Source organism: Rhynchophorus ferrugineus, unplaced genomic scaffold (genome assembly GCF_030347505.1).
Source record: "Rhynchophorus ferrugineus isolate W39M unplaced genomic scaffold, kcgeb_rfMv2 rfM2, whole genome shotgun sequence".
Classification (NCBI taxonomy): Eukaryota; Metazoa; Arthropoda; class Insecta; order Coleoptera; family Curculionidae; genus Rhynchophorus; species Rhynchophorus ferrugineus.
The window spans coordinates 44,332,366-44,620,723 of NW_027472581.1; the positions used below are offsets into that span (position 1 = coordinate 44,332,366).

At 31.8% G+C, this 288,358-nt stretch overlaps 3 protein-coding genes and 2 long non-coding RNA genes across 8 annotated transcripts; 4 read left to right on the top strand and 1 right to left on the bottom strand.

Moving 5' to 3' along the window:
* Positions 1–6,145: 6,145 nt before the first annotated feature.
* LOC143189915 (arrestin domain-containing protein 3) lies at positions 6,146–8,653 on the top strand. 2 transcript variants are annotated; one of them, XM_076393909.1, is made up of 9 exons: positions 6,146–6,272; positions 6,475–6,588; positions 6,645–6,797; positions 6,858–7,078; positions 7,137–7,319; positions 7,537–7,728; positions 7,781–7,928; positions 7,980–8,027; positions 8,427–8,653. In XM_076393909.1, the coding sequence occupies exons 2-9, from the start codon at positions 6,480–6,482 to the stop codon at positions 8,459–8,461; spliced, it is 1,089 nt and encodes a 362-aa protein (XP_076250024.1). In that variant the 5' UTR covers positions 6,146–6,272; positions 6,475–6,479; the 3' UTR covers positions 8,462–8,653. The 2 variants fall into 2 exon arrangements, with proteins under 2 accessions (XP_076250024.1, XP_076250025.1); XM_076393910.1 differs by lacking the exon at positions 6,146–6,272 and adding an exon at positions 6,292–6,400.
* A 20,993-nt stretch (positions 8,654–29,646) lies between these two features.
* MESR4 (Misexpression suppressor of ras 4) lies at positions 29,647–38,238 on the top strand. Its single transcript, XM_076393905.1, has 16 exons — positions 29,647–29,780; positions 30,028–31,983; positions 32,052–32,820; positions 32,879–33,050; positions 33,329–33,532; positions 33,640–33,817; positions 33,917–34,101; positions 34,156–34,308; positions 34,366–34,657; positions 34,720–34,903; positions 35,006–35,154; positions 35,217–35,464; positions 35,520–35,669; positions 36,309–36,470; positions 36,531–36,721; positions 36,774–38,238. Exons 2-16 carry the CDS (start codon positions 30,057–30,059, stop codon positions 36,907–36,909), a joined length of 5,100 nt encoding a protein of 1,699 aa, XP_076250020.1. The 5' UTR covers positions 29,647–29,780; positions 30,028–30,056; the 3' UTR covers positions 36,910–38,238.
* Positions 38,239–38,540: 302 nt separating this feature from the next.
* On the top strand, positions 38,541–39,093 carry LOC143189916 (uncharacterized). Its single transcript, XR_013004109.1, has 2 exons — positions 38,541–38,669; positions 38,722–39,093. It is a non-coding gene; the product is annotated as an uncharacterized LOC143189916 (long non-coding RNA).
* Positions 39,094–39,111: 18 nt separating this feature from the next.
* Positions 39,112–232,788, top strand: chm (lysine acetyltransferase chameau). Of its 3 annotated transcripts, XM_076393906.1 has the most exons (14): positions 39,112–39,351; positions 39,405–39,572; positions 39,626–39,799; positions 39,860–40,165; positions 40,217–40,355; positions 40,408–40,562; positions 40,615–40,932; positions 41,006–41,174; positions 41,237–41,380; positions 41,444–41,661; positions 42,926–43,087; positions 169,079–169,172; positions 227,823–227,983; positions 231,204–232,788. In XM_076393906.1, the coding sequence occupies exons 1-14, from the start codon at positions 39,334–39,336 to the stop codon at positions 231,405–231,407; spliced, it is 2,430 nt and encodes an 809-aa protein (XP_076250021.1). In that variant the 5' UTR covers positions 39,112–39,333; the 3' UTR covers positions 231,408–232,788. The 3 variants fall into 3 exon arrangements, with proteins under 3 accessions (XP_076250021.1, XP_076250023.1, XP_076250022.1); XM_076393908.1 differs by lacking the exons at positions 227,823–227,983; positions 231,204–232,788 and adding an exon at positions 180,149–180,268; XM_076393907.1 differs by lacking the exons at positions 169,079–169,172; positions 227,823–227,983; positions 231,204–232,788 and adding an exon at positions 52,338–52,511.
* Positions 177,654–182,791, bottom strand: LOC143189917 (uncharacterized). The gene is made up of 2 exons (XR_013004111.1): positions 182,719–182,791; positions 177,654–182,102 (listed from the first exon to the last, which is right to left on the bottom strand). It is a non-coding gene; the product is annotated as an uncharacterized LOC143189917 (long non-coding RNA).
* Positions 232,789–288,358: the final 55,570 nt, after the last annotated feature.

A 288,358-nucleotide genomic window follows, 5' to 3' on the forward strand; every position in this document is an offset into this window, starting at 1 on the left:
TCTTCTACGCAGGGTAAACGATACATGGGTGGATTTTAATTTCATTGATTTTAATGCGCCATGTCTTCAACCATAATTGTATTTGATCCAGGTGGGTTTGTAGGTATATTGATGCTGTGACCGGATCTTCATGGGATGCCAATATTGCTGTATCGTCTGCGTATGTTGCCACAGTAGTTATTTTTGAAGATCGGCCGTATACAGAAGATACAGTAGTGGAACTCCTGAATATATGGGATTTAATTCGGTATGTTCATCACCTTGATTTACAATAAAATGTCTATCAGTAAGATACGAATTTAGTAACTGATAATCCGGATGAGGGAGAAGTTTCTTTAGTTTAACCTGCAAGCCCGTATGCCATACTTTGCCAAAGCTTCAGATATATCTAGAAAAGCAGCCGAACAATATCTTTTGGCATTTAGATCAGTGTTTATTTTCTTTACAAGTCTGTGCACTTGTTCTATAGTCCCATGCTTATTGCGAAACCCAAACTCATGTTCTGGAATATTTTTTTTCTATTATATAGTTTAGCTTCTTGATGTACAGTTTCTCAAAAACTTTCGAGATTATCGGTAATAAACTTATAGGCCGGTAGGAGGTCACATCTTCTGGTATTTTTCCTGGTTTAAGAATCATTAGTATTTTAGCTACTTTCCAGATGCTGGGGAAGTAATTAATTCGTAGCATAGCATTAAATATAAATGTTAATAGTTTTATACCCTTTTCTGATAGTTCTTTTGAAATTTTACCAGTAATTTAGTCATAACCAGGAGCTTTTTTAATATTAATTTCTCTCATTATTGTTTGTTTAACTTTTTTGGCCGTTAATTTCTCGTGCGGTAAGTCCATTTGAAATGGCGAATCTAGAAAGCTGGTAATTTTATATTCCTGATCTTTATGTAGCTGAGACTGGAAAGTTTTAAAAACATTTTTTAAGTTTTTTGAGAAAATGTCGGCCTTCTCTTTATTGCTTCTAGCCCAATTATTTTCGCTTGTTTTAATAGGTGGGTTATGCTGCTGGGGTCTCTTAAGCTTTCTTGTTGCTTTCCACAACGAATAGTCTGTAGCCTCAATTGGTGTCAAATTCTCTAGGTATTCTTAAATGCCTTGGTTTTGTTCATTTTGAATTAGTTCTTTCAGCTCTTTTATTGCCCTGTTAAATTTTCTCTTATTCTCTTCAGTCCTTTGCTGTTGCCAATTCCGTCGTAACTTTCTTTTTTTTGCTATCCTTTTCTGTATTGTACATGATATATGTGTATTTTTTCTTGGAAATGTTTCATTGCTCGCGGAGTATGCTGCCTCCTGTAGATTTTTTGTAGTGTTTATTGCTGTGATTTCTATGTTAATTTCAGTTTCTAACGGTAAATTTAGAGAGATGTTTCGATCTAAGTTTTCTCTGAATGAGGACCAGTTAGTTCTATTATTGCACAGAGAAGGGGGTTTATCTTTGATGGTAATTTTTGAAAAAAGTGTTACTATTATTGGTGAATGATCAGAGGACAAGTCAAAACATGATTCGGCATGACACTTTTTTATATCAATATTTTTTGTAATACAGAAATCTATAATATCTGGCTTTTAATTTCTGTCTGAAAGCCAATATGTTGGTTCACCAGTAGAGATATGTTATAAATTGTCTGTCTTTATTGCTTTTAGCAGTTCTCTACCTTTTGAGGTTATTATTCTTAAACCCCACATTAAAGGTTTTGTATTATAATCTCCTCCGGCTATAAATCTATTACCTAGCGTACTGAAGAATTCTTGAAAGTGTTCTGCCTTGTTGTTATGTTTGGGTGGGCAATTAATTGCAGACATTGTTAATGGTCCATGAACTCCCTCTATGGTTATACTGGTTGCTTGCAGGTAGTCTTTGCCGAATTTTTCTTTTTCGAAATGCTTTATATCATCTCGAATGATTATGGCTGTACCCCCATGTGCTTTATCATCAGGATGATTTGTATGATAAAGTTTATATTTGGGAATTTTCAAATAATGTTTATCCGTAAAATGTATTTCGGAAACCATCATAATATCAATATTTTATTCAGTTACGAACATTTTTAGTTGCCTGGCGTGTTGTTGGAGCCAATTGGCATTCCAAACGGCGATTATGGTTTCAGGCATTAGGCAAGCTGACGACGGTTGTTAGTAGACCAAGCATCGTACTCATTTGATCCATTAGTTTGGCCATCATGGTTTCTAATCTAGAGATGTTGCTGCTAGTTTCTGTAGGTTGTGATGTTGACTGTTGACTTGGTCTGGTGGGTAGACTGGTAGGTGTGGATTGTTTTTGTTGCGGTTGATGCCTTTTTTCTCTTAAGGCTGGGTATAGTTTCTGCTGCAGTTGTTTGTGAACTGCGCAGCCCTTGTAGTTCGCTGGATGATTTCCGTTACAGTTAGCACATTTCACTTCTTCATCGCGAACTTTACGAGTGCAATCTCCTGTTTTGTATTCTCCTGCATATTTTACGCATCTAAATGATTTGCGACAATAAGTTTTTGAGTGCCCGTGCGCTTGACACCTCGTGCATTGTAATATAATTATTTTTGTGTGTGGTGGTTCGCATTTAATAATGTTGTTTTCTAATTTGGTGATTTCATACACCGCCTTATTATTTTCATTAGCTCTAATATCAATATAGAACATAGGCAGAGGTTTTTTAGTTGTGCGATGTCGTATATTGTGAACATTTACGACCTCGTGGCCTTGTTCAGTTAGGGCTACCTTGATGGTGTTAAAGTCCGTCCCGTGATGTAATCCTTTTAACGCGAATTTAAATGTTCTCTCGTATTTAGGCCTGAATGTATGGTACTTGGTGTTTCTTTCGACTAGTTCTTTTACTAGAACTTTAAAGTGCTCCGCTTCAAACAATTGAATTTTTATTGTTTCATAGCTCACTTTTTCAGGGCTTGGTTGTATAATCTCTTCAATTTCTTCCGATAGGTTGCTAAAGTTGTTTTTTGTCGCTATTACTAGACACTAACAGTAACACAGATTTTTTTTACAACAGAGCGTTCTGAAAGGTACGTCTGTACTCCGCGGTGGTTTGAACAGAACTATACCAATCCTTAATGGTTGATTTTCTTGGGGTAGCGTCTGAAAGCTCAGGATGAAGCCAAGTTTTTGCTTCAACTGTATTTTTTCCCTTCAAAAAGTAATATTATATCAACACGCGAAGTTCCTTTTTATTCATTTTTTCACAATAACAAAAGTTGCTTCACTCAAAATTTAATTTAATTTAATACACTTTGTTCTTACTTGGGAGATAAATTTTAAGTACTATTTAATTCCTGAATCGCTTTGCACTAGAGTTTATAATTTGCAGCATGTTTTGTTGTAAGTTGAGGTACGTTTATTCATATTAATTATTATATAAAATATCAAACATTTGTTTTTTAATTTTAGAAATTAAATCCTTTTCGAAAGAAGCTACACAAATGGCCATATACTTTTATTCTTGGATTAATTATTTGATAGTTGAAACTCTTCTAATATATGTTAATAGCTCCTGAATGCAAACCTTTTAGGAGAGGATTAACCTAAATTCAACATACAGTAATTTTAGTGCAAAGCGATTCAGGAATTAAATAGTGCTTAAATTGTATCGCCCAAGTAAGAACAAATTTATTAAAGTGAATTAAAAAAAATAATAATCATCCGAATAAATATATTACCTTAAGGCTACTTAATCAAGATAATTTGGATATTTTTTAGGACTGTTAGAGTTCATGGATTGAATAATATACATCATCCGGCTAGTATGTTTGTCAAATCATTTAAAGCGCCCACAAGTTAATTTTTTTCATCTCATTTGCCTTTAGGAAATTGTGAAGAGAATTCCATACCAACGGGGATGTATTACCAGGAGTTGAGAAATTGCAATTTCACTTTATACCTTCAATTGCTTCAATTGATGTTCCTATATGAACAAATGGGACAAGACATTATCATATGCTCCAGAAAATTATTTTATTATACTATCAGTAGTTTTTTGATCTTTTTTATTTTATCTCACGATATTGCCACTTCGATAATATAACATATATTTTGTCAAACACCTTTAAAAAAAAGTAAATTTAAAACCTTTTAGTTGTACACTTTTTAATGATTTTTCAGATAGAATGTTTAAAATAGTTTATAAATAATTTGCAGTTTTACAGCTTATATTTATTTCATTCATTGTTTATTAAATAAAATTATTTCAGAAATTAAATTGTTTTTTATTTAAATTTTATTGGTACTTTTTTTACTTAAACGTGACGTGAGGGCAGTCACGCACCAAACTTTATCAAAAAGCCAATCAAATGTCTTCACAGCAAAATGTTCTCCTTGCAGGTGCCTATAATAGAAATTTAAATTGACCTATCAAATTACTTGAATGACCGATTTAACTCCATTTGGATGTTGGAGACAGCAAAACTTTTTTCCAGAGTCACCTATTGAGTTGTCTCCCTATTTTACTCAATGACTATAGTCATTCCAATAAATCAACCAATGCACGTCATCAAAAGTTATAATGCAATTTTGTCGCACCATATTTAAGTTCACCTTTATTATAACTTAAGCTGTTTTATTATATTTACATTTGACATATGACAACGGTGTCGACTAGTAACAACACAATAGACCGATTACATGTTCGGACGCATTCGGTTTCAATCTATCTCATTTTAACTAAAATAAAACTAATTAGAAAAGCAAAACTCCGAGTTCAAAAGGAATTTTACGTTTTTATAAACTTATAAAAGAATTTGGCATCCGTTCGACGAAACGTTAAATTCAACAATTTAAAAACCCGCTTCATTAGGGTCAAATAGAGAAAATTATGAATTCTTGTTAAAACATCAAATTTTTTCAAATCAAAAGTTTCAAATCAATTATCTAAAGATAAATAATCTGATACACGAAATATTTGTGAAAAGAAATCCGGCCGTAAATAACGATCCATGTTATTGTTAAAAACTGTTCCGTGTTTGTAATGATTCCGGGCTGGATTTGGTAGGGCTGCCCACTTCGTTACGACTCAGTAAGTTGCCGTGTCAATTAATCACAACCCGAATTTATGGCAACGATCCGACCGTGAATAACGTTAAAATAAAACAGCCATTTTAATGGAATTTAAAATATTGTCCACTAATGCGGAAATTTGTTTAAAGCTCGTCGGAATTTTGGCAATTGCGTCAGATTAAATAGAAGATCCTATTTAGTACAATTTCTCTCTCTCTCTATTTTCACACATTTCAGTTTCAAACAAATAGGCAGTATAGAGAACCATAAAAATAGCATATAAAACACTAACTGTCAATGGCAAGTTCCCTTTTTAATCTAACTGAAATAACGATGCAATAAATTGTTATACCAAATAATTATACGTTTCAAGAGGCTTTTATAACCGTTAGGACAGATTATAAATACAACACATAACATTACAATTACACAAACAAATAAAATATTAGTTTTATTTATTATTTGCTTATGTCTATTAAGGTTAATTATAAGGTATTCTATTACAAATAATTTCGACATATTGAAATTAGCAAAAGAAATAAATTTACTGACGCTCAACTACATTAGTTGACACTTTATATATTTTTATATAACGATTTTGCAGCTTTATAACCATAGAGTAATTAATTTATCTATTTTTTTAACAATTATTGAATTCAAAGCCCTCCATATAGTTTTAATCAAAATCCATCTATTATTCAACTCCAAGTCTTCTAAACTCCAAATATATTATTTATAATTGATTAATATAACAAAACCAAAATTTAACTTATATACATATGTAGAAACAGTTCCGTTTTAAACCTTAGTGTAACATTTTTACGAACTAGGATTTATTTAAATACTAGTAAATACTTCCAATCGAAATAAATTAATTAACTGTTGTTTACTAGATATGTATAAAAACCAACAATTTTCATACATAACTTGCATATAAAAAACGTAAACGGGAAATAAATTTTACCTTGAATGGGTTATTATCATTCATTGGCGTACTAGAAGAACTTTATTTCCTCATTATAGATATTAGTTAATATTCAGGTAGTAAATAATAACAAGTAAAAACTATTGCAATTAGTTCTATTTTATATAAAGTTATAAATACTGCAAAAATTTACATGTTAATAAACCAATGAAAAACCAAATCAACTTTATATTAACGCATCCTTCTAAAAATATCTCTGCACAGCTCTGACTATGTTGAATCCAACTGGACGTTCAATTGGTTTCGTCATATTTTTTTAATTCGCGTCTTTTAAGGGTAAAGTATTAATACATTTATCTAGTTAATTCATAAGTTTTTATTGGTATATCAGATTTAGTCATTGAGATAACAATGTTTATAAAATAGTAATATTGTTTATTTTGATTTTAAAATTTTAGGTTAAGGTACATTTATATTATTTTATTCTACTTACAATTGATTATTACAGTTTGTATCTTATCCTATACCTTATTTGTAGCAAAAATGCATCAATGCAAATTACTGTTGGATAACTACACAGGACAATATTTTCCTGGAGCATCTATACAAGGAAGAGTATTACTTAATTTGGATACAGACATAACCTTAAGAGGTATATATTTAACATGTATTTTTAATACACTCAAAAATAGACAATTTTATTTATAGGTATTAGAGTAACCTTAAGTTGCGTAGAACATACAGAATGGCTTGGGACAGAATCATATTATGATAGTGATGCGAAGGAACAGAAGTCCAGAGATACACAATTTCAAGGAGATAATGAAGTAATCTCCATTAGTCACTGGCTTTACGGAGATCGTAAGGAGTAAAATTGTAGCGTATGAAATGTTCATTTAAAGCTTATATATTCTATTTTAGAAAATGCAACTACTAATTTGTCTATGGGACAACATATTTATAATTTTAATATTCAACTTCAGCCAAATATACCCAGTACATACCAATCTGAGAAAGGAACAGTTTCATATAAATTGAAAGCAACTGTTGATAGGCCCATGGCTCTTGATTATGAAGACTCAATAGTAATTGTCGTTAATTCACCAGTTGATTTAAATCTCATTGCATCCTCATCTGATTTGGTAATGAATTATCCAGAATGTCTAAATATTATAGTTAATTCAAGAATTACATTTTTAGCAACCAAGTACATACTCTGATGAAAAAACCTTATGCTGTTGGTGCTGTGCACAAGGCCCTGTAACAATGGATGTTGATTTATCAAAAAGAACTATAAGCCCAGGGGAGCATGTAGAAGTTAAGCTAAGATTAACTAATATGTCAAGCACCAATGTGGAGAATGTCAGTTTGGAATTAAAACAGGTGGATATAAATTTTATTTAGTTCTATCAAAAGTGATTGTTATTTAAGGATCATTGTGTTTAACATTATAAAAATAACTTGGATAAACCGCATTATTGTATTAACAATTCATGAATAAAATCACCCATTTAAGACTTTAGTATTGTAAGTTGATTAAATATTATAATAATATAACAATTTTTATTTTTATTTAAACATTATTTTATGCTTCACTTAGATTTTAACATATAAAGTAACAGAACCAAATAGAGAGGAAAAAGAAGATACATCGATACTGGTGGATTTAAAAGATGTTGGATTAGGTGCACATGGTGAAAATACTTATCTGTTCAATGTGTCATTACCTCCCAATGTAGTACTTCCTAATTTTGCACAGTGTAGATTATTCAAAGTTGAATACCGTTATATAGTAAGGATGATTTTTATTCTATTACTTATTTATTATAATGAATATATTTAAGGCAACAGCAAAACTTCCGTCCATCCATAAGGATCTCCAAGTTTACATGACTCCTATTATTGGACATATACCATTTTCAGCTCAGGGATCTGGCCAAAGAAATGTTCCTTCAATGGGTTGGAAATTAAATGCTACTGCCCCTCCAATAGGTAAAATAAAGGTAACTGCTCCATTCATTTTTTATGGGCTCTATTTTTTAGGTGATGTGAATCAATATGCAGAAAACAGCCAAAAACAAGATGAACAGCGTAAGCCAAACAAACCTTAAAAAACTTTTGCTCTAGGAATCAACTATGCAAAATAATGGAATGAAGTATATATTAATTACATTATTTTTTTTGTATGTCAAAGTTTGCTTGTAAATTATTAGACTCATACAGGATCTTATAATTTCTCTATTGACCAGGAACCAGAAAGTAATATTGAATTTGCTTGCTATTGCCCATAAAAATATATTCTTTTTTTAAAAAGCTAGATAATTAATAAGCATTTAAATAAGCATAAAAATAATAAGCTGATAAACACTTATAATGCTTCATTTCAGTGCAGATAATATGATTTTGAAATCTTCATACCATATTGCTTTTAACACACTTTCTAGAGCAAAAGTTGACAATCATATAACTAAATCATTGTTTTGTTTGTAGCGCCACCATCATATGAAAGCTTGAATTTGAACTAAAGTGTTGCTTGATGAGAGCTTATCGTTATATTTTAATACATAATGATCTGGAATTTTAACAGTTCTGGAGTTTTAAATTATTTTATAGCAAAGTTTTATTTATGCTATTTTTTTATAATATTGCACCAATGATATTGTAAATACTCCTTGTTATATTAATATATATTCATTAATATATTCTATAATTGAAAATGTTTTTTTTTACTATAAAATATAACTTATCATCTAATATCTGTTGTTAAATGTTTAATCAAAATAAGCTTAAACTAATACTCAATAATTTACGGTTATTACAATTTATTTAAGCATTATACAGGTAGGAATTCAAATGAAGAAAAAACTCTCTGATTCTACACTATTTGAAGGAGTACTAACTTTTTTTTAGACTAAGTCTGGATGTTTTTCTCTTCAACCATTATTTTTACACATTATTTAGTTTTACTAAATTACAAAAGACCTTTCACAAATTTGTGATTCCGATTTATAGGCATATTATGTAGATTTTTTAGTTGTTACTATGAAGGTCAGGATACAATAATTGCGTAGTAAAATTATTTTTGAAATCTTTATTTTAAACATGCTGAACTAGTTCAGAGTTGTTAAAATTACTTTTAGTATAATATTCTTCAACTCTATATGCTTATTCGGAGGAACACCTCATTTGATGAAAATAATTTTCCCCAGATGAGTTTTTAAGATCTGGGAAGAGTCAATAGAAGTAAATCAGTCAGCTGCGATTTGGTTTACTGATTTTAGTAATGGATTTCGAAGTAATTTGTATAGGTGCACTTTCCTAACCGATTTTTTTTCCATATCGTTTCGCTTCAATGAAATAAATGTACTGTTTTGTTTAGTAGGAAGGCAATGCAGAAACGAAATTCGTTTTTCTTAGATTTGTATATGTGGGCGAGCTTCAAAACCGAAAAGCACAGCTCATTTCTGCTTCTTCATGCTACAGCTTCTTGTTCTGATTCAAGATCACTGTAGTCGACCCTGTCTCATTAATGGTGATGAAGAGATGCAGAAAATTATTTCTAAGGAATGTATGTATAGCTTACTGTGTCTACGACTACGTGTTTACGACTAAATAGTTTTCTTCCCGAAATTTTTGAACAACCTATTCATTTGTTGCTCTTAAGCATTCAACATATCTAAAGTTTATTGGCAAATTGGAATGTTCTCTAATTCTCCAACTTCCACTGCAGTAACATTGCCAATATTACCAATAGTTAAATAGGGTCAGCCCCTTTTTATAACCAACCAAATTTTTGAGCTGCAACCTATAAACCGACAAATTTATTTTTTCTATCGAACATTTTTTGGTTTATGTGGTTATTCAATGTGTTTATTTCAGTAATTGTAGTTTAACACAAGTATATATATTGCTGAACAATAATGACAATACCGAAATTGAATGCCACCAAGTCATGCCACATCTATTTGAACAAGTGGCGATCAAAAGCAATGAAACCGCTATGTCTGGTGAGTATGCTGGTTGCGGCAGAACTTCTGATAAAAGCTTCAACAGCATATTGTTCACAGCTCTTGCATCGTGTGGGCCAGCCTTGTCAAGCAAGAGGATGACTTCTATAATTTCTTCTATGTATAACTCGCTATTGCTAGTCTGTTTTTTGCAGCAGTATGACGTTCAGTTTCAATTGCCGTCGTTCTCTACAGAACACTTGCATTCACACTTTTTTAATTCCACCATATTTTTTGCCATTAACATCGAAATCACCACTTTGAAACACTTGAAACTAAAACCAACAATTGGGTTATAACTGAGCATCATCATCATAAATTTCTAAAAGGGTATCAAACAACAGTAAAGAGTGACGAAAGCGTTATTTTTTTGGTTTTTGATTAATGTTAATACTTTGCATTTTCACCAATAGATGGTTCGAAAAATGTGAACACCATTTAAATTGTCATTACCACTGTCCAGAAAAATTCATAGAAATAAAGTTCTACTCCGCTCGGAAACATTATTGCGATTTTTATATCTCTTCTTGGCTATTTGCTTTAATCATATATTTTGTTACAATCTACATTACTTTTTATTAATTTTCACGTTTTTATGATCAAACAAACAATTAAATACCTATATTATATGAATTAATTATTTTAGAGTAATATACATTAACCCATAAATATTACTTGCTAGCCAGTGGTATATCCTAATCAGGGAATAAATTTATCGAAAGCGGCTATAACAGATAAAGGGATTATAGACCTTCTAGAGCTCTTTCAATGTTCAGTATATTATTATAATCCAGTCCGTGAGACCTAAATCACCGAGAATTTGAATATAATCACGCAGGACATGGCTTGGACCCCGTTATAATTTGTGGTTTGTTAGGTTTTTAATCTTTCCCGATTTGATGCGCTACATGTTTAGGTTCAATGCGTAACAATTTTTATGAACTTTATTTTATCAAGTAAATAAAACGACTCTATCAAATTTTCAGTGCAGACTGACTTTATTCATCATATAAGAGAAATCGATATAAAAATGATCTTTCGCAGGTACACGAAACCAGATGTTATTATATTTTAGATTTATTTTAATAATTTTCATTGCTAAGTTTGTTATTTTTAGCCTTTTTCCATATAAATACTATTTTGTTGGATCAAACACAGCACTCATTCTATGAGACTGCAGAACCAAGTATCAGCTTATAACAATTGATGGAAATCAACTGACTAGATTTTTTAGTATTTTTTTCTTCGAGGGAACCAATATTTCTCTCTTTCATGGGAGCACTGTTGTGTTGAAGTCTTAAATATTGGGAGCAACTATGTAATCGATGTTTTTCCAGCAGGCTCTTTTGATACATCCTGGTTCCGGGAGAGTATTCAACTAATAATGATCTGATGCTGGGCTTAAAGTTTTTGGCGGAGTACCAGATACTCATCGATGAATGGGTACGCAGGCTGTATGTAACTTTGCTGAATGGGTCGAACGATGTTTAAGTAGAGAGGCCGAAGAAACCTTCAACAGCTTAAATAGCTAATTTATAAGATATCGATTCTCTAAGAGCGTTTAAAAAATTAGGTGTGAAACCAGGCGTCTTTAGCACAGCTCATAAACTCCGGATAAAGAGGTTGTGAACAGCAAAAGCCGGACGGTATGCATTAACATTTCAACCCCTTGAAACATCACCGACGGTGTAAATAAGCAGATTATACCCGTCTATTTGTATAACTTAAGTTTATTTAAATAAAGTCGTTTTTTCTCTTTACATTCAGGAGCAAAAAGACGCGCAACAATTACTTTGTGGCATTCTGGGAGCAATGCTGAGATGAGTTATGTTAATTTCAAAGCATAGCTTAGCAAGCTTGACTAAAGTAAATTAGATTATATGCACAGATTCGGATCCTGTTCGCAACACCAATGTTGAGATCACACCCAGATAAAATTATAATAAGTAATTTATTTTCACCGATAACAATTGATGTCATCTGATGGAAGTCGGCCAACTAAGCTTCTGACTCAACACTAACCCTTGTCTTGTTAGTGAAAGTTCTATTTTCTCGCTCTAATAGTATTCCCAAATAAAATACTTTTATTCTGTATACTTTCTAAATTGTTGGGTTAGCTAATCCTACGAAATGGTGTAAGATGAATGAGTACAAATAGAGAATAGTACATAAGTTTAATTTTATATTCATAAACTAGAAAGGGTGTTTTATTAGAAGGAAAAGGTTGGTTACTGTTATCAATCAATAAACGTTGTATCAACCTAGAAACCAATTTGGATATGAATATGATATTGCAAATAGCGTAGTCATTTTGTTTCCATTTAGTCTGTACTGGAGAGTAGCATTATATGATACACAAAAGTCATATTACTACACTAGCAAATAGTAATTTCGTCAATACAATAATGTACATCAAAAACAAGAACGTGAAAGAAACAAATAGCATCGACTGATTATATACTAAAACTAATAAAAAAATTTATAATGGCAATTAGTTTACCAAATAGGTATTAAATATATCAGAAATATCAAATAAAAATATAAAAATAATCAAATAGGAATTAGTTTTTAGGTACCAAAACAATTTTTACGTACTGTAGTAGAGCATGTACTATATAGCCTTTAATTACTAAAAAACTTGATAAGTAAAAAATTGGTTAGAATTGTTACACCTAACATCCACTCTATTCGACAGATTTAGCTGCCACCGACTTCTGATTGTTTTCGCATCTTAAAAAATTCATAGATGAAATCCTATTCATATTCATAATTTACCTGTGATATCCAAGGTTTTCGAGAAACTATTCAGCAAGAAACTTAAAGTATTATTCCACAGCATCAATTTGATTTCCGTAACAAACACGGAACAGTAGAACAAGTTTACAGAATGGTCAATGAAATAAATAAAAACTTAAACAAAAAAATATTGCTCGGCTATATTCCTGGATATATCTCAAACTTTTGATAATGTGTGCCGCATTGGACATTGGACTTAAATTGAGAAATATTTTGCCACATAAGCACTTTTAACTACTAAAATCATATCTCACAGACAGAAATTTCATTGTGAAACAGGATGGCGAATATGTTAAACTACATTCTATATATTCAGGTGTTCCACAGGGCGAATCAGACAAAATCTATCCATCTGACGTTCACCTTGCATAAAAAGACTTGTCCTCCAGTAAATCTTAATAATAGTGAACACCCCCAAGCAAATAATGTTAAATATCTGGGAATGCATCTGAATCGACGCTTAAATTGGAAGAAACTAGATTTAGTTACTGCCTTCTCCTTAATTCATTTGCCACATCTATAAAAGAGTTACTATTCTTTCTCTCATACCGTTTAACCAAATGCTCATGTTTATTCTGAAAAATTACACACATATCTGTGCACATATATCTTTTACACTCTACAATAACATTTCCTACAGTTTTCATGTATTAATTATATACTTACCTTTACTTGTTTCCACTCTCATCACCCTGTCTTAGAAATTGGCAGCATTGAATCATATCATATTCAGAAAGTTTCATTCAAGTGAATAACTAAGCTGTCAATTTCCAATCCATCTAATATTTGTTCACAATACAATAATTTGTCAATTCCTTCTTCAATATCTCTGATAGAGTTCATCCAAACCGAAGGTGTTATTCCACTCTTATTTATTACCATTCTTGTTTTCAACTGAAATGCAATATATCTGCAATGAATTATTAATACATGTTTTCACTAATAAAACCTAATCAATAATTAATCAAAACTTTTGTTGTTATAACACTACTTTTATTATCATTTTGCCTTCAATGACTATTGGATATATTGGTTTCATTCTGAAATATCCATGTCCCATCTAAATTCATAAATTGAAATAAGTCTTCATTTTATTATATAGTTTTAAAAATTGTTTTCTTTTAAAAGCAATATCCGGAAGCTCCATTAGACCTCTTCGATACTTTTCAGACTTACCGTTCCCTTTGAAATAATTGTATTAAATTATGTTTGTATTGAAAAACTACTCACTGTTTTTATACATTTCAAATATTAAATCTCTGATAGAGCTAACATTAAGCTGATCTTGATTCGTCACCCGCTTCGTATGAGAACTTTTTTTTTTCGGTAAGTTCAAGATTATATTTTTAATTTTTTGAGGTTCTTCAGTGACCAATACGCAAAAAAATATTGTCAATAAAAATCGCAGCAAATTAATTATTAACAGTAAAAATGCTTACCTCTCTAACGAATTTTTCTGTGAAGAGGGGGCCTCCATTATCTCGTTCCTTTTCAAAATAACTGATTATAGACGCAATATGTTCTGTTTGGCTTCGGAATTTTCAGAGTATTAATAAGCAGCGATTTGAAAAAAGAAAAGCATTAAAATAACGTTTGCCGATTTATAACCTCTGATCTATATTGTTTAGAAGTATTTTGCACACGTTTGATAACCGGACGACTTTGGCAGATTAGTCCGTTCAAATATATCAGACAGCATTGTGTCTCTTTTTCACTATAATAAGATGAGAAGGAAAATATTGTCTGATTCTAAAATGAATTTACAAATTGCGGCTTGCAATACATTACAAAGTACAGAACTTCTTTGGATAGACTATACACAATATTTACTTTTGCTAAAACATTGCTTCAATGATGTTGGAAATGGAAATATCCTCCTCACTGGCTGGTATATAACTTCCCAACGGTTCAATTTTGTTGAGGTCTGGCGAGAGAAGATATTTCATGATATTCTGATACTTCTTAAACCAAGACTGAACCTTTAGCTGTATGTATGGGCGCATTATCATCTTGGAATATTGCAGTGTCTTACAGCAATATGCTATCAGCATCATTCATTTGCAGTAATCCGGTCCGTGATGTGAATATTAGGACCGGCTGAATATTATTGCCGCCCAAATCATAACGAAATCTACCGCATGCTTGACTATAGGAAGCAGCCATACCGGATAGTATACTTCTTTTCGGGTCCTCCATATATAAACCCGACCGTGTGTAGAAGCAATGTAAATGATGGTTACCACATACCACATTCTTCTCATCATCAAGTCTCCAGATTTTATTATCTTTGCATCCCTTCTTTGACAGCTTAGCGTTAGCTTTCGTTGTAAAGGGTTCGCAAAAAATCGCAGCCATTCCATGAATATTCCCGTAGAACTCCCGCTGTACTTTTTTTGTCGAAACAGTATTACTCAAGTGAGTGTTAAGTTTTACTGTTACTTTTTCGGTAGTAGTTTTATATTATCAGATCACAATCCTTTTTAACATCGTCGGTCTCAGTCAGATATCTTTAGATTTCGACCACTGTTCCTCTTCCCGATGATTTACCATGTTTTTGTATGCTGTCATTACTGTGGATACTCTTGCTCGTAAAACATCTGAAAAAGTTAAGAGACCATTATCTACGATATATTTCACCGATAGCTTGTTTCAACCGTCGCAGAATCAGCGCATAATACATTGAAATATAATCTACAAGACTTGCACTGATCAAAACTTCATGGTGTTAACATTATCTTGTCTATCCCTTATATATTGAAGAGTAATAAAGTAAAAAAAATAAACATATTTGAAATAAAACTTAGAGATGTAATATTATGATATAATCCATCACTATATAATATTTTAGAGAGAGAAGATCTATGAATAAATACAACATATTAAATTCAAATATATATGCTATTTATATTAAACGGTTTTAATACAAAATCGTAATATTAATTATCAGATATTTACAGTACATGTTTAATATATTTTGAATTGTGCGATTGGAATAATATCATCAATACATAGAAAATATAGAAATTACAAATTAAAATAATAACAACAATACATTTTAGACTATTTTAAAACACCTGCTGAAAAGGGGGAACAGTACGAAATCAATAAAATCCCGATTGGGTTTAAACCCATCGAACTGTCAAGAGAGACTAAGTTGTGAAAATTGGACACATTAAAGCATTTATTGGAGGCAAACGTTTTTCGACATTCTTATTGCTCAATTTGTAGCTGGAGTTTTGCTGAGCGATCGGCGCAATAATAATACTGAACTTTATTGCTTGTGTCACTTCAGCTTTGCCAACTGATTTTATATCGATGCGTTCGGTTCGATTTCAGACAGATTTTATGACCAAACTGCAACGTAAAAATATAAATTACCGAGACAATGTAAGATTGAACGTCTACTCAATACTAAATGACAATATTTTATACATTTTCCTGCTCGTTATAGCACGCAAAAAGCCAGAAATTTTCATACACTTTACTAAATTCTATAAATAAAATGGAAATAAATACTGTCTAGAGTAGTCATAAAATTAAACAATGCTACAGGCATATTCTAAAATAGTTCCTAAAATTATAGTATAAGTATAATTGAATGTGTGTTTTATAACTATATATAATATTAATATAAATAAAGTAAAAAATCGTTTGGTTCCACAATCGGTTAATTTGTCTAATAAAATAGTACATGCCGGCTTGGTTGGCGCAGTGGATCAGGTGACAGGACAGTCCTCCTATTTGGCAGTAGTCGCGTGTTCGTGCTTCTAGGGCATGGTCGTACAGTTATGTTTGTGGCTATTTATTACCTTGACTGTCCAAAAGGCAAGAGTGCAAAATCCGACAAGGAAAATGATCCCAGTCATGCCACTAGGAAATATTTATCCAGCGCACGGAGACCTATTATGTTAGCTGTCACCGGTGGATATAAGAAGACATTAACTGAAGCCCTGAGAACAATAGCTGGCGTTCCACCGTCGCACATAGAGACGTTGGTAAAGCCGCAATGAAACAGAAACTGTGCCCGTGGGAATAAGGATGGACGATCGCGAGCCTGTGTGAGGCGGACACCATAATATGAGTGGACGCGAGTGCTGGAACGGACGGAGTAGAGTGGGTATGCTGGAAAGAACACACCTAGGACGAGAAAAGACCTTTATGGTAAAATTGGATTGTGATCTTGACGCAGGGACGGCAGAATTTACCGCACTGGTGCTGGCTGTCAACAACGTACAGTCAAGACAACAGAGAGGGAACTACATCGTCAGGACCGACAGTAGAACAGCAGTATGGTGGGCTGAGCATGGATGTCCAAGAAACAGTGAACATGTAGAAAATTAAAACTAAGGCTAAAAGATATGAGCAACTCTGCAATCAACATAAACATTCAGTGGGTAAAGCGACTGTCTACACCTGAAATATTGAAGGTGGAGAGACTGGCTAGGGACGCGACTCTGAGGGCAAAGATTGACGTCCGAATCAGGGTTGGAGGAGCCAGCACCAGATACAACGCGAAATATAGGGCGAGATCGCTAGGAGATGGCAGATGACATGGAGCAACAGCAATAAGGACAGAACACTCTATGGACTTTGTGAGAAGGTCGGATTTGACAAACTGAACCTAGCAAAAAAGGCAGTGCAACTAACAACGAAGCATGAGAACATGGCCGCATATATCCAGAGGTTCGGGTTGGGAGAAAGTGGAGGACAGTGTCAATGTGGCGGTGGTGTGAAAAATACTGAGCACATTATTGCTGCGTACACTTATTTCATTTATATTAGATATATTTACTTGTATATTGTTCATAAGAGAGATACTCTTCTGCATATTTCATTGTTGTAGGATTCGAAGAAAACATTTTCTATAGATACCTTCTGGGCATCCATTAACCAAAGCAATGACAATATTTGCCCTTTCAGTTTCTCTTTTTCTGAAACGTTTTATTTGTGTTTTCACATAATTTTTTATCTAATATAATCAGATATTTGTGTATAATGTTATTGCCAAGTAGATGTGACAGAAGACACAACTCTTCAAGGGTTAGGAGTTAGAAGACGTTTCTTTAAATATTATGAGGACGTACAGACAACTAATTGTATACTTTAAAGTTATTTAGGTCAGCTGATGATGAAATCAGAGGCTGGACCGGTATACCCTTCAGAGATTTTTGAGTTCTTAGTAAGGGTTTGCCTACCTAAGTCGTTCGGTGCAAAATCCGTTAAGTTTGCTTGTTAGACACTAACCATATCAAATGGGAAGCCGTAGAAATATTGGAAGCAATTGACTCTATGGTTTAGTTGTTAAAGTTTTCAGCTCACATGCGGAAGTCGCGGATTCGAACCCGGTGGGGGCAAGGACTTTTTGTTGTTCTAAGTTTGGTTAGCATTTGTTAAACATTGTCAAGTTAAATTAACGTTTGTCAAATCACCTCTAATCGCTCTTTATATTCAGTCATTGTTTTTTTATTCCTATTTTTCCTCATACGGGCTACACCTTTACTTGATCTACCCATTGTAACTCCTAATAAAATAACTGCTTAATTTATTCACAAACTAACTCAAAAAATAAATATTACAATACAAATAAAAAAATACACAAAAATAAATTAGGAACAAAACAAATCTAATTTGGTGCTCGTACCGACTTTAAACTGATCAGTTGGTAGTAGTTAAAATAAAATTGTAAAGAAAAACGGGTTTAGGTAGGTATTAAACTAAATTGTGTGTATATAGTAGAATATAAGACACATAGATGGGTTAAATAAGGTTTCTGTATATTAATTAACATATTTCCCATCATTTTCTGCAACTTTTCCCATTTTCCCATATTTTTGGTAACATAGCAGCACCGTGTCGATGTAAAGAACGATGCTGGGTTGGCAGCGATCCAGTCATCAGTCCATTTTCGGACTTCGATTCGAACAAGTGGTAATCAGAAGACCCTATATCTGGCGAGTACGCTGAGTGCGGCAGAACTTCCCATTTGAGCAGCAACAGTGTGGCATTCACAACTTTTGCAGCAAGTCTGAAATACTACCATGCAAAAATACACAACCACACAAGATCATACGGTTTGGTTCTCTTGAGTCTGCGTTCTAGTTCAGTGTTGTTCAAGAGTCGCAGCACTTCGATGTTTACGTTTGAGTGGAGTCTTTTCTGATGTCTTGTTGCGAATCTCTTAATTTCCTCTATGACAATTGGAATCAGAAGGTACGTTATTGTTCCTATTATACCTGGGTGCATCAGATATACTTCTTAGAATTAATGTTGTCTATTAAGCTCAGAATAACTTATGAAATACTTGTATTGTGTTGATATTACGTCTGGCAGAACATCGCCATAACTGAATTCCATAAGACCACATAGGTTTTAGTATCTGCATATACAGCAGTAACTGTATGAATAATTTAGATTTTCCTCCAAATAGCCAAAATATTTTTTTAATCTTAATCCTAATTATTTTGATTTACTTTTGATAGATCCACAATAAAATATGATGACTATTACTTCAGTAATGTTGTATACAAAAAAATAACCATTTTCGATGTTAGAAACACCTAATCATAGATTTATAATAACTTATTGAATAGCCTTTGTACAATATCATTAAGGAGTTATACTTGTTTGATACCCAAAAACTGTTTCATCAATACCTTTTGTGAATGAATTTTCAAATAAATTTACACAACTAATACAGTTCATATATAACAAAGTATATTTAACATTTTTAACTGCTTCGTAATTAAAAGTAAAAATAACTTTTGAAAATATCCGGGCTATGTGTAGAGAAACAAATTCAAGTGATACTATTTCCTTTCTGTAAAATCGGAGCCGTTCCAACTCTATTCTGATAGAGTGCTAATTCATGTCGTGAATTTAAATTAACCCCATAATTTATAGACTTCTAAACGTACCAGTACGATATTGATTATACTATCGGCGCTATATTTTGGCAGGACTAAACGGTCCTAAAAATGAATAAAACTTCGAAAAATACTGTCCTCGATACGGTGCTAATAATGTAAAATGATATAATACAATTGGTATTATAACTTTTGCGTAGACTATCTTACAAATTTATTTTATTCTGTAGAATAGTTAATTTAAAATAAATGAATCTTTTGCAGAAATAATGTTTATTCTAGATTATTTGTACAGAATATGAAGATACTTAAGAGCATCCACTGATTAACGATCCATTTTATTTAAAAGTTGATGTATCTTTAAAACAAAATATATTTTATTTGTTGGGTGTCTTACTTAGTTCATTCTCACTGATCCATGCAATTTTATTTATTTATTTATTACATTGTTACTAATCGTCTAACCGGGAATGTCTTTTTTGACTTTCCCTGCTAGACTTTTCGAGATTCTCCAGATGTCTGCGGGCGCGTCAAGTCCTTGATTGAAGAAAAGTGAGTCCCACTTATCTCTTCTCCATACTTTGACTGTCTCGCGGACTTGGTTGGATGTCTCGTTGGCCTCCCTTTAATCGTCGGGGTCTAAGGTTGCACGAGCTCTTTTGTGGAGTCTCTTCTTGTGACAAATTCCCTGATATTTGGCTGCAATGCTGTGTTGTAATTGCCTTGCAGAGGTGGGATTGTGACCGTTACCTGTTTGTGAGCATTTTGAATATCATTTGTGAGCTTGGTAATTGCTTCCTCGATTTGTTCGCGGTTGTTTATTTTGGGGATTGGGCCTGTTTTCCTGTTGAAATAATTTCCAGTTGGTTTTTCGTTTTTGATTTCCGTACAAGGTTTCGATTATCCGGGAGTCTCCCACCGTCAAGGTAATCGGGCGGTGATCGGAGTCCATTTCATCGAGAACTCGTACGTCAACGGGATTTTCTGTGTTTTGGATTATGAAGAAATTATTTGTTGATGGAAGCCCATATATATATTTCCGATACATAGAAGTGATTTTGAGTGGCCTTGTTTTTGGTGTTTTGTTTGACGTCTGCAGCTACGGCCAAAAAGTTGGCTGTATGTGGGTCACCGCAATTGCTGCATTTGGCTGGAGATGTCTTTTCTTTTTCGCAGTCGTCTCGTGTTTCCCTGCGCACTTCAGGAATTTGGGATTTGCGTGACAGTGGTTTGCGGAGTGGCGGAAAGTTTGACAGTTAAAACATTGAGTTGGTTTTCCTGAGCTACGTTGGGACTGAACCTTGATTGATTGGTCCATGAAGTATTTTAAGTTGAAAATATGGCGTTTTTGTCTTTAGTCAACGCACGGAAATCCTTTTTTGTTGGGGGGTAAAGGAAGACACCCTCCTTTTTTCTCTGAGTAATGAATTTGATTGCCGTGTTGGCTTTTTATTAGTCTTAACTCGGAAAAATATCGCTGGTCGCGTAGTACTGCCGGCGGTATTTATGATTTTGATTGCGGTGGCGAAGGCGATTGTGTGAAGGTGGAAGGCGAAGTGGTCGCGTTCGAATTGGAGATAGGTATTTCGGTGGCGGTATTCGTCGACTTTTAATCAGGAAAATTACGCTTACGGGTGCTCTCCGTCGTTTCAGCTGATGTTTTGGGAACTGGCTGCTTTGGTGTCTTCAAGTTGACCAGTTTAGCTGCTTCGCTGGTGCTTGGTGTGGGAGTTATCCATGGTCTTGACAGGGGTTGGTTTTTTCTTGGTGGATTGCTGGTGTGTTTATCTGTCACAGTCAGCCCGGTTAACTTTGGTGTCTTCTTTTGATGGCTCATTAGTGTGAGCCTCATTTTCTTCCGGCTATTATGTATTTGGAACCCATCTCCGGATCTGGTTTCGTCGTCTGTTGTTTCGTTTCTCGCCATGTATTCTTGATCGCTTACTGCTTTCAAGTTGATATTGGATGTATCGGTTTCCTGTGCTGGTTTTTGTTGGTTCCTGTTTGTTGGGTAGTTATTGCTCATGGCCTGGATTGTTTTTGTCAGTACTTCTACTTGTGTAGAGAGATGGGCTACTTGTTCCTAGAGCCATGCACTCTCCTTGCGCGACTCCTCGTACATTTGTTTCCAATTGACTTGATATGATTGATTGATTATGATCGCCGGCTACTTCCGGCAAGCCTATTTGGCTTGCCATCATTCACCGGTGTTTTCACTGGGTTTTTGTATTTTTGTTTCGAATGTTTTTTTCACTCGAAGAAATGAACCGTACTCGGGCGGATAGGGTAACTAGGTAGCGCGAACGTCTAAACGTGTTCACGCACCGACTGTACTTCTCGTTGTCGGTGCATAGTATTTTATCATTGAAGCTCCTCCCTCGGGTTCTTGGTGATGGTGGACAATGCTGGTCCAAGAAATCCTTTTGTGTACAGCGATTCGCTGAAAATATCGGGGTGGGAAACAGTGTGAAACACAATGTGGGCAAACAGTGTGAAAAAAAGTGGGTGTCACTCTTCCAGCTAGGAACTTCTCAAGCCGATAAAACATGTGCATTTCGGACTCTTAAAGAATTCCCGAAAATTCTACTATTTCGGGTCTTCTTGATATTTATGCTTATAGGCGCCATAAGGAGTCCTCTACCAGGTCTAACTTCTGAGACGTTTCGTCTAGCCTTGGTACATGAACCCCCGTTATCTAAAACACTCGACAATGAGCCGATGGGATTCCTCTTTGTTGAACACGTATGTTCTCTTTACTAGTTACCTTTTGCTTAGCTAATTTCACCAGGCGTTCAATACAAGGCGATTTTGTATTTTGTATCAAGCTATAATTATTTCCTCACGTCATAAATATTAAGAACATCAGTTAATAGTCTGATAAATTAGACCCGTTAACTATACAACGGAAAGAATTCTACAATTAACGTAAACTTAAATTTACACGACTGTCCCAAATATAAATAATTAAATTTGCGTCGTAAAAACATTATTATTTTATTTTAATTATTTGTCCAAATTGTTTAATTATTTTGGGTGCATATAAAGATAATTTTTAAAAAAATGTATCTAAAAACTCAGTTTTGATGATAACCAAATCAGTACGGGCGCTATATGATCGAAAACCCATAAATTATGAACTTAATTTAAATTCACAACATGAATTAGCACTCTATTTGAACGAAGCTACACGGAGCCATCTCGGCTTAGCGCGAAAATGGTGTCACCCGGGTCGGTTTCTCTTCTGGGACATAGCCGACACGTTTTTGCAACGGATGCGGCTGAGATCGAACGTGAACCGGAAAGGTAACGCCTAAAATCGAGAAATGTTTTATTGTCATCGATTTTCACGTTTAATTTCTGTGGATCCCATTCATTTTATTTCGGACGTTCTTGCTTTGATTTAGTCGTACCATTCTTTTTTACTATTTAATCTTCCATCTTTTATATATTTATATCTTTTAACTTATAAATAAATTAATAGTTTTTGTTTTCTAAACCCTTTCGCATTTTCTTTATAACTTATAGTCCGTTCGTACAGTCGAACCATTCCTTTTTACTATTTAATCTTCCATTCTTTATATATTTATATCTTTTAAAGTATATATAAATTAATAGTTTTTATTTTCTAAACCCTTTTGCATTTTATAACTTATAGTCCGTTCGTACAGTCGAACCATTCCTTTTTACTATTTAATCTTCCATTCTTTATATATTTATATCTTTTAAAGTATATATAAATTAATAGTTTTTATTTTCTAAACCCTTTTGCATTTTATAACTTATAGTCCGTTCGTACAGTCGAACCATTCCTTTTTACTATTTAATCTTCCATTCTTTATATATTTATATCTTTTAACGTATATATAAATTAATAGTTTTTATTTTCTAAACCCTTTCGCATTTTATAACTTATAATCCGTTCGTACAGTCGAACCATTCCTTTTTACTATTTAATCTTCCATCTTTTATATATTTATATCTTTTAACGTATAAATAAATTAATAGTTTTTGTTTTCTAAACCCTTTCGCATTTTATAACTTATAGTCCGTTCGTACAGTCGAACCATTCCTTTTTACTATTTAATCTTCCATTCTTTATATATTTATATCTTTTAACGTATATATAAATTAATAGTTTTTATTTTCTAAACCCTTTTGCATTTTATAACTTATAGTCCGTTCGTACAGTCGAACCATTCCTTTTTACTATTTAATCTTCCATTCTTTATATATTTATATCTTTTAACGTATATATAAATTAATAGTTTTTATTTTCTAAACCCTTTCGCATTTTATAACTTATAATCCGTTCGTACAGTCGAACCATTCCTTTTTACTATTTAATCTTTCATCTTTTATATATTTATATCTTTTAACGTATAAATAAATTAATAGTTTTTGTTTTCTAAACCCTTTCGCATTTTATAACTTATAGTCCGTTCGTACAGTCGAACCATTCCTTTTTACTATTTAATCTTCCATTCTTTATATATTTATATCTTTTAACGTATATATAAATTAATAGTTTTTATTTTCTAAACCCTTTTGCATTTTATAACTTATAGTCCGTTCGTACAGTCGAACCATTCCTTTTTACTATTTAATCTTCCATTCTTTATATATTTATATCTTTTAACGTATATATAAATTAATAGTTTTTATTTTCTAAACCCTTTCGCATTTTATAACTTATAGTCCGTTCGTACAGTCGAACCATTCCTTTTTACTATTTAATCTTCCATCTTTTATATATTTTTATCTTCTAATGTATATATAAATTAATAGTTTTTATTTTCTAAACCCTTTCGCATTTTATAACTTATAGTCCGTTCGTACAGTCGAACCATTCCTTTTTACTATTTAATCTTCCATCTTTTATATATTTATATCTTTTAACGTATAAATAAATTAATAGTTTTTGTTTTCTAAACCCTTTCGCATTTTCTTTATAACTTATAGTCCGTTCGTACAGTCGAACCATTCCTTTTTCTATTTAATCTTCCATCTTTTATATATTTATATCTTTTAACGTATAAATAAATTAAGAGTTTTTGTTTTCTAAACCCTTTCGCATTTTATAACTAGAACAGTGAACTCACGTCATTTCAATTCATGACGTCAAAATGGCATAATGTTGCCGCATAAACTCTGAATTTTAGTTCATTTCGGCTTTGACATATAACAAAATTCTAATCTAAATAAAAAAATTAAATAAACAAAAACACTTTTATGAAATGTAATTTATTTTAACATTATATTACATTTAATGCATATATTATCAAAGGACTTTATTACTTTTTGCTTAGTTCTTGCTTCCTTCGGTACAGTATTTTTTTGTAAAGTCATTTTAATATCACTGTATTTTTCCTTAGTCTGTTCTGTTATTACCCGTATACACCTTTTTTGATAAAACTAGATTTAATAACTGCATTCTCCCTAACGCATTTTCCATATCTGCAAAACAGTTAATATTCTTCCTCTCCTCACAGATTTTAACCTAATGCTCATGTATATTCTGAAAAATTACACACATATTTATGCACATAAATCTTTCACACTCTACAATAAGATACAGTTATAGTATATTAACTATATACTTATCTTTAGTTATTTCATTGAATCATAATCCCAAATTCAGAACGTTTTATTCAAGTAAATAACTTCATTGATTCAATGATTTCTCAATTTCTTCTTAAATGTCTCCTATCAGGTTCATCCAAATCGAAATTGTTATTAACCATTCCTGTTTCCAGCGTGAAGAACAATATATCTGCAATGAATTATTAATAAATGTTATGTCTAATAAAACCTAATAATCAATTCTTATTCCAACGTTTACCTTTTTTCGTCAACTTTTGTTGTTTTAACACTACTTTTATTATCATCTTGCCATGAGTGACCATTGGGTATATAGGCCCCATTCTGAAATATTCATGATTCATCTGTATATACAAATCGAAATAATAAATCTTTCTTGATGTTATTCTATACTTTTAAAAATTGTATTATTTTAAAAGCAATGTCTGGAAGTTCCATTAGACCTCTTCGTGGGTTATCTTTACAACGTTTGAATCCTATAATACCCAATAGTGTATGAAGGGATTTTCTAGATCTTTCAAAGAGCTGCATATCTCTAAGCTTTCTGTGGATACTTTGCAGAATAACAGTTTGCTATGAAATACTCACTGTAAAACGACTCACTTTTTTATACACTTCATATATTCGATCTCTGATAGAGCTGATCAAGCTTGATTTATCCCCGCTTCGACGGTTTCTTTCTGGTGAATCTAATATTATATTTTTCATTTTTTGAGATATTTCAGTGACTGTCCAAACTAATATTCGGTGCAGCTGCAACACGCTCAAAATATTTTCAATAAAAAGCGCAGAAACTTAATATTGAACAGTAAAAATGCTTAAGTCTCTAACTTGGTCCTGTTCGAAGTAAGTGATTAGAGACGCAAATTATTCTGTCTGGCTTCATTATTTTCAATCAGAGTAATAATAAGCAGCGATTTGAAATTTATGATAACAAGCAAAGCAAAATGAGAAGGGGAATATCGTCTGATTCAAAAATCAATTTACAAATTGGGACAGGCAACACATTAAACATCTTGATGACGCGAGTTCACTGTTATTTTAAATAGACCATATATAAATGACTTGCTGTCCGTTAGTCCCGCTAAAACACGAGAACGGTTGGACCGATTTCGCTCATTTTGGTTTTGGAAACATTTGCGATAATCCAGGGAATATTATGTAAATGGTCAAGAGTCTCATAGGAAAGAGTGAGGTATCACTGCGGGCCGCACATTTGTGAATTAGCAAATTCACACCACACCACATATTTTTATAAGTAGATTTTTTATGGAAATAGCTACCTGTGAAGAAAGTCCAAACGTACGAAACGAATATTAATTGATAACACAAATATTTGTCGCGGATGGGAATCGAACTCACGGACTAGGCAATCAAATTTGTATATAGAAAAGTTAACAGTTATGCCAAGTCTATGGTTACAAGTTCTGTAACAGATACTGTATATCAAAAAATCATGGTCAAAGAGACGACTTATGAAGTGTGGGAGGCATTGAAGCAAAATTTCGAAGCATCGTCTAAGGATCAGTTATTTAAAATATGTATCGACTTTTTTGCGTTTGGTTGGATACAAAGAAAAGATATCGCAACACACATTGCAAAATTGGCAGGTTTGTGGAATAAATTAAGCAAATAATTGTAATTAGCAGGACTTAAAGCAAAAAACGAAAATGAATTACCTGATTTAATGTTAGCATTTAAAGTTTTGCATATGTTACCAACAAATTTTGAAACTTTCAAATCGAGTTGGATGTTGTTAACCAGAAATGACATGAAGAGATTCGAAGAGCTAAAAGAACAACTTTACATGTTTGAAAGAAATTTTACAAAAGTCAATGCTGTAATAGTTTGTTGTAACAGGAAGTTTTAGTTGTAAAATTAAGTAAAACAAATCAGAGTAAAACAATTAGAAATAAGTTAAAAGTACTTGTAATTATTGTAAACAACCAAGCCATTAGATTCGACAATGCCAAAAGTGAATTGCTGATGGACGACCGTCTAAGGAAACAATACTGAAGAAGAAAAAGGACAAGACAGTGCAGACAAATATAGTTCTCTTAACGAAATTCGGTCAGATGTTTTCTGCAGAAGTATATGAAAACGGTTGGTGGATTGACAGTAGGGCTATGAAATATGTAAGGGAGGTCAGATTATTTTGTCAGCTACGAAGCATTCAGTCAATCACAATACATTGAATGTGTCGGAAACGAATTTTTAAATGCGTATGGAAAAGGAACAATTCGGTTCACATCAACAGTTGAAGACAGGGGTGAAGAAATAACATTGAAGGGTGTCTGATATATACCGAATATTTCCAAAAATTTGTTTTCTGTTCTAGCTGCTCATGTCCGAAATAAAAATAGTAAGTTTGAGTCTATAAAGATTGTTCTATAAGGATTCATGGTCAATTGAAATTAAGTGGTTTCCGTGCAGTGAATAGTACTCTGTACAAAGCAGCCATTAAACTATTAATACTTAAACATCGAGTTGATGTATGTTCTGTTGTCGATGGCAAATCTGATCTGTTACAATTGTATCATGAAAGTTTAGTTGAAAGAAGGCGTTCTGTGTTAAGTACAATAATGAAATGTTACTAGTTTTCAAGGACTTTGAGCTATGTAGTTGTTAGATATATATGTCAGTTAAGAGAAAAACCACGTTGTCGTATATAAATCATTCAATTTCTGTTTATAGAGTTTCCTAACGTTTAGATAAAAAGCTGTTTGTTAAAGTAATCTCAGAACATGAATTAATAACCTAAAATATCAACGCAATTTACTTGAATAGCCGATTATAACCCAACCTGGATGTTAGGCAAAGCAAAACTTTTTTCAAGAGACCACTAGTGATTTTTCTCCCTATTACTCTATGGTTCTAAATGTTCGTGTAACATGCGTTCATCCTTCTTGTGCACCAAAATAAATATATCTATTTCAGTTTGACGACCACTGATTTAAACACTCAATATTGTTTTGTTGCTTTAAATCTTACACATTGTTTAACTTATTCGAACTCGTAATAATAGGCACTGCGCCAGTTATGAAATGTGAACGGGATTTGTGAAGGGTTTAGAAAACAAAAATTATTAATTTACTTTAAAAACCTAGTTTACTTAACGGAAAGTAGAGGGGAGAGGTTAAACGGCGATACAAAGCGACACTCATGGTAAAAATAAGTAAAAATAATTCCTATATCTATTTTTGGATATCTCACTCTTAACACCATTCAAAACATATGACCGCTCAAATTACAAAATATTTTGCCAGATTAACACTGTTAAAGTTTTACAGCTATGTCTAAATTGTCTAAAAGAATTTTTGTTCGTTCGTCTATTTAAAGAAACTATCAACTCAACGTTAAAAAAAGACAATGGGGAAAATCAATCCCCTAACGAGGATTCCGGAAACGTTTCCATCTATTCCCGTATTTGGAGGGCCAAACTGGATAAATAATCTAAACGAGCGCCGTCGAATAAAAAACACTTTCAAACTATGCAAATAGCGAACGCGCGAAATAAAAGCTCTTTTGTTGATAATTTGCATATAACATTTTATTCGGTATGATTAAATGGATGCAGAGAAAAAGTTTTGGTCTTTGTTTCATTTATGAGGCCATTCATTATTATTTTTGTTTTGTACATATAATAACTTTTTTGTAAAATTTGATACTGATATTCATTTAAACCGTACTCATGATTGATATCATGTGTTTTTTCTTAACTTTATTAAGTGATTTAATTATCTATATTATATTTATTATAAGTGTAAGTAAACCTATTTTTTAAGGGATGCCCCAAGTGATATGAAAGTCCAAATCATTACTTTCAAATTATTAAATGTTTAAAAGGGGTTTTATATTTAAAAGGAATATGTTAGCCTTAACGCTAAACTAATCTCACATTATGTTGACTGTTATCAAAATGACAACTAAATATCTATTTTCTAAATATAAAACAAAATAATATTTTATTTAAATCAGCTAAAATTATTTTGCAGATTGCTATTTTATTTTTATTTTTGCTCCGAGCTCCATCTATGCCTGTTCTAGTAACGGTTACTTTCAGTTAATTTATTTCCAAGCGTTTTCTGTAAAGTTTTATGGTATTATATATACATATCTTTAATTCCTAGTAAAATATATATACATTACGAGATACGAAATACGAGTATATAATACTCATTTTACAAATTTTTCTATTTAAAATTATAATATATGATTTCAAACATTTGCTACCTAACCTCAAACATATGCGTGGTAGTTATATATACATGACATCAGATGCTGCTAATATATCTTTATAAATAATTATTGCACTTTGATTTATGATACTTTTATTTTTAGCCATCTAACTTATCATTTAAAACATTGTTAAATTCTAATATACATGTTTACGAATTATGTTGGCCACCCTGTTAGTGCGAATCATAATGCTAGTAAATGCCCATAGCTTCTTAACAGCGCCACAAGCGCCATTTTAACATTAACCTTTTAGGCGGGGAACACTTAGATTTTGATAAAAATATGTGTTTTAAAAACCTGTGGGTTTCTTCGCTTCAGATGAACGAGCGTTAACTATGAAAGTATGTATCTATGAAATTTAGCAGCATTTGCACACATTTCTACAATTTTTCATGAGGTGTTGGAAACTATTCAGTAATATTTTTGCAATTCACCAGCGCATTCATATCAATCAAGTGTTTGTTATGAAACGTGTAAAATTGTACCATATTATGCAAAAAATTGGTCAATCACAATTGTAAACATCAATTTGACATATATTTTAATCCAGTAATAGATAATCTATTAAAATAAGTATTTTATTTGCAGTTAGTTTAAAGAACAAAGGATAATTCGGCATGGAAGATGGTTTTGAAAGCAATATACAGCCTAGTGAACATGTAAAAAATGGAGATGTAAACTCCATTATGGCCAATTTCCCTGAAGGGACTGTCACTGAAGCCAAAGATGAGAAAAATTCAACAGAACCTTCAAAAGTTAATGGAGAACACAATCAGGAATGTGAAGAAAGTAACAGTAATCTTTATCAGGATTCCTATAGCTCTGAAAGTGATGCATTAGTGATTGATGAAAGTATTCCTAAGAAAAAAAAAATTAGAGGAAAATACATTAAGAAAAATAAAGAAAGTGTTCGCCGTACAAGTGAAAAAGAAAATGAAGTTTTTACTGGTTCTAGTGACATTCAAGAAAAACTTTCCAGTGATAAAACAACTTCTGAATCCATAAGAGACTTTCTAACCAATGACCAATCTAATAATAAAAAAGTGGAAATATCATCACATAATTTAGATATAGGTACTGAAAATTCTTCTGGTGATAATTTAGAAAGTAAGGAAAATTTCAATCTAAATGCTGACAATTTAGAATCAAGCGATAATAAAGTCTATGAATGTGATAATCTTAGAATAAGTAGTGAACTAAATTCAAAAGAAGTTTTGACCCATTCTAATCCTTATTTTAATGAGTCTTTATTTGAGTTATCACAGTTACATCATGCTAGGGAAGAAACCACCTTAACAAATACTAATATTACCAATAGAGAAATTAATTCTAACTTGAGTAGATCATCAAAACGTGCTAAACCTAAACCCAAATTAAAGGAATACGCTCAATATTTAGGCCTTCAACCTGCAGTGCAATTTAAATGTCCTAAGTGTGGTAAATCAGGATTTGAGTCTTTGTCATCGCTACAAGATCATTTTTTGCAATGTAACGCTGTGCAAACTTTAGAAAAAACAACAGAAAATGAAAATATTTCTGGGTTTAAATTGACTAGGAAAGTGTTTCTGTGTTCAGCATGTGGAACTTACTATGAGAATTGGAATCTTTACATGCATATGCTAGAGTATCATCGAAGGTATATATGTTTATACTGTTTAGGAATGTTTTCTATATTAGATGATTTATGTCAGCATATTCAGACTAGACATAATCTTGAACCAGGTGTTAAAAATTCACTAGAGGACTTTTACAATACTTATACTGAACCATGCTATGTTGTATGTTGTGAGTGCAATAGACAGTTTAATGAACATGATAACTTTTTCTATCATAATTGTGTACCAGTGAAATCATCAGGGAAAAATAAAACTAAGCCTATTAAGCAAATTATTGCCCCAGAAAATCATGTGACAGGTGACTCTATAATGGTACCTCAAGAGTCTCCTCAAGCTGATAATAGTGAAAACCAAGATAAAAGTATTTGTGAAGATAATGCGGATTGTGTGGTTGAAGGTAAAAAAGGTGTTTATTGTGATAAACAACAAAGTGAGGTCCGTCAAGTTGACAGTGCCAAACATAATTTGAGTGAAACAGAAACTTCCAGAAACTCTGTGAGTGATTATTGCGAAAATACAAAAGAGTCTGAAAGTGTAAAAGGTACTATACCAGAAGAAGTTGATATAAAGAAACATATTAGTACTGATTATGAAGAAGAGACTAAAGAAAATTGTTCAGATAACATATTAGATTGTGAACAAGATTCTTTTGATTCTAATAAAAATTCAGGAGTTGAAAATCATAATAGTACTGAAAACACAATGGATATCGAAGATAATTTTTCCGATAATAATAAGGAATTAGATGATGAGGTGAGGGATGAGGAGGATGAAGTAGAAACCAGAAAAGTTCCAAAATTGTCTTTAAAACTTCCAAAACCAAATGATTATCCAGATCCAGAAGATAGCGATGATAGTGACAAAATTGCTATGGATGTTGAAAATAATGAAAGTGAAAATGAAATTGATCTTGACAAAAGTGATACAGGTAAGAATGTATTAAATAAAATGTTAATTTAAACTAAATTGAACATACTTTTTCTACCTTATTTTTAGATCAAACAAGAGAACAAGTTGACGAAGAACCAGAAAAAACTGACAAGACATCAGAAATTTCTTACCCAATAGCAGGACCTGATATACCCATTGTTGAAATAGAATTGGATCAGCCATTGGATAAAATGGATATTCGAATTTTGCTACAAAAATGTCTGCAGGCAACCGCTCCGACTTGTATATACTGTAACCATTCTCGAAGAATAGCTGTAAATGGGAAGCAACTTGGATTGCATGCTATTGCCGAACATCGATACTCTGCTATAAATAAAAGCATAACTGCTGAGGAATTAATTCCAGAAAGCTTTAATTCGAGAATTAAAGAAAGTTTAGAACAGTTGCAGCAAGTATTCTTCAATTTGGATTCAGGTGTATCGGAAGAAGCAGTGACATTTTCTCATGTTTTTGAGTGTTTTCTGTGCCACTATAGTACAACTGTTCATAAGGAACTATACTTACATAATAGAAAGTTTCATTCAAAGAATTTATTGTTGTGCATTATGTGTAAATCAAACTTTTATAGCTATAGTGAACTTATATGCCACTTGTGTCCAGGAGTTTACATTTTAGACTATGATTTACAATTCCGGTGTTGTATGTGCGTTAGTGATGATCTACCGTCTTCTTTCCGGCTAATGGTTCATTTACGGAAGCGACATAATGTCTGTGATGTTTGTTTAGAAATGTGTCATTGTCAATATAAATTATCAAATCATGTATGGAAACACAAATTACATCACTTTTGTTATAGATGTGGTATTGCATATAGGTAAGGTTTTTAATTATGAATATGTGACTGGATTTTCACTCAGTCTTTGATTTTATAGAAATAAACCTGATATTACAAGGCATCTATTTTGGAAACATGGCACTGAAAGTGTTCTTTGTAAAAAATGTCTACAGAAAAAGTGGCCCCATGTTTATCACTTCTGTGTCCCCCCTATAAGTTTTACATGTGAAGAGTGTAATCTTATTTTTTCTAAAGCAGTATCATTAAAGGTCAGTTAAACCTTGTACACATGTTAGTTACATGTTCACACATATATACAATTAAGCTTATTATCAATCATTACAGTTCTATGAGTCCTAAATAAAGTATTTTTATTTACCCAGATGCAGGTGATAAAAAATTATATAGCATGTAATTTTACACACCTGTAAGGTTTAAAATAAAAACTTTTTTTACTTCAAAATTATTTTATTTTAAAGAAAAATGGCTGATTTGATAGACCTACAGTATTGTCATTCCAATTCTATTTTAATATATTTGTTTTCAGGTTCATAAAAGAATACATACTGAAGAGAAAAAACATCCATGCAGTTGGGAAGATTGTTCTGAATCCTTTATATCAAAAAAATTGATGGAAAAACATTTAAAAAGGCATACAGACCCACCTGAAGAGGAAAATGCAGATGATGATGCCAAAGAAGATAGCCACAATAAAGATGAAGATACTGAGGCAGCTAAAATTGAACAAGAGGTATTATTTTTGTTTATATATCATCTGCCTAATTTCTGATAAAAGTCACATAATTCGTTATATCTTTAGTGATTAATATATGTAATTAACTATGTATTTTGTTTTAGAAAAAAGATGGTGATGAATCTGCAAAACCTGTTAAGCCTAAAGTAGATGTATATGATCTTCCAGAATTAAATTTATCCGAAAGTGATAGTAGTGATTCTGAAACTGAAACTGAAAAAGTAACGACAGAAGATTCTAGAGATATTAACAAAACGGAGAATATAACATTAGAAAATGATGGTTAGTGATTTATTGTTTACTATTATTTATTTATTTATTATGAACCTCATAATTTTAATTACTAAATATTATAGTGTATTACAAGATTTCACATTTTAGAGGGGAGCAATTCAAAAGATTTAGAGCAGAAGTCTCAACAAGTTGATACCATTCATGAAGAAAAATCTGAAGACATATTACAACCAGTTGATGATACATCATCTAGTGTAATGCAAGATATCTGGGATAACTTCAAAAATTATCAAGCTAATAAAGAAAAGTTAGATTCAATGTTTACAAGTGATGTAAGAAACCTAAGTTTTTAAATATACATGAATATAAAATGTTTAATTACGTAGGGTGATACGAAAGTAGACGAGCCATATGTCCCTGATATTCCAATTCCTATAATTGAAGAGCCGCAGCAGTTGACCTGGGAGATTGCACTAAGAGATCATGATTATTGCGCTCCATCTCCAAAAGAACCTACTGATGCTATTATTGAAGTTAAGGTAAGTAATAAGTTAAGTCATTTAATAACTTTTTCTGAGAGATGATATGCATTTTAGCCTGCTTTAGAATCTACTGAACGTGTAGATCATGATTATTGTTTTCAAACAGAAAACGAGACAAGAGAAGAGCCTGACAATGATAAGACTGTACCAAAAGCATCAAAAGATGCCCCTATTCAAGTTACTAACAAAAGTCCAACAAGAAAAAGAACAAGTTCATCTAGCTCTTCCAGCAGTGATAGTGATTCAAGTTGTGCATGTGGATCAAGTTGCTCATGTAGTAATAGTAGTTCAGATAGTTCAAGCTCAAGTTCAGATAGCTCCAATTCTGACAGTTCAACTGAGGAAGGTATTATGATAAAATAGGCTTTAATGTATCCAAATTCATGTCCTGAAATGATTTATTTAAAGGTATGAAGAGGCAACAACAGCGACGATTAAAAAGAAAAGAAAGAAATAAAGCTACAAATAAGCAACCAGAACCAAAAGTTGACGTTGTTACTAATGAAAAACCCTCAATTTCAATAGAAATGCCTATCAATGAATCGGATTTGGAGACAACTGAGAGTGAAACTGATGAAGAATTTTATGACAGGTAAAATTATATTTAGTTATGATAAGTTAAATATAGATATTTGTAAAAAAAGTATTATAAAATAGATATATTTGAATTTTTCAATGGCATAATAATTTTTAGGGAACCACAGAAAATTGCTAAGAAAGTCCTAGAAGAGAGACGAGCTCAACTTTTAGCAGAAATGGGTCCGAACATCTTACCAAATGGCTCTTTCATTGAGAGTACTAGTAGACCTCCAACTCCACCGGCAGGAACTGTAGATGAAGAAGGTATATCTCAATAAAGTTTTAATAGTGTTGTGTTGACATTTATGATTATGTTATGGTCCTAGAACAACCCAAGAAGAAAAAGAAAACCAAAAAGCGAAAGAAGAAAAAAAGTGAGAAAAGAGACTCTCTAGAGAATAGAACATACTCAGCTACATTAATAATGGACTCGGATCCTATAGACCAAATTCCAACGCCCCCGTATTATCATCAGTTTCATCAAGTTGAGAAACAATCACCTGTTGCTCCTGTTACACTGTCGCTTTCAAGAAATTCACCAGCTCCTCAAACTCCTCCACTAAATGTATCAGTGGTAAGTTGTATATTGTATAGATGTAGTGTCCATATAGTATATTAAATAATTTTAGGAAACACCGACACTTTTACGTCAGGACTCCACAGCGTCAGATACTAGTCTAAGAGCTTCAAAAAGAAGAAGGGTTCCAAATAAGTTTTATGGCTATTCTAGTGATGAAGATGGCGAAAAACCAAAAAGAAATAAAGTAGAAATTAACAAGGTATTTTGAAATATAAATACTTTTATCATAAGTGCTTTAAAGAGCTACTAAGCTCAATAAATTTACACCACATTGTTATCTGCATTCATTTGTAACACAGTAGAACTAAAAATTCGACGAAGTATAATTCATAACATGATTAAAATTTCAGAAGAATTTCATTAATTTAATCAGTGGGTTTAAAAAACAGAGCAAGCACATAATTAGACCTCCAACAGTAAAAAAGAAACATACTAGAGTTCAAACATGAGTGTTGACTAGACTAGTCTGTGTGTTTGTGACAATGACTTTGAATTAAAATAAAGAACTAAGGAGTGGTGTGAGATCGTCTCTTCGCCTTATACATGAGTTTGTAGAAGTTTATCACTAATGTATTCAATCGACAATTTTTAAGAATGTAAAAGGAACTTGATCATGGAATATATCTAAACCGTTATAAGCAAACGGGATCAAATATTTGTGAGGAAAAAGTCTATTAAAATTTCGTTTAGTAAAAATCATTTGTTTACACATCTTAGAAAGTCATAGCTAAAATCAGTTAATTAAAGTATGAATTTGTGCAACATCCTGCTTCTTTATTAGATTCAACTCAATCAATTGAGATTCAACTAGATTCAAAATTTAATTGTACTATTTCAGACTATACCTGCACCGGCATCACCTATGTTAGTACCACCGCTGACGATAAAGACTGGTCAGTCATCAATGGCAGTTCCACCAAGACCCCCGATAGTTGAACCAATAACGTTGCGTCTTCCGCGACCTACTCATCCTACTAACGATTTCAAGATACAACGAAAAGTAAATCGATTAACTAATATTTACATGAATGAATTATTCTAAATTCGCCAATTTTTCCAGTCATCTATACCGCCTATTCGCCTGTTCCCACCAAAGATACCCCCATCGCATTCTAGAGATGAAAGTGGTACGGACTCTAATGATTCTGACATTGACGAGCCAGTTCAACCTACTGAACCAGCCAAGCCTGCACAACCTCAGTTATATTGTTATTGTCGTTGTCCTTACGATGAGGTATCGGAAATGATTGGGTAAGATTAGAGAATATATTTTTTCTATTTTGATTAATAATTGTTCAATTAGGTGTGATTCAAGTGATTGTCAAATAGAGTGGTTTCATTTTGAATGTGTTGGTATTATGGTGCCCCCAAAAGGTCAGTGGTTTTGCCCTGATTGTCGGAAAAAGAAGCAACAGCAAAGGAGAGAACTGCTGAGTTAAATTTTTCTGTTTGCGACACTCATATAACATGCTGCCAGTTTTTCGCTCGTTACGAGGAAATATTTTTTAGATAAATTGTGATTTTTCCCGTTAGATTTATAGATAGAGAAGTAGTTCATAAACATAGTACTCTACAGTGACATTAATTTACAACATTAAAAGGGCATTTATTTTATGTAACAAACATAAATGCTACTGTGGCTTTACTCTGAATAATAATTTTTTTGTTTGATATTTTAAAATCAGGGTAGTACTTAAATCTAAATTAAGAATAGTCTTACCTATTTATTAATATTATAATTTATTTTTGGGATTGAATTTATCTTAGCAATTAAATTTTCAGGACTTCAGCTTTATTTGTTATAGTATTTTAGAGAGTTATTGAATTATTTTGTTACTACAATACTTAATATATGTTGATATTAATTGATTTTTTACTCTGGAGGAGTAGGTGTTGAAAATTATTTGTGGTTGTTATAACCGCTAGGATTAAACTAGTAAAAATGAAATGAGTTTCTTGTGCTCAGCAATTTACGATTTGGATCCTCATATAGCTAAAAACACTACTTTTCATATACATACACTGTATTTCTAGCTTGTATTTATTTTGTTAAAATTATTTTGAAATAATTATGATAATTATTTCTTTATTGGTTTAATTATTAATGTTTTACATGTATTGAGAACTTGGCACAACAATGCATATATACTTATAGTAGCTGTAGAAATTATTTGTTCTACACTGAAGATTTAGTTGCTTAGATTAATAAATTACATTTTTTTTTCTATTGGTGTTAAATTTGATATTGGTCCATTAGTAATGTTTACTGTATTTTTATTTATGTAATTTTTTTCTAAGTTCATTGTAATTATGACCGAACTCATATTTCTTTTGTAGAGAATGTATTGTTATATTTACATAGGTTGTAGACATTTTTATTTAATACTAATTTTCCTTTAAATTTAATTTAAAATGTCTTGAATAAGCTTGTCAGCAACCAGCGACAATTAATCCTATTGTACATACTATAAATTCGTACCTGTAAATATTTCATTATGACTGTGCTATACTATTCTTTAACTTAAGGAATGCACATATAACTGAACTGTACCAGTTTTAGATTTCCGTTATAATACGTAGATCCTAATGTATATTTTTTATTGTAACTTTGCCAAACTAGTGTATAAATTGTATATAGTTTTGTCTCAGAATTATCTGTATTGTTGACGATCATGTTTCTCCCCTCCTGAAATGAATTTCTATAGTTAGATCTGAAAAAATCGGAATATTTATGTTTCTGATACCCGTTAATAAATGTGACAAATTAACTTGTTTTATTTATTAAGTACACATAGTTGGATATATCCAGTCCTAAGTATTTTTGTGATTTAATTTCACCTTTTAGTTAATATAGGATGTTTAACCAAAACTAATTTGTAATGACTTCTCTAAATATTTTTTGTGTATTAAAATATACTAAGAGGTATATTTAAAATGTTTTCAGAAACTAAATCAATTAGCAGATTTTTGTTTCATATAAATTTTGTTTTTAATTTTAACAAACATTTTAATAAAAGCCATATATATATATATAAAGATAATATTTCGATGTTGATAGACATTCCTAAGACGTATATGTCAAAAATCATATCAACCTTTCAAACCTAATATCTAATCAACCTAAATTTTATACAGTAGAAACAAATTTCTAATATTGACAGTAAATAGAAATAAATTAAGTATTATACGTACATATAGGGTATATTCTGGCATATAATTAATTACTATGTTTTAAAGTATTTTATTTTTAGAAGCATAATGGCAGGTTGTGTACCATGTTTTGTTATACCATTGTTATTATTTTTGTTTCATAAATTTATTCAGCCTGTTCTATTAAAATTTTGGAATCCATGGGAAAATAAGCATATTAAGGATGGGGATAAGAAAGAAGAATGTAAATTTAGTTGTGATTGTGCATGGTTAAAAAAAGATAAATCTGGAGCGGTATCTGAGAAGATTGAAGAATCAGTTAAAACAAATTCCCCTATAGAGAACAAAGTAAAAGGACTTTAGAAACATTCCTTAGGATGCCTTTAACTAATACTGTTAACTTTATTATATACAATTTCTGTTTTATTCTACTGTAAATTATTAAATGTTTGACTCATTTCAAAACATATAAAGTGTATTATTTACCGTTCATTATTATCCTACTGTTTTCAGTTATCCTTACTAATCTGTAGTTTAAGCTTAATTGTTTAGTAGTAAGTAAGTGATATAAAGTACACGTACAAATATTTACATTAATATATTTAATTTAAAAAAATTACCAATCAAAATAGACAAAAAGAAGACAGAAATTAGGTTATGCTCATTATATTTTTTTGTAAACAACTATTTGTATATAAATAATAGGAACAAACATGACTGGGAAGAAAAAAGTATATAAATTGTAACCTTATAATAACAAAGTAACAATTATTTGTGTTTATAGAGTAGCGGTTCTTCTGAGTCTTCTTCAGAGAGTACATCAGGAACTACAACAACTTCTTCAACTAGTGGTTCTGAATCAAGTTCTTCTAGTGATAGTGAATCTTCTAGTTCTCAGGAATCTACTAAAAATTGCGAATCAGAGTTACAGAAGAAATCAGCAACAGTACAAGTAAATACATGTATTATTTAAGAACAATATAGGCAATATATTTAATATCATAGAAAAGTCCACGTAAAAGTGTTGAAGCTGCTAAACCTACAGTTAACAAAGTGGAGCCTAAGATTACAGGTAAATCAAAGCCCCCAACTTCTAAATATACTGCTAAGACATCAACACAAAGAAGTATTACAGAATATACTACCGATGAGGATGAAGACAAGCAAGTTGCAAAACAAGTAGTACTTCAAATATATGATTATTTCATTCTAATACTAACACTATGATACATTTAACAGGTAAAACGCAAAAGCAATGTTAAACCAAAAGTTAGTGCGACAATAACTCCAAAATCTTCAACAGCACTTTATCAAAAACAAGGCCCCTCTAAATCTCCTATTATCAAGCCTGCACAAGTATCTAAAGGAGCGTCTAAAAATGTATTAAATAAAGATGGAGGTAAACAGAAACCAAGCCAAAAATCTAATGCAGGATCAAAAGTATCTGATTCAAAGAAAAAAAGTATTTTTTCTCCAGAAAATAGTTCAGATTCAGAATCAGGAAAAGCTACTGCTAAAATGCCGCAGGTGAAAGGAACAACACAGGTTAGTAGAGTTGGTTAAAATCTTAACAATTTTTAAAAGTTATATTTGCAGGCAAAAGCCAAACCTGAACCTAGACCAAAAGCTGCAGCAAAACCTGTAGAAAAAGCGAAAACAGAAAAGAAAGTTGAAAAAAAAGTAGAAAAGAGGTCTGTTGAAGAAAGTTCTGCGAGTTCTGCTACTTCTACATCAGGTAATTTTAACTTTTGCAATATATTTTATTTTTTATAGTATTATATCTTTAGCATCAAGCAGTAGTACTGAATCTGATTCAAGTGAAGAATTTTCTGAGAAAGACCAGAGGAAGGTAGTAAAGAAACCAGTTAAGAAACCTGTTGCAGTTACTAAAGAAAATACAGCTGGCTCTGATACAGATGCTGAAGCTGATAAATCACAACAGGTTAGTTAAAATAGAATTTATATTTTCAAAGTATATTGATAGTCTGATTTAGATTACAAGAAAGTTAACAAGATCAGCAAGCACAAGAAAATCTAAACATGTATTGGGAAAAAATGTATATTCTGATACAGACTCTGATACTGAAAGTACAAAGAGATCATTAAGTCGATCACCAGTCAAAAGGGCTCCAGGAGTTACTAAAGGAAAAACTAAAAATAATAAAAAAATTGATGTGAAGTCTAAAGTGGTAGAAAATATTATTGTAGAAAGAACTTGTCCTTTAGAAGGTTGTGATAGTTTGGGACATTTAAGTGGGAAATTTGATAAACATTTTACTTTGGAAGCTTGTCCTGCCTATCATAATTTTACTGTAAGTATACTTAACTTTTCATAGTTATATTGCTGAATATACTTAAGATTGTTCATGTATTTTATAATTTAAGATTGCACAATGTAAAGCTGAATTAATAGAAAGGAAAAAACGGGATGAAAATCGTAGAAAGTTCGCGGAATTATATAAAAAGTCACCAAAACCTACAACTCCAGATCAAAAACAATATTTAGCCAAAATTAAAGACTTGAGAAACAAATTTAAACAAGAACCAATTGAAGGTATTTTATCAAAAATATACTAATTATATAGTATAAAAATATACACATTTAAATTATTTCAGATATTAAACCAAACATAGATAAGAACAAAGAGCCGGACTTAAATAATTTTGTACCAGAATATGACTTAAAACTCTTTAGAGATGCTCAAGCGTTAGCTAGTGAAAAAATCGAAGAAGATTTAAAGAGTCTTCCTAGCACAAAAGGTATATCATAATAAACATTTTTAAATGTTGAAAAGCTAAATACATAGGTATTTATTATTTCAGGGACTAAATATATCGAGATGGGAAAGTTTCAAATGGAAGTTTGGTACCAGAGTCCATATCCAGAAGACTACGCTCGTTTGCCGAAATTGTATATATGTGAATTTTGTTTGAGATACATGAAATCAAGAACAATATTAGAAAGACATGTAATGAAATGTGTTTGGCGACACCCTCCTGGTGAAGAAGTATACAGAAAAGATAAAGTTAGCGTTTGGGAAGTAAGAAACTATTTATTTATTATAAAATAATTAAATAAATCTCACATATAGAACTTGTTTGTAAAAAATTCTTATAACCTACAAACTATTCTTGCGGCTTATATATATATATATATATATATATATATATATATATATATATATATATATATATATATATATATATAATCAAATTAAAAGCCGCAAGAATAGTTTGTAGGTTATAAGAATTTTTTACATTTATATTTATATATATATATATATATATATATATATATATATATATATATATATATATATATATATATATATATTGGGCCTCTCTTATGTATTAACAAAAAGTAATGAAAAAAATCTATTACGTTGGTATATCCCAATATTTTTTTTAAATATATTTTTTATGTATTTCTGTTGGTTTATGGGAAAAAATGTGTAAGTGGGCATATGGATCAAAATAAGACTGTCATTTATAAGTGCATGATATATCTTCCCCTGACATTTAATGTTACTAGAACTAAGGGTATTGGTTTTGTAGTGTTTTGTTTGTAGTTATAATTTATTGTTAATTGTGAAAAAGGTGTTACATAACCGAAATACTTATTCATGTATCGAACTGAGCATATGCTGCAATCCGAGAATATTTTACCATTTGTATTTTGCTTTCCATATTTCTCAGACTAATAACCAACATTAAACACTAAGTTATTTTTGTTCAGGTTATATGCCTTATTTAAAAAGATGTATGTATGTGGTATAAACGTATGTAGAATCGCTTCTTCATACTGAGACTATACATTACCGCAACCTCTAATGAAATATAAATATGCAGAGATGCAACGTAGACGTCATCCACTCTTCAACAAGTATTAATTTTCAGTTGCAATAGTTTGTTATAAATAATAATGGACTATATTTTGTCAAGACGAACTAAATGATTTGACTAGAGACCTAAATTTGTTTGAATACTTATTTTCCAGACAGGTTCAAGAGTGTACTTCATCTAAGTACATTAAAAATAAATTATTTATAAGCGGTTACTATAAGAGAAGGAAAGTTGATTGAAAAATGTTCAGAATATTAATTTTTTTTTCAATTCTCATCGAAAATAAGTTTTTTTTATTTCTTAATAACCATATTTTCCAAAGGAACTGGGCATTTTTCCATTCACTTATTTTAACCTGTAACAATGTATAAAAGAGTGGCGAACCAGGGTAAAGTTTTTTTGGTGAACAGTGTAATTAATAATTTTTAAATTGACGCTATTTATGTTTCTTAATTTTTTCAGGTGGATGGTAAAAAATACAAACAGTATTGCCAAAATCTTTGTTTGCTTGCAAAATTCTTTCTGGATCACAAAACCTTATATTATGACGTGGAACCTTTTCTATTCTATGTTATGACTTTAGTGGATATTGAAGGATGTCATACAGTGGGATACTTCAGTAAGGTAAGTGATATTAAGATTATAATTAATGTACCGTCATCTTCTCTGTCTGGTATATAAAATTGGCCTAGAACTATAATTTATTCAGTGTCGGCTACCGTAAACGGCAGTGGCGGTGATTGAATTTAAAGATTATACATAACGAACAAGAAAACGGTCTAAAAGATATTTGTGTTATGTGTGTTCCAATAACAATTATTTTACGTACCGTGAGATAGCTAGCTCTGAACTATCTACATTGCAATCTTGACATTGTGATCTCTATTGTCTTATTGTTAAAAGTTGAACAACAGGTTTAGAGTTTGTGACCTATTCTTAAACGGGCGTAACAAGGCATATATTTGTTCTTAAACGACTACATCCAAATCTAGTAAATTATTTCCTTACACATAATATTTTGTAGTTATTTTATTGCATTTTAATTGAAATATTTAATAATAGTTTTTTTTGTAAGATAATATTTTATATTTTCATTTGTCCCATTAACTTAAGTTGATATTAAAACCATTAATTTAAGCTGATTAAAATTAACAAAATTTTCGTTCGGATGTTGGCCGCGGCCTCTTACGGTGGTACGGATTTAAGTTTTCATTCGCCGTGGCATAGATTTGCTGAAATTGATCGATATTTTTGCTTATGTTGCTTTAAATGCCTCGGTTGATTGTGGTTGATTGCGGATTACTGGTATAAACCTTTTATTGAAGAAAACTTCTCAAGAAAGAAACTAGCTAGGTTAATTCGCACGACATTGGTGAGCAATTGACATCTCTGTGAAATCACTCTGTTTCCGTGTGGAATGTAACGCCGTCTTGGAACCGCACATATGCATATCGTTGAATTTGTCAAAAGAAGTCGGTTATCGTTCTGTAGATCCAAAATGGGCATTAAACATGAACTTTTTATGGATTCACTCTATTTGAATCTAGCATGAGAGTCACCGATCTATATAAGGCAGTTTTTAACAAAGTCATTCATTAAAAAATGCGTCTCGTCTCTAAAGATGTTTTTAAGTGACTAAATCGTGTGCCATTGTGACTAATAAAAATAGAATAAATATAATTTTTGTTAATTATGACTGAAACTGAAGTAATATAATCAATTGTATAATAAATATTTGTGTATATATGTTAATGATAAAGTATCGTATATATAAATTAGGATTTAATGCAGTTATTATTTTTTGGCGAAAACATACGAACGTCACAAGTGAAAAATTACGTTCGAGGAGCGGCATCAAGCGCTGTCTCTTGTACATTAATTCTTGTTAACCGTAGAATCTAACGGTCTTGCATTCCTAGCTTGTCATCGATTCTGAAGGTCAGAAATTGCATGTTTGTCGGCTACAAGCCTGATGTTTAAACAGTCAGCAAAACTAAAAGGTTTTTTATCTACTGTTCAGTTTCCTCGCCGTATATGAAATTGAATATTATTTGAATGATTGACACCATACAGCGCAATCCTAATTGAAATGCATTAAATTTTTAGACTTTTTGTTAACTGCGATTTCAAGGCTTCGGGAGTTTTAATGCCTTCCTAAGCAGTTTCCTTTTATGCCTTGAAAATTCTTCAGTGTTTCTAATGTTTATTTAAACTTAATCTGAAGTTAGTGGATTGAGAAATTAATTTCAATTATAATGTATGGTTTTTTAATCAATTCACGGAATATTATATTAAATATAAAAAAAAGTTGAACCAAATGAACATTTAATTTAATTAATAGGTTATTCAATAAATGTTGTGTCCTAAAAACTGGCGCTGTTAGGTTCATATGAGATTCAGAGAAGTAAACTAGTAGAATCTAGTGCGAATAGAGTTCGCGAGAGTTACTGCATTTACTAACAATGTTTAAGATTTTGTGCGTTGTTTCATCACTATGACTAATACTTTAAGAATGTGAATCAAAACAAGACTTGCTTCAGAAATAGGCCGTGAAAAAATACTTGGCTTATAGAGGAAATTTTCATCAATATACGAAGATTTTGCGAAGGATCCATCTGCTTTTTAAATGTTGTCGGTAGATATCTTCCTAACGTTCAATCACGAGTAGGCTTCTCTTTCTAGTTTTAGCTTTTGCCTAACATTTCTATTCAATTTTTGTTATTTTTCTAGATCGATTAGTTTTGCTTGTTTTACCATAATATCATATCTGAATACGAACAGACCTTTGGATATTTTATGGACAATATTTTGAAATATAATAAAGCATTTAATTATGCAAATCAAATTCATAATCCTCTAAGATAATAATAACTATAGGTACCGCAGCGCTTTTTAAAATAATGCAATCATTATAAAAATACGGTTTTATAATTTATATTTAAAGACTTATTGTTACAAAAAAGGTATGGCCATTTCGATCTGCAGCTTTTTGCTTTCAGTTGCAATTAATGAATCAATCAAATTTTTCAATAATAAAAAGTAAATTCTCGGTTTAAATTCTATTGGTCAGGTCTTATTGATTTAAATACGTGATAGTCAGGAGGAGAAATATTTGTATCTTCACACCGTGATTTAAAAAATATCTTTTAACCAATTTCCAGATCTGTAGACGAGTGTTGTCTTTACAAAAATATTTGGACGTGCCTTTTGAATGATTCCGATTATTTTTTCGTCAATATGCCTTTTTGATCTCACCGAATGTTCATATTGGATTTAAAACTGATGTTGATGCTTTACAAGGTTTAACTGGTGATAATGTAATATAAATATAGCACCCATTTTTTGTGAAACCAAACCAAAAAAACATCTCACTTAGGTTCTTCTCTATAATATTTTACTCTGGTTTTTATTAATTATTATTTATTATTTATTTTTTAATTATTTTTTTAACTTATTTATAATTTTGAAACGCTTGCGTATTATATGCTCTGGGTGGTTCATTATCTTTCAAAAGAATATCACCACTTTTAAGAACAACCTACACCATACTTTATAAAATGATATTTTAAATAAGTTATTTTCAATCAAAAATTATTTTTAGTAATTTTGTTTTCAATGATGGTCTGGAATTTCTATCAAAGTCATTAAAATTATATTGCTGTCGCATACGCATTGTTACTGTATTATTTCCTATGAATCACAAGTGTCCTAGTATGCCGATGACGGTCCTACTTCGATAGATTCCCATAAGTCCTCTGTGTCAGAATGCGTGTAGGCTGATGATACAGATTACTTTATATAGACGTAGGCCAATGCGTAATAAATGTGTTTGCAAGTAATAAATGAAATTTCAATTAATAGTTATAATACAGTTTTTATTTTTCAAATAAATGTTAATAGTTCATTACATTTTTTGCATAACTAAATTTATATTACGGTTTAATAACTGATGATAATGCCTGATAAATTAAAACATCAATTTTTCTTTATGCGATAACAATTTTAGTTTATTCTAAGCGTATGTAAGAGCACTTCATTAACACAATAATAATTGTTTATATGTCTGATATTATTAATAAATATTTTGGAACCCAGCACTTCACTAGTTTTTTTTCGACTATTTTCTCCATCCAAATAAAGATATCACCTTAAGGAGTTCACCACTTTTGATTTTATTAATATTGCATATATATCAAGCATACTCAGCCATAGCGATTTTTTTTGTTTTTTAATGACAATAAGAGGCATTTGTAATTGAAATTAGTTTATTAACGCTATTTACGCAGTCGTCGTTTCCATTTAGATAATATGTTGATATTTACGATAAAACTTACCCATCTTATTATATTGTCGAACCCTTTTATCGAATTGTATTTGTAGCACTTGTCTTTTTCTTGAATATTATGGATTGGAGATAAAGTAATTTAATAAAAAATATTATCAAGTTTTTCAAAGCAAATTTATTTATAGTCTATTCAAAGTTTATATGTATATGGGTCATCGAAATTTGTGTGAAAACTGTGAGTTTTAGTTCAGTTTAGCTTTGACATATAACAAAATTCTAATCTAAATAAAATAATTGAACAAAAATGTTATCAGATATAATTTATTTTAACATTATAGTATACCTAAATCATATATTATCGGGCTTAAAACTACAATTAAGAACACAGGTATAATTGTTTGTAGGTTAGAGTTGCGTTTAATTATATTTACATTGACCTCTTTTCCACACTACCCATGAGGTGGAGTTCTAGGCGCGTTTTTTATATACTGGTATCCCCCAGGAGGCCTGATTCACCTAATTAACAATTATATATCAATGTAATGTATTTTACTTTCATTCTAGAGCATTTTTACCTTTTTAAGTTCAGTTCTTGTTCCCTCCCATGGTGGGTTTACTTGTTAAGTCGTCTTGATATCACTGTATTTTTTATTTAGTCTGCTACTACCTGTGTACACCATTCTTGATAAAATTAATCATTGAATTCTGCTTAATGCATTTAGCATATCTACAAAACAGTTAGTATTAATTTTCCCTTATACATCCTAACCTAACGCTCTTGTTTAATGCTGAACAATTACAATCATATCTGTGCATATAAATCTTTCACGCTGTACAATACGATTTTATACAGTTATATTCTATTAATTATGTGCATACCTTTAGTTGTTTCCACTTTCATTACTCTGTCTCAGGATTTTGCAGCATTATCACATATCTTAAAAATTTCTTTTAGTTACTTTCACTTTTCGAGTCACTGTCCAATTCAACCACTAAACTGTTAATTTTCTGTCTAAATCATGTTCACGATTCCACCATTTATCAATTACTTCCTCTATATGTCTTATCGAATTCATCCAAACCGAAGGTGTTATTTTTGTATTTTTGACGGTTGCCATGGAAGGAGAAGAGTCAGTGTACAAAGCATCTAGCGCTCTTTGAAAAGAGTCCAATCACCGACCGATGATTTTTCCTTGGTCATTTTTCGATTTTTGGCTGAAATTTCGATAGTAGCCGTCTACGAGAATGTACTACATAATAGTAAATTTCTCTTGCGACAATGGTGCCATCGGACGGTGAGGCTATGTACTTATGGGACCACACTCGCATGTATCGTTTTCATCGTTTATTTTACCACTTTTCTGTTGTTGCAAACCTACTATGATATCTGGGAGAAAAACAATCAAGTGATCTTCACAAGCCTCTTTTATAGCCAGTGTTAGACCATTAGTCAGTTCCCCCGCTATACGGTGGACGAATCAAACCTTCCCAGCCAGTTTCTTAATTTTTGCCTAGTCTCTAAAGATGCCTTTGACCTAGTTTTGTTGAGATCGAACGCTTTTCCTATTTGCGAATTCTGGATGTTTTTCGTATGGTAAGATTTCAGTAGTGATTCACAAATGGTAACTATGTCCTTTTAAATTGTCATTGTTAATTAATTTCGTCCTTCAAACGGTCGAATAACGCTATGTAATAGTCGCTGTTGATGGTCCTTCCATTTTCAAGGTAGTCAATGAAAATTATTCCATGCGCATCCCAAAGTACAGAATGACACAACCTTGCCAGCCGACTGTTGCGTCTTCCTACGCTTTGGAGCGTGTTCATCGTGTGCAATCCACTCGGATGACTGTCGATTGGACTTCGGAGTGAAATTATGGAGCCATGTTTCATCCATTGTCACATATCGGCGCAAAAACTTATGCTTGATCATATACGTTCAGTTGATATAATTCACTTTCAATTTAGGGTCATTCAAAATCATTTTCTGGATTTTTTAAAAGTTTTCGTCTGTAAACCACTGCGTTCACCGTCTTCGGTGCTCATTTCATGTCTAAACTTAGCATACTAATCCTTGATGGTTGATTTTCCTGAGGCAGTGTCCGGAAACTCGACATCAAGCCAAGTTTTTGCTTCAACTGTATTTTTTCCATTCAAAAGTAATATTTTTTCAATAGATGAAATTCCTTTTTATCCATTTTTTTTACAATAACAAAATTGCTTCACTCAAAATGCTATAATTCACAAACTATTGATCGGACAGCTGTCAAATTTATACATGCATTTTTGAGGGTTAGGGCTAACTAAAAAACATATGGATTTAATTCCAGTAGCGCCATCTATGTTTCTGGCCGGGGACTTTTCAATTGACCTGTTCACTTGCGAGCTGGCAAGCTTAAGCTGCTGACGAGAGTTTGAAGCAGTAAATCTATATACATACATACTTATATCCATCTTAATAATTTAATGTTTTGTGGGTATTTTACTCGTATTTTACAATCTTTTTCTGTAGCAAAGTATGTCCAGAAAATCGTTGAGTTGCTGAAGTCGCTACTGAGGTTGACAGTTTGCCTAAGCAGATTTTTTCAATAAGAGCTGCTATACTGGAGAAAACATTGCTCATACTTATTGCATATCGTCGTCAAACCTGATTTTTGTATTTAGCTATGCACAAACAATGCACGATCTCCTGCAAGTCCAACATATTGATTGCGCTTTACACAAGATACAAAATTTATTAAAATAATTGTTGTTTGAAAATTTGAGAAAATGATACAAATATATTTTATATATTATATTAATACTGTTAATTGTTTCCCCAATAACAATAAACATACATACAAAAATTGAAACAAAATATTTGATATTTATACATTCAGATCAGTTCAAATAAGATTGAACTTTGTCCTTAAAAATTCACGTTTGCTTAGCCAACTCTGAAATAGTATTCATTTTATCATCTTTATATACAGAGCCCTGTTAATATTTAAATTTGTTTCCTTTAGATTTATACAACGCCTTCTTGTTGTAACGGTGGACAGGTGATGGAGTAACTAAATATATTAATATATAATTAAAATAAATAAAATTAAATTTACATTAAAACATGTTTAGTGAAATTAAATATAAGCCAGCTTGGTTGGCCAGTGGTAAAGGCGACAGGACTGTTCATCTACTGTTGCGATAGTCGCGGGTTCGAATGCTGCTGGGGCATAGTCGTAAATTTATGTTTGTGATTGTTTAATATTTGTGAATGTCCTAGGCAAGAGTATAAAATCCGACAAGGAAAATTATCCCAGTCACGCCAGTATTGAAGCTGGGTAAGACCGGATGTCTTCTGGGATGACTTCTAAGTTGGCCACTCGCCAGTCGGTAGGCTTAATGCTGAGGACCGTGGTTCGGAGGTCCCGTGAAACAATAGGTTCAGTCCAGATAAACCGTCGTTGGTAAAAAGGAGACTTTAAAATATAAAAAAAGATATATTAGAAATGTGTAGTTCCTCCTTTTTTAATAAATATTGTTGACGAAGACAGGTTAGGCCAGGAAGCTTTATGTACCTGAAATTATAAAATTAGCTATTAAGATTAATTAAATACAGCAGACGCGTGATAACGTAAATACTCAATAATGCAAACATTACGTTAATGTAAACTTAAAATTTGTGCAGTGGTATTGGGTCAAATGGAACGCGCGGTAACGTAAACAGCCTCGATATGTATGTTCGATTATGTAAATAGTTCCTGGCAACGCCAAGCTCGGCAGTTCGTTGCCGATTTAGCAGGGAAATCCTGGATCTATTTTGGTAATTCTGCAAACTGCGATAAAGTGCTGAGACACGGTAGTTCAGTTGTGTGAGGGTTTAAATACATTTGATGTTTGTACAAGTACATTACACGCATTCAGTATTTTTATGACTATGTCTTCCACATCCTATAAAAGAAAGTGTTTAAAATTAAGACATAGCGAAAATCATAGACGAAATTGCGCTAGGTGCGGGAGTGACATAGTTGGAAAAATATAGGGAGTATTGAAGGCAACAGGCAACAAAGAACCTGCAAAACAACATTTGCAATTATATTGACCTCCCTAATCCTTCAAAACAAACAACACTTACAGGAACTTTAAATACTTATGTATTTGCTGGTATAAAATATTACTAAGCCATGTTCTTATGTTAAGTTTTGCACATAATTTTGGTATCAAATCAGGTCAAGATATTTATTCAACAATAAATTAAAATACCTCCCAAGCTTTGTTAGATTACATCTATTATACCGGTGAATTTGAAGAAATTCTATCATTTCTCACTCTCTAGAACCAATAACGAGTGTAAATCAACGTGTTTGTGTGAAGTACCTCGAAAGAGTGGAAGTGCATCCCAATGTACTCACTAATCAGTTAAATATGCGAAGTGACAGTGAAGTGCGTAAACTAAAACGTCTGACACCATCCGATTTTAAATTGGTATACAGACTTAATGAAGTAATTTTCTGTATTCCATGTATATATAATATAAATATAAAAAAAAACTTATTGCCCTCTGATCAGATTGTGGAACTACTAAGAGTTATAAAAAAAAGTTCTAACTGGTAGTGAATTTCCTCGAGTAATCTTCAACAAAGCTGTAATTAAGCAAGTTGTTGTGTTACTTCAGTTCAATTTGGAAACCCTCGAAAAATTATGTTTTTACGCTTGTTATTTTTACAAATTCCGTTTTACTAACATACAGAGAATGACTTTTACTGATGCCAAACTTGTATTCATATTTTCAATTCCGAATGGCAATGCAAACGAATCTGTAAGTAAAGATATATTGTGTATTTAAAATTAGTTATACGCAGTTGCCATAATGAAGGCCTTACTCTATCTTTGTTAAACAATGGTCTTCCACATTTGGCTTTATAGTCAGACTCTCTAAAATGCAAACTACGAACCTATTGGCTTATTATTTAAAAAGTTAGGCTTCTTCTGATATAGAGCAGGATGCCTTGGGAAATAATGCATTCTATTCAAACCATTATAAACTAAAACACAACACAGGTGCATTATCAAAATTCTAAGAAATTCTACTGATACAGAAAGTACTTAAATATTCTAGGAAATTCTACAGAATGGAAATTTGTTTACTTCAGCATTATTTCTTGAAATTAACTACGTCAAATTTTTCGTTCATATTGCTTTTTATACTTCTAGCCTCCCAACCGCAAAATAAAAAACTAAAACTGTTTCCCGCGCGCCTATTTAAGTTCCGTCTATTATAAAATTCGCCAACTTGATCTATGCAGCATTTCGACTAAAATTGTCCCGGGCGTTTGGAAGATGTTTCAAATTATCATGATCCCAAAATCTGAAAAATCACCAAATGAAATTTTTATGGGCTTTTGCCTCTAGACCTATCTCACCGCTACCTACCATATCTAAGGTATTTGAAAAATTTGCCTTATAAAGGAAACCTATTATAGAGAAAACCTTATACCTACGCATCAGTTTGGGTTTGTTAACAAACATTCGCCGATTGATCAGGTGCATAGAATAACAGATGCGACTGAAAAAGCCTATGAAGCTAAAAAGGTATTTTTTCTATATTCTTAGATGTGCCTAAGCATAAGGATAAGGTATGGCGACGGCCTTGCTCATAAGCAACAGAAAATGTTATCGAAATACTACACTGAGCTGTTGCAATCTTACGTTACAGCCGTAATGTTTAGAGTCAAACACAAGGAAGCCTACTTTACAATAAAAAGAAGCTAAATCAGGTGTACCACAAGGGTAGTGAGCTGGAGCCAATTAATTTTCTACAGCATACATGTGCATACCGCATATGGAAAATATCACGATGGCTACATTTGTTGATGATACTGCGATTCTTACTGTTGGAGATAATAGTGGACAAGTTACAGGAAAATTACAACAGGCAAGGGACTATAAATAATTGGACCCAGATGAAAATAAACATTAACTAAAATAAATCTGTGCATATGCAGTTTACGTATAATCAGACGGCACAACCACAAATAACAATAAATAATATCATTCAATATAGCAACAACGCTAAGTATCTCGAAATGAACCTCGATACAAAACTTCTCTTGAAGGAACATGTTAAAAAAGAGAAGAAAAGAACTGGAATTAAAATATCCAAAAATTTATTTATTAATTGGAATAAAATCACAATTATCAGTACATAATAAATTTATTATATAAGCAAGTATTGAAACCTATATGGACATACTGAATACAATTATGGGGATGTTCCGCGAAAATTAATAAAAATACAATGCAAGTTTTCTATAACAAAGTCCTGAGAAGTATCGTAGGTGCACCGAGATTCTACAGGACAGATTACTTACATTGAGATTTTAGATACTGACTGTCACCCAAGAAATCAAGAGAATTAATTGTAAGGAAACATGGGGACAGTCTCCAATCTCATGTCAATATCAAAATAATACAATTCTCGGATAACACCAGAACAAGATACAGACTCAAAAAAAGAATCAAACCATTTGATCTTGTGTAGTGCAGTGTAGAGAGGTGAGGTGGTGTAGTTTAATAGAAAAACAGTAGTGTTAATACATAAACATTGTTACCAGTGGCTAAGATAGGGCGCCATCTTCTAGATATATACCTAGATTTAATTTAATGTAAAGTTGACAGTAAAAATTAGCCAACAAAAACTAGTGATCGCCCAGTGGACCACAATGTATTAAGTTAATTCTGTTTCTCTCATAATAGAGTAAAAGATAGATTAAGAGAGAAAGGTAGACTAATTTAAAAATTATATATTACTAAAACTTATTTTCACAGTATTTTCAATATAAGATGAGAAATGTACTTGCTACAATATTTATTAATGCTTTAAAATGTCTACAAATGTACTGTTAATAATTCATAATTTCTTCTATTTGTCCTATGTGTTCCTTCTATGAAAATTATGTAGTTAGTTTCATTTTAACTCCTGTATATTTTCATTACTTCCTTTATGTATTTATATAGTCCTTACAAAAACAGTAAATCAGGCTGATTAAAAGAATAATTTCTTTACCTAAATTTTTATATAAAATTGAATTATTCTTTGCTTATTTATTTCACCCTTCAATCTAGCCCTTGCAGATAGCTCATCTTTAGTTTGTCTTCTATGGCTGTCATATATCTATTGCTTTCTATGGTGCATTTATTTTAATTCTTGATGCACAAATTAATATATTTATTACCTGCAATATTCGGTTAGTGCTTGGTTAAGAAATGCATTTACTAAGTCAATACCACTAAAATTTGCAGAAAAATCTTAACAAGTTTTAGAATTGCCTCATGTACTTTAATCATGATATACTTTAGCTCCAGACCTATATTAATTAATAAGAGTCCTTAAGCAAGAAACATTTTTCTTTTTTTCTTTTTCTTCACACCAAACAATCAAATCGACATCAAATTAAATCAGAATCTGATTTCAAAAATCTAAATATCTTGTAAGCAAAGACTATTCTTGTTAGTCTATATTGGGATGATACTTGTATGTTAGGTTTTTCTTTCACAGCTGTATATACTTTCCGATAAAGCTGATACATGAATTTGTTTTCTCTGTAAAAAATGTAAAATGTAACTTTACATGACATTTTATCTAAACTTGCCATAACTCTTTTATAATTCCAATAATAAATACGAGAATAACCGAAGGTAACATAAAACCTTAAATAACACTGTTTAAGATTTAACAGTGTTTATAATGGTTTAACCACTTATTTTCCTTTTTAATATTGTTTCAAATGCAAAAATGTAAGGATTTGTCTTCTGATTCAAAACTGCCTCCCGGCATTTTGCGGTACAACGTTGCCGAATTTTATTTTAAAAATTAAGCGTTTATTAAGTGTTAATTGTTTAAGTTGATGTACTTACAAAAGCAACGACTAATAATCTACCGTATAAAAATTGGAGCTAGCAGCGCGTCGGCCAGAGCCTAAAATATTTGTTTAAATATATGTATTTTAAATTTGTTTATTTATAGTTGCCTCAATATAGATGTGTTATATAACGACTTCAAAGACTCACTTCATTTTAATGAACACTATCCTTAATTTTTTTTATAAACTTAAAAAAACCTTTAGCCCCAGCGAGATTCGACAGTGCTACGTTATTGCAGGAGAGCTACACTATTAGTACGCACGGCTACTCGGGTAGGCTTGTTTATACAGTCTATCCAAAGAAGATTTGTGCATACGTGATCTAAATTTGTGACGTCAAAACATCAGATATAATTTATTTTAACATTGTAGTAAATGCAATTCATATATTATCGAAGGACTTGTTACAGTGTTTCTTTATAAAGACATTTTGATATCACTGTATTTCTCCTTAGTTTGTTCTATTAATAACTGTATGCATCTTTCTTGGTAAAACTAGATTTAATCACTGTATTCTCCTTAATGCATTGCCATATCTGCGACAGTTACTATTTTTTTCTCGCCTGATACATTTTATCCAATTGCTCATATATATTCTAAACAATTACACACATATCTGTGTAGATATATCTTTTACACTCTATCATATCATTTCCTACAATTATCATATATTAATTATATATGCACCTTTACATTGTCCACTATCATCACCATGTCTTACAAATCGGCAGCAAATAATATCATATTCAGAAAATTGTATTCAAGTGAATAACTAAGCTGTTGATTTCAAATCTAACATTTGTTCAGCTAATCTTAATTCGTCACTCGCTTGGGATGAGAAGATTATATTTTTAATTTTTTGAGATATTTCAGTGACCGTATCCATACTAATATTCGGTGCAGCTGCAAGATGCCAAAAATATTTTCAATAAAAATCGCAGTAAATTAATATTAAACAGTAAAAATGTTTCTGTTTAAAGTAACCGATTAGAGACGCAGTATGTTATGTCTGACTTCGGAATTTTCAATCAGAGTCATAATAATAGACGATTTGAAATTTATAAAAACAAGCAAAGCATTAAAATAACGTTTGCTGGTTTATAACCTCTTATCACTATTGTTTTGAAGAATTTTGCATATGTTTGACAACTGGACGACTTTGGCAGGCTATTTCGGTCACATGTTCGAACTTATCGGACAGCATTGGGTGTCTTTTTAACTAGAATAAAATGAAAAGGAAAATATTGTCTGATTCTAAAACAATTTTACAAATTGCGACAGGCATTAAACATCTTGATGTCGTATGTATAAAAGTTCTTGGGATTGACTATATATTTTGTATCACTGATCTGACGGCTATTCTTGGTTGCTTGATTAGGGCGTTTTTCATTTTATTGGAATATATTTATTTATAGTGCATTTTACATAAAAATATTAGGCCTAAAAATGCGTACTCGATATAAGCTTTAACAGTGCCAAATTTCACGACTCTGGGTATCCCCGTTTCTTTTTCAAAAAGGTAGGCAACATTTTCGCTATGCCGATAAATATATATATTAGTAAAATAAACAATCTATAGTCGTTTTCAGCCGACAGTTCTTTAGGCTAATTAATACATTATTGTAGATTTGGAACATTTTCAGTACTAGAATATTCTGATAGAGCAAGAGTCTATTAAAAACTTCTATAAAATTTTTATTCGACACCTCCGTTCAAGTTCCATTATGCTATTAACGAGTGCGACAACGCGACGACGAGAACGAAAATTCCCGAAACTTTCAAAATGCACTCACCCCATGACTCATTACGGGGCCCACCTGGCAGACGTCGACGGCTCGAGTCTGGCCGATTTTGCTGCTGCCGACGCCGCCGCCACCGCCGCCGCCGCCGTCCGGGGTCGACGACCGGCGTCACGGCGCCACCGACGCCACGGGAGCTCGAAACGACGACGCCCTGCCGCCACCGCCCAGATGGACCGCCGCAATCGAGGCTGCACATCGTTTCGGATGGTGGTGATTGACCCTCTCGGATGCCGCAGCGTCGAAATTGGGACACGGCTTTTTCCTGGCTATCGAACGCAGAAAATCAGTAGTGTAGGTTATTTACTGCAGGGAACACTAGAAATTGTTAAGCGTGCGTTTTTCCAATGACGTTTTTTTCGTTTTGCTTTAGTACGGATGAGTTGAGGGTGGGGAGAGGAATTGCTGTCGCGCTATTATTTCAATTCATGTTTTATTTAATAATTACTAGATTATATTTCGTTATAAAATTATCTAATTATACCAGGTGTACTGGAAAGTCATTACTGGTTTTTCTAACGGATGTCGCTAGACTTAAGTTATGATTCTTACGCAATGTTCTGATTTGACACATATGTCATTTTATTCTACTGACATCAAGCTTTGAAACTATATATGTTATACATAGAGTAATAGAGAGAAAATTCAATAGGGGTCTGGGGAGAAAAGTTTTGCTTTGCCCAACATCCAGATGGGTTTATATCGACTATTTCAATCACTTGATTGGTCAATTTAAATCTCCATTATAGGCATCTGTAACAGGTCAGTTGAAAAGTCCTTGGCCTACCATGGTAAAACACATTTTTTTGGCAAAATTAGTTTTTTTATTCAACATAATTCCCTTCAAGGGTGATACACTGATTATAGCGGCCCTCCAACTTTTCGATACCATTTTTGTAGTACTATTTGTCCTTTATATGTCAAAATAGGCCTCAGTTTAGTCATTAGGCCATGGCGATCAACTCATCATTCGACGAAAATTTCTTCCCAGCGAGCATTCTTTTGAGATTGGAGAACAGGAAATAGTCGCTGGGGACCAGATCTGGAGAATACGGCGGACGAGGAAGCAATTCGAAGCCCAATTCATGGATTCCTTTTTCAAGGTAGTCAATGAAAATTATTCCATGCGCATCCCAAAATACAGACGTCATACCCTTGCTAGCCGACTGTTGCGTTTTCCCACGCATTGGAACGGGTTCATCGTGTGCAGTCCACTCGAATGACTGTCGATTGGACTTCGGAGTGAAATGATGGAGCCATGTTTCATCCATTGTCACATATCGATGCAAAAACTCGGGTTTATTACGCTCGATCATCTTCAAACACTGCTTTGAATCATCAACTCGTCCTTGTGTTCATTGTTGTTGTGTAAGCTTTCTCATACCCAAATTTTCGTGATTGTTATGATGTCAGTTGATATCTTTAGAGTAACAACCTCTTTTGGGCGTCCACTGCGTTCATCGTCTTCGGTGCTCATATCACTACGTCTAAACTTAGCATACCAATTCTTGATGTTTGATTTTCTTGAGGCAGTGTCCGGAAACTCGGCATCAAGTCAAGTTTTTGCTTCAACTGTATTTTTTCTCTTCAAAAAGAGTTATTTTATCATTAAGCGAAATTTCTTTACATCGATTTTTATTTCACAATGACAAAAGTTGCTTTACTCAAAGTGTTATAATGCACAAACTAATGATCCATTGACGGCTGTCAAATTTATACACGCATCTTTTGAGGGTTAGGGCTAATTAAAGATATATGGATTTAATTCTAGTAGCGCCATCTATGTGTCAGGCCGGGGACTTTTAAATTGACCTGTTAAGAGAAACATTTTTTGTGACATTTGAGAGGTTCTTCGTTTGATTGGTTCTTCAATTAAGTTTGGTACGTGACAGCTTTAACGTCACGTGTAATTGACCAATAAAATGTAAATTATGTGTAAAATGTAAATATAATATAAAATAAATATATATAAAAATCATAAACAAAGAACTTTATAACTAATAAAATTATTTCTTCTGTGTTTTTCTTGTTTATATTTGTTTAGTACTATCAATTTAATAGGATCTTTTAGAGTTCTGTCTTTTTACTTTCTTATACTAAAAGCAAACTTTGAATCTTTTCCTGTTAAAATTCTGTAATTAAATTAAAAAAATCTGAAAATATCATTTATTTTCAATTTTCAAACATACCAGCCGAGGATGTATATCCCTGAATCCAGGAGCTATAATAGACCCAAAATATTTCAAACTGTCTTGGTTTAGTAGTCTTATGCCAATATATTTATTCGGATAATTATACATTTTTTCATTTAATGCAATGATGAGGTTCAAGGTAGTTATTACATTTTGATTAATTGATAGCGCTTTAACAAATATGTTCTTATTTGGGCAATAAGCACTATTTAAGTCCTGAATTGCTTTGCACCAACATTCCTAGTGTATTGAACTTCGATTTATCCTCTATTAAAAGGTATTCAGTGGTAATGCATTCAGTAGCTATTATTTCAGTGGTTGTTGAACTATCAAATAATTGATCCAAGAATAAAAGTATATCACCATTTGCATAGTTTCTTTCGAAATTAATTCGGATTAATTTCTAGCAGCCAAATGCTTCTTCGAAGTAAAACGATTCGAATTTCTTTACTATCTGTGCATCCAGTAAACACTTCCTTGATCGAGAATTCACTTTACTTATTGTACTACCGACTTATATATACTATTGAACTAATTATTTAATATCTAAACGTCATAAACTAAAGGCACTATTCCTTACGTCAGGCATACTGAAAATGACGCCCGATATAAATAAACAATAAACGCACCATATAAAGGAAGTGACTTAGCATAACGATTAAAGCAAGTAACAAGTTAAAAGTAGCGACTTCCACATGTTGGACGTCCCGAAACATTTCCCCAAAATTTCAAAAAATAAAATTTTAATAAAATATTTTATGTAAATACTAGTTAATATTTGCATAAAACATTCTCAAAATACATGAAAAACAATATCTAATCTGACAACAAATAACCTATTTTCTAGTTGTACATTCTTATTGCTTTAAATATTATTAAAAAAACTATAAACTAAAAAATAGTTTGATAGTGAAAATACATTAGGTAGTACTTAGTCTCTTTGGTGTTATACTATCTGGTTATTATCAGCATGATGTTGAAGGCACAGATTCATCTGTTTCAAAAGCATCTGCGAAGAAACATGTTTTATTTATTATTTATCAGTTTTCAGATCTCTCAATTGACTTCCTTTGAAAAAAATATATTTGTACTACTACTAGTTCTAGTTCTTCTGAGCCACTGCTGATTACAATATTTAATTTGTAGCCACATTTTCCTTTTCGATAGGTTAAGGGAAATGATCTGTGAATATACCTATATTATGTATTTCAATTTAATTTAATAGTGAACAATTATATTCCATATTTGGACCAATAATTATCTGATCGGTCTGAAATGCAAAGAATAAACCTCTCTGTCCTTAAAGTTTATGTAGGAGACTTTTACTTTTAAAAACCGTTTCTGCGCTAGAACAGAATCCTTTGGAAAAGAATAAATTTTATTCGACCTTCAAGAGTTATTGGATGGAGACCCGACCCAAACTCAAAAACAAATGGCAGAACCGTTAAATGTGGCCCAGGAAACGATTAGCGATCGATTACGAGCAATGGCGAAAATCCAAGTGGTGGGAAGATGGATGCCACATCAATTGAATGACAAGACAAATGGAAAATCGAAAAATCGTCTGTGATATGCTGCCGTAAAGGTAATGATAGTGACTGGCAATGAATAGTGGATTTATTTTTAAAACCCTATGTGCAAAAAATCATGGTTATTACCTTGCGAAGCCGGGCGATCGACTTCAAAGCCATGTCGTTTTGGTCTTACGACAATGCTCTGTGTTTGGTGGTGCCAGAGTGGCCTGGTGTATTATAAACTGTTGAAAATCGATGAAACAGTTAATATCATACTCGCCATACTCTCTAGATCTTGTCACGTTCGACTATAAACTTTTCGCATGAATGGGATACGCACTTGCAGAACAGTACTTCGCCAATTTCGAAGAACTTAGAAAGTGGCTTGATGCATAGTTTTGCTCAAAGGACAAACAGTTTTTTTGGGATGGAATCTATAAATTGCTTGAAAGATAGGCAGGATGTATAGGATATATCAAATGGTCAATACTTTGAATAAATACATTTCCATTGTCTTGAAAATTATGTATTTTTTTCGAAGAATCGGTAATGACTTTCCGGTACACCTGGTATTTGATTGGTTATTAACTTAGGATAGTTATTTTCTAAAACTTTTTATATGACTATAGTTAAATTTTGTCTTAATTAAAAATTTGCATTTCAAAATTCAAAATTTTAAAATAACAAATTTAAACATCTGGGACGTAATCTCTTGGTTTCATTGGGTATTTGCATGTGTTTTAATCGGCGGTATCTATTGTTGAAATGCGAAGTATAAATCTAAACAACTGTTAAATTCGATGGTTTTCCATTTAGTATTATTAGTTTTGGCTTCAGCGATTTAAGACTACTGATTTTTGTATAAATGCCGGCCTGGAGTGAATTGCAAGACTTATAGAACAACAACCCAGTCCTCAAAGAATTTTCAGACTTAGCAGTTGATCTGTGATCAACTGATTCCAGACATTTCCATGCAATAAAAAAAAATCTAAAAAGAGGGAAAACGGCCACAACACGAATTGACTGAAAATGCAATTTCAAATCTTTCAATATCGCGGCTTTATTGTTTGTCAGATAAGAAAAGAACAATTTTCTGTAGCGTATTGTGACTGACGCTAAACAATACAATAGTCCTACGGGTCATCAGAACTGTGTGAACTTGCAGACATCTATTTATGTAAATTGATGAAATTGAACGAATACCAAATAAACTCACAATAATGCACACACAATAATTATATAAAGCTTATATATAAATGAAATATATACATTTAGATACATATTATATAAATGATATTCAACAACTATCCCGAAGCCTGAGGTTGGCATAAATGCATTGTTCTACAAAATGCAAAATTCTGTTGCACCAGACCTACACTTATTCAGATCAAGTTCAGAAATGGATGCAACATTAGCAACATTTTCCTTTTGACGCGGTACCGCCATGTTGCTAGAAAGATGGAAAAAAATGTAGAAAATAAATGATTAACATATATTGCATCAATCTCAGTAAATACTTTTTTTACTTTGTTGACCGATTCTTTACTGAGAACAAACGCAACGTTCATCTTCTTTTTTTTCATTCAAGTTTTTATACAAAATCGAAAAAAATGCATTACGTGATGCTTGTTGCCTCAACTATTGTACATGCTTTGATTTATCGCCACTCAAAACAATATCGTCGATTTTGTCAATATTCTATTGTATACAGTTATGAACACATGAATAGCTGCGCTATTGTATATAGGGATAAGCTAAATTTAAATTTATTTATCTTTGAAATTATTAAATAGTTATAAAATAATTAATCGGAGTAATTAAGTTAAATTTAAATATCTTAAAATAAATAAGGATCATCTATTTGTGTTGTGTAAAATAACATTTTAAACTTATAAAAGCACACAAGAACAAAAAAGTTGTACTTAAATTCCTGAAATTAACATTGTTCTACTACAGAGATCAATTAAAACAATGATTAAGCTAAAATGATTGACTAGATTGTGCCTTGTTAGAAAAGGTAAAACAAAATTGCGTTTCAAACTTCAAAAAAAATTAATTATACTTTAAGAAGGCTTCTTTGCAAACAAGTTATTCTATTAAATTAAAATGACTAAATATGGTTTCAAATGACTAGATACGTCTTATTTAAGAGAAGAAATAATAACGCATGTTGCTCCGTGGTTTGTGTTGCGCGTATATTTAGAGGCTGAAAAACCTCGTTTGGGTTGGATGGGAGATGGAGGAATCGTCAGTAAATATTTATAAATCTTGCCATCGCATTAAATGAGATTAATTTTAACATGTTTTTTAGGAAAAAATTAATCTCAAATCCCCGGAGTTTTCACATAAATTGAAAATGATTTTTTTCGGAGCTGGAACACGACTGGGACCTCGTGATTTCGGGATCGAATCCTCTAGTCTGTATAGCCTATTGAATAAAACACTGAACTCACGTCATCTAAATTGATGACGCCAAAACGTCGCAACGTCGCAACTCTATGTTTTAATTTTTTTGGCTTTGACATCTCTTTTCCATACTACTTCTGAGGTAGAGTTTTAAACGCGTTTTTTTATCTAGTGGTATCCCCTGGAGGCCTAATTTACTTAATTAACAATTAATATCCAAGTGATGATATTTACCTGCATTACAGAGCTTATTTATATTTTGCGTTTAGTTTTTGCATTCTTTTACTTCGGTGCAGTGTTTTCTAGTATTTCTTCTTAGTTTGTTCTGTTACTACCTGTGTACATCTTTCTTGATAAAGTTAGATATAATCATTGGATTATCCCTAATGCATATATCTGCAAAATAGTTAGTATTTTTTCTCTCTGCATACATTTCAACAAAATGCTCATGCATTTTCTGAATAATTACACACATATCTATGCACATAAATCTGTCACACTCTATAACACAATATATTCTACAGCTATCCTATATTCATTTTATCCTCACCTTTAGTTGTTTCCATTTTTATAACCCTGTCTTGATAATTGTCAGCATCGAATTATGATTTGATCCAGATCCCACATCCAGAAAGTGCCATTCAATCACTGTCACTTTCGGAATATATTCAAGTGACTCTATCTGAACAACTGTATAATCTACCAAAATAATTAAGCTGTTAATTTCTAATCTATCTAACACTTCACCATTTATCAATTTTTTCTTCAGTGTGTCTGATTTAGTTCATCCAAACCGAAAGTTTTATTGTAGAAAATGCTTCTTTCCACATATCCAGACGTTCTTGCTTGTATATATATTTTGACAATAGCTCACTCTTTAACATGGTTTCTTCAAAACTTAATTTATAAATACCAAGCGCCTTTGTTCATGCTCTTGTTGGGGTCTTCTCCACCAGTGTACTATGGCATAGTATGGTTCGTCTGAAATAATTGTATTATTTAATTATGTTTATATTGAAATAACTGCATAATTGAATAATAATAATTGTTTTTTATACATTTAATTCATTTAATCTCGGATAGAGCTAATATCAAGGTGATCTTGATTCGTCACCCGCTTCTTATAGGAACGGTTTCTTTTGGGTGAATCCAATATTATATACAAGACTTTTGCATGCTGGTTCGGTTGTATGTTCGGACTTATCATATAGCATTGTTCTTCTTTTAAATAGAATAAAATAAGAAGCAACATGTTGCTTAATTGTTTAATCTTAAAACGAAGTTACAAATTGTATCTTAATAAGCTCTTAAAACGATTTCGGTCGTTTTTGCTCTCATGATCGAGTGTGAACAATCGCGACATCCATCACGCGGATAGCTTTTTCATATCCAAATATTGATGTAAAATATGATGTGTCTGCTCAGTTGAGATGCTTAAGGTCTCAATCACTTCATCTACTTTCATTTTTCGATCGTCAATATCATTCCATGGGTTTTATAGATGATTTCTGGCGTGACGACCTCGTTTGGGCGACCTGAATGTTCAGCGTTACTTGTGTGCTGGTACGACCACAACGAAACTTAGTAAACCACTTCTTTGAACCATTGAATCTTATTTGTCATTACCCATTATATATTTCCTCATATGCTTAAATAGCATCTTGTTTTTTATTGTGTATTTTTATGGCCAATTGTAACCGTACATACAATATATACAAATTTATATTATACTTATCTTCTATAATTTTATTTTATCAGCTCTGATAAGAACGTAATAAATCTTGGTAATTATTTCAATTATTACTAATGTTCTAATTATTTTCACTATCAACTGTCATTTTCCAAATATTCATATATACTAGCTTGTAGATGTACTAAATCCAGTAGACTTTCTATAGTTATCATTTCTCTTGAGCTTTTATTTTGATTTAATGACTTATTATTAATTATTATACTTATTAATTATACTATATATTTTCGAAAATGATACGCGATATTTATATTTTCTTGACTATACCTAATATGAGAATGGAGTTGAGCTTTAATCAGTTGAGTAACATCAAATATGGAGGACCATATCAAATGGGCTATCGTAATAATGAAAATTGGACAGCAGTATTGAAATTGGGGCAAGGCTTTTCCCCTCACTACCCAATGGAGAAAATCAATAGTGTAGGTTAGTTATCTCGAGAAACGGGCCTATTGGGATTAATATCTTTTAATGTTCCTTTTATAACGTTGCTAATTGTGTTTAATGACAGTTTCTGACTATCTTATTTATTTTTTGTTGTTTTTAATTACGGTATATAATGGAACGTGAAGGAAATACATATTAATATATATTTTTTTAATGATTTGTTATAGTTTTCGAATTTTTTATGCTACTATTATTAGAATTTAGTATATTGCATTGTACTGTTCTAATTATGTACATTTCCAAGCTTTTGTCTTATTTTTTTATTATATTTTAGTCTCCTTTTTACCAACTAGGGTTTATCTGGACTGGACTTACTGTTTAAAGTGGGCTCCGAATCACGGTCCTCGGTATTAGCCTACTGACTGGCGAGTGACCAACTTTCATTCCAAAAGACATCCGGTCGTACTCAGGTTGCTTACTGGCATGACTGGGATCAATTTCCTTGTGGGGTTTTACACTCTTCCCTAAGGACAATCACAAATGTTAAACAACCACGAACCCAAACCCGCGACTATACCAACAGCAGGAGGGCCGTTCTGTGGCCTTTAGTACTATGCTAACCAAGCAGGCTCTTATTAGTTTTACTTTTAAGTACAAAATATCTGTGTGAGTTTTACTTTTCCTGTTTAATTGAAAAAAAAGTTCTGATAAGTGTCATAAGACGCCATTGGAGACAGGAGTCATGAATTCACATAAGTATTATTTTTTGACACAATGGTCGAATAACAGTGTAGTCAAATGAGGCTAAGTTTGGTGGATATACCGCCTGCGTTAGAATTTCTTTTACCTAATTTAAGAACGTTTGGTTTTACTCACATGAAATCGAGGATGATTCCTCTTGCTCAGCAAACGATTTCTTCTGATTAGTTCCATAAGACTATCTGATCAATTTTCACGAGTTTACGAACATAAAATCTATAAAAGGGTGTCCAACTTTAAGATCGAGCTACCAGGTTGTCAGGGTTCTATCAAGGTCTCTATGTTTAAGGTTTCCTAAAAAATACACTTCACCAATCACAATTTTCCACAAAAAGTATTTTCCTTGTGTTGGCCTAGGCTTATGTGAAGACACGTGGGACAAATCCTTTATTTTTTATTTTGTTCTATTTGGTACTATGCTTGAAATAGCTGTTCAGGTCTCTTCCAGCTGAATTGTAAGGACTTGTCACGTTTGCATTGAGTCTCCATACAGCAACTGCTATAATTTCGCATTTTCACTCTAGCTGTTGGACATATGCGCCAATAATTGCCTTTTTATTAGACGTCGTAACCAAAACTCCAGAGTGGCGCCAGAATACTACAAATTGATTCATATGCTTTAGAACAATTTTTCCTTATTCGGATTTATACATCGTGCAAGCTAGGCTTTTTGGAGGTTATGTAAATAATACAGGGTTGCCATTATTTTAAAACTCCAAAAGACCATGAACATATTTCTATTTTAAGTACAATTTTAAGTTCGAGGAAAGAATCTTTAAAAATTACGTCGTTTACTCGATAATAAGACTAATGAAGGTATGTTCCAAAATTATTAATAAATATTCTTGATTTTAGCTGAATAATGATAAATAGCCAGAAATCTATATAAAAAAATGGACGAATTTATTATAAAAAAACCGCTATATTTTACAGCAAATATATAACACAGTGTGATTCCTACAACGTCTAAAATATGTTCTTGTGAAGGCCATATTTTTCAAAACAGAAAAAAAAAAGCGAAACAGACCAACCTTTTTTGCTTTGGTTCTTTCTTTGTTCGAGACAGTTCGACTTCAACGTCGAATTCTCCAATAGTTATTCACCGGTACACATTCCGCCGCAGACAAATCTAATGGGACTTTTACGGCATCCCAGTCGTTCTGAAGGCGGCGTAGCTCGAGGCGCTCGTTCAGTTCTAAATCGATTACCTACGTGCGAAATTGGCTTTTTAATAAGCAGTGGTACTGACCTGAGACTGGTTCTCTGGTCCACACATGCCGACATTATTATTTTCGCGATGCATTACCCGTCTAGAGGCCTGCTTTCTATTAGTATACTTTTTGTTAAATAACACAACAATTTTTGTATGTTTTTTAACTCAAGGTAAAAAGAAAGCGAAAAAATCGTTTTAGCATTAATTAAAAAGGGACAAAAGAATAGAAATACTAATAGGCCAATTGAAAAGTTCCCGGCCTACCATAGTAAAACACTTTTTTTGGCAAAATTATTTTTTTTTATTCAACATAATTTCCATTAAAGGGTGATAGACAGATTATAGCGACCCTCCAACTTTTCGATACCATTTTTATAGTACGATTTATCCTTTGCTTCAAAATAGGCCTCAGTTTTGGCGATCACCTCTTCATTGACGAAAGTTTCTTCCCAGCGAGCATTCTTTTTGGGATCTGAGAACAGGAAATAGTCGCTGGGGCCAGATATGGAGAATACGGTGGATGAGGAAGCAATTCGAAGCCTAATTCATGGATTTTTGCCATCGTTTTCACTGACTTGTGACACGGTGCATAGTCTTCGTGAAGCAACTTCTTCAAATGCGGCCGTTTTCCGGTGATTTCGTCCTTCAAACGGTCCAATAACGCTATGTAATAGTCGCTATTGATGGTCCTTCCTTTTTCAATGTAGTCAATTAAAATCAAACAATGAAGTCAAAAAAAAAACATATGGATTTAATTCTAGTTGCGCCATCTATGTGTCAGGTCGGGGAGTTTTTAATTGACCTGCTAAAGATTAACGAGATTTTAAAAGGAATTCAAATGTTGGTAATATTATTTTTCTACTCATATTGTTCCTTGTAGGTTTGTTAAGAAAATGATAAGAGGCAATCAAAATGTCAAGATAGCTGAGTGTTGGCGATCTTATTTCATTATTCAGTAAATTATTTTATTATTCAAGTTAATACACACTGCATCCCATGCAAGACACTAAATCACCAAAATCATCGAGAACAGATCACGTTTCAGTTTCAAGTCTCAGTTTAGCTTTATCTGGCAAATACTGAAGAAGATTGAGCGGCAGGAGTAAATCCACTAACGACAATATTAAAGAAGCGCATAGTACTTTTGTAAAGTCACGATATAAGTAGCTGTAACACGTGGCCGGCGCAAAGTCCCGGGCCTAATACATAAAAGGCTTTTTCAGTTGGTAAACCTAACTAACCTTCAAAAGAAAGCTGTTAATATTTCATGATATTCTATTCAGAAATTTGTGAGTTATTCTGCTAAGAGTGACACCAATTTTATTATTTTTAAAAGAATATATCAAAAACAATTTCTTGTTTCAATTCTACACTTCTTGATGGGAAAAATACCTTTCAAGTGAAGCAATGGCTTGGTTTGCTGACTGGTTGTGATCGTAGAAACACCAATGATGCAGAACATAGTGGACGTCCAAATGAGGTGGTAATACCAGAAAACATAAAAAAACAAAAATAATCCACAAAATCGTTTTGAATGATTGAAGTAGAGGATCCATAACTTCACTTCGGAATCAAAACAATCATCTGAGTGGATTGCAACTGGTGAACCTCGTCCAAAGCGCCCGAGCGCACAACAATGGGCTGGAAAGGTTTATGGCCTCCGAATTTTGAGATGTGCGTGGTGTAATATTCATAAAATTCAATCTTGAGAAGGGAAATACCATCAACAGTGAATATTATATAGCCTTATTGGAGCCTTTGAGGACCTAAATTGCAATGAAACGACCGCATATGGTAAACAAAAAAAAGATTCATCAAGACAATGCAACGTGTCATAATCAAAACAAGAGCAAAACTGCATGAATTGATCTTCGAATTTCACCTCCATCCCTTGTATTCGCTAGATTTAGCTCCTAGCGACTGCTGGCTGTTCGGAGACCTTACTTAAAGGGACTTAAACCAAACTTAATTACACTCCTACAATAGTTGTGTGGTATATATTGAACTTACACTTTCCCCTAATGCATTTGCTGTATCATTTGTAACGGAGTATCCTTCCTCCCTTCATATATTCGTACCATATAAATATGCTTACATCTTACATCTAAATAGTAAAATTTATTTGTTTTGCATATTTTGGGAAATTACTAACATATTGATGCAACAAATGTTTACATAAATATAATAATATGATTTTCTTCTATTACAATTGGGAATAGTGCAATATTATAGATAAATAATTTTTTGACTTATTGAGCTATACTACTACGAACAATCTTTCTAAAATACCAAATTAAAGAAATCTTATTTTCTTTGCAGTCATTATGTAAAGATAACTATAGTTTGATATATATATATAGTATATATAATACATACATATATATATATATATATATATATATATATATATATATTATATATACTATATATATTATACTATATTTTGCCAGCATGAAATTTTGATTACTATCAGAGATGCAAAATTATTGATTAGTCAATGGATAGTTACCAAAGTATGAAATAAATTATGTTATAATAACATACTCAATTTTCCAGCTAAACTTAAATACCATAATTCCCAGTTTCTGTATATTTGTCTATATGATAAAAATTACAGATTTATTAACTTTTTTCTCGTTAGTATTATTTTAAAAACTCGTATTTTTAATAAGATCACTGATCACTAAACAATTAAATTATATACGTTAATGCAAACTGTACTAGAAATCTGCACTTACGTTATTTTGCATGACAATACAATACCCTTTAATTTTTTTTTTCTAACCGGTCTATTATCTAGTCTTGGCGCCATTCGATTTTTCGATCGATGTAATATGCTCTTGTTAATATCAAGAAGTTAAAAAGTAGGTCAACGAATCAATTGCTTCCAAAAAATAAGGCATTGTACATTTTTACCAGAAATTCACTTGAGAGTGATTAATGGATACTTTTTGGGCCTTGTTGATTGAAAAAAAATGTAATTCCTATAATCTTATATGGCATTAATGCAATTCTTTGGTTATTATATTATTATTTTGATAGGTTCAGTTATAGTGACTGTAAATTAATTTTGATGCACTGTTTTAACTAAATTCAAGAATTTATTAGGAAAACTGAGTTGAACGAAAGTTTGAGTTTGAAGAGTTATATAAGCTAACATATTAAAATAGGTAATACAGGGGATGATCAAAATAATATGAACACCTAAAGTTTACACAATATTTATTTATTAAGAATTATTTATTAAGATTAATTTAATTATTTATTTATTAAATTTATTAAGAAGATGTTGAGCCACTATTTGCTTGTCTATATATAGTCTGTCTTATTAGTTTCCAACGGATTGTTGTCTCACTTTTGTACTAAAACATTCATCACTTACTGCAGTGATTTTGGAAATGGAATATACTCCTCATTTTCTCCTCTAAAGCCCCCCATAACGGTTCAATTATATTAAGGTCTGGTCGATTGTGCTGGGCAGGGAAGATGTTTGATGATATTCTAATGCTTTTCAAATCGCTGAACGTTAAACGCCAAACTCACGTATTATGATTTTGGAATATGGCCATGTTTAGCAATAATTATCTTCATCTCTTCATCCAGCTGAATATCACTATATTGTTAGAAGAAGAAGGAGGCAATCCGGATTGTAGGCTTCTTTTGGGGTAGTTTACGTCTACTATTTCTTTTTGCCGATGATGTTTTACGATATTTTGTGTATGCTGGCAGTACCGTGGATACTGTCGTTTGTGCAACATCTGTCACTTGTATCATTTGTTTTAACCGTAGTTGAGCAAAGCGAATAAAGCACTGAAAGAACAAAAGCATAACGAAATTTAGCATTTAAACTGAACAATATATACGCATCGCATTATTTACTCGAAAGCGTTGTCAACTTTCAACAAGATATACTATATTGCCTGGTATTCATATTATTTTGTCTCTCCCCTCTAATATCTCTTCGTGACATTGATAACGAGAACATACTATTATGAAACGTTGGTCAACAGGCAGCAAATATTTACAAAACTAATGTAGATTTTAGGTTATTTGTGAGATGCTGTATAATTCACTTTGTCTGACAGACGTGATGAGTCAAGAAACATTTATATCACATATCCATACCAGGCTGGTTAAGACCTAGATTTAGTCACTGTTCTTACTGATTTTGCAATTCTTGCTTGTGCAACAACTTTTTTTTTAATTCCTTCAATGTTCGATTCAAATGCATCTAATAAATGCATTGGAATAGATAGTAATGATGCTTTAGCTCGGTTTGTGTATTAATATTGTTTTTGTGCAGTCTAGGGACTGAGCTTTAACAAGAACATTTGGCGGTTCAATTCGTTTTGGTGTTAGATAAAACGTGGCGCGATTAGATTATAAATATATTTAGTACAAACTCCAGGCATATAATTAATATGAGCAATATTTGACAAGATATTGTGTTTTCAACGAGTGTCACCATGCGACAAGGATTTTGTATCTCGTTTTATTGCTGTAGATCGGGATTGGGACTACAATTATGATCCTGAATTCAGAGTCTAAGAATTTATATGAATCCGGCATTTATACTCCCAAGCGAGTGTTGAAACCAGTCAAGAATTAACACAATCTTGTTTATATCAGTTTTTTGGAATTCAAAAGAATTTTGTTCGTGAATTATCTTATATCTTGGAAGTATCAGAAAAATTAGTGAATTAAAGTAATTTTTGCAACATTTATTTTATTTGTCAGATGTAGTTCCTTCTGAAATGCTGCAATATTAGTTCAGTATACTTGGTCTTCTTCAGCATTAAATCTACCGATTGGTGAGTGACTCTTAGGAACTACTATGACTTTTCCTTGCTGATTGGTTCATGTTTCTCACTTAAGGGCATGAATTGTGGTTTTGAGCATACATTTTGTAAATATTTATTACCTGCTCCCATAAACTTAATTTCAGCTTTTAAAAAATGATGTTTGACGTTTAAGATACTTTATTTTTTCTCTTAAACTTATACTGAAGAAAAATGCAGATATATTGTTGTATTGTTGATGGGTGTTTTATGTTATGTTGGTTATTTTTTATAAAGAAATGTTTAAATTTTATTATTTTTAAATAAAAATTATATTGAAAGAAATTAATTTTGCAAGTGAAGGATGCTGCGTTTATAATCACTAGGATATAATAAGGCATACCTTATTAAATAATAATTAATTCATAATATTTCAATAAATATGAGGTATGGTCATCTAGAATTTAGGGTAAATGATGTGGCTCGGTGAATGGAGGTAAAACGAAATGAAACAGTGGTGTTTACATTATGTTACCGTTATTTATTGGCTATATGAAAAATGTGAAAAATACAAATGATAAAACGGATGGCAGCGGTGTTACCTGGAGACGAGGCTTGGGCAGTCGATGGTGGCACGTCTGAACCAAACGAGGGTTGAGCACTGAATGACCGAAATACCCTTCAATCACGTCCCAGATAAACGTCTCGGGGTTGCTATTCGTTGTCGGGTTCTAGTTGGCGCTGCTGGCACCCCGCCCGTGTTCAACAGCTGGGATTATATTTCTGGGTATTTTGTAGACCGTTATTCCACGATGTAAAATTCGACATGCCTCAAGGTCGCTACAAGAAGCACTCCTCGATATTCATTATTTGGATATATTTTGAAAGCCATCTTTGAATATATTATGATACACGATATATCTCAACTGATTACAATAACATGTAAATGTGTCGGCTTGGTGGCGCAGTGATAAAGGCGATGGGACGGTCCTTCTACTGTTGCGATAGCCGCGGGTTCGAATCCTGCTGGGGCATTCTCGTAAATTTATGTTTGTGATTGTTTAAAATTTGTGAATGTTCTAGACAAGAGTGTAAAATCCGACAAGGAAAATGATCCCAGTCACGCCAGTAACCAGGCTGGGTGAGACCGGATGTCTTCTGGGATGATTTCTAAAGTTGGTCACTCGCCAGTCGGTAGGCTTAATGCTGAGGACCGTGGTTTGGAGCCCACGTTAAACTGTAATTCCAGTCCAGATAAACCCATAGTTGGTAAAAGGAGACTTTAAAATATATTTAAAAAACATGTAAATGTACATTTGCATATTAATATATTTATTTACTATCAAATACTGGTTATTCCACATTGTACATAATCAAATATTAAATAAAACAATTTAAATTTTTATCATAATATAATTCACCACCACTTCTATACAGTTATATTCTTGGAAAAAACGTAATTGTAATAATTTACAAGAAAAAGGGGACGGCCGCAATTGTAGGAATTATCATGGTATTACCCTGCCAATTATAAGCAAATCATTTAAGGAAATCATATGAAATGCGCCGGCTTGATAGCCGTACTGGTGAAGACGACAAGACGGTTCTTTTCCTGCTGCGATAGTCGCGGATTCGAATCCCGTCGGGGCATGTAAATTTATTTGTGATTGTTTTTAGTTTTGATAATCTATAAGCAGTAATGCGCCCCAGTTACGTCAACAACAAAGCTGATTAATATATGTGATTTAATTTTGATTATATTACTATATATTTGATTATATCACTAATCATGCAGTCTTATCATAGCAATTTGCTGAATTCAATGTTGTGATTTAATTGATGAGGTCTCTCTAAACAATATTTTAGATTAATTTTTAGTAACATATGTTTATGGTTTCATAATATTTTTTTCCTTGGTGTAGTATCTGACTACTACAATAGTTAATCTTCTATTGCTTCTTAATGAGGTTACCAAGGTCACAGAAATTAAACGGATATAAAAACTGATTTATGGTTGCACAAATAACTTTATTTTTAATTATAATTGAAATTTTAATTATAAAATTGGGTTCCATCTACATATGAAAACTTCATTATAATTCCTCTCAACTTGTAGTATATAGTCAAAAATCCTCCAATTTCTTCACTCCACAGCAGCATCGTTTTCTAAAAAAAATATGTTGAGGTATGGTGAAAGGCAGATGGAGTTAAATGTAACGAATAAGCTGTATATGGTTTTAGTGATATTGTTTGATTCGTGCTTTATCTTGATATTTGTTTTTCCTTCTGCGATTGTGGCCTTTTTCGCTAATTTTTGCATTCAATTTACTTAAAGGTTAGAGTGATTATCTGAGTTTATTATTTCACCATTTTGGAGATAATTCATAGATGTGACAAAATTCCTTTTGCTTCAAAAGATCTCACAAACGCGATATTCGTGCATATAGTTTTGTGGTGTCCTAAAAACTATTAAAATAACAAAAACGTTCATTGTGTTGTTTCACTTCTTCATTGCTTTTATTTATGTGTTTGCAACCTGGTCTCGTAAATTTATATTACCTCATTACACAAATATATATCATTTACAAAAAAGTGGCATTTTGTTTTAATAAATACATAAAAAAAACGTAACCTTTTAAATTCAAATTAACAGGAATATAGGTATATAATATTTCAGCAATATAATTAAAAATATTTTAATTAAAAATATATTTACCTTCTACGGTTAGTTCTTGTTTCCTTCGGTGTAGTGTTCCTTATAAAGTCAATTTGATGATATTGTATTTCTCTTCAATTTCTTTCCCTGTATATATTTTTCTTGATAAAACTAGATTTAATTACTGTACTCAAATACCTTTTGTAAAAAATAAAATCAATACCTTTTGGTTATGTTCTTATGACATAGGAAAATATTAAAATGGCGTGGAATGTTTAGTTAATTGTACATTAGTAATTAGTGCTCTGCTAAAATGAAATGTTGTCTTTGCGAAAAAATATTTTAATATTTTTAACACATTGTTACTTTTTAATTTTATTGACACCAAACATCTTACTTTTACTCAACTGTATTCTTGGTGGTGCTATGGTGTAAAATTCAAGAAGCTAAATCTAAGAAGTTTTATTACAAATAATTGTTGTCATTACATGTTAAAACTACGTAATTAAAGCCTAGAAAATACACGATTCATGATAGCCATACATTTGGTACCACACACACCTTTAGTTCGCTAACCAAACAATAAAATAAGATGACTTCCTGAAAAACTAGCTCGAATAACAGAAGCAGTAATTGAGAGGTTGCTGGTACTTTATTGACGCGTTCGTCGGTAATTGGATTTTCATTCAGAACATGTACTGCGCCTCGACATCTTCTTCTAGGTACTAACAGCTGCTGGAACCGAAAGAGGAATGTACAAGCTGTTATATTTTTTATCGAATAATTTACTTTCAATCGCGTAGGACACAATGTCAGGTATTTCATAAAATTATATGTTGAAAATAATTTTAATTACGTTTATCGATAAAAGAATTCGATGTTAAGAGAAGGATAAGATTCCGTTCTTTAAATATTTGAGTCATATAACAAAAAAACACTGAATAACAACGAGATGAGAAAAATATTTATTTAATATTATTCATAATAGATTGGATATAAGGAGTATAAACATACCAAGAATGAATGATAGTAAGGTACTTGATAAGAAAAATCGTTGTAATATCCTTTGTTCAAATATTCAAATTTGTCTTGGATTGAATAGGCTTCAATTTTTCATCTGGTTAATATTATTAGAACTAATTCATTCATACCATATCTGAAATTTTTGCTATGACGATGAAGAAAAGCATGCATGTATTATAAAATGCTTTTTTTAATCTTAGAACACTGTAGTTATAACTGCGTAACTTCAACTATTGTGTTGGTTTTGATTTGCAGTGTGATATGATTAATAGATGTCTCGTTGACTACACTTATTAATAAAATACGTTATACCATCGACGGAATTCTTTAGAAGTTAACACAAATTACGTAAGGTTTTTTATATTGAAATAAGATTTTCTGAATCCATTCGTGACCACTTTCTTAGCTGGACCGTTTACTCTATTATCATTTATTATTAAATTCTTAATTTTTTACAATAATTTCTGAGCTGTTAATCTTAGTTCGATAACTTTTATCAAATATGTTTAGTAGATAAATCGCTAATGAAAGGGAAGAAAATACTTCTCCCTCTTTTCTTCTGTATACTCAAGACCATATGTTTAGTATATGTTATTGATTTTAGCATTTGATAGAGTAAGAAAAGAAACACTGTGGGAAATATACAGAATATCAATTGCGGACATCATGGACCAACATAATAATAACAACAAACAACACCAAACCTTCATAATCCAGGATTAAGGGAAAGCGGAGGTTTAAGCCTAACCCTTTTTATAATATTAATGGATGAAGTAATAGAGAAATGTCAAATAGACAAAACTATAAATAGAGTACAAAAATATGGAAAAATTAAAATGTCGATAGGAGCTATTGCAGATGGTGTAATAACTGATATAGGCCAGAACACCTATAGACATGGTGATGAGAGAACTAGAAGTAATAATTATCCAAATTTAAGGTGTAAAAATGGAACAAGTAAATGCATTTAAATACCTGGGTATAGAAATCGAAAGCGATAGAAGGCAGGCGATGGAAATGAACGCAAAAATAAGATAAATAAAGATAAATTATATATTTCCACTAGATTAAATATAGCAAATTCAAAAATGGTACAAAGATTGACTGATAATTTATATATCGTTGAAATTATGAGTTTAATTTAATATACAAATATGTTTGTGTAACCCCACGAGTCAATTGTTTTGTTATTTATGTTTGTTAAATGTGCAAAATTCCTGTAAAGTTCGCGGAACTCATAAACTAAACCACGAGAGGTTTTTATATGATTTATGAAATATATAATTGAAAAACTAGCCCTTTTTGTTTTGTAGTTCTTGTGTATGTTGTATGTGTATGTTATTTCTTTTAAGGTTTCTTTAAGGAGGTGTGATGAAAATTTATGTTGTAGATCAGCATGTGTCTATCCATAAATCATTAAATGTTAATTTGCAATCGTTGATAATTGATTGGTAAGCACGAATCAGTCTTTCTCGAAACATTGAACAGAAATTATAAAATTAAGATTAAAAAAAAATAAAAAAATTAAATTTAATTCTATGCTCACATTTACAGATTTTCCTTTGAAACAAATTTCGTATACACTATAACATAAAAATATTAATACGTCTGGTACGTATTATATATTCTGCTTTAAAAAATGACCTTGTGTTTTATTTTTAAGCTTAACTAAAATTACCAACAGAATATTATCCAGATTAAACGTTATATGTTTGAGTGTTACATTTGTATACAATGGTGTAATCTACCTACTGGATATAACATTTTGTTAATATCATGGATGTTAAATTTATCACTACACAATTTTTAAAAACATGACATTGGCCGAAAAGTCCCGGTCCTAACATATAAATAACGCTAGATTTATTGCATTCACCATTTTTCAGTTAATACTAACTTTCAAAAGAAATTTGTTAACATTTCATAATATCCTACTCATAAGTTTGTGTGTTATTGTACTAAGAGTGATAGTACTTTTATTATTTTCAAAAACAATAAATCAAAAACAATTTTGTGTTTTAATTTTACACTGCTTCTTGATGGACGGTATAAATACGTTTCAAGCGAAGCAATCGCTTGAAAAGTGTTATAAGCACTCCGCTCCACCAGAAACAACAAATGTTAGTTTGCTGACTTCAAACGTGGTCGTAGACACACCGATGGTACAGAACGCAGTGGACGTCCATATAAGGTGGTAACCCCAGAAAACATTATAAAAGCCACAAAATCGTTTTGAATGATCAAAAAATGAAGTTACGTGAGTTAGCTAACATCGTAAAGATATCAAAAGAACGTGTTGGTTATATATTGCATGAGCATTTGACTATGAGAAGGCGCTGTTCAAAGTGGGTGCCGCGTTTGCTCACTGTTGACCAAAAACAACGACGTGTTGATGATCCTGAGCAGTGTTTGGCCATGTATAAACGTAACAATGTGGAATTTTTGCGTGAATATGTAACAATGGATGAATCATCACTTCACTTTGAAATCAAAACGATTGTCATCTGAGTGGACAGCAACTGGTGGTGGCAGGCCTATTTTGAGGCAAAATATAAATCGTTCTATAAAAGTGGTACTCCAATGTTAGAGCGTCGCTGGAACGATTGTGTGGCTCTTGATGGGGATTACGTTGACGAATAAAGCTAATTTCAGACAAAAAAACCTTTTCTTTGTTACGCCTGGGACTTTTCAGCCCATATATTGTTATATAATTTCCTCATCGTGTTCACTGGATATTGCTCCTTTTTGTTACTACTGGATTTGATTTATGGTGCATGATCTGTTTGAGTTCCTAACAAATCCAATTAGTTTGATTGTTTACTAGCTTTGAAATGTTGAAGCATTTTTCTAATCAGAAATTCCAATTATGCCAGAAAGATAGGGAAATCGTTCTGCAGTTACTCGAAGTATTTCTTGATGTAGTTAAGTATGTTAGAGGTCGAGCAAAAATATCGCAAGCTGAAACTGTAAGGTCACAAAAGGTGGCTTGAAGGTGCTTAAAGATCCCTAGCCATAAATTATTTCAATTAAGAAACATCCAAGGTTTAAACAACACTCCTAGTCTGTGGATTACCGGCACAAGCATTACAGTTCAGGGTGTAAAGCCACCAAAGCGGGAGAGAAGTTGCTGTAAACTAACATACTGGAATTTGCACAGATGCTTGCAATTCAGGGTGTACTATTGGACATTGGATTTTGAAGTCACCAAAATTCCACCCAGAAAACCATTCCATATAGGGATAACAGGATTTCAAAGATTATTAAAGCCACACTGACAGTCGAAGGTACAGGCGATAATCAAAAATAATTTTAATACAACTATAAGCTATCTAGACGGGACGACTACGTACATTACATTCCGGTGGTCGATTGTTTGGGATGGAGGTGTTATATTGCGCGACTGTTACGGTTAAGAATTTGAGGAAACGGAGCCACGTGCGTTAAGACAGAATGGTATAACGAATGAGACATCTAAAAAATAGATGTCGCTGTTGGTGTTTCGTTTTCTTGTAATGGGTAAAAACTAGTGTTGGGAACTATCGACTGAAATCGACTATCGACTGTTTAGTAATTGACTACTTTTTACTATGGACTGTTTCAGTCGCTATTTTCGGTCCGACTGATTTTGTTACTATTTACTATCGACTGTTTCAGTCGTGTACTTTTAGTTAATATTTTTAATTCTACTAGTTTCATTCGACTGATTTTTCTTACGACTGAACGTTCTGGACGAAACTATCGACTGAAATTGACTATCGACTGTTTCATTCCCAATTTTTGGTTCGACTGATTATGTTACTATCTACTATCGACTGTTACAGTCGTACTTTTAGTTACTATTTTTGGTTCTACTAGTTTCATTTGACTGATTTTTAACGTTTTGGCTTGGTCGTCCTAGCCGCGACAAAAATGTACCCAATTTATGCTTAAATAGATCTTTATGTAATATTTGTAATTTTATGATTGTTTTGGTAGTTTGCTTGTAAATAACAATATATTGTATATTAATATAATAGCATTTAGGTACGATATTTTTCAAGATTGTTAATGTAATAGGGTAAAAAGATTAAAATTGGGAATGATAAATAGTAAAATATTTTTACTGTTTTTATGGCAATAATAGGTAATATTTCCATTACTCTCTCGATTTTTGTTAAAACATATTTTCGTTTCATAATAAATAAAGCATTTATATCCTTTCATTCAGATCATTTTTAATTATGTCATGGATGTTGAATTATTTTTTTCCTTTTCTTTTTTAAAGTTGGTTCGTGAAGGAATTTATACATCTCCGTCTCGCTTATACTACCCTTGGAAAATATAACCACATATGAAATTAACTGCTCCAAGCAATTATCTCCGTCCTTTCCTCTCTCACAATTTATACAGGAAAGGATTCGTATATCTTCGCCTGACATCACGAATTGAAAAAAAAAAACAGTCGAACCGCGCATTTGATTGAAAATAGTAATTATTATTTTTATTAATTACTATTTTTTTATAATAGTAAAATACTTTTGACTGTTTTTATAGCAATAATAGGTAATATTTCTATTACTCTCTCGAGTTTTGTTCGATCATTTTTGATTATGTCATGAATTTGTTTTCTTCTGGAAGTTCTAATGTATTGTCTATATGTATTATAGTATATTATCTGAAAATAGTAATTAACATATTAAAATACGATAAAACATTTCTGGGGTATTATTCCATTTCACAGTAAAATTCCATTTCTTTTTACAGATCCACAGAACATTCAAATATAAAAGTAATTCTACTTCGTTTAAAATGAACTTATTAATTGTATGTTAATAGTATTGAGTAATTATTTTTTTGCTTTTCTTTTTTAAAGTTAGTACGTGAAGATACATCTCCGTCTCGCTTATACTACCGTTGGAAAATATAAGCACATCCTTTCCTCTCTCATAATTTATACAGGAAAGGGTTCGTACATAATCGTCTGACATCACCAATCTCAATTTCATAGTAAAAGCAGTATTTCATAGTAAATAAACTTATTTACATTAATATTGTATATAAATTAATAAACCAACATAACAAAATGAATTACGGTTTACTTTTGCAAATTTTCTCCCACATAGCCTTTATACATATAATTTTCAGATATATCTGTACAGCACAGTTAAGTTCAGTAACCAATACCTTATACGTTTACACATACGCCTCGACACATGACCGACATTAGCAAACTTGCTCATTTCAGAAAGTCAGGTAATTAAAGATGCCCAAAATAAATGCCCAACGGAAAAAAAACCTGCGACACCGACGGCCCGACTGAAAAAAAAAAGACCATGAGACTTCCGCGGATGTCTCGTTCACATCTGACTCCTTGACGTCATGTGAAGTGTTGTCGTCAGTCGACGACGGTTGGTGGCACATTCTTTCCCGTTCTTGAAAATGTATTTTGGCGTTGTATCGTTTTCTAACCGACCTTTGGCCGATTAATTGGTCAGTGGATTCAGGCGGAAAACCAGACAACAATAAACGTTGATTTCACGGGCTGTGATTTGGCAAATTGTTCGGTACGGTAAATGAGACGGGTGGCAGAGGGTGTAGAGGGAGGTTTTGTTATTATATTTCATATTTATACATATATATATATATATATATATATATATATATATATATATATATATATATAACTAACTGTTTTTCGATCATTTTTCGTGGCTATCCTTCAAAATTTATAGCAGCCCAACATATAAAAGTCTCCATGCAACTGTCATTGACTTAAAATAATCTGATATTTAAAAAAAAATTTAGTATTATCATGACTACTGCATTGGAATGCTTCGTTTTTACCGGTATTATATTACAGCATTGTCCAAGTCTTTCAATTTTAGTTTTCACTGCAGTATTTTTCTTCATTTATATTCATTATCTTAGACTAATGAAAATTCCTCAAGTTTTGCCAATTCTGTTGCCAATTAAATAGTTTTTACATAATTACATATACTGTTATGTTGAAAAGCTTGGAGGGATTAAATCTCTTTGATGAACGTAATTTTGGTTTTGAGAATGCTCTGTGTAAGGTAACAACGACGAGTTGATGATTCCGAGCAGTGTTTGAAGATGATCTTGCGTAATAAACCCGAGTTTTTGCGTCGATATGAGATAATGGATGAAACATGGCTCTATCATTTCACTCCGAAGTCCAATCTAGTCATCTAAGTGGACGGCACACGATGAACCCGCTCCAAAGCGTAGGAAAACGCAACAGTCGGCTGGCAAGTTTATGACGTCTGTATTTTCGGATGCGCATGGAATAATTTTCATTGACTACTTTGAAAATGGAAGGACCATCATCAGCGACTATTACATAACATTATTGGGCCGTTTAAAGGATGAAATCGCAGAAAAGCGGCCGAATTTGAAGAAAAAGAAAGTGCTGCTTCACCAAGACAATGCACCTTGTCACAAGTCAGTGAAAATGGTGGCAAAAATCCATGAATTGGGCTTCGAATCGCTTCCTCATCCACCGTATTCTCCAGATCTGGCCCCCAGCGACTATTTGCTGTTCTCAGATTTCAAAAGAATGCTCGTTGGGAAGACATTTTCGTTGAATGAAGAGGTGATCACCGAAACTGAGGTCTATTTTGAAGCAAAGGACAAATCGTACTACAAAAATGGTATCGAAAAGTTGGAGGATCGCTATAATCAGTGTATCACCATTGAAGGGAATTATGGTGAATAAAAAAAATTTCCAAAAAATGTGTTTTACTATGGTAGGCCGGGGACTTTTCAATTGACCTGTTATATTGTATTGTATCACCTTCAACTTTGAAACAAATGTAAATGTCAAAAGGTTTTTGTCGTTTAGACACCAAATGTGTTACGGTGCCATCAACAAAATTCTTCCGCCAACATGGCGATACCATGTTGATATCGAACTATGATGGTTTGGTTTCGATTCAATCATCCATTTTTGTACCTCTTCAGTTTTTCCGAACCGTATGCCAGCCAGCCATGCTGTTATCGATCTGAACAAGTAGTAATCAGAAGGGGCTGTCTGGTGAGGCCCGGTAGGGCGCGATATAATTTCCCATTAGAGCTGCAACAATGTATTCTTCACAAATCTTGCAACGTGCGGCCGAGCATTGTCATGCACTGCGTCTGTTACTTGAAAAATATGTCGTTCAATTGCCGGGTATCGTTCAATTTGTTCGGTTTTAGCAATTCGTAAACACTTTGCTAATTGTACCATATACACAGCAACATTTTATGATTATAAATGTTCTGCTGCGGTTTTATTGTGGATGGTTGTAGTATAATCACTTTTTTTTAATAAATAAATAAATAATTTCGTAATAAAACCGCGATATTGAGAATGGCATTTTTCAGTCAACTCCTGTAGCAGCCATTTGCCCAACTTTGATATATTTTTCATGGCATGTAAACATCTAGAAACATCTAAGTTTTGGTCTAATGATGTCTTTCAATTTATTATATTCGAACTATTTTGGTCTTTTGCTAAAGCAACAAAATCGCCACTTTTGAATCGTTGAAACCAAAATGATTCAGGCTAAATGGATCTGTGTTATTTTTTAAAAGTGTTTGATGAGCTTCGGTAGTAGATTTCTTCAAATCAAACAACAAGAGTAATGAATATCGAAAATGCAATTTTGAGCATTTCAAGATTATCTTCTATATACGCTGAATAGATGATAGAATGATACTGAATGGAAAACTGTTATTTTATGTGGAGAAATGTCAAAACCATAGAATTTAACAGTAAGATCAACAGAGGGGTTGTTTAATAGCTGTATTCACCATTATGTATAATTCATTGTCAATATACATGCAAGAACTTAATGGGAAAACTATCTATAGTCCTTAGTCATAGATGACGTCGTACTGCCAAATGCAGTTTCTAAAAGTATAAAATTTGTTTTAAACACAGGGCGGGTTTTTTTCCTTCTCATTTTACTAATTAGCATTACTGTAGTTAAAAAGAGACAGATTTATCTATGATGCTTCAGAACATTATAACGAAGTCTATAAAATTCGATTTGGGTAGGCACCAGTCGATTTTGTCAGCTAAATGTCTGAAAAATTCTTTAAAACATTAGTCATAATAATTATAGGATAAAAAGCGTAAAATAGGTTAATGCGGAAACATTACAAAATGCTGACATCATATATTTTGATGACGTGCACAGGCCATTATATTGGACTGTCTATACTATAAGCTATAAGAATTATCTGGTTTAAGTCACCAGTAATAAAGTAGCTCATTTCTAGTTGACATAAAGTTTCATTATCTGTATTCATCAGTTCTGTTATTACCCCGTACACCTAAGCAATCTTTCTATACTTTAATATTGTTAGTGGTTTTCCTAACTCATTCATTATTGATTGGTCTGATATACAAATTTGAATTTGAATTCGGGTTGAATCACACTGTACGGTTAAAATATGCACATTTTTTTTATAAACTCTCCGAATCGGAACATACGAAACATCTCCCAATTTAGCGAGTTATCTTGTTTTGTAGTGCAGAATTCATGGGCCAGTCGTCGCAATAAAAAATCGTACAACTTACCTGTCTATAGAGCCCGGGATTGGTTACCTGAGAAGCAGAGGCAATTAACCGGTATCGAGGTCGTCTCCTATGCCGTTTGTTATTCATTCTTCGGTTCGAAAATTAATATTTTATTAGATCAAATAATTGCACTGTTATTCATCGGAACGCGACGGCTATGCCAGCTTAGCACGATTAGAAAGCCGCCGATGCCCGGTGGAATAGCGTGAATTCAATTAATCGCGTTGTTTCTCTCTTTTTTTTATTGTTGTTGTTTTCGAGGAAATTTTATTAATACTGGAAATTGAATGGACGAGATGGTGATGATGGTAATGGGTCGACTAATTTGCGTGTTGGCTGTTCCTTGGTGGTATGCATTCTGAAAGAATGATTTCTCCCGGTTACAAAGTAATCAAACAACAGGAGACTCATGCTACACTAGATGGTTTCGTTATATCACATAAATGGGCTATAATGAAGCTTTATTCGGACAAATTCGTCTAATGTATTAGTCCTATAAATTCGTGTTAAAGAATTCTACTTTTAATTTGAAGTTTTTTTGTGAAAGATCTATCTGTCTGATCCGTATTGTTCATCGACAACCGCAACTTTTTCCCATCCTTCAGGCAATTTACAGTTTCGATCTCGAAAGAACGAAGTATCTTTTGGCGGCTATAGATGAATCGATCCACTGTTGGTATCCTTACAAGCTCAGTCAGATCACGACACATATGTCGGAACAAGTAGGAATCAGTAGGAGCAAGATCTAGAGAATACGGCGGGTTAATGTTCCCAAGTATCTTTTCACCGGTTTTGCAAAATGTGCTCGTATTCAGGCCATTCAATCGCAATCAATAGCGATGCTTATTGATGGTTTTATCGACTAAAACTTTTAAATCCTCGTCTTCAATTTTTTTAGCTTTACGTTCTTTGTCTTTGGTGTCAAAATCACCACTTTTAAAACGTTGAAACCGGTATTTACATGTTGAAATTAACGGAGCGTGGTTTCCATAAGCTTCACACAGCATTCGACGACCTTCAGCTGTCTTCTTCTTCATATTGAAGTAAAAAAGTAAAACTTCCCGCAAATGCGATTTATTCTTGTACAAATTCAATTTCAATTACAAATCGTACTTTGACAAAATGACACATACTGAAAAGTGAAGCCTATCAGTGAGGCTTCAACATGAAGTTGGCTACAAATTTACCCGATGCTATTTAATTAAATCCTTCAATTCCTTAAATAAATCCTTTAAAATATTGAAAATCCTTTAAAATTAATTGTTATTTTACTCACCATAATAGGCGTAATAAAAATAATTCCGTTATTTCTGCTTAAAATTGAGGGCTTTATTATATATATAGTCAAAAATGTTATATATTATAATTTATTTAAACATTATAGAACATCTAAGGCATATATTATCGAAGAACTACCATTAATTATACAGCCATAATAATTTATAGGTTAGAGTTGTTTTATTATATATACATTGAACTTTTTTCCACACTAGTATAGGTAGAGTTCTAGGCGCCTTTTTTATGTAGTGGTATCCCCCGAAGGCCTAATGCACCTATTTAACAATTATATATTTGAATAATGTAATTTACTTTCATTAGAGAGCATATTTATGTTTTACGCTTAGTTTGTTCTAGCGCTAGCTAGTTCTCGCTTAGTTTGTCTACCTGTTACTACTTGTATACATCTTTCTTGATAAAACTACATTAAAATCACTGCATTCTCTTTAATGCATTTGCCATATCTGCAAAACAGTTAGTATTTTTTATGTTCTCATAAATTTTAACTAAATGTTCATGTATATTCTGAATACATGCTCATAAAACTTTCACACTCTATAATACAATTTCCTACAATTAAAGTATATTAATTGTATACTGATCTTTAGTTGTTTCCTCTTTCATCACCCTGTTTTCGTAATTGTCAGTATTGAATCATAAACCAATATTCATAAAGTTTTATTCAATTACTGTTACTTTCGGATACACTAATCTTGTTAATAACCAAGCTGTTTATTTCCGATCTATCAAAAACTAGCTCAAGATCTCATTTATGAATTTCTTCTTCAATGTTTCTGATCGAGCTCACAAAAACCAAAGGTGTTATTTTCGACAATGTCTCTTCCCATAAATCTAGACAGTTCTGTTTTAAATATCCTTCTCGACCTGAATATCTATTGTAATAATTCTTTGCAATACCCCATCTCAATTGAATTAGAAATGTAGTGATAGGGAGGAAGACGTAATACTTTGTGGCCATAACCTTTAGTAATCTGATCTACCATGTATATTTTCTCAGGTTTATTTCTAAAAAAGTAAATTACATAAAATGCAATTAAATATTTCATATATATTTGCCGAGTAACAATTTGAAATAGTTCATTCTTTAACATGGTTTTCTTGAAAGTTATTTTATGTACTTTAAGCCATTCCTTGCAGCCTTTGTTGATGTACTTGTTGGGATTTTCTCCACCAGTATACTATGTATATGGTAGATATGGTGCATTGCACATAACAATAACTGATGGTTCCTCCAAGTTCTTTAAAAGCTGATTTTTCAAACTACTACAAAGACAAGTTATGGTTCATTTCTCCATGGTAGTCAGCCTTGGACTTAGAGGAAACACTAATTTTGCACTAGGAATAAAACCATTCCTGTTTCCAGCATGTAGAACTATATGTCTGCAATGAATTATGAATAGATGTTATGACTAACAAAATCTAATTCATAGTTATTCCAACGTTAACTTTTTCCATCAACTTTTGTTGTCTTTACATTATATTTTTTATCATCTTGCCACGAGCGACTCAATGTACCATTGTGAAATATTTATGTCTCATTTAAATATATAAATTGATATAGTAATCCTTCCTTGATTTTGTTATGTTTTTAAAAATTGTATTTTTTAAAAGCAATCTCTGGAAGTTCCATTAAACCCCTTTGTGGGTTATCTTTACACCACTTAAATCCTATATTACCCAATAGTGTATGTTCTATATCCCTCAAATAGCTGAATATGTTTTGGCTTTTTATGGATAATTTCCAGACTAACAATTTCCTCTGAAATAATTGTATTAAATTATAGTTCGATTGAGAAAACTACTTGCTGTTTCTATACATTTCGTATATTTGATCTTTGAAACATCAAGCTGATCTTGATTCGTCAAGTGTTTCGCAGAAACACGGTTTATTTTTGGTGAATTTAAGGTTATATGTTTTTTCTTATGTTTTTTGAGATATTTCAGTGATTGTGTCCGTACTAATATTCGGTGCAGCTGCATCGCGCAAAAAATATTTTCAATAAAAACCGGCGATTTCAAATTTATTAAAACAAAGGGTTAAAACAATGTTTTCTGGTAATTATAATATTTTGAAGAATTTTGCAAACGTTTGACAAACGGACAACTTTTGCAGGCTTTTTTAAAATAGAATAAAAGGAGAAGGAAAATATTGTCAGACTTTGAAACGAATTTACAACTTTTGACAGACACATATTGGTCACGTGTGTCGTTATTGTTTTGAATTGACTATATACACATATTCAAAAGTCTCACATTTAAGTCAAATATGCGTTGTTTTGTTCGATAATTTGTTGTCATTTTGAAGGTTATTAAGCATCTCTCGTGGAAGTCCGTGGGAAAACTGGAACAGTAGATCTTCACAAAGGGTTTCTTGAGGAACAAGTAATTACACCAGGTCTGGATTATAAAATCTGCTTAGGAGCTGCTGGCCATGAACCATAAATTCTGTTCCAAGTGGACAATGTTGGCCGGTTTTGGGCTTTGCTTTCCATCAAACGATCCAATTGTTCACGGTGTAGGTTTAAATTAATATTTTGGCCGTCGGAAACAGCCAGCCAGGTTAGTCAAAATCCATTTTAGAAATGGGTCGATTTTGTTGCGATTCACAGATGGAAATTCGGTCTATGAGATTTTTTTGGTTTAATTCATATGGCATCCATATACCTAGCTTCTTTTTATACTCAGGCTTTTCCAATGGTTTCAAACGGTTTTTTATACGTTGTTATTTCCTAGGAAATAGAAACAGTACATTTTTAATTTGACTTCCAGGGTTACCTGCCATCTTTAGCTGTTGCATTATCAGAACCAATAGAACTATTCCTATTTTCAGTCATCTGACGTTTTTACCTTTGAAGATATTGAATAAAAACTAAAATATAGCGATTTTTTATTTGCGGGTGTCCATTTTTTTGACGCAAGTTCAAACAAGACTGAGTTAACCATTCATAAAATTGTCATCTAGTGTTAATCTAGTGCACCGGCTTCAAAGTGATCAGTGGGTAATAGTTAAAATAATATTGAAAATAAATAAATAGGTTTAGGTAGGTATTAAGCTAAATTGTGTGTATATAGTAGAATATAAAATACGTGTAGTAGATAGGTTAAATAAGGTTTTGTTTATTTTTATTTAGTTATTACAACGATTATTATGTACATATATTATTTTAAAATGTTTTTATTTGTGTTAAAAATCTAAGATTGATTATTTTTTAATTTTTAGTGAGTGCCTTATTTATTTGTTGTAGTTGATTCAATTTTTTTGTTAAAAATATTTTTAACAGATCTCGTAGAAAAACACGCAGAAATGGCTTCAAGCATTTGAAATACTTCACGTCTACAGATGTCAAACTATAATGTTGTTTCATCTAGGAGCCATTCAAAATAATTTGAAAAATTAATTGAGTCTTAAATGTAATGCTGTGAAGATTCCCAGAAGGCTGTTACTTGACCGAGTGGACTTAAGTTAACTTAAGCTCTGCATTTCACTTTCTTATGCTGTACTATTAATCCTATCAAAGCTATAGGGCTCAAAGGCGTTTAAATTAAACCAGGGTTATAAAAAAAATAAGCTTATCGATTTTTTCCTCAAACTATCTTTGAAAACTTTGTTCTAAATATTTTGTCTTTATTTTTCCTGTTAATATTTGAACTTTGAAAAACTTCACACCTTTAAGAGTTTACGAGAGTCGCCATATTTTTGAATACCTTAATAATACTAAATGCATATATCGCTTATATATTATATTTTGTTGATAATTCCCGAAGATATCATACCATTAATACTTGGAAAATGACTTTCAAAGATACCATATATAATCGGTTAGCGTTTAATAAATCGTTTAATAACTACCTGTTCGACCGTTTTGTCCCTTCAACTTTCAGTATTAATTAATCTTTTCCTGAAACTAATACGAAAAAACAAGTCATTTTCGAATTCCTAAAATGATTATTGAACGCTTATTATTGTGCTTCCTTCGATTGATTGCATGTTTTGTATGAACAAGAAAGGAAGACTCAGTGGCATTAATTAAGATTTGTTAATTACAAAAGAGACTAATTCAAAAGAAATACCTACAACAGAGAAAGTAATAAAGTAAGAAGTAAAGAAAATAAAGATTCATTAAATGTGGTTGACGAGCATACGAGGTATTAAGAATAGTTTTCTAAAACAGTATTGAATAAAACCTGAAGTGATAAAATTTATTTTTCTTTTTCTATAGCTTTTTATTTAGCCAAGGTTTATTGCTGGTATCACTTCTTCCTTCATTCATCCATAATTTTTAAAAATTCAGGGGTTTTAAATTATTCTATGGTCTAATTTCGCATTTTTCTCGATGCTGTCTTAGTAATTTGAATCCCAAAGGATTTTATAAAACATTTATGAGGAAATGGATATTCTTTTATTATACATATATGCCTCACAATGGTTTGTGAATTGTGAAAAAATGAGAACTAAAAGAAAAAGAGGGAAAGATATATTCTCAAAGGAACGAGATATCTTGGTTCAAACAGCGCATCTTACTTAAATACATAGCTTTAGTATGAATAATTCGTAAATAAAATATTGTTTTCCATTAAATATTTAGGGTAAGTTGATATGGCTCGGTGAATGGAGGTTAAACGAAATGAAACAGTGGTGTTTACATTATGTGACCGTTATAAGTAATATAAAAATGTGGAAAATACAAAATAGATAAAACGGATGGCAGCGGTGTTACCTGGAGACGAGGCTTGGGCAGTCGATCGTGGTACGTCTAAACCAAACGATGGTCGAGTACTGAATGAATGGAAATACCCTTCAATAACATCCCAGATAAACGTCTCAGGGTTGCCAGCTATTCGTTATCGGGTTCTAGTTGGCGCTGCTGGCACCCCGCCTGTGTTCAACATCTGGAATTATATTTCTGGGTATTTTTGTAGACCGTTATTCCATTATGTAAAATTCGACATGCTTCAAGGTCGCTACAATACTCCTCTGACAGAATTTTACATACAATTATTTTAAGCAAATAAAAATACAAAAATGTATGAAAAAAAATGAAATACAAAATACTGATGTACCAAACAAAATGTACTGCATGAAAAGGGCTTTGAAACATATGATAAATCGAAACGGTTGTGGTTGGTAGGGTTGCGATCTGGTACGGCTGTTGATATCTTCCGGTCCTACAGATACCGTTGCTTCATCGTAGCTTTGGCACTTGAACGTGGTCCATCGACGACATTGAAAACAAGCTATTTTTCGGACAGGGCTCCCGTAATTGATGCTGTGGGAGGATCGATTGTTCGACGACGTCGTAGCTTATTTTCTTCGACGAGACGTTGGCAATTCAGGTACCTTGGCGAAGACATGACGAGCCTACGGTGACTGCACTCGGTACCTAGCTTCTGGTGCTGCTCTGTGACTAATCCGTAGTCACATACGTTACGGTAATTCAGAAAAAAAATTAACGAAGGTATCCAACCAAAGCTACAAAATAGATAAAACGGATGGCAGCGGTGTTACCTGGAGACGAGGCTTGGGCAGTCGATCGTGGTACGTCTAAACCAAACGATGGTCGAGTACTGAATGAATGGAAATACCCTTCAATAACATCCCAGATAAACGTCTCAGGGTTGCCAGCTATTCGTTATCGGGTTCTAGTTGGCGCTGCTGGCACCCCGCCTGTGTTCAACATCTGGAATTATATTTCTGGGTATTTTGTAGACCGTTATACCACGATGTAAAATTCGACATGCCTCAAGGTCGCTACAAATATTTTTAATATAAATGTATTATTTTTTATTATTATTAATATTATTAGATCCAACGGAGATTTTGTGTGTATGTATGTATAGCTATATGTCAAAATGTTTTAAAAGTATCGTTATAATTGCTGAATTAAATTCCGAACTGTTTCAACGTCCTAATTATCTGCCGTATTTAACTCTCTCTGATTTATGGTGCTGTTCATATTTCGCTGTAAATGATGGGATTCATAAAAGGAATTATCACTAGAATAAGTGTGTCGAATTTAAAGAAAATTTTGGTCTTAAATTGTCATATCTTCACATAGATTTTCTTGGTTTCTCAGATGATCACAGACTGACTCAAAATCGAATGTACGCAATACATTTACATTAGTTGAAGAAGAGAATTTTTGATCAATAGAATATTATATCAGAATAAATCTCACCTAGTATATTCATCCCAATAGTCAATGATGTTTTCCATTTGATTAATTAATGATAATGATATACGGTCTGTTATTAAAAAATTATATAAAATTTAATCCATACGGTCTTAAGATTTTGGTGATACTGCTTGGTTCATAACATTCACTAAATATGTATTGCTGTGTACATTTCTGGTTTTATTTATTTGTTCAGTTGATGTTTGACATTTTTGATATTAGGTACTTGTATTTATTTTCATCGGCGTTCTATTGATGAAAATGCGTAGTATTAATGTAAATAACTATTAAACAAATTTTTAAATTCCATGGTTTTGATATTTTTCTACGTAAATTTACAATTTTTCATTTGGTATTATTGTGTCATTCAGTTTATATAGAGGCAAATCAAATAACACTCAAAGTTCATTTCCGACATTCATCACTTTTGTTGTTGGCTACCATACGAGTTGACTGAAATGCGATTTTCAATCACTTTAGTATTGTGGTTTCATTTGCTTGCCAGGAAAAAAGAAAGAGTTTTCTGTGTAGTATTGTCGATGCTAATAAAAAATGGATATACTACAACAGTACCAAGGGGAAACGTTGATGGGTTAGCCCACGTTGATACCGAAGCGAAGTTGGTCTTGCTGTATAGAGGTCGGATAAATATCAGCAGTTTTAGTATTAATGATGTTAGATATTGTTCTGTCATTATCAAATATGATTGTAAAATAAACTCTAATTAAAACGTAGTTTCAAATTAGATATAAGCGTTATCAATCAAACATCCAGAAAGAAAGTTTAAAATTATTGGTTGTAGTTTTTCTGTAGGTAAACTAGGGTTCTTGTTGGTTTGTTACTGTTAATTTGCTAAATCAATCAGCCGAGAGTTCATATTAATATGTTAAACACCAGTAAAAGCGTAAGCAATGCAATAATGAAGTGTTCTTGCGGGATAAATCAACAGATAGATATAAGGACACTAATTTTAATTTAGTTGTGTTTTTTTTCTCTCTTTAAATTAATCCAACCGAAGATATCATTATTTAACCGAAAATATTTGAAGGTTCAGCTAAAAATGTTTATAATATTATAAATTTTGTAATGAAGATGTTTCCTACTTTATATCATATCAATGTCTTATACACAAGTGGCACAATAAAAGCTATAAGCCGTACAAAAGAAAGAAGTAGTGACTTAAGTCGCTGTTAAAGTAAGCGGTGGCTGATAGCCGTAGCTGAGACCGCTGACTTAACAAGTCACTGTTAGGTAGATCTCTATTTCAAATCTAATTGTTCTATTTTTATTTTGTCAACATTATTATATAATTTGTTACGCAATCATAACAACTAAAAATATTTAACCACAACCAAATACGTAGAACATTACGAACGTGTTGTTTTATTGGTGTTCATTGGACTAAGTCCGGCAAGTTTTAAAAACGACACAATGATTAATGCTGTTAACATTAATGGAATATTCAAACCATGACCTACGTAAATTCTCGTTAAATTAAAATAATTTTACATTAAACTAGCCTAAAATTCTATTATCTACCACGATTAATTATCCTAGAACCGTTTAATTCTATTTTAAGTACATAAAAGTCTCGTAAAAACACAAATATACATTCTGAATACCAAGAGCAAAAGAACGACCATAAATTAAGCGGAGCGGTTATTTTTAAAATATAAGTTTTATCAGTGATCTTGTACAGGTACTCGTAATAATGTAAAAGTCCCATTTATGTGCTAGGTAGAAAAATAACTAGGATATATAACGTGGTTTTATGGCCACTTACGACTGTTCTATTACCACTTGAATCACTATGGGGATCACTAATGGAAGCAATTTGACCGTATAGAATAAGATGAGTCGCCCGTTTTGATAAACCTTTTAATGAAAAACTGAGTAATTTCTCATAATTGTTTATTGTCAGGTGATGTGCTTTTTCTATTGGTAATTCATTTTTAATCATCTTAAAGGAAAGTTAACATCCTAACTGAAATTATTTATAGAGGATATGTAATATAAAAATAGTATTTGGCAAAAATAATTTTTCAAGTTTGTGTTTTGTTCTGTCTTTTGATTCTGGGTGGGACTTTGTTTAAAAACGCAAAATATAAAAAAATTATATACTGGATCAAAAAAAAAGATATCTTAATATTGTTCTTTTGTGGCTCTAGAAAACTCGAGACTTAAAAACTATACGACATGAATAAATACCGACAATCAGTATGAACTCAGTGTGAGATAGACTTGCTTCAGTGAGTATGGGAAAAGCTCAATATTTGATCAAATTCTTTCCTTCAATTCGTGTGCTCATTAATTTTTGTTTTAACAAATGAAGATATGATTAAAAACCATAACCATTTCTATAGTGATATGAGGAAATAAAAACAAAATAAAATAAATAAAATAAAAATTGAAAAGACGACTTCAAGCAAAATCCAACCGATACAAGAGGCAATGAAGAAAATATGGATATTATTTAGGGAGATGGATATAAACAGTAAGAAAAACCCGAAATTTTTTTATGAAGTTTTTAAATCTTGCAGAAAATAAAAAGCATGTGAATTATAGACATAAAAGGTGAGAAAGGCTGTCTAATAATGGACAATGATAAAATAATACAGACATACAGACAATACTTTGAGGAATTGTTTTTACCCAGGAGTCGTCATTAAAAAACAAATTATACCGATAATAAGAAACGAATGTAAGGGTACAGGGTATATAGATTGTATCGAGAAAACATTCTAATATAGAGAGAGTTAAAATAGTACTGGAAGCGTTTTTAGAAAAGAAGCAGAGAAACGAACATACCAATATTGGCAAAGTTGATTTATGTTCTGACACATAAAAGTGACACTAAAGATACTGCAATAGATTAATTACTCTACTGGGCATAATCTATGAAGCTGTTACTATCTATGATATAGAAATTTAGAATGACGGAAGCTAGCAGAAGGAAGCTAAAGCTAATATCAGTTAAATGTTATTATCAAAAAAGGGATAATGAAGAAATCGAATGTTAAACCAGTTTAATACGAAAACAAAATAATAGCCAGTTTAATATGAAAACAAAATCCAATATTAGGAAAGGATAACAAAGATGGCTAGCAAAAAATACAAACACAATAATAGACCTCAATACAGAATATTTGGAGGAGTATGTAGAAATGAAGCAATTTATTCCGTGGAGTCATTTACAGAGTATGGATGAGACAATACAGGGTAAGATAGTCAGAAAAGTAAGACCAGAGGACGCTCTGAATGAATAATACAGAAACCAGGAAAAACCCGAGTTGACGCAAGAATATTAAGCAGAATGAACTGAATTTATACACAGCACATGGTACAATATTCACTAAATTTGGCATATCTACACTACTTGAGGAATAGTACAAAAAGTGTTTTTTTTATTTAGTATTATACTAAATAAAATGTATACTTAATACATATATACTTAATATATATATATATATATATATATATATATATATATATATAAGTATATATTTATCTAATTATATAACACATCACAAAGTCCTTAACTAATAGAGTAAACAATTTTTAAGCAAAATTTAACTTTATTCATCCATTGTTTAACAATTTTTAGCTTTCTTATAGATATGTATATAGATATTTAAAAAAATATAGATATATCGATTTCTATATTTAAAAAGATATCGTTATATATCGGAGGAAAAATATCGATATATCCGTCAAAAATATGGATATTTTTTCGGCATCCCTACTAGCTAATATAATATATAATACTCATACTTGTAATAATATTTTCAATTTTTTGCAATAAACATCTCAAATTCAAATCATCCTCATATTTTCAGAGAAAAAAAAAACAGTATGTAGTGTTCTTGTTTTTACTACTATATCGTAGCGACATTTTTATTTACGTGAGCATAATTTTCCATGGAAGTCGCTTTATGTATCGGAAAATTACACTAAGCAGCACGAAAGTGACTAATTTGGCTCGGCCGATAAAACTTCCGAAAGTCTATTAAGGATAAATTCCAGCTAATCACGAAAAAATCCCGTACCCACTACCTTAGCCAATAAGTTCGACGACGTGCCCAATTAAGCTCTTGACCGCTGACCGTCTCACGGCTAGACGTCACGTGACCGGACCGTCCGCCGCCACCGCCCCTGCCGCCATGGTCGACGCCGCCATCGTCTTTCGCTGAACAAAGTCTGACGTCATTTGCAGCCGTTCGAGTGATTCAACCATAACGACCGTAGATTTTTTCCCGTTAAAAAACTTATCAGCGGGAAGTTGATAGCGACGTACATTTTCTTTCATTGCTCGTTGTTTTTTTTCTACGAACGGAAAATTTACGGCCTTCTTGAAATAGTAGTTGTTTATTCATACTATATAATGAAATTAATGTTAATGTCGTTAAATGATTATATATGAGGTGAAGTAATTCTTTAATGTATACTCAATGAGTGATAAAACATTAGATCCAGGAAGAAGTGTTATATTTTGCATTTAAATTGACTTTTATTAAATAACGTTAACTGACAAGTACGCTATCTGATTAATACATTAAGTTTCTTTGAAAAATACTATTAGCAGATATTTGTAGTTACGTCTCTCGGAAATATATATTTTTCGTTATTGCCAAACTCTATAGTTGCTTAAATAAACATATAATATATATATATATATTGCAGATATACTTTTTTAAGGAAACAAATTATGAGAACAAAAAATTATTCAGCAAATGCTTTTTTAATGCATGAATTATGATTGGAATACTTTTTGGTTGTTTTAAATAATCAAGAAAGACAAATATGAAGACAAGTATGAAGATGATATTTTTCTGATGGAGATCTATGTGAAATGGTCTCTGTATTCAAATTATGTGGGCGGTATTTTTAGGAACTATATGTCTGCTAGTTTCAATTATTACGTGCCTGTATGAATTTTTGTCCGTTCCCATCTTTCTGGCAACATGAAGATGACTTGTCGATTGAATGTTGTTTGTTGGTTTGGCGGCAATTCAATCATTGCTCAATTTTCGTCCATTAGAAATTGAAAACAGTGCCCGTCGAGCCATGCTGCATACAAGGTCTTTGTGTTTGTTATTTTGTAGCTATTATTTTTGCAACAATTGTCGGACAATTTGTTCAATTTTTGTTCAAATTTCGCAGCTAGTTATATACTACACTTTGTTCAACTAGCAGCAGTTTTACTACAGTAGTTAAAATAATACTGTAAATATATAAATAGGTAAATATTAAGCTAAAGTGTGTGTATGTAGTGAAATAAAATACGTGTAGTAGATAGGTTAAATACTTTTTTTGTTTATTTTTATTTAGTTATTTAGTATAACGGTTATTATGCACATATTTTATTTTTAAACGTTTTTTTGTGTTAAAAATCTAATTTTGATTATTTTTTACTTTTTAGTGAGTTCCTTATTTATTTTTTGAAGTCGTTTCAATTTTTATTATATTTACATATGATCGTAACATTTTAACATTTTAAAAGAAAATTCTTAGAGTATTGGGTTAATCATATTTTTGTTTTGTGAGAACTTATTATATTTGTTATAAAAACATTAATCAATTGTTAGGTCGGTGGTTTAGTTGGAAGCAGAAATAAAGTAAAAAGATTGAAATGGTCAAAAAATGCAGACAACAACAAGCTTATGGAGTGGACGGGAACAACTTTTAATATGACATTCGTTCTAAGAGAGCGCCACGAAATACTCTTTTTGAGTCTATTCAACATTTGGTTTGTTTTTGTCAATGTTTTTGATAAAAGCTTCTGTTGGTTATTATACAAATATTTTTAGAAAGACACCTTAAAAAGGGAAATTTAATGGCATAAATATTTTGCAGAAACACTTGCAAACTAACTACACTTTGCCGTTTTGGTATTTTAGGTATTTTGGTTTCTTACTGGTGCTAACTAGTCAGTGTGGACGTAGGTTGTGAAATGATTAAAGTAGGTCCAGTATAGATAATTCTATTTGCTAAAAAGGATATTCTAAAATTATTTTTATTATAGCAATATTGTAAATTAACACTAATAAGCTATTTGTTTTTGTTTTAATTTGCTATTGTTTTAAAATTTCGAAGTAATTAATCACGATGGACATTTTGTGCTTACCATCTATGTCAGTGTATTTGTCAGTGTATCTTGCACTCAGTTTTGCTTCATTAAACTTTTATTTTTTACTCTATTTAATCTTTTGACTAAGCCATCAGTATATAGGAGCTAACGAATTTCAGCATTAATATTGCTATAGCTTTGGCTATAGTTTTTGATAACATTATCGACAGTTTCTAGCTTCAGGCCCTTATGCAGATTGTCATTACGAATTAAACATGGATCATTGACAATATCTCGCAGTACCTTGTTTTGGAATCTTTGTATAATATTTCTCTTGTTTTTACTTGTATAACCCCGAGTTGAAAATCGTAAGTCTAGAGTTTCAATATTTGCTTGTAAAGTAAAAGCTTATAAACAAGGCTAAATATAACCAGTACATTCTTGGAGATTCCATTCCAAGAGTTTAACATTAAGGGTCATATCAAGATATTTGGCTGTTTTTATATACGGGACTACTTTTTGCTTTATATACTGGTTTATGTTTGATTCTTGATTGGCCTTTCTGTGAACCTGATCGACCGTGGAATGTAGTTTCTTAAAACCGAACTGATGATCCGGAATAAGATGTATTTCCTCAATGATTGGTTTTAGCTTTTTTAACAGAGGTTTTTAAATAATTTGGACATTGTCAACAGTAGTACAGTAGTTTAGGAAGCATAATTACTACAGCCACCTTTCACAGTTATTGTACGTATTACAATCTGAATGAAGCATTTATTATATTCATGATATTTATTGGTGCTTTTTCTAGGAAGTTCTTTTAATATTTTCTCGATAACGAAGTCAAAACCAGGAACTTTTTTCGTGCTGATATTATTTATTATTAATTTTTTTAACGTCATTTAAAGTTACAAATATAATTTTTCATCATTTCCTGTCCAATGACGCAAGGTAATGATTTAGTCTGAAAATCTTATAGCCTTCTCATGATTATCTCTGACCCAGCTTGCATAGTTATTTTTTATCTGAGGTGTTTGGATGATAGCTCCTTTTAAGTTACCTTTTTTTAGTGGTAGCTTTCCACTGTGAATACTCAGCATTATTAGCAACTCCTCGCAGAAATTCGCATGCTATCATTTTTTATTGTTTAATTTTATGTCTCAGTTGAGATGTAAGATTATTGAACTTGGTTTTATCTTGCTGAGCCCTGGAATAATGCCATTTGTTCCTCTTCTTTTTCTGGTATTAATTCCAAAATTCTTCTTTTAGTGTCCTTTTGATTTCTGGGGTATTTGACCGCTGTATGCTGAATAACATTTACCAAATTTTCCACCTTAAAATCATTCTAATCATGAAATATTTCTAATCATATAGAAATTTGTTCTTTGAAAGACGTTTTACCAACTACTACTACATACTTTACAACTACAACTACATGAATTATGTTGATTTCTACATCGATTATTGTCTTTATGCCTAAACATATTACATTAATATTTATTTTCTTCTTTTTTAGTCGGCTGGTATCAGCCGTAAGGTTTTAAATTTCGAGGAAACCTGGTCTATCAGCTGGCAGGTGATGACCAAAAATTACCGTCCTTAAGATTGTGAATTAGTTGCGTCATCGAGGGTATCATCGGGGCCTTTTCGATATAACCGAGTTTGCGGTTAGACACCTGCTTGTCAGTCGATCTTTTTTTCGTTTATCTCTGATCGTGACCAACTGATGTTACGAATTCGGTCGGGGCATCTGCCCTATGCCGGTAACTGCCTCTTTGATTTAATATCGAATATGTTCTGGTTGATTTAACGCAATTGTCGCAGTCGTCTCTCGGTTGTATAAGCCTATAAAATGCTTTTAAGAAAATAGGTTTTAGTGCTTATAAACGTTTTGTCTGTTAGACTTTATTTATGTATTTTTTAATTTTGAATGTGAGCTTTAGCGTTGTATCCGTTTAAATTGGTTAGATCATCGTATCTTCGACGAAATCGAGTTGATTGAATTACATTCTACTGATACTGAGTTTATCAACTTTCACATGCCTTATTATAAATAAACAGGTGATTACGTGCACACATGTGCCCGTGACAGCTACAAATACATGAACTTTCTTTTGCTCATTAATTTTAGACGGAGTTGCTAAATTCTCTGGTGGGTCATCATTGTAGAGTTGCATAAAAATCCATCGCTCGAAATGCTCCTGCAATTTTACAAGGGTAGATTTTCATCGGCAGATTTACTCTTGCCACTATTTAAGTGTTTTATACAATGTTTAATATTCACGTCAGGGACGATGAAAAATATGAATATTAAAAAAAACTATGATAACTAAACTGTTGATATTTGTCGATATTTTTTTAAAACAGTATCGATAGTTATAAATTAGAGTATTGAACTGTGAGTTGTAAATTAGAATATCGATATTTTGCCGAAAAAAGTAGGGTCCGAGCGGCGAAAATTCGATACGAAAACCTTCGAAGAAATCCTATGGGTTTTTGAATAGTTTTGGATAGAGCATATCGAAATGGTTTTTGAGGATTTGATCAAGACGAGGCAAATTCGTGAACAACTGAATCGTATGCGAAGCACTTGATCGCTTGTTTCTTCGGTATGACTGGACATGTGGCAATCATACCACTAGAATAACTTAAAACCGTGAATTCTGAATGGTACATAATCATGTGTTTAATAGAAGTGCTTCGTGAAATATGATAAATGGAGCGGCGATGAAATGGTATTCTTCATCATGGTAATGCAAGCTCTCACACATCTACTGAACAATCACCTATTTAACTGGCGAAGTGGTCGAATTCATAGGTTATCCGCCGTACACTCCTGATTTGGCATCAAATGACTTTTTTATTTCCACATAATAAAAGTATATTACGTAGCCAATATTTTTCGATGCCTCAAGAAGCCCTTGATGCATCAAAAGAACCAAATGTGTTGGAGGTACTTGAATCAGAGTGGAGAAAGTGTTAGGAAAAATATAGTATTTGCATTATTAGGCTCAAAATATAAATATCAACTCTGGTATTCTGGACTGTATCATTTAGCTATTCAATTACCTGAAATTAATTGTTCGTTTCAATTTAAAGCTTCATCTGATGTTTCCATAAGTAGCTCCAGTTGCGATTGATTGTGTGTGACTATGACTTTACCCACGGATGATAGTGGTCAGATTCTAGTATCTCCAGTACATCATAGAGGGTCGAATAAAGCGGAAAGTTAATGTCTGCTCTTGAAAGTTAATACAATGTTGCTCGCCACAAGATTGTTTAATGGTGCTAATGACAATAGGCGAAAACCATTATCATTAATTTATTCATAGCCAGATTTTTCTAAAATTTATCCTAGTCAATTCTGGCTCAGTTACTCAGTCAGTCAGTTACTGTGATATACTATAAAAGATCATTGAAGACATAAATTGTTTTAATTCATATTTTTCTTTTTTCAAGAGGCTAGGTTACTTTGATATTATGGCAGATAGCGCTTTACGTGCGTTAAAATGTTATCAAAGTTTAAGGTTTTAATACCTTCATATGTGTTATTGATTTTGCCTAATATTTTTTATAAATAATTTCTAGAAATATATGTTATCAAAATAAAACCTATATTTCTCTGGAATCAGCATATTTTTATTTTTATATATGATATTATATAATATTTTCGAGTAAGTTATAGATATATTCAGTTGAGAAGGTATTTACAAAAAATATAAAAAATTCTTATATTTTTTATTTTCATAAAAAATGCAATATACAATTGTTTATGAAATATTAGCATTAAATTAATTAAATATTGGTTATTTCTTATTAGCCGTAAATAAAATAAGTCCATTAATTTTGAAGTTTATTTATTAATTATTTTTATTATTTTTCAGGTACGTGCTCTATCATCACAAATTACAATTAGTGGTACGTATAACATAAATAATAATTTTTTATGATATGATGCTAGACACTAAATTAAAAGCTCTTAATAATAAACTGAATTAATTAATATTTATCTAATATCTTTTTATCTTTCATTAAATGAAAAGAAAATAATTGAACGATATTTCTGTAAAGTAGTTCGTTGGCAGTCTTTCAGCAGAATAATCATAATCCATTTCGAGAATTGGTTCTATTCACCCAAAATCGGAACGAACTTCTTCTGCAGGCAATTGTTGAAGTTCGAGTTCAGAATCTATAGGTAATTGTTCTTGAACGTGATCGATCTGAGGTGAACGAATTATGATCATGATGATCAATAAATATCAAGTGGTTTGAGTTAATCCACAAAGCAGAATAAGTAGCGTATAAGTTTAATGAATATATCAAAAATTCGGCTTTGTCATTTTGAACACAGTATCATTTGAGAATAAGTTTAACTTTATCTTTAACTAGCTATTTATTTATCAATTATTTGGGAAAATATTTTATTATTTAGGAATTTAATTTAATATTTATTTTTATAATAATATTTATTTAAAAAACTTCCAAACGATGGTGGATCCTTAAACGTTATTTACATTTTTATGAAAAAAGAACGGAAAAATCGATATCCCTTTTTTTCTGATATTTTTGATATCTTATATACGATGCTGCTCAGGTGCTTTTTTGTTAACAAGTTATTATCAAAAAGAGCATTGTCTGGTGAAAAGACATGTGGGATGGAACTTCCCAATTAAGTGTTTCTATTAATTTTCAAGACCTGTGAAATGCCTGAACGTTATGATGTTGTATAATTATTTAATTAAATGTTTGCTTCTATACCAACTGTATTTCTTTGAATGCTTGAGTCAAATACAGCACGCAATCTATAGTGATCTCCTGTGGTGATTTAATTCTGCTTGAATATTCTTCGTTATTATAGAATTTTCGCATTCTTCCACGTTCTTTTCTTTACGATATCAAATTTACCGTTCCTAAACTTTTAAAATATTTCATGATAATTTTCTAAATTTTTTCAAGGGTATCTTTTTCAATTTACAGTGATTTCGCGTGATGATTTAGTGCATTTCAGTATGAACTTAAGTTACCATATCCATGAGCATGTATTAAATTAAAAGTTTAATGGAACTTGAAAATTGGAATGGAGGAATAGGAAAAATATAGCTAATATTTGAAGGTTATGTTTTTGACAGGATTGTATTGAATTGTACACCTAATTATTTCCCGTATTGTTAATTGTTATACCTTAGACAATAAACATCTGGAAAAACGTTATTTCCCATATGACCAAAAATAATTTTAATGAAATTGTAACTTGTACCGGTAACTATGATGTTAAAGCGGATTGAGTACGACCTCCCATGCTCGAACCCTGCAGCAATTAAACGGCAACTCCATATCGCGGCAGGAATGCGCAAAATGTTAATGGAAGATCGCGAATGGCAGTCGCGCTGCTCTCGACCCAGACCGAGAGTATCCTCGTGATATTGGAATTTCTAACGTCTTCGTACCTGTCCCTTCTATTTAGCTTAAAATACCTACGCTGGAATCTTAAAGAGATTGGAAGCGTCACGTTTCAAGCTGAAATCTTCGGGAATTTTTCTTTTGTCAGTCGACTGACGTAGCGGTCGGACTAGCGGTAACTAGCATCATTATAAAATAGGTAATATTATACCAGGTGACCAGAAAATCACTATTATTTGGAACATTTTGGACTAGAATTATTATTACGTAACACCAAAATTATTTTATGAACATAGATGTTATAATAACAGTGATGATGCTTGATTGTCTGTTTTTTATATGTTGCTTTTTTTCTTAGGAATTTTTACTTGAATGACGATATGAATTTAATAGATTTCTCGCCTGTTCAATTAGTGTATGTTGATTTGTAGATCTTGCCTCTTTTTTGTCTTTAATAATCGCTATTCAGAAAGTTCTCTCAGATCTTAGATATAAGAGATGGAGAAAATAATATGAACACTCGCATATAACAGGTCTATATAACACATTTTTTTCGCAAAATTAGTTTTTTTATTCAACATAATTCTCTTCAAGGGTGATACACTGATTATAGCGACCCTCCAACGTTTCGATGCCATTTTTGTAGTATGATTTGGCCTTTACTTCAAAATAGCGATCACCTATTCATTCGATGAAAATTTATTCCCAGCGAGCATTCTTGTAAGATCTGAGAACAGGAAATAGTCGCTGGGGGCCACATCCAGAGAATACGGTGGATGAGGAAGCAATTAGAAGCACAATTCATGGATTTTTGCTATCGTTTTCACTGACTTGTAACACGGTGCATTGTCTTGGTGAAGCAGTACTTTCTTTTTATTCAAATGCGGCCCTTTTTCGGCTATTTCGTCGTTCAAACGGTCCAATAACGCTTTGTAATAGTCACTGTTGATGGTCATTCCTTTTTCAAGGTAATCAATGAAAATTATTCCATGCGGATCCCAAAATACAGACGCCATAATCTTCCCAGCGGACTCTTGCATTTTCCCACGCTTTGGAGCGGGTTCATCGCGTGCAGTCCACTCGGATGACTGTCGATTGGATTTTGGAGTGAAATGATGAAGCTATGTTTCATCTATTGTCACATATCGATGCAAAAACTCGGGTTTATTACGCTTGGTTATCTTCAAACACTGCTCCGCATCATCAACACGTCATTGTTTTTGGTCAAAAGTGAGCTCACGGGGCACCCACTTTGCACAGAGCTTTCTCATACCGAAATATTCGTGAATGATATGATGTACACATTCAGTTGATATCTTTAGAGTGTCTATTATTTCGTTCAGTGTCAATTTATGGTCATTCAAAATCATTTTGTGGATTTTATTAATGTTTTCGTCGGTAACAACCTCTATTGGGCATCCATTACGTTCACCGTTTTTTTCGCTCATATCACCACGTCTAAACTTAGCATACCAATCCTTGATGGTTGATTTTCCTGAGGCAGTGTCCGGAAACTCGGCATCAAGCCAAGTTCTTGCTTCAACTGTATATTTTCCCTTCAAAAGGCAATATTTTATCAACACGCGAAATTTCTTTTTATCCATTTTTTTTTCACAATAGCAAAAGTTGCTTCACTCAAAATACTATAATTCAGGAACTAATGATCCGACAGCTGTCAAATTTATACACGCTTCTTTTGAGGGTTAGGGCTAAATAAACGCATATGGATTTAATTCTAGTAGCGCCATCTATGTGTCAGGCCGAGGATTTTTCAATTACCCTGTTAGTTGATTTGGTATTTATTCCACCACCGAGAGTCAGTTATATTTATGTTCATATTTATCGTTATTGAATCGATTTTGTTTCATTTAATTGGATATGGATTTTTTTCTATAGTTTGATGGTAGTTTTTTTCTTGCAGATGAATGTCCGGATCAGTAGCCTTAAATCGTATAAAATAATCTACAAATGTTACAGTTTTATAATTAGTAACGTCATAATCAATCCTTAGACACAACGCAAAAGCTTCTCCCTTTTTTTCGTTTTTTTTTTGGGATTCTATCATTCTTAAATTGTAAAATTTATCGTCTTATATGCTTTCATTGGTTTAATTTTAATTTTCAAGTTTTATTTTGTTAGATATTCCTGATAGTTTTTATACACTGAGCAAGTTTATATGTCATCATCAACAGGTTATATAATAGTGATTCAATGACCATTTATAATTAATTATTTCACTTTTTCCATAGGTTATTGGATAATTTTCCCACTTAGCTTCCTACCAAGATCTGATCCATTGTGTATAAAGGTTAGATAAATTTAAAATAGTAAGTGTCAACATAACAACAAAAATATAGTATCAATTTCCGTTTTTCCCTTTTGTATATCTCATTTTTATATAGCGTATAATTGATATTGATAATAGTTATTGTTTTGTTATGATACCATTTCTGATTGGAAGATCAATGTTTCATTAGTTTTGAGTGTTACATTAGTTCTTAGTTTTAAGCCTCAGCTTATATGTTTGACCTAGATATAATGAAAAACTCTTGCTACTTCAAGAAATGAATGGCAAAATAAAATTACATGATAATGCCCATCCGAGTGTGACTCAAGAGCTTAAAACTTATCTTGAAACACTAAAAGGGAATATCCTACTCTACCTGTCGTATTCACCAGATGTTGCTCTTTTGGATTATTATCTGTACCAGTGCGCGCTCTTTTGAAGATACTAACAATTATTGAATCACTTCCGAATATCAGTTTTATAGACGAGAAATCGACACGTTACCCAAAAGATGAGCCAAGATCCTCGATATTGGCTGATATTATTTCTCCAAATAATTATTAAATAGTTTTCGAGTGGTAAAACTTGAAAAAGGAGCAGGCTTGGTGAGCGTAGTAGTAAAGGCGACAGGTTTGTCTGCTGTTGCGATATTCTTCGCAGTCACAGACCAAGAAAAAGTCGTAGATGAAATGCCTCCCTCCTGCAGAAAACACTAAACCTAAAGGCAACGACACTGTTTTCAACGAATCCATCTCCATCAAAAGACCCATAACCCCAGCCTTCAAACCGAAAAATCTCCAGGTATCGACGCAATATCGATTATCCAATTAAAAAAGCTCCCGCATAAGCAGCTCGTGGAACTGGCAAACATTATTACCTCCATCACGAGGCTGAAACATTTCCCGATGTCTTGAAAACACGCACATATAGCGGTTATACCCAAGAAAAGAGCAAAATTATTTCTATATGACTACAGGCTCATCAGCCTTCTCAGTGCCATTTCGAATCTTGCCGAGAGGGCACTACTCTACGCTCTCAACTCTTTCACAAAGAAAAGTAGCATCATTCCTGATGAACATTTTGACTTTTGCTCACCACTCATCCGTCCATCAGGCTACCCGCACACATCCCCTACGCTCTTGACCAATCTAAAAAGCTTGGAGCAGTCCTTCTGGTCCCAACCAAAGCCTTCGACAAGGTCTGGCACGATGGTTTGATCTCAAAATACGTGCGGTTAGACCTCCCAGAAGACCTAACCGCTCACATCCAAGTTCTACCTATCGGACAGATATTTTCAGGTCAAGATCAGGAAAATACTTTCCAGTCGAAAACAAATTGATGCTGGCGTAACTCAAGGTTCCCCTCTGGCCCCAGCCTTATTTAACCTCTTTATTTCAGATCTGCCGAGAAAAGAGCACATTGACGTCGCGTTTTACGTTGACGACACTGTCCTCACATCATTTTCCATAAGAAGCGTTACGCACTGTGTGTCTGGCAACTTAAGATCGACACCGCAACAATTTCATGGCTGGATAACGTCACATATATAGGTCTCCACATTGACAGATCTGCCCTTCTAACAGACTTCCCATCTCCATCATATGCTTATTTTAAAAGATGTTAATTCGGTCCGTACTCCTCTACGGATCTAATGTCTACTTCATGTTTGTTACAACCAACCAGGTGAAACGGCTTCAAGTTTTCCAAAATTCCAAACGCTCCATGATTTGTCAGAAATAATCAAATTCGTAGTGAAAGTCGTGTGTTAACTCAAGTTCGCGAATCAATAGAATCGCCGGGTTCTCGTGCCCAATAACGGCTGCCCGATTTGCGGGTGCCATATCCCCAAATTTAAAGCAGTAGCGATCCACAGGGGTCAACTATGGGGCGGTTTCGGTTTAGTGTATTGGTAAGCCCAGTGGCAGTCCCACATAACCCGGTCCAACTTGTCACTCCAGGGCAAGTCTCCGCGACCAGGTTTGCGTCATCATTCCACCCCCTGGTTTTAGACCAGAACACAAATGTTGCGATAGTCGCGGGTTCGAATCCTGCTGGGGAATGGTCGTTATGTTTGTTATTAACATTTGTGATTGTCATTAGGCAAGAGTGCAAAATCCGACAATGAAAATGATCCCAGTCACTCAAGTAACCAGGCTGTGTAAGGCGGGATGTCTTCTGGAATGATCTCCAAGTTGGTCACTCGCCAATGGATAGACTTAGTTCCGAGGACCGTCGTTCGGAGCCCGCGTTAAACAGTAGGTCTAGTTCAGATAAATCTTAGTTAGTAAAAGGAGACTCTAATATAAAAATAAAATAAAAAACTGGAATAATACCGGTGGTTTTCAATTTGTATACCAAGTATTTAACCGAAATATAATATTCACAAAGTTAATCAAGGAAAATATAAAAATGGCATTACTCATCACTTCTCAAAGACACTGCACCTTTAAATAAAAAATATATAAGCTATTAAACATTTTTAACATTAACATACAAAAACCCGTAATTATATTTGAATATGTATTTAATAGCTGAACAAAAACAATTTAATTAACTTTTTTGTACATTAGTCATTATATATATACAAAGTAAGACGTTTGTTTCAAGATATGCAGATAATGATTATTTGAAAGGTAACAACGCCTTCTTTAAGCTCACAAATTAATTTCATTGATGCATCGAATATCCCGTTAGTTAATTTCGATACCAAATTTCACTAATAGACCATCGAATATTTTTGTAGCCTATTGATAATAATGTTCATGCTTAATTAAATATGTCATACTTGAACGGTTAACAGATATTCACTGAACGAAAATATAAAACATAAATGTTAAAATGGGTATGTAAAAACTGAAATTTTTATTTTATCATCATAGTTTATTTATTTAAAGTGGCGTGATTATGATGCGTTGGGGAAAAAGTAATTTTTTTGTGTTTTCCAAAATGGATTTATTCATGTCCATTATTATTCATGTAAGTACTACTCTATTATATATAGTCTATTCAAAGTTTTTTTATATATGCGTCATCGAAATTTCGTGACGTCAAAACTTTGCAATGATGCCGCATCAACTCTGAGTTTTAGTTCAGTTTGGCTTTGACATACAAGAAAATTCTAATCTAAATAAAATAAACAAAAATACTGTTTTCAAATATAATTTATTTTAACATTATAGTACATCTAATGCATATATTATCGAAGGACTTAAAACTACAAGTAGGAACAAAGATATAATATTTTGTAGGTTGGAGTTCTAGGCACATATTTTTAAGTAGTGGTATCCCCCTGGAGGCTTAATCTATCTAATTAACGATTATATATCAAAGTAATGTATTTTATTTTTATTCAAGAGCATATTTACCTTTTTACATTTAGTTCTTGTTTCCTTCGATGGCGTGGTAACTTGTTAAGTAATCTTGATATCACTGTATTTTTATTTCTTCTACTACTACCTGTGTACACCATTCTTGATAAAATAATAATCACTAAATTCTGCCTAATGTATTTACCATATCTACAAAACAGTTAGTATTCATTCTCTCCTCATACATTCTAACCTAATACTCATGTTTAATTCTGAACAATTACAATTAACCTGTGCACACAAATCTTTCATGCCCTACAATACCATTTTCTACAGTTATATTCTATTAGTTATGTGCATAACTTTTGGTTGTTTCCACTCTCATCACTTTAGTCACTTTCACTTTCCGAGTCACTGTCCGAGTCAATCACTAAACTGTTAATTTCCAATCTGTCTAAAACATATTCAAGATTCATCATCTATCAATTACTTCCTCTGTATGTCTTATCGAGTTCATACAAACAGAAGGTGTTATGGTTGAAAATGCTTCCTTCCACTTATCCAGACAGTTCTTGATGGAATGTCTTTCTCAACCAGCATGTCTATTATAGTAGTTCTTTGCTACCCCCCATATCAACTCGATTGGATTGAATATACAGTGATATCATAATACTATGTGACCATATTGTTCAGCCATCTGATCTACTGTATATTTTTTTCGGGCTTATTTCTAAAACAAGTAAATTGCAAAAAACGCAATGAGACTTTTCATTTATACCTAGTAACAATTTGAAATAGTTCAGTTTTTAGCATAGTCTCTTCAAAACTCAATTCATGTTTTGAAAGCTATTCCATCATTACAGCCTTTGTTGATGCTATTGTTGCGATTTTTTCCACCAGTGTACTATGATATGGTGCACTGATCAAAATAATAACTGATGGTTCCTGCAGGTTTTTTAACAATTGATTTTCAAACCATAACAAAAACATGTTATGGTTCATTTCTCTATAGTAGTTGCCCTTAGATTTGGAGGACATTAATTCTATACCCAGATAAAACTATCCTTATTCCTTGCATGAATAATAAAATATCTGCAATTAATTATTAATAAATATTATGATCAACAAAACCTAATCAAATGCTATTATAACTTTTACCTTTTTCCATCAATAATGAACCATTTTGAAATATCCAAGTTTCATCAAGATACACACATTCAAATAATTTATCTTTCTTGATTTTATTGTATGCCTTTAAAAATTGAATTATTTATTAAGGTAATGTCTGGAAGTTCCATTAGACCTCTTCGAGGGTTATCTTTACACCATTTAAATCCTATGCCCTGTAATATCCCTCTACAAGCTGCATGTCCCTAACTCTTTTATGTGTACTTTCCAGACTTTTCCAGAATTTTCTCTAAAATAATTTTATTTTATGTTTATATCGATAAAATAGTTTGTGTACTCACTGTTCTTATACATTTCTTATATTTGATCTCGAGTAGAGTCAATATCAAGATGGTTAAGTTTTCTTGGTTGAATCTAACGGATTGTTCTTCATTTGGAAGCGGTGTTATTCACACTAATATTCAGCACAGCAGCAATACGCTTAAAACATTGTCAATAAAATTGCCGCAATTATAATCAATAATTACCTCTCTAACGGAATTTACGAGCAAAAGGGGGCCTTTATTATGTTGTGACTTTTCGAAATAACTTATTATAGCCGCAATCAATTTATGACCCTGAATATCTATTGTTTTCGGCTTTTTCAAACAAAGCGATTGATATATTACGGAGCGTCTTAAAATTTCTCAAAATAGTCTAAAATGACAATGATAAAAGGGCTAAAATAACTTTTGCCGGTTTATAACCTGTAGTAATTATAATTAATATTTTGAATAATTTAGCGATTTGAATAATTATAACAACCGGACGGCGTTTAGCTGTCAGACGTATGGAAATTTTTTGAAAGCAATAGTGATAAGAGGTTTGAACTCTTAACTATATTTATAGTAATTATTAATATTCTGGCTGTATAATGAACTGTAGTTTCATGAATGTTTTTATATACTATAATGTTAAAACAAATTATATTTGATAACATTTTTGTTCAATTATTTTATTTAGATTAGAATTTTCTTGTATGTCAAAGCCAAACTGAACTATAATTCAGAGTTGATGCGGCAACATTGCGATGTTTTGACGTCACAAATATCCGTGAGGCATATATAAAAAAAACTTTGGAAAGACTGTATGTATCGTTTTGGTAGATGGCATTTTGCTTCTTTTCTGGTAAAATTGTTATTCCGTTATCGCAGTGTTTTAATTTCAAGGTGAAAAACTGAACCAGGTGATTTTCACAAGCCTTTTTTAAAGCCAGCTTTACACCATTAAGGGGGCTTTGCAATGACTGGAGCAAATAGTACTCGATCTCACCCTGTCTTTCTTTCACCCAGTCGATCTTTCAATGTTTTCCAGCATTGTCGTGATGGAAAACAACGCTTTCTCTATTCATCAATTCTGGCCTCTTTTTTAAATCGACTGCTTCAATTGCATTAGTATTGAGTTGAATTAAAGGTTTAGTCAGGTTCTAGTAACTCGTGATGAACAGTTCGTTTCCCATCCCATCAAATACTTACCATTACCTTTGTTGGTATCAATGCAAGTCATACAACCGTTTGTGCTTGGACCAGGATTTTTCTCGAACATTACTCTCGTATGTGATCCGCTTTTTATCGGCTGTATTCATTATTTTCAGAAATGGCTTCATTTTGTTTCCTTTCAAACACGATTTACAAATGGAAACTTGGTCCATTAAATTTTTCACTGTCGTTTTATTCGAAAGCCAAATGTTGAGTTACTCTTAGTATCTAGTTTAATGTATATGCTTGAAAACTGTTTTATGGTCGATGTTTAGTTATGTTGAGATTAAATATATCGATCTGTTTTATAAAGAATTTCATCGCACAGTTGAAAAACAAATTCAGAGATGGATAGCATAGTTTGGATATTTTTGTAGAACAAAAGGTGAACGAATTCCTCAGAAACTTCTTTAGTGAAAGCGATCTTTTGGGTGAAACAAGCAGCGAAGAGTTACGAAAAACACACGGATCAAGATCACAGAAAGCGACCTGAAAATGCCAGACATAACATTCTTCGACGTCAGGACAGTTGCGGCCGATCGCCAACTGTAACGAAATTTAGTGAAGAATATTCCTGCGGTACCAACATCAGCGTGATAGTCGAGAAATAGACACTCTTTTCTAGCGCTGGCTATAGGTTTATGATGAGTAATTTCATCGAACTTTTTAAAGATTGATCGGAAAGTACTAAGTTCACTTTTAACATCGAAATCATAATAATCACCATACAATTTTCGATTAGCTTGAGCTGCATTTTTCGCTTCGGAAATAAAGGGGCAACATTTGATAAAATTACCTTTTGTAGACATTCCAAACCTCACTATAAATTTTGAGCAACGAGTGACTCAACTTTTGTATCTAGAATGTTCTGTAGACTGTTAAATTTAAAATGCACTGTAGTATGGCTTCTCGGAATACATATTACTACAGATATTCGATTTTGAAATCATATATTAGAAAAACCCGAACTTACCCAATTTTATATTATTAAGTTATATTATTATTTTATTATGTATTTATGTTATTTACTTTTAATGGATTCGTCCACTGCTCTGTATAATAATTTTTATCTATTCAACAATGAATTTTGAAAAAAGTGATAAAGTTAAATATCTTCAGTCTTATCTTCTGAAATGAGTCAATCTTATTTTTAAGTTAAAATTTTATTTATTTAGTTTCATATAATTATGTTATTTCATATTGCTTTAATATACCTTGATGTACTACTAATATTGTGAATTATCCGTTATTACTGATTTTTTTTCTAAATTCAAGGCTTCATTTTTGTTCAAAAAATTATTGAGCTTTTTTAATAATAATCCACATAATGTCTGGTGAATACGATGAGTGGGTTTCAATGCGTTTGGTAGTCATTATTCCTCTTTTTGTATGTTTTCCATTGGTTGTAAACAACTGAAAACAGTCGATTCACCAACTGCTAAGCTGTGCGGAAGTTCCTTAGAGTTTAAGCTGTCTTTTAGTCTAGTATGTTTTGAAATTCATTGTCTTCGAACTTTTTTAGTCATCCAGACTATTCTTTGTGATTTTTGTCAAAATCACCACCAAATCATTGATACCAAAGCCGATAATTGGGATATGATGGGATAAAAGTGCTTGGTGATTTTTGTCAGCAATTTTATTCATTCATTAATTTTATTCAAGTCAGAAATCAAAAGTAATGAATGTCGAAGATGCATTTTATGGTATGGTATGCGTTCCATGATTAACATCAGTTTACACTAAATAACTCAATAATACTAAATGTAAAAGTGTTAATTTATATAAAGAAATGTTAAACCATCAAATTTAATGGTTATGTTAGGCTGCTTAACAGTTTCATGTGATACTTCGCATTTTAATCAATAGATATCGCTTATTAAAATACATGTATAGGAATATTCGTTAGGTCGGTTGGTCGAAATGTATGGCTGTCGATGCGATTGTTTTCCGAACACTCACTACTATTTTTGGCAAGGAATTTGCACGAGAACTGAAAACACTGGTTGAAGAAATACTTTTTTATTTCGTTTATAATTGATATATGTAGTCGACGGGGGAATCGACAGGATATTAGATTAGGTAGAGGAAGTACGGTAGCGCTGTGGATGTGGTACTGTTATAAGGGGGTAGGGAAAAGAAAAGAGAACAGAGCGAGACGTCGTCATGATGGTCTTTTATAGCCTGGAACTGCATGGTACCAATTCACCGGTGTTGCCAACCTATGAAATTGCGTGGTGGCCTAAAGGGTCGTGGCGGTCGCCACACATGCAAGTAACTAGTATATGGATCCTTGTAATTTCAAGTTTTTGCTATATTGTTATACTGTACCTTATTCATAGTGAAGCATATATTTTCCCGATATTCGAGCAACTACAATGCCAGTACTTGTACAAAATAATAAAATATATTTGGTCTTGGTAGAGACAATTACTCTTCGGAAATCTACTAATTAATAGGCTTTTCTCATCTGCTTATCCATAAGTTTCTTAATCAATATTTCGCATTTTTAACGTAAATAGCAGAAATATTTCCAACGTGCTTTGTATAGTGCTATTATCGAGTTAAAAAATAAATATTAGAGTGAGCGGAACAACCGAATCCCACGATAATCATCCTGATTACTTTCCCTTTTTTAGATGATTTAACAGACAAGCAATAAATATTCTCTTGTCGCTTCTTTAACGTCAGCATGGGCTATTTTTAGGTTTTGATAGATCTCCTTGTATGGAAGCTACGAAAAGTTATTTTTAGACCTGAGCGTAGCAGGCAATAAGGATCCCCCAGACCGTACGAGGTCGCGGTGCAGTTCGAGATTAATATCTGGATTAATCTATGCCAATTGTAATAATCAGTTCTTCGAATTGTGATAACTTATTGGTTTGTATTGTATAAAAGAACAATTACATGCGTTATTAAAACGGATTAACGACCTTCAAAAATCTCGATAATAATGTCTGTATAAGAAAAATAAGAAAATATTTATGTACAATGATGCATAAAGGATATTATACCTTAATAAATAAACCTGGATTAAAAATCACATTTTTTGTAGTAATTCATTATTATAACTGACCTCCTGGGATAACCATTAATTTACTAGTTAATTCTAATTATTAGTTTTAATTAGTTACATCTTACATTAGATATGCTTAGTACAATCTAAATTTCCAAATTAATTTATTACTATTGTTCTGTTGTGCTTACACTAATACCCGAGCAAGGCCAGTACGGGATTAATACATCAGTTTATATTTCCCAAATGAAAATAAAACTAAACTACTTAAGCTGACTTAAGTTAAGAATATACCCCATAAGTCCAAATTGGCTTTATGATTAGGTGATAAACCAATCTCTTTGTTTTTTGGTCAAGTTGAGACGTCCAGGAATATTGTAGGGCATTATTTATTTTCTTCGAAAGCCTTTTCAACAACCGCTGTTACTTTGTGCACTTCGATATCTCATATATTCGGTCTATTTCTCATATAATTTTGATATCGTAGGTAGCAGCGGAATAGGCCTGTAAGATCCAACTTGTTCTGCGATTTTGCCAGATTAAAAAGTTTTTTTTTAATCTCCTAGAAGGTCAACAATCTGCACGTGGGCAATAAGTATTACTATATGATTTCAGTTATATAATATAATCATCCTGGCATATAGAACATCACTTCAGTAAGTGATGTACAACTTATAATCTAAATCTTATTCTAGATACTATCCTAACTTATTCTAAAAACTATTGTAGCTTATTTTAGACATTATAAAATCTCACTCTATATGTCTATTAATTAGTTTGTATAGAAGTTTGCATTTGATTCTATGTTCTACACTGTCATCGCGCACAATTAACTGTTTGGCGAGTGCATTAGGATGCACTAATAGTCTTTCAGAGTACTTCGCACTAGCACTTCGAATCACACTCGTTATGGGTTCGATATGGATATCGCGTTGAATGAGTTTGTTGGACACGTAATATGGGGCATTGACAATGACTCGCAACACTTTATTCTGGAACCTCTGGAGGATATCTATGTTGGATTTCCTAGTAGTACTCCACAGTTCAATACCATAGGTCTAGATGGGCCTAAGTATTGACTTATACAGCGAAACCTTGTGATAATGAACCTAATGATAATTTAGGTTTACGCCCAACCCAATACATTTGGTTTAGTTTAAACCCAAGCAGTTTGCGTTTTGTCACTATGTGTTTTTACCATATCAAACGTCGATCGGAATTCATTCCCAGATATTTAACGTTGTCTGCTTGCGGAAGTTCATGATTATTCAATTTTACTGAGGGAGATGTTCTTCTTCAAATGACGATTGTCAGATGGGTAGATTTTGTCTCATTTGCTTTGATACGAAACGCAGTAATCCAGCCAGAGATGTGAATGAGAGTACCAGCTGAATATCACGACCAATTGCCGCCCAAATCATGGCACCCCGCCCACCTTTGATTGTATATAGCAGGCAGTCCGGTTCGTAGGCTTTGTGAAGTGGTGAAATTTGCTGTCACTTTTTCCACAGTAGTTTTATGTTGTCTTGCCACAATCCTTTTTAATGTTCGTTGGTCTCTGTCAGTTATGTTTAGGTTTCACTCATTACTTCTCTTCATTGATGATGTTTTACCATGTTTTGAGTAAGCTGTAATTACCGTGAATAAAGGAATAATCAGCTGTTTTCATCACAAAGGCTCCCGCTATTTGAGAACCAACGGTCTGTCTGCACTTTGGCATCTGCTTTGCCTTTGGTTTGCTTCTCTCTTTGAAAGTCTGAGAATCTGTTGTTTTAACCATCCAATAACAAATTGTATAATACTTATGCATTGCATTATTTATACGGAAGCAGGGTTACCGTATTTATACTGTACGTTATATACTCATATTAGTTTATCTGTATATTGGCATGTATTTAGATTAACACTTTACTTAGAAGAAGCACATATTTCTTAAAAGAAAACTAATTGAGCTTGAACTAAATCAAATGTATTGGCTTATCAAATGCAAATCGAAGTCGTTCTTATATAGCAAGATCTTGATGCAAAAATCAATTAGCCCCATTTGGTTTTACGGAATCCAAATATGGGGTACTGCTAGCAACTATAATAGAATCATGATTGAACGATAGAAATACAAAGCGTTACATGTCAAATTGGATACTCTATTGGATACCATGTCTTCAATGAATTGATTCGGCTCGATATTCCTCTAGAATTTATAATGAGTATATAATATAATGTAATTCAGAGTATTAATGTTAAGTACTTCGAAAGAGTGATACTGATTTGTACACCAATGTACTAGACCTGCTAACCGTGTGCAATAAAATGTGCATGATGTTAATGAAATGCCTAAGCTAAAACGTTCGAATTTGATGTGTTTAATAGACAAGAATAATAGAATGTGGTGTGTTAGATGCAAGCTTTACTGAAGTAATTTTCTACATCTCATGTATATATTAATTATTACAGAAATACCACTGCAAACATATCGATCTCACTCTACGTAATAGCAGGTCAATTGAAAACTCCCCGGCCTACCATAGTAAAACACATTTTTTTGTAAAAATTTATTATTTTTATTCAATATAATTACCTTCAAGGGTGATATACTGATTATAGCGACCCTTCAACTTTTCGATACCATTTTTTTAGTACGATTTGTCCTTTGCTTCAAAATAGACCGGCGATCACCTTTTCATTTGACGAAAATTTCTTCCCAGCAAGCATTCTTTTGAGATCTGAGAATAGGAAGTAGTCGCTGGGGGCCAGATTTGAAGAATACAGTGAATACGCTTGATCATCTTTAAACACTGCTCCGAATCATCAACTCGTCGTTGTTTTTAGTCAAAAGTGGGCTCGCACGGCACCCACTTATGATGTACGTGTTCAGTTGATATCTTTAGAGTATCTAGATATTTCATTCAATTTCAATTTACGGTCATTCAAAATCATCTTGTGGATTTTTAATGTTTTCGTCGGTAACAACCTCTTTTGGGCGTCCACTTTGGGTTAAACTTAGCATTCCTATCCTAGATGGTTGATTTTCCTAGAGCAGTGTCCGGAAACTCGGCATCAAGCCAAGTTTTTGCTTATCAATAGCAATATTTTCTCAACACGCGAAATTCCCTTCACGAAATTCCTTGAAATTTGCTTCACTCAAAATGCTATAATGATCCGACAGCTGTCGAACTTATACACGCATCTTTTGAGGGTTAGGGCTAATTAAAAATATATGGATTTAATTCTAGTGGCGCCATCTATGTGTCAGGCCGGGATCTTTTCAATTGACCTGTTATTAAGCCTACTGGCTCAGATCAATCGGTCATTTAAAAGGCCGAGTTATATACCATCGCAGAGAACATCTTAACTTATCATTGGTTTTTATTTTATACTTTTGTCCATAAGCAAATTAAATAAAATTAAAAACACCCATGCCCCGAGTGGTAGGAGGCTTTTCAGTTGTTAACATAACATAATGTTATTAAATATTATTCTACAACTCTATAGGCTTTAGGCCCTCATTTTATCACATTTTGTAGGTGGTTACTCATGTCTCAAATCGATTTTTGTGACATCAGATCCGTTACACATAACGCGACTGTTTAATTTTCATTGTGGCGAGAGCCCTCGGTACTTTTGTAGAGAAAATCATTTTTATTTTTCAAGTATCAATGAACCTGATTTGTTATGACATTAGTTTTGGTTATAAAAATGGCTTCAAAACAGCAACTGTATTTTTTAATTTGTCTATATTTTATTCGTCAATCAACTTTTTCAACAGATTATTATTGTTAGCGCGAGAGTGTTTGGGTAACTCTTTTCAACATCATATACATCATACTAACTGTAACTCATGCAATGAGATATATTTCTCTTTAATTTTTTCAACCTTCTCTCTCACACACAGTTTTCTGTTTTATTTTCTATGGTTTGGTCGTTTTTAGTTTGTGAACAGTATATATTGTCCATCTAATATCTCACTGCAAATGGGTATTGCAAAAATAATGGAAATCGTAAAATATACATTAAAAATAAGGAATAAAATTTATACAAAAGTTAAAAATATAAATATATTTTATGCATAACCAGTCTTTATAAATCACCAAATCCTAATCACACCTTGTCTTATTGTTGTACTGTACTTGATTTTGTTTGGTTGTATCTAATGCTTAACATCAACATGGACGTCGAATCACTTTCTCCAGCATTAATTATATGTCAACTTAAGAAGAAATTCAGTTTTACCCAGCCTAGTTATTGGCGTGACTGAAATAGTCATTCCTTGTTTAGCTTTACACTTTTGTCCATAATTAATTACCAGTTATGTCATTTCTGTACCAAACATGATTCAAACATTTTTTTATGACCTTTCACTTTTGGATTATCACCCTCATACATTAATACTTGTTCGGTTCTTTTTTAAATTCTGGATTTGGATTGATGATGTCCAGGAGTAATATCGTGAAACAATCACGTGACAAGATTCTGGATTTACGTTATTTTCTAGGTCTGTATATTAATTTCATGAATGAAGCTTAGTGACAGCTTTCTTAATAAAAACAAATGTGAATGAATCATTAAAAATTACTAGTGACGTTTCGAAAAGTACAGATATGAATCAAGCGATTGATTAAATTGGCCTTTCATAGATATGAAGCATTTCGTTTCCAATCTCTACAAATAATTAACGTCACCTTATTTGGCCTGTCTTTGAAATGATTTGCAGTATGTTGGTCTTGTTTTAACCATGAACTTTTACAAATAATGTATTTATATTTTGTTATTTTCTATTACTCGTTATTTTTCCACAACAAATTATATTTGGCACTGCATTGTTTCATATAATGTTTTAGATTCCATTTCAATAAAATAAAAATGTGAAAAGAAAATGACCTTTTAAGGTATAATTAATCAAATAGTATCAGTATTCTTTCATATTAATATGAAATAATATGAAATAGTATTTAATGTAAATTTTTAAAATTATTATAAATTGAGCCTTTTTTCTATATATAGTTAAGTTTTTTACTCTTTTTATTTTTTTCTATTTTATTATTTTTTACGTATTTTTTAATAATGAAGTTTAACATTTTTCTTTCGTCTCTAAAGGCTTTTTATTTAGATTGGCTGAATTAAGGAGACGAGGCTGATCGGTGTTAAGATATAAGGAGTTTGTATACTCATGTATCAGCATGACCAAAGCTTTCGTCTTCTATAAATTATGAGTTGCTTGAAAAAAAGCTGAATATATACGGGTGATCAGTTTTAAAAGAAAAACGGATATGATTCACAGATCAAGTAACTTTGCTAAATGCTAAAATTTGGTCACATGTTAGCCACAAACCAGCTTGTAAACTTGGAAAAGTACTTCAAAAGCCGTCGTTTCTAAATTATCTTATTATTCATAGTCTAAATAACACTTCTTACTTATGATATTCGGCATAAGATCGAGTATTGAATAATAAAACGTCTCTTTCTCTGTTCTGTCAGTCTTTTTTTTGTTCTGTTTTTTGAGTTCTGTCATATTTTCCAACTTGTTAAAATTATATTACCGAAAGAATATTTTATTAACAGACATCTTCCATTATTCAATACTCGAACAATTGACTCAAAAGGATTTTAATGGCTTATTGTTGGGATGATGGGCAATTTCAAAATGCCATTCTATAATATTCTAATGTGTTTATTGTTTCTCAAAAATCTATTTTCTACGCTTTTTTTTTCTATTTTAATACTTAATTTCATCTCAAAGCACTAGCCGGCATCATATAACGTCAGTACATAGTTGGTTCGGCTTGAAAGCATCAAAATTATTTATTTTTATGTTAATTATAAATTCTATAATGTATATGGTTTATTGCATCCATGCTTTGTTGAAAAAATGTCGATAAAATCGACAAAAATCGAAAAAAAATGGTATTTCATCGAAGAAAATCCTCAAATTTCAAAGGCACGTACAATGTTTTCACATATTATTTATCTAGATTAATCAGATTTTGGTGTATAATATTACTGCTGAACTGATGTGACGAAAAATCGGAAGTAGTTTAGTGTAAAAGTCAGTCAGTTTACTTTTTAAACAGTAAACATATCATATGAGACCTCTAAACCTTGTAGGCAACTGTTTCTATGGTGTAATGGTTAGAACACTGACTTAACCCGCGGAGGTCGTGGATTCGATTCTTCTCAACAGGGCAGCAACTTTTTTTGTACTAGTTTATTGGAACATTTGTCAACATTCCTTATTTTCAATCATTATTTCTTTATTCCTATTTTTCCTCATACGTGCTGTACTTTTAGCTGGGCGATCTATTTTAGTACTTAATAAAATAACTGCGTAATTTATTAAGTAAATATCGAACACTAAAAAGAGAAATTCAACTTACTTAGATCAAATCAAACTTAGATTTTTAACGCACAAAAAATGTACATAAATCATTATAATAACTAAATGAAAATAAACAAAAAACTTACCGTTTAGCTTAATACCTATCTAAACCTATTTATCTATTTAGTTCGATTATTTTTTGACTTTTTAATGACTTCCTTTTGAAGTCGTTTCAATTTTTTTTAATAAAAATATTTTTAAAAACTGTTTTGGACAGTTATTGGTAGAATTGTTTTAATTATTTTCAATAATAATTCACAATGGCCTAAAATATTTTATTTTCATTTCATTATATTGATTAATAAATATCGAATACCTCATCTAATCCAATTGATTCAGTAATTTAGAATCTATAGTTTACTATCTAAATTAGTTTAAGTATCTACTTAAAAATATAATTATTATTAATATAAGTATTAATAATATTAATAGAGTAATATAAAATAATGCATCATGCATCAGAAATGCAACAATATATGAAAATCCGACGATTTTTCTGCATCAGCATCGGAAACGAATATTAAACATCCACATTCTACAGAGCTAATCGTTCTTCTTATTTTGGTCAGTTCGGGTCTTGCAGCCTGGTCGGTCGTGTTTGCGTCATCGGAAATTCTTTAGATTGCACCGCAGAGCGTCGCTGAATGTCCTCTTTCTCCTGATACTGTTGCTAGGTGGAAGAGAATTAAGCTCTTACCTGATTCGAAATCAGCGTACAGAGTGGTGTAACAAAGAATTGATTTTTTGCCGGGTCAAATGGAAAAATGCGAAAAATAATATTGATATTTTTGAATATTGACAAAATTTGAATTATTTTATCAAATTGAAGAATTATTTATACACATATTTAGATTTATATTTTCTTTAACATATTTATTTTAACAAATAAGCACAATTAATCAATCAATTTCTTTGATTTCTTTTCAACGATTGTTTTCTGTCTATCTGTACATCAGAAATGACCATTTGCCTAATGTATTTGAATAATATTGCTGAAGTACAGTGTGTCTGATTCAAAAGTTCAAATTTTAAAGCATCATAAATACAAACATGGTTTTAAGTTTATAATTTGAGAGGGTTTTAATTTTTTGCAAAAAATACTCACCCTTCAGATGTTTTTCATCTATTTTTACACATACTCTAACAAGCGTAAACATGTATAGTGCGCCAAACAATTTTCATTGACTTTTTAACAATATAGGTCTACAACAGCAAAGATGTTTGGGTATTTTCAAGTGTTTTTTATGTATTTTGGTATGCTGATGACGATAGTAATATGAAAATACATTTAAGATCCAATACGTTACAGTACAATTGTGTCTTTTCATAGATTCATTAAAAAGAAGCCTTAAAGCAGTTCTGCTTCACAATGGCGGTTTTTATGCTTCCATTCCTGTAGGTCAGTACACACAAAGACACCTACAATAATTTGCAAGCGGGGGTTACCAAATTCTCTTTTTGTGTCTATGGGGTAACAAAGACCGAGCATATTACTAAATTAAGAGTTAGCCTTGATGGTGTTTAAAGTTGGTGAAAATAACGTCCTCCAAGAAACATTGGTACCTCCACATAACGTTCTTTTACCACCACTGCACATAGTTGCACATGTTGAGATTTATGAATCAATTTATAAAATCACTTTCCAAAGATAGAGATTTCTTCGAATACAATATAGTTTTAAAGTTTCCAAGCTCTTTTAATTCCCAGCTCGACTAATTTCTGGAAGATTTTGGAGATGTGAGTTAAGGCAAACGTGAACGACTTTGCTTTTTTTGTGGCCTAAAACCAGGCTGTGGAATGTATGACGCATACCTGGTCGTGGAGATTTGCCCTGAAATGACATATTGGACAGGGTTATGTGGGACTTCCTCTGGGCTTACCAATACACTAAACCGAAACCGCCTCATAGTTGATCCCTGTGGATCGCTACTGCTACTGCATTAAATTTGGGAATATGGTACCCGCTGATCGGGCAGCCGTTATTGGGCACAAAGACCCGGCGATTCTATTGATTCGCCAACCTGAGTTAACACACAACTGGATACTGTTGTATGGGGACAAAAGTTATGACTGTAACGACGGATGAGGTCGTTTCAGCCTGGAAAAAGGGGGGAGCTTAGCGGTGACGCGGTGCTAAGCTCCGAGAATGTCCACCAGCTCGCGAACAAGCGCGTTTTCAGAAGAACTTGAGCTGAGTTGCTGTTTGTTGAACGATTGAGATATGAAGTGCTTGATTTCTGGAGTGTCAGTTTCCCTATAAATTTGATTATTTCTGACAAACCATGGAGCGTTTAATATTCTCCTGAGGAGATTATTTTGGAAAACTTGAGGCCGTTTAACCTGATTGGGTGTAACAAACTTGAAGTAGACATTAGATCCATAGAGGAGTACGGACCGAATTAACATCTTGTAAAATAAGCATTTGATGGAGATGGAAAGTCTGCTAGAAGGGCAGATCAGAGAAGATAGCAGGTTTGCTATCCCCGAACCTTTCTGGATTGCTCTCTGAATTTGGGAATGCCAACCGAGCCGTCGGTCGAAGTGGAGACCTAGGTACGTGACGTTATCCAGCCATGGAATTATTGCGGTGTCGATCTTAAGTTGCGAGACGCGCAGTGCCTAACGCTTCTTATGGAAAATGATGGCCTGGGTTTTCAGGGGGTTGATTTGCAACCTCCAGAATTTGAACCACTTGATCGCATGATCGAGCTGCTTCTGTAAACGTTCATGAATTGTAACGTTGAACGACTTCACCAGAACATTAAAGTGACTAAGAAAATATACAAAGAAAATGGAGCTTCTGAATTATATCAGACTACTGTTGGATACTTCAAAAAAGCCTTCCAGCTTCTTCCAACAAGAGAAAATATACAAACAGGAGTCTCATTGTGGAGAGCTTTTAATTAAGTAACCAGGCTGGGTAAGACTGGATGTCTTCTGGGTTGATCTCTAAGTTGGTCACTCACTGTAGCTCGAAGCTCAAATTAAGTAGTGGGTCCAGATAAACAATAGTTAGTTAAAAGAAAACTCTAAAATATAACAATAAAACATGGTTGCAGTTTTATGATGATATGATATTTTTATGATATAATTCTTATATTATGATTCTTGATATTTAATGTATAATGCGGCAATAAAGAAACAATAATTTATAGACATCTTAAAATTAATTAAATACAATTCTGTTTTTTGTTAATCGAACCAATTTTAAGTAACTTAAATATTAGTCGATAATTCGTGTGAGCAATAATATAAATAAAATTATTTAGATTTATTTGTATAATATGGTCTTGTTCTTAGTTAAGGTCATACGAAATCAATTATTTATTTATTTATAGGGAGATTCTTGACAGGCGATAGGAATTTTATAATTGCGAAAAACTTGAAGGTTGAAGATAATAAAATCGTGAGAATAAATAGGATGAGGCAAGAGAGCACAATTTATGGTCGAAATATTGCCTATATTTGGTTTAATAATGCTCTATTAATGGATATTTTATTGCTTAATAAAATTGTAGTTAATGTAAATTTAATGCTAGAAGAAATGATATATTATATAATTATTGTATGTGTTTATCTGATGGTTATTGAGTGGCTATGTTAATAGAGCTCTGACATTTTAAGAATTTTTTAAGAAGAAAAATTGGTGGCAGTGTTTTGTTAAGCGTTGAAACTAAAAAGTATGTCTAGTTGTGATTATATTGGTTTTTTAAATGACAATCTGTAGACGGAGATCTCGTAAGTAATTGTTCTTAAAGTATTTGGTTACATCTATCACACCCCTTAGGAATTGTTTGTTTTCAAAATTGGTATATTAATTTTAGAACTTGCTTGTATAATAGCACCTTATTATGTATGGATAATTAACAAGTACTAATTACTTTATCCAATTAACTAAGTCATTTTTTATATTTTTATTTCACTTCTTTTTAATGTACAATTTTTCGAACATATAATTCATTTTGGAGTCTTAAGGTGTAGACTTCTTAATAAACACTTAATTGTTTCAGTTGTTTTGTCGTATCCATTTATATTTTATTAACGTTTATTACCTTTGATATGTAACGATCATCATTATATTTAATTTGAAATCTGCGATGAGTTATATTGTTTTTACGCTCTATTTATGTATTTCATTATTGGTTGCTTACTATTTCACCACCCACTTCTCTATGTTAATAAAACAAACTCATGCATAAAATCACATTAGACATTTTACCATATATAGATTTTACAAGGTGTCTTTCGTTGTGATATACAATCGTGTACTGTCTATCTACTTCCCGTTATGTTTATGAATTGTAAGTAAGATTTATTAACATTCGTATTACAATAGTAATGTTATCAGTATAATTTATATTGATTATAAAGTAATTGTGTACTTGATGTAATGTATATATCTTAATAAAAGATAGTTTACAAACTTTTACGAAAATTACGAAACGTATAACGGTAATCTTAGATTATTCGATATATTTTGTCATTAGATAAGACCAATAGTATTTTATGAAATATTGAAATATGTCGAAATACTGTTACCTTTTCGGTCGATGCAAAGATGAAGATGAAGATTTCAGATGAAGCAAAATCGGAATCACATATTGTGGATGTTACAATAACTCCAATTTTGATTTACTTACTTTCGTCATTGGAGAGAGTTGTGTTGATAATTTGTTTTCTGTACACTAGATTTTTTACCTAATTTTTATATTCTGCTGGTCCAAACTTCAAAGTAGTAATCTGAATGTATGGTTTTGCCAATTTGAAGGTAAATCTTAGAGTAATTTGCTTTGGAATCGCACAGATGTTTACCATATCTCAGTTGATTTCTGGATTCTAACTTAATTGGAAGCTAAAATTCCGAATTCATAGTAGTCCTTAGTCCTTGTATCCATTCAAAATCGTGTGCTGCTACACATAAATTTGATTTATAGTGTTGCTCAATATACAAATTTTTGGCGAATGTGTGCATCCACTGTGCAAGCAGCTTTCTGAAACTTCAGTGAAATTACACATTTTTTCAGCATTTTAGAAAGCTTCTTTCCATTTGAGCTGCAGGAATGTATCCTTCACAACTGTTGCAATACATAGCCGTGCGTTATCACGCAAGAGAATGATTTTGCGTCTGCAACTACTTTTGCGCTATTACTGGACTTTTTTGCAACAATACGTAGTCCAATTAGTTTAATCGTTCATTTAATTTAACAGTTCATGCTATTAGGGTTTTGCCACAACCCCTCTAATGTCTGTTGCGATTAGTATAAATAACACTGTGCTATCGTAAATATACCCAAATTGATTCGCAGTCAGAGTGAAATAAGTTATTTTATTAATAAAAACTATATAGGTTTTATAATAAATGTGGTAATTCATATATAATATTCATATACATATTAGTGGCGTACTGAGCATGAATTATTCTACGTAGTTTAATTGCGAGCAAACGAAGTAATTGCATTTTAGTATTTGTAAGGGGGAATAAAAAGAGAACTTAATGATCCATTTCGATGCAAGTCATAATAACATTTTTTTGACGAAACCAGGAATAGAATAGTTCGTTGATTTCTATCGGCTAAGAAAATACTATGCTCAAACTGATTCCTTCTACTATTAGCAGTTAAAGCTGTAAATGTTTTATACATAGGATCGTTCTCATTATCCCACAGTTTTTTTTCACTCTTGGTTATTTGTTTCTGATGTTTGAAAAACTATGAATACGGATTTTTTTGGAAATTTAACGAGAAAATATGTAAATTTGTTTTGTAAGGCAGCGTTTCTTAAGAAAGCGATAAGAAGTCTAGTCACTATTTGTTTAATTTTTATGACATATTTATTGATCTTTTGATCTGATATTTTATATTTGTCTTTGGGTCATACGCAACAGTTAATTTATTTTTATTTTTTCACTTGAAAATAGGTATTTACTGTGAAAAATTGGTGTAATATATGTAAATAAATGTATAAATTTGTCATAATTTTCCCATCTTTTTGGCAATGCGATGATACTGTCTCAGAAGAGTGTTTAGATTGACTGCATCGGTCTGAACAAATTGTACTCAGAAGGCTGCTGAGTACGCTAACAGGTCAATTGAAAAGTCCCCTGTCTGACACATAGATGGCGCTACTAGAATTAAATCCATATATTTTTTAGTTATTCCTAACTCTCAAAAGATAATATGCGTGTATAAATTTGACAGCTGTCGGATCATTAGTTTGTGAATTAAAGCATTTTGAGCGAAGCAACTTTTGTTATTGTGACAAAAACGGATAAAAAGGAATTTCGCGTGTTGACAAAATATTGTTTTTTGTAAGGAAAAAGTACAGTTGAAGCAAAAACTTGGCTTGATGTCGAGTTTTCGGAAATTGCCCTAGGAAAATCAACCATCAAGTATTGGTATGCTAAGTTTAGACGTGGTGAAATGAGCACCGAAGACGGTGAACGCAGTGGACGCCCAAAAGAGGTTGTTACCGAAGAAAACATTTAAAAAATCCACAAAATGATTTTGAATGACCGTAAATTGAAACTGAATGAAATAGCAGACACTCCAAAGATATCAACTGAACGTGTAAATCATATCATTCACGAATATTTGGGTATGAGAAAACTCTTTGCAAAGTAGGTGCCATGCGAGCTCACTTTTGCCCAAAAACAACGACGAGTTGATGATTCGGAGCAGTGTTTGAAGATGATCAAGCCTAATAAACCCGAGTTTTTGCGTCGATATGTGACAATGGATGAAACACGGCTCCATCATTTCACTCCGAAGTCCAACCGACAGTCATCTGACTGGACTGCATACGATGAACCCGCTCCAAATAGTGGGAAAACGCAACAGTCGGCTGGCAAGGTTATGGCGTCTGTATTTTGGGATGCGAATGGAATTATTTTCATTGACTACCTTGATCATAGAGAGAAAAAACCTAATACCAACACACCAGTTTGGGTTTATTAACAAGCAGTCAACAATTGACCAGGTCCACAGAATAACTGATGTTATTTAGAAAGCCTACGAAAGCAAAAAAATATGCTGAGCTATATTCTTAGATGTAGCACAAGCTTTCGATAAGGTTTGGCATGAAGGCCTTGTTCATAAACTGCAGAAAATGCTACCAAAACAGCGCACCGAACTATTAAAATCATACATTACAACAAGAATGTTTAGAGTCAAACAAGAAGAAGCTTACTCTACAATCAAAAAAGATAAAGCAGGTGTACCACAAGGATGTGTACTGGGACTAATGCTTTATCTACTCTACACTTGTGATATACCACAAATGGAGAATATTACGATGGCTACATTTGCTGATGATACTGCCATTACAGCTGTCGGAAACAATAGTGAAGAAGCCTCACAAAATTACAACAGGCTAGTGAGAATATAAATAATTGGACACAAGCTTGGAAAATAAGAATTAATGAAAGTAAATCTGTACATGTACAGTTCAGCTATAAACAGACCGTACAAACACCATAACATTAATTAATACTATCATTCCATATAGCAACAACGCTAAATATCTCGGAATGTATCTCGATGCAAAACTTCGCTGGAAGGAACATATAAAGAAGACAAGAAAAGAACTGGAATTGAAATGTAGGAAAATGTCATATTGTAATAATTTTTCCAAAAAAATGTGTTTTAATATGATAGGCCGGAGACTTTTCAATTGACCTGTTATATCTGGTAGAATTTACAATTTGAGCTACGATACTGTATCCTTTATAATTTTGCAATGTGTGGCCGAGTGTTGTCATGCGAGAAGATGATTTTGCGTTTATTCTCCTCGGTATTGAAAATAATACGTCATTTAATTTGTTTAATTTATTCGGTCTCAGTCGGTTTCATTCGGTTTTAGCTGCTAATACACTACACTTTCCTTATCGCATCATATCTATACCAGTACTTTATGACTATTCTGTATTTTATGATTCTATATTTATGAATATACTGCCTCTGTGTCAGTTAGGATATATTTGCTGGGCTATCTATGACTTTATGGGCTTGGGAGTGTCGTAGTAGATCCATTTTTCATCAAGAGTTACATTTTCAATCAATTCGTGTGGTACTGATTTTCTCTAATTTTCTGTGAATATTCTCTAAGAATTTGAGTTCGCCCAGTAAGTTATTGTCTTCGAACTTTTTTGTTCCTCCAAACTATTATTGACATCAAAATCGCCACTTTTATATTTTAGCGCCCGTATACACTAAACAACTAATTACTAAATGAAAATGAAATACTAATGAAGAACTATTACTCTTTGTGGAGAAATGTTACTAGTATCAAATTTAACATTAGATTTTTAAACGTTAATTAACGTTAGATTGATTAACAGTTTTTAAAAAGAATATCGCTGACCAGGTGATGCAAACACCTTACATGTTATATACAGATATTTGTATAAGATAAGAAAAATATTTTATCATTTCGTACTATTTATCAAAAATTGCTATTTAGTTAGTCCATGAATTGTCAACTATAATAATCGAAAAGAGTAAAATTTAGCGAATACAGCTGGTAAGCTGGCTATTCATTTCAGTGTTCAAGTAAGCTCTCAAGGTTTTTGAAATGTTTTTTTTTATTAATTACATCTTACATTAAATGTGCTTAGTAAAATCTTATTTTACAAATTAATTTAATACTACTGTATTGTTACATTTGCATTAATATACAAGCAAGGCGAGTACGGGATTAATACATCAGTATATATTTCCCGAAAATGTCTTCCCAGCGAACCTTCTTTTGAGATCTGAGAACAGGAAATAGTCCTCGAGGGCCAGATCTGGAATGCGGTGGATGAGGAAGTAATTCGAAGCCCAATTCATGGATTTTTGACACTGTGTATTGTCTTGGTAAAGCAGCACTTTCTTTTTCTTCAAATACGGCCGTGTTTCGGCGATTTCGTCCTTCAAACGGTCCAATTATACTATGCAATAGTCGCTGTTGATGGTCTTTCTTTTTTAAGGTAATAAATGAAAGTTATTCCATGCGCATCCCAAAATACAAACGCCATAGCCTTGTCAGCCGACTGTTGCGTTTTCTCACGCTTTGGAGCGGTTTCATCGTGTGCAGTCGGATGACTGTCGATTGGACTTGGAAGTGAAATGATGGAGCCATGTTTCATCCTTTGTCACATATCGACGCAAAAACTCGGGTTTATTACGCTTGATCATCTTCAAACACTGCTCAGAATCATCAACTCGTCGTTGGTTTTGGTCAAAAGTGAGCTCGCGCGGCACTCACTCTCTCATACCCAATGATATGATATACACGTTCAGTTGATATCTTTAGAGTGTCCGCTATTTCATTCAGTTTCAATTTACGGTAAAAAATTATTCAATATTATTTTGTAGCTTTTTTTAATGTTTTCGTCCGTTACAACCTCTTTTGGGCGTCCACTGCGTTCACCATCTTCGGTGCTCATTTCACCACGTCTAAACTTAGCATACCAATCCTTGATGGTTGATTTTCCTGGGGCAGTGTCCGGAAACTCGGTATCAAGTCAAGTTTTTGGTTGTATGTAACTGTATTTTTTCCCTTCAAAAAGCAATATGTTATCAACACTCGAAAATCCTTTTTAACCATTTTTTTCACAATAACAAAAGTTGCTTCACTCAAAATGCTATAATTCACAAATTAATTATCCGACAGAGGTAAAATTTATACACGCATCTTTTGAGGGCAAGGGCTAACTAAAAGACATATGGATTTAATTCTAGTAGTTGTAATAACTAAATAAAAATAAACAAAGCCCTATTTAACCTACTACACTTATTTTATATTCTAATATATACACACAGTTTAACTTAATACCTACCTAAACGTATTTATCTATTTACAATATTATTTTAACTACTACCAACTGATCACTTTGAAGTCGGTGCCGAGCTCAGAGAATACAAAAACAATAATATAATTTTGTGACATATACGCAAAATTAAATTATGAACAAATCAAATCTAATTTGTTGTTAGTACAGACTTTAAAATTTAAGCTTTTTATGCCTAGTTCGACAGTAGACACAATGAGTGATGGATAATGTTTCTTAATAATAATTTTCATTTAATAATTTATTTTTTAAATAAACAGATGCTATTAATTAAATCAGCAGTAATACTTAAATTTATTAAAATATTTTTAGATATAAAATTATGTAATAAAATGTACTTAAAAACTTTATCAAAAGCCTCAAAAGTAACTTTTATATGTGTTTAATAATAAATTGACTAAACCGCACCATAAAACAATTTAACATGCGTTGACACTTAACCATTGTGACCTACAAACGACAACACCATTTATCAAGAGATAAGACTCTGTAGAAAATCATTCACAACACGTGCACTAAGTGATTGGAATCCGCCTTGATGTGTAGTCATCTTCACGTGACATCGCGCAATTACATTATATTTTAATCCAATTGTTAGAGTTCGCTATAATAGAAAATTAGGACAAACCTATCCAACCAGTGGCGGATTGTGACGTATGCATATGACGCAGTTCGTTAGATATGCTAAGTGATTAATACGAAATATTTAAATCAGTTATTTTTATTAAGCATGCGGCATGGTTTTCCTGTTTGGTTTTTATATACTGTTTTCGTTCATTTTGTTTAAGTTGGTTTTACTTCATCATCCATTTGGTAATTAATTTTAAATGTTTTAAAAATTAATGTTTATGATCAGTGCTATTTGTAATATTTTGTTACCAGTTTGGCGATAGTTTCCACAGTCCAAGCCCGAAATTAAGATAATTTAATTGAAGGAAAAATGTCGAGGCATTGCTATTTTTGTATTGACTCGAATTTCAGTTTTACTTTTCCTACAATTGGATTTTGTAAACGCAATAAAAAGTTTCCTCATTTTAGCTCGGATTCAAAATAAAAAATTAGATGTTATATATTATAACATGGTTTTGAAACTTTATTGGCTGTATTCATCAAAATATCTCTAAGTAATTTGTTTATAATATTTTAAAACTAAGGCTCACACCGAATTTGTTTTTATACGAATACTTATAATTATATTAATGAATAGTAATATTTATAATTTAAAATATCGGGATGACTACTAATTTTGAAAAGTCATCCTGTAATATTTTACTGTATATGTACGTATTTACTATTTTTTAAAAACTCATTATTTCTGCATAAAATACATGGTTTTGGGAAAAAGCTCGGTATCATATGACGTCAACATACAGCTAATATACAATGAACATTATGCGCGAAAGCTTCAAAATTATTTATTTTGAATGTTATGAATTCTAAAGTGTATAAGTGATAAGAGTATAAGTGGTCTTATAGAAATGCTAATAAAACCATCAAAGTATTAAAAGCCTCAGATTTTGTTGAAGCTTGCATAGAACAAGATAACGTTTTCATTCTAGGCCTCTTGAAAAAAATATCGATATATCTATAAAATCAAACAAAATGTATCTATATTGTTTCCGAATATCGAGAAGACATAAAAAATTACATTTTTTCAATAAATTCGTATATTTTCCAGATCAAGGATATTTGATGATCGCGATACTAAATTTACTATAGTATTCTTCACCAATTCTTAATGTCGGATTGCTGTATTTTCTCATTATATAAAAAAATCAGTCTACCTTAATATGAAAATAAATAAATATTTTATTATAAATCAATTAATCTGATTTAATTTGATGAATTCAATATTTTTGCGATTGGTGATTTCTGTAATGTCACCAATCCTTATATCATTCAATAAACTAATTTATAAATATTAAATATTAAAGATTGGAATTATTGAATTATTATATAACACTTCTTTTTTTAAATTGTATTCGAATGAAACACATCTTACACAGCCCTATTTCATAATTTAATCGTATTTATACTTTTTTCCATAAATCCCATTATTGTTTTTATCAGAAAGCCACAATAACTAACCACTTATTGTATGTAGACTTATTGTTCCCATGTGATTATGAATAATTATTAACAATCTATGTCAATTACTCATATCGTTTATAAAAGATAATATACTTATATTATATACTATATATAATATACTTAGTATTCCTAACATGAACATCCTGTGCCATTTCACATATCTTCTTGTTCACACAATGATTACGCGCCAGGCATTTTGACTATTATTTGTTTGAATAGTTTTAGGTTTTTTCTTTAGGTGTTTATTTTAACAATATACCTTTTTTAAAAATACCCAAATAAATTATTAATAAAACTAAACTCGTATTATTCCGACGATCACATAGCTTTCTATTAAAGTTATCACATTAATTTTTATTCGCTTTTTTAATATTATAGTTTATTAGGAAATTAATACTGTTCAAAATTAATATTTATATTCTTAATATTTCAAAGTTTACTTTTTACCAACTAAAGTTGATCTGGATTGGACTTACTACTTTACATAAGCTCCGAACCACAATTATGGACATTAACCCTACCGACTGGCTAGTGACCAACTTAGAGACCTCACCAAAAAACCACCCGGTCTTATCCAACCTTGTTACTGGTGTGACCAGGATGGTTATTCCTTGTCGGGCTATTTTAACAGTAGGAGGATGCTGTCGTCCCAATAATTATGACTACTAAGCGGGCATCTCTTGAATTAAAAATATTATTGGGAGTAACTATCTAGTAAGTGGATTGATTTATTTGACTTAATCAATGCCTTTTTCACCACCACCAACATGCAGAAGACACTATTTATTTATTAGTAGTATCTATATAGGGTAGTCGAGATTTTCCACTCATTTCAGTTGTCATTTTGTTACTAATCTTTATTGTTAGTAGATTTTACAAAGGTATTTTCGTCAACTTGTCCTCACGTGATTCTTTATTGCTTTATTTGTTTTACTTTATTTTTATTGTTTTTGGATCAAAAGGGTGGCAATAGTTCGGTTGAAAATTATTTTGTAAAAATTGATACCACTCATCAATGCTTTATTTCTTGTAATTTTGAGAGATAATAGAGCGTTATTGTAATCAATAGGTTTCTCAGAACTGCCCAAAATATGAGCCGTAATTATTTGTCGCCGTAATTATTGAATCAAATCGCCGCCATAACCACAAAATAAGGAAACAAAGAAAAGCTGTATTATCTATGCTAAAAACAAGACAACAACATAGTTTGAGTTTTCATGAATGAACATACAACTCTATTAGTTATGAAAACCGTCAATTTTCGGGATTTAATGAATGACCGTAATTAGGATGATGCCTGATTTTCAAAGACTAATGTATTTTTTGTTTCTTAAAAATATTTAATTTCTGCAGGATATATAGGTTTTCATATAACTTTTTTCTATTTTGAGATTTAGACTCGCGATTTAGTTTACAGTTCTAAACAGTGAAGATTGGACGCGAAAGTCTCAAAATTATTTACTTTATATGTTAATTAGAATTATATAGTACACAAATGGTATGTGGTCTAAGTGTAATAATTCTAGTGTATTTTTATTCTAGACTTGTTGACAGAATGTCGAGATATTTATATAATCGATAAAAATATATTAATATTTTTTCGTATACAGAAATGACCACAAAACGATATATTTTTTTAAATAAGCTTATATATTTTCCAAACCTTGGAGTTCTTGGTCGCAGAAGTAGTAAAATTATTATATATTTTTTTAAATAAGGGATATGGATATATAGATATTGTTTACCTCTTCTGATATTCCTACAGCATCCCTTACCTGACACTGACGTACTTCCCTCTGATTGCTGTTCAACTTACGAAGGCGGATTGCTGAATCAAGATCCAAGTATGAAAGTAAATACATTTTTATAAATCCATTAATCTATTTTCATTATATAAATAAAATGTTTTTGTGATTATTGATTACCGTCATTATCCCAATCAGAAAGTTTCGTAAAATGATTCTTGTTTTCTAAAAGCCACCCTTTCAGAAAGTAACGAATTATATCGTAATCATGTCTCCTAAATTATATAAGGAATGAACATGGCAATAGCCTACTTTTCTAGTTGATGTCAAAGTGAATTATCCTGAGCGCTTTTCCATTATAAAAAATGGTGTTCAAGAAGTCATTATAGCCCTGAGTTTGAACTCTTCAGTCGAGTTATTAATAAGTTATCTAACCCTAGAAATATTTTGTCGTTCTTACGCCGATTTGTGCACGGCTAATTCCAATTTTTAATTGGTACTTTTAGAAGTCCCTGGATTAGAAAAAAATAACCAGCGTCGAATACTCTAACTAGAATATAATCTTAACTTTTAATTTTATATGGCAAAAGTATATTAAATTATTTGTATACTTTTAATATGGATTATATTATCTCCAATCTGCAATCAATATTACAACTTTCAATATCGTAAGGTAATTGATTATGCTCAGTAGTTGCATTATTCTAACATATATGTATCTATTATTCTTTGTTACATTTTTAACAGATTTCTTTCAACAACTTTTTTCAACCCATTAAGAATAAAAACTGATTACCAGTCTGATCTAGCAAGCTGAATAGTTACTGTAATAGAGTTTTATTATAGCAACATAAAAATATTAAATGAAACACAGAGAATGATTGGAAGAATCATTAATTAATTTTATATTGGTGTCTATATACCTGGGTTTTATTGCACTTTAATAATAAATATATAAAATATTGATATATATTATGTTAAATATTTACCTTTATTGCAATTTTATAGTCACCGTGCCTTGTATACATAAATTGTCAATTAATTATTTATATTCTTGACCAAATGCATGTTCAACTACACGCGTACCATTTCGTAAAACTGTTACGCCACTGTTTCTGTTTCCATGACCTCCATTTTCGCGTCTTACGTCGCAGCACGTTTATTGAAGGTCTCCAGACTTCCTGTTCCATATAGTAATGCGATAGGGTATGCAAATCGTCGGCTTTATTCTTCATCGACCATTCGATAAAAAATTAAAAACGAGACCATGAAACCTTCAGGCAACAGCGCTTCGGTGAGGTGCAAGGCAGCAGGGTGATAAGGCAAGATGATTTCTATGCCTACCACATAAATTATAATTTCAAATGTATGATATTAAATAGGATCGATAAATAGAAGTAATATAATGATTATGATGATTATGTTAATAACACTGAAATCCATATCATGTACTAGACTGTTTAATAAGAAAATTTCCGGAAACTGAAATGATAAAAACGGGTTTATATATTTTTTTTAATTATATTTTTTATCATATATGGTTAGTATAATATTAATTTATGAATTAATTTGTTACTACTTTTTCATTTGGGTTCATTTTATTTGGGTCAATTTAAAAGCAAGATAGGTGTAAGATAAATACATCAGTATGTATTTTACAAATTAAAATTAACTACAAGTTCGTGTGGTTTGATTTGCTTCGATCTTCTGGTTTTCTAGTTCTCCAACAGTCAATCGCATGTCACGTAGCGATAATCATTCGTAATTAATGGGAAAAAATTAGCAGATTACCAGTCAAAGTCAAGTTGAGAGTATATTTCTACTAACCAGTATAGTTGTAATTTTTAGTTCGATTTCCTCAGTGTTTTAGCTAACGTGATGTTAGTGATAAAAATAACTTAATTTTTAAGTCAGACAATTTTGCAATAATTTCCATCAGATTCTAATTATACTTATTATGAAAGAAACCTACTAAATACCTCTGTACTGCAGTTTTTCCCTTTTAAAATTAAATAACATTGTTTTCCATGAAGAAATTGTTTAAAGTATGAGAAGAGCTAAAAAAATGTTTTTGAGAATTTTCGACAATTCGTACTTTCGTTCACTGGGTTTAGCGATTATGTATTGAGCTGAGTTAGCATGTGTTATGTTAATGCAACATGTTCCTTTATGTCTGTCTGTCTGCTATGTCTTAATTTAATAATGTTGTTTTAGAGAAGTTATGAATATGACCTCAGATTTATAAACCTATTGTTGACAAATAGAACTAAAATGATGGTTAATGACTGGAAAGATCACCTTCAGCAATCAGTTGGTGGAGACTTGTTCATGAAAATTATGGGAATGTAACACTCCAGAAAGCGTTCGAAGGAACAAAGCGAGAAAAGCGGACAGGATTTGCAACCGAGTTGCGATTGTGTGTGTGTGTGTTGTTAGGGTGGAACGTATTAGGCGTGAAAAGCGTACGACTGTCGTTTTTATTGATTTTCGATTTGGTTTTATTTATATATATTCACCATTGCTTTAAGCAGCTTTGGAAGGTGATTTTCATTAGAGATGCTAGACGGTTTTCGCCAACGAGATGTTATATCTCAACTGTTTTTTAACGCACAATACACATAATGACAAACTTCTTGACTGTTCTGGTGTCCGCTGAGGATAGCGCCACTTTCGCTGATACATATGTATGGGCTTCGAATATTCTTTATGATATAGTCATATCGTTTGAGAATTAATTAAGAAAATACCAAGGTATTGACAACTGATTAACTACCTGCTATTGTAAATATCAATCATTTTCAGGATTAGTAATACTAGAGAATAAAGTGGCATTCACTGCTGAAGTAATAAATCGAAAAGGCCAAGATGCAGAAGCTTTCTCTTTTCTAAAATGGCGCGCATCGAAAAGAGGAAATATTACAATTAAGGCTACAATGTGGATCTTTGGAACACATATTTGGCCAATCCTTCTGTATAGTTCTGAACTCTTCCAAACGGGATATTTAAGACAAATTATACATAAGATTTTGTAAAGGATGTTCGAAATCTTGCGGCACCAACAGTAGCGTATTGATTGATAAGTAGATATTTTTTCCCGAGCGCTGTTTATGGAATGGTTGATGGTGTGATGTTGTTACGTGAACTCATTGAATAACTTAAATATTTAAGATAAATAAGATACATTTGCGGTTTACAATTTTTGTTTTTTTTTTTTTGATATTATAGAACGAATCAGACTTGTCATAGTGACAACGGTTAGTGTTAGTTTATCCAATAATGCTCTTTAACACTGTCTGTGAGTGATAAAATCCTTTTTTAAATTAAATAATTTATGATATTCCGTGTGTGTTCTACAATATAAAAGCCTAATTTCTTCTGTCTGTCTGATTTTTTGGAACATTAGTGGATATCCCATTTCTGGTTTTATTTATCTGATGATCGTTTACTGATCGGGACTTTTATGTGACATTAACAAAATTCAAAATAAATTCAGGATCCCCCGGATCGGCTGATTTGTTGTTTTTATAACTTTTTAATAATTATATGCATTACATAAAATTTTCTTTAATAGTTGTTTAATTCAACTTTATATTATAAAATAACATGTAGAAGATCGCTTCAATAAGTGGTCTCCTGTACACACTTATTAACTTTTATTTAATTATTATTAATTATTAATTATTAATTATTAATTATTAATTATTAATTATTGATTGTTGATTGTTAATTATATATATATATATATATATATATATATATATATATATATATATATATATATATATATATATATAAACTATTTTATGTGTCTATTAATCTAGTAGATGGTAGTAAACGTTTTATCCTAAGCACTTCATTGACAATGCTCACCTTGTTTAGCGAGTACATTCGGGTACACTGACACTCTTTCACATTACTTTTAGGCACACTTGGAATCACACTCATTATGAGTTCCAAGTAAATTAGTTGTGAACTTTTTTGTTTAAATCGTGATATTGGGACTGAAAGATCATACAATTTCTTAGTAATTTACTTTTTAATAATTTGTATCTACAATAAACAAATTACGTTTCTTTTTATGCATAAATCAGCAGTGTCTATATTACGTAATTACTATAGTACTTCATGGTGGTGTGTATATTAACACGGTAACTATTAGCCTTGTCCATTGATCACCTGATTCATAGATAATGAAATATTTCTATGAGGTCATCCACCAGTTGTTGCTATGACGTCAACGCAGTCTTTATAAATCCACAGCTTATGTATGCTTGCGTCAAAATTAGTGATGTTAACATAACACATTATTATTTGTATTTTTGATAATTTGGTTTGAAGAAATATTTCATATAAAATCACATATGTCATATGTTTAATAAAAACAATTAATAGCTTTTGTTTCTTTGATTGCTTACTTCGTTACTTGTTTATTATTTTTTTGGCAAAAAAAACTTTAATCGTGCGCTATCTACAGATATTGTCTTGTGTGATTTTTTCATTTCCAGTGTACTTTAGATTAAATGTATCACCGAAAGAGTTCAAAGCTATTTCAAAGCATAAGTTATAGAAGTGTTAATTGAAGAGGAGCACACTAAATTAGATTATTTCTAATTTTTTCTAACACAACCGTTATTTTTGACACACATCTCGTAAACCTTTTTCAGTTTTATTCATTTAAGTACACTAAGAATAATATTAACTTATTATGGGTTAAATTCAGGTAATGAACGAATTTTTAATAACATTTGTATTTTATTTTTCGGTATATATCATATGGTTGTTATATCAAATCCAAATTTGCCAATTAGTCATATTAGAGCTTAAGGTATACTTATTTATAATGCAATACGAATGTTTCGAAAAAAGTCACCAGATGGCTTTCGAAAAATAATATATTTTTTTTGTAGGAAAGTTGAAATTGGAAAGCGATTCATTTGTTAACAAACTATAGATATTATAAATGATATTACAAATGATGTAATAATACTTTGATGAAACTACTAACTTTTAGCTCTCTAAGAGAGTAATGTGTCCATACCCTTGTATATATATCTTAGTGAACGTCAATATTTTCTGAATGACTTGTGATGTAAGTGATATAATTATATTTTTATTATTTTGCAAAATTGATATGGACATATTTCGATTATTAACCTGTATTTTCTAGTTTTTAGCACATTTGTGAATTGCCACTTTTGCCATAATGAATGTCGTTGGAATATGTTCCAGATGCTGTTTCTTTAGCTGTAGTGTGATCAGTGTAAAGCAAATACATGACCTATCCCAAAGCACTACTCTGTTGAACTCCAGCCAAAATAGGTTTAAATATTGAGAATGACTTTTATGAGAAACATTTTGTTTCGCAAAGCTGTACGATCTAGCCATTGGCAGTAGTTCCGCGATAACAATTTGCTCATAGGGTAGATTAGTCCCAATGCTGTACCCGGTCAGACGCCTGTTAAACATCGAGGCACATGTCAAGGCAGTATTTATTTTCATCAAATGCGTTTCAATAACCTCTATTACTCTATTTTGACCCCATTTTGATTTCAGATAAACATAATGTAAACTGAAGTGAATTCCTAAAAATGTGTGATATGAATAAGTGTATTTTTTTCTGCCGATGTTGAAAGCGATACATTAAATTTGGATAAGTTATACACATATTGTGTTTTATTCACAATTTGTACTGATGCTATATTACCATGCACTTATGTATCGTTAACACAAGACTTTCTTATATATAAAGAAAGTGATGTTTTTTTGTAAAGCTGTTTTGAATAAAATTAATATTTCCATGATAGTATAATGCGCTGGTACAATATTGGTACACTATTGGTACTTCCGTACATATCACGTTCACCAAACTCCTCCATTACTTGACTATCAGCTATAATTTTGTCTCGTTGATATTCATAACCTTTTTAATCAATTCAAAAATTGAATTTCAATCGAGTATTGGAAATTTATACTTAAAATATTTAATAAATATCCTAGTGTCATATCTCCGCTGTGGACTGTACTCTTGAACAACATTAGAAAATGTTTAAAAAATCAATGAAGGTATGGTATGAAACCGCAGTTTCATTGTTGACTAAAAAAAAATTGTGACGAAACGTTAATCTACTGCGACAATCCCAAACGTCAAAAGTCATGAGTTAGGCCAGGAGAGTCGTTCGTATTTACGTTGAAGCTGAATATTTATGGCCATAAAATCTTGCTGTGCATATGATGGGATCAGCAAGGTATATTGTGAGCTAAACCTACGAGTGAATCAGTTATTGAAGATGTCTATCACGTATATTGAAAAATGCTAGATGGTAATAGAGGAAAAGTCGTCTCCGTCAATGACATTGCCACACGCTGCAACAGTTGAAAATAATCAAGTGTTGCAACTGAAGTGGGAGGTTTTTCTCCCACTCAGGCATAACGCTTTGTGATTACCACTTCTTCATATCGGATGACTTGATTGGTACATGTTTTCAAAATGTTGAAGATGTGTTAAAATACACCGACGATTGTATTGCTGTCAAATCAATATATGGTCTATTCAAAACAGTAGTGACACGGAAGACCTGTCAAAACGTCGCAAAATTGCGGCAGCAACTCTGAGTTTTACTACATTTTGGCTCCGACATATAACAAAATTTTAATTTAAATGAAATTATGAAACAAAAATGTTATGTATTTTAATTTATTTTAACATTATAGTACATCTAATGCATATATTATCGAAGAACTTAAAACAACAATTAATTATACAGCCACAATAATTTATAGGTTAGGATTGTTTTATTATATATATATTAAACTTTTTTCCACACTTTTACAGTATAGGTAGGGTTCTAAGCGCGTTTTTTATGTAGTGATATCACCCGAAGGCTTAATCTACCTAATTAACAATTGTATATCTGAGTAATGTATTTTAACATTCTTTCATTAGAGAACATATTTATGTTTTACGCGTAGTTCTTGTTTCTTTCGATGCGATGTATCCTTGTAAAGTCATTATGATATTACTATATTTCTCTTTAGTTTGTCCTGTAAAATACCTGTATATATCTTTCTTTATAAATCTACATTTAATCACTAGATTCTCCTTAATGCATTTGCCATATCTGCAATATATTTAGTATTATTTCTCTCTTCATACATGTTTACCAAATGTTCATGTATATTCTGAACAACAACACACATGCTCCTACTTTATAATACAATTTCGATAATTAATTTTACCCTGTCTGGGTAATTGTCAGCATTGAATCATAAACAAACATTCATTAAGTTATTTTCGACAATGCCTCTTTCTATAAATTTAGACAGTTCTGGTTTGAATATACTTCTGGATCTGAATGTCTATTGCAATACCCCATATCAACTCAATTGGATTAAATATGCAGTGAAAGGGAGGAAGACATAATACTCTGTGGCCATAACATTCAAAAATCTGATCTACCATGTACCTTTTCTCAGGCTTATTTCTAAAACAGTAAATTACATAAAATGCAATTAAATATTTCATATATATTTACCGAGTAGCAATTTGAAACAGTTTATTCTTTAACATGATTTTCTCGAAACTTGTTTTATATGCCATTCCTTAATTGCGGCCTACATTGTTGGGCACAACTTGTTGGGATTTTCCCCACCAATGTACTATATATATGGTAAATATGGTACATTGTACATAACAATAACTGATGGATCCTCCAAGTTCTTTAAAAGCTGATTTTCAAACTACTCCAAAAACAAGTTATGGCTCATTTCTCCATGGTAGTTACCCTTAGACTTAGAGGAAAACACTAATTCTGCACCAGGAATAAAAGCATTCCTGTTTCCAGCAGGAAGAACTATATGTCTGTAATGAATTACTAATAAAAGTTATGACTAACAAAACCTAATCGATAATCATTCCAACATTTATCTTTTTCCATCAACTTTTGATGTCTTTTTATGGATACTTTCGAAACTAACAATTTTCTCTGAAATAATAGTATTATGTTTCGATTGAAAAAGCTACTTACTGTTTATTACATTTCGTATATTTGATCTCTGATACAGCTAACAACAAGTTGATCTTGATTTGTTACCTGTTTCGCATAAACACGGTTTCTTTTTGGTGAATTTAAGGTTATATTGTTTTTTATTTTTGAGATATTTTAGTGGCCGTGCCCGTACTAATATTCAGTGCAGCTGCAACGCACAAAAATATTTTCAATAAAAACCCCGGCGATTTGCAATTTATTAAAATAAAACGTTAAAACGACGTTTGCCCGTTTATAACCCGTAATTATAATATTTTAAAGAATTTTTTAGACGTTTGACAAACATACAACTTTTGTAGGCTCTTTCGTTTACATGATCGTACTTCTCTAACAGCATTCTATCTCTTTTTAAATAGAATAAAATGAGAAGAATAATATTGTCTCACTGTAAAACGAAATTACAACTTTAGACAGACACATATTAATACACGTGTCACTACTGTTTCGAATTGACTATAGTTGTTTCTACGTTTCAGAAATATGGAAAAAAGTCGTAAAAATGTGTTGTGAAGTCACATATTTTGATTATATCTATATTTTCAGACCAATGTCTTTTTAAAGTTAAAAAATAAATAATATAAAATATTAATATAATGTTTGTATTAGTTGAAGATTATGTCATTAAGATATTACATTTTTTTACATATTGTATGATAATGTACATATAAAGTATTCTTAGATTACTAAAATTAAGATCACTAAATGATGGAAGGTAAAAATTCTGTCTACAATCCTATTAAGGGCTTAGATAATTAAGGGCTTAGAGCTATTATTATTATAACATCAGGATATGTAGCTCTAGTAGGAATCTGAGTAGGAACTAAATGCAAAGCAGTGTTTGAAGAAACAACTATTGAATACATTTTTGCGATTTTTTATTTTCGCCACTATGTTAATTATCACAGTTCTTTATTATAATTTCATTTCAAACTTTGTATGCATCCTTATCAAGTGTACAGAAATGAAGAATAACATTTTTTATAATAGTAGCATATATATGGAAATCCGTATAATTCGCCAACGTTGAGTCAGTGAGGGTTATATCTAAATAACCGCTTCCTATTACTCATTGGTAATCTTTCCCTGTCCTCCTGTCATCAGTCTGCCCAACAAGTTAACGGGACGCGGCAGTTTTTATTTGAGCTCGTATGAATAATTAAGAAACGCCGCGTCTATTTATAAAACTAGTTAGCGAGTTCGCACAAATTAGAAGAGAACTTCATTCATAAAATATCCCATGAATCGCCGGGTCGAAATTCGCGTCGGAAAGATATTATCTGCGTTGCCTAGACGGTCGAGACTTATTTTAGAATCTATGCCTGCATACCTCACTAAATACTTTCGTGTTCGGACTATGCACGTTGGCACTTCACGGAGTGGAATGTTCACTCACTAGCCGTGGCTATTGCGATGTTTTGTTGTGCTAAATTTTCGTTTTTGTTTCCTCTAATGAGTATTTATATTTACAAAATTTAATTAATTTATTTTTGTTATATAGGTCAGCGCAGTTATCGTATATTCATATAATGCCTGATGCACATTTTAGAAATTAAAATAAAATGTCGATTAACGGTGACGATATCAATTTGGTATCGATAGAAAAATTTTAATGATTTTGTACGACGATTTTATTAGTATATTAATTTTAAAAAGCATATTTTTATTCAATTTTGGTATCACCGCATAATAATCAAAATGATTTTGGCTGATTTTCTGGCTGATTGTTGATCTATGACTGTAATTTTTAATATTGGAAATAATCATTATAATTGAAATATTTATTTTAAAAATTTTAATGATTTCTCAAAAATATAGTTTTTTTACTATAAAATATTAAGTTACATTACACATATTAGGTGTTTGCATATATTCTGCGAATTTTTGCTCTTACATTTTTTTTTTAAATATATATTTTAAAGTCTCCTGTTACCAACTATGGGTTTATCTGGACTGGACCTACTGTTTAACGTGAGCTCCGAACCACGGTCCTTGGCATTAAGCCTACTGACTTCACGAGTGACTAACTTAGGAATCCTCCCAGAAGACATCCGGTCTTACTCAGCCTGGTTACTGACGTGACTGTGGTGGCTCTTCCTTGTCGGATTTTCCACTGTTGCCTATAAAGACACTTACAATCACAAACATAAAGTACATCCATGTCCCAGCAGTATTGGAACCGTGACTATTGCAACAGTAGGTGGACCGTCCTGTCACCTTTACTACTGCGCCTACCATGCCGGCAAAAATGTTTTTATGGAGAAAAATTCATACATTATTTGTTTGAAAAGCACTGTCTACAAATTTTTCATATATATTTGATAACATGGCGTGGCCGTGGCGTTGTTGGTTTGTCATCGATTCAATCTTTAATCTGAACAAGCGGTAATTCGAAGACGTTAAGGCTATGAGTAGCGTATAGTCAGCGTCTTCACCAATTCCACTAACATGAATCTGTTTACATACTATACCTTTGATATTATTTTCATGGCACTGCCAATTATACAGATTTAAACATATTTGTTATCTGTAGCAGTACCCTACTCGACAATACTTTTGGCATATCGCACTTACCGAAACTACGTCATATTTAATATACGTCATATTAAATTTTAACATTTTATCTATAATTTATACTTGAAATAGGCACTAGGTACTGAAATGATAGGCAGGAATGCAGGAAATTTGAGAGTGTGCAAGGGTATGGAATCGATGAAGATTACTGTATGCTCAGGTGTACCACATGTGTGTGTCATATGTACAACAGAGTTTTATGATCATTTATGACCATAAATCTGAGGTGGAATTGATTCCGTATCTATGTGGATGGTTGTCCTGGTCTAACCTATGACTTGACGCGCTTGGTATTGCGATTGGGATTGTAGAAAGTAATCACAATACACCACATTCACCACGGAACATTCTTGTTTGATATGTAAATGAGAACAGTTGATTGGTTCATTGGGACTTTGAGCTGGCTTTTCGTCACTTTTAAATGTTTGAGATCAAAATTTGAGTATTTCATGATTTAAGATCTGTATAGACTGAATTTTACTAATTAAAAAAATTATTTTATGCAGATAAATGTCAGAACCATCGCATTTAATAGTTGTTTACATTGATACTTAATAAATAGTAGTAGTTTAATAAATTATTAATACTTTGGCATGGATATCAGTGATTTGTTACATAGTGCTTTCTTTTATTCCAATTGTATTTTTATCACGTATGGTAGATTTTGAACTTGTTCCTTTGTGTTAGTGTGTCGTTGGTTTTGTCAAGTACTTTATACCAAGTTCTTCAGGAGACTGGATATATTTCTTATAATATATCCAGTCTTATATAATTTTTCTTCACTTTAATACATTTATTCCAAATATCCTCTAATTTAGGTATCTCATTAAAATCACTACAGTAGTTTTCCAAGTCCCATGGTATTATGCTATAGTTGGGCAGCTCTATCTGGGCTTTTGTGAACACTTTATTTTTGCATCCAATCCAGTATTTCATAAAGGTTACAATTATAATTTTATTCTGTTATTTTAAAGGCAATCATTGAAAAAAAATTACATCTGAGATAAGTTCTCCACAATAAGTCCAGTAAGTCCTAACACTTCCTTGCTCTATTTCTGAAAACAATCTTTCTTTGTAGTCATGTTCGGACTGTTAAGTCTCATCCATGGCGATAAAACTATAGATGAAATTATTTCAATTTTTTTTATAGTCCCACTCGAATGATTGGTCTTGGTTATGTTCTAGTGAGATATGAAATATTAAAATTCCTTGAAATTATTAAGTTATTAAGTTTACACGATTTTAAAAATTCTCCAGTTAGCCATATTTTTTGTTACGCATAATTTTCACTCTATCTAGTGGCAGTTTACGTTTATATAGTGATTTAATATTTCTTTTATTGCCACATTATCTGCTTATATAGCGCTTTGTTCTCTAAATAATACAAATTATTTTTGTGGGTTTGAATTTGTCATTTTTAATGTCTTCTTGATACTTGATCTTGTTATCCAAAGCGATATCAGTCAATATTTCTAACCAGTAATATATATGATTTATCAGTCAATAATAAAGCTTATTTGTACATATGGGGTGCATATACAGAATTGCACTAAATCTTAAACCAATTATTAATCCACTGCTTGCAAAACATAGTTCTTCGATTAATTACTACTGCTTATCGCTATCTAACCAATGAAGAACTGCAGAATATACTTTATGTTTGTGATTGTAATTATAAATGTGTTTATAGGCTATAGGATAGGCAATAGTGGAAAATCTGACCATGAATAACAATCCTAGTTACGCCAGTAACCAGGCTGGGTAAAACCGGATGTCTTCTGAGATGGTCTCTAAGTTGGTTACTGATCAGTCGATAGGCCGAGGACCGTGGTTCGAAGCCCACGTTAAACTGTAGGTCCAGTCTAGATAAACCCTGATTGGTAAAAAGGAGACTAAAAGGAAAAAAATGGAAATTATATAATTATGTATTTCTTCAGCACTCGTCTTGCTTGTGAATGGTTACAAGGACAACAAAAAAATTGTAATAGATTGATTTGTCAATTAAGTTTATAGTAACCGTATTTAATGTAAATTAAAAAATGACATTTTCCCGACGTGCAGAAAGGGTGAAGCAAAAATGGAAGAACGGTAAAAAAGAATTTAAAAATCGATAGTGTATATAATTTTGAACAAGATACTGCTAATTTGTAATTAATAAGTAAAAAATAGGAAAATTAATATCGTATGATAATATATGATAAAATATATTCCATCTGGTTTAACAATTTTTTAAAGGTAATCATCTTATTCCGTGTAATATTTTGTCGGATGTTGGTGAAAGTTAAAAGTTCTTGAATTACAACGATAAAAAAGAAAATTATATAGTATTAGTGAAAGGGCTTGGATCATTACGATCGGAAATATATTATCATGAATTTATACCTTTTAGTTATTCGTTTGAGATTTCCAAAGATCAATTGGCCAGTTTCACTATAATTGACTTGATTTTATTCTATTTTTAAATATTTATTTTGTATTTGATGAATTCTCGATTTTCTTAATGCAATTGTATTCTTCAGATTAATATTAAGTTAAAATATAGGCAATACATTTTATAATGTGTTTCATTTGTGTATGTAATCTGCTCAAATGTTATCCACGACTGTTTCAGTGTAGGTAATCATTGCTATATTATCTGAGTACATCTATCTCTCTTCGGACTTTATTTTGTATCTATTAATATGTCTGTGTCCAGTTGTTTATATTGTTGTAATTTTTGCCTATTGCAATTTCTTCAAATTTTCAAAGTTCAGTATATATATATTTTAAAATATGATATTAAATTTAGTGAAAACTATATTAAATATTTTCGATTATATTTTTGTTCAATATCTATTATATCTGTTAATAAAAATGTGGAAATTTGTCTTTCACTGCGGTCTTTATTTCTTTCAACCAGACAGTTAAAGATGTTGAAAGTAATTAAGATTATTCATCAGCTCATGTGTGAAAGGGTTTACTGATATTTGCATATACTGTTCAGTTTTTTATCTTGACATGTGTTTTTGTTGTGGTGCTTAGCGTGAGGCATTCTTTAAGCGCAATCAGCATATGTCACTCGTTTATAATGCAGTTAAAAATATATTGTTGAGGCAACGGTTAAATCCAAATATAGGTGTATTTTGCTTAACTTTTTTTTTAATTAAATTATGTAGGATGGGACAGCTGTTGGGTGGGTTTTCTTTTAAAATACTTGTTATTTGGACATTGTGCATTATCATTAACTGATTATAAGAATCATGTTTTACTTTATATTTTATTATAATTGGAACTCTTAATTTTTAATCTTTAATCTTTAATTTTACACACTTCACCTATCATATATATCATCTATACATTAATAATTAGTTTTTAAAAACCACAACCAATAACACTTCTCTTCTGTCTTTCGTTTGGACAGCATACAGTTGTAGCAAAATTATTTATGAGCATCACTTGGGCCTTCGTCCGTTAGTTTATTATTAATGATCTTCTGAATTGCATAATTTTTACGCAAAGTTGTTAGCTTATACGGAATGGGTTGCAACTTTTAGTGTCTACAACTTGATTTGATGGCCAAATATTGAAGCTGAAGTTCAAGCTTCTATCTAAATCCCAGTAAACTATATTATGTGTAGCTTTACACGCTGATCTGCGATGCTTGTATCAGGAATCAATATCAGGTTGTAGAATAGAATTATCATTAAAAGCCCAACATATGGTCTACACTATAATACTTTTCGTGCAGTTTTATAAGAATCTAAGCTGTTACAACAATACTCTTCACAATTTTTAATTAGAATTTATATTAATATATAATAATATGTAATTAAGTAACACTCAATTGCTATTTATACGTTAAAAATATGTTGATTTGATTTTTTTCTCTTTTTTTTTAATTAATTTTAATGCAAGCTTTCGGTGAGAACACTTGTCTTAAGGAAGCAAGCAACAGTACAAATACACGAGTCATACTTATAATTACGTTAAGGGCACCTCTTATCTGGAATTACTTCTGAGTTGGTCAATTGGTATAATAAATGAGGATCGTTTAGAGCTCGTTACTGTAGTCACACTGTAGATCACAGTAGATTGATTCCTGATTGTTAAAAAGGACATTTTAAGATAATATGGCATAATATACATTGAACTTTTGTGACAATAATGTTATTTATTTACAATCTAACAACCATTATCTTCCAATTACTTCTAATTAATATATATTTTAAACTTAAAGTATAAACAACTTCTATTCTATTTAAATAGAATATTGGTGTTTTGGCTAAAAATTCAGAAAGTTTTCTCAAACTAGATTAAAAAAGACAAAATAAAATAGAGAAACATGTTTTAACCATATATTAATTAAAAAATATTTATTGATATTTTGAGAATATAAAGAAAATGAATCAAAACTTATAGGTTAATACATTTTGGAGGTGCAGCTTTTTTATACATAGTCTACAACCCTATATTTTCGACTGTTAGTAGAAGGTTACAAAATAATGTATAATTTTCTTATAATATTATAGAATAAGATATAGAACATGAAATAATAAATAAAACCGAACTGTATTGTAGTGATATATAATAGTTATAACTACTAAAATTATCTACCAGAATAACTTTTTAAGATATTTAATTTTAATTAACAATAATACAGCTAATATACTAATGCCATGAGATAAATTGATTTTAGATTATTAAGCATGTATACGCTTAATAATAATAACGTATACGCTGACGGTCTCTTGGGATTAGAGACCGTTTGTGTCACACACCTCAATTTCCTTGTACACGGAGAGGGTGCATTCGATAGATTCCTTGATTGGTGTAGGCCAATATGAACGAGTTAATTAAGGGATAATTGGGTGTCATCTAACAGATTTAAAACGCAAAAAGTGTTATTTATATATTAATATATTACTGGAATTAATAAGAACATGAACGTAAAATGCTTCTTCTTTTATATTATTTCTCTGAATCAGATTTTGTATGCAAAATAAGTGTTAATTTACTTTATGTAATGTAGCTCTTCTATAGAGATGGTTTTTGAGTTGAATTTGTATTTTTAAATACTGTAGGAGACTTGTGTCGTCATAGTCTTGAGGGATTTCAAACGTGTAATTTTGGAAAGCTTACTGTATGTATCGAGTGAGCTTGACGATGGTTTCCTCTAGATGTTTAGGATGGTTAGTTGCTGGAATTGGGCATGATTCGACCAGAAGCTCTTGATATATTTTCCAACCAATTTTCTTGTGGAGTTTTACGTAAAGTATTTCGTTCACTTTCTATAGTCCCCGAGGGAGAGAAGAGTTGAATCGCTGATCCGAATAGCCTGTCCAGGACTCAAACATCAACAGACTGACATATACACTCGAGGTTACCCCTGAGAGCATGGTGGGTTCGACCGGTAGGGCGATAACTATCTTTGCCGGACACTAGATCACCGAGCAATCTCTGGATGTAATTGTTCTTGTTTTCGACCGTTATTTATATTGATTGACGTTTGATGTGACAAGAGAAGGTAAGAGCTTGTTTTATCTTATTCCTCATGCTTTATCTTTTTCCTCACAGCCATACCCATGAGCTTGGTTTTTTCTGTATACTAGGTAGTAGTGGTTACTGTTACTGGTTAGTATCTACTGGAAATCCTGGGGTGAAGAGATGTAGTTTGGTTAGTTTTGCGCCGGCTTTCTGCCTCCCTGATTACTCCACGCGGATGTTTGGAGGTGGGGTGGACCGGCCGGAATTTTCTTAGGCCTTATAGGGGCATGTCTGCAATTACAGCTGGTAAAAGCTGGCTGTATGGGCACCCCTGCAATTGCTGCAGTTTGTTGTTGCAGGGGATTTCTTCTTTGTACACGACTTGGTGGCTTAGTGATCAGCATAAATCGGGGTGGCATTCTATAGTGGGACCTGCCCAAACAGTCACTGTCATTCTGAAGACCTATGGATACTACTGATAATCCCAGCCTATATTTATAAGATTGAGCTCCTTTCAGTGGACGATAACCTGTATAATCGGAAGTTCCTTGCGATATATCTCTGGACCTCCGTTGACGTTTGTCTGGTGAGCATCCTTCTTCTTACCCTTCTTGCCCTTTTTGATTTGAGAGAAAATTTGGGGAGCTGGGGATTAGTTTGTTGACATGGGGGAATTTGCGGGAAATGGTTTTAGACTCAGGTAGATCCTGTTTTTTTTGGCTCCAGGTCTGCAGAGTTACTAGCTGGCTTATAAATAGGCAACTTAGTGTGCTAATTTTTAAATCTGATTTTTTAGACCTGCGTTCTCGCGGATTAGCGTTTTGTTGTCAGCTAATTTGTCTAACGTGGGCATATTCATTTGCGACTTTTACTGGAAAGTAGCCTCGTTCGACTACCCCTCCATGTACAGTTAATGTTTAGCGACTGAGAAACCATCACTTTCGACATCAAATTGGGTAGAAACGGATTGTCTGGCGGAATTTTTAAACCTCTTGGTTCGTCTTATTTACAGTAGCGGTTATATCACGGCCACCCTGATAACATAATGCATTTGTGAATAATCATCACCCCTGCACAATAAACAATTTTATGATTTTTTTCGTGCATTAAATAAACTAGTGATTATCTAGCGGCAATATGTTCAACGAAAACGTACACTTAATTGTGCAATAATACGTGGTCAAACAATGACCGTCAATCGGCTAGCCTCAAACATACCGTCATAAATCTATCAAAATACAGATATTACAGTAACAGTATTGGGAAAAATAAATATAAAACGTTCTATATATAATCTAAATTATCTAATTCCTAAAAAAATCCTAAAATCCTAAACAGTAAGTAAAGAATAATAATTGGAGTATAATAATTTATGCTGTTTTCTATTTTGATCTTTATAGTAAATTTGTGATTATTAATATAATAAAAATTAATAGCACGTTAGTAACAATTCACAGTTATTTGCTTTTTTGTCATAGATTCTTGTTGGCGTCAGATTGTCATCAGAATTTCAATTAATATATCCAATAGATCTCAGTTCTAACTTTAAAATACATTATTTTTAAATTTCGATTTTATTCACTAATAAACTTGCAATTAGTTTGTATAACGCCTCAGTTTCGACACAAGGCATCTTCTTCAGCTGTGTAAACGTTCAGTAATTGCTGGATGGGAGTCTGATAAGTGTGAAAGCCATTAGAAACCTAATTCTTGGAGATGATGTATTGTCTTGGTGAAGTATGAATATCTTATTCAAAATCTTTTTTAAAAAAGTAGTTTTTTTCTTTACGTGGATATTTATATGACATGTCTACATTTAACAATTTTTCATCATTTAGTTGATTTACTTTATACATAATCTTCAGTATGTTTATCATTGATTATCTTTGATTTCAATAGTATGTTTCCCACAAAATAATAATGCTTAATCATTACGTGAAATTCTTTAAAAAATTAATTTTTAAAATTAGTTAATATGAATATAGAATTTTAGTATGAATGTGACCTATGATTTTTTGTATTTTCATAATTTTTTTGGCGGCACCAGTGTAATTTATTTCTGCCACCATGCTGATGATGTAAATGCTATTTTGCCACCAGATGATTGAAAGTGGAATTAAACGAACTTAATGGACAATTTCCTATGCTGAAAAAAATTCTCTAAATAGTTTTTTTCTTCGCAATTCTCTAAATAGTTTTGAATAAGTAAAACGTTGTTACGACTTTAGTTATTTTACCCGTGGAATATTGGAGATTTAAAATTGTAATAAGATTACCAAAGTCATCAGCATTAATAGCGATGGAAGACAATAGGGGTGTCAACAATGACAGCCTGTCAAAATATTGATTAATCTGATTCGTCACACCCTGTAACCAATTCGAAAGAATGCATCTATTAATATCATCGTTGCCGTCTGGCCGCAATGTGTAAATCGGATTTTTTTCGACGAGCTCCATAAATTCGGCTCTAATGATTAATACCGACTGAGTGGCGCGTAGTTTTTGATTATTTGTCCGCGACAAGTCCGTTATTTACGGGGTCGGCTCGCCAAACCCGAAACGTTAACGGCCGTTTTAAGGTAGTAATTCAGCGGAGTGGTAATTTTGGAAATGTTCTGGGTTGGCGCAGCACCACCATCCAGCGCGCCGGAGAGATTAAAAGTTTTCTATCAGCGCATCGAATCGGCTGGGGAGTTTTTGCTTTTGTGCAAGAATCGGCGTATTTTATCTCTCTTGTTTTCGGGTAATAACGCTCTTGGTGTCGGTTACCTTTAATAATTTGGGATTGTGATAAACTTGTGCTTTTCGTCATATTCTGTTGTACGACTTTCTCTAATTTTGTTAATTCATATATGGCAAAAAAGAGGGCCAACCAGGGATTGAGAGATAATAAGCTGTAAGAAAGTATAAGCATTTATTTTGAAATTCTAAAGGTTGGCTCAAAAGTCTCATATGTAAGATCAATGTTTTCATTTCATTAGTATCGAATGCAAAAATTTTATAAAGCCAACAGCTAGTTGAATAATACTTTTAAAAATATTTCGAAGTTGTAAAATAGAATTATCTTTAAAAGCCCAACATATGGTCTACACTATAATACATTTCGCGCAGTTTTATAAGAATCTAAACTGTTACAACAATACTCTTCACAACTTTTAATTTGAATTTATATTAATGTATAATAATATGTAATTAAGCAACGCCCAATTGCTATTTATACGTTAAAAATAGGTTGATCTGATTATTTCCTCTTTATTTGTTAACTTTAATGCCAGCTTTCGGTGAGAACACTTGTCTTAAGAAAGCAAGCAAGAGTACAAATACAAAAGTCATACTTATAATTACGTTGAGGGCGTCTTTTATCTGGAATTATTTCTAAGTTGGTCATTTGGTAGATTTAATGTCGACAAGGATCATTTACACCCCCATACAACAGTATCCAGTTGTGTGTTAACTCAGGTTCGCGAATCAATAGAATCGCCGGGCCCTCGTGCCCTATAACGGCGCTGCCCGATCAGCGGGTGCCATATCCCCAAATTTAATGCAGTAGCAGTAGCGATCCACAGGGTTCAACTGTGAGGCGGTTTCAGTTTAGTGTATTGGTAAGCCCAGAGGCAGTCCCACATAACCCGGTCCAACTTGTCACTCCAGGGCAAGTCTCCGCGACCAGGTATGCGTCATGCATTCCACCGCCCGGTTTTTAGGCCAGAACAAAAAAAAGGATCGTTTACATAACAAGCTCTGTTAGTGTGGTCACACTGTAGATTACAGTAGATTGATTCCTGATTGGTAAAGGAGGAACAGCTCTAATTATAAAACAAAATATACAGCATTTCCGACAAGGCGAGATAAAAAATGAAGAAATTCAAGCTACGATAGTTAGCATTGAAAAGAACGGCGCTGAAATAAATATAGGAGCTATATACTATCTACCAAGATACAAAATAACACAACAACAATATAGAGATATATTTTTTAATTGGGTCCAAGGGTTAATATTGGGAGGGACTTTAATGTTAAACACACAGCCTGGGGTTCACGATTAATAATACCTGGAAAAGGAAACGAATGATTCGTAGCAAAATATAATACTAATTTTAACTCGTGTCAAGTGCCAGACCTACTGGACTTTTACATTTCGAAAGGCATCTCATCAAATGAAATACAAATTAAGAGCTTGCGCGAATTATCATCTGATAACACTCCAGTATTGTTAATACTAGGCGCGACAATTCTGAAAAAAAAACAAAGGAGCCTAATCTTACTAACAAATTTACTAACTAGGATACCTTTAGACTTTTAATGCAATAACAAATAAGTTTAAACGTAATACTCAAAAGTATAGACGATCTTGAGCTGCAAACCCGAAATATAATTGAACAAATTCCGTCTACTACAAAAGAAGCTACCCCGACATCAAGAGAGAAATCAGAATATGAGGGGGTTATTCCCTTGAAATTAGAAAATTGATAAAAAAGACGAAAAACTAGAACAGAAGCATAGAACCAGAAATGCTGTAGACAATACAATATTTAATAAAATTAGTAATCAGACCAATCAAACGATCTGTCGATTGCTACTACTACTATTACTCGACTAAGTTCTTATTATAGAGAACGCTATCTAAGAAATACAACGTCAAAAACTGCCGTCATAATAGGTGAAAATATAGATTTGCTCGTCATTGTCGTAATTGGATGTACTCAAGTATACCTCTCCAAATTTTTTGATAAATATCCTTGTTTTAAAAATTATTTTCTATTCTTGTATGCGCTTACTGGCTGTGGAGCGACTTCTGCGTTATTTAAAAAAAAGGAACACATTTTCATTAGAACGCTAGAGAAACTTCCCAATTTAGATCAAGTAGCTTAAGTATTTTAACAAGAAAACGGCCATGTACAAATATTGTATGAAAATGGAATACACATCTTGTTGGCTATATTTAATGCCTCGAAATGCGAGGGCAGTATCGATCATCTTCATTACGCACAATTCATTAAGTCAACAAAGCTTTATAAATTTCTCAATTTACATGAATAGATATTTTGTTTGTTTGTAGTAACATTTACTTAATTATATTTTTCTCGTTTTTCTGCTGAATATTTTTTTATCTTCTTTTAGTAGTTGATTCATTCCCATTATATATATAATTTTGTTATGGTATATTAAATTATGTCTTCTAGTCAACAATGTATTTTCCTATTTTGTCCATTTTAATTTGCCAGGCGCTCGCGCGTTATACGGCCATCGGCAATAAAATTTGACCTCAGTGGCGATCACACCTAGGCGCATGACACAAAAAAATATATTTTTTGACAAAAAAAATTGAAATCTAAATTAGACACACGTTAAAAAACGTTATTAGGAATATTTTATTGTTATAATCAGAAAAAACGTAATCGTCTTCTAGGGTAAGGTTTTGATTGATTGTTTTTGATCCCAGATCGGCAGCGAACGTGTTAATGTATAATTAGTATATATTAGAATATAATTAAAATATAATTAAATGATTGCACTCAACAATTTTTTAATTACAATAATAGGTTAAAGAGTTATTAAACACGTAAATATGTTGAAGTATAAAATAGTTGAATATATAAAAAATATTTCAAACAAATTGTAAAGAATTTTAATTCCTATAATATTTATAAGAAATGTAAATAGTATAAACCCCTAGGAAGCGAGATATTTGCAAAAAAAACTATTTTTGCCCTTTGATAACTGGATTAATTCTTGATCCGGCTCAAACGACCAAACATGTTAACAAATTGTGTTCTGCCGATATTGGAGCTTCTTCGCTAGCTCCGTAGTGTAACTGCCCTTTTTTTATTATTATTACTCTTAGTAGTTCCACAATCTGCCCAGAGGGCAATAAGTTTTTGTTATGTTTATATTATATATACATGGCATATCGGAAATCACTTCATTAAGTGATCTCTACAAAATACTATTTCAATTAATTAGTCTTATTTTAAAACTTATTCGAAAGTCCAATAATCAGATCGGATGGTGTTAGAGGTTTTAGCCTACACACTTAACCGTCACTTCGTATATTTAGCTGATTAGCGAGTACATTGAGATGCACTGACAGTCTTTCGAAGTACTTCACATAAACATGTTGAATTACACTCGTTATTGGTTCTAGAGGATTATCGCGTTGTATCACTTCATTTGAAATATAGTGCGAAGCATCGACAATGGTACGCAACACTTTATTTTGCAATCGTAGTATGATGAATATATTAGACCTGCTAGTGGTTCTGCACTGTTGGATTTCATATGACCAAATAGGCTTGAGTATAGATTTATACAATAATATCTTGTTATCTCATGATATCTTGTATTTGCGCCCGATAAGTCAATGCATTTGGTTGAGTTTAAGTCCAAGTTGTTTCTGTTTGGCGAGTATGTGCTTCTTCCGAGTTAGGTGTCGATCTAGGTGCACGATGATATTTATCTGCTTGCGGAAGTTGACATAAGAGTTGATATAGACTGATGGACATGTTTTTCTACGCAGTGTAAAATTTATATGACTGGATATTGTTTCGTTGGCTTTTATACGCCAGCTTTTCAGCCACATTTGTATTTGATTTTGTGTGTTTGTAGGTTAATAGATGCTATGGCTGGATCTTTATGAGAGGCTAAGGCTGCCCTGTCGTCTGCGTATGTTGCCAGACTGGTTATTTTTGTTGTAGGTAGATCAGCTGTGTATATAAGGTATAGTACTGGACCCAGTACACTACCTTGCGGAACTCTTTTATATATTGCATGTAATTCGGGGTGTTCATCGCCTTGTTTTACTGTAAAATGACGTGAGGTAGGGTTTTAGTAGCTCATAATCCGGATGAGGTAGAGGTTTCTTTAATTTAACCGGCAATCCCGTATGCCATACTTTATCAAAGGTCTAGTAACGCAGCTGACTAATATCTTTTGGCGTTTCATATTTATTAGTCCATATTTACTTTGTTAACATGTCTATGCATTTGTTCAATTATTCTATGTTTATTGCGAAATCCAAATTCGTGTTCTGGAATGATCTTTGATTTTTCTATTATACAATTATCGATTATCGGTAATAAATTTATTGGCCGGTAGGAGGTGACAACTTCTAGTTCATTGAAATAAAATTCCATTTTTTTTGTATCATGAGCATTGTCAACTGATGGATACATTTGATGCAAGATGGATACATTTCACCATATGTTATAAAATAGGTGAATGTATATATAATATATATAATATATATAAATATATATATATATATATATGTATATATAATATATATATATATATATATATATATATATATATAAATATATATATATATATATGTATATATAATATATATATATATATATATATATATATATATATATATATATATGTGTCAAAATTAAGAAGAAAACACATTTGTTTTTAATTTAAGTGTTTGTTTATTAGAAATTATATTACTTATTATTACGATTTCTATCAATACATAATTTCACATTATTTGAAATTACTAAGATAATTACAAATCATAATAAAATATAAAAAATTCATATAGTAATATGAATTAAAAACTACTTTTAAAGTGGAATATATCATTTCTGGAATTTTTTATTGTTGTTTTTGCTACAGTTTTTAAGTAACCTTCACATTAATTATTTAAAATAACATTAACGTAATGAATTAATGAGACACGTGTTTCCTAAAAAAGTGGACAAAACATAAAATCTTGAAATCTCCAAAAGTTTCAATGTAGATCTGACGATAATGTTAAATGCCTCGTATTAAGTTTATGTAATGTTGAAGTTTAAAGAAAAAGGAAAATAAAATAAATGATAATTTAATGTGTTAACTAAAATGTTAAATTATTATAGATTGGAATTTCATTTGTGTTTAGAAAATTAGGTTGACTTTGTTTGGCAATCTCCTTGGTGAGAAATAGTTCATAATTGAAATGTTTACCCTTAAAAATAATCGATTATATTTTGTTATATGTTCGTAATATTTTTATATGTAATGAAATAGCAGTGTAATCGCTATACCTCAATAATATCTAGTATTTACGAGTTATTAGAACTGCGTACGCAGGCAATGGTAAATATTTATAAGCAACTGGTATCAGATAACTTAATCCGCATAAAAGTTTTACTGCAGTACTTTTCTACTTTGAGTTGAGTTTCGCGGAGGACATGTTCTGTCAGAAGGAACATTGCCGGATATTTAGATGGTGAAATTCCTAGTTAGCTTAAATATTTTTCACTTCAATGGAACCTCTTAGTATTGGAATTACATTGAGCCTATCACTTATTATTGAAAGCAACAATAAATCAATACAGTTCATTATTTGTTTATTTAATACAACTCTTTGGCTTCAAATTAATTATTATCGATTATTTTATGATGTAACGAATTGTTTATAAAAGCACTCGTTTATATATTTTACTAGATTTTATTATAGTTGTTTTATATTGGTTGGTGAAGTGAAGGAGAAGCCTGATCTGCTGATGTTTGCTTTACCAGCATGGCTTGGAACCGGAACAATATTCAACTGTAACCTTATTCCATTTGTTTCTTGTTTCACAAAGAATGAGTGAAAAAAAAGTGAAATGAATTTCTTCGCGTCCCTTTCCTTCGTCCCCTTGCCGTAGCTCTGAATCAACTAAGATTGGGTCACTGTCGTTTCTCGCACTGCCACTTGATGAGTTCGAGCCCACCCGCTCACTGTGAGTTTTGTCACAATGCCCCTATTTCTAGTCTACCGCATACTGAACGACTGTCCACGGCTCACCCAGATTACAGCTATTTATGGGCTGCAAAATTTTAGATATGCCTTAACAGGAGAAAATACAGACATACTGCTCGGATTTCTACGAGATATCGGTTTTCTCCATTGAATCTAGCCTATGCTAAGTTTAGTGTTACTGAGGAAATAACTATTACCACTTCGGTACGGATGCGAATATGCGCTGTCTGGATAGAACCTCTAGTTCGTTATGGATGTGTTTGTAGTCCTGTGTTCGTGTCCATTTTTAAATTGTATATACACTGTTTATACTTTTGGCCTTCCTGTTTGTGTTATTAATTTTATATATTTATCAATTTATTATTTTATACATACACTTTATGTCTTTCCCCACCCCTTTTATATCATCATACTTTTGTATAGTCGAGAAATGACAACATTTGTCGAACCGACAAAAAAACCACACTTAACCGTATTTATTTATCCATAACATACCATTAATCAATGACAAAAGCACTTTGATCAAAAAGTTATTTCCAGGCAGGTCCAAAATGTACTCAGTAACTACATGAAAGTTGATGCAGTTAAGATCACAGAAACGTCTGAAAATCTTCACCCCCTTCCCCAGTTTTCCTCAATAATATCCTCAGAATTTCAGCTAGTGATTTTTTCTTCGGTGATGTAGTTATTAAGTGAAAACTTATCGATCGATTCCGACTTCAGATATGAGATATATTTCAAATATATCATACATTTTTAGTTCCATATTAAACCGACACCACTCTTCCAAATATTTTTTATTTCCAGTTATTTTCAAAGGCATAAACATTTCCAAACTGTGAACTGCTTCATTAATGCCTCTAAATTATGAAATGCCTGCCTAATTAAATATTTTAGAGCTTCTACTCGAATACTGTAGATGTTGAAAGATGACAATGCATTCAAGCAAGAGAAAGACTTATCTTCTGCTGTTTTTTTGTTGTGAACTATATGGGCTCCACCACCAACCAGCTGTCTTAAGAGGATTTTGTTATTATTTGATCTGTTTCTGAAAGAAAGAGACATTGGTGCCTTCATTGAGGACTACGGGACGGATGGTCTTAGAACCGGACATATTGCCAAGTTATCACACTTGTGTTGTTGTATCTCCCAATTTAATTACAATGCAATAAATATTCAGAGTATATATAATTTAAATATTTACCCTATTTTTAATATTTACAGTACCGTACAGTTACAGTTACAGTAATATATTAACTCAAAATATTCTTATTAGGTACTCACATATATTTTTATCACCGATATATATTGCTAAAATATAAAGTATCATAAGAACTTAACCTAACTGTTAAATTTGATGGTTTTAATATTTCTTTACATAAAATAACAATTTTTCATTTAGTGTTATTGAATTATTCATATGTGAATTCAAACGCTAATTATGGAGTGTTCAAAACAAAATTTTCGACATTCATTATTTTTGTTGTTTGATTTGAGTAAATCTGCTGTCGAAGCTCATCGGACACTTTTAGAAACCGGTGAAGCTGCTCCGCTATATTCCAATTGTCGGTTTTAGTTTTAGTAAACAAGGAATGGTCTGGAGGACCAAAAAACTTCGAATATAACAAATTGCATGAGTTATTGGACGAAAGCTTGCAAAGATCTTTCAGGTAGCTTAGCAGTTGGTAAATTCGAAAAGAGAAAATCAAAAACGAGAGAAAATAGCTACCACACGAATTAACTGAAAATCCCATTTTGGGATATCTGTATACTGTGGCTTCATTGTATATCAGACAAAAGAAGCTTTTTCTGTGGTGTATTGTTGGTGATGAATTTGATCTACTACGACAATTCCAAGCGCAAAAGCCAGACTATTCGGTCATAAACTCTTGCCGTGCTTAAACAGAGATCAGTAACGTGCAGCATATTGTGAGCTGCTAAAACCGATTAAAATTGTTACTGCAGATGTCTACTAACGTTAAATAAACAAACTGAATAACGTATTGTGGAAAGGCTGACTTCTCGCATGACAATGCTAGGCCAAACTTTGTAAAAGTAGTGAGGTGTTTGGAGGTAGCAAAAACGCGATGTTATTGTTTAAGAAAACTATAATCTTTTTAAATAACTAAAATCTTTCCTTTGGTTTCAGCATCACGGTGATAGGTCAAAATTTCATTTATACTGATAAAACGATACACAAAAACCTTTTTATCCTATTTAAAGTTGTTCTCGAATGTGCTTTTGTTAGCGAATAACCTGCCGTATTTTCGAAATTCTAAAATGATACACTATTGCAGCTCGAATGACAGTTTCTGCCGCAGCTATTGTATTAACCAGACATATTGCTTTCTTATTAACACTTCAAGTCATTTGACTGAAGTCAAGTGTTAAAAGTCTAAAATAAAAAAAAAATCACAATACATGCAATACCTAATATTAAGATGTTGAGGAATATTCACATATAGGAGTCAGGAGTATATTAGGAGGGGTGTATATTAAAAATATATGATTATTATCGATCTGTTTTGAGCGTAATGTTTCTTTGAACGTTGCTATTTTATGCTGATGTCGAAACTCAACGTATAATTATTCAAAACGGAACGTTCACGGGATTGAGGGAGGCGTGCAATAGCAATGGCATTACGTAAAATTATTTAGCACAACACCGCCCCAATAGCGGGTCGATACGGACCTGTAAATAATCCATTTTATGTGTTTCCATCCAGACTCTGTCGCACTGCAGGAATGCAGTCACGTTTCTGGAACGTAATTTTGGCGGTCGGCGAGAGCTTAACGTCACTAGGCACGGTTTACCGTTTTCCGACGCCGGCGAAAAATCGACAATCTTTTTTTAAGGGCAACGCCGAAGAAATTGAATATTTAACGTATACGACGGAGCTGATGTCTTGTCGATGAAAGATAAATGATTATATGCTTTTTTATACGGAAGCTTTTTGACTTCGAGCTCGTTTAAAATGCGATGTTTTAAATATTACACTAAACTCGCTTGCTCGGCGAACGCAAATTTTCCTCAGTTTTTAGGAGAAATTTATTTGCGCCGTTTTTTTCGACAAGCTTTTACCGGCGAACTTTTATGCTGTTTAAATTAAGTATGTCGGCCGCCGAGAAAAGTATCGATATTTTTAAAGATAATAATATCGATAATTTTAAAGAAACTATCGATATATCGAAAACAAAAAAAAATCGAAATTTTCTTTGCAACAATCTTAATTTACAAATTAATTTATTACTACTGTTCTTTCGTACTTGCATTAATATACAAACTAGGCGAGTACGAGATTAATATATCAGTATTTATTTCCCAAATTATAATAAAGCTCTTGGACTGAACTTCCATCTACGGATCTGTGTTGAAACATAATGGACACACTACATTTTCGATAACGTCAAGCGCAAATGGTCCTAATTAAACCTCTTAATTCGAACCTATACAGTAAACAATAACGTCGTAACGAAGCAATTGCATGGACGCACCAGCTTTTTCTACTAGGACAGGATTTGTATTTCATCAAGATAACATCCATAACTTGCTATTCTCCGGAAACTTCGGGAGCTTGCTTGGGAGGTTCTTACACATTCACCCTATAGCCTAAACCTGATAGCAAATGATTTCAGACCTGTTTCTATCCACGTCGAACTAATTTCATGCTGAAGAATTCATCTCAAGAGAGGCTTGCGAAAATCAACTATTTTTTGTGAATGATGTAGTAACAGCGTCAAAGGCTTCTATGATGGAGATAATAAAATTATCTATAAAACTTCAACAAGTATTGTTCTATAACTGCGATAGTGCATATTTGATTTAAATTGGAATATTCCAAGTATGTTAGATAGAATAATGGATTCCTTTTTATTTAACAGGTCTATTGAAAAGTCCCCGGCCTGACACATAGATGGCGCTACTAGAATTAAATCCATATGTTTTTAGTTAGCGTCAACCCTCAAAAGATGCGTGTATAAATTTGACAGCTGTCGGATCACTAATTTGTGAATTATAGCATTTTGAGTGAAGCAACTTTTGTTATTGTAAAAAAAATTAATAAAAAGAAATTTCCTGTGTTGATAAAATATTGCTTTTTGAAGGGAAAAATATTGCTTTTTGAAGGGTTGAAGCAAAAACTCGGCTTGTTGCCGACTTTCACGGTACTGCCCCAGGAAAATCAACCATCAAGGATTGGTATGCTAAGTTTAGATGTGGTGAAATGAGCACCGAAGACGGTGAACGCAATGGACGCCCAAAAGAGGTTGTTACCGACAAAAACATTTAAAAAATACACAAAATGATTTGGAATAACCGTAAATTGAAATTGAATGAAATAACAGACACTTTAAAGATATCAACTGAACGTGTACATCATATCATTCACAAATATTTGGGAATGAGAAAGTTCTGTGCAAAGTGGGTGCCGCGCGAGCTCACCTTTGACCAAAAACAACGACGAGTTGATGATTCGGAGCAGTGTTTGAAGGTTTTTGCGTCGATATGTAACAATGGATGAAACATGGCTCCATCATTTCAACTCCGACGTCCAATCGACAGTCATACGAGTGGACTGCACACGATTAACCAGCTCCAAAGCGTGGGAAAACGGAATAGTCGGCTGGCAAGAATATGGCGTCTGCATTTTGGGATGCGCATGGAATAATTTTCATTGACTACCTTGAAAAAGGAAGAACCATCAACAGCGACTATTACATAACGTTATTGGACCGTTTGTAGGACGAAATCGCCGAAAAACGACCGCATTTGAAGAAAAAGAAAATGCTGCTTCTCCAAGACAATACATTGTGTAACAAGTCAGTGAAAACGATGGCAAAAATCCATGAATTGGGCTTCGAATTGCTTCTTCATCCACCATATTCTCCAGATCTGGCCCCCAGCGACTATTTCCTGTTCTCAGATCTCAAAAGAATGCTTGCTGGGAAGAGATTTTCGTCGAATGAAGAGGTGATCGTCGAAACTGAGGCCTATTTTGAAGCAAAGGACAAATCGTACTACAAAAATGGTATCGAAAAGTTGGAGGGTCGCTATAATCAGTGTATCACCCTTGAGGGGAATTATGGTGAATAAAAAAAATTGCCAAAAAATGTGTTTTACTATGGTAGGCCGGAGTCTTTTCAATTGACCTGTTATTATATAGAGTATTAGAAAGTACACAGGTTTGATTTAGTCTCTCTGAAATTCTTTTCATATTATTCATCATTCGATATTCCTTACGATACCTAATTACCTGTGGTTTAATACAAATAATGTTTAAATTCATTGAAGTTTTTTGACATTGACTGTTTTTTGATTGAAACATTAAAAGTGCTAACTCGTCTCACTGCCAAATCAATTTCGCTCATTAGTTTCTAGGATGGGAAATGATACTAATCGCTTCTTGTTTAACATTAGAAAATATAGTAGTTGTTTCCAAATGACCTTGTTTGGTACAACATATATTGCAGGACCATTTCATGCCCATTTCCAAGGTATTATACCATAAATGTCAATCATTCTTACAATTTTATTTTATGGGCAATCCGGATGCAAAAATTGACAGGCACGCTTCTTCATCAGAACAAAGATGTAGTAAACATTTTCATAGCATTGGATCGGATGCAACCTGACAGGCATATTATCGTCATCAAACCTGACAAAACACCTGTCAGTGTGCACGCGAGAAGATTTAATTCACCCACATTCGACGAAGTAGCTAATGTTATTGTCAGAGGAATGTTGCAAGAATATAAATGATACAAAGTTCACTGGGTCATGTAGTATACAATATAAATAATAATTACATTTTGAAAATAATTTGTTGTCGTTTAATCGCACGAAATTTAAACATCAAAACAAAAACAAAAAATATTGATTTGATTCAGAATAAATACGCCACAGACGGAATAGTAGTGTTGACAAATTTAAATGGACATCACAATGCTTAAATTATGTTTGTACGCATTTTCTTCGGTAGAATAAAACTTTGTTGTATTCGAATTGTATGTTCTATTCGGTAGATATCACAAACTGAATGGAAATAATCTAAAGTACACACGTAAAGTATAATAATCATAAAGGAGAATATGTTGAGAAAGCATTAAATAATGTTTAATGAATTAATTTGTCATTGTATTATGTCTTTTTTTACTATTATTAGGCCTGAATTATAAAAGGTGATCTTATATAAGGAAAACAAACAACAATAATAAAAACAAACTATAGATTAGAAGACAAATGGAATTGTAGTAGAACTAATTAGTATAGTTGAATAATAGGCAATCGATTATATAATAATTGTGCCGATGTTGGTGTAAACTCTTAACAATAGACTATTGAAAATAAAGAAATAAGAAGCATATTATAGAATTCATACATAATACTTTTATTACAAAATATCTATATAATAAGATTATCTTAACATTTCATTTTCTTTGTCTTCAAAGCTTTTCGTCGCTTTTGCTTTTGATCCAATTTCATATCCTCTAAATTTTCCATTATTTCTGAAAATTTAATAATTATGTTAATACATCTCGTTCCATATATTCTCTATATTTTGATTTATCATAACCAAATATATCCTTTATATAACTGGAATAATTATATTCCTCTTCGAATCCATCGTCAATGAGGTCATCGTGCTCTGAATCATACTCCTCATTAGAATCATTCATAATTCGCCCTAAATACATCAAATGTATGTGTAATTTGTTAAGTTGCAAGTAAATTAAATATAACATACTTTTTTCAACACGCACTAACTTTTTCCTCTTAATGTCTCGAACATCTGGTGGTGGAAACTCTCTAGGTCTAACATCTTTAGGTGGACCCTAATAATCAACTATTAATACTAAACAGATTTTAACAGTATATCTAGCAAACTTACTTTAGGTAAAAGATCCTTGGTGGAAATTCTTTTGTTTTTCCTTGTAATTTTCCACTGGCAACTTTTTCAGTTAAAATGCACTTTTTGACAGATACACTTTTTGCCAAAGCATCCTCACGTGAACTATTTTTATTCACAGACGAATTTCTTTGATCAGTATTCTTATTATTAAGTAACGTCAGATTTGAAGGTTGTTTTGTTTGCAGGTCTTTCTTAACATCAGTTTCATCTCTGTATGCCGATGTTGTATGTTTTGAAACATTCTGGCCATTTCCAGGATGTTTAGGCAATCTTGATATATTTGTAATAGTTTATATTCAGTTCTTGTTAGGTTTTTCCATTTTCACATTAGCTTTTGCATCGGTTTTTCTAATATATTAGAAAATCCTTTATTCGTAACATTACTTCCACTGCTTTTTAATGTATTACTACTTTTACCACATCTATTCATTTCGCTATGTTTTTTTTCCATTTCTTTTTTAGTTAACAATTTGTCACTCCCCTTTGATTTTTGTCCATTAGTAAATAGTTTAAATTGTTTTTTTTTTCGGCAATTTTTAATAATTCTAATAAGTATACAAATTACTAAAAAATTCGACTTCCAAAAAACAAAAATATCTTACCTTGGAAGCTCATAGGTGGTGGTGTAGGTTTTGGTTTATCTTTACAGTTCTTTGTAGAATTATCTGGTCTGTTTCTAGGTTTTCTAGGTTTCTTTATAAAAAAGTAGAATTTTAGTTCTACTCTCAATTTGCTGTACTTTTTCATATTTTTTTCGTAAAAGACAGATGATTCTTGAGACACACATCCATAATCATTTGGGTCAGAATGGACTTTGTTTTGGTCAGCATGTTGATTCTTTTTTGGCATTTATGTCATATTAAAAATGTATTAAAAATACGAACATATTTTAAATAACCTCAAACTTACTTGCGATCTCTGTTCTAAAAGGGTTTCTTTATTAATTCTTGCATCTTCAGTTTTTTTCTGTTCTTCCGCTTCTTTTCTATCTAAGAATTTTTTAGTATTTCCCGACAGTCCTTTTGAATCCTTTTTAATTTTCTTTGGAGGCTCAAATTTTGTTTTAGATACTATTTGTCTAAAAATGCATTGTACCATATTTTCATCACATATCCTATTATAAATAAATCGAGCCCAATATATCTAGAATAAAAAAGATGACACTCTGACAAGAGCAATATTTATATATTCAGACTGTCAAACTATTGCTAATAAAACCATAAAAACAATTTATAAGATGAATACAATAATAAATACATTTAATATAAAATGCTTTTATTATATATAGGTTGTAAAATAATATTTAGGTAATAAACCATTTAGGTAAAGGGTTATTTGTTTTATTTTAAATAATTCATAGCTGTAGCACCCTACAACTGTCAAGGTATTGCTCTTTACAGCATAAATAAAACACCTTATTTAACCTATCTACTACACATATTTTATATTCTACTATATACACACAATTTAGCTTAATACCTACCTAAACCTATTTATCTATTTCTAATATTATTTTAACTACTACCAACTGATCACTTTGAAGTCGGTGCCGAGTCTAAGCAATACAAAAATAATAATATAATTTTGTGACATATATATTGTAAATAGATAAATAGGTTTAGGTAGGTATTAAGCTAGAATATGTGTATATATTAAAACATAAAATATGTGTAGTAGGTAGGTTAAATAAGGGTTTTGTTTATTTTTATATAGTTATTACAACGATTGTTATGTACATATTTTATATTAAAGTTTTTTTTTTTGTTAAAAATCTAAGTTTGATTATTTTTATTTTTATTTTTATTATATTTTGATTATTTTTATTTTTGAATTTTTAGTGAGCTCCTTATTTATTTTTTGAAGTCGGTTCAATTTTTTTGTTAAAATATTTTTATATATATTTATAAACTGGTTTAAAACTTTTAAGGCAATTTTCCAATCTATAATACAAAGGCTAACTTGGCAATTTCAAGAAGATTTTTTACCTCGTCGAACGCTTAACCTTGTTACTAAAACGAGACCGAGACGATTTCAGCGATTGTGCGTAGGCGGTCAACAGATATGGGTTTAAGGCAATTCGCAATAAAGTGGAAGGTTGCATTCGCCAAGCATTGGATTTAATTAATTTCTTTCAGTTTTTATTTCAACAAAATCCAATCTATACTTTACAATCAACATAACGTGTTATCTTTCTCTTTGGAGATCAAACATTTTAAATTAAATTTGATCTGGTCGTGGTTTGGTATATAATAACCTGCATTAATAATTTTCATTTATAACTAATTTTAAAATTCAATTAATTCATTTTCTTTATTCTTCTGTGATAGGGCACAGCCAGGGGAGTTTCACTCTGAATCCGGCCAATATCATTAAAAATGTGTGTATTGATTGATTTCGACGTTTCAATTGAGATGATCACCAAAATATAAAGATAAAAATTATTTAAAGATCTAAACAATTTAAATAAAATTTGACTTAGTCAATAAGTGCATGTTATTTGGTTATTACATGAATAATTTTCAAATATGGCCAATTTTAAAGTTCAATAAAATAATGTTCTTTAATTTCTCTTTATCCCTCTGCGATAAGGCACAGACAGAGGAGTTTTACTAAGAATCGTGCCATTATCATTAAAATTGTGTGTATTGATTTCGACACTACAATTAAGATTTTTTTATTATTTAATTAATATATTGTTACTAGTCGTTTCCGTCTTATTTACAATTTGTCTTTATAAGGGGAGAAATATTTGCAATAATAATGTGGTGGAGTTAGAGCGAATTAGTGTAGTTCTTTCGGCACACTACCGGAAAAGTTTATAAAATATGCTCCTTTCCCGAACCACAATCTTTGGTATTAAGCCTACCGACTGGCGAGTGAGCAACTTAGAAATCATCCCAGAAGACATCCGGTCATATCCATTATGGTTACTGGTGTGACTTTTCCCTCGTCGGATGTTACACTCTTGCCTAGGACAATCACAAATATTAAACAATCATAAACATAAATTTACGACCATGCCTCAGCAGGATTCGAACCCGCAACTATCACAACAATAGGTGGACCTGTCACGTTTTTTAAAGTGAAAAATGATCAGAATACATGCAAGAACCTTCCTTCAAACTTTATGAAACCGTATATTTCGAAACTTTTTTGCGATCATGTGTGTTTTAGACACAGTTCAACTATTGCTTGCAAGTTTTTACGACTGATTAGTACTTTACATTTCTTAGACCGACATTCAAATTTGAGAAAGTGTATCAGCATTTTTTTCAATAACTTCGTAATTTCAGAGGTAACTTTCTTTTGAATAATTTGTACTTTCGATTATTTTCCGCATATATTGGAATGCAATTTTAAATTTTTCTATAATAAAAAACTTTTTTGTTGTTTTGAATTTATTGTTGATGTATGTATTTTTAAAATATGTTTTTATTTTTTCAGGAGAAGAACTCATTCTTGAACTACAATGTATCGTGCATTTTAACATTGCCACCTTATCAAAGGCAAGGCTATGGCCGTTTACTAATAGATTTCAGTAAGTATCATTCTAACTTTATAGAGTTATGCTTATCAAAAGTAGTAAAATGTTTAATATGTTTCTGGGTATATTATTAGCTTTTTATTATATGTTAATATACTCAAGACAAAGTAATCCTTAACTTTACGATAATTTTTATTATCTCAACGTGAACTTTTCGAATTGCTATTTTGTATATCACTAGCAGCTATTTATTTTCTAGATCTTTATAGGTTCTTAAAAGATTGCTTTAATGTAAAAGAACTGTCAGAGCAAATCATTATAATCAAATCATAGAAAATAATTTATCTTTGTGATTGAATGATATTATGTAATGTCAGTTGGACTGGATAACGATATCTGTTTAGTTTTTAACTAGGTGAGCGATGCGAATTCAGTTTATTTAGAATTTATATTTATTTCTTTCTTATTTCTTTGTACTTGTTTCAGCTGTCATGATTTCTAGTCTATGTGCTGTTATATTTATCATTGATGAGGAATATTCCTAAATATAATTCATCACGACATTGAACAACACTTTTTCGAACACTGAATTAAGTAGTTGTATTTTCATTAATTCTACGAATAATTTGGTAGTGAAAAGTAATATGTGAGATTTGTGTTTCTCTAAAGTATTCTTCAAGCTAGCATTCACCTGTTCTCCAAGTAAATCGTCTTCTTTGTGTTTTTTTATTGACTCATACATGTTTACGAAGTGCTAATTTAAATTTTTGAAAGAGAAAGAAATGATATCCAGTGGATATAGTTGTTTTTGTCGTGGAATTTGTTGAGTCTTTGCTCAGAAATTCATTCACAGTAATAACCTTTTGAAATCGTAATTTGTCACGTCTTTAGAGAACTTTATCTGCCTTTATTTCAAAAAATGGTTTTAGCGTAACAGTTGTGGTTGATTCTCACGATTTTAATTAGTAATAGTTGTTCAAATACAAATATTGGATCTGCAATAAAATTAATTTATTACTTTTTGTATTAGAATTGTCCTATTTTAGATATATTTATTTTTATATAACATTTTGTATTAGATATTTTTATATAGATTTATTTATATTTATTAATAATTTGAGGGTAGTTAATTATTCTAGTCTAATACTTTTAACCGTTTGCTTTATGTTGTTGTTAATATTATCTATGATTTTGCTTTGATTTGCTTGACACTACTCGAGAAAATCAAGCTTTGTTGTCTGGGTCGTTTTCGTCTTACAAATCAACTCTCACTCATTACTACTTTTACAATTCACGAGCCACTTTGATATGTTTCAGCTAGGGTATGACTTTAAAAAGCAATATTTTATCAACACACGAAATTCCTTTTTATCCATTTTTTTACAATAACAAAAGTTGTTTCTCTCAAAATGTTATAATTTACAAACTAATCATCCTATAGCTGTCAAATTGATACACGCATTTTTTGAGGGTTAGGGCTAACTAACTAAAATCATATGGATTTAATTCTAGTAGCGTCATCTATGTGTCAGGCCGTGGACTTTTCAATTGACCTGTTAAGTCATCGACCTTCGTACTTTAAGATCTAAAACTTTGTCATGTCATTGCTTCTTTAACAACCGCTTTTCTTTCAATAGTCGGTTAAAACATATCAGCTCAGTGATCATTCTTGACGGTTTTGTTCGATTTGAACTTCCAAAGCAACATTCTCGTTTTAACAAGCATAGATATGCATAAGTTGTAATTTTTTCTGAATATGTTCACAAAGTTGCATTCGATATTATCTTTAAAATAAATATGATGTTGATTGAAATTTATACTTTGTTGTTGAGTTGATGCGGCGTATTCTCTGTTGAATAGTACAAAATATATGTATATTCCCTATACATTATACAAATAAAGAAAAGGAGATAACAATTGTAATATTTAAGTTAAACATCGATCAGAAGTGTTACGAAACATTGATGGTGGTTACTTATCTTTCTTAAACATAATTTCCACATTCCAACTTTCGAACTTTTTAGCACGCTTCGATTTTATTTAGACTATTTATCTTATCTTACCAACGGCAAAAATTAAATGAAATAATTGAACTGAGATTTATCAAGGCAAATAACCTAAATTTAACCAAATTCATTACATAAATGGGGATTATTCTGTGTGATTGTAATTAAAATAATAATGTTAAATTTACTATCAGTATAACACTTGGCAAGAAAATTAATAAGAGCCAGTAATAACTCTAAAGGGCAACCGATACACGATTGACAGTTAGGAACTGTGAGAATAGTATTATTGAAATTAAGTATCATAAAAGTGTCCTAACTTATTGGACGTATGATAATGTATATAACAAGGCTATCAAAATGTTAATTTTATATAGTAACTACAAGACAATAAGCTCTAATTTATATACATTTTATAGTGGATATTTGTTATTCTTAAACTCATAGAAGTTCTTCTTCTGTTAACAATTATTCTAATTATTAATTATTACTACATCTCTGCTTAGTTCCTATTTTACTTGGCTTCAGCGATAACATCTGGTTCATACATTGTCTATACGTAAGTATTTCTAAATGTTTGAAACTTTTGTCTGCCATAACAAACGCACAGAAAATTGCAAAAACTTAATTTTCCAATAAAAAAATTAAATCTCATTTTTCAATCAAATATGTATCAGTTATCCTTAACCTCACGAAGTATAACTCATCGAACATTTTGATGTAGAAACCCGATATTTGATATTAGCTTTTCGTAATTTAACCATGGTTGGATCTGATTGACAGTTGGCAAGGGCTTCTATTCACTTCTTTATATTTTGATAATATATTGTCGTTTAATGAACAGTAATGAATGTTGAGTGAGTTCCATTGGAAACTCATTTTCTGTCTGCTTGCCTTCCGAATTTTGTAGCAATATATGCTAACTTCATCCATACTTGTAAACTAAACCCATCACATTATATTAAATCTAATTTCCCATTTTATTTCGTAGGGATTTATAATTACAGTAGGGAATCTCACACCATTGATATACATTAGAATGTTTAATTATAACAAAATTATTAAAATATAAATAATATATAAATAAAACTTTTATCCATACAAACCGTCTAGTGCGACCAAAATAACTACGTAGCAAACACATTAGAAGCTTTTTAACGCTAATTTAAAATTAGACTATTCAAACGTCAATTTTACTCTCAAATAATGTTTTTGAAAATATTACTTTTATTCTAGGTATAGTAAATTCGTAATATTATTTAAATATAATTATCATAAATTAGTTTTTAAAAATAATTTATCATGCGTATTGTAATTTCCTACGTACACACAGTAATTGTTTATATTGTTAATAAAAAACAATTCCTTACTGTATCTTATGTACAAAGTCTTACAGATTTCAAATAAATGATGGGAAAAGCCTCAAATTCGTTTAACTTATCAAAAATAATAATTTTACGAAACTGAAAATGAACGAGAAAATGTATTTGAAAGGCACTAGTTATCTGAGGAATATTAAATTGATTTCGTCTGTAAATAAAAGATATTTTTAAATGAGCTCCACCACTGTCTTCACCCAGACTGACAAAAACATTTTTATGTCTGTGCCCCTTTGAGCTCGTCCGTCTGTTTTCGTCATTGCTGTTTTGACTGATATTAGATCTCCCCTTTCTATCCCAAGTCGATCACAAACAGACCGTAAACAAAAGTATAGTCATATTATTTTTTATTGTTCACTCTCGTTTTAATTTTGAGTCTTTTACATAATTGATCTGGTAGTTGATGCCTATAGATACTATAGATATTTTTTTACTATTCTCTTAGCATTCCACAGTCTAACCAGTGGGCAATAAGTAAATACTTATTATTCTTATCTTATTATCTTACTTATCTTATGAAATGATGGGATTTATATTATAAAATAGCATATAGAAGATCTCTTCAATAAGATCTCTTCTTCTAAAATCTATTCTATGTGTTTGTTAATTATGTCGTATGTTAGAAATATTTTAAGTATTTGCATTTCACTGGCATCGCACATTTAATAGTTTCTAGAGTTCACTCGGTTGCACTCACAGTCTTTCATAATACCCCCCACAGTTCGACACCATATGTTCGATGTATGTGATGTAAGAATTGACTTATACAGTAATACCTTGTTATCTAAGGATAATTTAGGTTTACACCCCATAAGCCAAATTCATCTGGTTCAGTTTAAGCCCAAGTTGTGTTAGCTTTAGTAGTATATGTTTCTTCCAGGTAGAGTGTTTTCCAGATGCATTCCCATATATGTAACATCATCTGCTTGCGGGAATTCAAGACGATAATATTTACAGAAGCATAAGTCCTTCTATGCATGGTGAACGTCATGGGATTAGATTTTGTCTCGTTCGCTCGTTGATAGGCAATTTTTTCTACGACAAGTTAATTTTGTCAAGATGAAGTTGGAGATTCCTTGTGGCTGATATTGAATTCTCGTGAGGTGTTATAATGTGTTAGTGGTTTTCAGTCAGTAAATCAGCTATATAGGAGTTTTAACAATGGGCCAATAACACTCACATTAGAGTGAGATATGACTTTAGTAGCTGAAAGTGCGGATGTCGCAGAACCTTTTTCATTTTATCTTGAAGTGCAGTGTGCTACACCTTACCAAAAAAACTGTGAAGTTGCTCTATCGTTCCATATTATTTGTTACGGAAACCAAATCAATGATCTGGAATAGTATATATTTCTTCTATGAACTTGAAGCACGTTTTTTATAGTTCTCGTAAGATTCTTCCAATTATTATATCAAATCCGGAGATTTTTTTATCATTCATTTCATTCATTATTGTTCGTTTTACTCCCCTAAAGTATTTTTTCGTGTGGTAGATTCATTTGAAATGGAGTGTTAAAGTCAGTTAAATCGTTTTCCCCATCTACGGATAATATTTCGAGCGGGAATGGATCAAATTTTTTTTATCGTTCCTGATCGAAATTGTGGATTATGTTATCGGAGCCTTTCTATTTCTCTTGTTATTTTTTGGAGAGAATATTCCGTTGCATCAGTTTGCGTTATGTTTTCCAAATATTCTCGTTGTCCTTGGTTTTTTTCATTATTCTTGTTTGTTGGAAGGTTTTTCGCAGTTTCCTTCTTCCTACGATTTTTTGTTTAATTGTGGATGATATGAAGTTAAATTTTTGATATGCTGTACTGTTAGGAGTTGCATACCATGCGATATCTTGTATATTCTTTGTTATATGTCCAGTTTTTTTTTAAACAATAGCCAGTAAGTTTTAATGTTATAAAGACAAGGTATTTTAGTTTTGTTGATAATATTTACATTAACTGTTAAGATTATTTGACGGGTTATCAGAAAATACATTATGATTCAGCCTCACACTTTTTGGTTTCAATTTTTTCAAGTCTATAGGGTCGGGAATTTAATTGTATCTGACATTTGCCTTCATTGCTTTTCCTAGTTAAAGTTCTATTAGGATATGAGCTTAGATAGAAAGATTCTATCTAAGCTCATCAATATTCAGCTCCCTATTAGATGTTCATCATTATAAGCTCTACCGGCAATAAGCTTATTACCTAATGTAATAAATAATCCGTGGAAATATTGGGCCTTGTTATATTTAGGTGGACAATAAGCAGCACTCATTGTTAATGACGCTCTCTAAATTTATTTCTTTCGTCACGTTTTATGTTTTCACGATATGTTATGGATGTCCTATGTGCTTTATCATCTGGGTGTTTTGTGCGGTATTACTTGTATCTAGGAATCTGTATGTACCATAAATGTACCCATCATTTCTTTTAATTTATTAGGGTCGCTCAAAAATCATACAGACTGGTGTTGTTTGCGTATTAGTTTGGTTCTGATTTTTGTTTAATATCTTTGCATATGATGTATGGGTATGTTGTGTTGGTGTTTTAGGTAAACTAGATAGTATTGTCTGTCTTGATGGCTGTACGTTTCGTTTTTTTTTCTTAAGGCTGGATAGGATATAGCTTTTGTAGCTGTTTATGGAACAAACATCCCCTATAACTTGCAGGATGATCGCCGCTACAGTTTATGTATTTCACTTTGTTATCACGTGTATATTTTTCGTCGTATGTTCCTCTACTAATTTTACACACTGAAATAACTTGCGATGTTTGGTATAGTTAATGCCCATAACTATATATTTTCGGATTAATATAAACTATTTTCTGTGATATTATAAGTTGAAAGAAATACGTATTTATAATACTTATATACCTCATATTTCGTTAATAAGTAGAATAAGTCACAAAATACATGTGTAAATTTTAAAAATATATAATAGTTTTTGTTGAGTCTTGTATCTAAAAATATAATTCACGGGTGCCGTATGTTAAATATGTCTGCTGAATTGTCTGGTATAAAAATAAACATTAATTAGGTGCAGGTTTTTTAGAATACTTTCAAGCAACGCTGATCATTGATAAAAGCATCATCAATATATTTATTAACAACTCTGTTGCCGAACAAATAAAATATTTGTTATTAACAATATAAATGTTTTAATTAAAAAGAACACTGAAAATAAATTATGTAAAATGTAGCTGTTCAACGGCCATCAGCAACATACCAGAATTTATTCTATAAGAAGGCATTGAAATGCGATAAATTGTTTTATAAGTTTTGTGTTCGGTAAGCTATAATGTTACCTCAGTTATGTTAATTATTTGAAAAACTTACACATTGCACTGGAACCTAAAAATCAGTTAAATTTTAATTGGATTTATTTGATTTTAACTTTCACATAGTTGAGTGAGTGTGGATATTTATTTTCTACTCGGTCTGTTCCTTTATACTAGCGGACCGCATGGTCAAACATTGGTTCCTCGTTGGTATATGTGCGGTATCTTATGGGCTATGGGGCCGATATAAGTTCATTTATTTATTTAATACATATTTGATGATCATGTCATCTATTAACAAAAGGTATTTAGTAGAAGCCTTTTAATATTGAGGATATTAGATCTTTCTCATCAAGTTAAATGGCTGGCTGGTCCCAACCTCGATGTTTTGGCCTAAAAAACAGTCAATATTTAATTCTTCAAATCACTGTCGATGATGAGCTGAGTGAACTCTTATGTGGTAGTACTGGTATCTTACTAGTATCTGGTACCTACTATCTGGGGATTGGCGAGAATAATCTGCAAGAATAATTCAGAATAATTTATTTTTTTATTTTTATATTCTTTTTCTCAAACATATTATCTTAGAGCACATCACTTGCGCATATTCAAAAACCATATAACAGCAATAAACCAATATATACTATAAATAACTGCAACCATTGTTATATTAAAAAGTATAACAGATCCTGAATAAATATTAATTTAATTTATTAATACCTCAGATATATCATTTCTAATATAGGTATATACTATTTACCGCAGGATATTTGAGAAATTATTGGTGTGTATAGTCTATTTGAGGAATAGTGATCGCTATTTAGAATTGGCAGTAAGAGGCGTATTTCACAGCAGATTTACACTTTGAACTATCTCAATATTTGTTATCAATATTAGAATATGAATCCGAACCCTTCCACTGCTAAATTTGTAGAGGTAAAATGTATTACCATTGATTTTTCTATCCGCCTTCACAATTTTCTGCCGCTACAGGCTTATTATCACAAAATAAATATATTAGAATTTATATTCTTAGGAGTATCTTCATCGTTGTATATATATTTATCAAGTGCTTCTACAAAGATGTTATATCATTTTTTAAAATTTCACAATTGGTAGATTTGTCATGCTGTTCAACTTCAAATTCAAATTCTTAAATGTTTGCTGTACCGTCTGATATTTATTTGAGTTTAAGTAGAAGTCAATGAATTTATTAATACTTAATGCAGTCTTAATTTATAAAATCAATTTATTACTGTTATTCTGTTCTGTGCCAGCAGGACGAGTATGGGACAAATACATCAGTAGATTAAACACTTACTATGCAAGTTTATGTGGTTTGGTTCGCTTCAATATTCTGATTTGCTGCATATTGTCCTCTATGTTACTAGAATTTAGTAACATTGTTTTTCATTATTATTCAATTTTATTTCATTGAGGTCATCGTCTAATTCATTGGTTACGTAGCGATGGGTATTGATCAGTAACCAAAGAACTTTGTTTTGGCACATATTTGAACCCCATAAGTTCATATAGGCTTTATTAATATACTTATAAACTAAGCTATTTAATTTTAGGTCAAGTTGGGAGTATCTTCCGACTAACTAGTACAGTTGTTTGATTTGGATCTAAACTGCTCTGCTTTTGGTCTAATATGATATTTCCAATTTTAACTACCATCGAGATGGATGCCAAGGTGTTCGCCGGTCCTGCTTGAGGAATCGGGGATCTGCCAAGTGATATAATTAGGTTTTTTGTCATTTAGTTAGCTGTATTTTATAGTCTCTAATCCATTTGTGGATCATTTTGTTTGCCATTTATAGTTTGAGATTTGTTTTGCCATAATGACTGTGTCGGCAGCAGATGTTCCAAGGATTGTTTCTTTTCTTTTTGGGATATCTGCAGTATGTAGCAGAAATAGATTTAAATGTTGAAAATGCCCCTTCATACGAAACTTGACATTTTATGGTAGCAACTTACTCATCTTATGGATTATTCCCAAATCCCATATCTGATTAAAAACTTTTAAGGATTTTGTGAGATGTTGATGTGTGTGTTGATTGTTGAGTGTTGATATCAAAGTCCGTATTGTGCATATAGTATTTTTGTAAGTGACTTGGACACGTTTTAATAGCAGTTTCTCAGATAATTTGAATATCGCAATGGAAATTAATCTGACATATCCGTTTGCTTAAGTATCCGTAACATGTCGGAATGTGCTTTAGTTTCAGACAGGCAATAAAATGGTGGATTGTCATAAATTCAGTTGCCTATGTAGAATTGAGGCAGTTGTCAATTTACTGCTTTAGAGGTATTTTGAGCTGATAGCTGAAACAGGTGTTGTATCTATATGGGTCGAACCTATTATTTCGCTCATTTTTAATAATCAGTACTGGAATAAATGGATTAACCGAAATCACTATATATTATAAGTATTTACTAATAAAAGGAAGCTTATAAGAAAGAAGACATGTTGGATTGGAATCTGTAATGCCAAAGGTGGATTGAAGGTGCTCGAAGTCCCTAAGACTTGAATACTAGAATTAGTAGAAATCTGTGCTGCGAACAATATTCCTTGTTCCTTTCGCAAGCATCACAACTGAGGGGGTTACCATGTGCGAATTTTAGTAGCCCATTTGCTAGTTGTGAGCTATTGGAGATACCAAAATTTGGAAATCCATTTCATACAATCATCCATGGAATTTTGGGTAAAAATAGTGAATTTAATAAATAGTAATTTTAATTTAATAATATAATTATTAATTTAATTTAATAGAATTTAAAGAAAAAATAGTGAAATGCAAATTTGCGAACGAGGGTCCAATCGATACCCACAAATAGGTTTACTATAACTAAAAGCTCTACAGATGGTACAATTATAATATAGCTCCATTCGGTAATCTCTTCAGGAGTTATTATATATCGGAACTAAAACGTCACTATATATTCTAAGAAATCGAGGGGCTTCGTTTATGCTAGAATATGATTGGATCGACATTATTGTATGTACAATCGTTCCAGTAAGTCGCAACTTAAAGTCTATAGTCATGTTAGTCTAACAAGGGTCAGGTCTAAGGAGGATTGGTCATGGGTTAGGATGATCATCAGATTTAGATCTTATCATATTTGTGGATAAAAGGATAACTGCATAAGCTGAATAAGCTATGAGGGCTATAAAATGTTTTTGTGGGAGCGTAAAAGGGATTAAAGGGATTGTCGACTATTTAGTCGAAAATAAAACAAACCATTTTTTTTCAGTGCCGGACCTTACCCACGTAAATAAACTATTCAAATTAACATCAGTCATTGTAGGGGTAGCGTGGCGTTCGGAAATTTGTAATGAGGCGATGGCGTGACACGTCATTGGTGCTTTAAAAATGCATCGTCGTCGGTTGCCCACTCGGGGAAATATCTGGCCATCGTGGAGGTATGAATAATCGGAAACAAGGGGTGGAATTCATTTTCTAATCAAGATTACTAATTGTTTTTAATCGTTTTTAAATTGATAATAACATTAAGTGCTTAACGGCAGATGTTAGCATAAATTAATAATATTTAGAAAAAGTAAACTTAGTCTCGTCATTTTCACTTTTTTCATATAGCATAACACATGGGCTGAAACATAATCTGCAACAACAGCCACACAATCATTGCAGCGCTGCTTTAACATTTCAGTACTACTTTTGTAGAACGATTTATCTTTTAGTAGCCTTAAAGTAGGCCTGTCATCAGTTTCTGTCCACTCAGGTGACAATTGTTTTGATTCCGGAGTGAAGTGATGTATCCATGATTCATCCATGGTCACATAGCGATACAAAAATTCCGGTTTGTTACGTTTAAACATGGCGAAACACTGCTCAGAATCATTCACTGTTGACCAAAAACCAGAACGTTCATTAGCACGAGCACGAGCAAACGCGGCACCCACTTTGAACAGATCTTTTTCATATTCAAATCCTTATGCAATATGAAACCAACACGTTCTTTTGATATTTTCATGATGTTAGCTAACTCACGCAACTTCATTTTTCCATCACTCAAAACGATGTTGTGTTTTTTTATGTTTTCTGGTGTTACCACCTCATTTGGACGTCCACTGCGTTCTGCATCATCGGTATCTCTACGACCACGTTTGAAGTTAACATACCAATGTTTTATTATTGTTTCTGATGGAGCTGAGTCCTTATAACACGTTTCATGTCATTGCTTCCCTTGAACGGTATTTTTCCCATCAAGAAGCTGTATAAAATTAAAACACAAAATTGTTTTTGGTCCATTGTTTTTGAAAATAAAAAGGTAGTGTCACACTTAGCACAATAACTCCCAAACTTGTGATTAGAATATCATGAAATTTTAACAGCTTTCTTTTGAAGGTTAGTACTAACTGAAAGTGGCGAATGCAATAAAACTAGCGCCATCTATGTGTTAGGTCCGGGACTTTTCATCACATGTGTTACTGGATGTTCAAATACACTCAATGAAAGAAGAAGACACCAACTGGGTAAAGTAAAATGTAAAGATATCTGTCATATTTACATATTAACGATTTTATGTCTGCTTCGCATATTTTGTCTTTTTCTTTTCAACTTCGTGTTATAGATATACTGGAAAATATTTATGAAAATGGTCAAATGGAAAACTTTGCTACATCCACCATTATCACTAGGCGATGCCTCTTTTGATTACTATTTGTATTTGGTGTGTTTTAAATAAGCAGGTTGTACACATTTCTTTGAATAAAGCTTTAGAATTATTTAAAAATCCATTAAATTTATTCGCATACCCTATACCTATACCACAAATAATTTTTTCATAAGGTCTTTAGTTCTTACTCTGAGACCACCCTCATTATTTAATTAGATATTTTAAAAATGTTCACGAGCATCTCTGGGAGATTGGGAAATTTGATATTTGAATCTGAAGAATCTAGTGCTCCTACCTAATGAAGCCATCATGGAAGATGTCTACTGATTGCAGTTATTTTATTTGAAAAAATATCAAGTGGTCAAAAAAAAGTGAAGTCGTTTTAAAGTGAAATATAAATGACAACTCGGAGTATATTTCAAAATTTCTGAAAAACTTGTTTCATCCAAATTCTTCCAATTGTCTTTTGTTCAGTCAATTGTGTTTTGTTTTTGATTGATAGAATGGCGATAATTGATTAAAGCCTTGAATTTGCAATGTAGTGTCTCAGAATTAATTCATAGTCCATTTATTTTTAAAAAACTCATAATTTACATATATTTAAACACATTTTTGAGGAATTTATTAATAATACTTTGTACAATAGATATTAATCAGAATATTTGTATAATCTTTCTTGTGGCATGACAATACCATATTTATAAATTATAAAATTATAAACTACTTAGGTTAGGTTGTTTTTATAAGAATTTCTTTTAAATTTATACTTCGCAACTCATCAATCTACATCGTAATGTGAGCACTACATAAAGCAAGCACATAATACAATACAAAAGTCATATCTGATCTTCTATGATCGTTAGTTTTTAAAAGAAACGAAACGTTCTATATAAAACTATTATTTTCATGCGTACTTCGTATCTATAATATGCCTGATAGAAAAATGTTCAGTTGTTAAGATAATTGCAATATGTCGAGATTGTACGAGTTATATCGAGAAATCGATATAATTTAACATGATATTTACAGTTTATAATTTAAAATGACATGTAATGGAAAATATAATATTGTTGGTTACACGACTACATTTTCATATCAAAAACAAAGCACTTACACCGCTATATTTCATTCTTTATAAATATTTAAGCATGTGAAAGTAAACCCAACTTTTTATTGAAAATTGGGACATTTATATAAATCAATTTCTGACGCATATACTTAAATAAAGCTTATTTGGTTGTTTATTGTATCTGTTTTGAGTAAAATCCAAGAAATATTATATAATTAAAGTTATATAATATTTAGAAGTATTATATAACGATAGATATCTCCAAGCTATCTCCAGCTAAATATCTTTTACAAGGTGTTTATACCAGATTTCTTTCCGGATTTTCCAGTAAAGAAAACACGTTACCTACCTTGGATAATTAAATTTTATTTGCCATTTAGTTCTATACATTTTTCACATTTATTGACAGTTTCTCCTTTGAGCTAAAACATTGATATAGCAATTTTTTGACTTTTTTCATCAATCAGCAACTTGCTGCTCTGGAAACACGTACATCGTCGGCGCGAGAAGTTGGTAGTCACATGGAGCCAGGTCTGGTAATTATGGAGTGTTCAGTCATTTTGTATGGTTGCTTTCTTCCTTCATTTTACATCTTTCTGATCGCATGTCAACACCTAGAAATGGTTGATTCATTAACTGCTATGATTCATGAAATTGACAATTTAAATCTGATCTGAGTTTTCGCTCAATCAGTCTTGCAATTTAGTGTTTCCGAATTTGATTGGTTTTCCAAGCCATTTTTTGTAATTGATATTAAAACTATCATGTTTTAGTTGTTCATCATCTATCACCATAAGTTGTTTGATGGGCTTTGGCAGCTCCTTTCTTCAAAAATAAAGTAATAAAAAAACATATAGAAAATCCAGTTTTGAGCATTCCATGATTAACATCCCTATACACTGATTAGCTCAATAACACTTTAATGAAAGACTGTTATTATATGTAAATGAGTGCAAAATCGCCGAATTTGACAGTTGTTTGCTTTACATACTTTGCATTTTTAGATCAAAATAGCTGCAAGCAAGTAATATTAAACGTTTAGTGTGGTACAGAATCAAATATGTTGTAATTGTATTCACATTCTATATCAAGAATGTATTCACTTTTTAGTGAATTTCTTGTTTGTGGTTATCATGTGTTGTGGATCAATCAAGTTTCGTTTATAAACGAAATTGCTATTTCTGATATACTGAAATTATATTAAAAATATTCCTCTAATGTTATACTTACGTTTTATTGCTATAGAAATTGGAATTAGTTACTTCTCCGAAACATTGCGATTTTAGATGGCCTGCGGTGTTCTGAAACATATGAAAAAAAAACATTTGAGGCAAAGGAATCTGAAGGTACTCTAAGGTCATATGAAACAAGCGCATTACGAAATGATTGCGCCAAAATAATTATACGGAAATGCTAAAGTAGTACATATACATGTAGTGCATCTGTCATTGAGTTGACTTGATATTGACATGAAACTTGATATTGTACCTTCTAGTTATTGGTTGTTCTAACGATTACTATTTGATGGTCTGAGAAGCATGAGGAACGAAAAATCTGCTCGTAAAAGGTATCGCCACAAATGATGACTGGAATTATGTTTTTGTGATGAAAATTTGAAATGGAAAAATGTAGTAACCACCATTGGATAATACTTTATTTTTTTATCCTTTCATTTTGTTTTGTATTTTTATAGTTAAACAAATCAGTCCCCACTAATTTATAATTCTAAACTACTTTCGGAAAGGTTTGAAAAACAGGGTCAGAAGTCTTCGCATGTTTTTTTGAATTCTAATAAGTTAAACTAGACTTAATTTTATTCACCGTTTTACTTGTCAATGTCAAGTCAGTATAGCAGGTGTGTTGCAGATGTCATTTTTATGGTTCAGTCCATCCCATCGAGTATCAGTTAGCTTCCGGTAGTCCACACGAAAGGACGGAACTAACCCTCAGAAAATTTTGAAAACTAGAATTTCCATTCTAACGATCATTTCCATTCTAACCCATAGAGGGCGTGTGCCAGACAGCGACAATCGTGGTTATCATGGCGCCACAGCGGGAAATACGGGTATTATTAAGCGGAATGCATTTTCATCGGAAAATATTTTTATAATGGCTTTTTTACGATCGCGCAGTTATGTTGTTATTGCTGTTTTAATAAATGTCGTAGGATTCGGGCTAATGCCCCCCATAATTTATTCACGCTGTTTGTTTTACAGGCCCGTATTTTACTTTTCATTATCATCAATACAATTATAATTCAATTTGTAGTTAAATATTCATACTAATGCATATTGATAGAGATTAAGGATAGGTGCGTTTTGAATATGTGTGCGTATTTTTCTTTCGCATTTATTAAAACAGGTCGTTGTTCGTTGAGATAGGTGATATATGTACTTTGATAATTTTTTCACCTTAAAGATATATTTATTGAGAAAAATTGGTAAATATATATTAATTAAGTTATTTTTCCATCATTTTATACAATTTTCGCACTTCTTCAATATTTTTAAAATATATGCCAACCAAGCAATGCTCCATCGATCTGAACAAGTGGTAATCACAAATCGCTATATCAAGCTGCCACAATGTAATGTGATTTTCACAACTCACTTCATGATATGCAAAATATCTAATATCTGTTATTCGCTATTGCTGGTCGTTTTTACAGCAATACGTCGTTCTATTTGTTTAATTAACGTCGCTAGACATCTGCAGTAACACTGTCTTTCGATTTTTGCAACTCTTAATATACTATACCTTACTGATCCCAACCATATGCACAGCAAGGGTCTTCTTTTTTCCCAGCAATTCAAGTGGCAATTTTTGAGCTGAGTTTTTATCTGGTAAAGCTTGCATTGAAGTCTATGATCTTCTTGGATCTCCTTTTTAGACGTTCTTTGATATTAGCATCAATGTGACCAATTAAAACCAAAACCGACAGTTGGAACGTGATGGAACAACATCACTATAAGTTTCTAAAAGTTATTTCTGGAGCAGCGAATTTCTTCAAATCAAAAAATAAAAGGAATGAATGTTGAAAATTTAATTTTCAGCGTTCCATAATTAGCGTCTCGATACACTGAATAACTGAATAGTACTAAAAAGAAAACTCTTACTTTATGTAGAGAAATACCAGAACCATATAATTTTACAGCTAACTTTTATTGATTATCAATTGTCTACACTATACTTTTCACTAATAGATATCGCGAAGAAAACCTAAGATAACAGTATTAAAGTAGAACACGTGTTTATTTTGATAAATCAAGATAGTTTGCATCTAAATACTACTTAATAAAGATGTATCACCTAATTTTTACATATATTTCAACACATTTACTTGAAATTAAGCAACAGCAACAAAATTAAATCTAATCTTGCGCCATCTATCAGGTAAAATACGAATTCCATCGTGAATGAAGCTTGAGAGTTAAGCTGATTATGTTGGTTATCCGACTATATGAAAAGCATCTTATCCGGATCGTCAATTTGCCTTCAGGCACCAACATTCCACTATTGATCTGGTTTATAGAATTACCAATGTTATAGAAAAATCGCTATAAATAAAGCGTGTTCTGCAATCTTTTTAGATGTTGTTTAAGCCTTCGATAAAGTTTGACATGAAGGTTTAAAGAATAAGATTAAAGTGACTCCTTGGCCGATATTCAAAAATCAAATATATTACTGACTGATACTTCAAAATCATACAAGAAGTCTACGCTGACTTGAAGAAAATAGAGGCAGATGTGCCATGGGAGAGTGTACTGGGACCAATCCTTTATCTAGGTTGTATCTGGTTGCTACTTTTGTAAGTAACACTGAAATCGTAGCCATTGAAGATAACAACACTGAATCAACTGAAAATTCACAAACAGCCATTGCGGATATATTGCGCTATTACTGGAATGAAAAATGGCACACCAAAATAAGAATAAATCAGCGCATATTGATTTTACCAAAAAAGAATCAACCACAAGCCAGCATTTAAACCATAAATCAGCAAGTAGCCTTGTATGTTTTTTGATGTTAAATTCAGGTGGGAGCCATATGTTAACAACAATCTCAAGAATTCGAGTTGAAATAGATATTCAGCCCTGTCAGTATAAAATAAGCTCATGCTTTATCAACAACTCTTGAAAACGGCGTGGGCTATATAGTATTCAACTCTGAGGCGGTACCAGCCAAAGCAATCGAAATATTATAAAAACATTCCTAAACAAGGTACTTCGAGATATTGTTGATGCTCCATGGCACATTCGTAACGACAATTTGCATAAGGAACTGAATGTAGAAACTGTCGATAACGTTATCAAAGACTGCGTAAATTACGTAAGTAAATAACGTGATGTTCCACTAGCACATCGATGTTTAGGTTCCCCAGCTCCCAGATAATGATGGCTTAATCAGAAGATTAAAGAGAAGTAAAACCACTTGGTCTAATTGAGTGAAGTTAGAAGTAAAACTCAGTACACATTAAAACAATGACATAAATGTTAAGCCTAAAGTGTCTATGGTAGAATAAGTACTTTGTATTTTAAACCGTAGCATATTAGAATAAAAATAAAGAGCTTATTAATGTTGCTTTCTAAATTGCTATAATCTGTGGGGATGTGGATATATCCCATGTCTTTTTAAATATTCTCATAAAAAATATTTTTCATCATCCTTCACAATATTCCAGTGATATAGGTTTTGTTCGATCAACTTAGTAAATCAAATAATATAATTTCTTATTGTTGACTTAATTATTTATTCAATGATGGCATTAAATGTTCTGAGGAAACTTTATTCTTCGAACTGAAATGTTACCAATATTTTTGAGGGTTTACACAATAATGGTTCATTATTTTGTATTTTTTATTTCATTTAGATAAAAATCACATGATCTTATATCTGTCGAATGCGTGAGAGTAGGCGAATTTTGGTTAACGAATCGGTCAGTTTATTATAGTTATTAAGACATTATATCACTCCTACGCGTAAATTTTACTCGTCGCCCTTGTATAAAGGACTTCCTTAACCAATTTCATGAAGAGCCGGCCCCTGTGCCGGCAAGTTTTCATCAGATAAATCCACTTCAATGTTATCGCCATCGACAAATCATTATGTACCCAAAATAGTAATAAAATCGCCAGACAGACAACCCCTTTACCATTGTCCTATCCCTCGTGGAGTGCTCCCCTTTTTTTCTGATTCGGTTACTCCAATAAATTCGTGGGGTCGTGGACAGAACGAGGGGACCGCCGTCTGGCGGGAGGGCGGCGCCCCCGTATTTAATCACATACGAAAAGAGTTTGTGTTTTGGGTGCGTTTTATCCGAAATAATTGTTTGGAAATGTAAACGAACGTTGAATGCGAAATTTATTCAATATATGGCCACTTGTGTTATGGATGGTATATATATATATAGAATAATCTATTAATATATAATATTAGAATGATCTATTAATATTAGAATTGAAGCATTAACGGAACGTTTACGTCTACGATGGTGTGCATTCATCAATTTGTGTTGTTGTGACACTTTGATTATCGCAGAATTTAATTAGTTTGCATGTTCAACGGCTTGAGCTTGAGGTCTGAATGAATTTCCGTCTACAAGCCTTCTACCGCCTTCCAACAAGTTATCTGCGATGCCTGATGAGCACGTGCGAATGCAATTCTATTTTGCTATTAAATCATTGTCGATATCAATTACATTAAAAACCTTCTCCTAGTTACATCAGGAGTATCTAAAAAAAAATTTCGCCAGTTCCATCATTCACTATCTTCATGAGTGTATCGTAGACATTTGTGTTGTTGCTGATTTAAACGAGGAACGTATTTTTCAAGACTTCGGAATTGCTTTGGGTTTCGCGTCTCAACTTCGCCTTAATTAAATGCCTTGAGAATTGTCATTCCTAATTGTGTTAATGGTAAGCTTGGTAAGCATCAAGCACATGTCCTGAATTAAATTTAATGCTTCTTGGTAAATTCCTTCGTTCAAAAAATAGGAAACCGTCAACATTATTTATTTTCGCGCTAGGAAACAAAACTAACAATATTGTCCATCAAAATATTTATATTAGTTCTAATAGAATGAATATTCATTGCTCAGACTGGACAATCTCTGTCGGGTTAGCTGGTAATATTATAAATAGATAGAGTTCTCTGGATTTATTACATTTTATTATTATCACTACTGAAGGATTAACATTATTAAAAATTATTATTCTATTATGAGTAGCCATAACTTAATGGCATTACACTAATTACACTAATTTATGTCATATGCAGTTTGATTTTTTAAATTTATTACAGCACTTCAACATTACAGAGAATTAGATCACATATTTAATGACTAATAAATATTTTAGTTGCAATCACATATTAAAATAACTAATTGGCAATTACTTAGGTATTATTATTTTATAGTAATTATAGGTACTTATGCAAATATTTATGTTAACTAAATTTCCAATTTTATTATTTTTATTAAATCTGAAATATCAATATATCGATGGGTGTTTGCACTTTGCACTAAATTTTATCTTGAAGCGTTTGTGTATTTTCAGATGCCTTACTCCTACTAGTCACATCAGTACGAATCTGAAGGTGGTTTAAGATATTCACCCCAATATCCAAAAAGATTTCTTCAGAGATGATAGTTTTCGAGAAATATAGACCTCTAATATGGCTGTTACCTTTTGACTACCAGATAAAATGTTCGACATCATATTTCCTATATATATATATATATATATATATATATATATATATATATATATATATAGTCGTGGGCCTGTGTTCATTTGTTGACTTTTATAACAGAATAACTATTATCATTTATATTGGGGGTATAAGATTTATGAATACATAATCATCTAAAGTCAGTAATAGGTAAAGTACCAACAAAATCATAGAACGGATTCCAAAAAGGAAGGCATATTTAATATTCATAAAAACAAGGCCATATATTAACCTAAAAGAAGAGTTTAAACCGAGTAGTAGAAAATGGATGGTAGTAGATTATGGATTATATTGCAGATTATATTCAGAATTCAAGCAGGCCTACGATAAGGGTGAAATATAAGGCCAATTTTGTGGGAAATATTTAAATAAATAATAAAGAGATGTTAGACCGAAAAACTTTACTGCATTATATGAATATGAATATAAGAATATGAAAAAAGAAAGAAATGCCGAAATGAGCTTTTGGTTGGTTGGTAACAACTGATCCAGACTAGAATTCCTAACAACACCCAAACTGAAACAACGCGCAAATGAAATACCTTAGAAGAGTGTGAGGAGTAACAAAAATGAACAGGATGAGAATCACAAAAATGAGAAAATACAATATAAAACTACCAGAAGATTACATAGAAATGAGATGATGTAGTGGAAAACTTACAGCGTATGAAATAAAGACGGGTTATCAGAATTATTGATCCAAAGACGGAAAGGGCCAGATAATAATCTAAGCGAGCCAGAAACAAGAAAGAATGCACCAAATTTGTACACAAAACATAAGACAACACACACCAAATACGACAGTGTTTTTTTTTTACTTTTGGTAAAATAATCATTAAGGTTTTGAACATATTATGGAATTGTTACTTAACCCACTTATTTATATAACAATTAACATAACAATTATATACAGATAACTCAAAATATCTTTGAAACAACTATTTTTTTGATTCTCATATGATTAGTAATGTTTTAACGTTCTGTATAGTTTAAATTAGTACTTATTTCCTAAGCTTTATAGTGACGTGTTATCGAAAGTTTTAAGCACTGGTAAAAGAGATTATGATTTATTTATGATATATTTAACATTTTTTATAAGTTTTAAATTTCTTAAATATTTATTCAGTTTAGTCGATACGGTAACGGTTTAGTCAATTTTTCGTCTTATCATACCCTCTAATCCAATTTCATGTTCAATTCTGTTGAACTTTTATACAAGAATGTGTGTAAGAGGTCCATTTCGTTAAAATTTTTAAAAAATTTATACATCATTGTTTCTTTATATGCAGTTAAGTATAACTTTCTCGACGAATGTTTACATTTATGTTTTTAAGCTGAAAGGAGTTTTACGACAACGTTCTAGTGTGTTTACATCAGCCTGTTATCGATTCAATTCGGTCACAATAAATAGAAACGTTGAATTGGAAGAGCGATTTGGAACATCTCTTTCGAGGGTCGAAAATCCAAAAGCGAACGGAACGAAATCCCCTCTCTCGGCACGACCATCCGCAACGCAAAAAAGGGAAACTACAGCCGGGGAACCTGTCGACGACCGCCACTTTCCGTCCATTGTGGGGCCTTTTTACGCGTCGCGACCGGCAGCTCAACGACCCTCCAGCCCCGACCTGCCCCAATTGGGGGATGGTGCGAGTTCGATGCCCCCTGAGCAGAACCGTTGCGTTACGCATCGGCGTCGGTGCATTCGATCAAAGAAATTATAGCTGGAGCTCAATTTGACCGTGATTAGCAAAGGATAGGACGCTACTAGGAAACAACTATATACAGGTGGCGTTATAGGAAGGTTATAGGTGGCGTTATAATGAAATAATTTTCAGGAATTAAATTAGTGTATATTTATAATTACTGAATTTATTAATGATTAATGACTAGAAGGCATATTTATGTATGTTATGGTTTAATTCAAGTTTTATTTATATAAATGACGAAATGTTATGAAATGTGAAGGGGTTTAAACAAAATTGTTTTATTTACAATTGCGATATTTAGACATTTTACGTTACATTATACATAATTTTTATACAAGCACTTGCACATGGCCGCTATTCCTCTAGGCAGATGATAGGAAGAATAGGCCCTCCTAAAGAAATAACCACCACCTTCGTTCACTAGTTTGCCTTTCATGATCTTCGAAATGGCACAACCTACCTTTTCTACCCAAATTTTCATGGTATGGTTTCCCAACTTTTGTTGGCTCCTAATTAGAATATTATACTGAGAGGCTGAGCTACTACAATATGCCTTTGCTGATCGTACATCCTGGACTGCAAGCTTTTGTCAAGATTCTAGTAGACTATATTATTTTACAATTTCAATGTGCCTTTGGTGACCTTACACCTTGAACTGCTATGATTATATTAGGAATGTTTTTCAAAGCTTGGAAATTTCCTAATTGGATTAATGAATTTGAGTATTTGAGCACCTTCAATCCACCTTTTGTGACCCTACACATTGAGCTGCGATTCTTTTGCACGAACTCCACTTACCTACACCAAGGAATGCTTCGAGTAACTGCGCATCGAATGTCAATCCAACGAGAACCTGTCTTCTTTTATTGATAATTGATTTGATTCTGGTTAATTGAATGAATTTAAAAGAGAACATCCCTATAATCTCTTAGGAAATCTACCGACTGTACCAGTTATGAAATGTGAATGGGTTTAAAACATAAACACTTTTAATTTACTTAAAACAACGGCGACACAAAACGATACTGAGCGTTTTTCAATAGATTACACAGTCCGGCCGTATTAGTCGAGAAACATAACATATATAAAATATCTCTTGGAATTTTAGTGACTAGACTTTCAGCCTAATGTGGGCTTTCAACTTCAAGACATTGCAGCCTAGTTGTTGGTGTGACACTGATGGGTTTTTTTCTTGAATTTTATAATCTTACTTATGGACAATCACATTTATAAATAATACTAAACATACATTTATGAAACAAATATATATTATTTACTCTACACGATTCGGCTATTACAGCAGCAGGAGAATCGTTCCTTAATCACTGCAGTTACAAAGTCGGTTCCAGAAACGGTGAATGACTATAATTAATTAATTGTAAGAATACTATTATTTCTCTTCAACTTTATTCCAATTTATGGACCCATTAATCTCATTAGCGTACCGACAGTCCTGCATAAATCACTGTACCGGCAACTACAACCACTCTCTTTCCCCTGAAATAATTTCTGATATGTGGATAGAATTGGAGAAAGTCAGATGGAAGAAGCAAATTTTAGCTATGATTAAGTTGCCTGAATCGATGCGTTATCTTGGTCGATTTTTTTTTCTTGTCTAAGTGAATTCAGTTTTTCATATAACTTACTACTTAACTGCATGAAATTGTCTAACTAGGTTTTCTGAACAAAAACTGGCTAATATTTTAAAGGAATTGTTCAACAATGTTTAGAGGTAACATTAATATGAAGGAGAAATGAGAAAATTAAATTATCTTTAAAAACTGCTCTTAAAATGAATTTAAAATACGTTCACCCCAATAAACATTTGGATTCTTAGAAGTAAAGAGAAAATATTATATTTTGACCTTACCTTTTTTCTTTTTGGCCATTTCAAGCATCAATTTTTAAGTATATAGGTATTATTATGAAATAAAACAACATTTTTTTGTTCTAAACAATAACGCGTTCCAACTGTCAGTTAGTAGTAGTTAAAATAATATTGTAAATAGATAAATATGTTTAGGTAGGTATTTAGCTAAATTGTGTGTAATAGATAGGTGAAATAAGGTTTTTGTGTTAAAAACCTAAGTTTAACAATTTTTTAAATTTTTAGTGAGTTCCTTATTTATTTTTTAAAGTCGGTTTAACTTTTTTGTTAAAAATATTTTATTAAATTACTATTATGTGCTTTTATGCATTTTGATTACCGATATCCATTGGTGAAATAATTAAAGTAAACCATTTAAATTCCATGATCTCTATATGAGAAAATAGTTTTCCATTTAGAATAATATTATTGATTTTTTAAAATGTATTGATTTTTCAGTGTAAACAAACGCTAATCCACGAATTACTTAAATTTATTATTATTAATTTTCGATATTGATTTTTTGATATTGATTTGCTACTGAAGCGCATCAAAGACAAAAAAGCGATTGTCGATTTTGGTTTCACCGTTTAAAATTGGCGACTTGGATGTCAATGCTAAAAAATGGCCTGGAGGACCAAATGAGTTCGAAGGCCGTTACTTACTATCAAATCACTTTTAGACAGCTTAGCGGTTGATGGATCAACTGTTTTCAGACATCTATTCAAAAGGAGAAAAACATCTTTTGAATCCGTTTCAACATCGAGTTTTCACTGCTTGACAAATTTTCAGATGGAGAATGATGGAATTATTGTTATTAATTTTTTAAAGATTTTTCTTTTGATATAATATTTATATTAAACTATATCGTCTCTAAAAACTTGTTGGATGATGATTCTCAGGATATTCTTAGGTTAAGATCAAATTTTAATTATTTCTTGCCTAATGAACAGTGTCTCTATCCATGAATACTAATACAAAGGACCCACGAGAGCATAACAAACAATTTACAATGCATCTATTCGAGTAATTAGATTAAGCGGTAAAATCCGAGCGGAAGCGAATTTTGGCGTTGACACGTGCATTTTCGGGGGCTGTTGACCCGGCTAGACGTCAGGGGTTCGGGGAGTGCGTTCTGTCTGATGCCAATCGTTGCACGCTGTCTGGGGCGGGACTGGAATCATCCCCGGTGAGAGCTGGGGGGCCAGCGAATGGTTTTATTTTTTAATTTAGAGCCCTGGGGAGTAGTGGAATTCGAATATTATTTTGGGGGCCTTCCTTTGTGGTCGCTTCTACTGGTCTTTTTATAAAGCGTCCGGGATTTGCTCGGCATTTTTTATTCGCTTTGATTTAAGATCAAACGGTTTGCGAGGTGTCGTCAGTTAAATTTAATGCATTGTTTAGAACAGAAACTTAAAGCCAAATTCCATATATATCAAAACATGTCTAAATAACTCAGTGTTTGCGTTGATCAGTGTCAAGTATAATAAATTTTATGTGTATGCACCTAAGCTTTTGTATGTGTCAAAAATCACTAATCAAACGAATCAAGCGATTCCTCATTACAGTAATACACACAATAATCAATTCTGATAGTACATCTGGTAGTTTAATGATTCGAAAGTTATTCATCCAATAGTAATTAATACTAGTAATCTCCACAACTTATTGAGTTATGTTTCTCTTATAACAGAGTAAAGTCAATAATTTTAAAATGATATGTTACTAAAACTTGTTTTTGCGGTATTTTCAATATAAAATCAGAAATGTATTTGTTATATAACGTTAGTTAAAAATATTTTTTTAATTAATTACATCTTACATTTGATATGCTTGTACAATCTTAATTGACAAATTTATTTAATCTAAAGCTAAAAATACGCTTATAAACTAAACTAGTTCGTGTGGTTTGGTTCGCTTCAATCTTCTGATTTCTTGCGTGTTGTCCAATAGCTGTATTGCTTCCACGTTGCTGTGTTTCATGTTTTAGGGCGAAATCTTGGATCACTTCGTGTATCCATTTGATTCCGAGGTCATCGTGCAGCTCTTTGTTGGTCACGTAGCAATAAGCATTGGTTATTAATCGTAGAACTTTGTTTTTTGGATGTGTTGGATTACTAGTTGGTTTGATGTTGCAATGCAACCCCATATTTGCACCCCATAAGTCCAAATAGGCTTTTTGATTGACTGATACTATCTTCCGACTAACCAGTACAGTTGCTTGACTTTGAGTCTAATTTGCTCTGCTTTTTGTCTCACATAATGTTTCCAGTTTTACTTACCATCGAGGTATTTTGCTGATTATGCTTTAGGAATCGGGCATCCGTCAAGTGATATAATTAATTTTTAGCCAATTCGCCGCAATGCAAAATTAACATGGACAGATTTGGAGTTATTAAGCTGCATTTTCCAGTCTGTAGTCCATTTGTAGATCGTGTTGACCGCTACTTGTACTTTTTCTATAGCCTTAGACAGAGGACATCTTTTGCTATTATAACTGTGTCGTCAGCAAATGTTCCAAGTACTGTTCAGGTTAGCAATATAGAGCAGACATAAAGTCAGTCTGATTCCAGCAGTCAACAGTAATTTCGCGGTAGCAATTTGCTCATTTTATAGATTAATCCCAAATGCCATACCCGGCCAAAAGCTTGTGAGTCATCAGGAATACTGAAGGGAAGTATATCTTTTGTTCGAATGGCTTTTCAACAACCGCTGTTACTCTGTAGACTTGGTCGATTGTTGAATAGTGATTCCGAATGGTTTAATACGTTTTAACAGAAATTTCTCAAATAATTTTGATATCGCAGGTAGCCGCGAAATAGGCCTTGTAGGATCCATCTTCAGCCAGTTTGTCAGGTTTTTTAAGTATAATTATTCGAGCAACTTTAAGACATTCCGGAACTTGCTTCAGTCAATTAGCAACTGCAACAGTCATTTAATATATATGTCAACATGATTATTGCTTTTCGTGGCAGCTCTTTCAATAACCCAGGTGAAATACCATCAATTCCAGGAGCCTTTTTATGTGTGAGGTTATTGTCAATTTCTGTGGCAACTTCCATTGGAGAAATCAGATTTACAACTACAGCGGGCTGATAAACAGGATTTAAGTCTATTGTAGGTTCTATATCATTTGGTTGAAATACGTTAGCTAAGTGTTCTGTGAATTATTCAGTTTTTTCATCGTTCCGTCAAACCTATTCATTTTGATCGTTTTTAATCTCCGAGTTGCTTTCCATAGCGAGTAATCGTCTACTTCCAAGCTTAATTCACTTATATATTTTTCGAAGCAACTCTGTTTATATTCTTTAAACTTTTGATTTGTCTGATTACTAATTCCATTAAATATTGTTTTGTCTACAGCATTTCTGGTTCTGAGTTGCCCAAAAGATGGACAAAATGCGTAACTAGTAAGGGAAATTACCTAGAAAAACTCTAAATTTTTGTAAATATTTTCAGTAGTAAATAAACGTGTCAGAGTATTTGTCTCGATCATATTTGAACCACTCTCGTATTTTTAGTCTTTCTTTTATCCAAGCTTTCCAGAACTTTTTAATAGTTCCAGTAATATGGGAATAACCGAAAGTAATATAAAATCTTAAATAGCACTTTTTAAAATAAAATAATTTCATTTAATAATATTTTAACACACTCAGTTTCCGTTTCAATATCGTTTTAAATCGGCATGTTAAGGTAAAGCGTTGTCAGACTTTCATTTTAATTATTACGTTATTCATTAAAAATTACGCTTGGGCAGTGTTGTTGGAGCTGGCAGCGCATCGGTCATATCATAAACTATTTGTTTTTTTATATATTTTGTGTCACCGATCTGATGACTATTCCTGGTTGCTCGATTTGGCCGTATTTTGTTTTATTGGAATTTATTTATTTGTAGCGCATATTACACAAAAAATAGGCCTAAAAATTCTTCCTTGGTATAAGCTTAAGTCTTGACAAATTTCACGTCCCCAGGTACCTCCGTTTTCGTCAAAAAAGAAGGCATGTTCGCTAAATCGATTAATATATAGATGATTTCCTTGAATTTGAAAACCATTTTAATGTCAAAGTGTAACGCAACCATTGAAATATTGTAACAGTTGATTTTCTGTTTAAATAATAAATTATTTAATAATTGAAAAATACATTAATAGTTATTTCGTTTCCGTTTTAGTAAAAATATCAAGACTAACGCCTCCAAGGCTACAGTAAATCAATATATAAATATCTATAAATCATGCCTCTTTGACAGATATCCTCTATGTGTGTTATTTCCTAAATTTCATAGGATATTATTAAAAGCTGAATCATACCCAAAACTTCCTAGGTAATATGCCAGATGCATTTTTTTCGCTTTTCATATAGTACTCTTAATTTAGAGTCTCGAATGAAGCAACAACATTCAAACCTATCTTGAGTTCCATATTATAGTGTCTTGGGACAGCTTTATATTTGTTATGCACTGCCGATATCCCAACATTAAACGAAAGGTACTTCGAACATTTGCTGGCAGCACGGTCATTATGGCAAAATGTATATGGCTGTATATGTAAATGACAAACATTAACATGAATAGGGAAATCTTCAATTTCAATTAATTAAAATTCAGTTTTGCATTGAGGCGAAAAAATAGAAACCTAATTACATCATTTCTGGGATGCCTTAGGGATGGATCAGTGAAATATCCGTATTAATATTATATTTAATTAGAAGAATCACATTGGGCAAAAAGCAGATCAAGTCAGACTAAAAATTAAATAACTGTACTGATTAGTCGGAAGATACTCAAATTGACCAAAGATCAAAGATGTTATTTTGTCACTCCATAATAAAGCTTATTTGGACGTGTAGGGTGCGAGCATGGGGTTGTTTTCTAATCCGATTAGTAAACTAACGCTGCGAATTACCAATGCACATCGCTATGTAAATAATGAAGAACTACGCGATGACCCCGAAATTAAATAAATATATGAACTTATTAAGACTTGCTATGGAATTTAGCTTAAGTTAGTTTGATAATTTAATTTTACGTTGCTAAATATATAATGATGTATTTATTCCGTACTCATTTTGTTAATTAACTGATTTACGTACAAAATAAACTAGTATTAATTAAATATACAAGTTATAAGCTGTTTTACGTACCTATTGTTATACGTAAAATTTTCATAATATAGAAGATGAAGCAAACTCTGTGTAAAACATAATTATAAATAAAATCATGTATGCCAAATTATCAGCTTAAACATGCGAAATAAAAAAAAACAAAAGTCTCACATAACCATTCTCACAAAACGTGTATTGTGGCATCCACTGTGTAATATGTAACGCTATCCTACCGGAACTGCATGTCGTCCACGCTCAAAATAATATAATTCTAGTTCTGTAGAGCTTGCCGTTGACGGTGATGACTTCACCAAAGTCTTTTTCGAAAAAATACCAGTTTTTGTCGATGCGTACTACCTGGTGAACTCGGCCGATATCGCATCTTTTAACATATTCTTTTCCGAACCGTTAATTTCCCATTTGGCAATGGAAAGGAAAAATGAAAAGTCGCGTTTCAAGCCACCTCATTTGCCTCAAAATGGATGAAAGTTGCGCAATCTTTTCATTAGTGTTCACTCATTTTGATCATAATAATTAATCATGTTAAATATCGCTGCTAATGCTTTTAATTAAAGCTGCTTACTTAAATTGTGTTTTAGTATAATAATCAGTGACCAATCTCGACCCGCCCTTACTGAATCATCTTACAGTTAACTACGTTAAAATACAATATATTACGTTTTAAAGTAACGTAATAATGATGCAAATTAAAGTAAAGAAAATTTAACAGTAATAGCAGGTTTAAAGTTATAAAATTAATATAGTGTATATGTAAAAGGAAACATTGAAATCATTTATTGCCATTCTGTGTTCATTAAAGACATAATTTAATAAAATTTAATTATTTTTTTCGCTTTACCTTGATTTAACCTTGATTTTTATTCGCAGGGATATTCCATATATCCAGAGGTATATTTAGTATATTTAGAATATCATTTTACCCCCATCAACTGATACCGGGTTATTGGGTATATTTTCTCTAATCAATTTTATCTTCAAATTCTACGCTGTACAGCTGGAACTACCTTTTTGTCATTTCATTTAATTTTTCAGAATGAGTACATACTATTATGTCTGTTTTTATCTAGATGATGTTTCCTATAGTTATTGCTCTTTAGCTGATCATGTGTGTATTTATATGTTACTAATTGCCCTTGCTTATAGTTTACATTTAGTGGTTTGGCATCTTAATTCTGACATACTATTTAGGTCAACGAGTTTTCGGATCTCTGGTCTTCTCAATTTTTTTGGCAAGCTAAACAATTGTATTTTAGATTTCAAATTCTAGTATTATGGTTTATCCATAAACCACATATATTTTTTCAGGTCTGTTTATTCAGAGCTCACTTCGGTATTCCCAGATTTCACTTGCAACAAGTTCTTTTTCTAATATCATTATTTTTAAATCCTGGCGTTTTACTGTTTGGAATACTTTAATGGTACTATTTATTGAAATGTATTCCTCTTCGACATTTTTCTCTTTGATCACTGGAAAAGGTTGATTGAGAAGTTGAAAGAGAGGTTGATTCTGATCTTTGATCGGCTTGTGGATCTTTGTAGAGTAATATCTATATAGTTTACACATTTATTATTTAATATTTATTCTTAATTATTACATATGAAATGCAGTATTAAAGTATGTAAAAATAATAATATAATTCATAATTTCTTAATTCTTTTCAAATTATGTAGCTGTAGCAGTCTGTATTCGTGTAGTGTTTATATGTTTATATATTTCTCACTTGAAATATATATTGCAAAAACAATCAATACACCAGACTTCGCTTATGTATTCCATTCCTCAATTTTTAAAACAGCAATTTTTCATCTCTGACAATGTCTTTATTTCAGTTTTTTTGCCATTCTCTCCGTATTAATGCCGTTTCAAATTAAAACAATGTAGGGATTTGTCTTCTTGATTCTCAATTGCATGCCAGCATTTTGTGGTACAGCGCTGCCACATTGTTATTTCAAAAATTATGCGTCCGTGGTTGATTTACGTACAGTAGAAACGAACAATAATCTACCATATAAGAATTGGAGCTGGCAGCGCGTCGGCCAGAGCCTAAAATATTTTTTTTTACATATTTTGTCACCGATCACCGACGGCTATTCCCGATTGCTTGATTTGGGCGTACTTAGTTCTATTGGAATTTATTTATTTGTAGCGCGTGTTACACAAAAATTTTAAGCCAAAAAATTCTTCCTCCGCATAATATGCGAATATACTGCCCAACAATTCCATTTTTTGTCTTGATTTTTAATCAAAATTGCTAAAAAAATGATTATATATTATCAAAAGTTCCTGCAAAACAAATTAAAGCTCTTAAAACGAGATAAGTTTCTCGCTGGCGGCGTCTGCGGTGCGTCGTAGTTTCCGGAACGAAGATGCCACCTTCCGGAAGTGCTCCCCCGCCACCGCACTCGCCTTAGCAAGCAGACGCTGCACGCGCCCCTCTGGATGTTGACCTGGCTAGACTGGGTTGGGGTGTGTTTTGTCTGGTGTCTGGTGCTTTCTGCGGAGCGAGAGAGGTTTTCGGTTGCAGCCCCTTTTACCTTTTTTGGTTCCCTTGCACTTCGAGTTACGAATACCGAATCGTTCGTCGGATCGATTACGAAATCCATAGCGCGACGGTAATTTATCCGTCTCGTGTTCGAGTTTAAAATATGAACTTCAATATGAAGAACGTATTTATTGGTTCAATTTTTTTTTGCTTTCTGATTTCTTATCACAAATGAGTATTTAACTTCATAAATATATTTAAAATATTATTTCCTTACATTCCTTTTAATACTCCACTTAAATATTTTAAAGCTATTGTCTCTTTAATATGTAGTATAATTCCTGCTCATTTATGAATTATTCCAGTTAGCTAGTCGCTTACTATGATTAGCTTAATAGTAGGTAGTTCACTTAACTCAATATCAGGACATTGTCATGTTTACCTGGAGAAACACATTGGTTTGATTGTTCCTTTTTGTTTAGTCTATCGATATCACAAAATACACGTGAGCGCTCAATAAACCATATCCTACCTCGCAAACTTAAGAAGCAAGAAGCAAGTTAAAAAATGATCAAGCCCAATACTGGATGGTTTTCTTATGCAACTAAACAACATAATATTTAGTGGCGGACCATTTTATTTAGAAATGTGCGTAAATAAATAAAACTGCAAAAATTGGAAATATCAAAGATTGTTACACAGTCAAAATGCTTGTTAGGCTTTTGGTTAGAGAAGTGTATAAGAATAGATGGAATATTTGTATATTTTATGGAATAAAACCCACTGAAATTGTGAACATATTGATGTCTATATACTTTTCTACCGTCACTTTTATTTTACACTTTAATATTTGAACTTTCCCAATATATAAATACTACAGTTCAATTTTATACATTGGCAATAACAGTGTTTTAGTGAAAAACTAATTAATCGGCTTCATTGTCTACATATAATACTACTAATACTACAAGTTTCCCTGTTATAACTTTACTGTTTTCCATTAACGAGACTGTTTTTTTCATTGCGTTTTTTCATTTATTATTATTATTGATATTATTGTCATAGTGAAGAATCCGTATATCTTTCACTGAATGCTATATTTAGGCATAATTAATACAAGTTGGCAAACATATTATCTATGCAGATGAGCCAGATTAATGTATCAATGAGCACCTTTGCTGATGATACTGCACTACTGGCCACAAGTAACATTATTGAGACATATACATTTGTGAATAATACTACTGAGTGGACTGAAATGGCTACATGCTACGCCATTTGTAATTGGTTGTAGAGTTATAAAGATCTGCGAATTATTTAAAAGTTTGCAAAAATAACATCAAGAAGTACTACTGCTCAACCATAGTTCACTTACCCGGGGTTTGAAGAGACAAAACATTTTGAATTAAATGATTATTTGTGAAAATTGTACCGTGTTTTAAAACTATCTATAGTGTACCGGCGGAAGTATATCCATCAAATGTTAATTAAGTTTAAGTCAGTGATTAATGCAACAGTTATTACGACATCTGTTGCGATAGTCGTAGTTTCGAATCCTGCTAGGTCATGGTAGTAAATCGTGATCGTATTTAACATTTGTGATTGTCAATAGGCAAGAGTGTAAAATCGGACAGGGAAAATGATCCCAGTCACGCCAGTAACTAGGCTGGGCAAGACCGGATGTCTTCTGGAATGATTTCCAATCACTCGCCAGTCAATAGGTTTGGAGGTTCGAAACAAAATATTTTTAAAAAACTAAACCATTAGTATGTGGATGGACCATATATAGTAACTTATTAGTGATTTTAGTGCAGCATAGGAAAAAAAATAAAAAAGGAATACTTCCTAAATACAGTTTACTCATTGGCGTGAAAGAAATGTGTAAAAAATTAATTAATTTGTTTTAAAAAATACCCATGTTTTTTTAAAATACCTCCGCCACTGGCGAACTGCACACCAACTCGTATATATTATCTCTCTATTAGATTTTCATCGGGTCCTTATCCACGCCGCCGACTATTGCGTTACGCATGGGCGGCAGAGGTGTGAGGACACCCGTCTCCCCACCCCAGTCTCCCTCCTCACCCTTCAGACACACGATTCCTCTGGGACTGTTTCGCATGTTCGAAATGGGGTAAAAGTTGAGGTAGACAGCAGCCATCCGCCTGATCAATATCGGAAAGTGAAAAAGGAGATATTTGTTTTGGAGGTAGGTTTATTTCGGCCGTCTGTCGTAAGGGTTGCTGTTGGGGTGACGCCGAGGATTGATGGAGGTATTTGATAAAATGAGGTGGTTCGTTGAAAGATTTTGGGTATATTGGGAAACATGAAAAATATGGCGGCATAAAACATTTTCTAAAAATGTTGGTTATTTTTATCACATTTTGTTTTGCTTGGATTTAGAACTGTTTTTAGGCTAATTTGTCATTAAAATAACATTAGAATACATTTTTACTTTTTGAAAATTTATTTATTTAAAGTCTCTTCAATATATATGTTATTTGGATACAACAATGAGAATTTTGTGGATTAACAATTACAATGTATAAGAACATATTAATATACAGGGAGAATATATGTATATTCACAAATTGGGTAAATTAATTAATTATAATGTACAAGAATATGTTAAAACACGGAGAGACAGTTTGTATTATATATAGTAAAATGTGAATGTGAGACGGTGTGTATAAAGCGCATAAAGTGTATAAAGCGCATTGTGAAGAAGATATAAGTGCGTAGACCTGCAGTGTCCCAGCATAACCAGCATTTGAGATATCCTGGCAGGATTTGGATTTCGAAAGGATAATGGAGGAGAAAAAATCATGCTTTAGTACCCACAATTTATTGTTATATTCAAGTAGGTGAAGGGAATATATTGGATCAAATTGAATATAACAATTTTATTACTGAGTTATCAAGAAAGTAATCAAGGCCAGTGTTGTTGTGTAAAATAAAACTGATGTATTTTGTAATCGTTTAAATTTTATGTAATTGTCTTGTGTTATTATTCTGAGATAGTCATAGTTGGAAAACGATTCAATATCTTTAAAATAATTAATAGATGACATCGTGTTAGTGCAGTATAGGGTGTTCATCATTTTCAACTGAACTATAGAACATAGAACAAGCGCGTATAGATAAATTAATTAATTACAATTTACAAGAATATGTTAAAATACAGAGAGACATTTTCTATTATATATAGTAAAAATTGAATAAAACAGAATTCAAATCTGTACAGATAAATGATAACGTATATATAAAATAATTAGGTATACTGGGCATGGACACATGAAATGGATGTAAACTAATCAGAAGTAATGTAATTATTGGACTCATATATTGTTTCTCAGTTCAAGGATGCCAAGGAATAAAGTTTCTAAAATATATCGGATAGTTTACGAGGGAAATTGAGTTCAGATCTCAATGTGGCCAAAAATTGACGTTGCATGAAAATGTGAGACGGTGTGTATGGAGCACCATAGCGGGGATATTATGAAGAAGACATAAGTGCTTAGTCCTGAAGTGTCCCAGCATAACCGATTTAAGATATCCTGGCAGGATTTGGATTTCGAAAGGATATCATGCTTTAGTAGCCACAATTTATTGTCATATTCAAGTAGGTGACGGGAATATATTGGATCAAATTTAATATAATTTTTTTAACGACAATTTTATTATTGAATTATCAAGAAAGTAATCAGTGCCAGTGTTGTTGCGTAAAATAAAACTGATGTATTTTGTGATCATTTAAATTTTATGTAATTGACTGATGTTTACAAGTAAAACATTTCTATTGCGGTTAATAAGGGCTTGCTATTATTATATAGGTGCTATCTTATGTTATATCGATGTAGCGTTAATTTAGTCGAAGCTGTATCCCATAAGCATCGGTTTTATCTCTAAATGGGCAGCTGTTCGGGAAGGGGAGTCCATTCGTTCATTCTGTTTTTAGTTTTAAAGCCTCCAGCTTTAAACTCCTTAAGCTCTAGATGTCTTGATTGAACTAGAGATAGCTCATGGTAGATGATTCCCTCCAGTGACTCCCTTGTTTTTGGCGTTTCTGGTTGGCAGAATATCGCAGATGTGAACTTGTATGAACTTGAATCTATATTTTTTTGCGATCAGCTCATACATCAGACTTCTTTTTGTAGCTAATATTGTATTAATCGTCCAAAACATTGTTGTGGTCAATACGTAGCTGCATATCAGTACGGATACGTTGGCAGGCTTATATTATTAATTTTTTTCAAGAATATCGTCAAATTTTCCAATAAATTATTTCAGTACCTCCATGGTATATAAGATAAATATTTTCATTTAAGTTTTGATGTTCGATCATAATTACACAAACTCAATGCCATCCCAAAGACCGTCTAGTAGTGTCTGCAATCTGTATTCCCTGGGTTATTTGCAATTACACCATTTATCAGGAAAAATGCCGTAAACTATTTTTCAGCTACAATAAATTTGTTATCCCATCATAATGTCCTATCATACTTTTTTTAAACACTACAAGATGTTTTTTTGTTTTTGTTTAGCTTTTTATCAAATCTGAAGAAAATGTCAAAATTGACGGAAATTGAAGGCACCACGAAAGTACTTATCTTTAAAACGTTGACCGAATAATAACTGGTGATGATTTTGTGGTACGAAACTTATTGGGTGTTTGCATGTATTCTAATCATTTTTACTTTAAAAAGGCTTTTGTTGGGAAAAATTCTTTCTTATCATATGGTGGTATCGTCTCAAAAGAAAGAAAGAAAGTTGAACGTTAATTTGCCAGTGGTGATCATTCCGTTTTACATTTTTTCAGTATTTCAAGATTGTGTACTAACTAAGCGGTGCTAAATGTGAACAAGTGTCAATCAGAAGGTGGATACGTAGAATTTCTGTTTCGAGCAGCCACAATGTTTTTACAACTCGTGAAAAGTAGGGCCGAGTGTTCTCCTGCAAACTTTGCATATATTACTTGCTGTTACTGGTCTTTTTTTTCAGCAATTCAGTTTCAGTTCAGTTTGTTGAATTGACGTTGGTAGACATATGAAGTAGAAGTTTAGTACCCTAAGTAGTAATACACTACACCTTATTGATCTCACCACATACAGAGTAAAACTTTATGACTGTGAAAAATAATAAATGGTTCCTGGGCTAACTAATAACTTGCAATTGAGATTGTCGTAGCAGATATACTTTTGATCGACAGTTGACTAACAGTTAAGGAATAAAACAGAACAGCATGACCACAAATGTTTAATGCATTTCAGCACCAGATTTCTTCAAATCAAACAACACAAGTAATGGATGTCGAAAATGCAATTTTGATCGTTCTATGATCAGCGTCTGTCGACACTGAAGAACTCAATAATACTACATAGAAAACTGTTTTAACATTTTATGTAAAGAAATATCGAATTTAATAGTTAGGTTAGGTCGTTTAACAGCTATTTCCATTGATACTTCGCATATTTATCAATATATATCGCCGATCAAAATGCATGCAAGCATATAACATTTTGAAGATAGTTAAAGGTTTATATTTGAATTTAAATAAAACCATTTTTTATACGCCTCATATTAAATTAATATTTGTAAGTAACACTATAAGTAAAAATAATTTAATTTTCTTGAAAGAAGTTGTAATTGTATTGAAAATTAACTATTACATTTATTCTCGTCTGCAATAACTATTATATAATAACAATATAATATAATTCCTTTAACAGCATCTAAGAAAAAATCTCGCGGATAAGTCAAACGGCCTTTATTCTCCGCAAGGTTTTCTGGTCCGTACGCCGCAACGAATCACAAGCTATTGAACAAATGAGCTAATTACAATTTAATAAGTTAATTATAAAAATGAGATTAGTTTATAATTAGAGGGAACGTAATCGGTAAGTTGTTTTGTAACAAACCGTTTAATTAATTTCGAACGGTAAAGGGAATCATTTGGTAAGCGTATTAGTCGGAAGAAAAATGTTAGACAGTGGTATTTACTTTTTAGACGCAATTATTTTTATATACTTATATTGTTATGCTGGAAAATAAATTGTAGATTTTATATTCGATTTTAAATCTTCGTTATTGTGTTGCCAAGTTTAATTTCACATTTCTAATATGAATTACAAAATAATATATATGTGCAAGAAATAAACCTTAACGATTTGTAACGTTTATAAACTGAATATTATTTTAAATGATTATCCATTACTTTTAGTAATTTTATCATGATTTTTTGGTTATAGACTGATTCTGCAGGAAAATATTATCAAATGACATAATTTTCCACTATAAGATTATTCAGCGGTACTTTTTAAAAATTAATTTGTTTTTAAATAAAATTGTTATTAGTGCATTAATATGAAAATCAGTTACCAATTTTTTCAAGTAGTTCTACTATATCTTAGCTGGTACGTGCTGGAAGGTTTTTTGGAAAGAAAATATTATCAAATGAAATAATTTTCCACTATAAGATTATTCAGCGGTACATTTTTAAAATTAATTTGTTTTTAAATAAAATTGTTATTAGTGCATTAATATGAACATTAGTTACCAATTAGTTCAAGTATTTCTACTATATCTTAGCTGGTACTTGCTGGAAGGTTTTTTGAAGCATAAAACCTAGCAGGTTATTTAATTTTCAAAATGTATTTCCTCCTTTTCGGATACATCGCATTTATGCAAACTTTTTTAGTCTTCGAAGCAGTTCCTATTCGATTTTTTAAATGTCCTTATTCGGCTTTGTGCTTATTTATATTCCCATTTGTGTTAAGACGATGTCCTTGAAACAGTTTGTAGACTTACGGAATAGTCAGAAGTCCGTTAGAGCAAATTTTTTTGAACGAATTGGTTAGTTATTTTGCTCTTTAATGCTCAACTTATATTAGTTAGACTTTTGATGAAATAATAGTATCGCATCAGAAAGATATACCAAATTGTTATCAGCATTAATACCTTTCTTTCGCAACAAAAATAGTCTAGTATAAGCAACGTAAAATATTCAAGTAATATTTTATGTTAATAATTTGACTCGGCCGATATATGATGGTAAGATGAGAAGTTTTCGGTTTTATGTAGATGGCTTCCAAATTCCTTCATGTTATTAATTCGTATGACTTGTTTTCTCAAGTAAGATATTAACATGTTTTTTTTTATTCAATTAGCAATAATTGTGCGCTCATAAAATTATTTGTTTTGGATGGATTAACCGCTAACGAAGTTCATTCGAACTTGACAAAAGGTTAGTGGAATCTACTCCTTTCGCTTCAACCTATAAAAAGCCGTTATAACTGAATTTAAACGTCAAAATTTGTACGAAGAGGCGTGATTTAAAAAAAATATCTTTCACTAATATAACGCACGACGCGTTGGCGATGGGAAAACTGTTCGGGATTTTGGGTACAATTTGCTATTCCTTCTTGATGTGGCATCCTTAAATTTTGTCTTGTTGAAGTTTGAAGAAGTTTGTTTTTATGAAGCACTGAAGAGGGTGTTGCGCGAGCCATAGATGAATATTTTCACAGCTTTCCAGACTATCACCTCCAGGAAGGAGTGCTGATGTTGGAGAAACGTACACCATGTAAATTGAAGTCATGGGAGATTATGTAGAAAAATAAAATAATTTTTTAACTAAAAACCGTAATCTATCATTATTATCCCGAGATCTTTTCACCATAATATCCTAATTCATAATGAGCAATATCAGATATTTTTTGCATTGTCTACAGAGCTACCGTAGTTCTATTATTAATATGTGTAAATTTGAGATAAATGAAAGGCCACATCCCTATTGTAATTATTTTACGTATCTTTTATGTTCATATATCTCTATGAGTGTTCAACTTTTTCGTGGTGTATTTTTCAACTTAAGGCGAATTATGCATGTTTATCTTCGAGATCATATTAAAAATGAATTGATTAGTTTAAGAAGCGACAATCAATGCACAGTTTATGATTAAATTTAGAGACGCAATAGTTTGGACATATCTATCGAATGACATGTGAATGAGTTCCTCACATACTTCTGTGGTGAAATCGACATTTTGAGTGGAAGATGCAGCAAACACCTCCAAAAAGACATGAATCAAGATCATAGAATGCGACCTGAAAATAGGAGACTAACATTGTCCAACAGAAAACTTGCAATCTATCGCCAACTGTGGCTAGATTTAGTGAAGAATAAGCCCTGTAACACCTACAGCGGGTATTGGTTAAGAATTAGTTACTCTCCCCGAGTACCGGTTATGGATTGATGGTATCCTAGCACTCTCCTTTGTCATATATTGCATATGAATCTTTTTATTGCATTCTCGTAATTTGTTATTTAAATGTTTTCAAGGAGGGGTTTACAATATTTGTTTACATAAAATGTACATGTTCATTCACATGTTTAAAAATATTGTTGCATCTGGCGTAAATAATTATATAATCTATAGAGAACCCCAAAAACGTTATCAATATTACATTAGGAAATATGAAGAATGAAGATAAGAACGTATGTTCAGCTATATTCTTCGATATAGTACAAGACTTCAATAAGGTATGGCATGACGCCCTTGTTCATAAGCTACCGAAACAACACACTGAACAATTGAAATCTTAGATTACAGCCAGAATGTTTAAGATTAAATAAGGGAGAGAATTATTCTACTATAAAAGAAGCTAAAGTAGGTGGACCATAGGGAAGTGTATTGGGACTAATTCTTTACCTACTCTACACATGTGATATACCACAAATGAAAAATATTACGATGGCTATATCTACTGATAACACAGCGATTCTTGCTGTCAGGGACAATACCGAAGAAGCCACACGAAAATTACAACAGGCAAGTGACAATATAAATAATTTAACCCAAACATGGAAAATAAAAAATGAGTGAAACGTGTGCATCCATTGCTGGTGTTGCATCCATTGTATATCGTTCGGTTTAAATACGTTAGTTAAAATTGTTAATTAGTTAGATGTTTTCCTCGTTACGTCTAACCAATTCATTTCGATTTTTTTAATAGTCGGCACTTGAATAATTGGATTTTTTTTCGTGTTACAATGTAGTAGAAAAAAGTAAAGATTTCACAGATTCTTTGAAGATTGGTATGTTAACTATCGTATGTAAATTAAATATGATGTGCCCAAAATTCCGTAAGAATATAATCAAGATTAGAAATTTAGATTTGTGGAAGAAAATTGATTATGGTACATGCTGTACTAAATTTAAAGAATGTTCAAAGTTCATTCAGTATCAGAAACCGTTGCAAAAAATTGGTTGGGATCAATCTAATAATTAATTCTGAAATATCTCTGAAATACGAATTTGTAAGATTTGGGCCTGCATAGTGGCCTGCATCAAAAGAAAAGAAGTTAAGGATTAGATTTGCTGTTTGTGTTGTTATATACATTATGCAAATTTACTCTTAATTTAGAAGATCAACACAATGGCTAGAATCTATGTAATAATTTTAAAGAATAGGAAATAATAAAGAAATGCTAGTAATTGTTGATATAGTAGTGAATTTAAAAGGAGTGAAATTACTTTCTTGAATTGTAGAAAAGATAATCTAAAATATTTAATATCTCAAAGATAATATTATTCAATTTTTAGTTAGTTATCATTTCAAAACAATCAATTATTTCTGTAGTATAGTAGTATATTATAATAACCTTAATTAAAAATAATATTTCTTATGTTTGACATGTATGTGCATTATCACTGGAAATATATTTTAGTGGTAAATTTTCCATTAATTTAAACATAACACAGTATGTCGTACTGCATAATTGAATTATTTATTAATCTGGATATATTGGCTGTTGAATTAATTAACGCAAAATGTCTAGTTGCTTTTTGTGATCTTGCATCTGCCATAGTGCGCCCCAGTCATGGTGCTGGTAATTGTAATGGACAGGACGGTCGACCGATGCTTCTCTCCTGAAACGAACGCTGTCGGCGCAGTTATTATAATAAATTATGCACCTAAATTAATTTTAATTGGATCTAATTAATTTTTAAACGGACGGACGATTCGTCCGGCCCAACACTAGGTTCATTGCTCCGGGTTAGGACGAGTGGATCACGAATTGGATCCCCTTTTCTTTTTGGTCGGAATTTTGGTTCGGTTTTTTCAACAGGCAGGTAAAATAACGGGCATTTCCTTTTGTCTCGTTAGTCATTTTAAAGCGCTTTTTAACTATGTGGAGTTAAAAATCCATTTTTACCCACCAATTACATCTTACATTAGATATGTTATGTTTACAATCTTATTTTACTAATTGATATTATTCATTACAAATGTTAACTTCGTAAATTCATTTAATTTCGAAGTCATCGTGCAGTTCTTCGTTGGTTACGTAGAGATAAGTGCTGGTAGCACTGTGTGACAATTTTGTTTGTTCTGAAGCATTAAATAAAACAACTTTTTTTGTCAAATTGTAGCTGCTCGACACAAAAACTTGCGAAATATTAACTTTTCCTCTTGTTAACCGTAGAATCCTTTTTTATTACAAACCAGCAGTAACATTGTAGCATTCAATCTTCCTTGATAACTTTCTTCTATCTGTTTTATATCGTGGTGAAAGCGTTCACCTTGTTCGTCCCTCATTATTCCAAGATTAGGGGGAAATATTTTTAAAGACATATTGCCCCCATCATTTTAAGTTGTTATAACAGGTCATTCACCAAAAACTCCGTATTTTCAACTTTAAGATTGCCTAAAAATCCACGAATTACTTTTTTCAGAGATAACGAAGCCGCTAACGCATTCGCGGTCAAATTTTCATCGAATTGATTGTTTTCTTATTTGTGGACCAACAAAAATGCCTTCCTTTAATTTAGCATCACTTAATTTAGAGAAAACAGTTTTGAAATACAAAAATCCTTTACCATTTTTATCCATGGCCTTGACAATATGTTTCATTAAACTAAATTTTACATGTAAGGGTGAAAAAATCACATTTTCTTGTGAAATTAGAGGTTCATATTTAACTTTTGATTTACCACAAACAAAAGCAGTTCTTTTTGGCCAATCTTTAATTTCGTAATGGTTTTTGGCATCTCTACTATCCCACAAACAGAGAAAACAACAATACTCGTGAAACCTTCCTGTATGTCAAGCAATATAGCAACAACTTTTAAATTAGCACAAACTTTCTAGATGTAATATTTGTATTTGTTTAAGTCTAAAATTTTTTTCATGTTTTCATACATTTCCTTTAAAATCACCGAATATGCAAGAAGTATGAAAGAATAGCGGCTGCCATTGCGCAGTAATACTGCTTTTAACCGTAAATAGTATTTACACTATTACTAAGGAACGTGACATGTTGGACAACGATATCAATAGACAATGTTTTTAACAATGTAATTAGTCGAAGAACTTTCTTTGACAGCGTTACAGTACTAGTCGGTTTAACGTTTTTGTGCTATCAACGCAAGTCCAAATAAGCTTTATAGATATTGATAAACCAATCTTTTTGAACTTAGGTCAAACGTAAGAACTTAGGTAAACTTAGGAATTGGAACTTACTAACTTAGGTGACTAACCAGTAGAGTCCTTTGATTTTCAGTCTTATCTGTTTTGTTTTTTAACCTACCATCGAGTTGGATGCCGAAGTATTTCGTTGATTCTGGTGGAGGAATTTGAAATGAAAATGATTCTGCTTGAGGCATCCCTCATCTCATATAATTAAATTTTATAGATTTTTGTTATTTGCCTTTGACTTTTACTCCAATGACTGTCTTATGGGCAAATGTTATTTTTGTTGCATCAAGACACTATTCTGTCAAACTCCAGCCGAAATAGGTTTAAATGTTGAGAATCACGCTTCATACGAAACATTTTCTTTTGAGGAAACACATTCTAGCAATTGACAATAGTTCCGCAGTAACAATTTGCTAACATCTTTCCATTAAACGCCTTTCTAGTAACCTCTGTTATTTTATGCTCTTGCTTGGAAATTTGACATTGTTATAAGTGATTTAACACATTTTATTAACAGTTTCTCAAATATCGCACTGCAATTTGGATATCGCAAGCAGCAGCGAGATAGGCCTGTAAGAACCAATTTGTTCTCTCAGGTCAGGTTTTTTAAGCATAATTTTTTGTGCCAGTTTAAAACATCCTGCAACATGCTTCAGTATCAAGCAGGCATAAAATATATGTGCCAACATTATAACTGCTTTCATCAATTTCAGAACCCTTTTTAGGATTAAGGCTGTTATTAATTTCCGTGACACCTTCCACTGGAAAAACCAGCATTATAACTGTAAACTGGTGTTGTATCCATTGTAAACTGTATATAGTTAGGTTCAGATATGTTAGCTAGGTGCTTTCCTCATTGGGTCTAACCCATACATCTCGGTCATTTTTAATAGGCGGTACCCGAATAATTGGATTTTTTTTTCATGTTTGAATGTAAAAGTAACAAATAAACATTTAACAGATTCTTTGAAGATTCTGGTATTTTGTGCATAAATTAAATATAGTGTAAAGCGTTATTTTATGAAGAACTTAGTTTAATAAGTTTTTGAGGAAAATTCCATAAGAATATAGTCAAGATTAGAAATGTAGATTTGTGAATTCATAAAGTTGTGCTCGATTAATAAAATATTGGCTGAGTTGAATTTAATGATTAATTAAACAATTGCAATATTTTAAATTAAGATATTGGTTTCAAGAAATTGTATGGAAAATATATTCAAATTTGACTTTGTTAGCTTCATTTGGATCCTTTTATAAAAAATATTGAGCCTGCATGTTGGCCTGCATCAAAAGAAGAAAAGCTTAATTAATAGTGGTGTGACATGGCTCTTTGATTTCAATACTAGTTCATGTTCAAAAATCGTTTTGATTTATTGAAATTATTTTGAAAAATAATCTAATAGTTCTGCGAACACCCTAGTAATATAATGTTGATCATTTATTGGTATATTTTGAATGATTCTATTTAAACTCATCTATATTTATTATGAAAATAAATTCACGTTCTTTATTATTTAAATAAAACTATACGTTTTATAATTGTGCCTTCATTTTGCTGTTTGTATTGTTATATACATTATTCGAATTTACTCTTTCTTTAGAAGGTCATAATAATGGGTAGAATCTACCCAAGAAGAACATTGATTGGCTGTTAGTGGTGTCTTGTTATGTTAAAACACGTTGCAAATGAATAAAGTCAAAACAAATTTTCAATTCATTAATATTTTAAAATATTTGTTATAAAAGGCAATAATAAAATTGATATAGTAAGTATTAAAATAATAAATAATTTAAAAAACAATTAATTTAAAAGCAAACAAATTCATAAATTAATAAAATTGTATGTTGATAAAAATAAATATAAAATAGAGTTTTATATAAAATAAAAGTAGATACTAATTAATTGAGGAAATCAAATACTTGGACGAAATGAAGTTAAAAGAAGTTATATCTTCTCCTAATACTTTTCAACAGAGATAGCGCGAGTTGTCGCAATGATCCTAGATACCACCTACCACAGGACGGTCTTCTTAAATCTCTCAAAAAACTGTTCTTCTTACAAAAATTTTTGAAAGGGATATTATAGACTGTCAACAAATTTTGTTTACAGTAATGACAGTCATTTTATAGGTTTTATGATATGGTTCCTTTGGAGCTTGATACTTTTGAAATATCACATGAATTTTTTACAAAGCTAAACAGTTGCTGTCCAAACTGATTGTTTCTATATCTTAATTATTAGTTTTATATATATAAATATCTTATCTCATCTAGCTTATAAATATCTTTACATCATTGGATATGATGTTCATAAAATTACTAATGATATGCAAACTAGCATTTTAGATTCCTATCGTGTATGTATAACAGGTGAAAATTATAGTTGTTTGGCAAATCATGAAAGGAATATTTTAATGACTGGTGGTATTGATCACGCGGAAGCTGTTATGCTGGAATTATCGGTATTTTTAATTACATGATTTGAATGAGCTGATCTGTCTGACATATTAATATCGGCTTCATTCAAGATTGATTATAATTACAACTAACGTAAAATCGCAATAAACCAACAGATTTTTATTATAACCATTGTTGATCTGATGAATACGATCAAAGTCCATTTATATTTATACGTTAATGAGTCAGGGTTATTACCGTCTTGAACTTTACATACCTTTTGTGGGTAGTGTTTCCTCTTTCATCGAGTCGAATGTAATAATGAATTGGACGTGACATCCTTTCCACCGGGTGGCATATTTCATTTTTTTAACTTCCATTTTATCTGTGCATCTTTAAACGGTAGTTTAAGCTTATATTTATTTATTTTTAATTCTATAAGATAATACGTTCATTGGCGATGAGGAACACTTCATTATGACTGATGCATACTTCAAACATTGTTCACGATATTGTCTGCCATGTAGAGTCATATAGCTTAAGAAGAACTGAAGAAAAGTGTTGATAACATATTCATTATCTACGTTTATAAATCTCAATAGCACCAGATTAGAGTAGGTGAAGAAGAAATAATACAAGAAGAGAAAAAGTCTACAGGCTTTATGTATATTTTTCAAATGAAATAAAATGTAAACCATAGTTTTATTATCCATTTTTACTAGGTATTTGTTAATATTTAAAGAATACATAAAATTTCAAAAAAAAATAAAAATTAAAAATCGAAAAAGTTACAAGATGATGATGTGGAGGGTCTCAAAAAGAGTGCGCCTTCATTCACATGATTGCAACCTTCCTAGTAATCTGAAACCTAAAAAAAGAAAATTCTTAATCTACAGAAGTACCGCTGTCATGCAAGAGTAAAATTTTCTCTCCTAATTAAGTAACATCTAATTTAAATTTACTCGGTTCGGTAGAACTTAAGATATCATCAACAATCTAGAACCATGCTACTAAAACATCTATATCTCCGAAAATAATTTAAATTTTGAAAACATTTTCTTAAGGACATATTCTTTAGGAGTTAAACTTCAAAAGTATGGAAAAATCGAGTTTTTCCAATATATAGAATATAATACGAATACCACCGCAAGTAATAAGTCAAATTGGTCAAACTGTGGAAGCTTCCTCAGGACTGCGGTCATCAGCTGATTTTCTCAATTAATTTGGATGGCCCAAGACTTAGTCACTGCTAAGTCTGACATTTAAATGATCAAAGAATAAAGGAGCTGCTTAAAGCAAATACTGCAATAAAATTGAACTATTTTACTATTGCATTAATGAATTATAGTTCGAATTTGCAGAGTGAATGATGAGTGAAAGAATAGATTTAGATGAAAGAGAATCATACTGCGGTTTTAAGAGTAGCACATTGGTTGACAAATAGACACTCCAATTATGAATTGTTGACCAAGAGAATATGTATTTTCATCTTTTTTAATTGCTACACCAATTTCATTGAATCTAGAGAAATTTATTATTTTATTTTTAATTTAGTGTGTGTTACTGAGTTAGTCAGTGTATCCAGACTCTAATCTTGGAAAGCTCACAAATGCATTTTCGACATTAATTACTTTTATTCATGTAAACGAATTTGCTACCAGAATCTATCAAACACTTTTAGAAACTTATGGTGATGCTTCGTCATATCTCAGTTATCAATTTCGGTTTTAACTTGGTTTGTCTAATTTAATAGTGGTAATTTTGATGTCAGTTCATTGACTTCGGAGATAATGAATTGGAAAATTTATCTTTTTAATTTATTTATTTATATAAAAAAAATATTTTTCTGCAGCTTATTATGAGTGGCGATGAAAAGTGGATTTGCTATGACAATCCCTGAGGATGCAGCGCTTCGTAAAAAGTCATGGGTTAGTTCAGGAGAACACATCGACACCGAAGTAGAATATTTATAGTCATAAAATGCACTGCACATATGGTGGAATCAGTAAGGTGTAGTGTATTAGGGACGTCAAAAAAATATCGATATGTCGATTTTTGAAAGATATATTAATTTTTTGTTAGCCGGTATTTTTCGATCTATTTTCAAATAAGATTTTTAAAAGTTTTTTTAAAGATAATTCTTAAACATTTTAAAATACTTTTTCTTTATTTTTATCAAACCTTTAAGATTGGCACTTAATTTTATAGGTTTATTAAAAATATCGTTAATTTTTTTCACTATGATTAAAGAAGATATATCGATATATCTTTTGTAACATACCAATATTTTATCTGGTTGTTACAAAAACATCGATACTTTTTCTCCGACATATGGATATTTTTCGTCCTGACCGCTATTCTTATAATTATTACGAGCTGTGAAAACCGAATGAAAATTTTACTGCAGACGCACTACCAGCGTCTATTGAACAACTTGAATGATGTATTATTGCAAAAATAGATTAGCGAGTAAAAGACGCAAAATCATCCTTTAGCATGACAATGCTCTACCACATGTTATAAACGGTATACATTTCTGGCATACTCAGCGTACTCACCAGACTTGGCACCATAGTTTGGCTGGCACACAGTTTCCGTATACTGAGGAAATGCAAAATTGGGCCAATTATTGGATCGCTAGCGTCGAAAACAAAACCATGTTGCCAAAATGGGTAAAAGTTTTATAAAATGATATAAAATATTTTGATAAATATATATTGTACCAGTTTTTTTCAACAAAAGATTTTTGAAATTGAAAAAAATTATTCTATATTATTAATATTTCTTACATTATTTATAAAAAAATCATCAAGGCAGATTATTATTATTGATCGAGATTTGTAGGATTCGGCAAAGAAAATATAATATGGACCGTCTTCTGCAACAGAATTTCGAAGTAAGAAGTTTCTCAAACACAACGTCCCCTTGAAAGACGCATCCAAATATAAAAAGTTTTTTATCGTCTTATTCCTGCGACTGGAACGTCTCCGTGCACCCTCCTTTCTGTCCATAACCCTGGCAATAAAACCGTCTGCGTCTACCCCAACACGAACTTCTTCTCCCCGCGAATATAAACCTATCTCCCCCTCCCGCGGACCCTCCAAGAATAAAACCCCAACGAGACGATCGGCTCGTCTCTCCCAGCATCCCCCCCTCCGATACGCCGCCGTCTTCGCTTCGGAGTGGCGCGGCGACCGACGGAAAAAGGGATGATGCGGCGCGGTTTGGGGGACGACTATTGACCTCGAAGCGGGTCGATAGCCGCCGTCTGGCGATGGCTTGGCGGCGGCGACGCCACCAGCGGTGGCGGCAACGCGGGAATTTGATGCTGCACCGATCTGCATGGTACAACAATCGCATCTATAGCGCATCCGATCTATATATTCATTTCATGCTCGTTTGTTTCAGTATATCGAGATATCACAGTTATGTTTCCTTTTGTTCTTTATATTCTTAAATACGATATTTTAAAAATTATATACTATCTATGTATATAAAATGGGAAAGGATTTTAAACAAAACAAACAAACAAAACACAAAAACTATTAGTTTATTTGAAAAATCATTTTATTTTTTCCTTTAAAGCAGATGCTACTGGTTGAATGACGACACTGAGGGTAAAAACAAGTAAAACTCATCCTGATGTCTATTTTTTTATATCTCGCCTATAACACTATTCAGATTACCGTACAGTTCGTAACTAGTGCGGTATTAGTTATATAATGTAACACCTCCCTCCTAAACAAAAAACCACAGGGATGGACATGGTTATTATTGTCCCGTCTGGAAAACTTGTAGTTCAAATAAAATGTTGTTTGAGTATCGCGTGTATCTTCGCCCGCCAGTTTGCCTTTAAAGATCTTCAAATAGTTTATGGCTAGGAGTCTTTGAGCAGTTTCAATCCACCTTTTGTGACCTTACAGCTTCAGTTGTGATATTGTTACCCGAACTCTTCTTAACTATACCAGAAAACGCTTCGAGTACGTTTGCCAATCCAACGTCAACCTGTCTTTTTTTCTTCCTGTCTTCCGGTTTGTTGAACGAATTCAAAAATGTCTGACAATCTAAAAAAATCTCCCCGGAATTCCACTGACTGCACCAGTTTTAATTATGTGAAAGGGTGTAAAAAATTAAAAAAATATTAATTGAATTCAAAAAAGATGATACAAAGGTACACTGAGGATAAGAGTGTTAAAGCCGCGACGTCTATTTTTAAATATTTCATTCGTAACACCATTCAAAACAGATGGACCATCATATGACAGTGCAGTTGCTAGCCAGTGTAGTACTACTCATATATAATGTATAATGTAACATGATATATCTGTTACTAGATAATCCGGCCAACTTCGTATCACCTACAGCTATTTTGCAAAGTTTCGCCGACCATTTCGACCAATCGATTGTCAACCATTTAATCGATTCTCAACCAATTAAAACTCTTCGCGTACTTACCAGCTGGTGTTTTAACAGATTTGATGATAATATCATAGCTGTCAAATGGCATTCGATCTAATGGTATTTTGAAGATCGTTATTCTGATAAAGAAGCATTTATATCTTAGCTCTTGAACTATAGTTCCCTTCACTGTTGGTTGACCTAATGCCCATAAAATATACTTCTAAGAATTAATGATCTTCATCTGATAGAGATGACAGCGCTCTTAGTAAATGATAAGTATGTTCTTGTATCCGTAGTTGTTTTGGATTTTATTAACTTATTTCTAATGCAAATTTGATTCTTACTAAAACATGTTTATGGTATAATACCTTGTAAGTTGTTATGAAATTGTCCTCTACAATATTCACAAACTTTTGTCATGTTCCCAATTATAACTAATTTGTTAGCATCAAAATCCGTTTTCGTCTGCGAAATCGCTCAATTTCATTGTGTACGCGAATACGATGACGTGTTTGATGTGCATAAACTCACGCATTTCTAACCTTATTCCCGTCATTTCTAGCCACTCTCGAACATAACGTATCGATACGATCTTTTTTTCGGTCTGTCGCTGGACTTCAGTGCGATAAGTAGTTGAGGTAACTCGTCACATATTTAATTGACTTTGGCGATCTGTCTCAAGTTTATATTTTGTACTACTTTACCTCAATTAGAATACGATTTGAAGTTACCGTTAGCACATAGTGTTACCATATTTAACATATATGTCATTGATGACAGTGACAGTGAAACGATATATAAGAAAACAGAATTGTTCTTTTTAGTATTTTCTTCGCAATTATTCCATATTTTCTTACCATATAACACCTTCCCTGGACTTATATACAAATATTGCAAAAAGAAAATTAACCGAATCAGACCAGCCTTGTTCGAGTTTTAGAGAGACTGACAAACAACAATTTATTCTTATATACATAGAAGGTTTTATACACATATTAATTTGCAAACTGAGTAGAAAGAGCTATGCTATCTTTATTTATTTAGAACAACTGTCAAATATTAGTGCTCGGAAAACTATATCACGTCCAGTAGCTTAACCAGCTAACATATAAGGCTGTAAGTCTTCATCGACCTCCTCTGTGTATCATTTTTTCTAATTACATAGTCTTTCTAATTACTAACTTCAGTTATTTTACTTCAGGATAAATTAGTGGCTACTGCCCGATTGCCACGTCGAAGGAATTTTTGTCTCTTGAGCCTGTACATAAATTGACCTAGCTATTTATATCTTCCTTATTTTTTACGTTAAATTCACTGTTCCTGAATTTTGAAACAATTCACAACTTTTCTGATTTAAATTAGCCCTACCATACATCCACAATCAATCGATGTTCATAAATTCCAGCAATGATGATCAATGGTGCTCAATCATTACTTTTAACTAAAGAAAATTGCTAATATTTCAAGATCATCTTATTAATCTTACGATGTATGGTATCAATGATCTTACGGTATGACGGTTTACACGAGACCAATTTGACATAATTTATGGGAAGTGTTTTATTGTGTCGAGCAGCGGAAATTTATTTGTACATCAAGTATTGAACAAATCCTAAATAATCGCTGGTGACTTCATTTCAAATAGTTTATATTACAACTGTGTATATTTTAAGTGGTCTGTGATTACTGCACTAAAATAAAATGTGTTTATTTGAATAATTTGTAACATTAAAACATTTCCAAAGCTTAATTCATGGTGAATCATAGATATAGTTAGATCGCTGTTATATCTGGTATTTTCTTAGAACATTTGAATATTAATGTTGCCTCTGTTAATTAAATTATAGTGACTAGCAGAGATTTTCTAAATAATCATTAGAATATTTTATAAAAAATTATCGAGTTAAACGAAACCCGTATATTCAAAGTTGATTGAAAATAGGTATTAACAAGATATTTTTTAATTCATATGTTTAAGATTGTATATATTAAAATTTTTATAAATAATATTTTCGTTAAATCATTTAATATTATGTAATATTATTTTTTAAATTATATTTTAATTTTTATATTTACGAATTTTTAATATTTTTAACTGTTTTGTTTCCAATATATATTAGTATAAGTTATAATATTCTTTAATAATCTCTAACGTCAACTAAAAACTATTACTTCTTCAAGATCATTATTTTAAACAATTCTTACTCAAGCGGGGATAGTTTAATTCATACCGTCTGCAATATTACTACCAAACTACTAGCAGCTAGTACACTATTCCGTTGAAACCACCTCTCTTTTCTTCGCTTCTCATTCTCCATCACCAACCAGGCCATTCTGATGCCCTCACGAGCGTACTCCAACGCTACTCCATATCGTGCATTTTTTCCAGAATGAAAACCGAGGCCTCTTTTGCCAAAAATCGCCGTGTAATTAAAGGCCTCGGTACACGGGGTGTGGCGCAGCGTCGTGACGTCATTCATTGACGCCGGGGCATCGCCGTCGCCGTCGTCGCGACGCTACTACGCCGAGGACGAAGTGCGACGTTGCCGTATCGTGCCGGTCGAGCCGCGTCAATAAATTATCAATAAAAATACGGCAGAAATGTGGGTCAACGTTAACTGTCGAAATAATTCCACAAAATACAGAAATATTACTTGTATCATTTGGAGGGTTAAAAAGTGCTTTAGTTTTTTTACAATACTTCTTTCACCCACATTTATTACATACTATGCATATAAGTGTATATATTTTATTTATTACGACATATTGTCTTAAAAGCTTCGATTATTTAGAGTGTATATTTCTAATAAAAATTGTAAATGGTTGTTGGAAATAATTCATCTTAATGTTTTTCTATAAAAAACACAGATTGTTTAAAATTATATTGAAATAATATTATTCAGTATTCAGCAAATCGACATTTTTGCAGTCTTTATAACGTGTTACTTATGTACTTGTTTCACACACACGGTACATACATTACAACACATATTACAGCAGATATATCAGTATCTAATAATAAAGTAATTAGTAATAAACAAATAAGTTAATTAACGTTTGGTAATTAGTTTAAAACACAGCATTTTTACACTGGCTAGCTATTAACTATTTCAAGGGGGTTTAGTTTCTTCAATCTCCGAGTTAGTCCACCGTTGTCCAGTAGTTATAATATTATTAGTTCGACGACTTTTATATCCATGTAATCTCATTTGGAGTTTTTCTTTCGCAAAAGTTTAATTTAATCGCTGATCCTAGGCCCCTTTGTCTTGATAAATTTAGACTATATTGACTTTGGATGACTTTATGCAATCCTATAATGTCCATTGTAACTTCACACTAGCTACATTTTTAACAGCGTTTTAAGCAACCACCATATTTTTGGAAACTCGTAGAAAGTTCTTCTCATTACTGCTTTACTTCTGCTGAAGCAGGAACCATGAAATAAGTAACAATTTCATCGATTTGGTGAATATTATGGGGTAGGGCGCAGGACTTTACATTTGAGTGATTCCAAATACATATTAACCACTTTTGAAACGTATAGACGAGAACTGGAGTTATCTGGAGTCTTAACTGGAGAAACAAATTTTGAGTTTCAACTAATATCGTTTCTTCGTCGGGTTTTATTTATTACTTTTAACGCCTGGGAGAGTTACGGTTGATTGTTTTTTTTAATTTTCAGTTTCATATATCAATAATGCCTATCTTAGATAACTTCACTTTGTTTTTTATATTGTGCAAATTAATATTTTATTTACATATCTATCTGACGTATTTTTAGGCATATACAAATTATATATCGCTAGCTGGTGGATTCCGTTTTCTGCTTTTCCGGAAATACTTGATTTCCACAAGAGTTATAAAAATGTTAGCACCTCAGGTTATAATATAACATTCAGATAACATGTCCGCTGAATACACTAGTTGCGATAGATTTTCGGGTAGATTTTCTTGGAGTCCTTAAATTTTAGCATTCAAATAATTTTTGAAGCATCTAAACTAATCGCGCTTTTGTAAATATTTTAAACAATTTCTGGTATTGTTGTGTATTTAAATGTAATCTTGTTTATCCTGGAAGAATACTAGAACATTTGTGTGTTACATAATCCATCCTAAAAAATGTCATCCTTCTTTTATACTTATATGACTTTGATCGTATCCGAATCATATACCTTAAATAATAATCCCCTAGAAGTTATAAGTAAAGAGATGTTACAAATAAACAATAAGATCCAATGCTGACCTGCTATAATAAGAGAAACAGACAGAATATATGACCGAAATAGTTTCAATGGTAATCTTTATTTCTTCAAGAAATAACAAACCGCACAGGAAGATGTTTCAGCGCTTACTAACCAAGAATGCTGAAAGATATCCGCTAAAAGTGTGGAAAGTGTACATATGAGAAACTGGGAAGATACTAAGCACATAGATAAAAAAATATTAAGATTATTTAAAATAGATGATTCAATCAATTTTGACTGAACGCTGGATTGATACTAGCAATAACATTCAGTTAAATATAGTCGATGTTTTAGCCACCCCACAAGGCTATTTCGATAGAAAATATCGAGAGCGTTTTGATGCTTATGAACACCAAGAAAAAAAAAGTGCTATACGTTACCTTTTATCTAGGTTGAATACGATTGCTTACGATTCTGTGGACAGTCAGTAGTCGTTGGGAGCCAAATCTGGCGAATACTCTGGAGCAATTCAAAGTTCGATTAATGTAGTTTTGCCGTTGTTTTGATTTATTTGTGACACGGTACGTTGTCTTGATGAAACAAAAAAAAAAGAAAAAATTGTTTGTCATATGCGGTCATTTGTTTTGTCATATGCGACAATTTCGGCCTCCAATAACGCTGTATAATATTCGCTGTTGATAATATTTCCCTTCTAAAGATAGTCGATAAATATTATACGACACACATACCAAAATACTGTGGCTATAACCTTTCCAGCCGATTGTTCGGCCGCTTTGGATGAGGTTTACCAGTTACTGTCCACTCAGATGACGATTGTTTTGCTGCCGGAGTTAAGTGATTGATCCATGTTTCATCTATTGTCACATATCGATGCAAAAATTCAGGTTTATTACGTCTAAACATGGCCAAACACTGCTCAGAATCATCGACAGCTTTTTATTTTTACCCAACAGTGAGCAAACACGGCACCCACTTTGATGCCAAATGCTCATGTATTATAAAACTTTTTTTTTGATAAAACAGCGTTTTTTGATATCTTTACGATGTTAACCCAGTTACGCAAATTCACTTTTCGATCCGATGGACCGTAGTCCTTATAACACTTTTCAAGTCATTGCTTCATTTGAACGGTATTTTTTCCATCAGGAAACAATGTAGAATTAAAACACGAAATTATTTTTAATCCTTTGTTTTAAAAATAAGAAAAGTAGTGTCATTCTTAGCACAATAACTCACGCACTTATGCGTAATATCTTGATATTTTAACAGCGTTATTTTGAAGATTAGTACTAACTGAAGAAGCGGTGAATGCAAAAAAAGTAACGCCATCTATGTTTACGCCCGGGACTTTTTAGTCCATGTGTTGAAAATGCGTGCCGCAGTTATAATTTCGCGTGGTTGAATGTAAGATATTTCATTTACTATATTGTGTTTTAATTTTTTCAAAAAATCAAAGTTCAACTATCTCACAAACTTTTTTCAAAATGTTGTGTACTATTCTAGATCCTGTTAATGGTACATATACATTTATCTAATAATGTATTCAAACTCCATTTTCCTTGTGTATAAAACTTGTTGGTTTATTTGAAAACTAATGTAAAATAAAATGCCTTTAACGGAAATCGATAGTTCATTTCACCTGAACTTCCGATTTTTCCAATCATCTCGTAGAAATTATATCCTCAGACCAAATGTCAACTCGAAACTCCAATATCCAGTTTTCCAGGAGCGCTTATCTCGAAAGCGCCAGACCGCAGTTCTCAGTTTTCGATGTCGCCATCGCAGGAACAGACGGACGGACCGACGCTCTCCACACGACGAGCAGTCGTAAAAGCGGCGAACTAGAAAAGCCACTTCCGTCTATTAAAGATTTTTATTACCGCTGATCAAAGCAGTGTACTTCAACTTTTGTTCAAAGTATCTCAAGCTTTTTTCTACTTTATTGGCTGGAGGAAGTTTGATATTTTATTTCTGTTACTCTCTAGTTTCTTGGCAATTGCACGCCGCTCAGTAGAAAGATAACAATTGCCATGTCGCAGGATAAATCTAATAGATTTTCTTCAGTGTGCATGTTGTTTTCGTTCTTGTATGTTCGTATTTCAACCGATGACGTTAAGGTCAGTTTTTAAATAATGGATTTAGTTGTTACTAACTTCTAATATGTGGTGCTTTTCATCTTAATATTCATACAAATTATCTTGCGGATTCTTTTAAAAGCATTATTTTGTATTAGTATTTTATTTTACAGTTACAGTTACCCCATTTTGTTTTTTTGTCAGTTTTTCTTAATAATTGCCTTTGAAATTGCATATCTTTGACATAGCCAAATTTCTGTAACATATTTAAAAGATAACAATTTATCATTCTAAATATAAAAACGGATGCATTTTCTCATATTTTGAATTTTTATTTTTGAAAAGGGTAAAATATAGAATAGATTCATCAAAGATTGTGTAGTGCTGAAATGACGATAACTGCTTAAATAAACACCAGTATCAGAATTGGTCTACTCATTGAAGTCGGTGAGAAAATCGACGAATTTATTAAGAATATCGAGCTAGATTAATATATTTCATCTCGAGAATCTCTATAATAGGGTTCCCCGTTATTTTACAGTTAAAATTTGCAAAAACTAAACAAAATCTAGCCATTTTTTTAACCATTAATTACAGACAATGAAAAGTGGATCACCTACGATAATATACTAGCGAAGCCCAGCGAACTGCAACGCTTCAGAATCGGCTACAAAACCCGCCGGCTACAAACAACGCCAAGGCTACTTGAATTTAGCCAAACTATAAATTCGACTGTCTCCTGTTCATCACTAAACCGATTGAAGTAGACTATTAAAAAACGCATAGAACTAATCAATAGGAAAAGCATCGCCTTTTATTAAGACAAGATTATTCGGTGATAGATAGATAGGTATCCACGATATAGCAGATTTTGTTCATTGTGTGAACACTAATTGCTAAAATTTTATATGGTTACACTCCTAACATTATTTTAATAAAGGTTTTAAAGAACAAACGATGGAAATCAAAACATGTCGATATATTTAATAGAAATCATTTTAAATTGACTGTTACTTATATTAAATGGAAGGAAGAACCTTATTTACCAAAGCACAGCGAATATTATTGCTTTTCAAATTCGATGGTTTTATAATAAATCGAGAATATTTGATATAATGATAATTAAATTTAATTGGATTATATTCATGTTAATTGAAATAGTAATAAAAGAAGAAATAAATAGTTTTATTGTCTTCATTGCAATGCAAATAAACCTATTTTGTGTTTTATATGTTTTGCTGTTTTACTACTAAAAACGTTTGATGTTATCATTATTTTCTATAAAATTTGATTTGTAATTAGCGTTTTAATCTTTATGAAGTTTTTCGGAAGTTGCTAATCATAGAACTCTCTAAATTGCATTTTCGACATTCCTTACTCTTGTTATTGGATTTGGAGAAATCTGCTACGAAAGCCCATTCACTTAGAAACCTACGGTGATGTTGGTCTTGAAATCGCCGATTTTGACTTCAACGATTTAAAAGTGGTGATTTAAATGTCAGTTACCAAGAACTTCCTAGATAATAAAGAAACTCGAATATATAGATTTTAAGACTTATTAGATGAAAAACCAGCCTTCAGAGAAGTTTCAGACAGCCTAGCATTATAAGAATCAACAGTTTCCGGACATTTCTATTCAATGGGAAAGATCCAAATGGAAGGAAAATGGTTGTCACACGAATTGACAGAAGATGTCATTTCAAATTGTTTCAGCATCGCGGTCTCATTGCCTGTCTGATAAATAATAAGATATGTTGTGTTGTAGAAAATGATCGGAATACAAAAAACACTTAAGAGTTAATTAAATTGCTATGATACATCGTCTTGATATACTTAAGAACAATTAATTAGACTAGATTAAGTTTTTTTGTAAATTTAATAATTTATAATATTATTTTTTGAGATATTATTCTATTATTCTATTATTTCTAGTTATATTTTTTTTTAAATTTATACAGACTACGTCTCAGTATCAGTTCAATAAAATAATACGAGTAGGGAAAATCTTAAGCCATTTCATACAGGTTGAGAGTATTGTTATGTTGTACAATAATTTGTTTATAGTTTGTGTAGCAACATTTTTCCCATTTAATTAGTTCATTTAATTTTCGGGAACAGAAAACAATATATGTCAATTATAATTACAAACGAAATAGTGCTTGGAACATTTGCCGACGACACAGTTATCATGCCAAACAAGTACAAGTAGCAGTCAGCAAGATCTACAAATGGACTAGAGACTGGAAAATACAGCTCCAAATCTGTCCAAGTTAATTTTGCGTTGTGGTGAAAAGACAAAAACCTAATTATGTCACTTAACATTTATCATCAAACTATCTCGGAATATATCTCGATGGTACACTAAACTGGAAACATCATGTTAGACAAAAAGTAGAGCAGATTAGACTCAAAGTCAAGCAACTATAAAGTACGGATTGATTATTGGTTATCATAACGCCAATTTGGACCTATGGGGTTGCCCTAAGAAGCCGTATCAACTAGTAGTCCAACGTAAGCAACCAATTGATCCAAAATTTCGCCTTAAAACATGAAATAAGATTACTAGATCACAGCGACGTGGAAGCGATACAGCTACTCGACAACACGCCGGAAATCAGAAGATTGAAGTGAACCAAACTTTTTAGTGTATAGTGTATTTTTTACTTTTACATACTGATGTATTAATTACTTGATAGTACTCGCCTTGCTTGTGTATTAATGTGTATTCAAGTACAACAGAACAGTAGTAATAAATTCATTTGTAAATTAAGATTGTACTAAGCATATATAATGTAAGATGTAATTAATTAAAAAAAAAATTAGAATGAGCAAAACGATAAAAAGCAAATAATATTGATGAACTTGAGATAAATATAATCACACAAGTTTCCGATGTAACATAAGTTTTGCCTTGTATTTTAAATCTTCCAATATAAATTCACATTAATATAAGATTATATAATAGTAATCATTGCCCAGTAAATTTAAGACATTTTTCATATTAAATCATTGAAATTATTCATTAATCTTGGGGGGGATCGAGGGAAATGCTTAAATTGCAAAGGCACATAGAAAGTTTTTACATATATAATTTATCTAAAATAATTAGATATTTGTATTAATGTTATTGCTGAGCTGATGTGACGGAAAATCGAAAGTCGTTCAGTGCAAAAGTCAGTCAGTTTGCTTTTTAAGCACAAAACATTTCATATGAGCCATCGAAAAAATTCTTTTTTTGTTTTTTTTTTGTTCTAGTTTGATTAGAACATTTGTCAAATCACCTAGACTAGGTAGCGGACCTTATTTTCAATCATTGTTTTTTTGTTCCTATTTTTCCTCACACGGGCTGTATTGTACTTGGCCTGCCCATTCTAATATTAAATAATATAACTGCGTGATTTATTGAGTAAATATCTAGCACTAAAAAGAGAAAAATAAATTATTTGTAACAAAAAAATTGAACCGACTTCAAAGAATACATAAGGAACTCACTAAAAAGTAAACGATAATCAAACTTAGATTTTTAACACAAAAAAAAGCGTTTTAAAATAAAATATGTATATAATAATCGTTGTAATAACTAAAAAAAAATAAACAAAAAACTTATTTAACCCAATCTTTCGTAATAAGTATATGCGTGTAATAAATTTATATGTTATGATAGATAAAATTTAATATATGTTAATGGTCTAATCAATTTACTACAATCATATTTATTTTTATGTGTTTATTTAATATGTTATTAATATAAATAATTCGTGTTTGAGCCTTTTTCTTTATATTTAATGTATATTTAGTATATTATTCTGGGTAAAGATAGTATGATTGATATGGCAAAAGCTCCAACGTAATTTCTTTTGTTGTAGGTTATCTTTTGACGAAAGTGGAAGGAAAAGTAGGATCACCGGAGAAACCCTTAAGTGATTTAGGTTTAATATCATATCGCTCCTACTGGAAGGACGTTTTATTGAGTTATCTGTGCACAAGACCGGGCACTACTTTGTCAGTTAAAGATATCAGTCAGGAGGTAAGTATTTTAAATCATTTATAATGTAAATCGATAACCCTTGAATTTATGTCAGACTTATTTCTTCGTATATGTGCTCTCGTTTAAACAGAAGGTTAGCATTCATTGTTAATTTTATATTGAAAATATATAAAAGAGTAAATAAAAAATGTTAGTTTTGTATTTTTTAACAATTAAAACTATTTTATAGTAGAGCTATGTACTAGTAAGGGTGGGGTTTATAATTGTCTTGTGATACATTCTATATAATTATGATTAATTCATACACATGATTTTACTATGCAGCATATACTAGATGCTTGTATATATTATGGTCATCTTTTAAAGTGCATTTATTGAGTGCAAAAATTGGTACAATATTCATTAATAAATATATCTTCTATTATGTTCTAAAATTTTTGCCGTCTTTCTGGTAACATAGCATCATCATTTTTCAGTGTTCGTTCTTATCAAGTTATTCAGGGTGTTATTTATAGACTTATTGTAAGTTATCTAGGTATTATTCACGATTCTCAACTTCAACTAAAGACATTTTTAAGTGTAACGAATGTCTTCATTGCGGATATAGCAATGCTTCGAAGTATTTTTATTTTATTGTTTAACTAATGTTTGTCAAGCTTTGACGTATTATATGACCGAGTGCTTCAAAACGTGTTTGTTAACTTCCAGCGAGCTGATTCAGCATGTACCCTCTCGATGTGTTTTTTTCTCACTTTAGCCTGCAATAATTGCTATTGTATCAGTCTGTTGGCACTTATTGGCAAAAAGAAACGAGTTTTCAAATGGTTTAGGTGTTACAGCAGCAATTATTCATATTATTATTATTATTATTATTATTATTATTATTATTATTCAGTAGAGTTTCGATAATGAAATGTACCGTAGAAGTTTCATGATGAGAGTAATAACTAGTTCTGTGGATCGGAGGATCGTTGCATGTTATGTTATTGGATAATACTTGATTCAGAGCACCTCTGGCTCACATACACTATAGTTCGTGCAAAGATAAGTTGTAGTTCTGTTCCATCTCACCTTTTTCATTTGCGCACTCTCCGAATGTTTGGCGCTCTTTAGTCTGCAAACGAAGTGTTATTCGGCCAGCAGAGTTTATGTATGTCTTTTATAGAGTTGTAATCTTTGCATTTCGCGATTAACGTTTTGATTTCTTCGACGACCCTGGAAATATCTAGGTCCCGATGCAAGTTTTCATTGCGTAGATACCTAGCCTATTATTTTGTTCCCTACATATATGAACTTTCTTTATAGATGCTATTGGTTTTTATCAAATACTAATAGTGCAGTATTATTTGCGCCTATGGCTATCGTAATTCCTTCCATTTTATATGTATCACTAAAACGCCACCACAGGGCACTCCAGCATGTATTTCCCAGAATTAAACTCATTGTTGATGATGTTGATCTAGTTTAATTCTGAAGAATCTGTTGAAGTAATATGATATTAATATGTTTTATTTAGTTTACATATCAAGCCTTCCTCTATCTTTGTCGGAGGCTTGTGCTACGTCTAGAAAAGCTAAAGAGCGTTTCTTCTTAGAAATAACGTTTAATGATGTCCACCATTTTATGGACCTGATCGATTGTTGAGTTTTTTTTTGTTTTATTGTTCATGTCATTGTTCTGAGTAATATTTTCTCAAGAAGTCTCGAGATAACTGTTAAAAAAAACATAGATCTGTAGGATTTAATATATACTTGTTTACCAACCTTGTATATTAAAATCACTTCCGCACATATTTTCTTTCCCTTTGTGCCACGGAAAGTGCCACTCGCATCGCATCTTGTTGCATTTAAATAATCTAAAAATAAACTTGTTAACATACAGATTAGGCCATTCTGAGAGACACCTGTGCTTTGTAGAGGCAAGCTGGATGGATCCGCATTTTATATGGTCGCTTTTTGGGGGATTGGGAGTTTTTCTGCAGAGAAGTGGGAACAGAATCCTGTACACGCCATTCTCTGTTCAAATATCATGTTGAATTTGGACTGACCATTGCGGTTGAATTATTATGTTAAGCCTGTTTTTTCATGCATTATAATAGGTTAATTTAAAAGTTCCCGGCCTGGCACATAGATGGCGCTACTAGAATTAAATCCATATGTTTTTTAGTTAGCCCTAACCCTCAAAATATGCGTGTATAAATTTGACACCTGTCGGATCATTACTTTGTGAATTATAGCATTTTCAGTGAAGCAACTTTTGTTACTGTGAAAAAATGGATAAAAAGGAATTTCGCGTTTTGTTCGCTTTTTGAAGGGAGAGAATACAGTTGAAGCAAAAACTTGGCTTGATGCCGAGTTTCCGGACACTGCCCCAGGAAAATCAACCATCAAGGATTGGTGTGCTAAGTTTAGACTTAGTGAAATGAGCACCGAAGACGATGAAACCAGTGGACGCCCAAAAGACGTTGTTACCGACGAAAACATTTAAAAAATCCACAAAATGATTTTAAAGGACCGTAAATTAAAACTGAATGAAATAGCAGACACTCACTTGCCAAGAAAAGTGTGTTTTACTATGGTAGGCCGGGGAATTTTCAATTGACCTGTTATGTGCATCATAACAGTGACTATGGTTAAAAGATCCGTATAGGATATTTTGAGTCAATTGAACAGAATCTTTTGTTCTTTGATCCCTTAATTATTTGTAATTATATATTTTAACATATTTTATTCAATTTATTCATTATTTCAAAAACTTATACAAAACTATTACTAAATTATAACATTATCTTTTTTATATTTTTATAGATAACTAATTTCAATAATTGCTGGCATTAATTATAACCATAAACTATTAGTTACCAAAATGAAATGGAAGTTTTTCAGTTAAGTGTAAAAGGTTCTGTAAATATTTTTTCCTGAAAATCGAAACTAGATAGCGGTAATTTTGGAATTAAATTTATTTTGCTGTATTTTTATCTTGATTAGTTCGTGTTAGACATATATTTGTATATAATTAAACCTGCAATGATAAATCATTCTTAATGAAAAATTAAATGACCTATTGTAGTTTATTTATATTTTTTCATAACTTCCCTCAGAAATCAAACAAAAATTAGGTAACTGACTTGGTTATAATATAGGTTACTACTTTTACTGTTTAGCTACATAATCTTTTAAATATTTTAAATTAATCAAATATGATAAATAACTAATATTAGTACGATAAATAACTACTTACAATTATCCATTTGTTACAGATGGCCATCCATTCTTATGATATTGTGTCAACGTTGCAAGCTCTAGGCATGATGAAATACTGGAAGGGAAAACACATCATTCTTAAGAAACAGGATGTTTTGGATGAGTACATCGAAAGGGTGAATCGACGTGGTTCTCTCCTTAAGCAAGTTGATGTTGCGTGTCTGAAGTGGACCCCTCCACAAAGTCAAGCTTCTGTATGAGAATCAGAGTAATTTTACAAAGTTTAATGCAAAAGTGAAGACAATCAAAACAGGTATATTGTATATGAAAATATCATGAATATGATTTTTTTGCAGAAATCTTTAACATTTTATGTTGGTGTAGAAGATGTTTTATAGACATCACAAAGATCAATTATTTTCTCAAAATATTTAGGTTATGTTTAAAGTAAGTACTAGTTTATGGGTTAACATTGAATTTCGTTGTTTTATTTGTTTTGATTTGCAACGCTTATTGTAATGTCTATTATTAAATATAGTAGACAGTTCTTAACTTCTTTTTTTATTTTATAAAATTCTTACAGTATAACAATGTGATGCATAGAGAGAAATGGGGACTTTTGCTTAAAACTTAACACTTACATGTAATTTTTTCACCATACAGTTTCATCACTATATGGTATATTTTGATATTTATCACCTATTTAGGTCTCTTCTTACTCCCCCGTATATCCCCCGGTTTTAAAATGTATTTAAACATATTTAAGACTTGTAAAGTGAATTACGATTAGACTATTAAGTCCATTACGTAATCAAAACATTTTTTTTTCATAAGTTATGAAATATTTCAATTCCTTGACATTTTAAAAATTTGTATTGTTATTATTATTTTAACATTATCATACCGGCAATTTTAATACCTGATTGAAAGCAATCTAAAACATTGAAAATATTTTTATAGAATTATAATTTTTATAGAATAAATAAGCATGGATTATATTATTTATTTTTTAATTTTCATTAACTCATTATTGTACGTAATTATATTTTGCTACTGTTAATTAAAAGGTTAATATTATTTATAAGATACGCAATTAATGTATTCTGCTTTTATTATTAATTAATACATTACTATTTTTATTAATTAATTATAATTTTTTGTATTTAAGGAGTATTTATTTTATATAATATTTTTCGTCTTGTAATTTCAGAAATTATTAGCATGACAAATATGATAAATTATCATATGCTATCATATTATTTTATTACTAGACAATAGTAATGAAAAAAAAATCTGTGGTTTATTTACTTTTATTTAATAATTTCATTGTAAATGTATCATTAAGTATTTTGTAGTGGATACATGTTTATTTAAATTATTATAACATTTAATAGTATTTAAATAAGTTAGAAGCAAAAAAGGTAGTAGTGAATGTTTTAATGTATTAAAAACTGTAAATCGTGTATATAATGCGTAATATGTTTAACATAAATATGAAAATTCGGGTTTAGGGAATTGTTTTTCATCAATGTCGATTATATAGAATCATGATAGGTTATTCTTAATATTAAGATATATATTTTCTGGATAATAATTTGTAAAATGTTGTTTGTGATAAATAAAGTGCACTTTAAAACCAAATTGTTTGTCTTATTTCCCTTTTTTACATTCGTTTATGTACTTAAAATACGGTCATATTAAAATTTAATTATTTCCTCAAAAAATAGCACACAAACGCTTCCTCTCTACTTGTTTCTGATTTAATTTGTTTTCACGCTTCTTCATTTGATAGTTAATTAAAATAATTAATATAGGTTTGTGTCGATGAAAGACCGATTTAATACGAGGGCAATTAAAAACTTATATGCATAATCGTAAAATAGACGGCCGACGATTGGTCTATTTGATGGTTTTATTAGGACGGTGTTTAATGAACTGCTTCTTCGAGCACATCGTTGAAATTGGTCGAATTGTTTTCAACTGTGTATAAAAAGAGGCAATTAAAATTTGTTTTATTAGGCGGACGTCCTGTAATTAAATTTTAGCGTCGAGTCGTTGAGCACAATTTTTTAAAATATAAAATATATCCTGATAGTGTGTCCCGAGTATTGATTTAAATGGTTTTAAAAATAATTTAAAGACTTGATAATGAACTGGTTTGGTGCGCAAGTATACCCGGTTTTGAATATGAGCAACCAAAATCTGTTTATAAGGTGAATTAGGGGCTGAATCCAAATCAGCAGCCCTTTTTTTTAAGTTGGTTTTAGTTTTAGAAATATTCGATAAATATGTTATTTTACCATTTTGGTTAGCCACTCTCCTTGCTCTTCGCTCTTGTCACCAAGTTTTATGGGAAAAAATCAAGATGCGAATGCAGAAAATGTATTTTGGGAAACAATAAAGCTCCAATTTTGTAATTTTGCAACAAAATCTCGATTGAGTGTTTGTAACCCAGTTATTTGTAGTTACGTAGAAATTTGAGAGCAACGATGCCCATGGTTCTACCATCAAGCGTTAAACATTTTACAATCTTTGCGTCGGCCATTAGTTTTCGAATACTAGGTTCCACAAATGTTTCTTAATAAATTAAATGCTTTTCTCTCCTAACAACGAACTCTCTTTCATTGCTCGCCGGTGATGAATATAAAGTTCATAAGGTATTTTTGCACTTCTCCCTGGTCCATTGGCAATAGATCACTGTCCGTACATGGAACACTGATGATACGTTTTCTTGCACTTATATCAACGACATTAATCGAGCAACAGTAGCAATTATCTATGTGATTTTTCTCTTCTCGTCATAATATTGCACAAAACATGAAAAGTATACAGTTTCACCATGTAGACTCCTTGTACAGCTTTGTTCTACACACGTTATAAAACAATTTCAGTACCCATAGTTTGTCGATGTTTACTACAGCAAAACCAAGGTACTACAAATACGCATTTTTCAGTGCATTAGTTATAACTCTTCCACGTTTACCCAGCATATAACCTCCACTAATGTAACAAAAACACTTTGAATAGACTTTGCAAATGTTTGTCTGTACATTTTCATGCGCTCCGAAACACAATCACAGCACAAAACAAAGTTACATATAATAAACCAAATAAATGTAAATGTATAATGTAACATCGTTAGCATACAGCCATTATAAGAGAGCAATGCTACCACCATACGCGAACTCGAAAATTAGAACCAATCTTGACATACGGATTGAAGATCTGATTTCAGGGCATCAAATAATGTTAAGAAACGTTCTCGCCCTAATATAGGATCCAAAAGACTTGACCCGAATATATAAACTGAGTTATTGATATATTTATTTAAATTTTCGTTTCTGTTTTATCAGATATCAGAAATTCTTTATTTTATTATATTGACAACATGAAAATTTAGACATATAAAATATCAAGCTTTTGGACTGGAATATCCTCTTCATAAACATTATTAGATCATAAATACATCTTATATTTGCGCCAAAATGTTTTCCGATATGTGCGATAAATGCAGATACATCGTAAGCGTTAGGAATAAAGGGATTAAAATAATTTACGATTAAGCTACTTTGCGTGAAACCTCCTTGTGAAGCGACGGCAATGGTATTGCATTGATATAACTGTTTTGAGCTTTATACTTTGGATATACTTCCATAGCGCTTATGATGAAGTTCATCCCGATAAGATGGTGTGGTTGATCCAGAATAACATAGCCTCCAATACTAATTAATCAAGACGAATTTTTAGCCCCTGTTCCCATGACGACTTACACGGTCTTATGATGGAAACGAGAGTTTTAATAAATTGAAGCTCTGAATTTTTTAAAATTTATTGTTTGTTTGTTTTGATATCTAAGCTCTAAAATAAATATAAATAATCTAACATTAATACATGAAAAAGTACTTTTGAAATTGATTTAGATCTGAAGGTGATTGATTTAGAGGTGATGTAATATGAGAGGTGAGGCCCCAGACACTCACTCGAGTAATACTGTCTCGATGCTGACGCGAACCTGTGAAAGACATACATTTATTTTCCAATTATCCACAGATTCCCAATTCTCACTGTGAAAATAAATTTAAAGGCTGACAAACTTGTTAGGTTTCTATAAGCGCATTGGCCAGTTACTTTCGCTGATGAGGCGACGTTTTTCTCATAGTCATAAAATCAGATATCGTCGGATTCAGCTAGATTTTATCTAGCTCTCACCGAGCCCTCATACGCCTTAAAGGTTACCCGATTATTACTGCTATATCAGAAGTAATCAAGGAATCAACTGGAAGGTCATAATAATTTAGTCGATCCATATTCCCTGGCAGTATATACATAAAACATTTCCCTACCCAAAAAAAACTAGCTCCAGCGTAACAAATGGTTACTGTCATCATGCCTACTCTGTAAAATCATAATCTATTGACTAAGAAAAGCTATATAATTCAAATATATTGATTGAATGAGTGATATGAATATTTTTTATGTTGGGAAAATAAATGTGGATATATTTTATAAATATTCTTTGATATTTACCGTGTATGTGAAAAATAAAAAAATCTAATTTTACTTTATAGCTGTATCATAGTTTAGCCACTGTGTCTGCGCTATATATTAACAATCAATGTCTCGACTTGAGAAAACAAAGCTAAATAACTGAATTAAGCTCGAACAGATCTTATTTCGCCAATAACTCAGAAAATATACACCCATCAGCGTAAGAAATACGTTTAAAACATAAATCTGTTTAGTCTAGACGATATAAAAAACAAGAATCTGATTTATTTATATAGATAAGAATTACTGGGTAGACATACTTCGTCAAATACGTTTTTACATCTATTTAAAAAGAGAAATCGTGGATTAAGGAATTAAGTAAAAGAGAAAAGGTTGATTGAAGAGATTTTTAAGCTTGAACTTTTTTATTTTGAACTGCTAAAACTAAATCAAACCATAAGTGGAAATCATTACTGAATGAATTTGATTTAAAAAAAATTAAATACCTTTTTAATGTAAAAAATTATCAGAATACATTTAATAACACCTGATATATATTCTATTGTGCTTGTAACGAACTCACCTACATTTTTCCAAACACTCATAATATAATCCCTTTATGATTACCGTTATAATATGGAAATGTTGCTATAACAAATTACAACTAATATGAAATAGTGCTTCCGTTAGAGCTTCAGGAAAAAAATCAATCCATGTTTTATTTTCTAATATTTGCATTACCGTAAAGAAGGATAATTTGTTTATAAAGTTGGGAATAAAAAACCATTTCAGATATAAGATTTGCTCAAAACCCATTGTATGCACAAATATTAATATTTTGTTTTAATGGAAATAAGTGGCGAGTTGTTGAGTTTATCCATCACCCTAGTACAGTTTCTCAAGGCGCAGCAAGAATCCTTGATTTCTTTATTCTTCAAGACGTAAATCGTCATTCCGAAGTTCGAGTCCTTGACAAACTAGACTCGTCCGGTCCTTCTCAAACTCGGAAACTGCGCCACCACTCAAGTCCCACTATCAAGATTCAGGAAAAAGACCGACTGGAAAAACTACCAATCTCTTCTCCTGAAATCCGATCCAATTCCGAAAATTAACACACCAGAACAGCTCGAGGAAGCCGTACTCAAGCTAAATCGTGATATTCAGTCTGCTCACGAATCTGCCACAGTCAAAATTTTATCACAACCCCAGCCGTGGAAAAACAACCTTCCCGCTTCTCTTAAACATGAAATTCGCATCAAAAACGGTTTATGCAGATTAGCTTGATTCACCCTTGATGCTGCAGACAAAGCATGCAAGGGGGTAAGGGCGGCCGTCCCGACTTGGCGAGCAATGAAATGGAACTCATTTCTCGCGGACCAAAGACTGGATAGCCCCCTTTCTTCTGGCGTATCTCCAAATGCCTCGTGGGGAAGACGCACAATGTCACCCCCCCTGAAGTCAGCGGTAACAGGAAATTTCGCAGTCACTGACCAAGAAAAAGTCGAGCTCCTTGCAGAGACCTACGAAGCTCAAATGAAATGCGTCCCACCCGCAGAGAACACTAAAACTAAAGACAATAACACTGTCATCAACGAATCCAACTCCATCAAAAGACCAGTTAACCCAGCCTTTCTTCTCAACCATTTCGTGTCTCCAAAGTCTCTACAGACTATGATCGGCAAACTTCAAACTTCATTTCAATTCTGTTATATAGGATATGTAGGATACGTGTGGTCGTAGTGGTTATATTCTATGTCCAAAAGTTCAGCTATTTTATCGAAAAATTATAATTACATAACTACAATCAATAAGTAACATGGAACTTGGAAACCAATTAATTACAGTGCTTTTATGTGCAATTATTAGAATTTTATTATTGAAGAAATAATATTAAATTACTTAGTAATAACTGATTAAAGTTACGTACGGCATAAAGTTAAACTACATTGCTTATATTGTTTTGATTTTAATGATATCTTCGTAATATTTCTTAGTAAAACTGTCAAATAATTCATATGGTTTATTTCAAATTACTTAATCATCATATCTTCAGCGATCTTTCAAGTTTAAAGCTGTGCTTTATTACGCTTTAAAGTCAGCTAGCAGTACCGTTATGCAGTTATTAAACGTAATTTTATGCAGCAGTGTTACTTAGGAAGATATTTGTTCAAATTCCTAACGTGTCTGCATAAGCGGCCTGCAAAAATAACGAGCCGTTTTAAAATTTTAATTAAAAACGGAGTAAATTAAAACACGTCGCTGCGCAGATGACTTGTTCAAGCATCGTATTTAAAGTAAACCTTTCTTCTTCACATTAATTTGATTAAGTATTATTTTAGGGCATTATTACTCTTATTAGCAAAAAGATGTAGTTAATATTTTTAATGGCGTATGCAAGAAAAAAATTACTTAATGATAATGAGATATTTGAGCCAATAGTGATATTATAAATGTATTAATAGCTTCAATTAATTAAACAGAAAGTAAGCTTTTATTTGTACATGTGTTATTAGACTTATAGGATATTAGACTATCGGTGCTAGATCTGACAATCAATTTCAAATTTTAAACTAACATAGTTTCGACTTCAAGTAAAAAGTTCTTGAAGGAAGCTTTCTGAGCAATTAATATTCTTAAATTCTAATCAGCGCTAGCTAGTGATTTCCAAATATTTCACAAATGAACATGAACATATGAACAAATGAGATTGCAGAAGTTAAAGTTAAAGCAGAAGAAAGTGTTAAGAAAACACTGATAGTCATTTTCCAACTATTGTTTATATATTATAGCCAACTTTCCAAGCATAAACCTAAGATAAATATCTAAGAGCATATTGCATACTAAGAGCCATAGAGTCACTACAGCAAATGGAAATGGAGGAATTTACAATATTCTAGCAAAATTCGGTTAAGGATAACTTGATACGATCAGGATTTGGAAAGGAGAATAAAGAAGAAGAAATCGTGTTCTATTGGCCATAACTTCTTACTAATCATAACTAACTCTTAACCCTTAACCAACTAACCATTGTCCCTGCTCAAAAGAATCATGTCACTTCTGTTGCCTAGTGTGGTAATCACTTCAAGCAATTAATAATACTTGAAGCTTCATTAATGTGCATTAATTATTAATCAATCAATAATTGATCACATAAGTCCGATTCAATTGCATTTAGCTCGCTAGAGTAATCTAAGCAGATCAACTACTTGGCAGGTCCTTCTTTCAAGCGCTATTTTCCAAGTAGCAAACAGCTCAGAAGAAGAAGTTTAGAAGTTTTGGTGATTCCAGATTTCAATAGGCTAGGGCTAAGAAACACCGACGCCTAGTAAACTCGCCTGCTTACTATAGTCATAGAATGATCGAGAGACAACCTAATCCTAAATGAGCATCCCAAAATACAGACGCCATAACCTTGCCAGCAGACCGTTGCGTTTGATCATGCTTTGGAGCGGGTTCATCGTGTGCAGTCCACCCGGATGGCTGTCGATTGGACTTGAACGGTCGAACGACGGAGTGAAATGATGGAGCCATGTTTTATCCATTGTCACATATCGATGCAAAAACTCGGGTTTATTACGCTTGATCATCTTCAAACTCATACCCAAATATTAGTGAATGAAATGATATACACGTTCAGTTGATATCTTTAGAGTGTCTGCTATTTCATATAATTTCAGTTTACGGTTTAGAACTGTCGAATGGTTTATATATCAATTTTAACATGTTTTGCTTTTTGATGTGTGCATTTGTTAAGGTTAGAAAGACATCGAAATATTTAATGCTAAAAAGTCTAATGTTATATTTATAAAGACATTACTAAAATGTTATATGTAAAAGTACATAAGATCATTCCTTTACATCTGTAGGGCTATGTTCCTCTACAAGTGTTTGTCTTTGAAGTAAAGCAAAGAACATTTTACTTTCGAATAACATTGAATTTAGCACTAAAACCATTTTCAAAGTAAAATCTTAAATACGCGGGACTCCGTAAACCTATATAATTTATAGAAGGTGAAAGAGTTTAGAAAACAAACATTGTTAATTTACTTTAAAAACTGTTTTTAATTAACGGAAAGAAAACGCGTTTTTTTGATCGGTGATACAAAGCGACACTAAGTGTTCTTTACTATCAGAAAACAGACCATACTAGCTCATTTGTTCTCAGGACCGTAACCAAGCATTATATAACCTCCCACCCTCTACATACCTAAAAAAAACCCTCCTAAAGAAACAACCACAGGGATGTACGTGGTCGTTATTCCTTCTGAACAGCATATAGTTGTTATAAAAATTGTTTGTGTGTATGAAGGTGTCGATTGTAGCTTCGTCCGCCAGTTAGCCTTTAAAGATCTTCGAAATGGCACTGTTTTCACCCATATTTCCTTGCGTTCCTTTATGGAAGGGTTTTAGAAGTTTTGGTGATTCCAGATTTCAATAGTCTACGGCTAAGAAACACCGACACGTTGTAAACTTGCCTGCTTACTATAGTCATAGAATGATCGAGAGACAGAGAATAGGGGTCTCTACACCTTATCATTATCTGCAACATTTTATCTTATTAACCGTTAGGTGCTAAAAAGGTTTGAATGTTTGAAAATGTTCAATCTTGATGACAAAAGTCCACAGACTTAGTCATCAAGAATGTGGATATAACAGATGTATATTGAGGGGAGTATATTTTTTACTACATGCGTTCTAATAGATCCAAAAATCCTTTATTAGCTTTATAATCATATACTGATTTGGGTACTTAGCCAAAAGGGCCATTTCTTTAAATAAATTAATCCCTAAACATGTATTCTTTGATTAAAGGTACTTTAATTGTCATCTTTAAAGACCTTTAAAATTTGGCACTATTCTAAGATTGCAAATGTCTTTACGCAAAATATCTCCATATAGTACAATCATACTTACCTTAATTACTTCAATATCAAAATTACTTCATTGTTCCACATGAATACTTCAAACAGATGAGATGAGTTCGAACTTGACTTAAAAATAAAGCGGCTGGTTCATTAGTCAATTATACGGGGTTGCACTAAGATACTAAACCGATTAGCAATCCAGCGTTGCCAAAACAAAGATCTTCGATTAATTACCAGGTTACAGCTATCAGACAACTTGCAAGAAATCAAAGGATTGAAGCGAACCAAACCAAATGAACTTGCAAAGCGTATTACTTTTAATTTAAGATTAAGTAGTATATAGGTTATTTTGTGAAATAGCCAACGTACGCCATCAAAATTTGTAACGCCAGCATGTTGGCGCATCAAATTGAACTTTCGTTTTACAACGGTTGCCAGTTTATAACCTCTAATTATTATTACTAACGTTTTGAACAATTTTCTAGATATATGACAACAGGCTTGACCAGTACCAACACAAATTTAATTTTACAGACTGATTCGGCTACGTGTTCTGATGCATTAGACAATATTCTATCTCTTTTTAACTAACTTAAAATGAAAAAGAAAATTTCCTTCAAGTGTAAAACGAATTTTACATTTTAATCAACTGCATTTGTAGCGACCTTGAGGCATGTCAAATTTTACTTAATTCAATAACCGCCTTTTTTTGTATACCCAGATATATTATCTCAGATGCTGAACATGTGCGGGATGCTAGCATCGATGACCCGTAAACAACGAAGTTCTGACAACCCCGAGACGTTGAACTCGAATATCACTGAAGGGTACTTTGTATAATTCAGTCACTAACCATCGTTCAGTTCAGACGTGCCATCATCGACCGAATAAGCGTCTCTTTAAGCAACACTGCTCTGCTCTCTTTTTAATTTCTTTGTATTTTCTATATTTTACAATCCGTCAATATATAACGGTAACATCATGTAAACCATCACGTTTCATCATCATCGTTTTGTTTCGTCCTGTCTCTGTTCACTGAGCAAGAAATCCCCAAATATTAGATATCATCTAGGCATTGCCTGTTATCATATGCATTGCCTGTTTTATGTAAAGTACTATAATTACAATTGGGGAAATTTATATTGTGAATTGATGCAAGCAAAGCAGAAAAATTTACAAATTAATTTGTAAATCAAGATTATGATAAGTATATAATAACGTAAGATAATGTAGTTTAAAGAAAAATAATATATATAAATAATTTTTCAACAAGATCAACAAATGGACTAAAGACTGGAAAATACAGCTTAATAACTCCATCTGTCCATGTTAATTTTGCGTTGCGGTGAAATGATAAAAACCTAATTATTCCCCAAGCAAAATCAGCCAAAGGCCTATACATGGCAGGTTAAACTGGAAACATCATGTTAAACAAAAAGCAGAGCATATTAGACTCAAAGTCAAACAACTGTAGTATCAAACCAACTAGTAATCCAACGCACCCAAAACAAAGTTCTACGATTAATTACCAATGTTTATCGCTACGTAACAAACGAAGAGCTGCACAATAACCTCGAAATCAAATAGATACACAAGGCCATCTTGGATCACTATAGAACATGAAATTAGGTTGCTAAATCACTCGAACGTGTAAGCAGTAAAGCAACTGGACAAGACGCAGGAAATCAGAGGATTACCACACGAACTTATTTAGTGTATAAGTGCATTCCTACTTTAGCTTAAGTAGATTAGTTTTATTTTAATTTGAGAAATACCCACCATGATGTAAATCCAGTACTCGCTTTGCTTGTGTATTAATGCGAGTACAACAGAATGGTAGTAATAAATTCATTTACAAGTTTAGATTGTACTAAGTATATCTAATATAAGATGTAATTAATAAAAAAATAATAATTTTTCAATTATGTAACAGGTCAATTGAAAGTCCACGGCCCGACACATATATGGCGTTACTAGAATTAAATCCATATGTTTTTTAGTTAGGCCTAACCATCAAAAGATGCGTGTATAAATTTGACCGCTGTCGGTTAGTTTGTGAATTGAGTGAAGCAACTTTTGTCATTGTGAAAACAATTTATAAAAAGGAATTTCGCCTGTTGATAAAATATTACTTTTTGAAGGAAAAAAATACAGTTGAAGCAAAATCTTGGCTAACAAAAGAGCTTGTTACCGACGAAAATATTTTAAAAAGTCACAAAATAATTTTTAATAACCATAAAATGAAATTGAATGAATAGCAGACACTCTAAAAGTATCAACTGAACGTGTACATCATATCATTCACGAATATTTGGGTATGAGAAAGCTCTATGCAAAGTGGGTGCCGCGCGAGCTCACTTTTGACCAAAAACAACGTCGAGTTGATGATTCGGAGCAGTGTTTGAAGATGATCAAGCGTAATAAACCCGAGTTTTTGCGTCGATATGTGACAATGGATGAAACATGGCTCCATCATTTTACTCCTTAGTCCAATCGACAGTCATCCGAGTGGACAGCTCACGATGAACCCGCTCCAATGCGTGGGAAAACGCAACAGTCGGCTGGCAAGGTTATGGCGTCTGTATTTTGGGATGCGTATGGAATAATTTTCATTGAGTACCTTGAAAAAGGAAGGACCATCAACAGCGACTATTACATAGCGACTATTATTGGACCGTTTGAAGGACGAAATCGCCAAAAAAACGGCCGCATTGAAGAAAAAGAAACTGCTGATTCACCAGGACAGTGTACCGTGTCACAAGTCAGTCAAAACGATGGAAAAAATGCATGAATTGGGCTTCGAATTGCTTTCTCATCCACCGTATTCTCCAGATCTGGCCACCAGCGACTATTTCTGTTCTCAGATCACAAAAGAATGCTCGCTGGAAAGAAATTTTAATCGAATGAAGAGGTTATCGCCGAAACTGAGGCCTATTTTGAAGGACAAATCGTACTACAAAAATGGTATCGAAAAGTTGGATAGTCGCTATAATCAGTGTATCACCCTTGAAGGGAATTATGTCGAATATAAAAAACTAATTTTGCCAAAAGAATGTGTTTTACTATGGTAGGCCGGAGACTTTTTAATTGACCTGTTGTATTCTTACTGAAGAGAAATATATTATAACAAGAGGATTTTGGGTAGCATCTATCAAATGACAATTACCCTATTCAGTATTCTGTCACTCTGAAAAAAACACTCTATATTTCAAGAACGTAAATACTAATGCCAAGAAAATATAAAACGTTCATTAAACTTTGACTTCGGCGCCGAAAGTCAACCGGCGGACACGTTCACCCCCGCCAAGCCGAATATGAGCGGCACGTGACGCAGCTACATGACGACCGTCGCGCCACCTATCAACCGTTCGCATAATTAAACCGATCGGGGCTTTTGTTCTCGCAGCCGGGGTCGGGCGCAATTTGCGTTTTCGTCGAAAATGAACCCGCTTGACAAATAAATCATTTGCGTCTAGACGACGAGCGAAGAAGAAAAAAAAGTCGAGAAAGAGGCATTGGCTGTGGGCTAAGGACCATGGATAAAAGACCATTTCGACATTGTTTATGGATTTAAAGAGAGCTTTGAAGACAGTTAAGAGCTCGGCGCTTTTATAAATTTTAAATCTCTTATAATACGTTTATGTTCGGATAAAGCTCAGGATCTTTGTGTATCGGCCAAGCGGTACAGGACCGGCTTACTTGATAAAATTCGCCATTCTGCATTGTAATCTACTTACACTTTAACGTCTAACACTTGGTTGAATAACAAACAAAATAATATTAAATTAGGAAAAATATTACATATATATTATATGTAACGGGTGTCCCAAAAGGTATGTAAGATTTGAATTGGTACAATTGTATTAATTGGTTGATATAACGATATGTGGTTGCAGAAATATGGTGCCACAAGTCATGAAAAATGTTTATATTAGCGCTCTAATTGATATAGTAAATCATTTTTAACATCGCTTAAATTCTTTCTTTTTATAAAGTTATTTGAAGCCAACAAAACTATATTTCCATTTTAGATGTAATTAGATGTAACGTAGAAGTATCGACGTAAACATTAGACAACCTAACCCTTTAAAAATATCTTATCAATCATCTGAAATAAAATAAACAAATTATAACTATTTCAATAAAAAGTTTAGAAAATTCCATTTTGGTAATCTAGCTTTCAAAGATTCCTTTAAAAATGTATGTAGTAAATTTTGGTAAACAAATGTATAATAACCTAACCAACTCTTATATTCAATGGTTTGACATTTCGATACATAAAATAACAATTTTGCATTTACTATTATTGAGTTATTTATAAAAACATTAATGTCAATTCAAAAAATTCGTGACATTTCCGATATTTATTACTTTTGTTGTTTAATTTTCACAAGTTTGCTTCAGAAGGCAAACACTTTTATGGTGTTGTAGCTCCGTCATTTTGTTAGTAGTCGGTCTTGATTTCAATAACAAGTAATGACCGGAAGGGCCAAAGAAGACACATTTAATTGCATGACTATTCGACGAAACTCATCTCAAAGTCTCAAAAAAAACTTTTAGGCAGCTGTTCATTAATCCACTGTTTCTATGTAATGGTATAATAAAAATGGCTACCACACGAATTGACTGAAATTGAAAATAAGAATCCTTCCAACACTGCGGCTCCACTGCATGTCAGGTAAAAGTTGAAAAGAGAATACATAACAAACACAAAGTTATCCTCTTGCATGAGTTGCAAGAGGATAAAATGCAAGAGTTGTGAAGAATATACTGCTCTAAGAAGAAATTCTGTTGTACCCAGAATTCCCACCAGATATAGCGCCTGGTAATTATCACATATTCAGATAGATATACATGGCTTGGCTAGTACACGGTTTCGAATTGCTAAAAAATTAAAAATAGTTGCCCAACCAACATTGCTTCATTTTGCAATGTTTCCAGAACGTTTTTTAGGTTAAAGTATCTAAAAATGCAAAAATCATCAGAATAACTGCAAGCACGTAATAATACCAATAGTTTTCTATGAGTTTCATGCCACATCACACTACTACATTGTGTAATACAAATTCACAAAAAAAAATCATTAAACAAATAATGCAATATTGAAATTAGTGTGTAACTTGCAATACTGAGAAATTAGCTGGTTTATATTTTGATATCATCAGATATGAAGAAATTATTTCTCACAACTAATTACAAACTTACTAACAATCTGGACAAACAGAGTAGAGTTATATTTCTTTTATCATAGTCTAGCAATATCACCTAAAAATCCTCAATATCCTTGCAACATAATTTTTAATGTGAAACTCATCAACCTAATGCAATCAAATAAATCATGTCAAATTATAACACAGTATTTAAAACGTCGAGCTGATGTCTCAAAATCATCACTATGCATAGACTATACATTAATTGATTTTACGATATTTCTTACTTTTAAAATTGGACACAGACGTTGGTCTGCCCGAACATATTTATTAGATGATCACAATAACATCCAATTAGTGATTTTGTTATGATATGTTCTTATAATAGAAAAATGTTTAAAATATAAAAATAAATACTGGAACCCAACCTCAACGTCATCTACCGGGGCTGGTTGTAAATCTAAATCATTCTCGAATCCACATAAACCTTTACAAAAAAAATTCATCATCGGTCCAAGTTATATACACACGGGCTGAAAAATTATATATATGAATGGAATATCGCTATGATAATCTAAGCTATCGCTACTAATCTAGAGCAAAATATACAGAATAGAATAGATTTAAATAGAGTGTGGTAGAGAAATGTATAGCATTGCAGTAGCAGTTAGAATAGTCTCTTTGTCGTGGAAATCTATGGGTCGCAGGTCGAACAAATGCGACATTTTCTTGAAGGGGTTTTGTTTAAAGGCGCCACGTGGTTCCTAGATTTCTCCGGTATCACAACTTATGAAGGAGATACGGGATACTCTAAAAAAGACGACGAAAGGAAGGACATATGAGAGATTAAAACAATAGCTAATTTTAACTTAAAAACTATAATATTTACTTAAACATATTTTACAGTCTTAATCAAAGTGTCCCAATATAACTCCTAAATAATTAAACCGTGAAACCAATAGTGTATATCTATTACTTATCTCTCGATCACTCATCTGTTTAGCAGCCGAATTATAACTAGTCAGGAAGATCCTCTAATGAGGGTTTTCCAACCACAATGAACCTACCTTCAATTCCCACAAAATGATATTGTTCAAATTGATCACACCTGTGATATCCAATTTATTTGAGAAATTGCTATTAAAACTTGTTAAATCGCTTATAAAAATATCAGATTTTATCCAGATTCGAATTCATCATTTAACAATGGACCAAGTGCATAGAGTAACAGAAATTACTGGAAAAAGGTTCGAAGCAAATAAGTACTGAAAGTTGGAGACCCGGGTATAGCATTTGCGACTAATCTACAACATGAGAAAATTGTTACCGCTGAACTATTGTTAATTGCTGGAGGCATACTATTACATACTATTGGCTATACATATTACTGAAAGAAAATTTTGAGTCTTGCATAATGCAGTAGTGTTTTGGGAATTTTTTTCTTGTATCTCTTTCATACTGCTGATATCCCAATACCAAAATACCTCGGCATCCATTTCAGTGGTAGTTTATACTGGAAACATCGCGTTTGACAAAAAGCAGAACAGATCAGATTCTGAATCAAAGAGGAGTATATTGTTACTAGTGGTTTTCGACTAACCAACAATTTTCCTTAACAATAACTTAAATCTAGGCATATATCTAGGAAGCCTCATTGGTCCTATCTTAGTTTCTGGTATAATAATGTTTATATATTAACACTGCTGTTTTTTTATTAAATGTGCCTCACTACATAAGACCAAATGGTTTGGTTTTTTTTGTCTGTGTACTAATCTTGTATTATCTAAAAGTTGTAATATTTCGATATTATTATGAAGATGCCATCTTTCATATGTTGTCATGTCATGTTGATGTCATTTGTTGCAGGTTTTCTTGCAATTCAATTATCTTGATTTCCTGAGTCAGTATGTGAAGGGCCCGTTGTAAGTAACAGTAATAATCAGTTCTATAGTATCTAGATACACCTACAATATTTCTTATATCTTTGTTTTGAAAAAATTGTATTGTTTTATCTTATTTTTCGCGCAAGATCCCCATAAACGAATTCCGTATGCATAGGTTTCAACACTTGCTTATATAACTTGTATAATTCATTTATTATATTGAATAGAATAGAAAAGAAGGTCATTGGCTGGGAAAAAACATCTATCTGCTTAAAAAATATCGATATATATATTTTTTAATTAATTACACCTTACATTTGATATGCTTAGTACAATCTTAATTTAACTAATTATTTAATTACTAATTTATTACTACTGTTCTGATGTACTTGGATTAATACACAAGCAAGGCGAGTACAGGATTAATATATCAATATATATCGCAAATTAAAATAAAACTAAACTACCTAAGCTAAATTTAAGAATATACTTATAGAGTAAACAAGTTCGGGTGGTTTGATTCGCTTCCATCTTATGATTTCACGCGTGTTGTCCAGTAGCTGTATTACTTCCACGTTGCTGTAGCAACCTCGACTCATGTTTTAGGCCGAAATCTTGGATCACTTCATGCATAACTATTTGATTTCGATGTTATCTGTACGATGACGAACGATGACTCTTCGTTAGTTACGTAGCGACAAGAATTCGTAACACAACTGCTTACCCGTTGGTGTGATTTAGCAACTTTATTTCATGTTCTATAGTGATATCTTGGATCGCCTTGTGTATCCATTTGATTTCGAGGTTATTGTGCAGCTCTTCGTTGGTTACGTAGCAATAAATATTAGTAATCAATCGTAGAACTTTGTTTTGGGTGCGTTATATTACTAGTTGATTTGATGTTTTAGTGCAACTTCATATTTGCACCCCATGTGTCCAAATTGGTTTTACGATTGACTGACAAAGCAATCTCTTTGACTTTAGGTCAAGTTGAGAGTATCTTCCAACTAATCAGCACAGTTGCTTCACTCTGAGTCTAATCTGCTCTGCTTTTTGTCTAACATGATGTTTCCAATTTAGCCTAGCATCGAGATTTATTCCGAGGTATTTAGCGGATTCTGCTTGAGGAATCGGGAATCCGTCAAGTGATATAACTAGGTTTTTACCAATTCGCCGCAACGCAAAATTAACATGGACAAATTTAGAGTTATTAAGCTGTATTTTCCAGTCTGTAGTCCATTTATAGATCTTGTTGACCATTACTTGTACTATTTCTATAGCGTTAGAGATATCGATATATGGGAATAATAAATATAGCTCCAAAATAACAATATGCTCAATTTGTGGATATTTTTTCGAAAATCCTCGTATGGTAGGATATTTGCCTCCTTCCGATCAACTATCAACGTCTTTAATTGACATTTTCCTTCGAATTCACCTGATCTGAGTCATCTCTATGACCGTTCTAAAACACAAATTACCACTTCGAGGCACTTGTTTTCAGTCGACGTAGATTTCACTCATAAATGTGTTATTTCGAATATGGCCTACTTTGAAGCCGATACAATAAATTTGGATAAATCGTAAACATTTTGTGTTCTATAGCTAAAACAGGCACAGATTTATATCCCCGTATATATTCCATTTAAAATTAAAGTTAATTCGCCGTTAAGACGCCGACAATTGAAATGCACTGAGTCATTCGACGGTTTGTGCCGTCTCTGGGCGCCTAGACCGGACACGCTCGCCATACCTGCGATCTGGCGGCATTTCCGTTCAGCAAAATCCGATGTATCTGGCACGAAGCGAGACACACTCGAATTTTTAATCAAGAAATAAATACAAAAAACGTATTCGGAGAATTGGACAACCCTATTTCGGTAGGTTGTTTAAGTGTTATTATGTTTTCTAGAAACTATTTAACATAGAGTATGGATTATGTAACAATTTGGAGAATTGGTTATGTTATTAAAGAACCTAATAAAATAAAATAAACATATTTAACTGTTTTAGTTAGCGGTATTAATAATGCAGTTATTTGAGTCACTGCAAAGAAAGTTGCGAGATTGAATCTCTGTCTTGGTTTGGGTATCTCGGTTATTTTGACTAGAAGTCTAGGGGAATTAATTTTAGGTATTTTTCACGTGAAATAAAAAAAAACAATATTCTAACCATCATTTTTTTAACAAGATTTGTATTAATGTTTAAGTATAAATGATGATGATGTAAGAGGACTCAAAAAATGCAAGCCCTCCTTGATATGACTACAACCTTCCTAGTAATCTGAAACAAAGTTTGTATATCTAGAAATGTGCTGCTATCGTAAGAAAGTCAAACAAAATTATTTTTGCCAAATTACGACTGCTCGAAAAATCAAAAATCCTTTTACCATTTATTATCAAATTGAAGAAATAATGTTTAGAAAAGTCTGAAACCAAATTTCAAGTAAATCGGTTCAGTTGAACTTCCGTTTTCCTTTGACGCGTATTTCTGAGCTCTCAATCTAGATATTGTTACGTTTAACAGCGAACGCATAGGCTTCTGGGCCAATTGCTAACTCCCATAATCATCGTCATCTCTAAAATAGGAATGAAGCCTTCATTATAAGTTCAAACTGTTATACATGTTGCAAATTCAGTCATTTGAGTTACATCATATTTAGATGTAGAAACCCATATCAGCGAACTCATAGATTTGTTTATTATTTTATTTATTTAACCCGAATACAAATTTTGAAGAATCCTCTTAAGGGAATATTCTTAATCGGTTAGCCTTTGAAAATATGAACATTTTTTTTCCAAATTTCTAGATTAGAACAGGACATAGCGGGATCTGTTGAGACGGGTATTATCACAGTCGCACTGTCTAATATATACGAGCGGAAGGCATTAAATGAAACGGGGCAGGGGGCTACCAAGCCCCATTTCTTTAGTTGCTGGCCGGCATTTGTTTTGGATATAATTGTGTGTGTTGTAAATTTGGCGCCAAAAAACAAACATTGCTTCACTGATTTTGGTTTAAAAATTACGAATGTCATTATACGGCCATCAGTTAAGTGTATTATAATTTCAAAATGATTACTGTCAATAGCTTAAGCTTTAAAAATACAATATAGTCACTTGATATTTAGTTATATAACATATTAAAAGTAATTCGATGAAGAGGTCATTTGAAGCAAAAAAATAGTAATAAATAAAATATAGATAAATAAATTAATGTGAAATATTTACTCATGCTGTGCTGGAAAAATTATGTATTTCTACATTATTACATTTCTACAAAATAGGACCCAGAAAATAACAAACAATTTAAAAATAATAAAACAAAAGTCAACAAGAAAAATAAGAAAAATGTAAAGAAAACTCAGTCTCCTTCAGTTACTGACAAGGATGATTATTTTTACCTAGAGTGCTCCGAGTTCCAATCAGATCGTCCCCCAAGATTAAGTACAATGCACTAGTTGCAGAGAATGGGCTCACTCTAAATACATTTCTGATGGGAATGATGTTTATGTTTTGATGTACTCTGATTAAATTAATTAAGTTAATATTTTAATTAGAGTTTCTTTAATTTTTTTTATTTCTATGAGGACTCCCATCTACTTTGTTATAGTTTTATTACCATATTTCGTATATTAGAATGTGTAAAGGTTTGTATAACCCATTTCGCTCAAATGACCTATTCTGGTGGTTCAAAAGACACCGTCTGTGCGGTTTAATGAGCCATATGCGTTCTTCATTATAAATTAAATTTAGTAAACAATAGAAGTTTTTTGATCCTAACATACGACCAAATAAATAAACAACCGACTCAATTATAAATATTTTCTAATTTTTTCTTCATATCGCTGATTTAATCCTATGCTGATTTGAACAAAATCCTAACCAAGTGACCCCCGCTTTACCCTCCCCCTTAATGATCGAAGATCAAAATCTGATTCAAAATAACCAGATCAGCTTTATTTTAGTCACAAATATGTTGGAAAGTTTGATTGTTGTATCTGGCTAATTTTATGTGTAACAGACAGAAATACAAAAAATAATATGTATTCGAAAACACTTTAAGAAATAGGTTTCTGATTATAATAAATAAATAAACATTCCTTTTTATTTATATGGGTAAAACAGTCATGACAACGTTATTGACCATAATTCATTTTTAAAGAAAGGAAGGTTTATATTGAATGACATACCTCATTATGACTCCCTTCCTCATATTAGACTATTAGTGCTCTGGAGGAATTGGACTACTTTGGAGGACTTTTTGATATATATTTTAATATCTCCTTTTACCAACTATGGGGTTATGTCGATTGGGCCTAAAGTTTAACGTGGGCTCCGAACCATGGTCCTCAGCATTAAGCCTACCGACTGACAAGTGATCAACTTTAGAAATCCGGTCTTACCCAGCCTGGTTACTGGCGTGACTGGGATCATTTTCCATTGTCGGATTTTACACTCACAAATTTTAAACATAAATCACAAACATAAATTTATGACCATGCCCCAGCAGGATTCGAACCCGCGGCTATCGCAATAGTAGGAAGACCGTCCCATCGCCTTTACCACTGCGCCACCAAGCCGGAACTTTGGAGGAGTTAATCATGGAATTTTATAACTTGAGTCTTTCGAAGATCTGGCTGGTTTGGCTGGTTTGGCGAGGGATAAAGGATTTATGAAGAACAATTTCATGACCGATTGCCTGATTCTGAGTTCTTTGAGCTTCAAGGCTTTGTAGGGTAGTGAAGAATTTGGATGGTGCTTGAATTGTCCTGACATCAAGTTTCAACATTTGGAGGGCGGCGGCTTAAGGTCTTTAAATATCTTTTTCGATCGTTGACAATAAATTGTAATCGAATTTAAAGTATTAGCTGTTAAGCAGATATACTACAGTAATAAAGATAAAATGGCCAATATTTTACTGAATTACTAAAAAATGTTATAGCATGTTTAATATGCAATTATGACTATTTTTATATTGTCTAAATAATTGTATGGTTGTGGCTTTCGTTCTTATCAATATAGTCTCCATTGTTATACATTGACATCCGGGTAAAAGCAACGTTATTAAAGCAATGCAAATAGCGACCAATAAATAATTAGAAACAGAAAATAAACGATAATTTGTAGTTGCTACTAGGTGGCTCTAATAGCTTTACCAATATTTTTGTAAATTAATTATACGATCATAGATCAATCGAGAAAATAATAGTATCACGACAAAATATTTTTTTTGTAAGTTACATATTTTTAATACACATATTAAACTTTAAAAAGCAATAATATTTAGCAATGTGCAAAGTAATAGTTGGTCTAGGAGACCAGGCTTAATACCTAATTCAATAAAAAGAAACTACCTAAATCCAGATCTGGGCTCCTAGTGACTACTTTTTCTTGTTTGCAAGAAGAAGTCACCCTGGAAAAAAATATTCCATTCAAATATGCTAGGAGAATATCTTGATGAACATTGTAACTTTTAAATAACATGACAGATTGTCATACTCTAATACTGTAATATTTGCAAGAAGTACAGCGTACAGCATCATGTTTTAATACTATTAGTATTTGCAATCACTTAATTTTACAATGGTTCCATAACACTTATCAAAACACTGCTCAAAGGCTTCAACGGTAACTCGTAAACTATTATTGAATAATAGTAGAATGATAATTTGAAACTACGGTTTGAAAGTTAGTATGTTTCCATTTATTTTAACCAGCTATATTTATTGAGCAAAGTGCAAATTATTAGTGCAGACAACAGTTAAACAGCATAACCTAACTGTTAAACTCGATAGTTTTGACAGATTACAGGCGCTAATCATGGAAGGTCCAAAATTGAAGTTTCAAAAATTATTACTTGTGTTGCTTGATCTGAAGAGGCCCGTCACAATGATACACCTTTAGAAACATGCCAGTAATGCTACTTCGTCATATTCCAATTGTCATTTTTTTTGTTAGTTGTCATTAACAAAAATGACAAAATAAAGGCTCGGAGGAGTAAAATAATTCGAAGACAATGAATTGCAAACGTTCGCCCTACCGACTTGAAGTCCACGCTCGGCCATATGCTACAAAAGTTGTGTCCAGCTTTTTTACCAGACATAGCGCCTTTTAATTATGACTTCTTCCAGACTGATGCCTCCTGACTTAGCTAGCATATGACTTCATTATGTTAAAGATATGCAAAAATATATCGACCGACATCTTCCTTTAGAGACAGTATCGCCATGTTGGCAGAAAACTAGGAAAAAGTTATAGAAATTTATGAAATATATTTTGATTACTATATGTACAATACTTTTCAATAAATGTCTTTTTAAAGTAAAAAAACGATCTAAATACATGCAAACAGCTAATACTATCTGGTTAGCATATCATATGATGTCATAAGAGTGGTGTCAGAATGGACACGTATTGAGCGATATGTTAATATTATTATTAAAGTAATTTCAATTAATTAAAAGTTATTCATTGAAATATAAGGATTCTTTTTTACATACAGTAATACATAATGTCTGAGCTATATAAGATGCATATACAAATTTTGCGGATAAAATTAATTAAAAACAAATGAAGGCACTTAACAAATTACGTATTTCATTCGTATTATTCAATTTATAATCCCGTTCTGTGAACTATTTCCACGATTATCTTCCGCCATACATCAAGTAGCATTTATAAATGATACAACTTATTTAAATTTGCTTCCGAATCAATCCATCATCGTCTTATGGTTAATTTGCTGTACACGACGGTACTATATAACCGTAAACTCTTGTAATATTTACACATAAACGACGTTACAAACATGAAAGGAATATTTAGGAAATAAACAGATATTAGGATTAATAATATCTGCCCTTTAACATATCTATTTAATTATACACATTGCCTTGAAAATTATTTTTAGACAAGCCTAGTGTCTAAGTGGAATTACAAATATGAAAATGTTAGAACAGGCAAATCATTATCAAGAAATCTATAGAAATTTTCCCTCTATATAGAAAAAATAATTCATTTTGGAATATAGTTTAAATTTATGAATTTTTAATAACGAATCCCGAGTTTTGGTTTATGGAGGAATTTAATTTAACTTTTATCACGAGAAGATTCGGGTGCTTTTGGGGGGGAACTTGGATCTGTCTCAACTTTTTGTTCCATTATATCTGTTACAAGAAAAATACTAGTTTGATGGTTTTAAATACATTTTGTTATTCTATTCTCTTTCAATACGGCCAATTTTTATGTAATTGTATTCTATTATATATAATATTAAGAATGTTCAATATAATTTAAAGAATTACTTGGACTAATGTGTGAGCACTTACTAATTTTATGATAAGAATAAGAATAGTTTTATATTACACCGTTCTACAGACGATTTCATGAAGAGATTCCAGAATTTGACTCCAAAAGTTTCAACTTCTGTTTTGATAAATCAAAATCACAAAATATAGAGAATATAGAAGGGGGTCTAAATGGGCTCATGTGAAACAAAATTTTAATTTTTTTTGATTAAGTGGCTAGAAATATAAATATGTTTTTTGTTTTGTGGAAATAACCAAGAAGGTATTGAATATTTTAGAACTTTTTCGGTAACTATTTACTTCATGTAGAGACAATTTAGTTTATATACAAAGGATTTCGGTTTAATTTTTTTCGATAAAGCTTTTGTAATTTTTCGAAATGGCTGACAAAACAAACTTTAAAAACTTATGCTTAAACATATGCACGTGTTAAATATGTTTATTTTGTTACGTGTTTTTTACAATTCTTTTTTAGTTAAATTGATCTGTTTAAATATGAAGCTATCACAGGTGTTGCGTTTCAGGATGTAGCCGGGTATCCTCTGTAACTTCATTACCAGTTCTTGGCAATGTAAGGTAAAATTTCAAAAGAAAAGCAGACCAAAAAGAAATGCCAGGACATATATTTCTGACATTATTGCTAAGAAAGTGTTAAATGCAGTGCCTGTAGGGCAAACATTTTACATCGCGAATTGAAACTTGCTAGTATGATCGGTGTAGATTAACAAGGCTAGAGTCTTTATTTAAATTTCTTAGTGAATGAGGCAATGTCTCGGCTGTTTTATTTAAACCTCAGATTATGTACAACATTTAATTGAGCATTCTGAACTAGATGTAATTAGAAAGATAATAGTTAAGTATTGTTTGTTGGCGGTAAATGAGGAAATTCAACAAAATCTCATCAGGCAAAAATGAAATATTTTTTATTATTACATATAGATAAAATTTTATTATATATTATATAAAATATTTAAAAACAGATAGTCTTCAACATAATATACAAAGTGTTGTATTTAGCTCAGTTATTTTAATTTTTTTATATATATTTTAAAGTCTTCTTTTTACCAACGAGAGTTTGTCTGAACTGGATCTGCAGTTTAACGTGGGCTCCGAACCACGGTTCTCGGCATTAAGCCTACCGAGTGACCAACTTAGAAATAATCCCAGACGACATTCGCTCTTACTCAGCCTGGCTTAACTGGGATCATTTTTCTTGTCAGATTTTGCAAATATTAAACAATCACAAACATAAATCTATGACCATGCTCCAGCAGGATTCGAACCCGCAACTATCGCAACAGTAGGTGGACCATCCTGTCACCTTTACCACTTCGCCAACCAAGCCGGCTAGGTGAGCTATATTTATGATAAAACATTTTTCATATTCAAAGTATAAATAGTTTTTTAAACTATAAAAATTGCATAAATCTTTTTTGTCAATTTTTTTGTATTATGGGTTAAAGTTAATATATTGTTATTAAAAATAGAAATTTCTATAAATTCTTCTCTAAAATAATTTTATTGCTGCAATGAAAATATTTTGATATTTCTCATATATAAACAATCTTATATAGTATTTATTCGTGTATTTTCTAAATATGCACATTTTCCAAAGCTGCTCAAAGTGAAAGCTATAGGTTTCTCCATGAACGGGGGAATGCGAAAATGTTATCTATAACAGTGATTATATCTAAATCCTGCGTGCTTTTCTAGACTTGTTTCTTTGCGGGAAGTATCATTTGTATGATTTTCATAGATAATTTTCCAAAGTTAGTTTTTACAATTTTTACTCTCTTATTTCTACAATATTGGAAAAATTCCATGGTAATGGTATTTTCTCCGAGGGCCAATTTTTTTCCACCTCTCTGAAAATACGGACATACCATGTTAAAAAAATGATGTAGGTTTGATAGGGATCTGTTTTCGCGCTTCTTCAGCGTTACGGTCATGAATACTCCGCTTCGACGTTGATGTGAATGGCACTCCTCTCTCTGTCTAATTAAATCATACTTTTTTTAAGCTCTTAGGAGATGCAATTTTTATCCCCAGCCAAAGTAAACTACACAAAACTTTCCTTTTTGCATTTAGTTTTCAGTTAATTCGTATAATAACCAGTTTCCCTTGTTTTGATTGAACATTTTTTGAGAAAGTTCTTTGATAATTTGATCTTGATTTCTTCCAATAATTCTTGAAATTCATTGTCCTCGAACTTTTTTGACCTCTCGAGCATCTTTGGATCAGCACCACTATAATCTTGTAGTGTTGTTTGAGATTGGGTTTTTCGTTTCAATAGACAGAGAATCCTTCAATAATACTAAATGGAAAACTGGTATTGAGTAGAGAAATGTCAAAACCATCAACAAAAATAAGGTGGTTATTTAACAGATTGTATTGCTTATCTGATAAATTATGAAAACTTTACCATCTGACCAATTATTTATCATCTATCAAATGTAATGGTTCTGATTTTTGATGCAATGTCCAATTTATTTTTCACCTAAAATTGTAGTCATTTTTAAATGTCAACGACCTAGAACTAGCCTTTTTAGAACCGTCGAATCATTACTATAGTTAACATTTGTGTACATTGAAAATGTGTAAGTTTCACACAAAGACGTTGGATTTTTTATGTTTTCATTCCAGTTGGCATTTAATATAAACACTGTTATGTAGGTCAACCACGGCAATGTTAACTTATATATTAAATGACTTTATTCGTTTGTATAATAAAATCGCATAACCCTGTGTCCCAGATCGTGAGATGGTTCGTTTTTTTAGAAATTCTAGGCTTGTGCAATTTTTATAGCTAACATATTATTTTATCGAGTAATATGGTATGTGTTATTAGTTGTTTTTCTTAGTTTCCAGCAATATTATGTCTTTTTATTAATTTCTGCTAAAAGTTGTAATACATTCTTAAATTTAATAATTATATGTAAGTATGTAAGTATACATTTTTGTGATAACATGTCAAATTTATAAGTATTCTATCAGTTTTTACTATCCTTCATTTTAACCACAACTGATGCAACGAGTACGCAAATACCATTAAAACATGCTTGAAATACAAAATATCCAACGGTTAGGAGATTACCATCATTATACACTTCAAAAACATTCTATTCATTATTATATTCCTTCATTCTATTCTATACAATTTGATTCTAACATCAATATGCATTTCAAGAACAGACCATACATCGAGTAAACGAATACCATCGCTATGCATTTTATAAATAAGATAGTATACTGTTTCATCGAATGAAGGGTTAACGGCAGCCATTAAAAGTGACAGTCTCTCAAATTCTCATTACATCAATAATTGGAATATGTATTTTGAAGTTCAGATTATGTTGAATAATGTATTGCATTATTTGTATTTTTTTATGATACGGCTGAGGTTTACAATAGGTATCTATAACAAACTATAATAATCCAGAGTAATTCTTAATAATTTATGATAATTTATTTGGCAAGATCAGATATCAAAGGAAAAATGAAATGAAATGAAAGAAGCGTTATAAACATGCTTGGGTGATTTTGGTATAAAAAATTAATGTAAGTAGGAAACAATTTTCTCGTGCTAAAGAGAGTGAAAACTTGCTTGGGTTTCTCTCTGGGCTTAATTGCAATCTCCAAAATCTGAGACCTCATCAATCTTGACACTTCGTTCAGTTGGAGTTGTAGTTGGTTCCTTATGCTCATTAATGACTAACGGTAGATATATAGTGCAACGCAATATAATAGACGAATAAAATTAAACGCTGAATATCCTAAAGAATTCAGCAAAATAACAGATAATTTAGAGCTACTAAAACTACAATGGCACTTTTATGGAGAAAAATCAACCAGGGATATCGAACATATGGCAAGAAAACTTCAATCAACAGTTAACATGAAAAAATAATTACGCAATAAACGTATGAAGCATTTCGATTAAAACATACCCCAGGCGTTTAAAAAATGACTGAAATTATCATGACCCCAAAATCTGGAAGAAAACTAAATGAAATAAAAGCCTATAGACTTATCTCACTACCAGTAATATCTAAAGTATTAAATAAACTCTTGTTAAAAAGAATAAAATCAATTATAGAGAAAAAAAATCAATACCTACATATCAGCTTGGGTTTGTTAACAAACATTCAATAATTGGCCAAATACGTAGAATACAAAATGTAATTGGAGAAGCATATGAAGGTAAAATGGTACGAGTATGTTTAGCTATATTCTTGGATGTAGCACAAGTCTTCGATAGAGTATAGCATGACCGCACGACTGTCTTGTTCATAAGCTAAATAAAATGTTTCAGAACACACACCAATTCTATATAATAATTCGGTGTGTTGCCAACACACTGAATTATTATAATTTTACATTACTGCCAGAATATTTAGAATCAAACAGGAGGAACAAAAAGCAGATGTAACAGAAGGAAGTGTATGCGGACCAATTCTTTATCTACTCTACACATGTGATATACCACAAAAGGGAAAATATCAGGATGGCTATATTTGGTCAAACTTCGATTCACGCTGTCGGAAACAATAGCGAATAAGTGACTTAATAATTACAATAGGCAAGTAACCACATAAGTTATTGAACCCAAACTTGGAAAATAAAAATTAACGAAAATAAATCTGTGAATGTGCGGGTCACGTAAAATCAGACCACACAAACATCTATAACAATAAATAATATTATAATATAGCAATAATGCTAACTATCTCGGAATAAATTTTAATGTAAAAGTGGGCTGGGAGGGACATGTCAAAAAGATAAGGAAAGAATTGGACTTCAAACGTAAGAAAATGAATTGGTTAATTGGAAGAAAATCACAATTATCAGTATATAATAAATTGCTATCATACAAGCAATTGTTGAAACCCACATGGATTTTAATTATGGTCATGTTCAGTGAAAACTAATTTAAATACAGTACAAGTTTTCCAGAACAAAGTCTTGAGAAATATTGTAGGTGCACCCAGTTACTACAGGACATATTACTTACATCGGGTCCTTCAAATTCCTGTATTTAATAAATTGTCACTCAGGAAATTAAAAGAATCGCAAATATATATGAGGAGAGACTCCATTCTCATGTCAATATCGAAGTAATAACTCCTGGATAACACCAGAACAGGACACAGACTCAAAGGTGTCTTGTGTAGTGTAATGTAGTGAGGTGCATTTAATATAAAAACATCAATATTAAAACATAAACATTATTAGAGACTAATTTAGGCCAAATGCGTCCTTCTACATAAATTGTAGATTAATGGACAACGATTAGTAACAATTCGTAAATAAGCAAGCTGAGGTGAATCTCAATTAAGTCTAAACCTAATTGGTAGAAGGAGACTCTAAAATATATATAACAAATATTACTAAACAGCTTAAATTTTAAAATGATTTAGAAAATTATAATATACATTATTTCAATGCATAATTTCATATTTACGTAAAACCTTGAAATATAAAAATCGGTTATTACCACGTCATCTGGAAAACAATTAAATAAAAAATATTAAAATATTCAAGGGTTAAAATATTGTGGTTCGGATATAAACGAGTGAAAATATTTTAAAAAATTTGTTTTGATTAAGTTGCAAAAACAGAAGCTATATAATTTTTACTACGCAGTTTAATGTTGCTAGAGCTAATAGAGAAGGTAACGGGGGGCTTTTGGGCGGTCCTCCCGTCCTGTCTGGCCCAAGTGCGTCGCGATCTAGGATATCATCAACGCGCAAGCGCCCTGAGCTGCATAGTTTTAGCTGCAGTCGCATCCCCAATGCAAAATGTGTCGTTTTTCTCAATTTAACCGGTATAAATAAAATTATTTGGCGTGTCTTCGGAACAATTGCATCACAACAACGAGGGTAAGTGATGATGCCATCGATGTTGTTTTCCTAGATAGAAATGATTATAATGATAAAATTACGCCATACTCTACGAAGGTGATGCAAGAAAAACCTGGAACGTCAATATAAAAAACGCTACAATTGCGATAAATAAAAACTATAGTCGATAAAAAGTATGAATTAATATAAACATAGGCCCACTTAATTGTTGAATTAAATATAGAGATCAAAACACAACAAATGAACAAAAATATTAAATAACACAAAATAAAAAACTTACAAAGTATACATAATATACCTACCTATAACACAGTATAACAATGAATACGCTACATATAAGGCCGATCAAAATTCTAAAAATTATAAATAATTTCAGTACATATCGTAGTGATTGTAGAATATCAAATATGTTATTAATTTTATACATTTTTATTATTTTTTTATTATGTATTTATCACTTTGTATTATAGATGATATTAATAAATACAATATTAATACAAAAATGATATATTTAATTATATTTTAATTATATTAATAAATGAGATAAATTCAATACCTTATACTTATCATAAATTATATGATATTTGATTATATGCAGATACAGGTCATGAAAGGTCCATGAATTTTTATCTAGTGTATTATGTTTGCCATTTATTTACGGATTAACATACCTTCATAAAAATACTTTAATGGCATCGAATAACAGCTTCGCCTTATTCACGGATGTTTTGAGGAAATTCAGTCCAAATCGAAATTGCGTAATAGGAATAGTCTCCGTAGAACCCACTAAACATTAACTCTTCGAGGATATAATATAGCTTCTTTACCAATGCGGATTTACGCAACAACCAGAGTAAATGAACAATATAAAAGTGAACACAAAAAATATAATTTTGCACCAAATATATGCACCAATACTGTAAGTTTTCTTTTCCCAGACCGTGTACAAAATATTAACTCATATGGTTACAAAAACAGCTATCTCGATTAACCATTCAATTTTGATTACATTACAATTACATCCATGCTTAGGCCCAGATAGTTCCAACAAACTTTGTTATATTTTTAAATTATTTTTATATTTTTAATAAAACCAACTTATCAATTACCGGATAGTATAGGATGTTCTTATACTATAACTTCTTATATTCAAACTCTTACTTTGTTTATTGTAAAACTTGCAGGTCAGATCTTCCGAAATTTGGGAAATATTCTTCGATACTTAATCTGAAACGAAACTATATTTCTCTATTCGAAACCTAAATTTATTTCAGTTAAATTAATAAAAACTACTACTTTTTGACTGTTTAGACTTAAACATTATAGACCCAATATATTACACTAGATTCAATATTGAATTTTAAATAATACCAAATCAAAGCTACCGAGCTTGGATTGCACCGAGCAACGGAATGATTCATTTCCAGTCAAAATTACCCAAAAGAATGAGTACAATAATAAAACAGAATAACAGATAATATAATAAAATTGTTAATTTATTCAGATACAAATTTTCAACAATATATCTATGGTCTCAGTTTATAGAATAGCGGACATCATTGAACATTTGAAGAATTCTCTACGGTTTTCAAAATACCAAAACAATATGTAGATATATTGATATCTTATATTTTCAAGAGATTGTTCAGTAGCAAACAGATTAGATTAATATTATTCTGAATTGAAGAAAAACTGAACCAAGAGGAATCCAAGATGTTCATTAGTTAGTCATCAAAGGATTCTCAAAATTGTGTACATTCATTCTTATTTCTTTAAGCATGTTATTAATCAAATTTTGACGAACAACAAAAATCATATTGGACAGTCGTATCATAATTAGTGATGAAGTGCCGACGAAGAATACTGGCTATGCTTCGAAATTATAGGCAAAGCCCAAGGCAATTTGGAACTGTTTTAAACGAGTTATTACCTTTAATGATACATATTATTTAAATCTAATAAACACTTCACTAGCGTACACTAAAATCTTTTATTTTTCCCAGTGAGGAACCTCTTTGTACATTTTCGATTGTGGGAAGAATCTGGAAGGCCTATGAAGCGTCCAATAGTACTCTGATATCATTGAGACGCTCCATTTTCCTCAGTCTCTTTAATGTCCTGTTGAAATCGTTCACCTTGCTCTTCACTCGTATCTCTCAAATTTTCTAGAAAGTAGTCGACTTGGGAATGATAGCTTTTAGCTCCTTAAAACCAATCCGGCCTTATTTTCGATGGTCCGTCATGGTCCTCATGAATTGTGGGTTATAGGTACAAATCCTCGCCCGACAAAAACACCTCCTTCACCTTTGCTTTTGACAGATTTGGACACTTCGAAACTATGTATTTGAAGCAATCTTCATCTTTAGGAAGACATTTTAGAAATTACTTCATCATTCCCAACGTACAGCGGTGGTAAAAAAAATATGTTGAAGGTTATAAGGACGTTCTTATTGCCAAGTTCCCTCGGCGGCCAACTCTTTTTGATCTAGTGATTTACTTGGTCTCTGCTATCCCATAGATAGAAAAAGCAAGGACGTTTAGTAAACCTAGCTTATTGTTCCAGCAACATTTTAACATCGACGCACACCTACTGACTATAGTCTTACTTTACTTAATTAATAAGATCAGTAAAGAAGCTAGTAAATCAAGTAAAGACTTGATTATTTAATTAAATTAACATGATAATGAAATTGTTATATATATATATATATATATATATATATATATTCTTAATATTATAATAATTAATAAATAAAATAATGACTTCCTGTCTTAAATTTTTAAAGAACCCTCTAGTCTAAATATGAATTTAATAGATACTAATCAACAATAATTAGAAAAGGAAATAATGGCTAGACTTGTTTTACGGTTGATGTGCTTGGTATAGTTTGCTTTAGTTGTGCTCATCTTTTAATACTTTTAAATTAATTGTTAACTTTATTACTGTATTAAATTTAGAAGTTCTATCCGAATTAATTTAACGATTTACTGTTTTAAATAATGATTAATACTTGAATGAACTGATAATTCAAAGTATTAATGACTTATTCGTCTCGCTTATTTTAACTGTTATAATCTGAAAAAAAAAAATACTGATTTTATATATAAGATTATATATATTCTGTTTACGTACGCGCTTTATAGTGTATTTTATATAGATACCGTATACGGAATAAATAAAAAGTTGTTTTTTAAATTGTATTAAAGGAAGCTCTTATATAAATATAATTGATTATTATCAACATTCTATTCAAGGAAAGTAAAAGTCTAGCAATCAGGAATTCGAGTATTAATTTAAGTCTTTGCTAGATTCTATGATATACGTCTGTAGAAAATAAACATCTACCAATATGTTTAATTCTCAATGAATATTTCCTACATTTAAGGTTCACTTTTTCAAATTTATAGATGATATGGCTATAGTAATTTATTTTATAGATATACCCAAAAAAGTGATGTATTGGTAAACATTTCTGCGAGGTCCTGCAATATGCAATTAATTTTTTAAAACAATCGTATTTTAATATGGTATGAATTGAACATGTTATTTATAACGGATAATTAAAATTTATTTATTCAATGTGCCGTTTGATTCTATACATTTTCCCAATCTCTTAGTCATTTTATAATCCCGAAAGGATTTATAAATTTAGAATTTTTTTTAGAATTTTATAAATCCAAAAGGATAGGTTCTTCTTTGGCCCAAAACTATTCATCAAACGATTTTTTAACTTATTCGAAATAGGCTGTGCTTCCTTGTAAGCGCGTAGCCCATCGATGCGAACAAGTGGTAGTCGCATGCAGCCCGGTCTGTATAATACGATAAGTGCGATTTGCCATCCAAATTATTTCAACACCTCTTTGGCATGTCTTGTAGTATTAGACTTACGCTTATGGTTCTGTCTTTACGCTGTAAAATCATGTCTTATCATGCCTTTGAGCTTGTTGTAGACGTTTTTCGATCAATGCACAGTGAGAAGTGATCATTTGTTGAGAGTAGTGATACGTATTAACTGTCTCTCTAGGCTTCAAAAGTTCATAATATACGACAAATTATTTCAACATCTCTTTGGCATGTCTTGTAGTATGAGACTTACGCTTACGGTTCTGTCTTTACGCTGTAAAATCATGTCTTATCATGCCTTTGAACTTGTTGTAGACGTTTTTCGATCAGTGCACAGTGAGAAGTGATCATTTGTTGTGAGTAGTGATACGTATTAACTGTCTCTCTAGGCTTCAAAAGTTCATAATATACGACTCCAACATGGTTCCACCAGGCAGAAATCATAGTCTTGCGACCAAATCGATTTGGACTTGCAGTGGATGGGCCGACTTTTTTTTTCGATTGCGATTTTCGATATAAATTCATTTACACCCGTTACTATTCGATGCAGAAATAATTTGCTATCATACATTTGAGGTTAATGTCAGTAGAATAACATGATATATGTTTCAAGTCATAATACTGCATACTTATGCCTAGTGAAATTGTTATATAAACCGCAAAGTATTTACCGGCGTACCTGGTATTATGAGCAACTATATTTGGTTTTAAACTATTACTGCAGATGTTAACCGACGCAAAGAAGTCTAGCAATAGTGAGTAATTTATCCTCTGGCTTAACAATGCTCGGCTACATATTGCTAAGAGTACTACAGAAGACATTGTTGCTCGTTCTGCCGCACACAGCGTACTCACCAAATATAGCGCCTTCTGATTACCACTTGTTCAGACCAAGAACATAGCTTGGCTGGTCACCGTCTTCCATATGGTGGACTGCAAAAATGTATCGATGATAACACTGCCAAACCAACATCATTCTTTTCAAACGGTATCACGATATTACGAAGGTGTAAAATTTTGGGAAATATTTCTATTAATTTATATTGTACAAATGTCCTTTCACAGTGAAATAAAATGATTAGTACAGTAACTAGATAATTTATTTTAACTTTCTCTATACATTTTATATAATAAAGTGTTAATAAAATTAATAATTTATGTAATTTATGGATTTACATGAATTTTAATTACGTCAAATTTTTCATTATTTAGAAACCAGATCTGCATCTTAGGTATACTCGCGTTAGCAATACACCGAACTTAAACAACAATTTGTTGTAAATGTAAATAAGTTCTTAAAATAATTGCATATAAAAATTTTTGTTGCAATATTTTCGGAATCAATTAATTTAATCGCAAATTATGCGGATATCGTAGATTTTGTTTAGCTTTATGTATCCAATTAAATTTTATTTTTTCCTATTACTCGGCCTACGCTAATATAAAAACATCTCTCTCAGTAAACAGTAAAGCGCCACTGGGAAGACATTGAAAAGTTTGCCACGCGTCCACGTGTCGGTTCTTCCCGTCGGCCCAGAATCGTTTTAACGAAAATTATAGGCCAATAAATAAACTAAGCCTACACCAGTAATATAAATAGTTTCGGGATAGAAATATTAGAGAATAGTTACGCGGCCGAAACAGACTAAACAAATTAATGAGAAAATCAATAGCAAATCAATATTTGTGACAGAGGAATTTTGGATGCATGCTTCCCACAAGTTTTATTCCCATTTTAATTTCGGCTACTTGATTTTTGTATAAATACTTTGTTTGATATTCCGATCATTTAGTAGTTTTTTATGTATTAAATTTTCAAATTTTAATTATTCAATTGAAAATACAGGTCTGTAAAAAATATTTTTTACCCTACTTAGGTTTTGTGACGTAATTTTTACATTTTTAAGCGTGCGAATCATTTTCGATTTCCTTTTTGTTATAGGGCGGACTCATTTCTTAATAATTTGGGTAACTTTATTAAACGATTTATTACATTAAAATAAAAGAAATCATATTTGAAAAAATGTTATTTTCTTTACAAACCATCAACGCTGCATATTTTGTATTATCTAATATACTTTCACTATCACACACTAAAACCTTTTATTTTTCCCAGTGATGCTCCTCTTTGAACATTTTCGTTTATGGCAAGTATCTGGAAGGTCTACAAAGCGTTCAACAGTAGTCTGACACCATTCAGACTCTTGACTTTCTTTGGTATCTTCTCACCCTCTTAGTCACCAATTTAATGTATTGGTGAAATAGCTCATCTTTCTCTCAAATCAAAGAAAATACTAATACTTCTAGACTCATTGGACAACCTAAAGCTTGAAATGCTTTTAACATTCTTTTAATGAGTTGTTTTTGTAATCAACTCTTTTTGCTTCAGTGATTTGGTCGGTCTCTGCTGTCCCATAGACAAAAAATTCAAGGGACCCAAATGATTTTTATATTAATAAAAAATATAAAATATTCCTTATTTGAAAATAATTTTGCATTTTATTGAAAATCCTAACATCGTGAATGGATATTATTTTCATTTTCAACGTACATCGAAATCAGACAAACAGCTCAAACAGCTTTTTTATTAGAGACCTGTGTAATTAATGATTTGTCAATACAATTTGCTTTATGATTTATTGAGCATATTTAGAAGATTATTATATTTAGAGTTTAGAATAACAAAACTTTTATTTTATTTTAAAACTATTTTATTTTATATAAAGAAGTAGTAGTTTTTTTATTAAAGACCTGTGCAATTAATGACTTGTCAATACAATTTACTCTATGGTTTCTTGAGCATGTTTAGAAGATATATCCAAATTCTAGTAGATTATGTTGATAACAACTTCAATTCAACTTACGTTTACCTTATAACTGCGATGCTTCCACTAGGAATCTATGGAATAGTGGCGTATAATAATATGTAATAATATTAGTGCTTCAACATCAAAACTTTTACCAGAACTCCACTTAACTACACCAAACAAAGTGTAACTTTTTTAATGATTGTTATTCCAATACTTCCCATAATATGTTTATTTATAGAATTAGGATTGAGCCGGCAGTATCATTCCCCATTCAGATAGTTTTCAAAAAAATGACCGGATAGTCAGGGTCGTATTAGCTAACATATTCAGAATATTATTATCCAGATATGGGATTATTTCAAGAACAATCTAGACATAATTCAGCGGTTCCAGAATAAATTATAAATCATAAATTATAAATTATAAATTATATAATGATATTAGTACACAATAAGAAAGTAGTGCTAATTTTTTTATTGTTTATTTATTACATTGTGAGTTGTTCTTAACTAACCTACAATTTGTGTTTACAATAACTTAAATCTACATATATATCTAAGAGAATTGATCGGCCCTATCTTAGTCTCTATCTAAAACACTGCTGTTTGTCTATTAACAGAACATAACGTTATGTCTATACTACACTGCACAAGATTAAATCGTTTGATTCTTTTGTGTCTGTATTTTATTCTGGTTATCCAAAAGTTGTATTACTTTGACAAATATATTGACATAAGAATGAAGTCTCTCCTCATTTTTCCATGCGATTCTCTTGATTTCCTGGGTGACCGTCGATATCTCAAAGTATCGGTGTAAATAATCAGTCTTGTAGCATCTAGGTGAACCTCCAGTACTTTCGTATGTCCATATAGGTTTCAATACTTACTTGTCTAATAGCAATATATTAAGAACTGAACTCCAGTTCTTTCGTCCGCTTTTTTACATGTTCCATCCAGCCGTTATACAATTCCGTTACGAAGATCGCTTCAGTAAGTGATCTGTTGTACAAACTTATAATCTAAATCTTATTGTAAAGACTATTCTAACTTATTTTAGAGATTATTATATCTCATTATGTGTCTATCAATCAGTTCGCATGGTAGTAGCGTTTGAAACTACGTACTTCACTGTCATCGGGCACATTTTACTGTTTGGCAAGGCATTGGCCATTGGTCATTGAGTGCACTACAGTCTTTCAGAGTACTTTGCAAAAACTCTTCAAATAATATTCGTTATGGGTTCTATGGGGATATCGCGCTGAATTAGTTTGTTGGAGACGTAATATGGGGCATCAACCATGGCTCACTCAACACTTTATTCTGAAACCTCTGAAGGATAGCTACGTTAAATTTGCAAGTAGTACCCCACAGTTCAATTTCGTAGGTCCAAATGGACCTAAATATTGACTTTTACAGCAAAACATTGTTATGTAAGGATAATTTAGATTTGCGCCCTACCAGTCAATACATTTCGTTTAATTTAAACTTAAGCTATCACTATATTTTGTCACTATAGGTTCTTTCATGTTAAGCGTCGATCAAAATGCATTCCCATATATTTAACATTGCCTGCTTGCAGGAGTTCATAATTAGTATTCCTACAATGGAATATAACATAGGTAGATTTTGTCTCATTTACTTTGATAAGCATGTTTTCAACCATAATTTGACGTGCAGTCCAGTGGCCACACTTTGTCGATCCGGAAGTGTAGCAAAGCAATATTAATTATTAAATTAATAAAAAGTTTGTTAATTTGGTTGACTAATCTGTCTTCGTTCTATTGTTCTGTATTTATTACGGAAAGGAAATTGATGATCTGGAATAATATTTCTCCCTTGTGTGATTATTTTGAAATTCTTTGTATAGTTTATCAAAAATTTTGGAGATCACAGGACATTATAGGACGATAGGAGGAGGCGTTTTCTGATTTTTTCCCTAATTTATGAATCATAATGACTTGTAGCACATTCCAAACCTTCCAAGTGCTAGGAAAGTAATTAGCATTAAATATAAGCGTATATATTAGCGTTGGGATCTATCGACTGTTTAGTAACTGACTACTTTTTATTATCGACTGTTTCAGTCGCTATTTTTGGTTCGACTAATTTTACCAGTTTTTATCAATGGTTGTTTCAGTCGACTGATTTCAGTCGCCATTTTCAGTCCGACTGATTTTGCTACTATTTACTATCGACTCTTTCAGTCATATACTTTTAGTTACTATTTTTGGTTCCACTAGTTTCATTCGACTGATTTTTAAAGTTCTTCTCTAACAGGGCTTCTGTCCTCCTAGCCGCGACCTTGACAAAGATATACCCAATTTATGCTTACATATATTTATATGTAATATATATTGTTTTATGATTTTTTGCTAGTTTGCTTGTAAATAACAATATACTGTATATTAATATAACAGCATTTTGGAAAGATATTTTTCAATATTGTTAATGTAATTGGGTAAAAAGATTAAAATTTTGAATAATAAATAGTAAAATACTTCGACTGTTTTTTTTTTGGCAATAATAGGTAATATTTGGATTACTCTCTCGATTCTTGTTAAAAATATTTCTCTTAAATAATAAATAAAGCATTTACTTTATTTAAAAAAACTCTAGTAGTTATTGTGCGTTTTTAATTATGTCATGTTTTTTTTTTTCTGTGATTAGGTATATGCTTATTTTTTATTTAGTACTTATGGTTATTCTACATATTTAATTTTTAGGGTTTGTTTAAGTTCTATTGTATTATCTATATTTATTTTAGTACGTTATTTAAAAGTATCAATTAACATATTAAAATACGATAAACCATTTGTGGGGTATTATTCCATTCCATAGAAGAATTCCATTCCTTTTTACAGATCCACAGAACATTCAAATATCAAAGTTCTATAAAAGCAATTATCTTCCTCCTTTCCCCTCTCACAATTTATACAGGAAATGATATTTTTTTTATAACATCTTTATTAGATACGCTTAGTACAATCTTAATTTATAATTAATTTATTACTACTTTTCCTATGTACTTGGATTAATTAACAAGCAAGACGAGTGCGAGAAAATACATCAGTATGTATTCCTCAATTATAAAAATATAATTATTTATTAATCATTAACTTATAGCTATAGTTTGCACTAATAGTACACACTAAATCTTCCCACAAGTTCGTATGGTTTTGTTCGTTTCAATCTCCTGCGCGCTGTCCAGCAGTTGTATTGCTTCCACGTTAGTATGATTTAGTAATCTTCTTTCGTGTTTCAAAGCGAAATCCTGCACAACTTCGCAAATCCATTTGACTTCCAGGTCATCGTGCAGTTCTTCATTGGTTACATACCATTGGCGATAGGCATTGGTAATCAATCGAAGAACTTTGTTTTGACAGCGCTGTATGATTAACTAATTTGAATTTTTAATGCAACCCCATATTTGCACCCTATAGGTCCAAATTCGCTTTATAATTGTATTATAGATCAACCTCTTTGATTTTAAATCAAGTTGAGAGTATCTTCCGACTAACCAGTAGAGTTGTTTTGTTTTGGTTCTAATATGTTTTGCTTTTGTCTAACGTGATGCTTCCAATTTAATCTACCGTCAAGATGGATTCCAAGGTATTTTTCTGATTTTGCTTGAGGAATCGAGCATCCATTGAGTGATATGATTAAGTTTTTATTATTTCGCCTTAATGCAAAATTAACGTGGACAGATTTGGAGCTATTAAGTTGAATTTTCCAATATTTCGTCCATTTGTAGAATTTGTAGAATCCCAAATGCTAAACCCGATCAAAAGCTTGTGAGACATCCAGGAATATTGCAGGGCAATATTTCTTTTCTTCAAACGCTCTTTTAATAGCCGCAGTTACTCTGTGCACTTGATGGATTGTTGAATGGTGATTTCGAAAACCAAACTGGAAATCCGGTATTGTTACCAAATGTTTAACACCTGTAAATATCAGTTTCTCAAATAGCTTTGATATTGCAGGTAGTAGCGAAATAGGCCTGTAAGATTCGACTTTTTCTGCAGGTTTGTCAGGTTTTTTGAGCATAATTATTTGTGCAACTTTGAAGCATTCCGGGACATGCTTCCGCCTTAAACAGGCATTAAATATATATGTCAACATGATGATTGCTTTTCGTGGCAGTTCTTTCAATAATCCAGGTGAAATGTTATCTATACCAGGTGTCTTTTTAGGATTGAGGTTATCAATTTCAGTGGCAACTTCCACTGGAGAAATTAGATTTAGATCTACATCGGGTTGATAAACAGGAGATGTATCCATGGTAGATTCTCTATCATTAGGTCGAAAAATGTTAGCTAAGTATTGTGCGAATAATTCAGCTTTTTCATTGTCGCGCTGAACCCATTCATTTCGATCATTTTTAATTGGCCGAGGAAAGGATATGAACATCTTCGTCTGACATCAGAAATTGTAGCCGAACCGCGCATTTGACTGAAAATAATGATTACTATTTTCAGTGGTTAGTTTATTAACTGTCGACTGAATACAGCCAAAATAGTAGATAGTCGCAAAACAGTCGAAACAGTCGATATTATTTAGAACTAAAATGATAATCTTCTGAGATTATGCTACTTTAAAATGAAAAATGCATATTTAATTTTACGTCTCGCCTCAACTTTTTAATCGACTCCGGTATCCGATAAAATCAAAGCGCATTTTGAATTCTGCACGTTCACATGCATAATGTTTCAACGTAATCAGAAAAGCACACAAGAGAACTAATTGGACATATTTCTGAAAATGGGTCGAGAGGAATCGGCACTCTATTGTTCGCTCTTCTCGTTCTACGTACTACGGTCGAACTTTTTCGAACCGTTCCCGGTCATGATTTGTAAACGGCCGACCCGTATTCCCAATGCAAATTTACGAAAATTAAAACGGAAACCAGTTTCTTCTGGGCGGGGGAGAGGAGAACGGCTATTAGAGAGACATTCCGTTCAGGTAAAAATCCGAATGCATCGTTTTCTTTTTGTTTGGGGCCCAATGCAATTTTTCACGTCGGAGGCAACGAACGCGACAACAAAAGGAATTTGTGCAAATTGTCAAAAGGATTCGGACTTGGGGACGGCCAATGAATAGGTTTTATGCGGAAAAATGACTAATGCCATTGTTGCTGGTTGGTTATGTTCCGCAGAAATGCAGCGATTGTGTGCTAAAGACGGCAATTTCTTGCATTTTGACAAAATCAAAGCTATTTTCAAATAAAGTGACAAACTGGTTTTAGGTTTACGGACATGGGAAATTATTATACGTAAGTCGGCAAACAATCTTTCTAACAAAATGTTTTCATAGAAAAATTTCTCTTTTTCTATTGTGATTAGATTACATGTGCATCTGCTCTAATTTATTCATTTCATTAATTCGTATTAACATTAACTGCCCTATGGTCGAATTTCGAATTTAATGAATTAATCATGCTTCTCCCATAACACAGTAAAGTGATTAATTTAAAAATGATATGTTACTAAAACTTGTTTTCACAGTATTTTCAAAATAAGATTAAAAATGTATTTGATATATAACATTAATTAATATAATAAATGTCTATGTATTAAAATAAATATCATATTTCGTAAGTATTGATAGGTTTAAATTACTACGCCACTGAACATTATAACAAAGTATCATAAGTAATATTATTTTCAGAACTTAACAGCTTCAGAACATCAAATATATAAAATCAAATATCAAATATAAGTATAAATGATCTTATTTTTCTTTTATGTTATAAACATATATATGGAATAATAAAGGAAGTAATACATGTTTTTAAAATGTAATAAAACTATCTTGCCATTGATATTTGACTTCTGCATGTATATTAAAACAATTTATTCTTTACAATTTAGAACCATAGTATCATTATATTAACTATTGATTTTTTAAAATTTAGATCTAAAAGTAAATAATGAAAATAATTGTTACAAAGTATAAACAATAAAATGTTATATAGAAAAAAATAAAATATAAATTCTTATAACATTAATTGTTAAATACCTTAATATTTATCAATGCCTTAAAATATTTAGAAATTTGATGTTAAACTCATAGCTTCTTCTATTTGTCCTATGTGTTCCCTATGCAATTTTCATTACTTCATTTATGTATCCATATAGTCTTTATATTTTATCAATAATTCTCATCTAAAATCTCTGTGGCTTTCGTTTATTTATTGCACTCTATTTTTTTGTATGATCAACATGAAAACTAATAACACACCATCAAGTGAGGAAATAAGATTCTATGAAGCTATTTTGTGATTGTTAATATTCTTTGCAATATTTATTTCAACTTTTGATACACAATTTAACGTATTTATTAGCTGGAATATTCGGTTAACACTTTGTTGAGAAATGCATTTACTAAAGGAACCTGAAATGAATGCAACTAAAATTTACAAAAAAAGAATTAATAACTTTTCGAATTGCCTCTAGAATATGTGGAACCATATCAATTACTATCAGTTTTTAAGCAAGAACTTTTCTTCTCAGCTTCTGAAGAAAAAATGTAAAATATAATTTTCCGTGACCATGCCATTCTTAATCGATTCTTATTCTATTCTATTCTTAATTTTGCCCAAACTTGTAATGACTCTTTAAGAATTCCACCAATAATATAATAACAGAAAATAACACTAACATACCTAAAATTAAATAACATTGTAACATAACAATAAAAACATTATTAAGTTTTAACACACTAACCGTTTTATTTTCCTTTCAAATGTGATATTTAGGTTTTTGTCTTCCGAACCAAAATTTCCTGTAGGAATTTTGCGCTATATTATTTTCAGATTTTGATTTTAGAAATTACGCTTCTGTAGTTGATATTGCGTACAACAGAAATGACGGAATTCTAAGGTTAGTTAGTTAATGTTTATATATTTATTATAAATTGAAAAATGTATAAACTTTCCGTTAAATCGACAAATTTTACCGATTCTTTTTTAACTTATTTAATATTATTTTGTATTCAGTCTTCCATTTATTTTGCAAGTATTTCCACATCTGCGGTGAAATCGATGAATATCGATTCGCCACTTTTTCATCATCCAAGTCTGACAACTGAAATGACTATTTTATTATTTGCAAAATTTTTTCGTTTCTTCTTACAATAGCTCTAGAATCACCTAAAATCTAAACCTAAAAATAAAAATTTTATTAATATTACCCTAGAAGGATTCACACTTTTCTGGAGTATTTTAAGACAGCCTGAGGAACTGTAGAGAATAGAGATCTATCATAACATTTGAAGAAGCATGTCCTAGAATAATTGGTTCTTTGTCATTGGTTGTCAGCACTTTAATTTTCAAGAAACAAAAGTTCTAAAGATATCACCTTACATCAGTCCTCTCAATTACAAGAAGCATTGTTAATTGTGTTTGAATAAGCGACATATCGGTGTGGTATTCTATTTTTAATTTAATAAATTCTGAAAGTAGAAATGCATCATAATGCCAAGGTCAATATCCAATATATCTTCAAGGTCGGTTTGGCAATACCCTCTCGAGGTTATAATTTTAAGCTACAAAACAAATGCGAGTACATTTTGGTTACTGTTTATCTGGTCTTTATTGTCCTATATATAATATAAATACAATATAAATCTTGTACGTATTATTAACTTAACTCACTACTCGCTTTTATATTCTAATTTTAAAATATATATGTATTTTTTAGTACTCTGGATAAAACTACTACATATGTTTGTATTATCTTTTTCACAATCACCATTAATGTGGTATAATCAAAGTAGTAATTTCTATTTATATATATATATATATATATATATATATATATATATATATATATATATATATATATATATATATATATATATATATATATATATATATATCAAATATTACTGAATAATTAAAGAAGAGGTTTCATCAAATAACCAATGCTTTAATAATAACTATTCAATAAGGGTTGCATTCCGTTGTCTCCGAACTAGTTTGGCAAAACCGGCGATTTTAGTAGACAGTCTAGTTTATTTAGATCGCATTTTCACTAATACATATCAGTGATCAAAATTCATATTAATCTATTGTTAATAATATTAATATAATATGAATATTAATAATAATGTTTTATTTTTGTTAATATTTTTCCAGACAAACATATTTGTTAAAATTAATGTTTAAAAGTCTCATAGATAGATAGATATAAATGACACATCAATATATTTATACATAATTAATAGATATAATATTATATATAAACGAAAATTTATTGGTTAATTAGACCAACATCATAATTCTCAGTACATAATAAATTGCTATTATATAAGTAAATGGATCAACAATGACAAAAATGGGTATACTGAATTCAATTATGGGGATGTTACGCGAAAAGTAATATAAATGCAATAAAAGATTTCCAGAACAAAGTCCTGAGAAGTATTTTGACAGATTACTTACACCAATACCTTCAGATACCGACTAATACTCAGGAAATCAAGAGATTCATAAAGGGACATGAGCAGAGACTGTGAAAGTGAATGTGACACAGGCCAAACTACGATAGGGCCTATGGATCCGCCTACGTATATATCTAGATTTAAGTTTTAAATATTAATTATTTGATTAATTAAAATATTGATTTAAGTGAAATATAAACAATAATTCAATAAATAAAAAATATAATAATTTAATAAAAACATATTCCAATTGTGCAACTCCATCTTCAAGCTTTCCCATTCCTCAGAATTATTTCGCAGCTCCCTTTTTAAAATTGCACTTTTGTTATTATCTATTCATTATGAATTGATATAACAATAACAAATACAGCTACTTTAATTAATCTCTAACAAATGCGACTAAAAATAATCACTTTAAAAGTTTAAGAACCCTTATTACATGCACTTGGAAATAACCCGTCTCTGAATAAATGTATTACTGTTATACTAATAAATATTTTAAGAAAAATTATTCACGCAATCATTCAGAAAAAATAATGGAAAGTATTGATCCAAAAATTCCACGCGCCTTTATCGTCACTGGAAAAGCCTGTCGATCGAAAACGACTTATAAATAGAAATAAAAACTTAATAAATCTTTCAATTTCCGTTATTTTCCATTAGAATCATTTTAATCTGTATACAGTTCAAATTTAAACAAATAATTCCCGTCAGTTGTTATAATTGTATTTTAGTTTGTGTCTATCAAGAGGGTTAATTTTGTTGTATCTAAATTATTGGGTATATATAAAGTGATGCCAAATGTATTGCATATTTGTAAATATAATGATTGTTTATTAAATCTTCAGAAATTAGTACTGTGAATTAAATTTAACGAATTGTGAAACTATATTAATGATTATTATTTATACGTACCTAAAGAGTAAACATCATATGTTTCTCAAATATTGAATTATATACTAATAGAACATTATATGCAAAATATTTAACTTTTTCAATTTAATTCAAAAATGTGTTTGCAGAAGTTTATTAAATGTTGCTGAAAATTTACAGTGAATGGAGAACATACTTTGATTTAATAGCTTTCAGTGATTTATCTTTTTCAAATTTAAATAAATTATTAAAGTATCTTCTACTCATTTAGTTCAATCATTATTACAATCTCACATCACATGTTTACATTTCAAATATTTTATCATTATATCATGGATATTTTCAATAATATTACCTCAATTAAACGACTTGAAGTATGGCATTTAAATAAGTTATCCAATATTAGATCCTCAATAACCTTTCTAAGCTCAGTTTTGATTAACATTTTATTTTACTAGTTTTTATCTGATCTGATGATATTTTTTGTTTTATTTTTTGATTGTTTTGTTGTGATATAATTGTTTAATATTGTTGTTATTATAACCAAATAATGTTTAATCCTACAGTATAACATCAATTTGTTATTTTTTAGTATTTTAACTTTATACCGCAAATATTCTCAGTTCTCTAAAAATGATAAAATAAATGATAAATTTATTAACAAATAATAAGGCAAAGGCATAAGACTACTTCGAAAAATCCCTCCGTATTGATATATATTTTTAATATTATATAATACTAGCAGGCGTTTCAAGGATTTATTCATTCATACATTCATAGTGGAAATTATTGACCTAAAAAATTCCACACGCATTGTTTGTCACTGGAAAAGCCTGTCGGCAAAATGACTTATAATGAAAATAAAAACATAATAAATATTTCAATATCCGGCTTTTTCCAGTAGAGTCATTTTGGTTTATTCAAATTGAAAGGCAAATATTAGGACTATATTTATATTTACGTCCAGTTAATAAGTTAATTCCATTAATAAAGCTATTTCAGATATTAGATATGCACAAACTGAAAACTGTAAATATAATCATCATCTATTAACTATATAAATATATGACTTTAAGCACATGAATATTTTTCATTAGAATTAGTGTAGTATATGTAAAGATATTATGTATAATTTAAAGATTTATTTAATCTATTATAAATAAATAAAAAATGATAGCAAGAGAGTTGAGCCTTAACAAACGAATAAATAAAATAAATAATTTAAAAATTGCAAAACTTTAAATATTTAACTACAGAAATAAATGAACATGAGGGCACGCTGAGGAGATATACGATCGTTTATAAGTTATAAATTATAATGAAAATTAGTACTTACAATTAGCACTTACAGTAAAATTATGAGATTTGGGATATACTGCTACTGAGATAACCATAAACTACTCATAAGAACGAATAAAATGTATTGGGGCTTAACATGTATTTTGAACAGCGATACCTATTGTAGAAAATGATTTTTTTTTTAAATTTCTTGTTTAAAAAAATCTGCGACTGAAGCCCATTGAATACTTTTAGAAAGAAAACTTCACGATAATGCTGCTCCCTCATAGGTCAATAGTCGGTAGTCGGTGAAAAACTTCAATGTCAAAGCTATCTTCTTATAGGTCAGCGCCTAGCTATATGTTTCGTCACAGAGCTGTGAATGATACACTACGCTGTGACAGATAGAATAGGACATCCGGTTGACCATTATGGTTGATTAGATACAACCGCGGACTCACCAGACATAGCGCCTTTTGACGACCAATTGTTCAGGTCGATGTAGCATAACACACTGTTTCGAAAAGCTAAAGAAATGTAAAAATGCATCGATAATTGGATCGCTGCCAAACTACTTGCATCGCCATGTTGCTGGAAGGATGGGAAAAAGTTGTAGAAAATGTAGAAAATCACCTAATGTAGGCGCATATATTTTATTTTTGTTGTGGTAATTGAAACAAACAATAATATAGTAATTATAAACAGTAATTATCTTCAATATTAGAATATATTTAGTGATAATTTATAGAATATTTAGCTGAAGCAATAAATATATTATAGATAACAACACTCATATAAGCTAATTATAGTTATTTTTTCCTTACTGCTGAAATATTTTACAAAAAAGTAAATTATTGGAATATTTAATATATTACATAGTTAAATGAATTATAGAATTTTATAGCATTTTCATTAATAAGGGCCTAGTTATTACATAAGAAGTCGAAATTGGGTATTAACTTACTATGTTGAGGCATCATGTTAGTTAGTGTCTTCTTTAAAGCTCACCCTTATATTTTCCGACTTAAATATCGACTTCTCTACAGAAGCTTGTGAAGAAATAATTCGCTCTTCATTTGAAGAACTTTTTGGCTATGGTCGACTGAGCACTTATTACTGATTCTTAATCGAATATCGAACATTTTGAATAGTACAACAGTCCAAATATGTTAGCCATACAAAATAATTAGTAAACATAATAGTCAGTGAAATATAGTACATATCTATAGCTATTATATGTTGCTGTGCATTGTGCTTATACTATTATGAAAAATGATTTTTCAAAATTTAGTAACAAAGTTTGCTATACGTTCCCATAGCTATATGCACAATAAATGATGCGCTACTGAAACAGCAAAAATGCATATCACACTAGGAAGGTCGGTAAGTAATATCCTCTTAATGTTAACGTAACGATGCTCCCACCAGATTATGATTCTACTAAATAGTTGAAATAAAAGAAAAGGAATGTCACGTTCTGTTTATTCGAGCCACAATGTTTCTCTGCATCGAAAATATTTACTCTGAAATGCAAACGGTCTTTTAAACGTTTAGGTTTCCTAGATTTTTTCGCTCTATCTTAAGGATTCCTAAGAAGTTATTTATTTAAAATGATGATAGTATATCTTGGAGAACCATAGTCCTGATCTACTGGCGCATTTGAACAAGATAACATATATATTTATTGTTAGTCTAGATTATTTCAGTTTACATTTATGCTAAAATACGAAATGATGAATTAATAGCTAGAGATCCAGAAGCAAATAACAAATATTTACAATTAGATTAATTAATATATGAAAGTATATTGATTTGTGACTGAAACTAATAATACATTTACAGGGCTAGGAAAAAATTAAGTAAAACGAAATAATTTTTATATTGCAAAATTAATATTAAAATTAATTTAGATTGATTGTAGATTTGGTTTGAGTGCTTATAATGCTTATTATATTGGTTGTGTTAACTGAAACAAGGTAAATATTAAAGCCATTTAGTTACTAAGTATTTATATTATACTTAGTTAAAATAATAAATATGTCATAAAAGACAAGTAATAAGATAAATTTACAATAATTATTATTTGCGAATACGATCGAAATACTTTTTTGACAAACTGGAATAATTCATTTCTATAACAGGTCTTTTCTTTTCTGTTTGGCTCAAACGCATCAATATAATTAATTAATATTACAATTTTAGTTCAAAGATAGACATAGATGAGACCAACTACAGAGAAATAGAAATATTTACAGAGAAATACCATATTTTATTTTGGTCGTAATATTGTTTTAGTTTTTTTTTGTTATAATATAAGATTAAAAAAACATTTGTTTTTAAATGACTAAGATTTTATTATTTTCCTAACCAACATTTCGACAGTGTATACGAACTGGATTATACTACTTGGAAAGGCCATAAAACATGGTAGAATATTGAAGCAGATGACTACAAAATACTGTTGGTGCAATAAAAACTTGTTAATAAAAGTAATAAGTACTGTCTAAAGAGTACATACTGCTCATACTCCCTAAAGTGTACCCAATGTTAGCACTTTCACCGATTGGAAAATATGAGAATAGTATTACTGAAATAAAGGGTCCCACAATTGCTAGAGATATTAAAATTGTGTTATCTGGTTCAAACCTACTGAAATATTTTATTATGGAGATGCACATCTATTTAACAAGGCTACCAATAGGTTACTTACACATAAGTTAAATAAATTAAATTAATCTTAAAGAAGACTGGACATATTATCACAATGAATTATTAAATAATAATAGTTATCTGTTTGGTTTATTTAATTTTGCATGGCTTCAGTGATAAAACTTGAGGGTAATGAATTATGCATAAGAAGTACTTGAAATCTCGGTCTAGTATTATTTAACAGACTGCAAAAATTTATGATTCAACCCAAGATATATAACTTACTCTTAGCTTCGTGAAGAATAATCATCCAATTATTTAATATACAAGAAAACAGGCGTTCGATAATATTAGCTTTTTGTTTAACTTTTCGAACATATAACATTTTTTGAAGTTTTGCAGCGCAGTCGACTCGGATGACTGTTGATTGGACTTCGAAGGGAAATGATTGAGCCATGTTTCATCCATTCTCACATATCGACGCAAAAATTCGGGTTTATTATGTTTGATCACTTTCAAACACTGCTCGGAATCATCAACTCCTCGTTGTTTTTAGTCAAAAATGAGCTCGCACGGCACCCACTTTGCACAGAACGTTATCATACCTAAATATTTGAGAATGATATGATGGAGACGTTCAGTTGATATCTTTAGAGTGTCTACTATTTAATTCAGTTTCAATTTACGTTCATTCAAAATCAATTTGTGGATTTTTTAAATGTTGTCGTTGGTAACAACCTCTTTTGGGCGTCTGCTGCGTTCACCGTCTTCAAATGCTATAATTCACAAACTGATGATCCGACAGTTGTCAAATTTATACACGCATTTTTTGAGGGTTAGGGATAACTAAAAAACATATGGATTTAATTCTAATAGCGCCATCTATATGTTAGGCCGGGGACTTTTCAATTCACCTGTTATGTTGATGAATAAAGCCAATTTTGAACAAAATAAACGTGTTTTCTTTGTTACGCCCGGGAATTTTCAGTCCATGTGTTACGATATTTCTGTGAAGAAATATAAAGTAGGCTTATTTATAAATATGAGTATATTATTCCAGTAATAACATTTGAATAAAAATATAATTTAGGAAAAATGAACGTATAAAGAAAAAAGAAACGTTCAAAATATTTATTGTTCCGCTACTGGAACGGCTAAAATGCATATCACAGTATCAAGGTCAGGACAGAGTATCTTTTCAATGTCAGAGAGACGATGATCCCACTAGATTACAATTCTACAAAATGGTTCAGGAAAAAAGCACTTTTAAAAGTGTCACGTTCTTTTTGTTCGAAACAGACCATTTTTTGTCGAAAATATTTACAAGGATGAAAACGAGTCGATTGAAAATCGTTTAAAATTTCTATTTTTATGTAGCTTCCTCGTCGTCCGCCTCTCTCTATCGCATATCAATGCGCGTAGGTGATTTTACGTCAATACGTGGTGGTTCTAATTTATGAATGAAATTGCCAGCTCGGATCGTCGCCTTATCTTCACCTGATAAAATAATTATCAACACCTACTACAGTAAATGTCGCGTAATAGAATATATTTTTACGTATGTATGCCGCATTTTGTACGTCAATTCCTTACGTTCGACAATTAATTCAGATAATCAAAACACTATTATTATCATTAGTACCACTATTAAGTAGAAATGTGTTTACCGCTCTACAAATACATAATTATGTTGATAAATGTCAAGTATTTACTCAACTAGTTGAACGTCAGATCTAATAAATAATAATATCTTTCGTAACTCCCACTCATTCATATTCTTCTTCGTTCTTCGATTAATTACTAATGATTATCGCTACGTAACAAACGAAGAAATTCACGGTGACCTCGAAATGAAATGAATTTACGAAGTTATCCAATATGTTACCTGAAAACATGAAATAAGTTTACTAAATTACATCTACCTGGGCAATAGGCAAGCAATTAGAAGATTGAAGCGAACTCAAACCACACGAACTTGTGTAGTGTATAAGTCTTATTCTTAACTTTAGCTTAAGTAGTCTAATTTCATTTTAAATGGGGAGAAACATACCGATGTATTTAACCCGTATTCGTCTTCCTTGTTTATTGGTGCAAGTATAACAGAACAACAGTAACAAATTATTTTGTCATTTCTATCATGAGATATCAATTTTCCGTTTTTTAGTGTTTAAAAATCGTTATTTTTTATAGAAAGAAATTGGTTTCATAAGTGTTTAAACTTTGATCGAGACCATTTACATAATAAAAATACAAGAAATAATTTCAAATAATAATAAAATGCAGAAAATTGTTGATTAAATATGTTGAACTATTCATTATATTTTAGTAAATAGTTTAGATCTTTAGATCTTAGAACTTCCGATATGAAACTGAATATATAACTGAGAAAAATAATTGAATAAAGCATAGCTGATAAATAAAAATGTATGCACTGCAATCTATGCAGATGTATTAATTATTTTTAGTTACGGTGTTTTTAATGTATTAAGATCAATACATTTTAACTAATAAATTCTGATATTAATTTAGTTTGAATAGGGTTAATCCTATTGATATTAATTTTATGAAACTTGAAGAAATACATTTTTCTTTTGCACACACTTCTAAATAATAAATATTCTTTGTGAAACGTTTAGCTTAACTATCAAACTCGGTTTTACAACGGTATGGTGTTGCATTTGTTATTAAACATATTACTTGCTATATAATATTACTTACACATATAAATATAATTGATATAAAACTGAATTTCCGTATATTTCTATAGACTAAATGTGATTAAGCAATTTCAAGAACAAAGTTTTACAAAGCTTATTTCACAGTAGTTACTTAAGCTTTTTCTAGCTTAAGAATATCCATGTCGCTAGAAGGACTTCCCTAATCACCAATCAACATACTTTTGTAACTTTATTACAGAACATTTAAAATAACTATAGCAGAGTACGAATGGATTGTAAGATAACCAAAACTGTTTGTGATATACCAGAGTATTCATCTTGTGCGTCTTCTCATAACCATCCTGCAGTTTTTTGACCTGAGTCAATTTTGTGAATAGAGACTACACTATATCATACCATACATTTAGTAATATATGGTCTTATGCTTTTATCAAACTTTCTCATGTTACAAAATAACTTGATCGAATTTTTAACTCAATAATAACAGTTTATACTAGACTCAAACGTATCAATTTCAACTTGAAATGTTATTTCGATTTAAACTTTCAATGTCGCGTCTTCATACACTTGTGGCATTCCACTAGCATTTAAGGCAAACTTGACATCCAGGATTGTTGCACTTCATTCAGAATTAGCATGTGCTTCTAAAAATAATCTTCTAAATACAACTCCAAGGAGTATAACAAAGGCCCTTTGCAAAATAATACTTTCTCTGGTCAAAATTCGAATAGAAGAAAGGATGTGATATAAATAATGGTATTGGCATATGCCTAATCTTATAATATAAAGTTGTAAATTAAATAATTATACATTATTTAACTGGTGGCACATATTTTTTTTAAACGTAGGAGACCTTGCAATATGACATATTTAAGATTTCAAAGTTCTACTTTGTTTTAACCGCAGTTTGTTATATTAGGTACTTGCAAGTATTATGCATAATAGCAATGTAAACAACTACTCAACACGGAATGCTCAAAATTGCCTTTTCGACATTCGTTAATTTTGTTGTCTGATTTAAAGAAATCTGCTGCCGAATGCGATCAAACACTTTTAAGAACAAAAAACATGGTGATGCTGGTTTTGGTTTCATCGATTTAAAACTTTATTAACGATTATAACTTATTTTGATGTCAGTGGTCAATCAAAAAAATCATGATTCAATTAATTGCAAGACTTATTGGCCGAAAACTCCCAGGCAGCTTATGAATTAACCGTTTCCATACGTTTTATGTCATACAGGCGACTGAAAATTCCTTCAACATCGTGATTTTATTGCTTATGAAAGAAGAATTTTGCGAGGCTTATAGTAAATGGTAAAAAAATGGATCCAGTACCAGCATCCCAAGTGCAATACTGAATAAATTTGTTACTGCAAATGCCTACCGACAGCAACCGAAACAAACGTAAAGTCATACTGTTATATGACAACGCTCGGTCACCATTACAAGAGTTGCAAGGCAACTCGAATGAAGTTATGCCGCACCCAGCATTCTCACAAGATATACCTCCTTTAAAAAAGGATCAATGATACCGAACCGCCATCGTTCTTTAGGAAGATGAAAAAATATTGTAGAAAATTATGGAAATATTTTAATTATTACATATATTAATGTAATTTTAATCAATTAATTTATTTTTAGTGTAGTATATAAAAGCATCTAACAAGTTGCTCATATATTAGTCGTCGCCGACTAACCCACAATTTGTTTTTAAAATACCTATGTATATATCTAGAAGGATACATCTGGCTTTATTTGGTGTAATAATGCTTAGGTATTAAAATTGCTGTTTTTCTATTAAATATACTTTGCTACAAGATCAAATCGTTTGATTCTTTTGTGTCTATATCCAATTCTGGTGTTATCCAAAAGTTGTGTTACTTCGATATTGACATGAGAATGGAGTTTTCCCTCATATCTTCTGCAACTCCCTTGATTTCCTGAATGGTAATCGGTACATAAAGGTGTTGGTACTGGGTATCTAGGTAGATCTACAATACTTCTCAGGACTTTGTTCTGAAAAACTCGTATTGTATTTATACTACCTTTAGCGGAACATTACCATAACTGAATTCCGTATGTCCGCATGGTTTTCAAAACTTGCTTGTATAATAGCAATTTATTATGTACTGATAATGTTGATTTTCTTCCAATTAACCAATACATTTTCCTATATTTTAACTTATGTTCATTCCTTTTTTTACATGTTCTTTCCAGCGAAGTTTTGCATTATGATTCATTCCGATATATTTATTCCGATTCGAGATATTTAGCGTTGTTGCTATATAAAGTGATATTATTATTTATTGTTACTGGTGCAGTCTGATTATATGTGAACTGCACGTGCACAGATTTACTTGTGTTGGTAACCGCCATGTCTAAATATTTTCATAGAAACGAGTCACTACAGGATGTGTTTAGGAAAAGTAAGTTAAGTACAAATCAAGGTACATTTCTTCAGGATACGATTCGTTTATATGCAGTAAACATAGCATACTTATCTGTCTTGTGATAGGCCTGCTAGTTACTAACCTACGTTGACTAACGTTCATGGTTCCTGTATTTTATTATTTCAAGGATGTGAATGCCAGTAACACGAAACATTTTTTATCTTGTGTAAATTGTTACCACATAAACAGTTTTTTTTTCCATGGCAATGACTTGACTTTGCCTTATTATATGTATTTTTATATGTAACATTGTTTTGGCAACATCTGTTTCACCTGATTTTCGTTACTATATACTGATATCAATCACCATAATCATTTACATGATTGAGTAGCTGATCCTGATGATAAAATTTTATTATAAAAGTAACTGTTGGATAGTACAAAAATGCACTTGTTGCATTCAAAGTAGACAAGATTGATCTTTTAAAGACGATTCCCCAACGTTTGATGACTAAATTGGAGACGATCGTTGATTCGTAGATCAAATACATAAAAGTCTGAAAGGTGTACAGAAGAATCTGTCGGGTCTATACAATATCAAAGTCACCCAGGAGCCAGGGGGCTAATTACTATGTTATAAATAACGCTGTTTGTTCCCTGATTAGACTTCAAAAATTTGGTCGAAATCCATCTTTCGGGACAAGGAGCGTTTTTGAAGGTATGATGTATATCAAGAGCAGTATGCCTGTATATAGAACGAAGCCAAATAATATGAGGTCCACCAAATGTTTACCAACAAAACGTGCCAGCAGCTAACGTGCGCTCTCATCCCGTCAAAGGCTATTTCAACAGAAAAGTGATAATCTTTTTTCGGCCCAAATTAAATGGTATAGACGTGAACAACATGTGATTCCAGCGATGCGGCGCTACGTGTCATGTAACAGGCGTTCTGCATGAACAACTTGGGGGTAGTGTTCTCTGGGTATCTCCTCTCTATCAAATTTTTATTCATAAAATTCACTAGACACATTAAAGGTCACAATATTCAGAAGCTTTTGAACAAAACTCAGACCATCACTCAAATTAACCCGAATTCATTACTTGATTCATAGTACCGTAAGAAGCTTCGGACACATTTGAATTACTTATATTCTATACATCCTCATAATAAAAAAAATTTCGTTGATATATCACACTCAGCTTGTTCCATTCCTTTTCAAGATCGACCCACCCTTAATAACAACCAATGTAATCATTAATAAGATAATAGGATCTGCTTATATCACAGCCTAGCATAGTTAAAATTAGTAAACAACAAAACATGTCATAAGCAGCCAGCCACACCTTGTCTAGATCAAATCCTAGTATCGATCCAAACTATCCTGGCTAACTGTTGTGTCGGTTCAGCATCAAGATACGCGGACTAGCCAACCATTTTCTATTCGAGCCGGACAAATCCGGGTTCACATGCCGACGATTCAGACGTTCACCACCGCAACCGACGACGACGACGTCCTCATCGGCTTCCTTGTTGGTCGGTCTCTACGATCTCGCATTATTTACAAGGTTAATGCAAGCAGAATTTTCAGTTTTAATTGGTTCTACGTATGATAATATGTCCTCATTGATACCGTACCAAACAATGGACCGCGTTACCTAGAAGGTGGTCTTATTGTCAACCGGAAGTGTGTAGAATTAGTTGTACAGGGTGGTCTAATTTATTATACTTATTTGTTACAACTATATAATAATTTAAATTATTATTTCTCTTAAATGTTAAACAATTGTTCTAATATAGCGCAAATAATTAATAAAATAATTGATTTGATAGATTGTTTATTATTTATTTAAAATGTTTATTCGATGTAAAATGTTTTAGTCGATAAACCTATTACCCTTTCCTTGTAAACCCATAATTATTTTCGCTAGACTATTTTGAAACCAAATTTACACAATTATGAGTTTTTAGGAAATTTTTAGTTTGGGGAAGAGAGAAATTTGGGATCTCACTACTTGTCACACCACTAAGAATGTATATTATCTAAAGTTGTCCTGCGGAGACAATAAATTTTTGTTGTTCTAGTTTAGCTAGAACATTTGTCAAATCACTTAGGCTAAGTAGCGAACCCCGGGACCTGAAGCGTTACTTATTTTCAATCATTGTTTCTTTATTCCTATTTTTTCGGTTCGACTGATTTTACTAATTTTTATCAGTGACTGTTTCAGTCTCTATTTTCGGTCCGACTGATTTTGTTACAATTTACTCTCGTGTGTTCCAGTCGTACTTTTAGTTAGTATATTTGGTTCTACTAGTTTCATTCGACTGATTTTTAACGTTTGGCTCTGTCGTCCTAGTCGACCTTGACAAATATGTACCCAATTTATACTTTCATAGATTTATATGTATTATATGTAGTTTTATAATTTTTTTGGTAGTTGGCTTGTAAATAATAATATATTGTATATAAAAATTATAGCATTTTGGTACGCGTAGCATATTTGTAGATTGTTAATGTAATAGGGTAAAAAGATTTGGAAAAAATTGGGAATGATAAATAGTAAAATATTTTTACTGTTTTTATGGCAATAATAGGTAATATTTCCATTACTCTCTATTTTTGACTCTCTCGATTTTTGTTAAAAAATATTTCCGTTCAATAATAAATTAATATAAAATTATATAATTTCATTCA

What these genes read in the sequence shown, in the direction of transcription:
- LOC143189915 (XM_076393909.1), top strand. Translation starts at nt 6,480, where the DNA reads ATGCATCAATGCAAATTACTGTTGGATAACTACACAGGACAATATTTT. An exon ending in TACAGACATAACCTTAAGAG is followed by an intron (nt 6,589 to 6,644) that starts GTATATATTTAA and finishes TTTTATTTATAG; the next exon opens with GTATTAGAGTAACCTTAAGT. An exon ending in TGCTACTGCCCCTCCAATAG is followed by an intron (nt 7,929 to 7,979) that starts GTAAAATAAAGG and finishes TCTATTTTTTAG; the next exon opens with GTGATGTGAATCAATATGCA.
- MESR4 (XM_076393905.1), top strand. Translation starts at nt 30,057, where the DNA reads ATGGAAGATGGTTTTGAAAGCAATATACAGCCTAGTGAACATGTAAAA. An exon ending in AGATGTGGTATTGCATATAG is followed by an intron (nt 32,821 to 32,878) that starts GTAAGGTTTTTA and finishes TTGATTTTATAG; the next exon opens with AAATAAACCTGATATTACAA. An exon ending in GATGAAGAATTTTATGACAG is followed by an intron (nt 34,904 to 35,005) that starts GTAAAATTATAT and finishes AATAATTTTTAG; the next exon opens with GGAACCACAGAAAATTGCTA.
- chm (XM_076393906.1), top strand. An exon ending in TTCTGCTACTTCTACATCAG is followed by an intron (nt 40,356 to 40,407) that starts GTAATTTTAACT and finishes TTATATCTTTAG; the next exon opens with CATCAAGCAGTAGTACTGAA. An exon ending in AAGCTGATAAATCACAACAG is followed by an intron (nt 40,563 to 40,614) that starts GTTAGTTAAAAT and finishes AGTCTGATTTAG; the next exon opens with ATTACAAGAAAGTTAACAAG.